At 51.2% G+C, this 285,845-nt stretch overlaps 4 protein-coding genes and 1 long non-coding RNA gene across 14 annotated transcripts; 2 read left to right on the top strand and 3 right to left on the bottom strand.

Moving 5' to 3' along the window:
* Nucleotides 1–11,014: 11,014 nt before the first annotated feature.
* On the bottom strand, nt 11,015–31,796 carry CDCP2 (CUB domain containing protein 2). The gene is made up of 6 exons (XM_061413244.1): nt 31,557–31,796; nt 22,838–23,185; nt 19,938–20,273; nt 18,165–18,518; nt 15,069–15,247; nt 11,015–11,531 (listed from the first exon to the last, which is right to left on the bottom strand). The coding sequence occupies exons 1-6, from the start codon at nt 31,633–31,635 to the stop codon at nt 11,205–11,207; spliced, it is 1,623 nt and encodes a 540-aa protein (XP_061269228.1). The 5' UTR covers nt 31,636–31,796; the 3' UTR covers nt 11,015–11,204.
* A 16,548-nt stretch (nt 31,797–48,344) lies between these two features.
* Nucleotides 48,345–75,644, bottom strand: LOC133244548 (NADH-cytochrome b5 reductase-like). Of its 8 annotated transcripts, none has more exons than XM_061411848.1 (8): nt 74,620–75,643; nt 69,091–69,345; nt 68,018–68,166; nt 64,633–64,720; nt 58,054–58,158; nt 54,029–54,232; nt 50,293–50,409; nt 48,345–50,205 (listed from the first exon to the last, which is right to left on the bottom strand). In XM_061411848.1, exons 1-8 carry the CDS (start codon nt 75,157–75,159, stop codon nt 50,188–50,190), a joined length of 1,476 nt encoding a protein of 491 aa, XP_061267832.1. In that variant the 5' UTR covers nt 75,160–75,643; the 3' UTR covers nt 48,345–50,187. The 8 variants fall into 8 exon arrangements, with proteins under 8 accessions (XP_061267832.1, XP_061267836.1, XP_061267835.1 ...); XM_061411852.1 differs by adding an exon at nt 71,705–71,810 and having other exon boundaries at nt 48,345–50,409; nt 74,620–74,702; XM_061411851.1 differs by adding an exon at nt 71,705–71,810 and having other exon boundaries at nt 48,345–50,409; nt 74,616–74,697.
* A 13,904-nt stretch (nt 75,645–89,548) lies between these two features.
* MRPL37 (mitochondrial ribosomal protein L37) lies at nt 89,549–92,249 on the top strand. Its single transcript, XM_061411859.1, has 3 exons — nt 89,549–89,688; nt 90,091–90,294; nt 92,037–92,249. Exons 1-3 carry the CDS (start codon nt 89,653–89,655, stop codon nt 92,112–92,114), a joined length of 318 nt encoding a protein of 105 aa, XP_061267843.1. The 5' UTR covers nt 89,549–89,652; the 3' UTR covers nt 92,115–92,249.
* Nucleotides 92,250–100,739: 8,490 nt separating this feature from the next.
* On the bottom strand, nt 100,740–266,736 carry SSBP3 (single stranded DNA binding protein 3). Of its 3 annotated transcripts, XM_061411856.1 has the most exons (18): nt 266,596–266,736; nt 265,523–265,595; nt 265,238–265,299; nt 262,397–262,481; nt 149,849–149,938; nt 127,833–127,913; nt 126,891–126,950; nt 122,747–122,813; nt 122,554–122,630; nt 113,801–113,865; nt 113,122–113,170; nt 112,474–112,509; nt 111,901–111,955; nt 110,509–110,579; nt 103,771–103,849; nt 103,530–103,558; nt 103,315–103,416; nt 100,740–102,472 (listed from the first exon to the last, which is right to left on the bottom strand). In XM_061411856.1, the coding sequence occupies exons 1-18, from the start codon at nt 266,649–266,651 to the stop codon at nt 102,443–102,445; spliced, it is 1,167 nt and encodes a 388-aa protein (XP_061267840.1). In that variant the 5' UTR covers nt 266,652–266,736; the 3' UTR covers nt 100,740–102,442. The 3 variants fall into 3 exon arrangements, with proteins under 3 accessions (XP_061267840.1, XP_061267841.1, XP_061267842.1); XM_061411857.1 differs by lacking the exon at nt 127,833–127,913; XM_061411858.1 differs by lacking the exons at nt 126,891–126,950; nt 127,833–127,913.
* Nucleotides 237,579–239,355, top strand: LOC133244552 (uncharacterized). The gene is made up of 2 exons (XR_009735442.1): nt 237,579–238,928; nt 239,008–239,355. It is a non-coding gene; the product is annotated as an uncharacterized LOC133244552 (long non-coding RNA).
* Nucleotides 266,737–285,845: the final 19,109 nt, after the last annotated feature.

Here is a 285,845-nt window from a genome sequence, read left to right as displayed (position 1 = left end):
CTCAACCACTACACACACCATCCTCACCACCACACACACTGTTACCTCAACCACCACACACACCATCACCTCAACCACCACCACACACATCACCCCACCACCACACACACCATTACACCAACCAGCCCACACACCATCCTCACCACCACACACACCATTACCTCAACCACTACACACATCATCCTCACCACCATACATATCACCCCCACCACCACACACACCATCCTCACCACCACACCCACCATTACCTCAACCAGCCCACACACCATCCTCACCACCATCCAACCACCACACACACCATCCTCACCACCACACACACCATCACCTCAACCACCACACACACCATCACCTCAACCACCACACACACCATCCTCACCACCACACACACCATCACCTCAACCACCACACACATCACCCTCACCACTACCCACACCATTACCTCAACCACCACACACCATCCTCACCACCACACACATCACCCCACCACACACCATCATCACAACTATCACATACACAAATACCACCATACACACAGCATTCACACACACACACACACACACACACACACACATCCCATTATACACATATCATCTTTCTCTACAGAACAGAGTTAGAAAACCAGCAGCACAGTGGGTACAGGTAGAGCAATGGATAGAAGTATCACTCTGAGGATGATGGCAGCTGGTCATCAGGGCCTTGTGGGCAAGGTTGAGGAGCTCCAACTTCATCCTGAGGACAATGGGGAGCATTGGAGTGGCCTGGGCAGGAAGATCCCCAGGTGAAATAGAGGGGCCTCCAGTCAGGGCCCAGACAGACCCTGAAGGACATAAAGGGGACCTACACCATCCCTCCTGTGCAGGGTAGGTAAGGAGTGTCCCCAGACCAGCATGGCAAGAATTCTCAGGACCTAGAAACTGGAACCAAGTTCAAACCAACATTCTTACTCATTTTTAAGTCATGCCCAGACTCCATGGTCTGTCCACGGTCTATATGAACTCAGGGCAATGGCTGGAGGCAGGGAGGCCAGGAGAGGTTACCAATGACAGTGTAGTGGCAGTAGGGATGAGAGAGACAGGAACACACTGGAAAGATGGGGACACGTGCAATTGACTGGCTGGATGTGGGAAGTGAGGGAGGGGAAGGGATCAAAGATGAGCCTAGGTATCTGTCAGAGTGACTCAGAGATAGTAACACAGGAGGGGAAGAGGCTCAGGGAACACAATGACTCCCTTGGAGGCTTGTGTGGTCGTTGTCCTGTGGGGCAGCGTGGAGCTGTCATCTAGAGCAGGGGACAAGGACTGAAACTAAGAGAGAGGCCTGGGTGGAGACCCAGACTGGGCATCACCAAATACCACGGAGATGGTAACAGAACTCCCAGGACAGACAAGATCGACCAAGACCCTGCTGGGTGAGGGCGCAGAAGCCTCCTTAGATCCTTCAGACCAAGCTAGTGGACATTGTCTCCACTGCACTGGGTGTTGCCCCTTTGACACACTCACCCATCTGGGGGACTAACAAGTCCAGTTTGCCCAGGCTTCCCTGATTTTAGGACTGAGAGTCTCATGTCCTGGGGAGCCCCTCAGTCCTGGCAAGCCAAGGCAGGCTGGGACAATTGACCACCTTTCACACATCCCAGTTTTAAGGATTTGGTTAGTGTCTGTTTTTCTCAGCAACGGTAATAGGACTTAAGATTAAAAGCGAGGTGAAGGGTGCCAGGAGGATTCAGGGCCATTCTGGGATGTTGGAGAAAACCTTCCAGGAGGCGTTTAAAGTCTTTTTTCTACTGGGAAATTGGCACAACCAGGATGCAGTGGCTCAGGCCGGCTCCTTGGTGGTTTGACCTGCCAGATCCCTCAGACCATGTTTCCCTGTCACATTCCATCCTCCCCAGGGAGGTCATCAGCTTCCCTGGGATGCCGCAGAGCCCACCTTGCAGCCCCACAAGGTGGCGCTGTGCCCAACGCCAACCCAGCCCTCTGCCAGGTGGGTGGGCAGAGTGGCCTCCAAAGCATCTGTCCAATCCTCTGGGCTGGCTCCCCTACCCTCCTCAAGCCTCAGGTCCTTAGGAACTGTCTGGTGGAGGAAGACACCCGCAGTGCACACAAGGGCTCTCCCTTACTAGGCATGTACACATTCTTCTGCCCACACAGGCCCCCCAAAACCCCAAACCTGACATCTCTGGGGGAACAGGCTCGGTAGAACCAGGAGGGACCTCAGGGATCACCACTCCCAGTCCCCTCCAGACAGAGTACACACACATGCACACACATGCATAGGAGCACCCCTTTACGTGAGCACATGTACGTAGCCACCTCCTGCAGTCAAACACCCCTCCCTTGCTTTCCTCTCAACCTCCCTTTCTCCACGACCCCCTCACAGCCCTTTGGTGGGAATCAAAAGAGACACTGGAAGAGACAGAGCCAAGCAGGCGGGGCACACGTGAGAGTGCAGTGGGCATAATGTTAGACCCACACGTATGTTTCCACACGCACCCACACACGCAGCCACACGCAGACCCTCGCACCTGTGCCCCCAGCCACACTCAGCGGAGCTCCTGTGCGGCTGCGCGTGTGAAGTGTGAAAGCCAGTGCAAGGATTCATGCACACCAAGTCACCTGCCGTTCAGAACTGCAGGCCTGGTCTGGACCCCCCACACCCAGCAGGCCCCTTCCTTCCAGTGTTCCCTTCGGCTTTGAGATGGAGCCGGCAAAGAGGACGGGTGTCCAGGCAGGGTTTCCCCAAACCTTCAGACTAGCCCCCAGCCAGCCTCAATTTCAGCTCGGGATGGACATGTGCTCTTGTGACCTGTCCCCACAGCTAGCCCTAGTTCTGGCTCCTCTCCACTGGCTGCGTGGCCTCAGGCAAGGCCTTCCCCTCTCTGGTCCCCACTCTGCTCCTTATAACTGGATTGTCCTCTGTCAGACCTCAAAGAGGCTTGGGGGTCCCAGTGAGAAACTTGGGCGGTGAGGGACACGCTGGTCTGGAGGGTCCCATCCACATAAATTGGAACTCCCTTTCTGCCCCTGACTCTGGGTGACCGTGGGCATCCTGAGGAACCCCTCCAGGAGTGACACAGTTAGTAAGGGGTCTGGGACAGGGCTTGCTACACCACAGGCAGACCGGAAGTCTTCACTTCCTTCATGATGGGCAACCAACATTTTGTGTTGGGGATTGTATGGACAGGGTCAATTGTAGAGAAAGCATTTCCACAACCCTGACAGAGCTGGAGGTGCCTAAGGACAGCGAGCTGCAACGGAGGAGGAGGGAGTGAGAGGCTCAGAGTCCCCCTGACTCCTTCCCAGCCGCCTTCCCTAGGCCTGGCACCAGGCTCCGCCAGGCATAAGTGAACCTAGGGAGGAGTGGGTGCCCAAGAGCACGGGCCTGAGGCCTGGATATCCACGCTGTGTGCATCTGTATGTGTGTACATGTGTGTGCATACATGTGTGTGTACGTGTGTGTGTGCAGGAGGACATTGCTCCACGTGCCTGCGAAAGTAGAAGTGTTAGTCACTCAGTTGCGTCAGACTCTTTGTGACCCCCTGGACTGTAGCCCACCAGGCTCCTTTATCCATGGAATTCTCCAAACAAGAATACTGGAGAGGATAGCCATTCCCTTTTCCAGGGAATCTTCCCAACCCAGGAATCAAACCTGGGTCTCCTGCATTACAGGCAGATTCTTTACCATCTGAGCCACCAGAGAACATGTGCAAACTGTCTCAGATGAGCCTATGGCTTAGGTTTGAAGTCCAGAGACACTTCTGGGCTTTGTGATTTTGCTCTGGTTACTTCATCTCTCTGTGCCTCTGGCTCCTCATGTATAAAACAGAGATTATGAGAATAATAAAATCAATGGATTAAAGAGAGGATACATGTAGAAAGCAGTTAGCCAAGCACCTGGTAGCACACAGTTGATATTCAAAATGCTGTTGGCTGCTATTTCATATGCAACCAGCACTGTGGCCTCATTCACTTATTCATTTTTATTCATTCACAGACTATATCTCTGTGCCAGCCCAGGCTTGTGCTAGAAGACAAGGACACAGAGATGAACTGGATAGGGTCCTTGACCTCCAGAAGCTTCCAGAATGATGGAGGAGTCAGATCTGAACGCTGACAATGACAGAAAAGCAGATGTTGACAGAGGCAGCTGGGAGACAGAGGAAGGGAGAAAAGGGCCCCTGGGATGGAGGAGAGCCACCTTCTTGGCCCCACAGCCCCTGGACACCAGCCCTTTTGGAATACTCCCTGTCTGGGACCATCCTCCAGGTTTCCTATCTCCAGGCCTTTGCTCACGCTGTTCCCTCTGCCCAGAAAGCCCTCCTCCCATTCTGCCTGGTGACTGCAGTGCATCTTTGAAGGACCCAGCCCCAGTGGCACCTCCTCTGTCCCACCCAGACCAAAGGGCTCCTGGCTTTACCCCCCACACTCATCAGGATCGAGCCGCCTGGTTGATGTGGGCTCAGCACGCACAGCCTCCTGCAGTTGCTTGTTTCTAACCTTAGCTCCATCAGTAGCTCTCAGGGTGACCTTGAGCACATCACTTTACTTCTCAGGCCTCAGGTTCCCCCTCTGCAAAATGGGCAACACCTCCTTCTCAGGACAGGTGTGAGGATCAAAGAACAGAATGTTTGGGGAAAGCAGTTTGCAAACTGTAAAATGCTGGGCACTCATCCAGAGGAGTTTTTATATTCAAACAGCTTCGTTCCCTCTCCTGGGTGTGAGCCAAAAGGTGTGTACACCCCACAGGCTTGGGCTGTGAATACCTGGAGCTCAGGTGTGGGGCAGTTTCTGTTTGGGGTTTGTTTGTGTTTGAATTCAAAGACAGGGAAACTCCCTCATCCAGGTGATGCGGGTGGGGCCTTGTCAACAGAGTTGCCAGGGGAATCCCAGGGGTTGGGGTCCCTGATGGCTACCATGGTGATCAGGTAGAAACTCACCCCCCAGGAAGGAGGAAGGGCCATGAGATTGTACTGCAGGGACAGAGTGTCCCTCGGAGTCAGGCAACTTGGGTGTGATTCCCGCTCTCCTGGGTGACCGTAGGCCAACTGCCTTCTGTCCAGGCTTCAGCTATAAAGCCAGTGCACAGGATTTATGATTCGGGGAGCCTGACGTGGCCATCCCAGATCCCCCAGGCCTTGGCCCTGCTGTGTGGGAAGAATCTCGACAGCCAGGCTTTGTCCCCACCTGCGCTTCTGGCCTATCACCTCCACTCTCTGTCACCTCCACCTCCACTCCCACCTGGTGGACTTGGGGATCCCCAGTCTTTAATCTCTAGCCACGTCCTGCCTGAAGAACCCTTCCTCCCCGCCCTCTCTTTCCCTTCAGCTGTTCAGTGCCTCCGCATTCCCCAGGACCCTGCCCAGGCGCCACCACCTCCAGGGGACCCTCCCTGCTTCCAGGCGGTGCTGAGGCTCCTCTGCTGGTCCTAGTGCTCACCCGCCTGTGTCACTGTTGGTTTTGGAGCAGGTTACCCACACCATTCATATCGCCTTGTTTCCCCAACACCCATAAGTTCAGGATCAGGTACTCAAAGGCATGGATGAATATCCTGAAGGGGATATTCTTGGCATAAACATCAGAAAGACCATCTGGGAGATTCCATGTGGTTTTGATTTTGTGGAAAGAGCCCCTAGAAAGAGTTGAATTCAAGTTCCCTCTCAACCACTTACCAGCAGGTGGTCTTTGGTAAACTCCTCAGCCTGGCTGAGCCTCAGCTTCCTCATATGTAAAATGGGGTGGTTGTGCAGATTAGAGTGGGTGGGGCACCTGCATGCCTGGGGACTCAGTGAGCGGGAGCAATTACTGTTATATTTCCATTTCTGCGGCAAGACCAAAAGAGATGGTGTCCAGGCTCTTTGCAGCATAGCCCCCAGAGCTGGCCAGGCATGCTCAGGTGGAGCCAGGGTGCTAAGATGGCTGGAGCAGCCTTCCTAGAGCCTGGCTTGGAGGAAGCCAGCAGAGGGCAGTGAGCCCACTGATGTTCTGGGAAGGAGCCAGTCTAGAGCCTTGCTGACTTCAGAGGGGAATGTGGAGTAGCCCTGGGAGGCCCTAGGCTCAGTGTCTAGGGCAGCTGGGCCTGGCTTTGGGCACCATGCGTTCCAGGCCTTCAGGGACGAAACAGCAGGCCAAGGTGGCCACGGGTTTCTGGAAGGCTCCACTGGGAGCAGCCTTTGACCAGGCATCCGTGATGGGGCAGCAGTTTGTCAGGGCCTCTCTGGGGCCTTGGGAATCTCAAATCATTTTGCAGCTTCAGGCTGGGACTGGTCAATACTTAACGCAGTCATGCTCCACACTGGGCACTGTGCCCCGAAGTGCTGGCACTGCAAGACTCTGAAATCAGACCCCTGATTGGAAGCCTGGCTCCACCGCTAACTAGTGATACGACTGTAGGTGGGACACCACCTTCTCTGCCCAAGCTCATCTCCTGTGAGGCCTAAACAAGCATGTGTAGAACAATTCATGCTATCAGCATCAGCCTTTTTTTAATGGGAGCTATAAGCTGTGACTTCAAGCAAGTTACTCAACTTCTCAGCACCTCAGTTTCCTCATCTGTGAAATGGGCCTCATAACAGTACTCTTGCCTCACAGCATTATTACAAGGATTAAAGGAACTAGCTTATGGGAAGTGCTCAGGTTCTTAGAACACGAGGCACAAAGTGTTTAATATTAATATCTGAAATGTACTTTGGGGACCTCCCTGGTGGTCCAATGGATAAGAATCTGCCTTGCAATGCAGGGGGCATGGGTTCGATCCCTGATCGGGGAAGATCCCACATGCTTTGGAATAACTAAGCCCTGTGTGCTGCAGCTACTGAGCCTCGTGAGCTCCAGAGCCCGTGAACCACAAGGAGAGAGAATCTGTACAAAAGATCCTGCGTGATGCATTGAAGATTCCATGTGTTGCAACTAAGACTCAACGCAGCCAAACAAATATTTTTTTTTAAGTTCCCTTCTGCCCATTAAAAAAAAAAAAACAGAAAAAAACATTTAAAAATAATAAAATATTTTTTGTTACAGCTACAAATGTGAGTTATGGTTGTGACCTGTTTTTCTTATTGACTCTCCTCATCTGCTCTCCTGTCAGGTCTGGATCTGCAGACAGATCTAGTGCCTGGGTTTGAATCCTGCCTCCACTGTTTCTTTGAATAAAGAATAATCATAGTTACTGTTTAGAGATTTAAAGGAGAAAGTAAATACAAAAAAATCTAGAAAAATGCCTGGCATACACTTCAAAAAACTGCTTCTACTATTATTCCCAATTTACAGATGAAGAAATTGAGATCTGGAGAGGTTACGGCAGAGCCAAGCTGAGAACCCTACTCCTAAGTCCTACTTCTGACACCATCTCTGCCCCACTTCTCTGTGGATCCCAGTGCCTTGGCCCAGTTCCAGGCTTATGGTGGGTGCTGGAGTAGTGTCTCTTAAGGAGACCCAGAGAACCAATGGGTCGACAGACCAAGGTTACTTGGCCAGGTAGTGGCAGAAACAGACATGAACTGAGCTCATGAGCTCACTGTGCCCAGCTGGCTTACTCCCCAACAGTGTGCATGGAACCAACAGTTCAAGAGCCTTTCTACATGGTGGGCTGTGTCCCAGGAGAAGGCATCAACTGCCAAGAGTGACCACATGGCCCTCTTGGTCCGGTGGGCTTCATTCTGAAGCCAAGGACGCAGGGACTGCTTCCGTCACTGTCCTGAGAGAAGCAGCTGCCAGCAACCACCTCCTGAATGACCCAGGAGGAGGCCCCATGTGGGGTGTGCTCCCTTGTTCTTGCAGTCCTCACAGTGACCTCATAAGTAAGGTCTTTCTTTCCCCATTCTGCAAATAAAGAAACTGAGGTTCAGAGAAGTTAAACAACCTGCCCAAGGTTGCATAGAGTCAGAGAAAGAACTGGAAATGAACCCAGGTCTGCCTGACCTACAGGCCAGAAGAGGTGTTTCAAGGATCAGCACAGCCATTTGCAAGGGCTCCCTCATTGATAACATTGGCCCTGCAGACCCAGGCTGTCTGGAGGAGCCCAAGCTCTGGGCTGGGGGAAGGCACATTTCAAGGCCACATGCCAATAGGGAGGGACCTGGGGTCTAAGCCCAGCTTCCTCCGCAGACCCTTGCCCTCTGAAAAGGGGAAATAGTCGGTGAGCAGGAAAGCTGCATCGTGTTTCCCATGCCGACACTTCCAGGGCCGGGGCGCACTGGCTAATGGGTATCATTTCAGCGCTTTCATTTCTGGAGACACCGCACTGTCATAAAGACTGTCATTTCCCGTGGCTCACGCAGGATAATCAGTGTGCTGGCTGCCCGGAGGGCTGGGAATGGCAGTATCTGGGCACGTTTGTGAAGACAAAACCATCCTCTCTTTCTCTGCCAGTCCATTCCTTTCCCAAGTGGGCATAGCCCTCATGCTTGAGACCGTTCGCCTGAGGTCTCAAGAGGCTCCAGCTCGCTACATAGACCCCCAGCTCAGGGATGCACTGTCTCTCTTAGCCTAGTTTCAACATAACATAGCCATGTGACCTTGGGCACAGCACTTTCCCTCCCCAAGCCTCAGTTTCTTCATCCGTAAAATGGAGACAACTATGTCTACCTCACAAGTTGGCTTAAGTGGGATGACATGTCTTAAATCCCTGCCATGTAGGGTGCTTAAGAATAGTAGCGATGACAGTGACGGTACTGGGGGTGACAGTGATGCACGTCACATTTTGGAAATAGGGAAACTGAGGCCAGAGAAGGAAACGGGCTCCCCCAAGGTCACATTCATAAGTCAATGGTATTAAGTGAGAGTTTTGTTGACTTGGGCTTTGTCATGCATTATCTCACTTAATCCCCCCAGGGCTGATGAAGTTGGCATCACTTTGCAGGTGACAATATTAAGCTAAAAGAGATGGGGTGACCTGCCCAAGGTCACACAGCTAGCAAGTAGTGGAGCCGAAGTTCAATTGGGGATGATCTGTCTGCACAGCCGAAGCTCTGGCCTCTGTGCTGGAGCGCTTGAAGATTGGCAGCTGAGGGTGGAGATCGAGACTCCCAGATCTGTGCACACACACCATCCCATCTTGAGCCCAGCCACAGGCTGGGCTATCATCTCCCCCACTCTGATGAGCTGATAAGGACAAGGTGAGCTTGGGTCCAGATGCCACCCCAAAATCTAGCCCATAGTCCTTGGAGGACAGAACCCCAAAGGTGTCCTCAAAGAGGGCATGCTGTGTGTCCAATCTTGCCCATTCAGGGAAATTGAGACCTGGGAAGTTTGTGAGGTGTTCACAACTCAGGCTGGTGAAGGAAGCCTGGCTCAGTGGCTTGAGGAGTCTGAGAGTAAGAAGGTCGGTGGGAGAGAAAGAGCCTGGGGCCTCTTCTCCAAACACCCCAGAGTCTCCTGCTGGCACATGACCCTGACAGACCTCTAGTTCATCATGTTGCCACACCCTCGGGGCAGGCCAGGAACTGTGGTCCCATTCTGCAGGTGGAGATATCAAGGTCCATAGAGTCAAAGTACCTTGCTCAGGCTCACTCAGAAAGAAGAGTCTGGACTTGAACCAAGTTCTCCCAATGTCCAGACTACTCTTTTTCCCTTGTTTAATTCATGTCTTACTTTATCAGCTCTTTTCTCTCTAGTTCTTTCCTCCGCAAGTTACCAACTCGTCTGGCCTCCCTCTCCCAGATTTGGCTACGCTCGACTGTAAGCATCTAGAAGTTAGGAATCTCCTCTGACCTGCTCTTCCCTGTATGCCTGGCGCCTAAGACTGTAATAGTCACAGGGCTGGAAATCAGTGGATGGGACTACAGTTTTTCACACTGATGCCAGTGGTCAGCACAGTCAATTTCTCGTGTCATGAAAGGACTCACTTGAGTGATTCATTATGCAAATATAAAGGTGAACAAGGGAAAGTGATGTATTATAAATGTATTTTTTGTTTATTATTCGTTAACAAGATTGCTCCACTTCTTGATATATAGTGCTCTGGGGAGGGCAAGAGAATTCTCATAAGGATGCCAGAGATATTCTCACAGGAAAGCACTGGGAATCCAACCCCCACTCACCGTGGTGTAAACCTAGAAAAACGCAGGTGGACTGGAGTAGCTCTCAGTAGACTGGAGTATCGCTTAGTGAAGTCCAATAACAGGGAAAGGTCAGAGGGATTCAAAGAAAAGTCATCTGGAGGAAAAGGATGGGCTGGTGAGCTAAGCTTGACATTAAGGGTGAGGGCAGAGACAAACGGGATTTCAATCAGCGTTTCAGGCCAGGATCACTATGCATGCGTGCCTGCTAAGTCGCCTCAGTCATGTCTGACTCTGTGTGACGCTATGGACTGTAGCCCATCAGGCTCCTCTGTCCATGGGATTCTCCAGGCAAGAATACTGGAGTGGGTTGCCATCCCCGTCTCCAGGGGATCTTCCCGACCCAGGATTGAATCCCACCCCCCCAATCTATTACATCTCCTGCATTGGCAGGCAGTTTCTTTACCACTAGCGCCACCTGGTAAACCCCAAAGATCACTAAATATTTAAGGAAAAACACCAGCATGGAAGAGCTGCCAGTCCTCAGTCTCCAGCCCCATTACCGAGTCCAGGGTAGGCATCCACAGGCAGGGCTCTGCCCACCTGGGTGGACTGGCATCTGTCAGGATGCACACAGCCCACCTTCCACAATCCTCTCTCTTCCTGGAGTTTGGAGGCAGGACTGGCCTGCTTTAGACAAAGTCCTTGGGGTTCCTGGGTCAGTTCAGGAGAGTGGAGGCCCCTGGATGGATACTGAACTTCCCACTAATGAAGGCTTGGGATGAGCAATTAGTTGGAAAATTAGGAGGTGACTTATTTGTATCCTGAGATGGTGAAGTTCTCATACAAGTTACAAGTCAGTTTTATCAACTCTGTCGCCAGTGACCACAACTGTATACACTGACAAATAACACACACAGGAGGGTTCTTTCTATAGCAGAAAATCTTTAAAATTAATAACAACGAAAACAATTGCACACATGTGCATGGCAGGCTATAGTTTACATAGCTCTTATCCATTTATGCTCTTCTCTGAGCCTCATGTCAGCCCTGTACCGAGGTAAGTAGGGCAGAGTCAAGGGCTCCAGGAAACTGAGGCTCAGAGAGAAGGTAGTGACTTGTCCATGGTCACTAACAAGTCAATAAGACCTGCTCTCACCCCTACTGTAGGATCCCAGGGGTGTCAGATGCCAGGTCCTACCCTCCCCACCTACAGCAGCATCAGGACCACGATGGCAATCACCATGAGGACTCCAGCCAGGATGCAAAGGCCCAGGAAGACGATGTCACTGGTGTCCTGGGCCACCATGGCCACGGGGCCCTCCAGTGCCTCCACCTTGTCCCTGGGGGGTGCCTCCTGAAGGTGCTCGGCCGTGGCAGCGTAGGGCCCGAGCCAGTGGGAGCCAGACAGCAGGTGCGCAGAGGCCTCCTTGCGGCGCGGCTCGCAGCGGACCTCGTACTCGTGGGTGTCCTCCTGCCCACCGGCTGAGAAGTCGATGTACAGCACGCTGACGATCACTGAGGTGTTATTTCTTCTCTGTGGGGGTCAAGGGGCACTTGCTCACACCTAAGGGGGCCAGGACTGCCCCTGCTGCCCTAGCGATGTGAGGACTCAGTGCCAAGGGGGCAGAACTCCAGAGTCGGGGTTCCAGTCCCAGCTTGGCCACTGACTCCTTCCACTCACAGCCTCAGGCCCCTTCCCCCACCTTTAAAAGGGGCACTACCAGAATGTCTGGAAGGACAGTATCAGATCCGATGGGTCAGTATTTGCTCTGGCTTCAGGGAGGTGGAATCTATGAAAGATAGAAACTGTAACAACAGGGACATTTGCCATGTTCCAGGCTCTGCCTTTAAGTGCATTATCTCATTTAATGCTCATGACAACCTTCTCTAATTGGTACCATTAATATCGCCATTTGCCAGATGAGGAAAGTGAGGCCCAGAGGTTAAGTCCCTTGTCTGAGGCCACACAGCACCCAAGTGACAGGGAATATATTCTCCCCAGGGCTGCTCGATTCTTAACTGTGCTGTTAACCGCCACACCTCCCTCAAACCAAAGGATGTAGAACCAAAGGGGACTTTCAGGGCATCTCCCTTCCTTGGGAGATGTTTAATCTCCCTTCCTTGGCAATTCACAGACGTGGCCACTGAGGCCCAGCAAAGCCATAATTTGCCCAGAGCTAGGGCCAGAAGCCAGTCTCCTGCCTCCCCGTGAGATGCCGTCTCCCTGGTGTGATGTGACTTTCCTTCTGGAATCTTTTGGCCCAGTTGTGTCTGCAGTGATTCTGTGTCCCTGTGGTTGAGTCCAGGTCAGTCCAGCATCATCACCCAGGGGTTGGGAAGAGCCATTGAGGAGTGAGATGTGGGGAGCCTGTCACACTGCTGCCCTCCCCACCTGCACGGATGAAGGAGACAGGAGTCCAGATGCCCTGAGACGGTAGGGCTTTGGGGCTGGGAACTGAGGGACAATATTTTGACAGACAGTCTGTTGTGGTCTTGACTGGAGACTGCAGTTATGCCGGGATACTCTCCCCAAATCTAGAGCAGCCATTACACTTCTCAGACCGCCCCAACTGCCCTGTCTGGTTCCGTTACTGTTGAGCAGTGTGTGTGCTAAATCACTTCAGTAGTGTCCCAGTCTTTGCAACCCCATGGACTATATAGCCTGCCAGGCTCCTCTGTCCATCGAATTCTCCAGGCAAGAACACTGGCGTGGGTTGCCATACTCTCCTCCAGAGGATCTTCCCGACCCAGGAATTGAACCCACATTTCTTAAGTCTCCTGCATTGGCAGGCGGGTTCTTTACCTCTAGCACCACCTGGGAAGTCCTAGTTATGAGCTGCAGCTGCTGCTGCTAAGTCGCTTCAGTTGTGTCTGATTCTGTGCGACCCCATAGACAGCAGCCCACCAGGCTCCCCCGTCTCTGAGATTCTCCAGGCAAGAACACTGGACTGGGTTGCCATTTCCTTCTCCAATGCATGAAAGTGAAAAGTGAAAGTGAAGTCACTCAGTCCTATCTGACTCTTTGCGACCCCATGGACTGCAGCCTACCAGGCTCCTCCGTCCATGGGATTTTCCAGGCAAGAGTACTGGAGTAGGTCGCTATTGCCTTCTCCGACTTATGAGCTGAGGCTCTTCTAAAAATCAAAGCTGTCTAGAAAGTGCAAGCGCACAGGAGGAATCTGCCATCACGGGATGCTGGGCAGCCCTTTTGGGAAGAGACTGAAGGGGAGCTACCGATCTGGACTTCAGTGGACCAGGCGACCTTGTAGGTCTTTCCCTTCGGTGGACCAGGCGAACTTGTAGGTCTCTCCCAACTCTGGGCTTCCAAAAGGCTCTGAGACCGTGTCCCCAGAGGAGTCTTCTGCCTCGTGCCCTCAGCCTGTCTTGCCACTGGATTCTCTGAGGAGGACCAGAGTCCTGAAATTTTGTGACAAAGAATTGAGAGGGTGGGAGAGACAGGACCTGAGAGTGAAAGTGGACCCAGTGAAAGGGCCAAAGTGAATCTATATAATAAAGAATGGAGGGAAAACCACATAAAATGGGTGTGTGGGAAAGTTTCAGGGGTTTTTGATGAGTGAAACTTGAGGAAAGAGAGTCCACACATATGTGGTGTTATGGTTATGAGATCAAGTCTCTGTGGTTTTTAAGAAAAGTACAGAAAGGTTGGGGGCTTCCCAAGTGGCACAGGGGTAAAGAATCCTCCTGTCGATGCAGAAGACACAAGAGATACAAGTTCAATCCCTGGGTCAGGAAGATCCCCTGGAGAAGGAAATGGCAACCCACTCTAGTATTCTTGCCTGGGAAATCCCATGGACAGAGGAGCCTGGCAGCCTACAGTCCATAGGGTAGCAAAGAGTCAAACATGACTAAACAACAAAGCACGCACACACAGAAAGGTTGTCCTGCTTTTGGCCACTTGAACTGTGCATCTTTGAAAGCAACTCAATGCAGAGACTGGTCCTCATGGGTCTACGACTTATATGTGTTACACTAAGAACCCATGAGTCTAAGGTTCCCGGTTTTTATGTTTCCATAATATTGATGCCAAGCTTCTATGATTATGAGGCTCTAAGTTCTAGCGGAGGTTCTGCAACTCTGAGACCCTGAGTGTCTAGGAGTTCTTGGTTCTAGATGTCATGATTCCCTGCTTCTGGGGCTCTCTGTCCCCATCATCTTATGACTCTATGGAATGTGGTTCTGCCCCTAAAGAAAACCGCTCAGGGATTTAGGGCATAGAGTAGAGGTGAGGGCAGATTATCTTGGCAGCCAAGACTGACTCCCACTTCTCCTCTACTCAGGTCAAAAAGATGATGGTTGCTAGGACGCTGGGGGAGCGGAGGGTGAACTGGAAGAGCCAGAGGTACACACTTGGTTAATGCTGGGTGTGGGGGAAACATGGTTTGTTGGAAATCACGTGATTCTGCCAAATCATGAATCCTCAGATACCAAGGCCTTTCCCCTTTCCAACCTGCCCCTAAGAATACAAACATCCAGGGTGCTTGGGCAGCCACCCAGTGATGCTAAAGGCCCCAAACCTGGGTTCCAGGCTTCCAAAATACAGGGACAGTAGAAAATGTTCATTTGCACACCTCGCCGCCTTTGGAGGCAGGTGGATCCTGTCTCTTGAAGGGCTCTTTTGTTTTGTGGAACCCAGAAAAGGATTGGGATCACAAAGTAGTCCAAAGGGACCCCCTGGGCAGACAGGAGGCAGTAGTGCTCAAACACCTCTGTGTGTTAGAGGTGGGGACTGTGTGGCCCTGGGGAGCTCCAGGGAGGACAGGGGAGAGCAGGAAAGCCTCCAGAAACAGTCAGGACCTTGACAGAGGGGCCTCCAGTAGGGGCTGTTGGTCGTCAGCAGGTCGCGCAGCAGGATCGCCCTTCTCCATCTCCCCTACTTGAGCTCCTTGTGTGTCTACATTGAACAAGTTTGTTGAGGAGAAGGAGAGGCTGAGTTCCATATCCAGCAGGTGTGATGACCAGAGCCAGGAAGAGAAGCTGAATTCTCAAGTCTGGCAGGTGCCTCTCCCCAGGGATCAGGGCCCCAGCCTCATGCCAGCCCTCATCCCCCTACCTGAGACTCAGTGCCGCAGGTGTCAAAGCGGGCCTGGATCCGGAAGTTGCTGCCCATCTCCTGGGCGGCACAGCTCCGGCTTCCCAGGTAGACTTTGGTCCGTTCTAGTGGGGCCAGCGCCTGTGCAGAGATCAGGATCTGGAAGTCCGTGCGGGTGCAGCTCACATTCATGGGCACCACTGGGGATGGATGGGAGAGGGGAGCTGGAGGCCATGCGGGCAGGCAGTCTGACCCCCCCCACCTTCTTCAAGCCCCTGGCCAAAGGGTGGTGGGTGGAAAACCGAGGCCCAGAGAGTGAATGGCTCATATGCAGTCCTACAAGGACATATTTACATGTGTTTCTCCACTTAACTCCATCAGGCTATGAGCTCCAGGGCAGGCACCATTCCTACTTCTCAGAGTCCTCTAAGCCCAGAGCTTGAAAGGTGAATATATGATTGAATGAATGAATTTTGTTAATCATAATGGAAGCTACTATTTGCTGATCATGTTTGCCATATACCAGGCAATTCATTCAATCATTTAACAAGTATTTACAGCCTATGTAGTCCAGGCACTATCTTGAATGCCAGATATAGAAATGAAAAGAAAAAAACCAGCCTCACATGCCTACCTTCTTGGAGCTTACAGTCTAGTTGGATGAGGGAGCAATAAATATGTAAAATACACCTAAGTGTCAGAGTAGTCGAAGGAAAATCAAGGAAAGAAAAAGATGGAGACGAGGAGAGCAGCATGTATGCATGGGTGGAGCTGGTGGGGCGGGAGGGATTGCAGTTTGAAAAGGGTAGTGAAGAAAGCCTCATTCTCCCTCCTCATACCAACCGCATGAGGCAGACACGTCTAAGTCCGTTTTACAGTTTTAGAGCTCAGAGCTCTGAGAGGTGACACTGTCTGCAGTGTCCAAGCTGGCATTTTAACCATCGAGTCTGTAAAGATTCCATGGTTCCTGGTCTCTCCACCCTGTGTGGGAGCCCCCGCACCCCCTCCCAGCAGGACGGTCTGACTCCAAGCGTCTGGGTCTGTGCGAGACTGTGTGTGTGTGCATGTGGGTGTGTAGGGGGCGGTGTTTGCTGGGGCAGGGGTGAGGTTAGGAGGAAGGACGTGGGGGTGGGGACCTGGAGGGAGGAAAAGGAAGGAGCTGGCAGGCAGAGGCCAGGAACTCTCAACCTCTCTCCGGGAAACGCCTCAGACATATTTCAGCCTCTGGTGTCTGGGCAGGCGGGGATTTATGGGCCTGCCGTCTCCCACGATGATCTTGGTGGCGCTGAACTGTGTGTCACCCCTGATTGATGCTGAGGTCGTCCTCCAGCCGGGAGGCCGCCGACAGCCTGGGCCGCATCTGGATCCTGGCCCAGCACGAATGCCCTGTCTGACCCCAGGCTCCCAAGGGCATCAGGGAGAAAGGGGGCGGGTGGGAGTGGGGTCCTTGTATCTGAAACAGGAGCCAGGAGAGGAGAGGCCCACCCTCTGTCTCTGGGGGGACCGAAAGGAGAAGGGGCTTGTCCAAGATCACACACAGCTGGGAGAGAACCCAGGCCTGGAAATAGGCCCATCTGAACAAAGGGGACTTTGCAGCTCCTTCAGCTGGTATCTTCAGTTTACTGAGACCTGTCAGCCAGCTGTGGCAGAGCTCATGGCACCTGGATCTCCAAGTGCCATCCAGGAAGAGGGCACTCTAACAGAGGAGGAGTCCTCCTGCATGTTTCTGGGTGGAGGTGACTGAAGCAGACAGAGGGAGGGTCTGCTCAGGTCGCTTTGCTGCCGCTAGCGTGCTGCAGCTCTCCTGGTTCCTTCCCCTACAGCTCAGCCCCACTGGATGATCAGTGTGTGTGTGTGCATTAGTCACTTAGTCGTGTCCAACTCTTTGCGACCCCAAAGACTGTAGCCCACCAGGCTCCTCTGTCCATGGAATTCTCCGGGCAAGAATACTGGAGTGGGTTGCCATTCCCTTCTCCAGAGGATCTTCCCAGCCCAGGAATCGAACCCAGGTCTCCTGCATTACAGGTGGGTTCTTTACTGTTTGAGCCACCAGGAAGGCCCAGCAGCATTTGAATGTGGTCCTAGTCTGTCTGAGCTCAGCCACGAGCCTCCCCCCCAGGCCCTGCTCAGCCACACAAAAAGCAGGAGTGTGAGTTCTAGCCTTGCCTGTGCCACTGCTGCCTGCATGACATCAAAGTCCTTTCTTTGCATCTCCGTTTCTACACCTGCACAAGAGGCTCTAGCCTGGTCAGGTAGAGGGCAAAGTGGGTCCAGAGGACAGGCTTTTCTGGGCCCATGGCCCTGGGACAGGTGGGGAAAGGAGGGGATAGATGCTGTCAGCTGGCAAATCTAACTGGCACTGTGGAGGATGGAAAAGCTGAGTGCCAAGTTCCCTAGCCAACTCTGCAGCTAGGCACAGCCATATGATCAAGCTTAAAATAATAAGATCAAGAAGAAGAAATTTGAGTGCTTCGAAAAATGCTTTTACTTTCCTGATAAAAGGACATTTGTGGCTGGCACCTCCCCTACCCTCTTCCAGACTTGAGCATGGACATGATGCCTGGAGTTGTGGCAGCCATATTGTAGTCATGAGGCTGAGAGAATCTCAGACATGCAAACTCGGATATTGTTGAGTCCCTGAACCAATATCGCAGCTGACTAGCTCTAGACTTCTTGTTATAAAAGGAAATCAAAAGTCTTGAAAGATCAGTGGATTTTCAAACCACTGTCAGTCAGGACTTATGACTGTACAAGCAAGGTTGTTCAGCATTATGAACATAAATCGTATTACCATATTTTGTGCATTGCCCCTGGATACAGAGAATCAACCATAACACAAGAGAAGCCAGGGGCCCATGGAGGAAAGAGACAGATAGAGAGAAATTGGGAATCGTAGATTTGGAAGCTAGAAAAATAGGGCACTATAATAGTGAAAATAAGCAGGAGTCACATTGGTACAGCCTCAGAGGTCCCAGGGCAGGAGTCGGCAGTGATGTAGCCACCAGAGAAATCGGTGCAATAGAGAGAAAGAGGGATAGAGGAAGGAGACTGCAAAGTCCTGGGACCCCAGCCTCACCTTCCCCCACAAGCACACCCTCACCCTCTACCCCAGCTGACCTCCAATGTAGGCCACAGAGAAGCCCCTGCGGGTGGTGCTACGGTCCGTGTGCAGCACAATCAGGAGCTGGTTGTGGCTTGAGGTGACGGGGGGTGGCAGGTGGTGGCCACACCAATTCCCCAGCAGAGGCGCCTCCTCACTGGCCCCATCAAAGGCTGCTAGATGGTCAAAGTCGCAGGTCCTGGTCAGGCTGTTGGGCTCCTCCAGTTCCAGGTCTAGGAAGAACACCTTGACCCGGTAGCCAGGAGGCAGGCGGATGGTCCAGTGGCACCGGATGTTGTTGGGGTAGGAGCTGGGGTACTGCGGGCTGGAGAAGTTGCCCCGCACCGCCGTGTACACCTCCTGGCATTCTCCTGGATTGGGGAGAGCAAGTCCAAAGGAGCAACGGTGAGAAGAGTGGAGACTGTCATCTTCTGCAACCACAGCTTGGGCAGCAGGCACCATAGGGATCCTAAAACCACCCTGGCAGTTGTAGGCAGCATGCAGAAAACCAGACAATTAATCCCAAAGCCTGCTTTAAACTATAACTAGCTGAAAACTGGGACTCTCACTCCAATGGGCAATCCATTGCCTGAGTGTTGACCCTGCTAGCAACTCAATAAAAATGTCTAATACCTGTCCTCGGAGTTGAGTCCAAACTTGGACTTGACAGGCAAGATGGTTCATGACCTTGCCCCTTTTCATTGAGCCCCACCTCCAGCCTCACCAAACATCTCCTAGTACTATGGGCACACAAACCCTCTCTGTCCTCCCTGCCATATGCTGATCCCTCTGCTTGGACTTTCTTGGTGGCCCAGTGGTAAAGAACCCACCTGCCAATGCAGGAGATGTAAGAGACATGAGTTTGATCCCTGAGTGGGGAAGATCCCCTGGTGGAGGGCATGGCAACCCACTCCAGTATTCTTGTCTGGAGAATCCCATGGACAGAGGAGCCTGGCAGGCTACAGTCCCTAGGTCTGCAAAGAGTCGGATACAACTGAAGCGACTAAACACTCACTTCTTGAACACCCTTCCCTTCCTTCTGCCATTGTTTAACTCCTTCAAAGTGAAAAGTGAAGTTGCTCAGTTGTGTCCGACTCTTTGCGACCCCATGGACTGTAGCCTACCAGGCTTCTCCCTCCATGGGATTCTCCAGGGAAGAGTATTGGAGTGGGTTGCCATTCCCTTCTCCAGGGGATCTTCCTGATCCAGGGATCGAACCCGGGTCTCCTGAATTCCAGGCAGACACTTTAACCTCTGAGCCACCAGGGAAGCTTTAACTCCTTCAAAGCATTGCTCAATTCTCTCCTCCTCCAGGAAGTCATCCATCATTCTTACTATTAGATATCACAGATCACAGTGAGTATTCACTGTTTTCTTCCCCATCTCCTCCACTAGAGTTTAATTCCAAAGCGTTCATTCATTCATTTATACAAACATTAACTGAGTGTCTTCTGTGTAGCAGGTATAAAGATAAATCCATAGGAACTCGCAGTCAGGCAGAGGAGATCAACATGCAAACCACATACAGAACTGACAAGCGTTAGATCATTGCTATGAAAACACTTCTCGAAGGAGCTGAAGGAAGAGAATAATTCAGAGGGTATCAGGAAGTCTTCACAGAGGAGGTGACATGCTTGTGCCTTGGCATCAGCCAGGCAGGAAAGAGTGTGCTAGAACATTTCAGGCAGAGAAAGAGCAGGAAGTGCCAAACCCAGAGGCAGAAAAGTAGAACTCCTCCCCCACCCCCCAGCATGCACAGAGCCCTGGGGGTTTCGCTGCAGTCCTCCCACCTGAGAAGTAGTAGGCCTTGAAGCCGCGGCCTCCGATGTTGAAGTCAGACTTGAAGACCACCTGCAGCTCGTGGCCCAGGGACACGAGTGTGGGGGGCCTGGCACTGCCGCAGTAGTGGTGTTCCCGGGCGGGGCCAGGCCCCCCAAGCACAGCCACGTAGTCGTACGTGCACTGCTCACTGCCCTCCACCTGGAAGTCCACGAACACCAGCTTGACGGTGGCGGGGCCAGCGGCCTGGATCACCCAGCGGCACTCCACGTTGTTGGGGTAGTTGTTGGGGTACTCGGGGCTGGCGAGGACCCCTGACAGGCCGGTCAGGACACCACCACACACATCTACAAGGGAGCCCACTTGAACTGGCACCCTCCCCTGGCACCCCCATCTCCTCCCTTGGGAAATGCCACTCCCACAAGTGTTCACCCAGACCCTTGGCACCACCCACTGAGCACTTGTTAAGTGGCGGGCACAAGCCATCTTTTTAGCCATCACCCTAAGTGTCGGACGTGACAACGACTAAACGATGACAACAGAAAAGTAATCCCATGAGGAAAGCAGGGCGGTTTCCCCATTTTACAGTTGGAAAACTGGAGGCAGAGAGAAGTTAAGTAACTTAGCTGTGTGAGTTTGCATTCACCCAGACAGAGCCCAAGAGAAGGATCTGAGCCCGAAGAGTTTATCTGGGAGAGACAGGGGACCACAGGTGGGCACTGAGAGAGACAGGGTGGGAGAGTGGGGGCATTCACCCACCAGCCCCTCAGAATGCAGGCTGAGAGGTAGGCTGCCACAGCTTTGGTAAAAGCTCTCAAACAAAGAGACTTGGAGACCAGCGGGTGCCATTGACAAGGCCCAAGGGACAGAGCAGGGCCCTGACAGCGGGTCACCCCGCTGGTATCAGGGAGGGTGAGATGTGACTAACTACTGAGTCTGTACACTTGACATTGTGTCTCACTGTCCCTCCTACCAAGGACAGTGGTGCACAGAGGCTGAGACATCTCAGATCAGGAATATTATTAAACCTCCATAACAGATGCAGAAACTGAGGCTTAGAGGGAGGATCTGAAGAAGTAGAGATAGGCCTGAAGTCTGAAGATAACTGTGTTCTCAGCTCTGCCTTCTATTGCTCTGTGACCCTGGACAAGTAACTCAGCCTCTCTGAGCCCCATGGGAATATTAGAACTCATAAGACTTGTTCAGTCAGACCCACCAGGCTCAGACTCATGCACAGTTTGAGAAGTTTCTGGTGAAAGTCCTTTGGAACCTGGTGCAGCCAGTGTAACCAGGAGCTGTGTGATGGTGAAGGCTGTGACCAACTGGAGGCCACCAGCAGGAAGGGGCACACTAGGTTCTGTCTCCCGAGACTGCAGAATCTCATCCCCTGGCATGGCTGTATGAACGGAGCACTGTGCCAGGCAGCTAAGGACTTGAATTCTTGTCCCAAAGTTTGCCCTTCCCAGATGTGTGACCATGGGAAGGCACATTCCTTCTCTGGTCTGAGATGCATTGTTTGTGAAAAGAGAGGACAGGTTTTCACAGTCTGTGAGATCCTTTCAACCTCAATACCCTTAGCTTTCAAACTGTGTTAGCAAGGGCTTTCAAACTTAGCAGGGACTTTCAAACTGTGTTCCAGGCCTTCACAGTGGCCCTGGGGCATCAGTCTGCAGACATATGGTGTAAATGTCATTCTTAAACGGTATTCAAACTTTTTTTTGACTCAGTGAAAGATAGAATCCACAGTCACATATCTCAAATGTAAATATATCACTAATTGGAGACCATCAATATTTACTGATGTTTTCAATGATTGGCTTAAAATAAGTACATGTTAAGAATACGAACTTATAAACTAAATGCTTACAACAAAATGCTGCCTTTACCTCTTTTATATATCAGGGATTAACATAAAGCTCCACCTGATGTAAGGGTACCCCTGCTTTTTTAAAATATTGGAAAACATTGCACATGGTACTATAACTTTGATATCTTAATAATCTAAAAATCTAGGGATCTAAAATTCCACCACTACCATTAGATCTGTCTGCAGTTCTCGTGTTTCAGCATTCTACAAATCTATGCCTCCAAAGCCAGCGGGGACTGATGTCCATCAGCTTGCACACGTGAGCACGTGCGCACACACATACACCTGCCCCTGCCCACACCCTGGCCCTGATTGCTGTTGGTGGATGCTGTGCACCAGGAGCCTCTGTGGCACCCATTGTTTGAGCTGACATGAGGAAGGCCTTTGGTTTTGGCCTTGGGAGAAGGGAGGACGAAGGAGCTTTGAGGGTGAGCAGAGAAGCCTGAGGAAGGAGGAAGGAGTCTAGCAGACAGGCACTGAGAGCAAGGCCTGTGCTCCCCTCACTAGCCTGAGGGCAGGCGCCAAGCCCGGCTGGGGTTAGGGACCATGATGTAAGGGGCGAGCTCAGGAAAGGCTTTGTGAAGGAGAGAATCACCAGCTCCACACAGACCCTGTGCCCCTCCCACTGCTGAGGACGTGAGGGGTGGGGGGAACTCAAGTGCCCATGACATAATAAGATGCCACAGAGTGCTGAGGAGCAGAGGCAGCACAATGTCCCCTCCTGTGTCCCAAGGCCACTCAGGGGTGATAGGACAAGGATAGGTGAGGACAAGAGGCCTCGTCCCTGAGCACAGTGAGACCCTCCGGGGGCTCCCAGGATAATGGACGGAGAGGAGGGGAGTGCTGCCATGAAGGTGGGAACACAAAACCACCAAGACTACCAACGGAGGCCGCCTCTGCCCCGTGAGCTACGAGAGCAGGGGCATCCAGGTAACAGGGCGGCCCACACGCTAAGATGCCTAGACCCGGCCTGTCTTACCTGCCCCCGCCGCCCTCCCCCATCCCCACCCAAGGCCACACTCTCCACCACCAAGTCCCCCTTGCCTTTCTGGTAGGCCGCGGAGAAGCCGCGGCTGGCCACGTGCTTGTCTGAGTGGAAGACCACAGACATGACGTGCCAGGAGGAGGTGAAGGGTGGCGGGGGCACCCTGCCGCAGAACCTCCCCAGCAGGTTGCCCTGGTCCCCGGAGGCGCCGTTGTAGATCTCCAGGAAGTCGAAGCCGCAGGTGTCGTGGTACTCCAAGTCAAAGGCGTGGAAGGTGAGCAGCACGGAGGAGCCCTCGGCCACCACGATCAGCCAGCTGCACTCCGTGTTGTAGGGGTAGAGGCTGGGGAAGTTGGGGCTGGAGAAGTTTCCAGAAGGTGCTGAGAGCACACCCCCACATTTGACACCTGTGGCGAGAGGGAAGAATGACCTAGAGTCAGTGCTAGGGTCTCGGATCACGGCCCAGATTCAAAGCAGGGTCTTTGGGATGGAATGAGAGAGCAAGAGGCCATGGCCCTCAATCACTTCATTTATTCATTTATTTGTTCATTCATTTACTTATTCTTCAAATACTACCAAACATTCTTTTATGCATTCAATAAATATTGTTTGAGTGTGGGGCATTGTTGTAAGTGCTGGGGTTACAGCAGGAACAAATAGACAAAAATTCTGGTGGGGAAGATAGACAATAAACATAATAAGGAAAATATGGAGTGTATTAACTAGTGATAAGTGCTCTGGAGAAAAATAAAGCAGGGGAAGGAGATAGGAAGTGTCAGGTAGGCCTGTAATTTTATAGGTAGAGGGATTGAAACTGTACCCTCTGCAGTGGAAGCCTGGAGTCTTAACCACTGGACTGCCAGGGAAGTCCCATGGGCCTGTGCTTTTAAATAAAATATACCAGGCACTAAAGATGTCCGTTGGGGAATTCAAAAATTAAAAGTAATATTACCCACCCCCATCCTGAGTGAAAATGTGCAGTCTATTACAAAGTTTGAAGTACATTCTTATATGTATGTATTGGTTTATATTTTGAAAAAGAAAACAATGGGAGGAAACTAATAAAAATGGTTCTCTATAACAGGAAGAAGTAAGCAGCAGGGAGGAAACAGGTGTGACTGTTAGACATCTTTAAATGCAAGTTATTTTATAATTTTGACTTTTTAATCATGAATAATTTTAATATAATTTTTAAAATATCAAAAGATTAAGTAACCCCAATGCCATAGAAAGTGAAAGAGGAGAGTGAAAAAGTTGGCTTAAAACTCAACATATGGAGCCTATTATACAGAGTGAAGTAAGTCAGAAAGAAAAACACCAGTACAGTATATTAATGCATATATATGGAATTTAGAAAGATGGTAACGATGACCCTATATGCGAGATAGCAAAAGAGACACAGATATAAAGAACAGACTTTTGGACTCTGTGGGAGAAGGCAAGAGTGGGATGATTTGAGAGAGTAGCATTGAAACATGTATATCACCATATGCGAAATAGATCGCCAGTCCAGGTTCCATGCATGATAAAGGGCCTTCAGGACCGGTGCACTGGGACGACCCTGAGGGATGGGATGAGGAGGGAGGTGCAGGGAAGTTCAGGATGGGGGACACATGTACACCGATGGCTGATTCATGTCAATGTATGGCAAAAACCACTACAATACTGTAAAGTAATTAGCCGCCAATTAAAATAAATTAATTAATTAAAAAAAACTCAACATAAAGAAAACTGAGATCATGGCATCTGGTCCCATCACTTCTTGGCAAATATATGGAGAAACAGTGGAGACAGTGAGAAACTTTATTTTTGTGGGCTCCCAAATCACTGCACATGGTGACTACAGCTATGAAATTAAAAGACACTTGCTCCTTGGAAGAAAAGCTATGACCAAACTAGAGAGCATATTAAAAAGCAGAGACATTACTTTGCCAACAAAGATCCATCTAGCCAAAGCTATGGTTTTTCTAGTAGTCACATATGGATGTGAGAGTTGGACTATAAAGAAAGGAAGCTGAGTGCCAAAGAATTGATGCTTTTGAACTGGGGTGTTGGAGAAGACTCTTGAGAGTCCCTTGGACCGCAAGGAGATTCAACCAGTCAATCCTAAAAGAAATCAGTCCTGAATATTCATTGGAAGGACTGATGCTGAAGCTGAAACTCCAATACTTTGGCCACCTGATATGAAGAACTGACTCATTGGAAAAGACCCTGATGTTGGGAAAGACTGAAGTCAGGAAAAGGGATGACAGAGGATGAGATGGTTGGATGGCATCACCGACATGATGAACATGAGTTTGAGTAAGCTCCGGGAGTTGGTGAACAGCGAAGCCTGGCGTGCTGCAGTCCATGGGGTTGCAAAGAGTCGGACACAAGCGACTGAACTGAACTGATAATTGGAACAAAGGAAGTGTGCCAGTGTCAATAGAAACTAAGATTTGCAGTATAAGAGGAGAGAGATACAAATTAAAACTAAAAAAAACTAAGAACTCTTGAGATCCTTCATTTGAATTGAGAACATCAGTATGAACAAGATTTATTTTTATTTCTAAAAATATTAATTTATCAGCTTTGTTCACTAAAGAGCCTAAAGGCAATAATATTCTGGTAGTATTTTGTACCCCTTCAACTTAAATTAGGATTATTATGTCCAACTAAACTAAGATTGTTATGTCCAACTAAGATGAACCAGGACTCCTTAGAGAAATAGTCAGGGGCAGAAAACATACAAAATACACTTGGGACACCTTGTCAAGCTACAGAGTAAAGAAGCTATCACAACCGCTGGGATTGTGTCAAAAGACACAGAAACCCGCTAGAAGGTATAACTGGAGCTTCAAAAAAGATTTATTGCAGTGAGTTGAAACCCATCAAATATATAAACATTTATGAATTCATAATGAACTAAAAAATTAAAAGAAATTAAAATGGAACTTACTGATTTCTTTTAGAGATTTCTGGTGCATGAAGTCATTTTCTTCTTGCTACATAGAGAAAGAATTAAGCATTTACTTTGTCTTTCTTGTTATAAATTATATGCATTTCAGGATAACTGAATAGTTGATGAAGAAAAAGTATTATTTAAAGAAGACTACAGGAAGAATAACAACTTTAGGGACTTCCTTGGTGGCCCAGGGGTATCCACGCTCCCAGTGCAGGGGGCCTGGATTTGATCCCTGGTCAAGGAACTAGATCCCACCTGCTGCAACTGGGTTCACACGCTGCGGCTCAAGATCCCTCACGCTACAACAAAGATCAAAGATCCCACATGCTACAACTAAGATCCAGAATAGCCAAATAAACAAATTTTTTTAAAAAAGAACAACATTAGAAAACATAAGTTTGCAAACCTTAATGAAATCATCATCATCATCGTCTATCCTAATCATGGAGGAAAAAGGTAAATGAGGAGAGGTAAAACCTCCTTAAGCAGACAAATATTCTCCGTAAAGTTATTTCAACTTTGCTAATGTTTGAAAAGTTTTATATTTAAAAAATACCAGGCTTCTCTGGTGGCGCAGTGGTAAAGAATCCACCTGCCAATGCAGGAGATGCTAGTTCAATCCCTGGTCTGGGAAGGTCCCACATGCTGCAGTATGGCTAAACCTATGGGCCACAACTATCGAGCCTGTGCTCCAGACCAGGGCAGCTGCGACTATTGAGCCCATGTGCCGCAACTAACGAAGCCCGCGTGCCTACAGCCCATGCTCTGCAACGAGAGAAGCCACCGCAATGAGAAGCCCTTCACTGCAACTAGAGGGTAGCCCCTGCTTGCTGCAACTTAGAGAGAAGCCCATGCAACAACAAAGACCCAACACAGCCAAAAATAAATAAATTTTTAATGGTTTTTAAAAATCATTTAAAAAATACCCAAAAAGTTACATTTATAAGAAACTTTATGGTGGATGGATGAGGCTAACTGAACCGACTGGTCAATCTTAACATCAAAGTGGAACACTGGATAATAGGTGACCTGATGAAACACCTATAATATCTTCTTATAGGGGAAAAAAAAAGGAACCTGAAGCTAATGAAATCTCTGGATCTGTCAAAATTTAGAGGAATATGGAAGCTAGAGGAACAGTCTAAATGACCCCTTGAGGACACATTCAGCCCAGTCCAGAATGTGGGAAATTCTAATGACCCAGGTGCTTCTAAGTAAATAAGGTGGCAGGGGGAGACACAACTAACATATTTTTATTTATTTATTTATTTATTTTTTTACAACTAACATATTTTTAAAAGGCTCAACTAGAAGAAAATATAGAGGGTAAGTTCCTTGACTTTGGTCTCAGCAATAATTTTTTGGATTTGACAACAAAAGCAAAAATAAACAGGTGGGACTACATTGAACTAACACCTCCACACAACAGATGAAACTGTTAATAAAATGGGAAAAGAAAAGTCTATGGAATGAAGAAAATATTTGCAAATCATACATCTGATTAGGGGTAAATATCCAAAATATATAAAGAATTCATACAACTGAAGACCAAAAAGAAAACAACAAAGTCTGCTTTAAAATGAGTAGAGAAATTGCGTAGGAATTTTTCCAAAGAAGTCATACAGATGACCAACAGGTGCATGAAAAGGTGCTCAACATCACTGATCATCAAGGAAATGCAAGTCACAACCACAATGAGATACCATCTCCCATCTGTTGCTGCTGCTAAGTCACTTCAGTCGTGTCCGACTCTGTGCGACCCCATAGACGGCAGCCCACCAGGCTCCCCCGTCCCTGGGATTCTCCAGACAAGAACACTGGAGTGGGTTGCCATTTCCTTCTCCAATGCATGAAAGTGAAAAGTGAAAGTGAAGTCTCTCAGTCGTGTCCGACTCTTAGCGACCCCATGGACTGCAGCCCACCAGGCTCCTCTGTCCATGGGATTTTCCAGGCAAGAGTACTGGAGTGGGGTGCCATTGCCTTCTCCGCTCCCATCTGTTAGGATGGTTATTATTTAAAAGATAAGAAACAAAAAGTGTTGGCAAGGATGTGTGGGAAAAAAAGGAATCTTTGTGTACTGTTGGTGGGAATGGAAACTGTGCATCCTCTATGACAAACAATATGGAGGCTTCTCAAAAACACAAAAATAGGACTCCATATGATCCACCGATTCCACTTCGGGCATATTTCAAAGGAAATGAAAACAGCATATCGGAGAGTTATCTGCATTCTCATGTTCATTGCACAGTTATTCGCAATAGCCAAGATATGGAAACAACCTAAACGTCCACCAACAGGTGAATGGAGACACATATGGCATAGGATGGTACTCAGCCTAAAAAAGGCATTCATCCTGATATTTGCAGCAACATAGACATTGAGGGCATCGTGCTAAGTGAAATAAGCGAGACAGAGAAAGACGGATACTGCATGGTATCACTTACATGTGAAATCTTAAGTGTCAGAATCATAGAAACAGCAGAAAAGCGGTTGTCAGAGAAGTCAATTAAAAAAAGAGAAAGACTCAAGAGTCAAATACCAACCAAAAGCAATGTGTGAACCTTTTTCGGATTCTGATTTGAACAAACCAATTGCAATAGGATTTTTTTGTTTTTGCAATAATTGGGGAAAACAGAACATGAACTGAGTATGAGATAAAATTAAGGAATTATTACATAATTGTAATACTATCGGGAATATCTATCTACTGAATATATATCTGTTAGATATACTCTGAAATATTTATGGGTAAAATAGTATATTTGAGATGGTCTTTAAATTTCTCTGACCCTCCCCTGCCCCACACCCTGCTAAAATGGAGATGGAGGTAGGATAGAAGAACCAGAGGACTTCCCTGGTGGCTCAGATGATAAAGAATCTGCCTGCAATGCAGGAGACCTAGGTTTGATCCCTGGGTGGGGAAGATTCCCTGGAGAAGGGAGTGGCAACCCACTCCAATATTCTTGCCTGGAGAATTCCATGGACAGAAGAGCCTGGTAGGCTACAGTCCATGGGGTCACAAAGAGTTGAACACGACTGAATGACTAACACTTTCACTTTCTTTAGAAGAACCAAGAAAGGCAAAATGTTGACAATTGTTGAAGATGGTTGATGGAAACATCAGTATTTATTATACTATTTTCTCCACTTAGTGTTTGAAAATGTTCATAGTTAAAAGTTGAAAAAAAATGATCAACACATTCTTAGTCACCTTGTCAGTGAAGCTTCCCTCAACCACCCTATTTGCAATTGAAACCCTTTCCCCATCCCTCTACCCGTCTCTCCCTTTTTGGCTATGCTTTCTCCATAGCACCCACCACCACTGAATGTACTATTTACTTCCTCATTTGTTCAGTTCACTGTCAGTCTCTCTCCACAAAACTGTAAACTCTATAAAAGCAGGGATTTTCATCTACTTTGTTCTCTGCTGTATCTCAGGCATCTGGAAGAGCTCCTGGCATAAAGCAGGTGCTCAGTATATATTTGCTGAATGAATGAACGAGTGAATGATCTAGTATCATCTTCATAATATCCCCATAAAATAGGCAGCACAGGTGTTACTGACTCCATTTAACAGATAAGAAAACTGAGGCCCAGAAAGGGAAGTTACCCCTGTAGCTGACATCCTGTTTGGGTCCACGCAGCACCCATTCCTCTATCTTTGGCAAGAATAAGCCCCTGAGTTTAAACACTGCTCCCTTCCCTTGCCTCCATATGATAACTCTCCCACATCTTTCCCTGACCCAGGGAGGACACGTGAGCCTAGCTGGGAAATCCTGAGGCCTCCACCACTGCCAAGTGACTGGCCTGGGGGGTGGGCCTGTGCCACCAGAATCCTGCTGCAGAATGCCCAGATGAGACCTTTCCTTCCCTGATCCCTAAGCCCGGAGTTAGAGCCCTGGGTGGGACCAAGCTCAGGGCCCGTTGAGAAAGCTTGTCAACAGATGGCAACAACCACGTGACAAGCAGAAATGGCCTGGAACCCAAGCAGCCCAGCTCAGCTACACTCTTGCCTCCCTGGTGACAGAGCCAGTGCACTTCTCTTCTTGCTTAAACCCATCCAGGTTGGGTTTCTGTCCCTTGCAACCAAAAGCATCTTGAAGATGCTTCACCAAAGTTCCTGTAAAACTTTGTCACATTTGTCAAGCATGTGTACCGTACATGCCTGTGCTGATTCAGAATGGGTCCCTCCCCGGGGTGTTCACAGCTAGGGGGTAAGGTGGGGGGAGTTAGGCAAATGAGACAAAGCCACGTGGTATGAATGTGCTGGGGCCACACAGGGGACTCTGGGGTCCAGAGGGAGGGAGGCCAGTCTTGCTGGAGCCAGCCCTGTAAGAGGAGGGACACGGGAGAAGGGGGTGTTTGGCTAGGAGGAACAAAGGCTTCATAAGTTGGGGAAGATGTGGAGGGAGGAAACAGCAACTAAAGGCTCAGACTCACAGTCACTTAGCCTCCCTGAGCCTCAGTCGGGCATCTGTGAAATGGGGATAATGACCTTGCTGGGTAGCTGTGAGCACAGATAAGAGAAAGCCGTGCAAGGGCTACAAGATGCACACCCAGTTCACAACAGGTCGTCTGGCCCCAGGGGCAGGTCAGGGCGGGAGTGGTGTCTGATCCATGCCTTTATGTCAAGAGGATAGAGGGACAACCTGTCTAGTGACTGTCATTGTCGTTCCCCCAGACCTTCCCACTGGATGGGAAAGGCCATGAGAAGGTTGGAGAAAAATTCTTGTGGCCCAGGAGGCCCCAGGGCCAGCACAGGTGAAAGCTTTGTCCTTCAGGCACCCTGACCCCCAGGGCCACTCCAAAGCCTCTGAAGTCCTAGTGGCTAAAACTGGGAACAGTTAGCTTCTCTGATCACCCCGGCATGGAGTAAGACGCCTGGGTGCCTGGCCCATCTCTGCCACCAAGTAGGTTTCCTTCCTGAGACCCCCTTGAGCCTGCAGGAAGACAAGGCACAGTTGGCTGCTGGCTGAGCCCCATTCCACATGAGCCCCTTGAAGACAGGTGAGTGATACTGCCCTGGCTTCCCAGACAGACTCACAGAGGACTGGAGCCCCACAAAGGACCTGGGACCAGGGTGCAAGAAGAGGGTTCAAAGAGCGCCAAGGAGGGGCATCTGAGGCTGATGAAGGGATGTGGAAGTCTTCCTGGAGAAGCTGGTTCTTGAGCTGAGCTTGAAGGATAAGCCAGGTGTTTTCAGGTGGAAAAAGAGAAAAGGGACCTTCCAGGCAGAGGGCACAGGGGGTGAAAGCCCTGAGGGTGAAAATCTCCTGAAGGGAATGTGATCCTTTGCCAGAGCATGGGATGCCCAAGGGATGCTGGGAACCAAGGCTGGATGTTATATAGAGATTGGACCCAGACCTGGGTGAGGGGGCGGTTGGCTTTATAGAGAACTTTGATGTCACTTGGCTGGTGATGGGGAAGTACAGCAGGCTCTCAGGAGGAAAATAAGGACCCTTTCCAGCAACAAATCTTTACTTGTTCTCTGAGCCATTCCCCTCACCCTTGGTAAGCATGCAGTCTTGGGCAGGTTACCTAACTTCTCTCTCCCTCAGTTTCCTCATCTGTGGGAGACTGATACCCACCTTGAAGTTTCTTGTGAAGATTAAATGCATTCATGCATAATGCATGGAAAGTGCCCAGCACATAGTAGGCACTCAACAAACACTGTCTTTCACCATCTCAGAAGCTGTACAACTCAATTCAGCCAACTCTCCCCAAAAAGGCCTTCCACTTTCTGGCCTCTCACACAGAAACCTCCTGAGACCCCACCACCACCTCCCTCCCTCCCGCCTCCCTCCCAGGTCCTGCCTGTCCCCAGCAGCTCCTACCTTTCATGGCTTGGGCTCTGAGGTCTGGGCCCAGCAGCGCCACTGCCAGCAGCAGACAGAATACCAGCTCCACCAGCATCTCCTCATCAGGTCCCCGCAGGTCTGCAGAGCTCAGGGCAGGCCAGGACTTGAGGGTCTGAAGTGGGGGAAAGAGAGGTGAGGCTGCAAGGGCCTCCAAGTTAATGGTGGTGTGAATAATTCATCAGGCCCTCGAATTAGTAAGCCGATCCCCTGCGCTTCCTTCACTCCACCCTAAGGTGACGGATCTAGTGTCACCGGGTTGACACTTCTGAGATCTGCACTGGCCACACTGGGTGGGGAGAGGGCTGGGAGAGAATCTGGCGGTGGAGAAAGAGCACGGGTTTGGGGGCTAGGCAGATCTGGGTCGTCCTGGGTCGGCCTCCACCTTGCCAGGTGACCTTGAACAAAGTCATCCAACCCCTCTAGGTCTCGATCTGACTCCTGTATCTGGTGGGGCCACTCAGCCCTGCCTATAGGGTTATTGTGGAAATGAAATGTGGTAACACATGCTAAAAAACACAGTCGGCGCTTGCTACAGGTTTCCCCATCGCCTATCCATGTGGGAGGGGACAAGGACCCCTGAGACATGCATAGATGAGCTCAGAGGGAGAGCGAAGGGAAGAACGTGGCAGGAATAACAGAATGGGAAAACACTACAGGACAACTCCCAGTGGCACTGGGGGTAAAGAACCTGCCTGCGATGCAGGAGACAAGAGGCGGGGGTTCGATCCTTGGGTCGGGAAGGTCCGCTGGAGGAGGGCATGGGAATCCACTGCAGCATTCCTGCCTGGAGAATCCCATGGACAGAGAAGCCTGGCAGACTTCGGTTCATAGGGTCGCACAGATTGAAGGGATCACACGCACGTAGCATGCCCAGTGCAATCATGGACTGCGTGGCCAAGACTATTAAGTGGTCACCTTGTTATTGATCCACAAACCTGGCTCAAACAGCACCATGTGCCAGGCCCTGTGCTAGGATCTGGGCTGTGGCAATGCCCTCAGGGGTTCCATGTCCTACAGGGAGCAGGATCTTTCAATTTACTCCAGGAAACTATTTGGTTCAGCCAGGCCCCAGGCTCATTCCCTAAGCTCCTTCTCTGTGCAGAGCCTGTGCCAAGCCCAGGGCATCTGAGGTAAACAAGCCCATGCCTGCCTCCCAGTGAGGAGCCTGGGCTCTGCCTTGACAGACAAGGTCTGAATCCCGGCCCTACCCCTCACTGCTGGGCTGTGGGGCCCCTCTGAAGCTGGGCCTCCTGGACCACGAAGGAGAGCTTACAGTGCCTGCAGTGAGAGGATTAGATGAGATGATAGTCAGTGCCTGGCTCAGCGCACAGGAGCGAGGAGGATTCTGCTGACCTCTGAGGAGCTCAGACGTCCATCTGCCAGACCATGTGTTGCCTCAGAATCATCCTTTTGTCAGGAGGTCCCCAGGGGCCCCTTTGCTGCCAGCAAGGGAGGGAGGCCGCCTGGAAGGTATTCAGCCAAGAGCATTAGGAATGGTCAGGCCTGAGGGACTGGCTTATGTGTGGGGCCTGATTGGCAGGAAAAGAAAGGTGCCATGTCCTGGACAGTCTGAGGGGAATGGAGCTAATACCTACTGCATGTATAAGAGGGTTTCCCCAGTGGCTCAGTGGTAAAGAATCCTCCTGTAACGAAGGAGATGCAGGAGATGCGGGTTTGATCCCTGGGTCAGGAAGATCTCCCGCAGAAAGGAATAGCAACCCAGTCCAGTATTCTTGTCTGGGAAATCCCATGGACAGAGGAGCCTGGTGGACTACAGCCCATGGGGTCGCAAAGAGTTGGACAGGACTGAAGCGACTGAGCACATGCGTGCGTGCACACACACACACATGAATGTCTGAGAGAGGGCGCTAACCCAATGTCTGCTGAGTCCTGGGCATGGCGCTGAGCTTCCCAGACCTGTGTGTGTGTCCTCCCAGTTTCAGAGGCACAGATTGGCCTCCCCATCTTGCAGAGGGGGAAACTGAAGCACAGAGGGTTTGAGTCACTGTTGTGAGTTGAGTTGCTTCACAAGAAGATCCTGTGGCAGGGAGTTGAGGACAAGGAGTGTATCTGGAAAGTAATCCCAGGAAGCACAGATCAGGGGGTGGAGCAGGGAGACGAGCGGTGAGAAGAAGCTGATTCAGGGTGTGTTAACCTGCAGCTGAACACTGTGGGCAACCGAGCCTCCACCCCCATGGGCACCTCCAGGAGACAGCGTTCCACTGAGGGGCAAGGAGGCAGCGAATTTGTCCACCAACTGCCAGCTGCCCCTGGGTGACCACTGCTTGAGACCATCCTCTCTCAGGCATCTCTAACCTGCCTGTGAAGCCCCAGTGTCCAGGTGTCACAGCAGAAGCCTGGGAATGGTGAAGACCGCAGGATGTGGGCGGGGCCGTGACAGCGTCCACGTGTTACCCCCTAAACCCCTCACCTGTGAAGTGTTCGTCCCACCCCTGGAGCAACCGCATCTCTCCCAGCATTTTTGTGACACTCCTCTCCTGTCTCTTCTCATCTCCCCATCACCTTGCATATCCCTCACCGCCTTGCCCCTCAGGCTTAGACCACAGGGTCAGGGTCATCCTACTCTCCTTTCATGCCATCTGCTGGACAAGTCCAGCTGGCCACTTTCTCCCCTGGGTGTCTGGACTCTGGGTGCTGCTAGGTGGAGTGCCGTCCCTGTGTGGTCAGAACCAGCACCCATTGTTCATGGTCTCCAGCCTCGCCTAGGATCTCAGCTCCGGCCCCAGCCTTGCCTTGGCTCCCCCGGTGGCTCTCTCCCTGTGACTCCACAGACACCATCCCAGGCAGTCAGCAGCCTCCCTGAGACAGTGCATCCCCACCCCTCCCTGTGGGTGACCCCATCCCTTCCTGCAGAGGGAGACAGGCAAACAGGAAAGCCCCTTCACCTTCCGGTCCTCACCCTGTGCTCACACACCCCTCCCCCGAGCCTCAGGGGAAGGTGGTTCCACCTCCTGCCTGAGCCCATCCTCTCCCTGCCTCAGGCACCTAGCTCTCCAGCGGCTCCTGGCAGACTCCATCCACAGTCAAGTGCATGAGGGTCTCCCCATCACGGGATACACTCTCTGTGAGCCTGTGCTTCCCTCCAGCTCTCACCTTTACCCGTCTACTGGCTTGCACAGCCAGGCTTCTTGAGAATAACGTCTATACTCATCTTCGGTTTCTCCCCTCCCCTCCCTCTTTCAAGTTCTGCTGGGTGCACTGCCTCCCTGCGGTCAAATTATCCGTGTCCTGGTCACCAAGTCTCATCAGGGTTCCCTCTTTCTCCTAAATAAACCACATGCTTTCACATCCTGTCTCAAGGTCTGCTTCTGGGAGAGCCCAAACTCAGACGCATGCCCACTCTTAGAACATCACTGGTGAGAGGAGAAGTTTATCCTGATGGGCTTAGCATAGCTCACCTCGGAAGACCAGGCATATCACTTCCACAACACACCAGAATTTGGATGGCAGGAGCAAAGATAGCTGCTAGTCTGGCAGCCAACTGTAACCACCACAGCGCACCTCAGGCCCCTCGAAATCCACAGCTCCCAGCTGAACTCGTTGCCGCCCCTCCCCCAAACTTGCTGCTCCTCTGGCATTTCCTCTTCAAGGTGGCACCACAACCAGCCCACCAGGAAGAATGCTGGAGCTGCCTGGACTTCCCTCCCCTCATCCCCACATCGGCGGTCACACTTGAGCCTAGTCACGGCTCTCCGCTCTGAGGCAGCTTCTGAAGACACCGCTACCTCTCCCCGTCTCTCTCTGCATCTCTACAGCAGGCTCCTCATCTCACCCACCTGTGCGCCTCCACTCTTGCCTGCCCTCTACCCACCCCAACCACTCTGCTCTGATTTTTTTTTAAATGCTGACCTGACCATGTCAGCCCTCTGCTCAGGATAAAATTTAAACTCTTCTGCTTGGTGTTCATGCCTCTTCAGGACTCTTCCCCTGCCCCCCACTCACACATACACAGAGAACGTCTCAGACTTTGTCCCCATCCTGAGCATCACAGCCCAGCCATCAGCACCTCTCTCACTTCTACATGCTGTGCCCTGAGCCTGGACTGCCTTTCTTTCTGCTCTAGCTTCCCTTGACAGACTCTTGCTCATCCTTCAGAACATTGTCACCTCCTCCAGGCAGTCTTCCTGACCATACCCCAAGCTGGGAGTCTGCCCCTCTCTGGATGTACCCCCTAGCACAGAGAGGATCACCCATGCTCTGACTGCCATGTTTTTCTGTGAATATCCTCTGTCTTCTTGGGTTTTCATCCCAGTGCCCAGCACGAGCTTTGCCCAGAGCACATCCTCTCATGGTCTCCATCCTGCTGCATGTCCTCCCTGCTGCTGCTGCTGCTGCTACTAAGTCGCTTCAGTCATGTCCAACTCTGTGTGACCCCATAGACAGCAGCCCACCAGGCTCCCCGGTCCTTGGGATTCTCCAGGCAAGAACACTGGAGTGGGCTGCCATTTCCTTCTCCAATGCATGAAAGTGAAAAGTGAAAGTGAAGTCACTCAGTCGTGTCCGACTCTTAGCAACCCCATGGACTGCAGCCCACCAGGCTCCTCCGTCCATGGGATTTTCCAGGCAAGAGTGCTGGAGTGGGATGCCATTGCCTTCTCCGGCATGTCCTCCCTAGCAGATGCTAAGTGCTCAGCAGCCAGTCATGGATTCAACTGCTCAAGGACATACAGCTAGGAAGTGTCCTTGTGGATTTGAGCCCATATTTCTCTTCGACCCAGTGGAGTGACTTGATGGTCTAGTGTGGTGGTTCATTCTGGCGCCCCTAGAACCCCAGCCATACAGGTTCAGATAGCTCTGGCAGTTACCAGCTGTGTGACCTTGGACTAGCTACCACTTCTCCAGGCCTCGCTTCCTCGTCTGTGACGTGAGAATGGCATCTCCCTGCCAGGCGTTGTGAGGGTGGATGGGCGGGGACCCGCTGGGGACCAGGAGCATGCCAGCACTCAGTGAGCTGGGAATGCATGTCTTCCCGTATGTCTGTGTGAGTGCCAAAGGCTGCACAGCTCCCAGGGCACACCCACGCCTTTCTAACTCTTCCCTCCTGAGGTCACCTCTGAGTGGGGTCTCCCCCGCCTGGCTGCCCCTCCCTCCAGTCAGCAGCCTGGCCTCTGCACTCTCCCAGTCCCCAGGGGAGAAGATGGGGAAGGAACAAAGGCTGCCCGCTGCCACCCTGTCGTGGTCACTCGGGAGTGCTATACCTCCCACGGGACTGTCACCCTGGGTATCCGGGGCCTTGCAGCACCTCGCTGGGAAGATTCCCATAGCAGAACCCTGAGGACCCACTCAAACTTCCAGGGGGTGTCTTGGCGTGGAGAGGACGCTCCTTTCTGCCACCAGCCCTGCATCCCCTTGGAGCCAGTGGGCGCGGAGCTGTCCCTGAGGGTCTCTGTATGTCCAGTGGGGGGCGCTGCCGTGCTGCTTCTGTCACCGCACACGTGTCCACCTCGGGGTGCCCCTGTGTCACCATCTGCTCAGACTGCTTCCTTGGGCTCATGAACTCACCTTGGTGTCTGGGCATTGGGCACCATGTATGTTGGTCTCTCTCTGGGTGACTGTCCATTGCTGAGTGTGAAAACGCCCTTTGTGACGACACCCAGTGCTGTGCACTCACACCTGTTCCTTTGCACACATCTCTGTGTACACTTGAACCCCACACACCTGTGTAGGCACGTGTCCCTCGCTATGACTGCGGTTATCCACCTAGACCTGCGTGTACCCGGCTCTCTCCCTGGATGTTACACATTTCCAGGGGAATGCCCCTCCCTCGGTGCGTACGTGTGTCTTGAGTGCAAATGTCACAGCTGTGGGTGTGTGTGACACTCTCAGGGGACACACACCTCTTCACAGATGCACACTTATAAGTGCACGGCTATTTTCGTGGGTACACAGCTGTCCGCTAGTGCACAGGTCAGTGTGTTAGTGTAAACCTGTCCCTCTAGGTGTGCACACAGCTCTGAGTACCTTTGCTCCCAAGGATCTGGTGTGCCTGTCCATGTCTGGGGCTCCTCCCTAAGCCTGTTTTGTTTTCAAGCCCGAGTCTGCCCCTCCACCCCGGGTACCGGGACGGAGCCCACGGGATAGCAAGAGCGCTGCCTTATGCCGCCCTTTCCCAGAGGTCTGGGCCGACAAAGGAGGGTGCGGCAGAGGGCAGAGAGCCTGTGCCCGCCCTGGGATTCCTGACTGGGCCCTGGGGAGCCACATCTCTCTCTTGACCAGGACCCTGAGGACTCAGGGGAGCTTCCCAGGAGTCTGGGTTCCCGGGGGGCAGGGGTCGGGAGGTAAGGACGTTCGGGGCACACCCACACCTTTACTCCTCACACCCCAGACTTCCTCTGCTGGGTCTGACTGAAAGCCACAGGTCAGCACAGTGTGAGCGAGTGTGTAAGATGCCAGAGGGGAATGAGAAAGGGGCCGGAATGCAGACAGAGAACTCAGGAGGAAAGTGGAAAGCTGAAAGCAGGGAGGCACGAGGAGGCAGGCCCCTGCAGAGCTGGGGCTGGTGGGGAGCTGGAGTGGGGTCCCGGGATAGCAGAAGGGGACCCCTGGGGACTTCCTGGCTTCCCACGCCCCTGGGAGCCACACACCAGCCCAGGGCTGGGACTTTGCCCAGAGGAGGAAGACACAGCCCCGCCTCCTCTTCCCGTGTCTCTGTTTTCTCTCATAGTCTTGCTGCCCTGTCCTCGTTCCCAAAGGCTAAGTGCAAGGGCCACAGCCCGGGAATGACAACGCAGAAGACCAGATGCACCAAAGATGAGGTTTCTAGGGAGACCCTGGACAAGGGTGTGACCTTCTCAGCCTCTGACTCCATGGATTCTGGAAGGAAAGTGAGGAGGCGGCCTAGATCGCCGCCCTTTGTAGGCCCCACCCAGCTCTGGGCTCTTCCTGCCTGGGAGGGATACTGACCCACATCGTAGACAGGAAGCCAGGGCCCAGCCCGGAAGGGGCCTGCCTGGAGCTGGGACTGTGCAGTGTGGGCACCCTCAATCCTGGGACACCCAGAGGTCTGGGGGATCAGGCAGAGAATGCCACCCCCACTCTGGGGGCTGCTCGCCCTCAGCAGTGCTGGATCACTGCTGCTATGCTTGGTTTAGTGGAAAGAGTGACAGGTTTGGGTTTGAAACTCCCTGGGTTTGGACCCATGTTTCACATCTGACAGCCTGTGTAACTTTGGGCAAGTCACTCACTTCCCCACCCCCACCACCGAGCCTCAGTTTCCACATGTGCCACGGGGGTTAATCCTGCCCGACCTCCCTGGGCTGCTGTGAAGCCCACACGTAAGATGCCACAGGGCTTTGTAAACTGTGAAGTGCTGTGCACAGCACGGGCAGCATGTTTCCACGTGGATGAGTGATAACTGGAGCCACCAGGCCTTGAGCTGGGCACTGGGTTGAGCACTTTACATGGGTCTATTCTATTTTATTCATGTAAATTCACTCATTTCAACAAAGTTAAAAATCTTTATAACAACCTCACAAAGTATGGATGACCAGCTCCTTTTTACCACTTAGTAATCAGGGCTCAGAGAGAATTGCTTGTATTTGTTCACTTATTCAACAAGCGTTTATTGAGCACCTACCAGGTGCCAGGCCCAGGCACCCTACTTTGTGCACTTCATCCCACTCAATTCTCAGAGTTCAGGGAGGTATTAGTATCCCCATTTCAAACACCCCTTAGCAGGGCAGTATTGCTGTTTACTGTCTTCCCACCAGCACATGACCACCGGGAGTGGCAGAGATCTGTGTTTTTCAGCCCATTGCGCAGATTAAGTGCTCAGTAAACATCAGTTGAAGGGCTTCCCTGTGGCTCAGTCAGTAAAGAATCTGCTTGTAATGCAGGAAATGCGGGTTTGATCCCTGGGTTGGGAAGAGCCCCTAGAGAAGAACATGGCAACCCACTCCAGTATTCTTGCCTGGGAAATCCCATGGACAGAGGAGCCTGGTGGGCTACAGTCCATAGAGTCACAAAGAGTCGACACGGCTGAAGTGACTGAGCACATGTGCACATAAATGTAAGCTGAGACAAGGAAAGCAAGCACTGCTAGTTCATACATGAGGAGACTGAAGTTCAGAGAAGAGAGATTTGCCCAAGATGACTCAGCCAAGAAATGGTAGTGCTGAGACTTGAGCTTACACCTGATTAGTTCAAAAGGCTGTTCTTACCGTGACACTTATTCTACCCACAAGGAAGGCCACTTGTAGGGGGGAAGAAGAGGTCTGAGCTCAATGCAGACTGGGGACACAGGGCTGTAGATGCCTGGAATGGCAGAGCTGGGGGCCAAAGCTGCTCTTGCCTTCTTTACTGGGAGCCCTGGTCCCTCCTGCCTCCTCTGCCCACCTGTGTTTCAGGTCCCTGGCCATCCTGGTCAGGGGAGCAGCACTCCCTCATCAGGTCCTCCATCAAGAAAGGCGGCCAGCCAAGCTTCAGAAAGTCCAGCGCAGGAGCTGCCAGGCTCAGCTTCCAAGGCCTCCTGGCTGTTCGCAGGCTAACTCAGGAGCTCAAGGTGAGAGGGAAGGGCTCCAACTGGAGGAGGGGGTGGGAGCAGGGCCTTGGGCCATCAGAGCTGGGGAGGGGACTTCAAAGAGCAAGTTCAACCTCCTCATACCCATTTTCTGGCTGTGGAAACTGAGGCCTGGAAGACAGAAAGACAAGATAGAGCCCAGCACTTGCTGAGTGTCCACTCTATACCAGGCAGTGTGCCAAGCTCTTTCACATTTGTTATAATGGCATCTGCTCCCTAACCCCCTAGCCCAGAGATTGTGGACACCCCCAAAGTCAGGGTCCTCAAGGACCCAGCCTGCACACAGGGGGGTGTCCAGGAATGTTTGCTGAACACATGAATGAAGGAGTTAATTAGCGAAGTAGGACGCATTTTGCCATTGAGGAAATTGAGGGTCAGAAAGGGGGGAATTGGCAACAGCCTCAAATGCAGCTGAAAAATTATCTCTGGATGCCAGGGACCTTGTAGAGCCCATAGGGCGCAGGTGGGGCAGGTACCAGATGGCAGCAGACTGGGGAGTGATGGTAGATGAGGAAGGTTAAGGAGAGGCTGAAAATGTGAGTCAGAGACAGAGACAGAGAGATCGAGGGAGAGAGTATTCTCTGGACTAACAGGGAGGCGAGGCAGGCTACTGCTTTATTAACATGGGTGTGGTGGTGGGGGGCGGGGGACTTGGACAGGCTTCAGGTCTGGTTGGGTGGAGCCAGTAGGGATGTTCTGGAGATTTTTCTGGAACCACTGAGCAGGGCATGAAGATTCACCTCTTAGTGGAGACCCCTCCTGCCCTCAGAGGAGAAAAGAAAGTAAGGCTCAGAGACCTGACGGTGGGCCAAGCCCAGTGCTGGGTACTGGGGCAATTCCTTTACTCCTCAAAGCAGCCCCGGGAGGAAATGAGATCCCATCTTCATTTTACAGAAGAGCAGTGGCTAGCCCAAGGTCGTGTGGCATCCACCAGCTTATCCAACAAATGTCGCTTCAACACTCCCTGTCTAGGTGCTGTGCTGTTGGGGTGGTGGGGTGGTGGGGGAGGGCACACTACAGAGGCTGCCCTCAGGACACATCACTTTCCCTGCCAGCTGTTCCACCCCGAGAGCATCCATTCCTTTGCCTATAAAACAGGAAAGCTACAGCTCTCAAGATTGTGAGAATTAAGTGAGATAGCCTGGTGGACACTGTTGATTGCCACTTCTGTCACCCCGGCCCAGATGGAGGGACACACACCGGGCTTCCTGCATGTCTCTGCCTGAGGGCTTCTCTGGCTGCCGGGCCGAGCCCACACCCGGGAGGCCACAAGCGCTGGGAGCTGGTGCCCTGGGAACAAGCCTCAGCCCTTAGAGAGACACTGGGTGCTGGTAGATAAGCACCCAGCTCCCTCATCCCCAGGAGTAGATAGTGCTGAGTGCCTTCCGCAGTTGATGGTGGGACCCCCGAGGATGGGCCCCAGCTGTGCAGGAGGAAGCCTGCCTGTTAACACGTGTGCTGGCTCTCCTCGGCCTCCCTCACCACGCTTCCCTAATTCCCACCCATGTAAACTTCTTGCACCCACATCCTCGTTCAGAGTCTGCTTTGGGGCAAACGCAGCCCGAAACAGACGACTAAACTTGGCGCTCAGGAGACCTTCAGCAAGCGTTGCTTACCTCCAGGCTCATTCTCACTTTTCCAGAATCGGATGTCTTCGAGAACACAGTCATGGCTCCAGTCAAACCGCCACTGGCCTGTCAGCATCATCCAGGAGCAGGTGTGGGCCAGGGCCTTGGGGACGCAGGGAGCTGGAGTGGAGTCGGGACCCTGGGCGTTAGGCCACCTATCGCAGGCTGAGCCCCTTGGAAGCTCAGGACTACAGAGTTGTAAGTTATCTTCCTGTGTCCTTATGTTCCATGGTCTGTCCATTCCTCTGCTCTGACTCAGGGTCTGTGCTCAACATATTAGGCTTTGAGCCCCAACTCTACGTGTTCTCTGTTGCAAACACTCCCCACCGTCACCCGCCTCCTCCCCTCCCTCCAGGTTCCCCTGGGGGCAGCCAGGTTGCAGGTGAAGTTCCCCTGGGTCTGGGCGCAGGACCTGATGCAGGCTCACCTGCCCTGCAAGCTGGCTGGTGTGGCCTACCACCCGGCCCCGTGTGCCCACCTGGCCGCAGTGCTGAGTGCCGAGATCCGGGACCTGGTCAGCGCTGTCACCCCACCCCACTACAGGCTGGTGTGCTCCGTCAGCACTGGGGGCAAGGGGCAGGTCAGCGTGGTGGTCTCCAGCAGGTGCCTGTGGAACCCACATGCAGACAGCTTTGCCACCTCCCACTATGTGAACCCCATGCTCTTCTGCATGGCGCTAGTACACGCTATTTATTTGGAGTGAGTCAAACCAGGGTTCGATTCCTAGGTTGGGAAGATCTTCTGGAGAAGGGAATGGCAATCCACTTCAGTATTCTTGCCTGGAGAGTCCCATGGACAGAGGAGCCTGGTGGGTTACAGTTCGTGGGGTCGCAAAGAGTCAGACACAACTGAGTGACTAACACACACACACACACACACACACTACACGAACCCCATGCTCTTCTGGGTGGCGCTGGTGCACGCCATCTATTTGGAGTGAGTCAAACAGATGAGGGGTCCGGGACTTGTGTGGGGCCCTGGACTCAAGCCTCACAGGGAAGACTCAGCCCCCAGCCCATCGGTCAGTGACCTGGGAAAGCAGATCCACCCATGCAAGGCAGGCTGCTTCCACAGCTCTTAGCTAAAAGGAAATGAACACCGTGCCACTACATGGGCCCTCCTCAGGCCACCCAGACCACACACACTGCTGACTCCTTTGCCTCTGGCTGGAATTATGTTAGCCATGTGCAGCTCCCGGAGGGCTGTATAGATCAGAAGCTCTGAGGGGCAGCTATCTATGTCTTTGATTAATAAAAAATGGGAAATAAATTAATAATGACTTAATACATGCAATTTGGGATCAAAATCTTCCAAAGCATGGGGAAAATAATAAAAAGGGGAGTTCCTGAAACTGAAAAGTTTGAGAATAAGTGCTGTTGTGCAGAGGCCAGCATGAGCCAGGCGCTGCGGGGGAGGGCCTCTGGGAAGAGGAAAGGCAGGGGAGTGGTTCTCACACCCGCTCCGGGCCAGGAGCTGTGCTTGGGCATCACGTGTGTTCCCTCATCTTCACACGGCCCTGGGAGACCACGGTACCACCCCACTTTACAGGTGAGTAGACTGAGGCCCAGACAGGACAAGTTACTTGCCCTGGATACTTGCAGAATCAGTAAGAGATCTGAACCTTGGTCTGCCTCACTTAAAAAGGAAAACAAAATACAGTAAAAAAAAAAAAAAAAGGTGGGGGGGCAGGGAAAGAGTCCAAAACTGTGATGCCTGGAAAGTCACTCTGGTTTGGGTTTACGAGGAAAGGAGGGACAAGTGGAGGGGCATGTACGTGGGTGCTGGGCACTGTTTACACTATTTACTGTTGTCTAGACCAGGGCTTCCCTGTGGCTCAGCTGGTAAAGAATCGGCCTGTAATGCCGGAGACCTGGGTTTGATCCCTGGGTTGGGAAGATCCCCTGGAGAAGGGAAAGGCTACCCACTCCAGTATTCTGGCCTGAGAATTCCATGGACTGTATAGTCCGTGGGGTCACAAATTCGACACGGCTGAGCGACTTTCACTTTCACTTCACTTTCCCTGGGTTAAGAATATTCTCTCGAGAAGGAAATGGCAACTCACTCTAGAATTCTTGCCTGGCAAATCCCATGGAAAGAGGAGCCTGGTGGGCTATAGTTCTTGGGGTCGCAAAAGAGTTGGACACGACTGAGTGACCGAACAACAACTAGACCAGGGCACAGGGTAGGTGCTCACGATAGTTTCAAATGAAAGAATGGAAAGCTTGAAGGCATAGAAGGGCCCAGCTTACCCTGAGGTGGGAGAGAAGTGGTGAATGTTTTCAAGCCTCTAGTTTCTGAAGCACTTTGATGGCATATTTAATCTTATTTTTAAAAGTTCTCTAATTATAGAAATATTTCAAACACAGAAAAAGGTAGAACATTAATAAAGCAGACAACGGTGAACCCACCACCTAGATTTACCAGATGAACACTTTGCTGTATTCATTTCAAGTATTTTTCTAGTGAAGTGATAGAGATAAAAGTCCTCACTTCATCCCACCTCCTTCTCTTCTTTCTGTCAAGAGGTCACCACTAGCCTTGAAATTGGTGAATCTCCTTCCTGAGCATTCGGTATTATTTGTGCTTTAATTTAAAAAAAAAAAGTTATTTGGCTGCACTGGGTCCTGGTTGGCACACACAGGATCTTCAACCTCCGCTGCAGCGTGGGAGATCTTTTTAGTTGTGCGTGCAGGATCCTTAGTTGTGGCTTGTGGGATCTAGTTCCCTGATCAACGAACCCGGGCCCCCTGCATTGGGAGTTCACAGCCTTAGCCACCGGACCACAGGGAAGTCCCTATTTTGTGTTTTTAAACTGTTCAAATATGGGTATCTTATTCTACCTTTCCTTTTACAATTTGCTTTTCACTCTGTTTTTAGAATTTAGTCTATGTTGATACACATAAATCTAGCTCCCTCACTGTAGCTGCCGTATGGTTTTCCACTGTATGTATCTACAAAGAGCACTTCGTTTCTCCATTTTCTTACTGATGAACATATTTTCATTCTTGAGGTTTCAAGCAGCACAGCAGTGATATCTTTATACACATCTCCTGTGCACCCACACCACATACAACCTATATAACAACTGCAGCACATACCCCTGCATGACCTTGGAGAATTGGTTAATGTCTCAGAAGCTTAGTTTCCTCATCAGTATCCTGGGGTAATAAAATAGCACATATTTGGTGATGACTGCATGCTTCAGTGTAGGTGAAAAGCATTCTGCAACCTCTACAGGACTCCACATGTTAGTAAGGTAATGCTCAAAATCCTTCAAGCCAGGCTTCAACAGTATGTAAACCAAGAACTTCCAGATGTACAAGCTGGATTTAGAAAAGGCAGGAGGAACCAGAGATCAAATTGCCAATATCCATGGATCATAGAAAAAGTAAGGGAATTCCAGAAAAACATCTACTTCTGCTTCATTGACTACATGAAAGCCTTTGACTGTGTGGATCACAACAAACTGAGGAAAATTCTTAAAGAGAAGGGAATACCAGACCACCTTACCTGCCTCTTGAGAAATCAATATGCTGGTCAAGAAACAACAGCTGGAACCAGACATGGAACAACAGACTGATTCAAAATTGGCAAAGGAGTACGTCAAGGCTTTATATTGTCACCCTGCTTATTTAACTTATATGCAGAGTACATCATAAGAAATGCAGGGCTGGATGAATCACAAGCTGGAATCAAGACTGCCAGGAGAAATACCAAAAATCTCAGATATGCAGATGATACCACTCTAATGGCAGAAAGTGAAGAACTAAAGAGTCTCCGGATGAGGGTGACAGAGGAGCATGAAAAAGCTAGCTTAAAAATTAACATTCAAAAAACTAAGATCATGGCATCTGGTCCCATCTCTTTATGGCAAATGGAGAAAAAGTGGAAATGGTGACAAATTTTATTTTCTTGGGCTCCAAAATCACTGCAGATGGTGACTGCAGCCACAAAATTAAGACACTTACTCCTTGGAAGAAAAGCTATGACAAACCTAGACAGCATACTAAAAAGCAGAGACGTCATGGTGCTGACAAAGGTCTGTATAGACAAAGCTATGGTTTTTCCTGTAGTCATGTATGCATGTTAAGAACTGGACCACAAAGAAGGCTGAGCACCAAAGAATTGATGCTTTTGAATTGTGGTTCTGGAGAAGACTCTTGAGAGTCACTTCGACTTCAAGATCAAACAAGCTAATCCTATAGGAAATCAACCCTGGAAAGACTGATGCTGAAGATGAAGCTCCAATCCTTTGGCCACCTGATGTGAAGAGCCAACTCATTGGAAAAGACCTTGATGCTGGGAAAGATCAAGGGCAGGAGGAGAAGGGGGCAACAGAGGATGAGATGGTTGGATGGCATCACCAACTCAATGGACATGAGTTTGAGCAAACTCCAGGAGAGAGTGAAGGACAGAGAAGCCTGGCGTGCCGTAGTCCATGGGATCACAAAGAGTCGGACACAACTTAGTGACTGAACAACAACAGAGGACTCCATGAGTGTTAGCTGTTTATTATTCGCATGTTTGATATCCAGGATGTACTGAGCACCCTTCCATCTGGGGACACAGCAAACAGGGACGGCTCCCAATGTGCTCACATGCAGAAGAGACAGTTTGATGAGTGCAGCAAGAGAAGAACACACGAGACTCTGCTCAGTAATCTAGCCCAGGGTGCAGAGGCAGGTACGGCTTCAGAGAGGGTGTGACACTAAACTCGGCCCTCTAAAGACAGGGAGGCAAAGTGAATGGAAGATGGGAGGATGGAAGGCTGGCTTGGGCAGAAGGAGCAGTAGATGTGAAGGGATTGAAGGGCGTAAGGGAACATAAGAGTTGGGGGTGGGGGAGTGGCAGCAAGATCAAATAAGCCCAGACGGGTAAGTAAATAAGTAAGTGAAAGTTGCTCAGTTGTGTCTGACTCTAAATTCTCCAGGCTAGAATACTGCAGTGGGTCATCTTTCCCTCCTCCAGGGGATCTTCCCAACCCAGGGATCAAACCCAAGTCTCCCTACTTGCAGGTGGATTCTTTACCAGCTGAGCCACAAAGGAAACCCAAGCATACTGAAGTGGGTAGCCTATCCCTTTGCCAACAGACCTTCACAACCCAGGAATCAAACCGGGGTCTCCTGCATTGCAGGTGGATTCTTCACGGAGCTATCAGGGAAGCCTGGAGAGGTAAGCAGAGCCCAGACACCACACCCTGAGTAATAGGCAGCCACTGATGGATTTTAAGCAAGGGAATGATAGCTTCTGTGTGTTAGAAACAGTCTAGGTAAGCTCTGGAGAGTCGCTGTACACCACTGTACCTCCACTCAACGATGTCTCCTACACTTCAGGAGGTCCTCTCTGGTAGTCCAGAGGGTTAAGATACCATGCTTCTAATACAGGGCACGTGGGTTTGATCCTTGGTCAGGGAACTAAGATCCCACACTGCACAGCAAAAATTTTAAAGAATTAAAAAAGGGTCTGGTTGCAGTGTGGAAGGGGTATGGGGGAGAGGCAAGAGGCTGAAGACCGAGGATGGAATGCTGCAGAGGTGCAGTAAAACACGACGAGGGCAGAACCAAGGCAGCCACTGATTTTGTCACATCACCCTGTGACAGCATTACCAGGACAGACGGGAGGAGGGGGCCAGCCGATGGGCACCTCATCGTGATTCAAAGAGGTCTGTGCTCACACACCCCAGTGAGTCTTTATCTTGGGCTCACTTATCAGCTTTCGAGGCACAGGACCCAGCCACCAGCTCTCAACTTCTGGATGATATGAGCCCTTCAGTATCATGGCAGCAAGGACGTGGCTGGGTCCTCACCAGTGTCCCAGGATAAGAAGCCCCACCAGCATCCAGACCACACAGATCCCACATGGAAGGAGGGGAAGGGGCGACACATCCTAAGACAAGAGGGGTCGTCGGCTATCACTGGGTGGTAATATCTACACATCAAATACCTAACATAGGACAAAGTCAGACCTATAAGAACTGCCCCAGACCCCTCACTCCTTAGGTGGGGACCCCCGGCCATCCATAACAATGGTGAGCGGCCTCCACACTCAGCACACTGGTGTGTCTTAGCGCCCCCAGGCTAGCCTAAGCCAGCCATTCTCCTGGCGCTCTGTACTTCCCATTTGAGCACACTCATCTCTTTGAGAATTACAGCTTTAATTCCTGTCTTCCTTGTCATTCTGTAAGCTCCATGATGGAGCTTCCCAGAACTGCCCTCGCCTTGTTCACTGCTCTCCCCTCAGTGCCTCAAACAGAGTCTGGCTCCCAACCGGCCCTCCAGGAGTATCTGTGAGTAGACTCAATAGGACATACCAACTGAGGGAGAGGAAAAGGTGGACGAAGACGTCCGGACTGAGAGACCCTGAGAAAGGAAAAGTGCCTCGCTCGAGGCACAGCAGAGGCAGAATGAGGTCACAGTTCCTGTCGGGGACCTCGGCTGTTCAGAGAAGGGCCTTCTCCTTACCCTAGGCTGAAAAGAGGCTTTGCAACAGACCAGGATTCCCTGAAGCTCAGTCCTTGGAAGGCTGGTCTCAAAATGTTCTCTAGTTTAAGAAGCCTGGGAAACCCTGGTTAAAACGAAAAACCTTTCTTCACCACTGGACTTTTCAGATCCTTTATTATGCTCACATGCTTATATGCACATAATTGCTGGCAAAGGCCACAGGCTGTATTCCCCACATCTATTTGACCATGGAATGCTGTCTGTGAAACTTGGTTTGAAACCTTTGGGACCACCCCACGATGGCCTGTCCTTATTTACTGAACATGGCACAGCACAGAGTTTTGTTGCAACTTTTTGGGCAGTGCAGGAAAACTCTATTTCACAAATGAAAATGACTCCAAGCCCCAAGATATAAATGGGATAAAAACAGAACTGCTCTGGTTGGAGGGGGTCCTGGGGATTCCACCCAGCTGCCATTCCTTCACGGCTGCCATGCCAGGAACTATGCTATCCTAAAGAGTCTAGTCTAAAAAATCACTGGTACAGAATCTGTGGACAGGGCTGACATTATAAATCTGGCTTCTGACACTGGCCCCGCCGTGAACTGTTTTATATTGGTCAGATCACATGGCCTCTCTGGGCCCTGGTTTCTGCATTGATACAATGAGTCTGATAGATGAGATACTTTCTGGAGTCCTGAGCTTTAACCTCTGATACGATGAGGACTGGGCTTCCGAGGTGGTGCTAGTGGTAAAGAATTTGCCTGCCAATGTAGGTGGTATGGGTGGGTTCAAGCCCTGGGTCAGGAAGATCCCCTGGAGGAGGGTACGGCAACCCATTCTACTATTCTTGCCCACAGAATTCCAGGGATAGAGGAGCCTGGCGGGCAAAGAGTCAGACAAGACTGAAGTGACTTAGCACGCACACACTCATGTGATGAGGACTGTGATTTTATGACTGCAAAATTCTAACTCTACGATTTTATGGTCCTTTGATTCCGAGATTCCATGGCTGAATATTCCAGTTCTGGGACTGCCTGTAGCCAGCCGGAGCTGGTGCAGCAGACAGGAGCACAGGCTGCAAAAAAGCAGAATTCATTAACTGCAGTGTGCTGCCCAGGGGCACTGGGTTCCCTGGGGAGGGCATCCCCCGTGCAGGATGGAGCGGGTGGCGTGTGGAGGGGTGGGAACAGCAGCAGCTCAATGGGCAGAGCAGGGAGAGGGACCCAGGTCTCCCGACTCCTGCTCTATCTTTAGATCTCCATAGCAACCGTCACCAGGGTGCTGAGCTGCAGGCGCGGGCTGAGCTGGCTGCCTGAGCTGGCTGCCTGCAGGAGGGAGGGGCATTAGCTTCCTTCCGTACCTCTTTTGCCAGGGAAAGGACTCTGGGCTGGGCTCTCCATCCAGGAAAGGGAGACTGGGAGGGAAGCCCTGTGTAGCAGGAAAGGCCTGGGGCCAAAAGAAAGGTAGACTAGGGTCCCACCTTGCTCTGAGATGTGGTCAGGTCAAAGAAGCCTCGACCTTCATTGTGTCAGGCTCACAGCACTAGAGGCCCAGACAGCAAGTTCTTCCTCCAGCCTCCCCTGCGGTCATTCCCTAAACAGTCGGTGAGCACATCCTCTGAGATGGCCCGGAGGCCACAAGAGATACACAGACTCCAGGGAAAGTAGGCTTTGGCTGAGGAATCAGAAAAGCCCCTCCCAGTCCTTCTCCTGCCAATTCCTACTCAGCCAGGACCTGGCTCCTTCCAGGAAGTCCTCCCTGACTGCCCACTGTATACTTTCCTGTTCAGGACTCCTACAGCCCCATCCTCTATCCTCCCAGCAGGATGCCTGTTGGAGCGTCAGTGACCTCGTGGGATGGATGAGAAACGGAGGTCTGCAGAGGCAAAGATATTTGTCCCAGGTCACCTGGAGCACCAACAGCAGTCTCCCATTCATGTCTTCGGATTCCAGTCTGTGCTCCTTCCTGCTTCCCAGTGCCGGGCCCCAAGCCTGAGCTTTAGAAGCAAGGCCAGGCCTAGAAGAGGAAGTAGGAGTCCTCAGCCAGGCCTGCGTGCAGCAAGTACCCAGCCATGTCCTTGGTAAACTCAGCTGATCCACAGACCAGGGCGAATGGCTTTCTCCGACAGGAGCCGACCAGCTCTTCAAGCAGGTCCCGGTCCAGGCGGCCAAAGCGGGTCCTGTCGCGGTAACTCCAGGGAAGCTGCTCCAGGGAGTTCTCCTGGGCGGATGAGAGACAGTGGGGGTGATTCCTGGGCGTCCTCAGAGTTTACACAGTCAGCTCCTCTCTGCCAAATGAGGAACCTGAGCCAGAGGGGATGGGGGGAAGCAAGCTTCTCCCAGCCCCACCACAGGCCAGGTACTTCCTTCCACAGGGACTCAGGTCACCCTCACAGAAGTCTGTGGGCCAGTAGGCACAGTTGAGGCACAGGGAGGAGGAGGGATGTCCCTGGGACACACGATGAGGTGGGGCAGCAGTGGGATCAGACCGTGGGTCCCATCATTTCCACGGCCTCCAAGGGGCTGCTGTCCCCGACACTCTGGGGGGAATGTTTTCTCACCGCGACTGTGGGTCTCCCAGCATCTTTACAAGATTATTTATCACCATCACTCTCAGAGCATAACTTATGTGCATTTAAGTCTTCAATTCACTTGTTGAGTTAACCAATGTCTACTGAGTGGACTTGATGGACATGAGTTTGAGCAAGCTCTGGGAGTTGGTGATGGACAGGGAAGCCTGGGGTGCTGCAGTCCATGGGGTCACAAAGAGTCGGACACGACTGAGCAACTGAACTCACTGAGTGGACTGTGCCCGGCCCTGTGCTAGGCAATGGGGACAGGACAGCTGCTCCAGGCAGACAGGGCTCCTGGCCTCATCTGGCTGTGTATCAGTGATCCCAGGCTGCCTTAACCAAGAGAGGGGTTTATTTCTCTCACACGGGAAGGCTAGAGAAGTATTCTGGGGATGTATGAAGCCCCAGGCTCTTTCTCGTGCTGCTCCTCTAGCCTTAGCTTGTGACTTTCATCCCCAAGGTTACAAAAGAAAATCTCCACTACCAGCTGACTTGGAAAAATTTATTTTAAGTAAACATTTTCTTGAAGTATAACGTATGTATACATATGTCATATATTGTATACGTATTGACAGTTTGGAGAATTTTGACAAAAGAGAAGAAGCCATGTAACCAGCATCCAAAACAAATAAACCCCCAGCAGAATAGGGCTGTCACCTCTGCAGATACTATTGAGGTGAACCTCTCATTCCTAGAGCCAAGCTGCGAGACAGGATGGAGACAGCACTGTTGCGGTTGGAATGCAAGCTTTGCCACCAATTTCTGGTGAGTGACCATGACCTCTCTGAGCTACTGTGATGAGTGATGAGCACAGGGTGATTGAGAAACCCTGAAAGAGGCTCCATGAGAGCAGGCCTAGAATCCCAGGTGCACTCAGAGCCCATCAGACCCCGAGGGCCTCTGAGGACAGTGCTGTGCTGCTCACAGTGGATCCTCTCTGATGATCTGCATCTTCTCGTGTGCCCTTTGTGCTCTGACCTGCCCAACAGGCCCCCTCGAGGGCAGGAACCAGCAGGGCCCACTGGCCTTGCCCCTCCTTCCCACTGCCCAATCCCCCCTTCCTCCCTGACCAGTTCATGCAGTGCGGCTCACCCTGACTGTACACCAAGAGATACATGGGGTCTGGTTGCTGCTCAAGTCGGGAGGGGGACCCTCAACAATGAAGATGCAGCGGGGTGGGTGAAGGAGAGCCTGGGCCGTGACAGCAGAAACATCTACACCAGCCGGGAGGCTCAGGGAAGCTCCCAGGATGGAATTACACCTCTGCAGAGAGATGTGAGGGACGAGTGGGCGTTAGCTTAAGAAGTGGGAAAAAGTGCTCCCTGTGGGGGAACAGCATGAGCAAAGGCAGAAAAGCATGGAGCACTCGCGACCACAGGCAGACCAGTGACGCCAAATGCAGCGTGCAGTGGATGGAGGAGGGCCAGGGTGCGAGGCTGCAGAGGGCTGGCACACAGTCCTGAGAGCCGTGGGGAGCCAGGGAAGGGCAGGAAGCGGGGCAGCGATGTGGTCAGAGCTGACCTTCCAGAGACAGGATCAAAGACAAATAGGCAAGAAGTGGCCTGAACAGGGAGACCCTTGACGATGCTGTCACTATGGCCCAGGCAGCAACTGGAGTGGAGGGAGCATGGACAGGGAGGAGGTGCCTCTCACTCCATCCTCCCCCACCTGCCCTTGCTATTGACAGCCAGCCCACTCGCCTGCCCAACCCCAGGGCACCGGCATCATCAAAACCCTGGCCCAAGGTAGGAGGTCCCGTATTGCTGGTGAACTTTAACTCTGCCCTCAAGCCCAGGCTCAAATGCCATCTGCTCTGTGAAGCCCTCTCTGCTTGCTGCCAGCACCCTGAACACACTCCACAGCACCTCTCCCTATGCTGTTTTATACCAGCAAGCAATAAAACCATGGCTTCTCCACCAACTTGCTGTGTTACCTTGGGCAAGGTTCTTAACCTCTCTGTGCCTCGGTTTCCACATTCATTAAAAGGCCACGATGGCAGTACAAGCCTCCAAAGATTTTGGTGGGGGCTATATGAGTTAATACACATACAGTGCTTAGAACAGTGCCAGGCACAGAGAAAGTGCTCGATGAAGGGAAGCCCTTGTCAGCCGTCTCTGTGGCTGCCTCCACATATACAGGTGAGCCCCTGGAGGCCAGGAACAGGGCATCTTCATTTTTAAGCAGGACTGGCCCTTCCCTCACCCCTCTCCCCTTGGCTGTCCACTAGCCCTTTGCTCCATCTCTGACCTTGGGCATGGCTGTCGCTGCTCACGCTCACCAAGCATGACATCCTGGGTGATAAGGCCACTGAGCATTCCTCCTGATAGACAGGCCTGTGGACTCTGGCTCCTGGGGACCTCAGGATCTCTGGTTTCCTGACAGCCTCCCACCCACAATGTCAAGGATCACGGAAGTCTTTAGGGACACTCTAAGTACAGGGCAACGAGGCTGACCCTGAGCAAGAGAACGGAGGGGAGACACCAGCAGGGGACCCCAACCCAGGGTGTGCAGGAAAGAGAAATGAAGCTACAGACTAGGGGAAGGCACACAAACAAAGACACCTGAAGGCCTAGCTTGAGGTAAGAGGCAAGACATCCCCCACCCCCAAGCCGTGGCCCTGAAGGGAGGGCCCGGAGGGGTCCCTTGAATGAACGGCGGGACAGGGAACCAAAGGGAAGAGGGCTCAGGAAGCAAAGCCATTTCTAGCTAGAGTGGCTGGGGCTTGCACGGAAAAGGGATGTGGAAAAGACTCTAACAAATGCCATGAACTCGGATCTAGTTTACTCCACCAGCTGTTGACAGGGTGAGTGCCTCCTCCGTGCCTGGCACTGGGTGGAGCACTGAGAGACTGGTAACCTAGAAATATGTCCCTGCCTCAATCAGCCATGACAGCCAGAGGACGTCTGTGCCTGGCCCACTGCTTCCACCACCAGGCCCCTTGCCCACACAACGCAGGATGCCGGAGGGTGGATGGCAGGCAGCAAAGCACGCTGGGTGAGAGCTGGTGCTCTGGAAGCAGACAGCCTTGGGCTCAGATCCTGGCCTCACCCCGTCTGGCAGCATGGCACAAGCTGGTGCCTTCACCTCTGAGCGTCAGCTTCCTCATCTGCATGACGAACATGATAACACAGGCACATGCTATGGCTGCCACCAGTGGCAAGAATGATTATTATGGCACGGGTGAGAGAGCCCACAGCGGGCCCTCGGGAGGGGTGCAAGGGGGCAGCAGAGTCTCCATCAGGGACGGAAGTCATCCCCTGGGCTCACCTGGCTGAGGACAAAGAAGGTGCGGACATTCCAGAAACGGGCCTGCTCCTGGAGGAAGGTTTTCAGGTAGATGCCCTCAAAGGTCTTGAAGCAGCCGACCAGGGTGATGAAGGTCTCGTCCTCTGCATTGTCTGTGATGCTCTGGAGGATGGGCACCATGGGGGCCAGGCCGGTGCCAGCAGCCAGCATGAGGAGCTCCCCGTACTGGGCAACAAGACAGTACATGACAGGGCTGGGTTGGGAAGGGGTCTTACCCCACCTACCAACAATGGGGCCTTTTCCTGGGCGTGCTTGAACTGGATGGTACTGTCCTTCTGGGGTGTCCTGCCCATCTGAGCTTCCCTCTCTACCCCCTCCAGGGAACCCTCCGTGCCTGTGAGCTACAGCTTGTGAGGCCTATGGAACAGAAATCATGGAATCCGGAGGCTGCAAGGAAAAGCAGTGGTGCAGCCATCCTACAAATGGCTGGCTGCCTTCTAAAGCATCCCCAAGGGACTCTGCTTACACACTTCTGCTGATAGGCAGCCCACTGGATCAATCTTAAAGGAAATCAACTCTGAATACTCATTGGAAGGACGGATGCTGAAGCTCTAATCCTTCAGCCACCTGATGCGAAGAGCTGACTCATTGGAAAAGACCCTGATGCTGGGAAAGATTAAAGGCAGAAGGAGAAGAGGGTGACAAAGGATGAGATGGTTGGATGGCATCACTGATTCAATGGACATGAATTTTGGCAAACTCTGGGAGATGGTGAGGCTCAGGAAAGCCTGGCTGCAGTCCGTGGGGTCGCAAAAGTCAGACACGACTTGGCGACTGAGCAACAAGCCCACTACTTCCTAAGAAGTCTGCTGTATTACAAGCTGACTCCCCTTGCCAGGGAGGGCTTCTCATCTCAGTGACCTGAAACCTGCTCCAACCAAAGCTTTGCCCACCACCCCTATCCCGGCCCTGCCCTCTGGGCTGCTTCCTCTGCCGCAGGGCCACCTTGCAGAGATCTGAGGGCCCTGGCTTGGACCCTGAGCCTGCTCTTCTCTAGACTAAATGAGATACTATACCTCAGTGCCTGGCACAGTGCTGGCCCAGAGAGCCAAGCAATAAAAGTGAGCTCCCAAGGGGCCCCTGTTCCACCAACTCCCCCTCTCCAAACCTGTTTCCTGGCTCTAGGTCTCTTTAAGATCAGTGCTGTGCAGGTTAGTGCCTGACCCGCACAGTGAGGTGTTCACCTCTATGCTTTGTAGGTCTCTGTGAGTACAGTCCGAGTTTCCTCTAGCTTTAGCGATAGCCACCGCACACCACACTACTGCATGGAATGCTTCTTGGACTACCAGGAGCCATGCAGATCTCGGGATAAACCCTCAGCCCTATGATCTGGGCAAGTTCTTTCACTTCTCAGAGCCTTGGTTTCTTCACTGGTTTAAAAAAAAAAATAGACCTCTGCAGAAGAGCACCTATCTCAGAACTGGCATGAGGATTAAAGAGATGACAAGGGCCTGGTACGGAGCCTGGGACCCAATGCAGTTAGATTTCTGCCCCTCACTGAGCCCTACTGCTGGCCCGTCATCCTGGCCTGTGCTCCGATTCCCCCAGCCTCCAGTCACGGAGGCTGCCATGTGTCACCTCTTTCTCCCCTCATTGCTCAGGCTCTCCTCTGGGGAGCCTCCCTTGAGCCACGAGCAGGTGTTCCCACAGCCTTCTGCACACCCTCCTCACCCTGTGTTGTTATCATCAATCTGTGCGCCCGTCTCCCATCAGACTGGGAGCGTCTGGAGGAGGGCTCATCTGACCCATCTCCGGGCCTCCAGGGTCCAGCACTGGCCTGGCCCCGGGTGAACCCCTATGAATGTCTGTGGAACAAATGCAAGACAGATGCTAACACGCCAGTCTCAGGGCTGACGTGAGCCACCTGCCATGAAGCTGGCTGCAGAGTGGCAAGACTGGCCTGCACCCTGGCACCCTCACAGGAGCAGAGCAAAGTCTCAGCCACAGTCTCAGCAGCCAAACGTTGGTGCGTGAGACGCCATGTCCTTTCCTTCACAGCCTGGCCCTGTGCCCTCCCAGACAGCAAGTGTGGGGCTTTCCCGAGGGGTCTGTGGATGCCAAGACTGTTATGTCTGGGAAGATGGCCTGCAGGTATTCTTTATTTCTTCTTTTAGCTTCTTTATATCTGCAGATTTTGGGGGGTAATGAACAGATACTACATTTGTAATAAGGAGAATACCAGTAAAAGCTATTTTTAAATTACACAAAAAGAATGGACACACAGACATAGCAAACAAACTCGTGGGGACTTCCCTGGGGGTCCAGTGGTTAAGAGTCTGCACTTCAAGTGCAGGGACGCAAGTTTGATCCCTGGTGGGGGAACTGGGATCTGCATGCCACGTGGCATGGCCAAAAAGGAAAACAAACTTATGGTTACCAAGGAGGAAAAGAGACGAGGGATGAAGTAGGAGTTTGGAATTAACATATACACTGCCATATATAAAGGAGAAGGCAATGGCCACCCACTCCAGTACTCTTGCCTGGAAAATCCCATGGACGGAGGAGCCTGGTGGGCTGCAGTCCATGGGGTCGCACAGAGTCAGACACTGAAGCGACTTAGCAGCAGCCATAAACTAGATAACCAATAGCGACCTACTGTAGAGCACAGGAAACTGTACTTAATATTTTGTAATAACCTATAAGGGAAAAGAATCTGAAAAAGAATGTATGTGTGTGTGTGTATATATAACTGAATCACTCTGCTGTATACCTGAAGCTATCACAACACTGTAAATCAATTATACTTCAATTAAAAATAAAAGAATAGAGAGGAAGAATGATTCATTCTTTTCCATTTGTTTTGCTTTGTTTTCCTCATTATAAAGGTAATAGGTACTCATTGTGGGTAATTTGGAAAATATAATGAAGAAAATAAAAATCACCCATAATTCCACCAACTAGAGCTGCTAACATTTTATTGCTTTTTTAAAAAAAAAATACTTTTTCTGTATAATCTAACTTAAGTTTCCTAGCTTGTTGTGTATTCAGTATTTTACTTAGTATTGGTCATGACCTTACAGCATAAGCATCAACATCATTTATAAACATAATTTTAAAATCCAGGATAGTAGTCTATCAAGTGCCTGTAACCCAGTGTACATAATTGCTCTGTTGTTGGATGTTCAGCTGTCTCCAATTTCTCGCTATTATAAATACGCTGCAATGAACATGTGCAAGAGGCAGCATTTGGATTCTTTCCATAGGACACACTTCAGAAGTGGAAGCACTGGGTCAAGGATGTGAAGATTCCTAAGACTCCCAGTGGTGGTTTAATTGTTCAGTCGAGTCCACCTCTTTGCAACCCCATGGACTGTGACCCACCAGGCTCCTTTGTCCACGGGACTTCCCAGGCAGGAATACCGAGTGGTTTGCCATTTCCTTCTCGAAGGGATCTTCCTGATCCAAGGATCGAACCCAGGTCTCCTGCATTGCAGGTGGTCTCTTGTATTGCAGGCAGATTCTTTGCAAACTAAGGCACAAGGAAGTCCCAAGTCCCCAGCACACACTGTCAAACTGTTTTCTTATATGCACCATTTGATGAGAAACGACTGCTTTTTCCTAGGAGTGTCAGGGGAGGACTTGAACATGCCATGAAGATGAGGGGAAGAACCCTTGGCCTGGGAGGCAGGGGACTTCCCAGCAGCAAGTCACAAGGTGTACTTAGGGAGTGGTCTCCATAGTCTTGTAAATGGCCCGTGAAACTGGAAAGAGATCCGAGAGTCAGCTGGTGTACGGGCCCTACATGCCAAACTTAGTCTGAATTTTTCCAAGCAATGTTCAGGCATGGATGGTTCTGGGACATAGGCAGTTTTGTCTCTTAGTACCTATCCCATCTCCTCCCATGTCCAGCCCCAAGTATACTCTTGGCATTAGGTCTGGGCTCAAGAAGAATGGCACAGCGAGATTATATGGCTTGAAACATGAGAACCACAGTCCTGGAGGCTAAGCTGGCAGGGGTCTCCTGAGGATACAGCATGGGCACTGACCTGGTTTGGTTTATAGAAGAAGCCGCCGAAGGGTCCTCTCCAGAAAGCTGTGTCTCCTGCTTTCCAGGACTTGACATACCGGGACATCAGCCCAGTCTGGTAGCACTGGAAGCAAACAAAGGGAGACCTCAGTGGACGGGCACGCTCCGCCAATACACGCCACGGCAGCCGCAAGCTCAGTACTTTACACGTGTTGTCTCATTTAATCCTTCTAATCATCCACGAAGTTAGTACTGTCAGCCCCCGTTTTCAGATGAGGCCCAGAACCTTACACAGAAGGTAAATGGTAAGACCAGGATGAGAATCTGTATGACTGTCGGCCCTAACTACAGAGGTCTCAAACCAAATAACCAGGGGCCACACGGGTAACACAACTGAGTGAAGAATCAGGGAAGAGACAATTAATGGCACCTAACAGTCTCAGCATCAGGCAGACAAGAGTGAGTGGTGGAGACTAAGGTAAATTGGTGAGCGAATACTCTTTCTAAAGGAAGAAGCCACTTTGCAAATTCCAGTCCACAGTCCACAGGGCCAGTGATGCCAGATCTTCTGACTTTCTAAGAGGGGCAGGAAATCCATATTTTTAAGAAAATTTTCCCATTCTTGAAATGTTAGCAATTAATTCAAAATTTTAAAACACTATACAGGCCAAAATGAAATATATTTGTAGGCTAGAGGCAGTTTGTGAGCCACTCACTTGCAATCTCTGCATATCCCTATACTGTCTCCTGGCTGGAGGAAAAAGTGAAGGTTGTGGAGGGGATTCCTCCACGGGAGAAGGGCAGTATGCACTTGCTGGGTGCCCACCCACTCTGTGCTGGGCACTATGCTGGGGCTGCAGGGAAGACAGCTGGACCTTAAGCTCCATGAAAGCAGCCAGTGCCTGAATCATGGAAAGGACTTTAACATCTGAATGAACAAATCAGTAACCCAGATCAGGCCCTCCTAAGCTTAAGGAGCTCACAGTCTAAGAGGGACCTAAGTCTCAGACATACACAAGGTAGAGACTACCTAATGCCTGAGGAGGTGCAGTCACTTCCAGTGCAGCGGGACTGAGGAGAGCTTCCTGGAGAAGGAAGCAGTGGGGCTGGACCTTAACGACTGGGTAGGATCAGACTCACTGGAGATGGGAGCAGACGGGCACAAAGGATTCTGGGCATCAGGTGTGGTATGCTCAGGGGTAGGACAGCCCAGGTCATGTTCTAGGAACAGCAAGTGGACACGATAGAGTAGGGTCAGGGGAGCACTGGGAGAGAGGACTGGAAGAGTGTTTGGAGAAATTATAACCAGGCCTGAAGGAGAGACTGGGCTTTGGTCACCAGACTTGCTTTTAAACACTCGCAGCCACTTCTGGTACCATCGCTGCCTTCCTTGGGCACCAAATGCATAAAGCAAAGAACGTCCTTGGCTGACCTGGAAGAGGTCTGGGGAGGAGGCTACAGTTTTTCTAACTTGCTGAAAGATACATTTCAGCCTATCCCTTGTTTTGTGGCCCTGGTCCTACGGAGGCACAGCCCCAGGGGTGGCCTTAGAAGCCCTATGGCACAGAGAGAACTCAAGGAGAAAGGAAGGATTTTTCTGTGCTTCTGGCACTCACACAGAGCCTGGCACAGGGTAAACCCTCAAAACACATCTGTTTAACAGAACTGACACTGGACTTGTTCTTCCATTTGGGATCATATTACCCAAGGGGCCTTGGGACAATATCATCTCTCTGAGCTTTAGTTTCTTCATCTGCAAAGTGGGGAGAATATGATCTACTCTGCAGGGTGGTTACAAGGTTGAAATGAGGTAATTAAAGAGCTAGAGGCAGTACCTGGAGCCCAGAAGGTGCCTGAGAAATGGGAGTTCCCCCTTCCTATCTACAAGGGAGTGTAAACCTTAGAAAACCCGCCTGCCTTCCCAATTTGCCAAGACATTTCCAGTTCTTCAGCCAGCGGCTTAGGGATAATTAAGCATCTCTCTGAAGAGAGGCTTTCCGGTAAACGAAGGAGAAAATCAGCCTTGCAGCTGGGAGTGATCCAGCTGCCCTGAAGTACTGTCTCTAGGCTTATCCTTTCAATAGAAACACACCCAGACAAGCAGCTTGGGGAAGTGGGCCATTTGGAGAGGATTTGTGGAATCTCCCAGACAAACAGTTGCGTGGAGAAGGGATCCCATCCAAGCTTATGTTTGAGGGAATAAATACTCGAGCTCTGAAGGCAGGCGGGGAAGGCGGGAGCCATAGATGGTGCTGGGGACTTGGAATCAGGAGGCCAGGGCTTACCCACCACTTGCACTTCTTCTACCGGGGGAGCCTCAGGCTCTCCTGAGGTCTCAGTTTACTTGTCAATGAGAGGGGGGTAATTTCTGTCCTATAAGGGAGACAAAGGATGTGAACACCTATCTTGAGGATTCTGTTTGGGAAAAGATCTAGAGCTATGTATTAGGCCGACTCATGTGAAACTGCTGGTTCCATAAGTCAAAAACGTTAGCGTGTCAGCAATTTCATATCAGATCAGATCAGATCAGTCGCTCAGTTGTGTCCGACTCTTTGCGACCCCATGAATCGCAGCACGCCAGGCCTCCCTGTCCATCACCAACCCCCGGAGTTCACCCAGACTCACATCCATCGAGTCAGTGATGCCATCCAGCCATCTCATCCTCTGTCGTCCCCTTCTCCTCCTGCCCCCAATCCCTCCCACCATCAGAGTCTTTTCCAATGAGTCAACTCTTCGCATGAGGTGGCCAAAGTACTGGAGTTTCAGCTTTAGCATCATTCCCTCCAAAGAAATCCCAGGGCTGATCTCCTTCAGAATGGACTGGTTGGATCTCCTTGCAGTCCAAGGGACTCTCAAGAGTCTTCTCCAACACCACACTTCAAAAGCATCAATTCTTCGGCACTCAGCCTTCTTCACAGTCCAACTCTCACATCTATACATGACCACAGGAAAAACCATAGCCTTGACTAGACAAACCTTTGTTGGCAAAGTAATGTCTCTGCTTTTGACAGAATATGAATATGCTATCTAGGTTGGTCATAACTTTCCTTCCAAGGAGCAAGCGTCTTTTAATTTCATGGCTGCAGTCACCATCTGCAGTGATTTTGGAGCCCAGAAACATAAAGTCTGACACTGCTTCCACTGTTTCCCCACCTAATTCCCATGAAGTGATGGGACCAGATGCCATGATCTTCGTTTTCTGAATGTTGAGCTTTAAGCCAACTTTTTCACTCTCCATTTTCACTTTCATCAAGAGGCTTTTTAGTTCCTCTTCACTTTCTGCCATAAGGGTGGTGTCATCTGCATATCTGAGGTGATTGCTATTTCTCCCGGCAATCTTGATTCCAGCTTGTGTTTCTTCCAGTCCAGCATTTCTCATGATGTACTCTGCATATAAGTTAAATAAACAGGGTGACAATATACAGCCTTGACGAACTCCTTTTCCTATTTGGAACCAGTCTGTTGTTCCATGTCCAGTTCTAACTGTTGCTTCCTGACCTGCATACAAATTTCTCAAGAGGCAAATCAGGTGGTCTGGTATTCCCATCTCTTTCAGAATTTCCCACAGTTTATTGTGATCCACACAGTCAAAGGCTTTGGCATAGTCAATAAAGCAGAAATAGATGTTTTTCTGGAATTCTCTTGCTTTTTCCATGATCCAGCGGATGTTGGCAATTTGATCTCTAGTTTCTCTGCCTTTTCTAAAACCAGCTTGAACATCAGGACGTTCACAGTTCACGTATTGCTGAAGCCTGGCTTGGAGAATTTTGAGTATTACTTTACTAGCGTGTGAGATGAGTGCAATTGTGCGGTAGTTTGAGCATTCTTTGGCAGTGCCTTTCTTTGGGATTGGAATGAAAACGGACCTTTTCCAGTCCTGTGGCCACTGCTGAGTTTTCCAAATTTGCTGGCATATTGAGTACAGCACTTCCACAGCATCATCTTTCAGGATTTGGAATAGCTCAACTGGAATTCTATCACCTCCACTAGCTTTGTTCGTAGTGATGCTTTCTAAGGCCCACTTGACTTCACATTTCAGGATGTCTGGCTCTAGGTCAGTGATCACACCATCGTGATTATCTGGGTCGTGAAGATCTTTTTTGTACAGTTCTTCTGTGTATTCTTGCCACCTCTTAATATCTTCTGCTTCTGTTAGGTCCATACCATTTCTGTCCTTTATCGAGCTCATCTTTGCATGAAATGTTCCTTTGGTATCTCTGATTTTCTTGAAGAGATCTCTAGTCTTTCCCATTCTGTTGTTTTCCTCTATTTCTTTGCATTGATCGCTGAAGAAGGCTTTCTTATCTCTTCTTGCTATTCTTTGGAACTCTGCATTCAGATGTTTATATCTTTCCTTTTCTCCTTTGCTTTTCACTTCTCTTCTTTTCACAGCTATTTGTAAGGCCTCCCCAGACAGCCATTTTGCTTTTTTGCATTTCTTTTCCATGGGGATGGTCTTGATCCCTGTCTCCTGTACAATGTCACAAACCTCATTCCATAGTTCATCAGGCACTCTATCTATCAGATCTAGGCCCTTAAATCTATTTCTCATTTCCACTGTATAATCATAAGGGATTTGATTTAGGTCATACCTGAATGGTCTAGTGGTTTTCCCTACTTTCTTCAATTTAAGTCTGAATTTGGCAATAAGGAGTTCATGGTCTGAGCCACAGTCAGCTCCTGGTCTTGTTTTTGCTGACTGTATAGAGCTTCTCCATCTTTGGCTGCAAAGAATATAATCAATCTGATTTCGGTGTTGACCATCTGGTGATGTCCATGTGTAGAGTCTTCTCTTGTGTTGTTGGAAGAGGGTGTTTGTTATGACCAGTGCGTTTTCTTGGCAAAACTCTATTAGTCTTTGCCCTGCTTCATTCCGTATTCCAAGGCCAAATTTGCCTATTACTCCAGGTGTTTCTTGACTTCCTACTTTTGCATTCCAGTCCCCTATAATGAACAGGACATCTTTTTTGGGTGTTAGTTCTAAAAGGTCTTGTAGGACTTCATAGAACCGTTCAACTTCAGCTTCTTCAGCGTTACTGGTTGGGGCATAGACTTGGATTACTGTGATATTGAATGGTTTGCCTTGGAAACGAACAGAGATCATTCTGTCGTTTTTGAGATTGCATCCGAGTACTGCATTTCGGACTCTTTTGTTGACCATGATGGCTACTCCATTTCTTCTGAGGGATTCCTGCCCGCAGTAGTAGATATAATGGTCATTTGAGTTAAATTCACCCATTCCAGTCCATTTCAGTTTGCTGATTCCTAGAATGTCGACATTCACTCTTGCCATCTCTTGTTTGACCACTTCCAATTTGCCTTGATTCATGGACCTGACATTCCAGGTTCCTATGCAATATTGCTCTTTACAGCATCGGACCTTGCTTCTATCACCAGTCACATCCACAGCTGGGTATTCTTTTTGCTTTGGCTCCATCCCTTCATTCTTTCTGAAGTTATTTCTCCACTGATCTCCAGTAGCATATTGGGCACCTACTGACCTGGGGAGTTAATCTTTTTGCCTTTTCATACTGTTCATGGGGGTTCTCAAGGCAAGAATACTGAAGTGGTTTGCCATTCCCTTCTCCAGTGGACCACATTCTGTCAGATCTCTCCACCATGACCCGCCCATGACTTCTTATACATTTATTGCCTACTCCTTGGGTCTCTGGGGCATTTTGCATCCAGCCCATTTTGTTCATCTCATCTCTACCAACTGCCCAGCCCACCTTGGCTGCCCCTACAAGCATGTCTCCCTCCACCACTCAGACTGAGTATAGATCCCACCAGACCCTGCTCTATTTCACCTCTCCCCGCCTTTGGTTATCCAGCCCTGGAACACCACCTCTAATCTGTACTCCTTCTTCAAGGCCCAACTCAAATGCCCCGGCCCTTGCCAACTCCTTCTATAAGGTAATTTCAGTTAGCTTGGTCCCCGAGGTACTCCATGTCCCATCTTTTGCCTGCGCACCCGCTCTGTTCCAAGACGAATGACTGGAAGTTCCCCAAATCATGCCCCCTTGGCTGCTGTATATACACACTGCTCAGCACTCAGAGCTTCCTTCCCAATCTTGAGCTTAACACAGAGCTCACACACACAGCTTCCTCGAGGAAGCCCAGCCCGCTTTCCCTGCAGCCCCAGGTGCCCTGAGCTGGGCTGGGGCCTGCTGCATCTACCACCTTGCAGTGTCCTAATCTGGCCCCATCAGACGGTGGGCACTGGGTCTGACTCCCCCTGGATGCCTGTGCCCAGCATACAGAAGGAGCCCATGACTTGGTTCCCCTTTCCCTGGCTCAGTGCTCACGCTCCATCAGTAGTAAGATGGTGAGGAGGAAGAGCTTTACTCTTCTCAGCCCAAGCCTTTTGTCCATAAAATCTATCAGGAACATGCCTCTGTTGATGATGCAGCAGCCCCTTTTTCCTAGGAAAGGAGATTAGAAAAGGCCACCCTCATTGTCCTTGCTCTTCCCTCCAGCCAGCTTCCTCCCACGTGAATCCTGGCTTTTCCCACATCAAAGGGAAGTGCCCAACCCTGACCAAGTTGGCAAATGGAGGTCCAGTCCTTGGCTCTTAGAACAACCGTGTGAGTTGACTTACCTTGATTAAAACTTCGAAGTATCCTTCTGCATTGGCAGGGCTGATGGGCGTATAGGCTCTCTGAATTTCTAAGTCATCTACTGTCCCTCTGGGAAAGAGATGCACTTGGTCAGGCATTCAGCCAGTCATTCAACAAATCCTTAGAGTACCTAACCTGTGCCAGGCTGGTGAAAGTGAAGCTAGGGGCCCAGTCATCCCAGCAGCCCTCACTGACGGGCAGGCACGGTGGAGCAGAAGACAAGCGTACTGGGCTCCCCTACGACTGCGTGCTGGCTATGAGACCCTGGGCAGGTCACTTAAACCTTCAGTTGCTCCTTCTGTAAAATGGGGACAATCACCCATGCTCCTGCTATGTGGTTCCATTGGGATTACAGATGGAAAGGTGCTTCAAAAAGCACACTGATGATGTGAGCTGTTTTAGGACATCACTGAGGTTTTTCCTGATCTCTCCCCGACCATAGCATGATCAAGATAAAAACAGCTATGTTTGACAAGTGTTTAACATTTAGCAAATACTACCACATGCCAGGAGCATTGGAATTAGAAAGGATCCTCAAAGGTGCCCTCATCCAAAGTTTGACCTGATGCATGAATCCACTCCAGTATTATCAACAAGGGGGCCAGAAGGATAATCATGCAGACATGTTGTATTAAGTGCCTATGATGCACCAAGTATATTACAGGCAGTACCTCATTTATTGCAAACAATAACCAAAATGAAGAAACCAAGGCTTAGAGAAGGGATGCCACCTGCCTGAGGTCACACAGCTAGAATCAACTGTAGCTCCGTCTGCCTCAGAGGCAGGTTCCTTGCCACTACTCCTCAGAGCTTCCCGGGAGCACCCAAGCACCCCTTTCTTGAACCCTACCATGTACAAAATTTTCTTCTCCAAGGTATGCAAAGATTAAAAAGGCTCATCCTAATGTATCAAAAGTTGGGCAGAAACATTCAATAAATGCTTACAGAACAAGGCACATATGGCCTGGCTCGGATGCAAAGAGCACTGTGACATTTGCTATGACAGAGGTAAGTCACAGGCACTCTCATCTGGGGAGCCTCAGAAGCCCTCCCTGAGCTGGGTTTTAAAGGATGAGCCAGCCACTAACACGTGAAAATGGGGACAGGAAGTAAAGGGAAGAACCTAGGCAAAAGCCTGTGCTGTGCTGTGCTTATGCACTCAGGCATATCCAACTCTTTGCCACCCCATGGACGGTAGCCCACCAGGCTCCTCTGTCCATGGGGATTCTCCAGGCAAGAATATGAGAGTGAGTTGCCATGCCCTCCTCCAGGGGCAAAAGCTTAGAGGTAGTTTAATGTAGGGCAAGCCAGGAACTGGTGAGAGGGGCAAGCATGGGGGTGGGCAGCTGAGAACTTGGTGGGCAAGGGAGCTGGGGCTGTGGGTTGGCGTGTTGCTGGGGAGGTGCTGTGGAGCACCAGAAGGGGTCTGAGTGAGGAGGGACGTGGGTGTCCTGAGAGTGACAGAGACAGTGGAGAGGGACCAGACCAGAAGCAGGCAGTTCTGGGCATCCCTGACTTATGGATGGAGGGTTTCTTGGGCTCTGACCTGTCCTGTGGCTCCTAAAGGAACAGTGACTTTTAAGGACTGGCCAGCCAGGCCACAGGCCAGAATGAGCTGTATACAAACACCAGGGGTCTGTGTGAGGCAAGTGACCAGAGTGTGATAAGTAATACACTCTCTCCTGGTTTCCTTCCTGGCTACATCTTCTGTCTCCTTTGCTGGCTTTACCTCCTCTTGCCAACACTGTAAATGGTGGAGTTGCCAGGGTTCAGTCCTAACTCCTTCCTTCTTTCCATGTCCCGCATGCTCCCAAATGCCATCTAGGTATAACGATACACCTGGATGCTTCCCAGATCCACGCCTGCAGCTCAGATCTCTCTGCTGAGCGTCAGGCCTAGAGAGCTGACTGCCTGCTAGATGCCTCCACCTGGAGGTCCCAAAGAGTCTTGTCCCTGGGTAGGTGGAGGTGGGGATCGAGGTGGGATGAGAAGACAAAATTAAGCTGGGAGAAAGAAGGAAGTGCAGAGGAGTGAAGGCTGTAATTCAGGAGGCAGGCTGTCTGGGCTTGAATCCTTGTTAGCTGTGTGATACTGGGCAAGTCTCTTATTTTCAATGTCAGTCTCCTTTCTATCAACTGGTGCTAATTGTATGAGGTTAATGCCACAAGCTCTGGAGCCACACTGTTTGCTTTCAAACCCTAGCTCCAACATCTGCCAACTGTGTGATCTTGGGGAAGTTATTAAACCTCTCTGACTTCAGTTTCCTCTCTGGTATGATAACGGTGCCTACCACACAGGATTTTGTGAACAATAAATAAGCTCATACATATGAGCATAAACTGTATGAAAAAAGTGTTTGTTGTTGTTATTTATCATGAAAATACATTATCTAGGCCAATTCCAAGAGCCCTCTAAGTCATGTATCAGTGTTTACTCTGAAGATGACAAATGGAGGCTTTAGGAAGGTTAACCAAGTTGCCCTGGGCCACACTGCTAACAAATGGCAGAGTAGGGCTGCAAAGCCTGGGTCCTCCCACTACCCGAGTGTACTGTAGGATGGGGTCCTCCTACTACCTGAGTGTAGCGTAGGATGGGGTCCTCCTATTACCTGAGTGTAGGGTAGGATGGGGTCCTCTCACTACCTGAGTGTACCATAGGATGGGGTCCTCCCATTACCTGAGTGTACTGTAGGATGAGGTGCTCCCATTACCTGAGTATACCATAGGATGAGGTCCTCCCACTACCTGAGTATACCATAGGATGAGGTCCTCCCACTACCTGTGTGTACCGTAGGATGAGGTGCTCCCACCACCTGAGCGTACTGTAGGATGAGGTGCTCCCACCACCTGAGCGTACCGTAGGATGAGGTGCTCCCACCACCTGAGTGTACCGTAGGATGAGGTGCTCCCACCACCTGAGTATACCATAGGATGAGGTCCTCCCACTACCTGAGTATACCATAGGATGAGGTCCTCCCACTACCTGAGTATACCATAGGATGAGGTCCTCCCACTACCTGTGTGTACCGTAGGATGAGGTGCTCCCACCACCTGAGCGTACTGTAGGATGAGGTGCTCCCACCACCTGAGCATACCGTAGGATGAGGTGCTCCCACCACCTGAGTGTACCATAGGATGAGGTGCTCCCACCACCTGAGCGTACCATAGGATGAAGTCCTCCCACTACCTAAGTGTACTGTAGGATGAGGTGCTCCCACCACCTGAGTGTACCATGGGATGAGGTCCTCCCACTACCTGAGTGTACCGTAGGATGAGGTGCTCCCACCACCTGAGTGTACCGTAGGATGAGGTGCTCCCACCACCTGAGTGTACCGTAGGATGAGGTCCTCCCACTACCTGAGTGTACCGTAGAATGAGGTGCTGGCCAGGCCGCAGGCCAAGCTGGCTGTTCCCGGGTAGTGCAAACCGGACAAGGTAGGTGTCCTCGGTGAGCCTGTCCACAGCACTGATGAGGAAGGCCAGGAAGGTCTCTGGGCTCAGCTTGGAAGGGCAGCTCTGCAACAGGAAAAGATTCACCAGCTAGAACCTGAAACTCAAGAGACAGGCAAGCCTCCATGAGCATCCTCCCTGCAAGGAGAGGCTACTGTGGTTGACAAGTTTTCTGTATAATAGTGCAGTCCCACCTTCCTTCCCTTTCAGGCTCTAAGAATGCCGGAGCACTTTATGTCAAGGGCACCCTGCTCTGAAGCCTGGCATGGTTCCTCTCAGCCCCAGGATAAAGCACAAGGTCCTTAGTTGGACACTCTAGTGCCTGTGGATGAGTCCTGAGTCTCATTTTACCTCCCAAGCATCCAGTGTCAGACCTTTCTGTGTTCCCCACAAGAACACCTTGTGGATTCCAACCTGTAAGTCTTTATTTGCTCAAGCTGTGTCCTCCATCCAGAACACTCATTTCCAATGTATGGAAAACCCACCTATCCTTGAAACCTGCTAAAACCCAGTATGCAGATTTAGAAACTGATGGGACCTTAAAGATGACCTAATCCAATACCCTTATTTTACATGTGGGGAAACTGAGGCCCAAGTGGTAATGACTTGTTTGTATAAAGTCACCACCATGAGCAGGGGTTCAAATTCATGTCTTCTAAGTCTCAGCCCATTGCCCTTAATATTCCATCCACCCCGCAGACCTCTTCCAGGAAGTCTTCTCTGACTGCCCCAACTCACAGATCCTGTTCCCCTGAAAATGCACCCACCCAATTCATTCCTGGGACCTTCCCTCACTATACCACCCCATCCCCCACTCACCAACTCAAGGCCAGGCTTTGAACCTGGGTCAGTCTGCTTCATTAGGCCCACTCTTTTCTCTCTGCTGCAGAGTCAGAGGAAGCTCCCTTGAGCAGGTACACCATACAGGGCTGAGGTCAGGAAGATGCCGACACCTGGCCCTCGTGTCTGAGGAGCACCCCCCCCCCTTACCTGTGTCTCTTCCCTACTCAGCAGGCTCCTGTCCTTGCTGGCTCGGGCAGCCTCCCACCTTGCCAGGTCTCGCTGGTAGATGTCGAACACACAGGGCGAGCAGCCACTGCCACAGCACTGCGAGGGCAAAGGCTCCACCGGTCGAAGCTGCAGCCAGGCTTCCTCTTCGTCACCTTCCTCCCCCTGGTCCATCATCAGTGGGGCTTGATCAGATACTCTTCCCAGAGCAGGCCCAGGCCCTGCTCCCTTGCCAGCCTGGAGGAGGGAACACGTGTGGTTACTCTCTGGGCACCTCTGTTCCACTGGTTCTCCCTGGGGCCGGCAGGTGCCAAGCTCCGTGTGAGCACATGGATGAATCAGTCCTGGGGTCTGCTGTCTGCAGGGAGGGAGGCAGACAGGCACAATAATCCCAACAGGCAACCACAATCCCAACAGGCAACCACAGTTTCTTGACCTCTTCCCATGCTCTGAGTGCTGGATCAAGATTACAAAGAAAATCTCGCAACAGTGTTCATCAGCTATAAAAGCTGATGAACATAAAAGCAAAAGTTAAAAAAAAAGCATAAAGCATAAAAGCAAAAGTTAAAAAAAAGATTACATAGAAAATTTCACTGAACTTTTAAAATATTTTAAATGATGAAGTAAAACATTTATGTACAATTTAACAATTGTTATAAAAGAGCCATTTTGTAACCACCACTCACTCAAGTAAAAAGAATCTTGCTGGCATCCCAGAAGTCATGCATTTGTGTCCCTTCTGATCACACCTCTGTGCCCATAACCACTATCGGTTCCCTTGCTTTTCTATACTTGTGCCACCTTTGTTTGCAGTTCTATCCACAATTTATCAGATTTGCTTAGTTTTTATCTTTATATGAACAGCTTCTCAGGTGGTCAGTGGTAAAGAATCTGCCTGCCAAGCAGGAGACTCGGGTTGAATCCCTGCATCGAGAAGAAAGAAATGGCAACCCATTCCAGTATTCTTGCCTGGAGAATCCCAGGGACAGAGGAGCCTGGTGGGCTATAGTCCATGGGGTCACAAAAGAGTTGGTCATGACTTAGCGACTAAACAATAACAATAGTATCGTATGAAATGTATTCTTCTGTGCCTAGTTTCCTTCACTCAGTATTGTTGGCGAGTCATCTACCAAATTGCTGCATTTTATTTAATCTTTACAACAAGGCCAGTCCTGGAGGTGCCATTTTATGGATGGGCAAACTGGAGTCTGAAGAGGTTTAATAACTTACCCAGGGTCACACGCATGCATGCTAAGTCACTTCGGTCATGTCCAACTCTTTGTAACCCTATGGACTGTAGCCCGCCAGGCTCCTCTGTCCATGGGATTCTCCAGGCAAGAATACTGGAATGGGTTGATGTGCCCTCCTCCAGGGGATCATCCTGACCCAGGGATCGAACCTGCATCTCTTGCGCCCTCTGCATTGGCAGGCAGGTTCTTTACCACTAGCGCCACCTGGGAAGCCCTACCCACATCACAAAGTTCCATAAATGATGGCACTGGGACTTGAACTCTGCTCTGTCTGGTCTCAGAACATATTGTTCTTCAATAACAGGAACACAGGAGAAGAAGGTCATGATGGTCCAGGTGAGAATTGATCTAGACCAGGACAGTTTCAGAGAAGATGAGAGGAGAGTGGACAATTAGGGAAATCCTGAAGCAGGAATTAACAGAACACAGAGACTGACAGATGTGAGGTGAGCAGGTGAGGGGGAGAGAGGGCTAAAGGGACATCCAGGTATGACGCTTGGATCCTTGGGTGGATAGTGGGTCCAAACAGAGTTGAGTTTTAGAGGAAAGAGGAAGGGAGGGAAATGGTAAGTTCACTAAGAGGTACGCTGAATGCCTGTGGGGCATCCAAGGGCAAAATCTAGCTCCGTTTGGATTAAGCAGGTCTAGGAACCTGAATCTAGAGATGGAGCTCCGGGCAATGGACAGCAAGGAAGGGATGGGCTGGTAGAGAGCAGGCTGGAGCCTCTGCCGAGGCCTGCCTGGCTTCCTGCAGCACTCACAGCGCTTGGTCCAGCCCTGGTCATGGTAGGTGCTCAATAAATGCTCTTCCAGTGAATGAATCTCCACCCTATAGCATTTCACACTGTTCAGAACTTACAAGTTTACATGTCTTTCTCTTCTGAGATTGTGAACTGCTTGAGGGCAGAGACCTGCTTTTTATTCATTTTATGAAGAGGCACAATGTATATTTTAAAATATGCATGTTATATGAAAGGAAGAAAGGAAGGAAAGGAACTTGGTTTCAGGGCCATTAGGTAAATTTTGAAAGACAGACCAGGGAGGAAAATTTAAATGGTTATGATTTATTTTGAGATATTTCTGTGAGGGCAGTTTGGGATTTATCAAGGTTTTCTGTATTTATATGTGGAACTCTACAGTTCATATAGAAATAGAGTGTCATTTCACTTGCAAGGAAACTATTCATTTAAAATCCCACAGGCAAATCAAAGTAAAGGGGGGGTCTTCTCCCCCTCTTGTCTGAGAACAGAACTTAGGGGAAATCTGATGTCACAGAACATTACTTAAAATGCAATTACGACTAAAAGCTCCAGTTTTTGCTATCCTCCCATTCATTCGACACTTACTGGGCAGGGGCTGCTGAATGAGGTGCTGGGACAGAGATGAATGACACTCGTCCATGTCCTGGAGGAGCTCCTGGCCTGGAGGAGTCAGACACTAAACAGATAATACCTGGGAAAAGAACACAGGTCACTTACTGGGCCACTCTGTCCCAAGCACTTTGCACTGTCTCACTCTGCTCCCGGCAGCCATAGGTAAGGAGGCTATGCCTTCCTTATTCCACAATGGAGAAAACTGCGGCCAGGAAGCCAGAAGTGGCAAGGTTAGTGCATATACCTGGTCTCTTAAGACTCTAGGATACTCTTTCTCCCTAGATTTCATGCCTCTGTAGGGCAGAGGAGTGTCTTCATCTCCAATTTCCAGTGGGCTGGGCTGGCACACCCACCTTGCCAAACTGCCATTGAATTTTATGGGCCCCCTGGAGCCTCCCTAGGGCAGTAGCTTCATGGGTGCATAAAATGCTAGAATCAAGGTGTGGGCCAAGTCTGTGGAAAAGCCAGGAGCAAACCACTAAGCCTGCCAGAGGACATGGAAATACTGTTTCTTGGTTACCAATCACTTCCCAGGAGTCTTAACTTTTACGATCTTTCCCATTTTTTCCGCTTCCCACATCCATTTACACTAGAGTTTTCTATGGGCCCAAACGATGTGCTTCCAGTTTCCCCCAACACTATCCATCAGCACACCTGCCACCAGCTCTGACCACACCTGTCCCCTGCTTCACAACCTTCAACAGCCCCCCACTGCCTACTACACACAATTCAGCCTTCTTGCCTGGTGCCCAACATTCTTCCTGGTCAGAACTTGCCCCAATTCTCTTACCACTTACTATCATCAATTTTAGAAGGGCAGTTCCTGTATGTGCCACAAATCTCTCTTGTAAAGGAAAGGTTTCTCTTTAGAGGAAAGAAAACCTTCTACTGCTGGTTCAGTGATTTCAGGAAGGTTCAGCAGGCTAAGACCCTCTTGAGGGCAAGTGTGGTATCTTATTCTTTCTGCATTCTACCACCAAGCACAAGCCTGGCAGACGGAAGGCTCAGGCAAGTGGTGAGTGCTCAGTTCACAAAGATCTGGGAGCCAGGCATAGAGCTTGGGGCTGAGATACAGCAGAGGTTAATAAAACATTGGCTCTACCTTCACAGAGCTTCCAGACAAGAATGGTGTCACATCAGTTCAACCCATTCTTCTTACATGTTATGTACCAGGTTTGTATTAAAAGTGAATGAGAGCTGGTTTCCTCTATATGCTGATTTCTTACTCCCAAAAGATTTGGGAGAAATAAAGTGAGCTAAGTTAACAGAAGGAGCTCTATTAACTGTAAACTCCTGTACAGTGTGAGAGTTATTTATCTATCTTTGCCTTAAATTTGCTTACTAGATTTTACTAATTCCATTTTCCCTGCTATTTTGGAAGTGAGTAGAGAAGTTGGCCATGTCAGTTATGAATTTTAAAGATCAGTTTCACATCTCCTCTCAGCCTCTACTTTTGGAGTCTAAGAAGCCAGGCCTTGACACATGTTGCTTCTGCCTGGATGACTCTCCACACCCTCAGACCCTGCTTCAGGGTCACCTCCTCTCAGAGCCACCCCCTGACCACACCCTTCTCATTTTCTAGCACAGCTGTCTTGGACCAGTTTCCTGGAGGTCAATTTTTCCTCAGACTGGGGTGGGAAAGGGGATGGTTTCAGGATGATTTGAGCACATTAGATTTATTGTGCTCTTTATTTCTATTTTGTGGCAATCAGGATATTCCACCTTTACTTTAGGGTTAGGGTTTATGTTCCTATGAGAATCTAATGCCAGCTGCTGAATTGACAGCAGGCAGAGCTCAGGCAGTGATGCAAGTTCATGGGGAGTGACTATCCTGGGGGTTGAGGACCCCTGCGTTAGCAGGTACCCTATTTGCTTATTCATTACATTAGTATGTATTGAGTCATTAAATGTATATTTACTATGTGCTCAGCACTGATCTAGAGGCAGACTTCACAACAATGAAGAAACAAAAACTCTTGCATTCATTCATGGAGCTCCTTGCAGTCATGGAGCTTACATTCCAGTGGGAATGTCATTAAGATCAAAATGAAAAATAGGCTATGTTCAGTGTTAAATACTAAAGAGGCAAACAACTGGGGGAAAGGGATATAAGTGTGTGTGTTGCAATTGCTATTTGGTTTACTTGCTTTCTGTCTGTATCTCCCACTTAAACTGTAAGCTCTACATCGCACATCCATTTTATTCACCAGTGTAAACCCGCTACTCAACAGTGCCTGACACACAGTAGGCATTTGATAAATACCTACTGAGCAAGGAGCAAGGTACCCCTCTGCCGCTCTGGCTCCGCTCCTAGGAGGCGAAAAGGGACATTTTGAGGAAAGAGGAAATTAACTCATTTTGGGCGCTGGGGAGGAGGCAGGCAGTGTGCGAGGTCAGAGCGGCCCTAGCGTGGTGCAAAGGCCACGTTCAGGCTCCACGTCAGAAGTGGTGGAGAGGGAAGGAAACTTACGGGATACCCACCACGTTCTGTGCGCTGCGCAACTGAGCTAGTTTAGGCATTTCCATCCCTATTTTGAGGCTTCCAAGTTGGCGGAGTGGTAAAGAATCCCCCTGCCAATGCAGGAGACAGATCCCTCGGTCAGGAAGATCCCCAGGCGGAGGGAAGCAACCCACTTCAGCATTCTTGCCTGGAAAATTACATGGACAGAGGAACCTGGCCAGCTACAGTCCATGGGGTCGCAAAGAGTTAGACTCGACTGAGCACACAGACACATCCCTATTTTTACACCGAGTGACTTTAAGGCTCAGAAGAAGTTCTCTGTCCAAGCTCCAATTGCTCGCAAGAAATCAAGGCTGTCATGAGTTCAAGTTTTAAGTCCCGAAGCTCTCCTAGCTCATTACAGCTCTCACCACAACCACTCACCTACCCTCCTGCGCTTTCCCTCAGGTAAAGATCTTGCAGGTTTCACTCCCACCCGGGGAAGGTGGGCAGGGTTCCACCTGTGAAAAAATGTGGACGGCCTGCGGGGTGGGGCAAGGCCAGAGTTACCTGGCGGTGACTGGTTAAAGGATCTGCCACTCGTAAAAAGAGCCTTGTCGGTCGGCCCCTTTCGTTCCCAGCAGGCCTTGCGCGCGGGAAGATGGCGGCGTCCAGGTGGAGGTCTTGAGAGCAGATTGGCATGGCGTTGGCGTCGGGGCCAGCGAGGCGGGTGCTGGCTCGCCCTTGGGGGCTCGGCCTTGAGGGCTGCGGGGTCCCGAGACGCGGGGCGTACGAGTGGGGCGTGCGATCCACGAGAAAGCCGGAGCCTCCTCCTCTGGACAGGGTGTATGAGATTCCTGGACTGGAGCCCATCACCTTCGCGGGGAAGATGCACTTTATGCCCGGGCTGGCACGACCAGTCTTCCCGCCCTGGGACCCCGGCTGGACGCACCCGAAGTTCCGCCGCTTGCCCCCGCTGCAGGAGCATCCCCTATACAAGGATGAGGTCTGCTACATCTTCCACCAGCGTTGCCGCCTCCTCGAGGGTGAGGTCCCAGGACGGCCGGGAGCGGACCTTGTTCCTTTACCCAGCAGTAACCCCGACGTTCTGTGGGGCTGGGCAAGACTTTGAAACTGTGGGTCTCGGTTTCTTCGTCTGCGAAATGGGCCCGGTATTGAGTCTCATTTCTGAGAATTGTCAGGATTAAGTGGGATGTAAAGACTAGCATGTGTGGGGGAGTTTTAGAGTTTTCGTGGCCAAGAGACGTGGTTTCTAGGCCTAGCCCTGCCTCTCACTGTGTGTGTGATTTGGTGTAAGTGACTGAAGCTTCTTGAGCCTCTGTCTCCTGTGAAATGAGTGGTTTTGACCAGGTGATTCACAGTGACCCAACTTTTGCACCCTGGAGATGTAACTGTTTAAGAATTAGATGGAGGATTATAGTGCACAGAGACGGCAGAAACAGTGCTTAACCTGCCGGCCTATTGCATCTTTTCACAGGATTGGTAACTGTGACGGAGGGGAGTGATTCGGCAGTGATTTGCTCATAGGTGCGCTGTGGGTATCTAGTGAAGCCAGGGCTACACCCCTGGTTTCCCAGATCAGTGACCTTTGTCAGAGGTCAGAGCTGAGATGTTTTGAGGGAAAAGATCTGGACCTAAAAACCATCTAGTCCCTCTGCACCCTTTCACTCTCACAAAGGACAGGTCAGAATGACTTTAGCCAAAACCATCTGTATGTTTGGGGTTAGTACTAGAAATTATGTTCCAGAGTCCCATGGAGGACGGTCTCTATTCAGTTCTCCTACCCATTGTTTCCAACTCATTCTTCCTTAGTCCCTAAATCAGGCTGGGGTTAGGACAGGTCCTGAAAACACAAAATGGTCCAGGTAAGTGGGAACAGAATTTTCCAATAAATAATTAGGGAAGAAAGAGACTTGGCAGGGTCTGGGGGCTAAGCCAGAGAAAAAATCCTAGGTTTGGGGAGAAGTCAACTGGCCAGCCTCTTAAGCTGCTCAAACTCATTCCTGATAACTGAAAGCTGTTTTTTTTCAGCCTTTAAACACTTCCAGTGTCCTCGCAAGGTGCTCTGAAGGACCTCACAAGACTTGTCACCCTTGCGTGATCCCAGTAACATTACTATGTAGATGAATTGCATTAGATGTATTTTAGAAGTTAAAGATAACTTGTTTGACTAGGCTGAAAACATACCCTATGCTTTCACCGTATGCAGAGAGGTTCTGTAAAGTCTATAATAAAATTCTGTAAGATATAGAGCTAGAGAAGCAGATTGGGGTAATGGAGAGATCCTGGGCTTTAATGTAAAGGTTCCCCTCCCAGTCCCATCGCTTACGAGGTTTGAGACTTGAAACAAAGCCTTTCATCTCTCTTGAGTTTCATCCTCCATGTCATGAAATCCCATCCAACTTGTAGATAAAGCTCCTGGCACAGAGTAGATGGTATTATTCATATACTGCTGCTGCTGCTAAGTCGCTTCAGTCGTGTCCAACTCTGTGCGACCCCATAGATGGCAGCCCACCAGGCTCCCCCATCCCTGGGATCCTCCAGGCAAGAACACTGGAGTGGGTTGCCATTTCCTTCTCCAATGCATGAAAGTGAAAAGTGAGAGTGAAGTTGCTCAGTCATGTCCGACTCTTAGCGACCCCATGGACTGCAGCCCACCAGGCTCCTCCATCCATGGGATTTTCCAGGCAAGAGTACTGGAGTGGGTTGCCATTGCCTTCTCTGATTCATATACTAGTGAATCATAAATTCTTAATATTTTATCCATTTTAAAGTTCTAGGAACAGTTGCAGGGTTGGGACTAAAACTTGGGTTACCGGACCCCCAGTCCAGGGTTCTTTCTGCTGTACCACACAATCAGGAAGTTAAATTTCTAAATATTTGTGTTTCTGATGTATAATGAACCTTACAGTAAAAAGCTTCAATGCCTTTCATTTGTCACCACAAGAGAAATTGAGGGTGTTTTCCTTCAAAGTGTTCTGGGTTTGCTTTAATCCCATAGTTTTTCAAATGAAGATGTGTTCCTGAGTCAGGTGATATTTTTTCAACTGGAATGAGTAGCCTGCCAATCACAGAAATCACCAGAGCTCTGCCAACTGATGGACACAGTCATTAAAAAGAACGCAGTGTTAACTTTGAGAGTTAGAGGACTGATATGTGGACCCAGTGCAGAATTTAGACCCCTATGTCTATGCCTCTTCCTCTTTTAGGGAAGTAGGTTTTGGGGAAAATGAAGCAAGGGAGTTTGCCTGGCACTGCAGCCCCATCCTGCTGAGAGTAGGGTGGTTAAATTAGTTTTTAAAGACTAAGCACTCTGGATCAAATCTTTGTTCTTACTCCTTTCCCTGAGAAGCATTTTGGGCATCTTATAGAAATTTTATAGTACAGCCAGAGTAAATTAAAAATAGGTGAGGAGATGAGCATAGAAACAGTGAGGTGAGTACAAAAAATCTATTCTTTGAGGTTGTACTTATATAGGGGAGCACCAGTATTGGCTCTCAGCTTGCCGGCAGTCAACAGATGGTACAGAGATGGGGTCAGCTGACCAGGCCTGTTGCTTTTTTCTATAAACCAAGCACACCTGTTTACTTGTTACCTATGGCTGCTTTTGTGCTAGAGTGGCAGAGCTGAGTAGTTATGACAGAGACTATATCCAGAAGCTGAAAATATTTACTGTCTGGCCCTTTAAGAAAAAATTTGGCCCCTGATATAGAGAAACATTTTGAGTTAACGTAGTTCACCGTGTCCAAAAGACAAAATAGTACTCTACCCAGGTAAAGCCCACCCTTCTTGTATGGAGGCCAAAGAGAAGTTCAGAAGGCCTCGGAGGACCCAGTATAATAAATTGAAAAACATCTTGAGGATTCTTTTGACAAATATAGCAGTACAGTTCATATGGCCTCTTCATACAAAATTCTGCTTATAAAATGGCTCGTTACAGAATCTCAGAGGTAGATGCAAAAAATTATCTGGTGCTCCCAAACTCAGCGCTCCTCAAGTTATTCATGATCCAGAAGATATTTCCTTTATTTCTGAAAGCTTCTTTCCCTTGATAAAGCAGCATGTGCTTAATGCTTGGCCCATATCTATTGAATGAAGTATATTTGGCAGACATGAGCTTTTCCATTCGGGGCTAGGGTATGGGTTAATAGAAGGGATCTAGGTTTTGGAGGGTTGGCATCTATTGATCTAGGCTTGTATGCTAGGGTCTGAATCCTCTATACCTACAGACAGAATACAAACGACCCTTGCCTGCGAGGTTCAGTCTCATGATCTCAGCCATTTTAATAGCTGTTTGAATTCTTCCTGTGGCGAGTACTCTACGTCAATCAACTGTTAACTGTTTTTAAGCAGATGGTCATTCCTGGAGCTGAGTTGAAATCTGGTTCTCCTGGCTTCTGCTCTTTATTTTTAGTTCTGTCCCCTCAGATGTCAGAACAAATCCCATCTCCCTCTCAAGGCTGCTCTTTCCCCAAAATGCTACTGGGCAGGCATAAGCATCTTTTCCTGAATCATCTTTTTTTAGTGTTTGTTTTTTATGATTGATGACCCCAAAGGTGTAAAGCAGGCCCTCTGGCTTACCAAGACCAAGTTAATAGAAGGCCTTCCTGAGAAAGTGCTTAGCCTTGCTGACAATCCGAGGAACCACATAGAGAACCAAGATGAACGCGTTCTGAATGTGATCTCTCATGCTCGTCTCTGGCACTCTACTGAAGACATCCCCAAGAGAGAGACCTACTGGTAAGTTTCCCCCAAGTCAGTAAGATTTCCTACTGATGAATCTTGGAGTCAGCTTTATACCTCCAAATGTCTCTTCTTTTCTCCAAGCCCAGTCATTGTGGACAGCCTGATCCAGCTGTGTAAATCCCAGATTCTCAAGCATCCTTCTCTGGCCAGGCGGATCTGTGCCCAAAAGAACATGTTATCCACCACCTGGAAACGAGGTTAGTCCTCCTGTACACCAGAAAGACCCTGTCTGTCCCTTGTCTTTCTACTCTCAGCCCCACCTCCAGCTTATATTCCCATCCTTGCTGCCATACTTACTCTCACTGCCATCCTTCATGGTCCAATTTGTGGCTCAGACACATCCTCAGTGTCATTAGTTTTTGCCCAGCCTTTCTTTCTTTTATTCACTTCTTTCCAAGACTTAATTCACACCATATCAGTTGAGTGCCTCCAAGTGCCTAAATGTTGACCATAAGTTACAACACAGTCTGCACTCACAAAGCTCATATTCTACTGCAAGAGCCTTCTTACTCTCATGCTTTTTTCCTTTTCTAGATCCACTTTCTGCAGAGCTGCTAGAGTGATCTTTCTAAAGTGCAGGTTCTCTCTGTCCCTCCCCTGGGTCAAATCTTTTATTGTCTCCTAATAGCTGAACAGTTTATGGTGGTATCCAGGTCTTCTGGGCTTTAGCCACCAGCTGGTCTTTCTAGTCTTATCTCTCTCTGCCATCCCCACCTCCATTCCCCTGTTGGCCACTTGCCGCTTTTGGGCATCAAGCTTTGCGTATGCACGTGCTATATGTTCTGCAGGGAATGTTCTTTTCTGTTTTCCTTATTTGACTAATTTCTCCTTGTCCGCATCATTTAGCTCAAGCCCACATCTCATGCAGATCCACAGATCAGCTCTCTGCTCCTTTTGTCCATAGGCCTACTTTTGTCATAGCACACATTATACTGTATTATGTTTGGTGATTATCTAGTACCTTTTCTATCTGCCCCACTAAACTGTGAACTTCTGATGATAGAGACTGTGTCTTCTTTGTCCGCAGTATCTAACAGTGCCACACAACAAGCGCTGACTAAAGGGATGGGCGAATCAATACCAGATCCCAGATGTTTTAGGTAGGGATGTTCCGAACACAGGGGTTGTCCTGGGTGGAACCCTGGAGCAGGGAAACCAGCTGTGGAACAGTTTAGGTTTTTAGGACATCAACTTGGTCAGGCTTCACCAGTTTGCCCCTGTGAGTATGGACTTCCTGGCAAAGAGTCAGCTTTGCAGAGGTAATGGCACCACTAAGGAAATTAGTGAACCTCATTAATAGAGGAGTGCTTGTTGGCCCATTATCAAGTATTACCTCTAATTAAACTGCCCCATTTGGAGCTGTCACTGGAGAAGGGATGTGGAGGGAATTGAATTGGAAACCACAGTAGAGTATTCTGTGGGGAGAATCTAAAACCCAAGGTTACGAGAGGTCCAGGCACATTTATCTTCCTTGCAGATTATATGCGAAGAAACAGGAAGTACTTGAGAAAACTGTTCCTGAAGTGTGGGTATGAGGTGTTTTACCAGGTGGGTCAGAGTTTATCCATCCACAGATGGAGTATCCCCTTTTGCACAGCCAGTAAAGGAGGACACATGTTAATTAAATGACAGTGCTGTTGGTCAGACCAGTTTTTAGACATACAGCATCAGCAGCGTTGGTCCATTCCCATCACATTGTGATTGTAGTATTTAATTTGTATTTCTGAAAACTCAAGGACCTTCAGAGAAAAATTTGCCCCTGTGGGGAGTCCGTAGCAGGCCATTGTCCAGGAGGCTTTCTAGATGGCGTTCCTCTTCCTGTGGGCACCTCTGTGACGGGGATCTGCTCACGTCCACAGCGGCAGGCTTGCTGCTTAGGCAGATGGGCGTTCGCTTCCTCGTGCACCTGTGTCTCCTTGTGGCAAGTACGCTCATCTGACTTAAGTGAGGCTTTCTGACTGGCTCATTTTTTTAACTCCGAGTGACTGAGGTCAGTTGAACCCTTTTCCTGGGTTTAGCAGCCTTTCGGCTTAGCCTGTAGTCTCAGTACTTCTCTCTCCATCCTTCCTACTGTATCGTGTTCCAGTTATCTGTGCTGACTTCCCCTGAGCTCTGCCACGCAGCAGCAGGCTTCTGGACCGTGGAACATATTAGGGCTCCTTCACTGGAACACCTTCCTCCCTTTTCTTTGCCTGGCAAACTCTGACCCAGTAGTATTCAACCAAGGGCGGTTTAATCCTCTAGGGGAGATTTGGCTTTGTTTGGAGACATTTCTGTTTGTCCTGACTTGAAGCAGAGCCGGGGCTGGCAGTGAACGTTCTGTTGGCATCTAGTGGGCAGAGGCCAGGGTGCTGACAGATACCTACAGTGCATTGCACAGCCTCCCTCACCAAAGAACTACCTGAAATGTGGACAGCACCCAAGTTGAGAAGCTCTGCTCTTATCCATCTTTCTGAAGCAAGTTTGAAGGCGTTTCAGGCAGCTTCCCAGGCCTCCCAGAGGAGGTCGGTTTCCCCACCTCTGCTGTCTCCCACTGTTGGAGCACTTACTCCCTCGTCAGCCCTTGAGAGGGACTCTCTGTTCAAGGGAGTTCAAACTGGTCCCCAGTGCAGAGCAGGTGCTTGGGAAGATCTGAACCCGCAGCCTCTGAGCCCACAGAGATCACCAGGCCTCTCGGTTCATTGGAAAGAACACAGGTCAAAGAGTTCGCTGGTCAGTCCCTCTCAAGAAACCCAGGAGTAACACCTTAACCAAAGTTCTCTGGTTTTTTCTTTTCTATTTTTTAGGATAAAAGCTTTATTTTTAACTAATCTTTTTTTTAAATTTATTTATTGAAGTATAGTTAATTTAAAAATACTGTGTTTCAGGTGTATAACAAAATGGTTTAGTTATATGTATACATATTTTCTTTTCAGACTTTTTCCCCATATATGCTTTTACAGTGGGTCCTTGCTATCTATTTTACATATATAGCAGTGTGTATATGTTAATTCCAACTGCCTAATTCTCTCTCCCCCCACCATTCCCCTTCTGTAACCATTCGCTTGTTTCTGACTCTGTGAGTCTGTTTCCATTTTGTAAATGAGCTCATTTTTTAGATTCCACATGTAAGTGATGTCGTATGATACTTGTCTTTCTCTGTCTGACGTCAGCTAGTATGATAATCTCTAGGTCCATTCGTGTTGCTGCAAACGGCATTATTTCATTCTTTTTTATGGCGAGTAACATTCCATTGTAGGGCTTCCTTGGTGGCTCAGTGGTAAAGAATCCGGGTCGATGGACAGTTAGGTTGTTCCCTTATCTTGGCTATTGTAAATAGTGCTGCAGTGAACATCAGGTGCATATGTCTTTTCAACGTATGGTTTTCTTTGGATATATGCCCAGGAGTGGGATTGCTCGATCATATGGTAGCTCTATTTTTAATTTTTTAAGGAACCTGCATACCATTCTTCACAGAGGCTGTACCAATTTACATTTCCATCAACAACGTAGGCGGGTTCCCTTTTCTCCACACACTCTCCAGCATTTATTGTTTTTAGGCTTTTTGATGATGGCCATTCTGACTGGTGTGGGGTGATAACCTCATAGTAGTTTTGATTTGCATTTCTCTAATAATTAGTGATTGTTTGGTCAGTAAGTCATGTCTGACTTTTTTGGGACCCCATGGACTGTATTCTGCCAGGCTCCTCTGTCCATGGGGTTTTCCAGGCAAGAATATTGGAGTGGGTTGCCATTTTCTTCTCCAGGGGGTCTTCCTGACTCAGGAATCAAACCCAGGTCTCCTGCATTGCAGGCAGATTCTTTACCTACTGAGCTCTCTGATATTAAGTATCTTTTCATGTGCTTTCTGGCCATCTGTATGTCTTCTGCAGAGAAACGTTTATTTAGATCTTCTGCCCACTTTTTGATTGGGTTTTTTTTTTTTTTTTTAATATTGAGGTGCATGAGCTATTTGTATATTTTGGAGATTAATCCCTTGTCAGTTGCATTGTTTGCAAATGTTTTCTCCCATTTTGTGGGTTGTCTTTTTTTTTTTTGTAATGGTTTCCTTTGCTGTGCAAAACCTTTTAAGTTTGAATAGGTTCTGGTTTGTTTTCATTAGGAAATGGATAGGAAAATGTATTATTGCATTTCATGACAGAGTGTCCTATTGGGTTGGCCAAAAGGTTTGTTCAGATTTTTCTGTAATAAACCTGAACAAACCTTTTGACCAACCTAATACCTATGTTTTCCTCTGAGTTTTATAGTATCTGGTCTTGGCTTCAGGCTTGTGCAGTCTTTCTGGTGGGAAGGACTGGCGCTTGCCCATTGGTGGGTAGAGCTGGGGCTTGTCCTCTGGTGGGCAGGGCTGTGCCCAGGGGTGTGTTTAGAGGTGGCTGTGGGCTCAGGGAGACTTAAAGCAGCCTGTCTGCTGATGAGTGGGACTGTGTTCCTGCTCTGTGGTTATTTGACTGGAGGGTCCCATATGGGCTGTTGGGTGGGGCCAGGACTTGGCATCAAAATGGCAGCCTCCAGGACAGCTCACACCAAATGAGTACTCCCCAATACCTCTCCACCATGGGTTTCCTTGACCCCAGTCTGACCACAGCTGCCCCTGCCCCCCAACCCCCTCCCCCCCAGGAGACCCTCTAAGGTCAGCAGTAGGTCTGGCCTAGGATCCTGTGAACTCAGTGCTTTTTCCCATGGGTCCTGGTCCTCTTAGAAGACCCTGCATCCACCTTCCAGGAGTGGCATTTGTTTCTATTCCATCCCTCTTGAGATTCTGCAGTCAAGCCCTGCTGGCCTTGAAAGCCAGATGCCCTGGGGCTTCCTCCTCCTGATGCCAGACCCCCAGGCGGAGGAACCTTTTGTAGGGCTCAGAACTTGAGAACCTCTGTGATACAATTATTTTCCAGTTTGTGTCTCACTCACTTGGTGGGTATGGGATTTGATTATGTCACAAATGTAACACTCCTACCATCTTGTCTTTGTCTTGGTAAATAGAATGTCTTCTTTGGTAGCTTCCAATCCTTTTTGATGATAGTTGTTCTGCAGTTAGTTGTTCCGGTGTTTTTGTGAGGGGAGGTGAGCTCAGGTCCTTCCTGCACCGTCTTATCTTCATGTCCCCTTCTAGTCTATAGAATGAAGATCACTAGATTGAACTCCAGTCCTGTTAAGTGCTTTTTCTGTGACTTCAGCCTGGCCACTCAGTCTTTGGATCTGATGTTACTTGTCTACTCCAAGGCGTAGCAGAGGCAGAGGATGGCACCCAGACATGAAGAGAAGGAGGCTTATATGATAAGCACAAGGATGAATCTCCAAAGTTGTGTTTTCTGTGATGAGGCAGATCAGATAGTGAAGCTGTAAAAGGCTTGAGGAGCATAGCAGGATGAAAGCTTTTGACTTTGCCTAGCTAAGGCTTTAAACCAGGTTAGACTAACCGCTTTTCTCCCCATTTAGAGTCTACTCTGATTCAGGTCCATGGTTCCAGTGGAGCCCAGCTGAATGCCAAGGATCCTCTGCCTCCCATTGCCTCCCGAGAGGAAGTTGAAGCTACCAAGAATCATGTTCTCGAGACTTTCTCTCCCATATCTCCCACTATCAGCCTTCAGGAATGCCATATTTATGATGTGAATGATGACACGGGTAAGTATCAAAATGCCTTTGACTTTTAGGCAGCATGCAGATGAGGGACAGGCTTTTTCCGAGAGAAAGGAAACATTGAGTACTTTCTATGTATTAGGATCTCATGTGCATTTTCTCCTCAGAGCCCTGTAGCAGCCCCGTGAGATAGGTGTTGTTAACCCTAAGGAAACGAAGACTTTGCTGATTGTGATTGATTCAGCGGGTGACTTTACTTTTGACTCCTAAGAAGTCATTTTGTTGCATCAGTTTTAATGGGTGGCTTGAGGGGCTTTTGACCAGGCATCAAATGTTTCCCTTATTTATAGTTCTCTTGAAAGATACCCCCTCTATGTGCACCCTGTAAACTCTGGCCAACCTTCTACTAGGATGGAGGAAGCTCATAGTCCTTTAATCGGGCTATTCATCCCACCTCCATTGAACAAAGCACCACCACTTCCCCACTGAGACACGACAGAAACTAGGGAGTTGGCCTGGACGGGCCTGCAGCTCCTGCCGTCCACGCAGTCATTATGAACTGCAGTGTCTTCCTCCTCAGCCTCTCTTCCTTTCCAGCTATGCCTCAGTCAGTCCCCAGTGTCTCTCACCAGCCCGTTACCCCAGTCTCTTAATGGGCTAGTGTGACCTGGGCTGTTTCCTCTCTCGTCTCTCTAGTTCACAGTTCCAGAGTCGACTCTCTAGAATGCGGATTTAATCCCATCGCTCTTCATGCCCATCTCCCCACTGCCTGTTGGATAAAGTTTGAACTCCTTGGCTTATCACACAAGGGCCTTCACATCAGCCCTCTGCCCCTCTCTCCAGCCCCATCTTTGTCTCCTCCCCAGCCCCATCTTTGTCTCCTCCCCCCATGGGCTCCCTGTATTCACTGTCCTTTTCTCACCACCGTGCTCTGGCACTTTCTTTTCCCTCTGCCTGCGCTCTGACCATTCACCCCTCTTTCTCTTCAGCTAAATAACTACTCATCTGTCATGGTTTTCCTTCGGACTCACTTCTTCCCAGAAATGCTCTACAACCTCGCAGTCTGGTCAGGGCTCTTTGATCTGTCCTCACCCAGCCCCCTGGCTCCCCTCGTGTCTTGACATGTCCCTCTGCGTGGATGTGATCAGTTTTCCCGTCTGTCTCCCCTCTAGACTTGGTGAGCTCCTCAAAGGCAGTGACAGGCACCGTGTGGGCTCTGTCCCTGGTACCTGTCTTAGAGATTGGTACAGAGTGAGTGCTGAGTGATGCGTATTCACACGTGCGGAGGAACTGAGGCAGACAGGAGAGTCGGGTCTCCCTTAAGTGATGCCCTCCCCTGGGGTTTTCAGAGCCCACACTTTCCCAGCCTCTTTCTTCCTCTATTTCGTCCACTTTTGCCAATCCCGGTCCTTCACTATAGAAGCCTCCAGCCTCCGAGAGTTTGCCCACGGCCATGCAAGGGAAGAAACGGTGACCCGGCAGAATCGTGGCTGAGATGGACGAGTGCTGAACTTGGATTCTATGAGACCCCGTTTGTTACTAATAATGAAGTATTTTGCAAGTGATTTGCTTTTTAAAAAAGTAATCACATAGGTTTCAGGTTATCTTTCTAATATCACTGTCATCTGTGTGCTTGATTGAATGAGAAAGGGGTGGGGTTAGAGCTAGCCAGCAAGAATTACCTGGAACAGGTAAGCGAACATTTTCTATAAAGAACCAAATGGTATTTTAGATTTTGTAGGCCACATATAGTCTCTGTCACGGCTATTTAATAGATATGTAGATGAGTGGGTGTGGTTGTGCTCTGGTAAAAATTTTGTTTTCAAAAGCAGGCCAGATTAGAGACTTCCCTGGCAGTCCAGTGGTTAGGACCTCACCTTCCGAGGCAGGTTCTCTCCCTGGTCAGAGAGCTAAGATCCCATATGCCTTCTAGCCAAAAAACCAAAACCTAAAACAGAAGCAATGTTGTAACAAATTCAATGAAGACTTTAAAAACAGTCCACAACAACAACAAAATCTTAAAGGAAAAAACAAACCCAAAATATGTAGTGTCTGGCACTAAGCTAAGGTGGGCTGACTTTCCTGAGGCTTTGGGTGGGCCAGTTAACCTGTCCCTCCACATGATGACGTGTCTTGCAGGATTCCGAGAGGGCTACCCTTACCCCTGTCCCCACACCTTGTATTTGCTGGAGTCAGCCAACTTACGAGCACACCGCTTTCAGCCAGATCAGCTGCGGGCCAAGATGATCCTGTTTGCCTTCGGCAACGCGCTGGCTCAGGCCCGGCTCCTGTATGGGGTATGTATGTGGGGAAGACCACCGAGCTGCCTTACGTTGTGTCGGTTTCCTGCCTTACCCTGCTCAAAGGAAAGGAAGTGTGGAGGGAATTCTTTGGCTTGACCGAAGAGTTTCAGGGAGAGGCACTTCCACTCACCCTGCCGTCTGTTGGGGACCTACAGTGTGTCTGTCTTTACATAAGATGCCTCATCACGATGGCCCACAAGGTTTCATTGTGATCCCCATTTTTCAGATTATACTTCTGAGTCCCAGGAAAGCTAATGAGCAGCTTGTCGAGCATTACACACAGTAAGTGGTGGAGAGAGGATTGGGACCAGATGGTCTCAACTCCGGAGGCTTCAGTTATATGTCCTCCAGCACACGGCCTTAAACTGCACTAACGGAGCCCGAGCACAGGGCTTTATCAGGAAGGCAGGGGATGGCCCAGGCCTGCCTGCCCTCTCAGGACAGGTTCTGAAGACCCAACATAGCACCTGGATGGTCACCCCTTGATTCTAAGAGCAGGTCTCAGGGACCTAGATGTTACAGAACGCAAGCTGAGTGGTTGTTACACAATGCCGTCCCACGATTGGAGGAAAGCCTGGCCGGGGAGCAAAGGCCTCCAGGCAGGGAATAGCAGTATCGAAGTCCCCACATAGGTCTGGGACGCCAGAACCCTGGTTTTGTGTGTGTGTTGGAAGGTGGGAGGGGAAGAATGTTTTTGAGAGCTGCTGTCAGGCTCCCAGGTCTTGATTAGAACCCAGCGCTCTCCTGGAGGAGCAGTGAACTCGAACGTTCTGTTTCTCATCCTCGTTGGTCTAGGAACTAGGTGGGGTTGGTACAGTGTGGTTAGCCTGATGAGACAGGGAGTAGAATGGACCTTGTCTGTATTGAGCATCTGCTACATGCCAAACATTTAACTAGGGCTCCCGTATAGCGGTGGTTCTCAAAATATAACCCTGGATTGTTAGCAGCATGAATACCATCAAGGGACTTGCGGGAAATGTGAATTCTCAGACCACCTGACATCCTGCATCAGAAGCTCTGGGAGTGGAGCCTGGCAGTCAGTTTTAACAAGCCCTCCAGGTGATGCTGGTACAAGCACAAGTTTGAAAACCACAACACTAAAATTTGAGAACTACCGCATTATTTAATCCTTACAGCAGCCCCCTTGTGGCAGATACTAGTAGCTTCATTTTACAGATGAAGAAACTGAGGTTCAGAGAGGCCCAGTAACTTCCCCAGGGTAACACAGCTAGAGATTAGCAGCTGTTGCATCTTTATGTGACGTTTTTGTGTCTTTCCAGTCCTTGGGAGGTTATCTTAATTCCTATTCTCTGACATATTTTTTGAAGGCTCTGGAAGGTCAGGTAACTTGCCCAGGGCCCTACAGCTAAAGAGTAGGGAGGCAGGCATTGGAACCCTGATCTCTCCAGCCTCAGGGGACATGCTGCCTCCTGACTGGGGGGCAGGAGAGGGAGGCAGAGAGAGTCACATGCCAGGTCCCAGGCCTGCAGGCTCATTGTCGCTCCTGTGCCAGCAGAACACGGTAGCAATGCTGTCACTAATTGCCACCCAGTTGGGTAGGAGAGGAGGCCTCCCCCAGCCCCTCCAGGTACAAATTATTCCTGGGGATGTGAAGTTGAGCAATTATGGGAAGAGCCTCTGTGTAAAAGGTAAAATTGCTGAGAAATTTATGTACTACCTGCAGCTTTATTGATCTGTAGAGGGAGATAAGAGTCAATACAGGATTCTCAGCTAACACTTAGAGGTACTTTTCTTTTTATTTATTTCTCATGCAGCTAAGAACAGGTATTTCTAAGGCCAACAGTCCCAGTGTGGCCCTCACTGAGGTCTGCCATTAGCTATTCCTAATGTCAGATTCAGCCGTAGAGCGGTGAATGCAGTAGGCAGCATCTTTGAGTCAAGGATGCTTTGCTTCACGGGGCCTGCCTATTGAATCTTTGTCCAGCGGGTAGTAGTCATCAGACTGGATTCCTGCAGACTCAGTAGGGTGAACATATGACTTGTCATCGAAACTGGAATACTGTTGAGAGTGACAGGTGCTACTGTCAGATACAATGGGACACTAGGTGTAAACCAGGACAGTAAGATTTTAAGAGATTTAACAGCCTGGGTCTCGTCCTGGATGACCTGGAGCAAGTTACACCGCCTCTCTGGATCTGTTTCCTCATCTGTTAAATGTGTATGTCGTGTTGTACCATGCTAAGTCGCTTTAGTTGTGTCTGACTCTTTGCGACCCCAAGGACTGTAGCCTGCCAGGCTCCTCTGTCCATGGAATTTTCCAGGCAAGAGTACTAGAGTGGGTTGCCGTGCTCTCCTCCAGGGGATCTTCCCGACCCAGGGATCCAACACGTCTCCTGTGGCTCCTGCAGAGCAGCGGATTCTTTACTGCTGAGCCACTGGGGAAGAGACCTAAGTGGGTATATACCACTGGATTTATGAGATTAGAGGTGACTGTGTAAAACGGCTATGATGCCCAGGACATGAGAGGCCCTTAGTAAATAGTTGCTAGTATGTTACTGTTACCAGTGGCACTGATTGAAAGAGATAATTAGCAGACATGTCGACTGGCGAAAGCCTGGGGCTGACACAGCTGGAGTGGACACTCAGGAATCTGACGCACTGAGTTGCATTTCGAGAGCCCAAAGCCCAGGTGAGATGCCTGCAGGACGTTCCAAGAAGCCCGGCCCTGAGGGATAAAGTAAGGCAGAGAGAAGGTGTGTGTGACTGAGCACTAGCCCCTGTGGGTGCCGATGTCACATGTCATTGTGACCTCAGCAAGTCACCACCTCAGCTGGTCTGTCTCCTCAACCGTCAGATGGAGTGAGAACTGAATGAGATCGTGTCTATTAGATGCACTGACGCTCCAGGTCAGCATTTGATAAGCGTCATTGTCACCGTCAGGTTACACCATGGGTTTGGGGGGGTTTCCCGTCGTTAACCTCCCAGCTCATCTTCCCTCACTGAGCAGCTTGCCTGGCAGTCGCCTCTCAGTGGCAGGAATTAGTACTTTAGTGTGCTCAAGTTGAAGAGCAGGTACGCTGGGGCCACGATTGGTCTGAGCCCAGGGAGAGCCAGGCTGGGTATGTGTGAGAAGGCCTACCCTGGACAGTGCCCTTAGCTCCACCTTCTGTTTTCATCTTTCATTGTAGGAAAACCACTCAGTGGGGTAGGGGGTTATTTAAAAGGCCAGAGCTAGAAATTGCCTGGTTTGTGCTGTTCTTATACCTCGCCATTTCTGATTGCATTTACTTGTCCTTTTTTCCTCTCAGAACGACCCTAAGGTTTTGGAGCAGCCAGTAGTCGTGCAGAGCGTGGGCACCGATGGGCGTGTCTTCCAGTTCCTGGTGCTGCAGCTGAACACCACAGATCTGGCCTCCGAGGAGGGCATCAAGAATCTAGTCTGGGTGGACTCCGATCAGCTCCTCTATCAGCACTTCTGGTGTCTCCCAGTGATCAAAAAGAAGGTGGTTGTGGTAAGTCCAGCCATCTCTGGCTTGGTGACTGGACCGGGCCCATGGCTCGTCCTCCCCAGAGAGAGCCTGGCTTGGGATGGAGGGCGTGCTTGTGAGTGGAGCACCGGCTTCAGGAACCTCATGTTCAGGACCTCTGTCTGCCTGGAGGGCTGCTTCAGCCCAGCCCGCCAGCTAAAATAGCACCTTCCACTCTGGGCCCCGCCCAGCTCTTCACGCTCCCCTCTGCGCCCCCACCACACCCCTCTCCTCTTGGCTCTGTCTCCAGTTGCCTGAGCAGCTCAGGATCCTAGTAAGTGCTGCTCTTTTTATAGAGGAGGTGCCTTCCTTCTTACACCCCATTCCCTCTTCACTCGCCCTCCCCCATTTCTCTTGCATCTGGGTGTCCTTACTTGTCATTCCAGGTGTAGCCTAAAGACCAGCATCCCAGTCCCAGCCTTGCTTAAGTTCTCGGGTAGGTCGCCATAGCCTGGGGGCCCCCATCACGGTGCAGTCACACTGCTGTCCTGCGGTTGTCTATTCACTGTTCTGCTCCTCCGTTAAACTGCGCCCTGAGCTCCTGGAAGGCCGAGTCTGAACGACGCGTTCATTCATTTCACTCCACGGATAGGGAATCCCTCACTGCCGCACCTCCAGTGCTCAGCTGGCTGAGACCAGGCCTGTGTTCTGTGCGCTGGGCAGTGACAGTATCTTAACGGATTCATAGTATCAGGCAGTGATAAAGCCTGTAAAAGACAGAACGGGATTGGGGGGTGAGAGAGAGCAGCGCGGGTGCAGTGCTGGGTCTGTGGCTCACCAGCTGTGTCTCACGCAGGGCTTGAGTAGACTTGCTTAATGTAGGGTTGTTGAGTCTTTGAGCATCATCTGTATGTTAGTTGATGTTGCTATGCCCTTGAAATGCCTGCTGGTGTGAGCCTTCTCTCTGGCCCCAGGCCCTGTTCTCTGTCCCTCGCCTGTGCGGCCACATCAGCCGTCTTCTGCGCATCTTTGCTCTTAGTTGCCCTCTCTCTCTGTCCCCTTCGTGGCTTCAGGTCCTTTTCTTTCAGCCTTTTCCTTCCATGAGCGTGACTTAGTGCCAGGCCTGTCCTGGTGTGGTCACGTGGCTCCTCCTTACCCATCTCTTCCTCTCACCAGCCCACCTCCACCAGCCTCACCCTCTCTTTTTCTTCTTAGCCCTTTCTAGGTGCCCTTTAGTGCTCATTCATACATGTTCTCTTCTTGTATGGAAGTCAGTGAGTTGTTTTCTCTCCTGCTTTCTTAGTATCTTTTTCCTGCTTCATGGTGAGGCCTGTCACCCTTCGTCACCACTATTTGCACCCCTGGTTGGAAGCTCCGTGAGGGCGGGAGCCAGATTCAAATTACTATTGGGTTTCCAGCGCTGGGCACAGCTCTCATACAGAGAAGGTGCCTGATAAGTGTGTGTGGGATGAGAGAGGGATTCTTGTCCCTGGGAGTTAAAAGGAGCAAATGAAACACTTTTTCGTGGTGGTTGAGTTGAGGGGCACTAGGGACCAGGGCAAGGTCGGCAGATAAGTTGGCCTGGAGGCGCAGAGATGCCTCATGTCCTTCTCCCGAGCCCAGCCCCCGCCTGGCATCGCTTGGCACCAGCTCCCCAGCACTCCTTGATCGCAGGAGAAAGAAACAGTTATTATCCAGGCGCTTAGGATTTACATAAAACCGACCTTTGTTTTAATTGCTGCCATTAAACCTAGTAGCAAGATCCTAATGGGCTGTGTTCTTTTCAGGAACCTGTTGGGCCGACTGGTTTCCAGCCAGAGACATTCAGGAAGTTTTTAGCTCTGTATTTGCACGGTGCTGTGTGAGCCAAGGACTCTTCTAAGGCCGGAGCCGCCTGCGCCCCTCTCTTCCTGAGGATCCTGGAGCCTGGATGGTGCCTGAAGCTGCAGCGCTCCTTTGGCTGGTGGTCTCACCGATAATAAAAGAGCCCTTCTGGTGCACCGGAGCCTGTGTTTATTATCGGGGAGCTTTCAGGTGGGGCACCCAGAGCTACGCACAGGCCCTGCCCCTGAGTCTACCTCTGTTGCAAGGGCCAGCCCTGGAGCCTCACCTGCCCCAGCTTTGTCTGTGACCCATCTTGTGACTTTACATAAGAATCTTCCTCTCTCTGAGTTTCAATTTCATCATCTGAAAACTTGTGGCTAATGTGACTTACATTGTTTTACAGACTATAGATTACTTGTATGTAACGTTTGCTTCCTATTAGGTGCTCTGGAATGGTCGCTAGGTTCTGTGGGAATTATTTAAATTGTGGACACATTCCACAGTGACTGCAGGAAATCTGAATAGAATATTCATTGTAGATTTCCCGCTAGTATCTTGGTTAATGGACTGAGCACACCCCTGGTTCAGCTGACCTCTGTTCAGGTAACATCAGGCCCTGCGCTGGTCCAGGCAGCTTATACACAGCATCTTGTTCAGTCCTCACAGAACCCTTTTAAGGTTAAGTGTCGTTTCCACATACAAGAAAAGTGTTGAGAGTGCCTGCTGTGTGCCGGGCTCTTTTCTGGGCCCCATCGTTGAGGAGGTGCAGGTAGTGTAAGGAATCACTGAAGGTCACACAGCTGATATTTTAGGTTCACTCCCTTAGGAAACTCTGAGGTGGAGAGTTCCTGGGGGAAGCTTGGGAGGGCCTTGGGGATCGGCCCCCATGGGGAGAGACAGTAGTGGCATCAGGTGGAAGAGGGACTGGGCTCGATGGGTTTGTACCTGAGGCCTTGGCTGATTCCGAGCTCCATGGGCACCCCTGTGAAGCCGAGGTGCCGCGCCTTTCCATGAACACCAGTGGTGCGTCACCAGTCAGCGGATACACTGCTCCCGACGCAGGAGGGACCTAGGGACCTCGTGAGGCGGCTTTGTTGGGGCCGAGTGTGACTCCTGAGTGGCTTTGCTGAGAGCAGGCAGCCGGGACACTTCCTGCTACAGGAGGAAGCCCTGGGGCCCACGTGGGCTGCGTACGTGACGGTGCTGTTTCCAGCCCTGTGTGTCTCTGGCTCCCAGGTTGTGCTCCTTGCACTTTACAAAGTACCTTTTAGGCTCGGCTGGGTGGGGACAGGGGCAGCAGGAGGGTTTACCAGGAAAAGGACAGATGGGGCTGGGGGTGGATGCACGCGAAGGGGTTACTTGGGAAGGCAGCACGTATGCCAAAGCAGCAGGGAGTGGTTGCAGATGGGGAGGGTTGGGGTGAGGCTGGAGGGCCAGCTCTCAAGGGCCTGGAGTGCTGGCACCTCAGGTTTCCCCAGGTACAAGTTGTCACCCACCTGAGGCAGCCCCGGTTCTCCCCTGGGGTGACCACAGCTTGGGGTCATTTACTGTGGCACCTTGGTATGCATAGTGTGTGTATAATGGGGATGCATCTGTGTGCATTATCTAGTGTTACCCTATCTGTAGACCGTTCTACACCTTCCTTCCTTCACCTAATACCTTGGGATCGCAGATCTTGCCACATCAGCACATATGAGCTACCTTGTTCTTCCGAGCAGCGGCATTAATATCTATCGATGGACATTCAAGGTATTTCTAGTTGTTAGCCATTACAGATAATGCTGCAGTGAGCATCCTTGTTCATGTATCTTAGAGTACTTCTGCCAGCGCAGCCATTGGATAAATTCCGAAGCAGAATTGCTGAGTCAAAGGGATTTTTTTTTTATAAGAACATTCTATGGGCAAATGGAGGACAAGTTGGCAGGGTGACTGTGCAGAGTCCAGCTGGAGGCCATTTCGGTCACTCCTGGGTGAGTGACGGTGGTGGCCTGAAGCCAGGGTTAGGGGGCAGAACCACCACCACCCCACCCCCCGGTGGCTGGTAGAATGGGAAGCGAGAGGGCCAAGCCTGCCTGGGTCTTGAGCATGTGGGACAGAGGCTGCAAGCAGGCAGGCTGTCAGCAGGCGACCTTGTGGCTTGAGGACAGCCCTGGAAAGGGGCCAGGGTTGCAGGGCAGGCCTGGGCACTCATCCCAGCCCCTGGGGTGAGGACAGCCTGTGGCTAGCCTTGGTCTGTCACCTCGGACCTTGGAGCTAAGCTGCAGAGGCTGGTGCCCACTGCTGTCTCCCTTCAGGCCCCTCAAAGCCAGTCTGCGAGGTGAGGCTGGCAGGACTGGCATTTCTATCCTCCCCATGCAGTTGAGGCTCAGACACCACGTGGTGTAGTGTGAAGAGCCAGAAAGTTCGTATGTGATGACACCTGCCCCCTCCACAAAGATGTGCCCGCTTCCCCAAATCCCAAATGCCTACCTGCCTCAGCCTCCCCACCTCTTACCTTCCCTTCCTCGTTCAACACTGGGACAGAGGAATACAGGTGATCTTCAGGCCCTGTTTGGCCTCAGGCCTTAGAACAGACGCCTCACTCAATCAGACCCAGTCTGGAAGAAGGAAGCAGGAGGAAGGTGGATGGGGGTATCCTATTATTGGTATAAAAATCACACTATAGGGACTTGGACTTTTAAGCAACAGATGTTTGGGACCGAAATTCTGTTGATGACTCTGTGAGCACATGTGAACGTACTCTCATTTTGTCGTGTATTTAAGTGTCTTGCGGATCCATGAGAAAGCTCCTCGGTTCACTTCCAGCAGGCTTCAGTGGACTAGGGAATGCCATTTCCCAGAGTCTCCTATATCCCAGCTTCCTCTCAGATCCTGAGTTTCCTCATCTGCAAAGTGGGAATAAAGCACCTGCCTCCCTTTCAGGCTTTGCCTCCTCGGGGATTAACAGGCTACATTTGACCAGGACGCATGAAGTAGAGGGGTCTGGAGGTTTTCAGAAGCCCCGTGAAAAGGTGAGATTACTTCAGGCAGCCCTTTAGGCTGTTTTGTCCCCTCCCAAGGCTGGCTCAGGCTGGACCTAGGGCGGGTCCTCACCAGAGGCTCTGTGCCTCGCTGGGCTGTCCTTAGCAGTAGGCCCAAGGCTTTGAAAGAGCAGGTCAAGGTCACCTCAGGCTTTAGACAGCATCTCCCTGCTTCCTCTTTTGCGGCAGGACAAAGTCCCTTAAAGTGTGTATGTGACCTGAGTGTGTCATACTGTCTTCCCTCTGACAAATCCACAAATCACGACTCGTGGGGCCTACCTGCTTGGCTGCTGGAAGCCCACACTGTTCTAGGGACCCTCTCCCCAGACATGTCTGGGAACCTGCAGAGAAGCCCCATCCCCACTCCTCAACTCCGGGTGATAGCTGTCAGCCACAGGGTGTCCTGGAGCATCTGGTATGTGTCAGGCATGCAGCAAGGCCCCAGTTCGAGAGCAGTGAGCAAAACAGTCTCTACTGTCATGAAGTTTACATTCCAACGTGGAAAGATGATGAAGAAAGAAAGGTATGTCAGAGGATCTGAAGGAAAGCGTTCCTGGAACAGACTTGGAAGGTTGTGGCAGGAGGCTTCTTGGGGCACACTCCCCAGAGACCTGTGAGCAAGGGAATGGGGCACGACCGGGCAGAGTAGATGAGGCCCCATGGTCCTGTAGGGCTTTTGGTGCTGGGTGGCCTTTCAGAGTCCCAAATTGCGGCCAGGTATGGGGCCTTGAGGTCCCACATCAGCCGTTTGCCACGGGCCACAGCCTGGGAGGTGAAACCTTGGGTGTGGCTGTTCCCAGGGGCCCAGGGCAGCACCCAGGAAGGGACACGTGAGCCACCAGCAGCTGGGGATGGGTGTGGCCTCTTTGAGAAGGTGACATATGAGACTGAACCAGCCGTGGGGGCAGGCCAGGAAGGTGCCCGGGAAAGTGCGTGTGATGGCTCTGAGATGGGTGTGGGCTTGGTGTGTTTGTGGAATAGCCAGGAGGCGGGGGAGGCCCTGCTGGAACGCCGGCTCCATCACTAGAACTCCACCCAGCCTGCCCTTCTCTGCAAAGTTCACAGAACTAGGTCTGGCGTGGTCTTTGGCAGATGGAAGTTGAGTCACAGAGCTGCAGTCTACAGAGATGTCTCTTAGAGGTGACTTAGAGGTCAGAGTGAGCTAGTTCTAACCCAAGTTCAGCTCCTGAGAAGGGGTTTATCTTCAGCTCTGCCCTCAACCTGAGAGCCCAGGAACCAGCACACCCTCATCCAACACATATACCATCTGTCCTTCCCCCAGCCGGCTTACACCGGTCCAGCGATGGGGAACTTACTACCTCTCAATGCAGCTTCTTCCATTCTTTGACATCTCTGGCTGCTGTGTGTTCACACCACAGAAGTCTTCCAGCAGCTTTAACTCCAGGGCCCCAGCTCTGCCCTCTGGGGCCCCACATCCTGCATTCTCTTAGCCAGGGGGCTGCCCTGTAGAGATTTGAAGCCAAGAATTATAGGCCTCAAAGCCAAATAGCCCTGTGTCTGCCTCTCACTGAACTCTCACCCATTGCTCAATCCACAGCTTACCTCGGCCGCCTGCTCCAGGCTGTGTGACAGAGCAGGGCCTGGGGACCCAGCGCTTCCGCTGGGCTGAGGATGGCAGGGTGCAGTGAGGCCCACTCTCCCCTACTTTGTTTATTGCCACCTGAGATTCCGTCTCTGCCATGCCAGACACCCTAGCCCTATTTGCTCATCCCCCCAAACTAGCCAGGGTGTAAGCTTGTTGCCCAGGGCCAGGGTTCTAGCCTGTCGAGAGCAACATAGCCCTACTTAGCTTTGTTACTCACCCCCACAAAACATACATGTCTCATCTTCAGTTGAGCTGATGGGATCAGGGACTGAGCGCTGAGGTTCCCCACTACAGATCTCTAGGGGGTCCAACAATCCAGCTCCCTTTGTAAGGGCCTACTGTGTGCTAGGCGTGTGCCAAGAGCCAGAGATACAGGAAGACACAGTGGTTTCTCCAGGAGCTCCCAGTTGGTGGGTGGGCAGTGACAGAGCAGCCAGCCTCCTCTGGGTCTGCTAAAGCCATAAAGGCCACCTCTTTGCCTACATCTGAGCACCTACCCACAGGTGACAGCATGCAGTAGTGGGGGGCGGGGTGTAGGGGTGCTGTACTCAACAAACACCCACTTCACGAGTACTCACTGAGCACCTGCTGGGTGCCAGGCCTTGTGCTGCGTGATTGGGGACCACACACTCAGGCCAGATCCCAGGCTTCGAGGAGCTCCCAGTCTGATGGCAGAGGCACATGTTGGTCCATTACAGCATAGCCACCATGGGGGCCCAGAGAAAGCCTCTACCTTGATGAAAGGCCAATTTGAGCTGGACTTCCCTGATAGCTCAGCTGATAAAGAAACGGCCTGCAACACAGGAGACCTCGGTTCGATTCCTGGGTCAGGAAGATCCGTTGGAGAAGGGATAGGTTACCCACTCCAGAATTCTTGGGCTTCCCTGGTGGCTCAGCTTGTAAAGGATCTGCCCGCAATGCGGGAGACCTGGGTTTGATCCCTGGATTAAGATGATCCCCTGGAGAAGGGAATGGCTATCCATTCCAGTATTCTTCCCTGGAGAATTCCATGGACTGTATAGTCCATGGGGTCGCAAAGAGGTGTGGACATGACTGAATGACTTTCACTAAAGAGCAAGTAGGAAAGGCGTACCATGAGGGAATAGCAGGAACAAAATGGTCAGCAGTCAGTGGGCAGAGGAACTCCACATCACCAGAGCGTGAAGTGCTGAGGGTCAGGGACGAGCAGGAGGTCCATGGGGCCTGAATGAGGCGAGGTGTGTGCACTGGGGCCTGGGCAGCATGCAGCACCCTCCTCTCTGCAGGTTTCTTCCCTTGGTCTCCAGGGCACCTCACTCTCCTCATTTCTCTGCCTCCTTCACTGGTTCTATTTCCCAGGGCCCAGGCCTGGGGCCCTTCTCCATTCACACTCCAGACAGTCTCAGTCTTGTGGCTTTCAAGAACATCTGAATGCAAACCACTCCCTAAGTAATGTGTCTGGCCCAGACTTGCCTACTTGACATCTTCACCTGGAGACCAACAAGCATCTCCTGGAGCATCACCACCACCTGCTCTTCCCACAGCCCGCCTCACCTCAGTGATGGGCATCGCCAGCCTCCCACATCTGTTTTGTGCACCTCTGTTTCCCTAGTGTTAGGATAGCCTCTGGCATGTAACAGGTGCTCAATAAAGACACGAACGGACAGACCCAAGAGTTAAAGAATGCTCAGAAGTGAGGCTGAGATGGAGGCAGGGAACCAAGGTGGTAGCTGAATGCCCAGGTAACATCATGCCAAGGACTGGAGCTCCATAGGTACCTGGGAGTGCAAAGTGCCAGCACAGGGCAGAATGGACCTTTCAGCACCCCCTCGCTTGGTCTGGTCTTTTGTTTCTGGCATTCCCACCCAATGAGCCCAGGGGAGCCCCAGCTCCATTCAGTTCAGAGCAGAGCCCTCAAAGAAGCCTGGGATGTACTCTGGGCTCAGGCCTCTGGAATCAAGGGACAGCAGAGGTGGGGAGTGGGGGATTCCTCAGGGTCACCCAGGGCGTCAGGCTGAATGGCCTCAGCTGAGCCCAAGCTGGAAGCCTGCTGTGACTGTGCCTTGGCAGTTGCTGAATACATCCCCCCTCACCCACCCCCACCCCCAAGCAGGCCCTGCTGACAGCTGGCTTGCCTCCAGGCTCTCATTTTCTGGCTCTAGGCAGGGGTGCCTAGCCAGGAGGGGCAAGGCATGGGTCTCTGGCCGGGTCAGCTTTTCCTGACTCAGGCAGGGCTGGCCCTCACTTGGACCCCCAGGATGGCCAGCCCCTTGTGGGTAGTAATGACTACCAGGAAAGCAGCTGCCAGGCTGGGGCCTCTGACCTGGCTTGTTCACTCCTGCCTAAGCTTCAGTGATGGGCTAAAGTCCTCTGCTGTGAAAGGACAGGAGTGACCCCCACCGCCTCCTGACTCTTATTTTGGGACCCTCATGCTGGCTGCAGAAGCTGGCTTTGCCTGGCTCTGCTCTCACTCAGGTCTGGACAGGCAGAGTGGTGAAAAAACCTGGGAAACAGCCTGTCCTCTCCTGCTGCGAAGCAGACCCCAAACCAGCCCTTGCCAGAGCTTTGAGTGTGGCAAAGGCAACTCTGGAAGTGCTCGGTGGGGGGTGGAGGGAGGTGTCACAGGCTGAAGGGTGGTGTTAGGGTGCCCAGTGTTCTCACCTCCCGCAGATGTGGGTGCAGCAGGCTCTCATTACAGGCTGGGGGGTCCTTCCTTCCTCTTGGCAAGGGCTCCTGTGACCTGCACTCCCTTCCCCAGGTCACTGGTTCCCACTGTGCCTGAGTCCTGCTCAAGCACAGGGACAGCAAGGATACTGAGAACATGCTCGCTGTCACCTCCACCTTCTCTGCCCAGCGCTGGGCGGGGGCATGGCAGGTATTCAAGCTGGTGCATAAATGCCTCTTTAGAACTGTGGATGCAGGTCAGTAACAGACCAGGTTCATCTGTCCAACAGTGATGAGGAAGAGCCTTGGAAGCCATGTTCTCAGAAAAGGCAGGACGGACAAATGGGATTTTCTAGGGCCTCCCAGCTACTCATCACACCCATTTAGACTCCCCAAATGAGGAACACTACTGCCAACAGCTAATACTACTGCTCTTACTACTTAAAAGGCACTGTTCTAGACACTTTACAAATGTCAACTTATCCTCACAACGACTACACGATGGGTAGACCGTTACCCCCATTTTACAGATGAGGCAACTGAGGACAGTATGAACCAACTGGCCCAGGGCCACACAGTGAGCAGTGGCAAAGGCAGGATCTGAAACTGTCCCTTCAGACCTGGTAAAAGGTGGGGCTAAGGTCACGCTTTGCTCAGACACACTGTGCGTTTCCTGCCCACTCCTGCTGCAGGCCTGGCCCCGAAGCTCCAAAGCTGCAGAAAGTTCTACTTTCTAAATGATCAAATCAGCATCCACTGCTGCTGACCTCCTCAGCCTGCAGCTCTTGCTTAGATGGCAGCTGGCCCTGGATTTCCCCACATCTGTCTAGCCCCACCCAACCATCTTCCAAGATGCAACCTGCACTGTTTTCTGAAATTCAGGTCGAACTGTGCCACTCTTCAAATCTTTCAAGGGCTCCCTGCTGCCTTGGAGGTGAAAAAATAAAATAACCTCCTGCGGCCCAGCACCCTAGGACCTGCAAAGCAAATTTCACCAGAAAGGAGAAAGCAGGCGTGGTTGCAGCCCACGCGGCCATCCTAGCCGACACCACCTCGCCACTGAAAACACGGCGTACTGGGAACCTTTTCCTGCTTTTCCAGAAAAATACGTTCTGGCAAACCAAAATGTATCAGCAAGATGAGAAACTGAAACTGCCTTTCAGAATGCCCCCAAATATTTGAAATGAGACCATGCCCTCCCTCCCAACCCATCATCCCCAACTCTCCACAGAAAATGCAGAATTAACACGCCCAGGAAAAGGCGGCCAACGCCTGGAACACAAAACAAGATCTTGTTGAGCACCAGGAACAGAATTTCTGCCCAGCCAGTCGCCTGGCATTTTATAACCAGTATAATAAACTCCAACCCACGTTCCCCCAAACATGTCAGGAAGGGCTGCGGAAAAAAGATGTCCCTTTAATAAAACGTTATCAACATATATCGTACACAAACTACAATGTATCATAATTACTTTTTTTTTTTTCCTCTCTTAATTCAGAACCAGACTACAAGGTAAGAAAAAACACAGAAACAGCTACAATGTTCCCAATAATCCGCACAAGGTCTTTTTTCAGGCAGATGATATCTCACATAATATGATATACATGGATCAAAGGAGGGAAGAAAACGAAGACCAGCTACAGGGGAGAGGGGGGAGAGGGGTGTAAATGTACAAAGAATTCAGGTGTCTCAGGGCAAGACACAGAGGTTTCGATGCAGGGCGGTGAGGTGAGGGAGGCCACGAGTCACTCCTCCTGGGAGGGGACAGGCTCCACTGTGGCGTTTGTCGGTTTTTGAAAATAAAAACAGGCCCAGGAACAGCACACCTGTTTGGTTGTTGGTGTCCCCGCGCCCCCCACAGCGATCCCAAAGTCTTTCCATCCAGTTCCAAGCATATACAGAGCAATTCTGGTCAATATCCCATCTTTGAAAAAGAAGGAAGAATCAAGAGAAAAAAAAAAAGAACACCCAACTCCAGCCCTGCGCTGCCCGCACACACGACGTGGACGATGCGAGGGAGGAGGACGCAGAGGTCACGGTTTCCACGTCCCAGGTCATAGCCATCCTGTCGGGGGCGGCCTCCCCCACTCCACTCCGAGCCACCACCCCGCTGGTAGGATCCTCACTGGGAAGACTGGGGCGGGGGCTGAGGAGGGGGCGGGAGCCCGGGTGAGGCGAGGTCCAGAAGAGAGAGGAAGCAGTCCTGGGAACACAGTGCATGCCAGCCGGGTCACAGCGCGGCTCCGCTGGGGCAGGGTCCTGAAAGCTTGGGGGCCTGGCCCCTCCGGCCACGCCATGGGGGAGGGAGTCTGGGGTCCAAGCTGTGCAGCTGCTGTCCACCTCGCCGGGAGAGACCAAGCAAAAACAAAACAGGTTCCCGCCCCTCCCCCGCTCGCCAGCACAAACCAAAAACCCCAAGTGGAAAAGGGTGACTCGTTTTTTCTTTCCAAAACAGGCCGTTTGAAAGAAACCACCGATTGTAAACTGCCCAGTTTATTATAATTATTATTATTATTTTTAGATGGCTACAAAGACAGGTGAGATCTCACACCTAGACTAGCTTTCCTGGTGGAAGGGCTTGGGTACAGACAATGGGGCTTGGTTTTTTTTTTTTTTAAAAGAAGAAAGCAAAGAGGTGGATTGGGCTGGGGTTGGGGGGGCTTGCTAGAAGCTTCCATTTTTAAAAATTTTTCCCCCAAAAAACCCCCCTGAAAACAAATTAAAAAAAAAAAAATCCCAACAACAGCAGAACCCCAAACAAACAAACAAACAAAAAACAGAAAAGTGTCAAGGACATCAAAGGTCCTTCGGGAAAGGGCAAGGGTGGGATTTTTCTGGTCATTGACTTGAAATATATTTTTATTTTGAGTTTTGTCCTTCATGTTTTATGGAATAAAAAGTTCGGCCTTTTTATTGCATGAAACTAAAACTGGGAAAGGTGGACGGGGTGGAGGAGAGGGTGGGGGTTGGGGGGGAGCAGGAGACGCCCCTCCCCCAGCTCCTGGGTAATGACACCTCACTTCTTCTTGCATAATTTCTGGCATCTTCCCGCCTGCAATGTCGGCTCTCTCAGCGTCTCGGAGAAGAGGAGGGGGGGAATCACACACTCATCGTCATGCTTGGAGAATACTGAAGGGAGAAGCAGAGAAGGGGGGTCGTGAGGGCCGGGTGTGGGAGCCTTGTGGAGGTCTGACTGTATACAGCTGGACAGGGCCTGTCTCAGGGCTGGGCTGAGACCCCCATGATGGCACTGGGTGGGCAAGGGGCCAGCAGGCAGGACTCAGGAACCACCCCCCCCCGCACCAGCCTGTGTCCCTCACTTGCCTGCCCTGCCCCCTTTCCCTCTCCAAATCACCCCTTCTTTCCTAAGGAAGCCAGCACCAGCCCCTGCCCTCCCCTCACAGGGCCACGGACTGCAGAGGACTGGGGTCTGATGAGCTGGAGCACAGCCAGGGCACCCTGGCATGGGAGCTGGCCTGGGGTTCTCAAAAGCTACAAAAACAAGACATTGGTTCTTCAGATGAGACTGTAAACAAGAAGCCTAATATGAAAAAACAGCCAGCCAGCTCCTCCGCACTGAGACCCCAGGAAGTCACTAGCTGCATGCACATCCCCCTCCAGGAGAGGAGGATGCAGACTGAGACAAGGACCCAGCGGGCCAGGGCCCAGGGCCCGTCCAGCCACGTGAGCTTCACCAGCGCCGGAGGCACTGCGCCTGCATGCGGACGCCTGGGAAGGTCGGATTCGGGTGACAGGGCTCAGCACTGCACCGGGGGCTGCTGGGGGTGGGGGGAATCTGAGGGCGCTCCATTTTGTGGAAAAATAACCGAGGTCATGACACAGCTGCCAGGACACTGGCCCAGCAGACAGGTCTCAGGTCTCGGCCAGGAGACTCTGAAACTTTAGTCGATAGTCCCAGGGCCCAGTGAGGACCCGGAGGGTGAAATAAGGGCGGTGGTGGGCACACTCACATTGTCATTCTGGAAGGAGTGGAGGAAGTTCCCTCCTAGCTCGCCATCGTCCCGAGGGGTGCCTGGAGGATTGCTAATGCCACTTATGTTGTTAGGAGAATTCTGCGGAGAGACCAGAGGTGGTGAGCCCCGGGCCCCCAGCAACCTGCCACCCCTCCCGGGACGGGAAGGCTTTCTGGAGGGTGCTGTCAGGGAGGAGACAGGGACACACTCACTTTTGGAAGTCCGTCCATGTCACCTGACCCTGGAAGGAAGAAAAGTCCAGTTCAGGGTCTCGCCCGTTCTTCTGTGCAGGGGCCTCCAAATGCTTCCACCCAAACCCCAACATTTTGCCAGAGGACCTTCTACCCAGGCAACATCTTCCTCTTCGGATCTTCCTGTGGGGACCGGGCTCAGCGGAGCCCAGAGCCGAGGCAGCGAAGGCTTCCCGGGAAGGCAGGCAGGGTGCTGACTTACCTAACGAGCCATTCATGTGGTGTGGCTCCATGCCGCCCATGCCCCCCATCGGGCCGTCCGAGCCTGGACCCATCGGGAACTGTGGGAGAAGCACAGAGCGTGTCACCTGAGTGGGCCCGCCGCAACCCTCACAGGGCTCCACACCCAGAGGCACAGAAGTGCAGCCGCCGGGAGCTTCCACCCTGGAGGAGCTGCTCGCGGGCACACTCGGGCACTGAACGCCAGAGGCCAGAGGTGGCACCTCCCCTAAGCCTTCGGACTGTGCAGGGCAGAGGCCTACGCACACGGGAGGGAACGAACCAGGAGAGAGGGAGGGGCTGATCCAAGGCACCAGAGGCAACTCTCACACCAGGCCTCCCGGATCCCACCCTGGGCTCTTTCCATTCCCAAGGCAGTGTGTGGGGCTCACAGAGACAGAGTGACCCACTGAGCCAGGCCTGGGAATAAAACTACTAATGCCTTTCCTCCCCATTTTGCAGATGAGTAAACTGAAGCACAGAGTGGACCATGCTTTGGCCCTGTATCTCCCAAGTAGGAGATGGAGGAGTGGACCTCGGGCAGCCTGGCCCTGGAGCCATCACATGAGCCTCCTCCTGGCTCCTCCTCTGAAATGTGGGGGAGCTGGGGCATTGGTGGCAGGCGTTCTCTCCTTGGGACTCCGTAGGGGTGCTCACTAGTGAGCAGAACTGGAGATGCAGAGGGATCAGAGGCCAGACGTTTCATCTGCTCCACTCCCTTCCTCAGGCCTGTCTGGGACTATCACCCCCATCTCAGAAAAGATGCAACCAAAGACCAGAGGTCACAAGGCATGGCCACCAAGGGATAGCTGAGCCCAGCCTGGAGAGCCAAGGCCTGGAGTACCGACCAGAGGCAAGGGCGGACAGGGGATGAAGCAGCAGAACACAGCCTGATTGGCATGTGGCCTGTGCTGAGCGCTGAGTCACACCTGGGCCTCAGCCTGGAGGAAGAGCGCAGCCATGGACACCCAGCTACCTCACAGGATACTGAGATCTAGAGATGGCTGCAGACCAAGCATGGCTGCAGTTTCAGAGAGAGGCACTGGGAAAAAGGCAGAAAAATCACGATAGGCTGCAAGGAGGTGGCGGCAGAGCGAAAAAATAACTGAGGGTCAGGATCCGGGCAGGTAGAGATGTGTCATGGCTTCATTCCTGAAAGGGTCCTGCCTGAGCAGAAGTGAGAGCCCTCTTAGCAGGTGGCAGCAGGACCAGCTGGCGCAGAGACTGCTGTGAGGAGACTGCTAGGGTACCAGTTGCTGCCTCACCGACACCCACTCACATTGTCCTCGCCTCCCCAGTGGCTTCCCAAGGTTGCTGGTGGGCCGGGGGGCACATTTTGCCATCTGGCAACCCATTTCATGTTAATTAACCCAAGTGATAGGAGATGAGGGTGACCTACTTTTTAGGAAACCAAACTCAAACACAGTCCTACCAGACCAAATACATCCAGGGGAATTCCCTGGCGGTCCAGTGGTTAAGAATCCACCTTGCAATGCAGGGGACACAGGTTCGATCCTTGGTTGGGGAACTAAGATCCTACATGCCATGGAGCAACTAAGCCCACATGCCACAAATACTGAGCCCTGGCGCCACAACTGGAGATTCTGTGTGCTGCAACGAAAGACCTTGACTGCCACAACTACAGACCTGATGCAGCCAAATAAATAAAATACATAAATATTTTTTTAAATCCCCAAATTTGATAATATACACAATTATGCACATGTATTACAGGTGCATAAATATATTTCAAAAACAGGTATCTTATATTATATGGATTTTCATGCTATTTTTAACCACATACGACCAACTCATTTAATAACTACACAATTCAGTGGTTGTTCGTGTACTTAGCAAGTTGTACCATCACCACCACAATCAATTTTAGAGCACTTTCATCATCCCCAAAAGAAATTGTACGCATGAGCCATCACTCCCCATTCCCCCTCGAATCCCCAGGCCCACACAACCATTAATTTATTCTGTGTCATAGATTTAGCTGTTGCTGCTGCTGCTAAGTCGCTTCAGCCATGTCCGACTCTGTGCAATCGCACACACAGCAGCCCACCAGGCTTCTCTGTCACTGAGATTCTCCAGGCAAGAATACTGGAGTGGGTTGCCATTTCCTTCTCCATAGATTTAGCAACTCTAGTTATTTCATATAAATTGTATATGACCTCCGTGGCTGGCTTCTTTCAGCTGGTGAAATGTTTCCAAGGTTTATCCATGTTGTAAGCATGTATCATGTACTTCATTTCTTCTTATGTCCAAACATTGCATTTTATGTATGTACTACGTTGTCATCAGTCAGCAGACCCCGAGGCTGTCTCTACTTTGGGGCTATTGTGACTAATGCTCCTGTGAACATCCATGTACAGTCGTGTGGACATGTTTCCATTTCTCTGGGGTAGATGCCAGTGAGAGGAATTGCAGGGTCACAGTAACTGCTTAACCTATCGAAGAACTGCCAGACTCTTTCACAGCACCTGCACCAGTTTATGTTCCCGTGAGCAGCATGTGAGAGTTCAGATTTCCTCCCATCCTCACCAACACCGCTCATTATTTGTCTTTCTGACTCTAGCCATCCTAGTGGGTGTGAAGCGTAACACACTGCAGTTTTCTTTTGCATTCCCTTATTAACTAATGACATTGATTATTTTTTCACGTGCTTATTGGTTCTCTGTACAAGTTTGGAAAAATGTCTATGGAGATCCCTGGCCCATTTTAAAGTTGGGTTTGTTTTTTATTATTGGGTTCTAAGAATTCTTTACACGTTTACAATTCAAGACCCTCATCAGACACATGACTTGCAAATGCTTCCTGTGGGCTGTCTTTCACTCCCCCGACAGTGTCCTCTGAAGCCTGAATTTCACATTTTAATGAGCCCAGTGCAGCTACTTCTTGTCACTTGTGCTTTTAGTGTAGCTAAGAAGGCTTTGCTAACCCGAGTCACAAAGATTCATTCCTACGTTTTCTTCTAATTGTTTGACAGTTTTAGCTGACATTTAGGCCTAGGGTCCACTCTGAGTTAATTTCTGTTTGTGTATAAGGAAGTAGTCCAGCTTCATTCATCTGCATGTGGATATCCAGTTGTTTCTTCTGTATTATTTACTCTTCTGTTAAATTCTATGAAAGAACAGCTGAACTAGTGAACAGTGGCAAACAGCAGGATGACTAGTTGAACAAATGACATGTACAGGGAAAATATAACACTTTTATAATATTTGTCTTCAACACAGTAAATTATTTTAACTCTTTAAACTGGGTATTTAAATGTTGAGAAGATGTGGCAAGAGCAAGAGCTGCGGCAGATTCTTCCCCAGGGGGCTTCAAGAGAGCTGCTCCTCTTGCTTTCAGGCGCCCAACAAGGCAAATGGGGCTTGCTTTTCCACTAATGCTTCTCTGAACTGCCTGCAGGCTTCGGACACCTTTCTTTCACGTAGGGCAAAACTGGAGAGAGTCAAGCAGAAAATGCACCGACTTGCCACTCTGCTCTCATCAAGCACTGGTGTCAGTCCAGCGTACCAACACCAAACTCTCCACTCCACAAGAACATCCGTGCATGCAGTGCTTAGGACTTTACTTAAGCACACAGGTTTTGGATCTGTAGGAATCTGCTTCTAGTTCTCCAAAGATGTCCATTCACTTTGTATCCAGGTAGGTTTTGGAAGGTCGGCCATTTGTCAGGCCCTTTCCACCTAGGAGCTCATCAGATGGGCTGTGCCTGCCTACGATGTCCGTCATTTCTAAACATTCCGAGCACACTGGGTGTCATCATCAATTAAACCTGTTTCTCAGGGAAAATGGTTTTTAAAGCACAAAGGTAATTTTAACTTGTGAGATATAAGCTGGTTTCTAAGTAAGTCACAGTTTTAATAAAAATGTTGAGAAAGTCTTAGCTAACTTGGCTGCCCTTGCCTATAACACTTTGAGTTCTCAAGCAGTCTCACTTTCAAAAGGTGAGCCATTACTCTGGCCGTACAAGGCTTTGTCACAGCCCCTCTACAACTCTGAACGGCTCAAGCGCAGTCCACTCAGCCTTACCTAGGCTCCTGGTGGCCTCTTGAAGATCATGAAACAGTTCTGGAGAAGCAGCAGCTATGTTTCTACTTTATTATAATTCCTTTCCACATTCTCATCTCACAGTGTTTCTAAGAGAAGAGCATCAGAGCAGGCTGACGTTTTCACATCTTCTCTACAGCCAGCAACAACGCCAGTCATCTGTGGGCACGTGTCCGAGGCCTTCTCTTTTTTTATAAACTCAAAAATCTGTTTCTGCGTGTTTTGAGCAAATCGACAAGTGACCAAAACCTTTCATTATGAAAGCTGGATTATCACAGGCAAGCAAACCAGGCCCCTTGGCAGCACCGTTAGGGACAGGTGGGCGGGGAAATTAGCAGGTAAGAAGTTCATGGGCTAAGTGGAACTTGCCAAATTAACTGCACTGTCTGCCAAACGTGCAGATAAACGAGCAAAGTGTGGCTTGTATTTGGACAAGAGAACAGTAATATTTTATTTCTCTTCCACACTTCATTAACGTCTTCTTCGCAGAAATCAAGATGACAAGGTGAAGCTCCAGTTTTCAAGTCACAGTATCTAAAAGCTAGGGACATGGTTCTGTTGAGACGGTCTGATGAACCACTTGATCTGAGGAAGAAAGCTCCCTGACTACCAGGATGATGCAAGAGGATCAGCTACACACCACGAAGGACCAACACGCTTGTCACCAAAATTCCCCTTCCTTTCACCCGCAGGACTTAGCTGAAGCCTCTGAATCAGGAAACGCAATCTTCTCAGTTCATGGAGCCGTCAAGGCACCAACATGGTGACAGTGACCATTTCAGGGCCCCGCCAAGCGTGGCAGCCACCTTTCTACACTGAGGACTGGTGTTTCTTTGGATGGCATACAAAACTTGTGATTGACTTAGAGGGATGTGCATGTCACGTCCCAGACAGCCATGCACTGTCCCACCCCTCCTCCGCCCACCTCTCTTCTCTTCCACGCCCTTGCCAGGACGTGCCATCTTGGTTATCTGCCTCCTGGATGCAGGTCCGTGTGTCCTCACACCTGTCGTTAACATTCATTCAGGCCTCTCTTTTTTGGACATGTCAGGGCCACGCTGGGGCTGGTGGTCTCATCGTTCTCATTTTCATTATTTGAGCTCTTAGAAAACATGACCACGATACTCACAGTGTGAAAAATGACATGTGCACTATCTTGACACAAGGCCTAACAGTTAAACTGCAGGCAGAGTCAAAGGCAGATTCTGCCAGGGCCTGGATGTTGTGCGCTTGAGTGGTACCCCTTGGAGTGATGCAACATGGATGATCCATCATTGAGAGCCACAGACCACGACCGTTGGCATATGTGGTTGGGAAAATATGGCAACAGCGACCATGGGAAGAGGGGAGTCTATGCCATTTTCATGTGCTCAGTCCTGTCTTTGAGGCAGCTAAATGGGCCTTGTATATTTTTTCCCAACCTTCTACATCCACTGCTAAAACCTCAAAAGACTTTTGTGTCCTGGGAAGTCATCTCTTGGGACACAGGGCTTTTGGTGCTAAAACCCAAATGGTTGGCCACCCTAGGGAGAGGCAGGGGTATGGGAGGTACTGGCTGCCTTGGAGAGACAGGAGAGAAGGTGGTGGAGTGGCAGGTGAGGAGCGTGGTTCCCACAGTTCTCAGTCATGGGATCCGGGTAAGGTTCGTCTTGGCATCCCCAGGTGGCAGGCCTACAACCACCCCCCCGCCCAGAGGCTGCAACACAGGCAGCATCCAGCATTGAGTAGCCCACAATCAGGGCTATTAGCACACGGGGTGATTCTGGAGTTACACCAGGAACAGAACCAGCAGAACCAGACAGAGCATCCTAAAGGCCAGAGCCAACCTTGGAGCCTCAAGCCCACGCTCTGGCTCCTCTGTCCCTGAACTACTGATGTGGTCACACGACAGCCTCCTTTCCACACCCTGAGCTCCCCCAGGGCAAGCCCAGTGGGATTCACCTTTCCTGCCCGGCCAGGAAGAGCTGCCAGACCAGCCCTGTCCTTAGGGAGCTCCCAGCCAGGAGAGGCCGACAGGCCACAGCTGCATGGTCCAGTGTGGGAACACAAGAGGGAGCGGTGAGCAGGGACCAGGAAAGGAGGTTTCCGAGCTACACCACCAGCAGGGTGGGAACACTGAGGGGCCGAGAAGGGAGGGAGTGGTTTCTAGATGAGGGAAGGGCGCGAGGAGAGGCAGAGAGGTTACAGGATGTGGGAGTCAGAGGGCTCCCAAAGGCACAGGGCAGGCAGGTACCTGGAGGCCTCCGCCGCAAGCCCCACAGCCAAGGAAACAGACCATAGAGGGTGAGCCATCATCACCCAGGGGTACAGCCAGTCAGCTGAGCAGGGACTGGCCCAGACCACCCCCCCAGCCCCCTGCAGCCTGTGCTCTTCCTCACCAACACCCCATTCAGGCCAGTGGGGGTCCCCACAGTGAAGCTGGGCACCCTGCTCTGACCAGAGGGGTGGGGATCACTCCACCCCCTTCTCTGCCACCCCCTGCCAGCTATGAAATGGGAACCAAGCTGCCCAAGAGTTAATCACTTTTCTGATGGTTTATTTTACTCATCTTTGGTAACAAATGGCTGAAATCAATTAAACTTGCTTTCCCCTCAGCTGATGAAGTTAATTATGATTTGTTATGGTATCTGATATGTAAATTATTAGAAAGCAGACTTACGTTGGACCGGCTGCCTCCAGGCGGCACCGGATTAATCATTGTGTAGATGTTGTCACTGGAATTTGTTGAATCTGTAGAACAGTGGAAACCCGCAAGTCGGGGTGATTAATTCATTGCTTAATTAAAACAAACTCATGGCACTTGAACTCATTCTTTTGTATTTTATCACCTAAAATTTCCTCTAAGTACCAGCATTTTCTGGCTAATTTGTATTTAATGAAGATTCACAAAGTTTTTAATCACAGAAAATTCAACTGTGAAAGCCACTCAACCCTGAAAGGAAGGATTCCAGGGTTCTGGACAGCAGTGTGGACCAGTGTGGACTAGCAAAACCGTCTCGGCCCCCTCACTCCACTCCGCCCTAGACCAAGTGCACTCCCCAGATGCTGCCTGGGACAACCAGGCACAGCCCGACCACCACCTGTGCCCTCCCCAACCCCCGGCCGGCAGTGTTAATCACACTGGGAAAGAGCGGCAGCACAGATGACCGAGGGGCCACCCTGCCAAGCTGATGGGGCAGGAGGGAGAGGCAGAGATGGGGCTGGAGACGCAGTAACATATGGAGTGGTTTAATGTGACCCAGTCTGAATGTAGGTCATGCAGCTCATAAAAATGCAGCAGCAGAAAGAGGGAGCCGGAGTGGGAGCCTCACGGCCGCTGCCAGCCCCACCCCTGCTGCCGAGCAGCCTTCCTGCCATGGGGAGCAGAGGAGGGGGCAGGAGGGACCCCTCTGTCTCCCCAATTAGCCAGAAAAGTCTCCCGAGGAAATCAGCTAACATATTTATATCAGGAGCAGGCACCATACTTCTCGGGCAGAAATCCAACTACCTCTCACTTTTTATTTTGGGGGTGGGTAAAGATGGCATGCTGAATTCCTTCTAGTTGGTGGTACGCTATTCTTAGCTGGGAAAGAAACACAATTGTGATGCTGTATGTGTTTGAGTACACGTGCCCTCTTCTACTGGAGAAAAGGGGAAAAAGGGATCTCTGATACAGAGGACCAGAAACCAAGAGCTCTGGACACTCAAGAGGCATCACTCTGCAGAGTCCTGGGCCCAGGAGGCCAGAACCCCAAAGCCCCTTTCCAGTCACCTAGAGAAGCGACAATCAGGACAGGATTCTCTCTGACCAGGGGGAGTCAAGAGTAGTGAGACACCTCGTTCTTGGATCTCCTTGCTCTGCCCTGTCCTTCAACTGGAGTGAGGAATGCCCCAGCTGAAGCCACAGGGTGGGCTGGTGGCATCAGGGTCTCCTGCCCACTAAATCCCTGATGCCAAGATGCCAGGTGGGGGGCACAATGCTCAGAAAGAGTGGCCAGCCAGCCCTGGCTCTGTACCAGGCCCCTCCAGGACTTCCTACTTCTCCAGCGGCACCGTCCCCCAGCATTCTTACCTGCAGGACTAGGCATGATGGGTGTTCCTGGGGGGCCGCCACCACCAGGGGGTCCCTGGAGACAAGATTAAAAACTGATGTCAGAAACCCACGGTGATGACACATGGCGGGAGAGGCCACGAGCTCCAGCCACATCAGCAGTCCATGCTCACCCGGGACCCAGCCCATTTAGCTCTCACTCAGCTGCCAGTGTCCACACAGAACCCAGGTGTTTAAGGCCTGGGGGAACTGGACTCCCTCCTTCCCCTCTTTAAACCAGGGGGCAGCTGCGGGCATGCATGTGCACTCACACACATGGAGCCCAGTGAAACCACAGGCCTGTGGTGGAAGCTGACTGGCCTCCTGGTCAGTCCCCTGGATGGAGGTCCCAACTCTGGGTCTTGTGTGGGGACTTCTGGGACACCAGAAGGTACAAATACCTGCATATTGACAGTAGATTCTAGCACAGTTTGGAATCTGTGCTCATAACATGTCTTGAAAACAAAGAGACAAGGATCCCCCCGACCCTGATACTCTTGCACACGCAGTCACACAGGACTAGACATGCAATGCCCCAAACCTGCACACACTCACCACGTAGGTACCGGGTGATGAGGAGGAGTATGGAATCTAGAAACAAGAAAGGGGTGAACCATGGGTCAGAGACACCTCCTCCGACAGGCAACATGTGCTCTGCCTACCAAATCCTCTTGGGGACACAACCCCACTCTCGATGGGAAACATACTGAGCCACCTGGTATCTCTAGGAAGGCCACAGATGTGAGCAGAGTCCTGTTCCTCTACTGAACTGGTCCCAGAGTCTTGGCAGGGAACCGTGGGCACAGGAGACCCTCTAGTTCAAGGACAGGAAAGCGAGAGCTTAGCCCCACCCCCTGGCTTCCTGCCCTGGACTGTCTGCGCCAAGCGCCCTCCCAGCTTCCTCCTCTGAGTGCTGAAGGCCTGCCCTGCCAAGAAAGAGGAGGCCGGCAGAGTCCCTGCATGGACAGGACTGAGCCCGGCTTCCAGCTCACACCCCAGCTTCTGCAGAGCCCCTGATGGGTCTAGCGTGGTACTCCCAAATCTCCCCTTACAGATAGGCTGCTCCCTGGAAGCATCAGGTGGAATCCTGCTGCATCCCACTCCCCGTGACACCTCCAACCTGGGGACAGGAACCACCCTGCCCCTTGGAACCTCACCCACCCCTAGAAAACAGAACCCCCCACCCCTAACCTGGGTACTCACTGAGTTAGCACTGTTAGGATTGGGCCAGGGTCTGCCAGCTCCCGGGCCCCTGAAAGGAGAGAGAGATGAAAACAATGAAAAAGATGCTATAGATGCCAACATGGTAGTGCCAGCAGGGGCAGAACAAGAGGGCCAAAATCACCAACAGGAAGTCCTTCATACAGTCCTAGGACTGGGGTAAAAACATGCACTTCCATGGGTACAAATCTATAGACCCCTAAACATTACATGCAAGATTTGTGAAGAATAGCATTTCCTCTGCAAGTGCGTTTTCCTAAGAAGGACACAGATACTCACAGGGATCTACTACCGCAAAAGCGCCACACCATGAGGCATCATCGAGTGGCGCAGGGCTCCAAACCGGAGCCTGCCTCTTACAGCGTGAGAGCCTGGGCGTTACGCCACCTCCCTGTGCCTTAGTTACCCCACCTGACAACAGAGCGTAAGACTAAGCGCTCCACAGGGCTATTACGAAGATGAGGTGAGTTAATCCATAGACAAGCCCTATACGGGGGTCTGTGATGTCTTGTCACCAGTACGCTCGACGTCCTCGCTCTACTGATGAGAAGACTGAGGTCCAGAGAGGTGTCAGTGATTACTGCGATCGTGAGTTTCTCAGGGGGAATAGAGGGTGGGGACTCCCACGGGCTCTGGGCTGCCAGCAGGGCTGTGGCCTTACATGTTAATCCCGGGCATGGCGGGGCCGAGGGAGTTGGGTGGTGGTCTCATGCCGCTGCCGTAATTCTGCAACGATAACCAAGGGTCAGTCTATGAGAAGAAGAAGGGGCACCGGAGAGAAGAGAGGGAGAAACAAACAGAACATAAGGGAGAGGGTTAGTCTGTGAAAGGATCTGATGAAAAAGTAATACATTCATCAAAAAAAAAAAAAAGAGGGCTGGGAACCAGCTGACAGGATCACAATGACAATCCAGCACAGGCGGATGGCCACAGCCTTTAGGCGCACCTTCAGGGGCTTCAGGATGGGTCTCTTGAGAGCATGCGGGTGTCCAGCAAGGAGCTCATGATGTTGGCTGGCACCTGCCCGCAGGTCTCAGGCAGGAAAGGGGAACAGACTCAGCAAGAGGACCGGCTGGTGACCACCAGCCACCTTAGACACTCAGGGAGAACAAACTGCCAGCAGACCAGGGGCTGCATGTGGAGGGGAGGCACGCATCTGCAAGGCCTGTCCAGCGGCTGTTCCCGAGCCTTGGTGTGGACAGACCCCACCTGCCCTGGGTCTTGGTTGCCCCCCGACGCAGTCGCCTGATTCAACTGTCAGCATGCGGGGCCCTCAACAGGCACAGGACCAGAAGAGCAAGAAGAAAATGGTCTGTCTGCTCAAGGGAATCACTGTTCTATTTAAGAAAAAAATCTGCACAGAACTTGGTCCCAACTCACCTCAGCACAACCCATCATGGCAGTGGGGTGGGTCAGAGGGAGTCTGGACCAGGTGCTCAGGCCTGTCACCTGGCTCATCTCCTGACACCACTCTCCCCAACTCCCCTCTTCCAGAGCTATTCTCTTTGCAGGAAATAAATATCTTGCTTCCCTTCTCTACCTGGCAGGTTCCTACACATCCTCCAATACCCAGCTCAAACAGTACCTCCTCTGTGAGGCCCTCCCTGCTCATCCCATGGGATTAACTGCTCCATCCTAGTCACTCCCATAGTGCCTTGTAACCTCGCCCCCCCGCCCCCCGCACAGCCTGCAGCACACTGGCTTATGATTGTGGTCATGTGTGCAGCTCTCCCACTGGACTGTGAGCCCCTTTAGAAGGTGGGAACCCTATCTTAATGATCGTCCTATCCCTCATCACTCCACACATCAGCTGGCGCAGACTGGGCACTGAATCATCAGTGAAGGAATGGAGAAGCGAAGGAATGGAAAGTACAATGAGGCTGACTGCAGCCCGAGCTCCGCCTTTATAGGAGAATCTGAAAGTATCTGGCTGGGTGTAATTTTGATGGCAAAGGAACAGCCAGCATTAGCTGTTTTTTTTTTTTTTTACTGAGCACGGAATATACAACCTCTGGTTTGGACCTTGTAACAACACCGTGAGGCTTGTATCATTCCCATTTTATAGAAGAGAAGACTGAGGGTCTGGTGAGAAAAAGATTTGCTCAAGGTCACAGTCAGCTAATGCCTCCACTGGGGTTTAATCCTGGATCTGGAGTCTCGGGGTCTGCTCTCTCTACATCAGACATCTGTGAGGGAGGGGGATACAACAGGGGGCTCGAGCCAGAGCTGACAAACAGAACCGCCTTCAGGCTGGTAGCGGGTTCTTCAGCCAGGAAGCATCTTGGGGCCACCTCCTTGGCCTGGCCAGAGAGGGGCTTGTGAGTGTCCAGACAGGGTGTGCACAATGACAGCAGCAGCACCAGGCTGTCTGGCACAGAGCAAGGCCCAGAGTGGATGGATGGGGGAGCAGGGGAGGGCTTCTCAGGCAGCCGGCACGTGTAGGGCCCCGCATCCCCTGCACCTGCTCAGAGCTGAGTCCCAGGGCCAGAAAACGTGTGCCTGCCCTGGAGCACACCATAGCAGGATCTGCAGATGGCAGGGCCAGCCCATCCCTACTGATGATGCCACGGGTGGTGAGCAGAGCCTCGGATCTGAGGGCAGAACATGGGAGCGCTTGTCCCGGCTCAGCCTGACTCTTGGCAAAGCACCCAAATAACAATAAGGCTTCCTCCAAGCCAGGCTGCGCTACAGGCTTTGTATCACCTACATTTAACCCACAACCATCTCATTACCATCCCCGCTTTAAAGATTATGACACTCAGGCGCAGAAGCAGAGTGACGGCCCCTTGTGCAGCGATCATCATGGCTTCAGTGTGCAATCCCTTGCTGTGCTGCCTCGTCCATAAAATGGGGACAAAGAGCCCAGCCTCACAGGGTCATGAGAAGATCAAGTGAAATGATGGCTCTAAAGAGCTCCATCAGCCCTCAGAGATGTGTGCTGATATGGGACACTGGCAGAGAAAACACCAGAGCCCTCAAAGCTGCCCTGAGCTTCAGGTCCTCCAGGGCCCTTTCTTAGCCCATGTAAAATCACTGAAGCCCCTGTCCACAACTCAGCCTGGCTCCCGCTGTTTCACAGCAGGAAGCTCATGGCCTCCCCAGGTAGCCACTCTTCCCGTGTCCAGCCCAGCCAATCCGAAAGGCCTCCCAGACAGAGACGTCCTCCAGGGTGTAGCTGTGTCCTGCTCCCACTCGTGCCCAGGAGAGTGGCTGCATGGAGCGGTGAGAGCAGAAGGCTGGCCTGGGGGCCGGCAGGAGCCCACGCCGCAGCAGCAGAGTGGGGTGAGGAGAGGATGAGTGGATACTCGGTCCTGAAAGCTGTCTGGACATGCAACCCCTAAGGGGAGGCTCCGGATGCTCTAGCTGCTGTGCTCAGCCGAGCCCTCAGCAACCAGCCCGACCACTGCCCAGGAGGGAGCAGGCCGCCAGCTCCTACTTCCTATAGAGGCCTAGACCCCGAGGACCACTCACATGTCCCACTTCACAGATGACAAGCTAGAGGCCCAGGGAAGCCAAAGACTCGCCACCCAAGGCCATACAGTAAGTCAGGGCTGAAAGGCAGGTTTTGGAGGAAAGTTTCCAAATCAGAGACTCCAGCCTTTTCACAGAGGATGGGCAAGCTTAGAAGCATAGCTTCAGACTCAGTAGAAATAATCTCTCTCCTCCCATTGCCCGCCTGCCCTCAGCACTGGGTTCAGAGGTGTGGTCGCCGCTGGACACTCCTCTTCCTCTGCCCTCAGCACCGCTCTGCAGGGATGGGGCAGCCAGAGATCTGGAGGAGTCTGGGGTGCAGCCATAGGGATGGCCACATCCATGGGTATGTGTCTGTCTGTCTGCCCGCCTATCTTCCCACCCGGCTTCTTGTTCCAACTAGGTCACCCCAGACCCTGGGCAGAGGGGTCGGACCCACTGTCAGGAACTCTATAAAAGGTCAGGCCCCGGTCTTTTGGCCTCAGTTCCGTGCTCTGGGCAGGGTGCACAGCCACGCTGGAAGCACCCACAGCTGGCAGGAGCTGCTGCTTCCTCCAACTCCTTGACACAGAGGCTCTTCTTGGTGCTGCCCGGTGCCTAAGAGAACAGTCTCTAGGACAGGCCTGTCAAGGTGGACTCCAGGCTGTCAGGCCATTTCCTGGGCTTTTGGACCTGCCCTCCACCCCCTCTAGTTACACAGAGCCTGGCCAGCCCCAATGGGAGGCCTCCAAGGGGCCACCCCAGAAAGGGCCTCAAGTGACTCCACTCTCTCCTCACCAGCTGAGGGTGCTCTAGCCTGGTTTACAATCCTCCTGTCTCTTTCTGGGGTCTCTGCTCAGAGGCACTGAGTTTGGACTGTCCTGGATCAGAGGGGAGATGCAGCTTCTCCTGGTGGAAGATGTCTGTCTCTAGACGGTGGGTTATCAGAGGTTATCTGAATGTTCTCAAATGCCAGGATGGCGATCTGATTTCAGGCTGCACTGACCCCACCTCACCAGGAATACCAGAAGCGTTGAAAGTGGCCCCATGGGGTCTGGGTGCCATACATTATTGCCACAGGAGCCTGCAGAGCTCTGGCAGTTTCAGCCTCATCCTAACAGGATTCACTTTTGAAAAATTCAGCCAGAAGTTCTCACCAGACACAGGCACAGGAGTAAATCTTTGAAGAGAAAATACAATTAAGTGGAAACACTGCCTCCTTTTCGGCACTGGCTGTTTCAGGAAACCAGAGTAAAATCTGCCCAAGACACTGAGGGCAAAGGGCAGGCTGATGCCTAGTTTACTGGTTCCTTTGTAACACTTAGGCTAAAATGCAACACAACCTCAAAAAGTACCATGTCACTCCATTTGGTTTTGTAGCCCCAAGCCCACATGTACCTATTCTTTGTTCAGAAAGTTCTAGAGCGGTTCCACTATTAGCAATCTTATTCCCCACTTGGAACAACAGGCTGAAGGTTTCCCACCTTTGTGTCTGGTCTCAGCAAGTATATGCAGTGGGGCTTACTAAAGACTGCCTAAAGGGGCTTGGTGGTCTTTCTTAGCCCAGGCATTGCAAGACAGGGCTCCCTCTCTGAACCCAGGTTCCAGGGAAGCAATGGGATCCGTGGGGTGCCTCGTGCTGTGGTCTGTGTCTCACAGCCCCATGAGGAGTCCCATGAGGTCCTCATCCGGCCGCCCATTTTGCAGATGAGAGACCAGAGGCCTCAAGAGTCTGAGAAGCAGCCGGGACCATGTTTTCCAACACTAAGCTCTGAGCTCATCCCTCTCCTGTCTACTCCTCTGGAGTGACCAGGGGAGCACCCTCAGGGGACAGAGAGAGACAGGACTTGGGGGATGGGTCCTGTCCTCTGCCCAACTGCATCCTGGGGGTCCAAAACTTCTAGGCTTTATGATACCCACTCCTTGGCTGACCCCAGAGCCTGCAATCCATTTTATACCCCAATCTTGCCCAGGTCCAGGCTCACTCAAGGCCAGGCCTTTCTGCCCCCAGTGAGGGGTCAGTGATGACATCTGGGTTGCTCTGAGGGAGGTTTGGTTCTGGAATGTAATACCGCACCCTACCCAGTGGGGCACAAGAGATATGGGAAAAGTGAAAGTGAAAGTCGCTCAGTTGTGTCCGACTCTTTGCGACCCCATGGACTATACAGTCCATGGAATTCTCCAGGCCAGAATACTGGAATGGGTAGCATTCTCCTTCTCCAGGGGATCTTCCCAACCCAAGGATTAAACCCAGGTCTCCCACATTGTAGGCGGATCCTTTACCAGCTAAGCCATAAGGGAAGCACAAGAATACTATAGTGGGTAGCCTATCCTTTCTCCAGGGGATCTTCCCAACCCAGGAATTGAACCAGGGTCTCCTGAATTGCAGGCGGATTCTTTACCAACGGAGCTATCAAGGAAGCCTGATATGGGAAAAGAAGGAAACAAAAACACTAACTAGAAAAGATATACGTGGACTTCCCTTGTGGTCCAACAGTTAAGAATCCACCTGTCAATGCAGGGGACGTGGGTTTGATCCCTGGTCTGGGAAGACCCCACATGCTGCAGAGCAACTAAGCCTGTGCACCTGAGCTCCAGAGCCAGTGAGGCACAAGTACCGAGCCCGTGTGCTGCAACTACGGAAGCCTGCACACCCGAGAACCTGTGCTCCACAAGAGAATTCACCGCAATGAGATGTCCAAGCACTACGGCCAGAGAGGAGCCCCTACTCGCCACAATGAAGACCCGGCTCAGTCAGAAATAAAAATAAATTAAAAAAAGAAAGATATATGCACCCCTATGTTCACTGCAGCATTTTTTAAAAAACAATAACCAAGATATGGAAGCAACATAAGTATCCAACAACGAATGAATGGATAAAGATGTGGTATACACACACACACACACACATACACACACACAGAAATATCCCTCAGGCACAAAAAAGGATGAAACCTTGCCGTCTGTGACAACATGGATGGACACCGATTGCAATATGCTAAATGAAGTAAGTCTGATAAAGAAAAATACTCATGGTTTCACTCATATGTAGACTCTCAAAACCAAAGCACATGAATAAAAATAACAAAACAGAAAACAGTTATAGATACAGAGAACAAACAGGTGGTTGCCAGAGGGGAGGAGAGTGTGGGTGAAGGAGATTAAGAGGTAGGACATCCAGTTGCAAAATAAACTGAGTCATGGGAATGCCATGTCCAGGGTGAGGAACGCAGCCCATAGCCGAGGAGTATCTTTGCATGGTGACACAGCACAGGATCTACACCTACTGTGGTGATCAGTTTTGAAATGTCCAGAAATACTGAATCTCTAAGTTGTGTAAAGGGACTAACATAGTGTTGTAGGTCAATTACACTTCATGAACTCACAGAAAGAGAGATCAGACTTGTGGTTACCGGCGGCAGCAGGCTGCGACGGGGGAGAACTGGATGAAGAAAGTCAACAGGCACAAACTCCCAAGATAAATAAATGAGTACTAGGCATGTAATGTACAACATCAAAAATGTGACTAACACTGCTGTATGTCATACACGAGTGTTGTTAAGAGAGTAAATTCTGAAAGTTCTCATCACAAGAAAAAAAAAATTTTCAATCTCCTTAACTCTGTATCTATTTGAGATGATGGATGCTCACTGAACTTATCGTGGTAATCACTTTGTGATGTACGTCAAGTCACTATGCTGTACACCTTGAACTTATGCAGTGCTGTATGTCAATTATATCTCCATAAAACCAGGGGGGGAAAACAGGAGAGATGTTTTCAGAGACCCTGAGGTTGGTGGGGTGAGGATGGCCAGCTGGCCTCACCCCTGAGCTTGCTTCTCCCACCCCTCTGGGCACCAGTCTCTGAGCCCACGAGTTCCATCCCTGTATCCTGCCCGGTGAGGCCAGGAGGGCCCCTTTCAGCAAGACCTCAGGCTGCAGGAGCCCCACCTCTTTAAACATGCCACAAGAGTGTGCCAGACTCCTGGTCAGGGACAGGGACACACACAGACTCCTGCTGAGTCAGGAGGAAGTCCTAGACTTCCGGAACACTCTGGTCTTGGGCCGTCTGATAACATCCATTCCCAGCTTCTGGAACCTCAATATTACTACAGGCTTAACAAGTGTTAATGGCCTTTACCAGAAAAAATAAAAAAGAAACACAAAGCAATCACCCAGCCCAAGCAGACTGAGTCCTCAACACTGGTTTTAAGCCCCCTAGTTGGAAAACCCAAGCTACTTCCTAAGAGGCTACACTGTGCCAAGCCTCAAACCAAGAACTCGTGCTTCCTCCTATTAGAAACCCTACAAGGCAGTCCTGGTCTCCCACTTTACAGATGCAGCTGCTGAGTCTCCAAGAATCAGCGGGGCAAGGGGTGGAGTACACTGTCCTCTTGCATCCCCAAGACCTCCCCCAGGACATCCTGGAAGTCCAAGGCCACTGCTGATTTGCACACCAAGAGGATCTAGTGTGCGCGGCTGAGGAATCTGAAAGTTTCTGACTCAGGACAAGAATGCTGGGCTTCAGACCCTGCTGCCGTCCCACGGGTTCCTGTGGAGGTCAGCTCCAGCTGGCCTCCTGGCAGGAAGGGGCCACTCTGGTGGCTTAAAAGGAGCTGGTGAAAACACAAGCTTTGGGGGATTTGAGGAAAGAAAAGAAAACAAGAAAACCGGAGCTGCAACTGGTGTGGGCTTGCTTCCTTTCAGGATTATGGGGCCATCGAAAGACAAGGACCTCCCTAAAAATCTTTCAACACCACAGATGTTACAGCCATCACCGGGAAGAAAGCAGTGGCTGGGTGTGCTGTAAATACAATTCAGGGCAGAGTGGAGGACTGTGGGGTGTGGCAGAAGCCTCTTCCTACAAAAGAGACGCTGGCACGCATGAGCGGGGTGCAACCCCACTGCCAGGGAACCAGAAACCTGTACAGGGGCCCAGAGAATCCAAACACCCAGAGCAGAAGGGAGACAGACAAGCAGGCCTCTGGGCAGGGCAGAAGAGAAGGGAAGGAAAACCCCAGCACAGGCTCTCCTGCTCTCACTCTGAAATACCCGTCTCCTTACTCAGACTCTGGCTTTCGAGGGGCAGACTCCAGAGAATTCCCAAGGAGGGCAGAACACAGCAAATTCTCTGCCACAGCTTCTACAGGACCCAGAGCCACACTTAAATACTCAGAGTGGGAGCCAATGGTGAGAAGGTTCTAGAACAGGAACGGCCTGTCAGACCCCTGCCCGATGGTTCTATGGGACCCAGGGACCTGAGGGTGTGGAGCTGGGTCACAAGGAGTGATCACTGAGGTGTTGTGAAGGGACAGACAGGGCACTAGATAACTTCTTCCAGAGGTTTCTAAACTGTCCTTCTTGGCAACAGAACCCCTCTGGGCAAAAGCAAGCTCAGGCAGGAGCCTGGGATATGAACATGGCAAGAGCTCTGGGTAGAAGTGCACTCTGGGGCCCTGGCCGGCCCAGCCTCCTCTCAGCTGAGAGGTATACCACTGAGAACCATGGCCACAGACTCACACCTCCCACACTGGACAGGTGGGGACAATGGGGCCTGCTGGGCCCACCAACGTCACAGTGATTCATCCAATATCAGACAAATGGTGAGCTGCAGACAGAATAATATAATATCCTGCCTTAGGTGACCACTGAGCCAGCTCAGGGCCACTCGCCCAGGGTGGGAGGAAGCTCTGGGGACCCACAATGCTGTCTGGTCACACAGACCCCTGCCTTCCAAATTCCTCAAGTCCTTCCCATGGAAGGCCCAGGTGCCTCTCCTCCTAGCTCCATGGGACAGGGGTACCCCTCAACTCTGCTGGGGGGCTGCCCATCTACGGGCATGCCCTCTCCCCTCATCCTTATGAGCTATGAGACGTGGAAAGACAGACAGACTAGGAAAGAGGAGAGAAGGCGGGTGCATACAGATGGCTAGGGAGATGGACAGACAAACTGGCGGTTGGTTACCTGTGGGCCGGGCCCCATGGGCCCCATTCCTCGAGGAGGGTTCATTCTCTGCATTGATCCTCCCATGTTGGGGTGACCTGTGTGACAGAGGTGGAGTGACCCTGAGAGGCAGGAAGGAGAGGCAGACCGTGGGGGAGGAGGGGCCTCTCCCAACGGCCCCCATCCGCCCAGCAGCCCACCTTGCCCCCTCTACCTTGTTGTCGCGTGGGATCCATGGAATTGGGCAGCAGTGGCTGTGTCCCAGGAACTCCTCCCGGAGGCTGAAAGAGATGTAAGATACAGCTGAGCGCTGTTCCCTGCAGTGGGGGCACAGGGGGTTGCACCTGCCTGCCCCATCTCCCCACCTGACCATTAGGGCCACTCAGGGTCTCCCTGAGACCACTCCTGCTGCCCGAGGGCTGGAGGGTCCCCCAGGGGGCAGGCAGCTCCAGCTGGAGCTATGGAAACCTGCAGCATGCGCAGTTGAGCATGGGGGCTCCATCTGTGAGTCTCCGCGGGTTGCATATCTGCCGGAGCTGAGTGACACTCCGGCATTACCGCCCACCACACACCCCTCAGAGGCAGCACCGTCCCTCCCTTCTACCACCCAAACTCTAGTCTCTGCAATTTAGGTCAAACACTAAATTGGGAATAGGGGATGAACAAGGTGGCCTTTGAGATTTCGATGGGGGAGCTGAGGTCCAGAGGTCTGACAGCCCTGCAGGCAGGGCCAGGAAGAACACCCAGGACTCCCAACTCCTTCCAGCACGTGAAAGGCCACCTTCCAACCCCAGGGGTGGAGGAGGCCTCTGGGAGAGGGTGAGCAGGGTGTTGGGTGAGAACCCATCCCCCGTAAAGCCTGGTGCACGTGGGGGATGCCGGTGTGATCTCTAGAGATGAGGAGGGCCGGGGGGTTCCTGAGTTAACACTTAGCACACTCGCTATGAAAACGCCGTCAAAGATCTTTATTTGAGACTGAAGTTCTTTTACTGCAATGTGAAATAAGAACAGCAGAAGTGGGGAGGAACCCCACGCCTTAGGACTGGTTACAGGCCTCGGGGTGGGGAGGAAAGCCTTTGTGAAAGCTGGGCACGTGTGTCAGGGGCCCTGGACTACCCAGGGTCCCCCAGCCCCAACTGCGTTGCGAGATTGGTGGGGACTGTTGGCCCAACAGGGAATTCCCAACCAGTTTGGGAAGGAGGTGGTGGGAAACCAAGGGGCAAAGTCTCACAGTTTACCTTTAGAATAAATAGGGTGTGTGCGCGCGCGTCTGGGGAGAGGGAGGCGTGTGGGAGGCCACGCCAGCCTGGGGGTACTCGCTATTCGGAAGTGGCACTCCATACCTGCCATCCCATCTGCCCAGGGCTTGGATGGTCTCTCTCTGGCACTGGGTATTAGCTGTTCTGACCTCTTGCTTTCTCCCAGCTCTGCTTCCTCCACCGAGTTCCCAAGCTCTGAATCACTGGGCTGGCTAGTGTCTGCCCACTTGGGGGTTTGGGATATTTCTGAAGCCTGGTTACAGGACTCTGAGAGGATGCAGGAAGGCCTGCCATTGAAGCTGTCTGGTTTGGGGGCTCCTGGGGTGCCGAGGTGCCGGGAGGTCTTGAGAAGCCCCCATCTAACTCTGGTGGAGTGGCCATGGGGATCAGAAACCTGCTTCCTGTCCAGGTAGCCCAGTGCTGACTATCAGTTCAGGCTGGAAGCTCTTCCTTGGGCTCCCCTAACCCTGCTGTGTGTCAGGACTCAGGAGCAGGGCAGGGCTGCCCAGAGGCCCAGGCGGGACCCGCAGTCACTTTTCTCACTGGACTGACCCTGAGATGAGGACTGGGCCTCCTCTACCAGGGCAGTAAGGTGTGTAGTAACCAAGGCAAAAGGGTCTTCACTGCAACAGCCAAAGCCCCAAGGTGTGAGAGAGAAGAATAACGGCTCATTGTACACGGGACTTCAAATGCCTGCCGTGCACACACCCTCAGGCCTGCTGGGCAGAGAGATGCCCTGGGGCTGTTCCGTGGGCTCCTGGAAATAGGCCCGTGCCTCGCCTCCAGCACGGTGGGGTGGGTGCAGCAAGTGTCTGCCCAGGGGCCGGACGAAGTCCAGCAGCATCTGCTAGTCACTCGGCTGCGTGCCCAAGTTAGCGGCTGGGTGGGGCAGGGGCTCCACTGGGATGTGAAGTGAGGGCTGCCCGACAACCCCCGATTCTATCCCTCTTCTCCTAAACCCTGCTGAAACCCACTGTTCGCCATCCACTCAGCTATCCTTGCTTGAAACACAACAATGCTCTCTGTACAAGGCACCAAACCCCTAGCCAGGGAGGCACGTGGAGGATGGCCTTGCAAGACTTTTAAGTAGAAAGAAAGTGTTAGTCACTCAGTGGTCTTTGCAACCCCGTGAACTGTGGCCTGCCAGGCTCCTCTCTGTCCATGGAATTTCCCAGGCAAGGATACTGGAGTGGGTTGAGTTGCCATTTCCTTCTCCAGGGGATCTTCCTGACCCAGGGATCAAACCCAGACCAAAGTCAATGATCCTTAGCTCCTGGTCTCTCTAAGGGCCCTTCTATCACCCTAACCCAGGACGTCATGCAAGCCTGAGCTGCTTCTTCCTCCTCCTGCCCTGAGGAAGGCTGAGCTAACTCAGGTGGCACAGAGGCTCCTGTGGAACCAGGAGCCCCATGCCCAGGGGCAATTCCTGGGAAAGGGACACATCCCTGCCTGGAGAACAAAAATTCCTGAGTCCACAGGAAACTGGAAATCTGGATAGATTTCCAATGGAGGGTGCTGGGGAGGTTAGCCTGATTGATCTGTAATGCGAGGTACAGATGATGGATTTATTCTCCATTTGCTCTCTCGGGCACTTGCTCATGCTTAATTGATAAATAGAAACAAACATGTTTCCTCTTGCGTCCCTTAATTGCTGGAGGAAGGACCACAATTATGATAAGGAAGCATCTGTTCTCTCCTGCGGGCAGGAGGGCGCAGTTTGGGCTAAGGAGAGCCTTGGATGGGCAGAAGGAAGAGCTGCTGCTGGGGCCCTGGCATGTGAGACCAGAGAAGGTCCACTTAATGACCCATTAAAAACAAAGACGGGGCAACACATTTACAACTATGAAAACTAACTGAACCAGGGCAGCTGGAGACCAACACGGGCCCAGCTCACTGGGACACATAAGAAGTCACTGCTCCACTGTGACCCTCTGTTTCCTCATCTGTGATATATCACGGGCTCCCTCTTTGACAAAAAGCTGGGCCTCTAATTCTTGTCTAAGTTTTTCTCCTTCATGTCAGAGAAAATAGGAAAGAAAAGATTTTTGGAGGAAAAAAAAAATAAGTGGAAACTGGCAGGCTATTTAACTTTAAAACTGGAGTCCCCTGGTTATAAGCATCTCTCCAAAGTCCTTGTATATCTCACTAATGGGGCTTTCTTGAGACCGAAAAGAGTCCATTCAGGTAACGTCAATCTAGCTGGAGACTGACCTCCCAGCTCCAAAGGCAACAAGGGCTGGAGGTCCTGGCACTGCTGTCAGACTTCCTGATGGGCTTCTGCCAGGTCACTCTAAGAATTATGTATACAGAAATACTGGGGCACGTAATCAAATTTCCCTGATGTTTCTTTAAAGTGTCTTCGAAGCCTGTCCACCCTCAAAAGAAGATACCCATCTTCACTTCAGCAGCTGTCCTCCTGCCCTTGGATGGGCTGAACCACGGAAGGCAGCTGGGGACCAATTTCTCCAGACCACTTAGAACTGCCAACCCTATGGGGCAGCATAAGGCATATAACCCCAGGCTGAAAAGCCCTCCCCACAAGTAGACCACTGGTCTAAGCACACGAACAAATCCTTTCTTGTTTTGAGTTGGGAAGCAACTGGGAAGCAGGCAGACATTGCTTAAAAACTCACAAATGTCCTGCTCGCTGCACCCAGGCTCCTGATCGAAGCATTCCTATGGGCCATTTCTCCCCTTAATAGCAGGATTATATTCACCAGCCTTGGTAATTCTCAAAAGCTTCCAGGGTAAAAAAATGCACGTTGTCAATTAACTTCATTAAGGAGGAAGACCCTTTTCCAAGAAAGGGTTGGCAGGGAGGAGCTGAGGCATTACCACCTTCTTTAGAAGAGCAGAAACCCTGCACTCACACCCTGCTGCCCACAGCCCACCGGGAGAGGCTGGTATGATGCTGGGAGGGGCTGCATGGAGCACTGAATGGAAAACACAGTCCTCTCCGGGGACCTGCTTATAAGCTGCCTCCCACGTTAGTTAAAACTGTCCCTCCACCCCCCAGCCCTTCTTGCAGATTCCGAGTCCAAGTCCAGCTGGGGTCAAGGGTGGCCCAGTGAGGGGAGAGAACACGAGAAGGTACAGTACCTGGTTTCCCATTCTGATCGGGGGCCGGGGGCCGCCTGCGTATCGTGGTGACATAAAAGGCTGCAATTACAGGGCGTTAGTTCAGTGACAGCCTGCAGTACTGAACGGTGACAGACACAAACGCGCGCCACTCCACAAGTCCAGTTTTGTTACAACTAGTGATCTTTTAAACTGTCTTCCTCCCGGTGGCCTTGTCCCTCCGGGCAAAACTTCCTTTGGGCGGAGGGAGTGACGGAGGCACACCGTGCATCTGCTGAGAGCTCTACTCTGGGTGCCAGGGCAGCAGCTGGGGCTTGGCACAGGGCACGGAGGAACAGTTACATCAGTGCAGGGTGAAGGGGAGACCTCTGCTGTAGGTAAGGGCAGGTGGAAGAACCCCAAAGGGACTTGTACAGGAAATTTCCCAGTGTGTAGACAAAGCTGGACGTGCACTCACACACACTCACACAACATCAACAAAGGGGGTAAGGAAGGGGAGCAGGGAGAAGGGGGAGGAGATACACAAGGCCAACAGGGAGCGGACAGCGGGCGCCCTAACTCGATGCAGGGGAATGGGCAGAAAAGCTTTCTCAGCAGCGAAGAGTGCACACGGAGAAGGCGAGGGATGCAGCTTCGGTTACAAACAATGGTTAACCAAACTCAAAAACCAAACCAAAAGTGAGAGAGGACAAAACAAAAACGCAGAGGCCGCTGACAAGGTCACAGAAACAGTTCTCCTTTTCTTTTGGTTTCATATCCAAGAAGGGTGTGATGTCCAAGGAACGAAGACTATCTTTAGGGGGGGAAAAGATGTATTTTGGGAGGAGGAGGCATCTCCTTGGTCAGGAAATCCTCAACGGCTATGGCGAGAGCACGTTTGATTTTTGTTTTTCCTCTGCTGGCTCTGTCCTCCTGGTGCCCCGCGCCCCCCGGCCGGCGGGCGGGCGAGCCACAGTGCGTTACCTGACTGTGGGGTCCCATCATGCTGCTGGGATTGTGAGGTGGAGGCTGTGCGTGCGGCGAGGGCTGTGACCCCGGAGGACCCTGTGAGGCCAGACAGTAGAGGCAGGTTATAGATCACAGCACATGGAGAAGCGCAGGAGAAGCTTAAAAGAACAAAAATTAAACCAAAAACGAAGGGCGGGCGGCGTGCGGGCGGCGGGCTCTGGTTGGCGGGGAGGTGCGAGCTGCTGCTTGGGTCGCCGGCTCAATGGTGTAAAAGGGCGGGCGGGAGGGAGAGAAGCTGATAAACGCACTCATGGGGGATTTCCAGGCAGGACAAATGAAATCAAGCTCCTCTGTGGAAGCACGCAGGAGTAGGCCGGCATGGTCTGCCGTTAGAGCGGAGTTTGCCATGTTAAATACGTTGGTTGAGACAGGCTCAGGGCGTGCAGTATGTGTGCGTGCTTAGTCGCTCAGTCATGTCTGACTCTTTGCAATCCCACAGACTGTAGCCCACCAGGCTCCTCTGTCCACGGGGATTCTCCAAGCAAGAATACTGGAGTGGGTTGCCATGTCCTCCTCCAGAGGATCTTCCCAACCCAGGGATCGAACCTGCATCTCCTGCACTGCAGGTGGATTCTTTACCGCTGAGCCACCGGGGAAGCCCCAGGGCTTGCAGAAACTGACCTACCCTGCAGGGTGCCCACGTGTCACTTCCTGGGCTAGGGCCAGGCAAGGATGAGGCAACCAGTCTACTGAGGGGAGGGGGCTCTGACAGATAGATGGGAATAGACAGAGTGAGGTGGTGCCAGAGACTGAATACATGGGGGACAAGAGAAGAGAGCGTCACTGAGTGAGCGCTCAGAGCACTTCATTAACACACCTTCACTTGGAACTGGCGCGGGGAAGCTGGTTTCTCATTCCTATTTCTATCAGTGATGACAATGAGTATCAAGGGATAGGGAGACTTGGCCACAGCCACACAACCAAAGATGGCAAGGACAGGAGGAGAAGCCTGATGGGTGCAAGGCTCACCCTGGCCTCTGCAGCCCAGGCCTGAGAGGGTGTGTGGGGGAGCAGGGTCGGGGCTAGGTGACAGGAGGACATGCTGGGGCTAACCACTCCAGCTGGTGGGAAGCCACCCTCGTCCCCGGCTGACCCCTGAAGCTCTGGGCTATATGCTGGCCTTGACTCCCCACAGGAGAGATGGGCAGAAGAATTCACACTTAAACCACAGAGCTGACCAAAGCATGGGGTGCAGCCCATTAGTGGGTGGTGAAATCAATTTAGTGGGTTGCAACCATTGTTTTTAAAAACCTGGAACAGAATAAAAAATAGGGTAGAAAATATCAGACAGCTTTGTGTGTTTTAAGGAAATACTCTTCATTAATCTCTATTTATAAATATGTGCATGTGTGTGTGTGTATGTACTGCGTCACTGTGTCAAATGTATTTTCTACTGTGGGTCGCAGTCAAAAAACGTGAAAATCTGGTCAGGGAAGCACCTTGCTGCCAACTCGGATATTCAGAGCAAGATGCTGGTGCTAGTAAGGATAATGTGAAAGTCACTTCGGTCGTGTCTCTTTGTGACCCCACGGACTGTAGCCCGCCAGGCTCCTCTGTCCATGGCAAGGATACTGGAGTGCGTGGCATTCCCTTCTCCAGGGGATCCTTCCAACCCAGGGGTCGAACCCAGGTCTCCTGCACTGCAGGCAGATTCTTTACTGTCTGAGCCACCAGGAAAGCCTGCTGGTGAGAAACACAACCCAATTCACTCTGTTGGGGCTATATCACTACCCTCGGAAGTTGAGAAAAATTCAAAATATGCAGAGAGGATGAGTGTGGTTTCATTTAAAAAGAGAAGGAAAATGACTCTTGGGGCATGGTTTTCTCCTCAGTCTCCTCCCTGGAAGCCAGGCTGCTCAGCCTGTTGCTGGCTCAGCAAGCACAGCCCAGAGAGTGGAGCCTGTCGGGGGTGGGTAGGCGGGGTGGGCGTGGGGTGGGCGAGGACCAGTGGGCATGGAGACAGAGAGAGGTGTGCAGAGAGGGGCGAGGGGGCTGTGCCCGGGACAGGCCTGGAGCTTCTTGCCTGAGTGTGGGGCTGCTCACTTCCGGAAAGCTCCATGGAGCAGATGTTCCCTACCTGCCACACTACTAATTTCAACAAGTGTGTGTCTTTCTAGCGGCTGCCAGCAACGGCATGGTTTGTTACCATGAGCAATTTTCTTAATTAACAGACATTAATTAGCCATTTAGCAATTTTGCAAGCATTTGTTTAGCGGCTTTCCTAAACATGAATACCACTGTGATAATGGCACTGATTAGAGGGTCCCCTAATTAACAGTACAGGGAAGGAAAATTGAAATCACATAAATTAAAAAGGGAGGGGAAGTTAATGAAGGCGGGACATATTTGCACCTGCAAGTCTTTTGTACCATGAAACTTGGGTGCAATGTAAACAAAATAAGATAATTTGGAGCCAACCCCCCCAAAAAAAGGAAAATGAAAAGCAGGGAGGAGGAGGGTTCAAGGGTGAGGTCCGGTCGCCAAGAGGGAGCAAAAGGCCTTCTGTCAGTCCTCAGCTCTTGGCAGGAGGAGCGCCTCCTCCCTCCCGAGCCTCCGCCGCCCTCTCCAGTAACATCCCAATTCTCAGGGCCAGCAGTGTGGCTCGGGCAGGGCTCTCACACCTGTGCACCCTGGCAGCCAGGGGAGGTAAAGAAAGCCTGGTTTTCTGAGTGATTAGAGAAAAAGTAAGTAAAGCTCCCCAGATACCCCCAGGGGGCCTTGGTCAATGGCAGTCCTTGGTAAGAGCCAACACTCAAACCCGAGTCTTTTCTAAGCCACCTCTCAGCCCTGAATTCCAGCTGCCTGGGCCCTGGAAGGTCCAGAGGGCCAAGCTGCCCCCAGCACCTCCCCCCTAGAAGCTTCCTCTGGGACTCTGCTGCCTGGACCCCGGTGAGTGGACATGGAACAACTTGGCCTCAATGCAGCTGCCTCAAGACAAGTGACAAGCAGTAAGGGAGTGTGGCTGGTCAGTGAGGCCCCAGCAACTTCCCTGATCTGCGGGCAGCCATGAGAAGCCAGCTGATAAGCCCAGAGAGGAGGCAGCAGCTCTGAAGTCTCTCCTCTGACTTGGAGCCAGGGTTTGGAATACTGAGGACATGGGAACTCTAGCCCACGCCAGCTGGTCATCTGAAAAGAAAAGCCCACCACAATCTGGACACAGGCAAAAATACAGCTCAGCATTCATCTTCCTAGATCCAATCAGGCTGCCCAGGCTCTGCTTCTGTACCTCCCAGCATGGTCCCCAGCACCACCTGGAGCATTATAGGCCAGGAAGCTTCTCTTTCACAGAGCCAGATGCCCACCTTCCCCAATGGGTAACCAACACCCTCCCAAATCTTCATGCTCTGCATCTCTGCTACCTCCACTCAGCCTGAAAGCTCCCCCATTTCTACATGCGTGTCCAGGTTCTGTCCCAGAGACTCGATACAACAGCACTGTACACTTGGCTTGTTCTCAGGAGCACAGAATGGAACTCCACGTTGGGGAAATGTCTGCTCATGTAGATGACAACAAACGTGTTGTGTTGCCCATCTTCATGAGACTGTATGGCATCTGCTGCCCTGAGCTTTATTAAATCACAAAAGAGTATTCTTTCCTTTCTTGTCTACATTCTCAACCAAAGACTGACAGGTCAGTTTAGAGAAGACAGACCTTTGGTCTTTTCACCTTGCTACCCACTCAAGCAAAAGGCTATGTAGGAAGCAGACCAAAAAAGAAAAAGACCCTGCTTTAAGATTCTGACCTTTGTTGGGATATTGGCTTTCCTCTTCCCCAAACCCTGCACAGCTCTGACAGGCAGGTAGAGAGGGTGGAGGTAGAAGGTGAGAGAGGGCAAGAGCCTTAAAGCTGACAACAGTGAGTGTTGTTCCCACACACGTCCACTGCCTCCCCAGTGGGGCCTTCCTGGTTTCCACTAGAAAGCTTTAGAAGAACCCAAAATAGGTAAGGATGAGCCTCTGCATCTACGTCTGGACCTTGGAGGCTTTCCATCCAGGTGCTGCCTAGTCAACTGGGAGAGGAGGTGGATAGGGGCAGACATCTGAGGTGCAAAGAATATCAGGCTGGACCAGGCTGGGGGTCGTCCCACCAGAAACTTGGGGAGAACCTCACCTGCCCAGCAGTAACCTGCTTGTTGGTGGCTCTGACAGATCAATTCTTCCAATGATCTTCATTTATGGGGGAGAAGAGAGGCGCAGGACAGAGGTGTGACTTGCTGAAGGCCACAGAGATGAATGAAGCTGGTGGCTGAGCCATCACTCCAGTCAAGAGATCTCTTCATATCATCCCCCCATCCATTGCAAAGAAACAGGGTTTGAAGAGAACTGGGTTCATTCAAACCCTGACTCTCTGCCACTGACTGCACTTCCCTCCATGATGAAATGGGAGTAACTATAGTAAGAACAATGAACCCACACCTGCCACACAGTACTAGCGGCGTCACCTGGATCAGTTCATGTCACTCAACTTCTTGAAGGAAGGGAGAACAGGCTCAGCAAGCCAAAGCCCCTTGCCTAGGATTACAAACTATTAAGTGGTGGGTCCAGGCGGATTCTAGAGTCCAAGGAGCCTAGCTGGCCCACCATCCTATTCCTACAAGCCCTCGAGCAGTCAGAGGCTGAAGGACTCACCCACATACATAGCCTGGGTGCTGACCTCCCACATGTCTGGGGTAAGGAACGGTCACAGAGGTGCACTGGCCTTGTCTCGTCTTGGCCCGGGAAGCTCCCAGGCTAGCTAGGGAGAAGGACGAGGACACAGTGACAAAGAGGCTGCAGTGTCGGGCTAAAACTACCAGGGGCTCCAAGGAAGGGGACAGGCAAACTGAGGCCCAGGGTGGCCACAGATGGAGGCCAACGGGAGCAGGGGTGAGAACAAGGTCCCCTGGGACAGTATGGAACTCTCAAACTGTTCCATACTGCCTCCACGGGGTGACAACAAGGAGACTTGACACTGAATCTGGGAAAAGGAAGGAGACATGCCCACGTCCTGTCTGGACCTCAATCTGCCCCAGAACCGGTTAATGGACTTGCCGTTCCTCTCAGATGTTCCTGAGATCTCCGACCAATGACACGTAAGCCCCGCACATCCTTACGCCTTTTCCTGCCACTTCAGCGTTGAGTGGTCTAACATCCAGTAACATCCAGGGCCTCAGGAGGCTCTGCTATGGGTGTGACAGAGGCAAATGCCAGGCCATTCCACTCCAACTCTGGATGCAGACGGTTTAGTGAAAGAGCCTTTGCCGTCATTGATGTGGTGGGGAGCAGAGCACAACGGATCAGAGGTCTCGGTAGAAAAGCACCTCAGGGGGCTTCCCCGGTGGTCCAGTGGTTAGGACTCTGCTCTTTCACTGTAGGAGGCACAGGTTCAATCCCTGATTGAGGAAGTACTGCATGCCTCGAGGTATGGCCAAATAAATAACTTTATAAAAAAGAAAAGAAAAGCACCTCAGAACTGTCAGCAGGGCCCAGCTATTGCCATGTTTTGATCAAGTCCCTGCATCTCCCCCAAAGCCATTCTTGAGAAATGTGCTTGTGCATGATGTGGGTGGGGAACACTTCCTGGCATCCAGCCCAACTCCTCAGGACACACTGTGGGTCCAGTTTCCTTACACGGAACACGGGACATTCTACAGATACGTCAGAGAGGTGGTTCAGCTGACAGTGACGGGCCTAGATCCCCAAGCTTCCACAGTCCCTACGCCTCACGCTCCAAAGCCACTCACAGCCCATCTGCATGGAAGGCAAGAACTAGACGTATACTCCGCAGGAGCACCCTCCTGAGCCTGCTGAAAGGCCACACATCCTCCTTTGTGAAGCTTGACCTACTCTACCCCAGCCAAGCACACTCCAAATATGGCACATCCTCTATGGACGTCTCGCCTTATCTCTGGATGTCACATGAGCTCCTCCAGGGCAGTGACACAGTCCCCACGTGGACGTCCAGGGCAGGGCCCGAGCAGAATGCTGAGCCTCAGCCAGCAGGCGGACCCCACAGCCACAGTCAGCCAGCCCTGGGGGGAACACATCTAATACTTGGTGTTCAAGGAACCAGGAGGAAACATTGGTAACAACAGGGTAACCAAGTTGGTCCTCTCAGCTAAAGACTCTTGGGAGTAAGGGAGGATGACGTCTTAAAATTAAAAACCAGATAGGGACTTCTCTGGTGGTACAGTGGTTAAGAACTCGCCTGCCAATGCAGAGGATTTGAGTTTGATCCCGGATCCAGGAACTAAGATCCCAAATGCCACGGGCCAACTAAGGCCGCAGGTCACAACTACCGAAGCCCGCGCACCTAGAACCCAGGCTCCACAACGAGAGAAGCCACTGCAATAAAACCAAGCATCACAGCTAGAGGAGCCCCTGCTCATCCTAACTAGACGAAGCTTCGCACAGGAACAAAGCCCCAGCAGTCAAAAATACAACTTAAAAAAATCGCTTTAAAAAAAATCATCTGTATTAGTTTTTAAGGAGAGAGGTAATGAAAGCTATGTGCTAAGTTTAGTATTTCCAAAACTCACGGCTCCTTCACCAAATGCCACCCCACACTCCCCGAAGCTGCCTTCAACCTGCCTAGGAATCATGGACTCTCAGAGAAACAGAACTGAGACTGAGTCCCAGGTTTTCTGGGTACAGAGGTGGGCCAGTGGGGAGAGCTCGGCCATGAAAGCCCAAGGCACCCGAGCTGCAGTTCTGCCTGGCATCCCCAGCCAGGCCCTTAAGGGCACAAGGAGTCCAGGGGACACTCCTTGCAGAAAAGCTCTGAGAGTGCTCTCACACACTGCGTGCTTCATCATCACCAGCTTGGACAGATCTGCCTTTAGTCAGAGGGCCTTCGGGGAAAGGGGACCTGAAATTTTAGGTTGCTAAGAGACAGAACGTTCCCCACATCCCCGTCCCCCTCCCCAACTCCTGGGGGCCGGGCGGGGACACTGGCCACTGGAGAGGCAAGGCTGCAGGGATGGGTTTCACTGACTGGCAGGGGGAGACAGACAACCCACATTATTGGTGGCCTTGTGTAATCCGCCTATTGGGCGTGTTACCGTAATTGAGTGAATATAAAATTACATTAATTATACACATGGCAACAGGCGTGCAACAGACAATCCAATTTGCTCCTTGGACACGAATGCTGATGGAAAATGCCGTAAGCCCATTCTGGGGAGAGGGCCAAGGTGTGCCCGTGTGCCACTGACATCCACATCCGTCACCACAGTCTACCTCCGCCCACAGCCTCCCTGCAGCAGGAGGCTGACCACCTGGCGGGGTGACAGAGGGTGGGCTCTGAACTGCCCCCTCCCTCTGACATGCAGCTCATCACAGGAAAAGTTATTTCTTCATTTCAACCCACGGGAACGAACTTGGCAGTGGCTTTGGACAGTTGCCGTCCTATCCTGGTTCTATCTGTCCCCTCTGGGGAAGAGACGTCTTCATGTGTGTGGACATGGGCAGAAAAGGTCAGAGGTGGAGCTGAAATTACCAACTCGAGGGGACAGAGGGGCTGAGCTGGGCCATACTCAATCATGAAGCCATGACCAGGTGGGGGCTCGGCCCTGGGAGCTCAGTCAGGGGGCTGTTGGCCGCCTAGGAGACGAGCCCACAGCAATCATGACCCTCCATGGGCACAAGGCAAAGCAGGGGGCAAGTGGTGGCGGCCCGTCTTCCTGATATGGTGGGGAAGTCATCAGTGAAAGGCAGACAGTACACGGTGTGTCCCCCTCGGGTCACCTCTGCATAACGTCAGGAATCCGCACAGCCACCGGGGTCCGCTCAGTGCAAGGTCAGTGACAGACACACTGATTCCAGCTGAGCAAAGGCCCAGCTCCCCTCCCCTCTCCTCCTCCCTGGGCCTCTCAGAGGAGCCAGGACAGCGCCAGGCAGGTGGCGAAGGTGAGAGGTCCACACGCTTGTGAATCTGGCTTCCTGAGACAGGCCGCCAGACACCTGCAGGAGGCGTTCAGAACATGTACTCCAGAGGTCCCACGGAGACAGAGACGCAGAATCAGCAGGAGACGGTTTTCAAAACAAAGGGAGGAAGCACAGTAAATGAAAGTACAGGCAGCAGCGTGGCATCCAAGACCTAACACAGAGCCCCCCGCCCCTGCCCCGTGCTGCTCCCGTCTGCCCCAGCCCTGAGCACGGACAGGAAAGCTGAGCCCCAGGGATGTGCTCCCAGGTCCAGGCTTGGCGCCCTGCACCACACCTGGAGTGGAGGCTGGAGGTCAGCTGCCACTTGAGGACACCAAGAGCACGTCCACGACACTGAGCTGCCAGAAAAGTCAGCAAGCTATGGCTCGGGGCCAAGGCTGGCCTGTCATCTGCTTTTGTAAATAAAGTTTTATCAGAATACAGCTATGTTCATTTCTGTACCGTTTGAATCTGCTTTCATGTTACATCTGAACATATCTGAGCAGTCAGGACAGAGACCAGATGGTCCACAAAGCCTGAAATATTTATTATCTGGCCCTTCACAGAAAAACTTTGCTGATCCTTGAGCTTAGTAATGGTTTTCAAGACTTAAGAGGGAAAAAACTGGATTTTTAAACTCAGCACTACAATTTCTAGGGAAAAAAAAATTATTTGGTTATGCAGGGTCTTACTTAGTTGTGGCATGTGGGATCTAGTTCCTTGACCAGGGATTGAACCTGGGACCCCTGCATTGGGAGCATGGAGTCTTAGCCACTGGATCACCAGGGAAATCCCAAAATGGGGTCTTTTTAAATTCTCAAGAAAAAGCAAAACAGTACTAGTATCTATCAATACCTTCTAACTTAAACCTCACATCTTTCTAGTAAGATAAATGAAGCAAAAATCAACCCCATTTTACAAAGGATAAAAATGAAGTCCAGCGACGTTACAGTATTATTTACCAGAGCCAGGATTTACCCCACGGAGGACAAAAGATTGTGCCCAGACCTGGGTCAGCAAACCTGAGTTCTGGTTCCCCCACCAACATGCCATGTGACCAATCTCTGAGCCCCAGGTTTCTGGGCCATTGGTCTTAAACAAAATGATCTTTCAGTATTATAATACAATACAATAAACAGCCTTCATGTCCAGCTGGTTGGTTCCAGAGTATCTCCTTGCTAACGATCTTCCCTATGTTCATTCTTGCCGCAATGCTGGGGAACACACTCCTCCCTGGCTTGCCAGCACAAAACATTCTGAAGACTTGATTCCAACCCTGAGTTCTTTCAGGAGGTTTGTGCTGTTTGACCTTCTCCAGTGCAGTAAATTCTGAGTAGTTCTCTAGGGTCATTTCAGGAAAGGGCTCTAACCTCAAATGCTGTGGTGGAGTGGTGGAGGGGCTAGTAGAGGCGACTCTGCCTCCAGCCATTGCTGCTAAACACCTGAGGCCTCGCTGCTAAAGATTCTTTGCATGTGCTGTGTCCACAGAACTGAGCACTCTTTCCAGGGACTCGGGAAAAAGCATTAATACACAGAACTTATGGGCAAAACCTATGTTCACCCTGGCAGTGCACCCAGCCAGTGGGTCCCAGCAGCTTGGGCAAAGTGTGTGCTAAGCATTGGAGACACAAAAATAAGCAGGAACTGTGGCCTTCCCCCAAAAGTGTTCCTGGTGGTGCGGAGAGACCAAGGCACAACTGGGACCCTAACAGCTTTCAAACAGAGGCAGGCACCAGGTGCACTAGGGAATGAGGGGCAGCGATCGCAGAGCAATCACACTGAGTAGGCAGGAGGTGGAAGGCTAGCCTGGAGTTCCCTGGCAGAGCAGAAATGGAAGAGGCTTCTGGCCTGAGGTGGGCACCTGGCGGGGGCAGGAGAGGGCCTGGTGCTGGAGGGTCTCATGCACAAGATGGCGACCCTGGGGCTGGAAGTGGGGCTAAGGAGTGGGGTCATTAACCCTTGGGAGCTCGTGCAAGGGGGTAGCAATCAGACCTGTCTTGGGAAGCACACATCTGTTCCATTCCTTTCCAAAGATGCTTCTATATCCTCCTTCAAGTCAGAAGTAAAGACCTATGGCCCCTGGAAAACAGTGAGTTCACAGCTGTCTGGGGTGCTAATTCCCATCTCCTGCTGACTACACATGGAGTGTGTGCCTGCTCCCCCACTAAGCCACTCTCTAGCCCTGAGCAGCCAGCTCGCATCAATGTTGGTGAAGGTTTCCAAGACCCAGTCCCAGCCATGTAGGTTTCTGGCGGGCATCCAGAGAGCACACCCTCTTCTCCCCAGTGTCTACTGGGTAGAGACTGGTTCTCTGGTAAGTGGGAGAGGCGGAGACACACCCAGGATCCAGAACCATGCCAATCCCGCAGAACACAGGGAGGACGCCCACCTTGCCTAGAGAACCAAATCTCCCCACCCCCATCCCCAAAGACTGCCTTTTGCTCTGAAAACAGACAGGGCTGCAAAGACGCATCCCGCTCCTGCCTGCCAGCCTCCACACCACCTCTCGCCAACGCTCAGGCTCTGCTGTTAATCACGGCAGCACAGTGAAGGCGAGGTGCATATTAATAAGGCACTGCCTGGTCCACCCAGAGAATTCTTGCTCTACTTTAAGCTCTCTGGGCACATGCATGCACACAGCCTTCTTGCCCTACCCCTTTATACCCCGACAGACGATCCAAAAAGTACAGATTCATCATAATGACCAGGACAGGGAGACACAAGGCTGTGGGAACTATAAATCCAGATGCCAGAATTCAACCCCAGCTGTCCACTGGGCAGAAGAGGGAACAGCAGAGTTAGCTAAGGTTTCCCCATTAGCTTTGTGGTTTCCTGGATAACTGGGTGGCTTCTTCTGCCTCTGTCTCCCCGAGCTTAGGGAATGAACCAGGTTCTTGTCTTCCTTCCTAGAAGAAGCAATAGGATGGGGTGAGGGAAAAGCCAGAAACCAGGGGAAAGATGGGCTTAAAGAGGCTGGCCCATGGTCACACAGACAGTGGGCTGGCACATCTCAGTGGCCACATGAGGGGCAGCTGTGTGGTGGGTGCTGCTGGAAGGGCCCCAGATTCGTGGGCCAGGGGTCTGGTCTGCAGTCCCCTTCAGAACTCCCTAACTTTGCCTGAAAAGAGGGCTGCCACCTTCCCAAAGACAGTCACAGATCCTGAGACTCCAGTACTCTGTCCGGGGCTGTGGACCAGCCTCATCACAGGGTGGCTGCCCATACACAGAGCTGTGCTCAGATCCTCCAGCCTTGTGGGATACTTCAGGAAGCCCCTCTTTCCTGACTAAGCCTTCCTATTACCCCGCTCCTAGGGAGCTGACTCCTTGCCCATTAACATGTAACCTGTCTGAATGTGACAAGTGGCTCTCACCAACCCCACCTGACGTGGGGAACTCTTCAGCCAACTCCACACAAGACATCTGGCCCTTGAAGTGCTCCATTACTTACTTCTTCTGCCCCTGATGCCCCCAGAGGACAAGGTTCTTCAAAGTACCACTATATCTCCCATGTCCACGCCTTCTAATGTTGTATTTTTATGATGAGCGGACTGAGGTGCAGAATGGTAAAAGCACTGCCCCAGAACAGACTGCAAGTCTCCAAAATCTTAGACCCTTTCCATAAACACAGTTAAGTCTCGTGGAGTCGGACACTATAATTAATCTGAGAAAGAGGCACTTAATCAGATCCACATTTTGGGTGTATCTTTTTTGACCTGGAGGCAAGGACAGGACAAGACTCTGTCAAAGTCTTCTTGAATAAAAGTGACCTGAAACTGAAGAGTCTTCAAGAAGGGGAGGGGAGAATTCTGCAGTGTGTAGAAGAGGCCATGCAGACAAGCTGGAGGGGCAGGGCTGGGTCTGAGAGCACAAGCTCTGGCCCTTGTCCCAAAGATCAACAGCTGGTCCATCAAGAGGGCTAGACCACAAAGAGCTCTGAGTGTCTTACCAACAGCTTGGATTGGATTGGATTGTATCTAATGAAGGGATACCACTGGCAAGACGACGACTTGATGGAGTGAATGAGCCCCTCCAGTGACCTGCAGGGAGCCCAGGCTGGAGTCTACCTCGTGGACCAGGAACACCTGGAGCCAGAGACTGCCTACCTTCCAGCCCTGGGAGCCCAGCAGGGCCAGGCAGAGAGGTGTCCCTCCCGGATGTGCACTGAAGGATCAGATGGCCGGACGCCAGCCCCTGGGAAGGAGCCCTTGTACGGACACCTCCACCGCCTTTCATTCTGAACACATTACCACACTCAGAGCTGGTGACGCAGGTGGAGCTGTTCCTATTTTACAGGTGGAGAAACAGAAACTCCAATGATAGCCGGGTGAGTCACTAGTGACAGAACTCTGGAGTACAGTCAGCCCTCCGTACCCACGGAGGCAGAACTCGTGGGTAGGGAGGCAGACTGCACTCGGCCATTTTATATAAGGGACTTGAACATCATCGGCAGATCCTGGTGTCCAAGGGGTCCTGGAACCAACCCCGGTGGACACCGAGGGACAACTGTATGGGTGAAGACCCAGACCCCTGAGTGGGAGAGCAGATGCCAACTCACAACAGCGAGCTCACCTTGATGAGCCTGGCAGGAATTGGGCATACAACCTGCTCCCCTGCCAGCTCCTGTCAGCGGACAAGAAAACAAGGAGTCACCAGGCCAGGGCCCAAGGGGGTAGCCAGGTGGGCAGGATTAAGTGAGGTAACACATTAAAGACCCAAATAAGACTCAGTACTTAGCAGGTGCCATAAACCCCAGTCTAACTAAAGGGTTAAATCCTAAAAAGGCAATCCACCTCGAGAATACCCTGAATCTCTTTCACACATCACTGCCACCACAGCTGTGCTAAGCCCCTGAGATAAACTTCTGGAAAAAGGAGAAAACTCCTGGAGGCCCTTGCTCTTGGTTGAGCTGGAAGACCTACCTCCACCCTGGCCTCTAGCTTAAAGAACAGCCCAGAATACTCCTGCTTGTGTCCATAACACAGGACCCGGAGTGCTTACCTAAGCCAGGTGCCTGGCAGGGCTTCACAGGCATTATTTCATGGTGTCCCCACCACCATCCCAAGAGGCAGAGGGTATATTCACCCCTAACTGTCAGGTGAAGCCGCTGAGGTTCAGACAGTTGAACGGACTTTCCCAAGGCAAGCGATATGCCAGCCCAGGCTCTATGACCCAGGGCCACCAGGAAGCACGTTTAGAGAGGGTGTGGGAGGGATGGGACATGCTGGGGGCAGGTGAGCTAAAGCCTCCAGGGGCCCAGCCACTGGGCCTTCTGACCATTGCTCATCCTGGATCCTGGACGGGTCATATTTTCAAGGCAGTAATCAACCATCACTGAACAAGAGTATGTGTGTGCGTGTGTGTGTGTGCATGCTAAAGTCGCTTCAATCGGGTCCAACTCCTCGCAATCCCATGGACTGTAGCCCCCCAGGCTCCCCTGTCCATGGGATTCTCCAGGCAAGAATACTGGAGGAGGTTGTCATGGCCTCCTCCAGGGGATCTTCCCGACCCAGGGATTGAACCTATATCATACGTGTATATGTATAGTCAATCCTCAACAGAGCTCCACAAAGGAGGCATTACAATTTGCCTAGAGAATCTGGACAACCTCCCCAGAACATGTCACCAGGAGCAGCAGGGGGCTGTCCTACTCCTGCTCACAGCCACTGCATGCTGTGCCAATCCTCTTTGGAGGCCTCTGCCACAGCTGGGTGCCCTCTGCTCCCCTTCCCCCACACTGTGCCCAGAGCTGAAGTGGCATCTCCCGGGTCAGGGAGAACCCTGGGGAGACCAGCACCCAGCACACAGCCAACACCTCATGGAGGCTGCGGCCTCCCCACTCATGCTCTTAACAAGTCTAACCCTGCCCTTTTGGTCTTAGAAAGAGATGGGGCTTTCTGGAACCCAGGGGTGGGCCTGGGCCTGGGATGTCATTGATTCCAAGGCCTTCATTTGAAGGAAGGAGCTTGTCAGGGAAAGGTCAGCTGGAGGGTTAATCTAGGCAGAAACCGAACATGAACTCACAGCCCACACTATGTTGTCTCCTGCTGTGTTCCCCAGCTCTCAGAACCTCAGCAAGATGCTAGAAAGCCCTGTGACCACCTAGTCTGCCCCCAGAGCCCCAGGCCCAGCCCAGACTCCTCAAAGGGCAGCTTCTTTTCAGGGCAACATGCTCTTACTCAGGGGGTCTACCTCAACCCACATGATGCCAAGGCATGTTATTACAGGATTCCACTGGAATTCCCTTCCTCAAACCTCTTCTGCTACTAGGCTGTGGAATGTGACCTTTTTTTTTTTCTTTAAAGGAAAAAAAGCTCAGCATGATCTGTAGAGAACAGGGCATGAGCGGAGGAGGGTCTAGCCTGCCCCCGGGCCACGAGAGGTGAGGACATCATCTGGGGGACAGATGTGGCCCTAGTGCTGTGAGAACAGGGGGAGAAACTCAGTTTTAAGAGAAACCCGGGTCCAAAGAGAAAAAGGATAAACCAGCCCAAGGTCTTAATAAACCAGAGGTGAGAATGTGCTAACACCTATCCTTGAGCATCAGATCCATAAAAGTCAGAGATTCAAGGAGTTGGTTCAGAGCTCAAGAGAAGGTCCGGGGGAGGCAGTCATGGCCACTGGGGTCTCCTGGGATGGGAGGAACAGTAGCTGAACACAGCCTGGCCTCCTCCACCCTAGGGTCCTTCCGGAGCCACTCCCCTGCCTCTCCCTGCAGAGGCATTGAAGCCAGGAGGGTTCGGGGCGGCTGGGGCACGCAGCAGGACTGGCTGCAGCCCAAGGGCTCTGGGGTGTGGGGCCGGCTCCACGACAGGGGGCGGTCGAGGCCTGTGGAGCTGCCGGGTGCTTTGTTACCGAGCAAACCACCCAGGCACTGACTACTGATGCATAGCTAACAGGGCAGCAGACACTGATTTATGTTCAACTTTCCATTTCATCAGAGAGAGTTTATGGTGTGACCGTGTGGAGTTCACATTTGCGGGGAGGGGGGCAGCTCGAGTGTGCAAACGCACACACATGCCCACGGGTGCATACAGGCACACGTGATGGTCACGGCCGCAACTTTTTTTTTTTCCTGTTTAGAAGAGAAGGTGACGGGGGCAGTGCTGCCTGACTTATCAGGAGTAACCTCCTGTCCACTGTTGCTAGGAGCCCCGGGTCGGTCATCTGCCCCGGGCAGACATTAGGCACCAGGCTGGCTGCCGGGCAGGGTGGGAGAGCAGCCCGACCTTTGAGAAGGTGGTACTGGCCTGAAAAGAAGGCTTCCCCCACTACTTCTCCTGTCCTAGCCTTTCTGCATGGGCCAGGTGAATGTGAGGGGAGCCTGCATGTGGGTTCACAGCAGGGAAGGGAGGAACAGGCCAGTCCATAGCGCTTTAGAGTGCCCTCTTGGGCACCCCTCACCGGACTGATGAGCAAACTAAGGCCCAGAGAGGGGAGGATGGCCCCCAAGGACACATGGCAGTTTGGAAGTAGGGCTGGACTCAAACCAGGGTGTCCAACTCCCAGGGCAGGGCTCTTCAGGCTTAAAGGGCACCCCTGGCTTCATTTCAGTAACCAAGAGATGCTGCTGGTGTTGGAGCCAAGGCTTGGAACAGGTGGGAGCTGGGGGTGGGAACAGCAGCGGCGCCCCACCTCCCAGCATGGCCGAGGGCCCAGCATTTGGGGCGCCCCGCCTCCTCTCTAATCCTTCTCAGCAGGGGTGACCCTGCCTTCTGTCAGTCTGGAGGCAGACAGCAGGGCAAGGGATGGGGAGGAGGGGTGCTTCTGTCCCCTGGAGGGCCTGGCACTCCCAGCCCTGACGCAGCACCTCTGTCCTCCCGCACCGACCTCCTCTGCTCACCAGGCAGCAGACAGGGGCAAGGGGCTGGGGTTGGAGAGCAGGCCCAGGGAGGGGAGGAATCCGCCAGCAGACAGAGGGCTCATCAAGAAGCTCTGAATCCCCCTCGCCCCGTCCAGAGCCTCTCTTCCCTGAGCAACACTGTGGCCAATCTGAGCCTCAGTTTCCTCATCCAGAAGTGGGAACACTGTCAGCCCTCAGGCCTACCTAACAGGGAAACACGAGCACAAAGGGAGAACCTTCTCTAACCTGGAGAACGTTCTACCAGCAGCCATGAGAAGGGTTCACCCAGTTTCACTTTAGGGCCTGCGAGCACAGCTGGAGAGGCCAGGAAGGGCCAGTCTGGACAGCCGTGGGACCACGTGCGGGGGCCCTCCCTTGTGGACGGGAGGCTCCGACAGGGCAGGAGGCATGGGAGACTCAGCGAAAAGTTGGCCCTCGGCCCTCACCTGCCTCCTCCTGCTCTGCTCCCCAACCCCCCAGCTCCAACACCCAGCGAGGGGCCACCCGGTCGAGAGGGGGCACCAGCCACAGCATTTAGTCACCACTCCAGCTCAGGCCTAGCCGCCTCCTGAGATGACCACAGCCTGGGCTCCAACCCCATCTGGCCACCCGCTCCAGGCCACTGGGGCTTTTCCTCGGACCACCTCACTCCCCCTCTTAGGAACCTTCCATGTCTCCCCTTTGTCTTTAAGTTCGTGTGTCCATCCAGGCCTCCTGCCATCCCAAACTTGCCCTTTCACATCACGCGCAGGCACACTGGCCCCTCCATGTAATCAGTCCTGCCTCCTGCACCAGCCAGGCCGTGTGAGCCCACTGAGGGCAGGGTCCGTGCCCTCTTTGGTTTGCACTGCTCATGGCTGAGTGACTGGGAGGTCGCTGTGCCCTGAGGGACCACGTCTGGTCGATGAGTTAACAGTTGATCAATGAGCCCAGGCCAGGGCTCATGTGGTCCTAGACTCAGTTTCACCAGCTGTCTAATGGGGATCTGGGCCCCCAGCCACCAAGTCTTCCTCCCTAGCAGTGGGCTTTGAAAACCTTAAAAACAAGGTGGTTTAATTTTCCCCCAAGTCTCCCCTAGTCCCAGACTCGCCAGAGTGGCCCTTCCTGTGGCAGCCACTTTCCAGCAGGAGGAGACTCGGTTCTCTCTGTGCTGCCTGCTCCCCACTGGAAAGGAAGCCTGAAAACTAGGGAACTGCTCGGGACGCTGCCACCGGCATGTTCTCATCTGCTGGATGCTGATCTTCCCAGGAAACATACCATCCCACCCCAAGGCTCACAGTCTCCCAGGCTCTCTGCTGGGTATCTAGTCTCTACTTAGTTACAGCCAATGTCAAGGAACTCACTACCTCACTGTAAAATCAGCAGGTGGTAGCAATGCCTTCCCTGCAGAGACGTCAAGTGGCCTCCCTCTTCTTTTCTAAGGAGGATCTGAGATCTACAGGCTGACCTCACAGAGGCGGGGCTGAGTATATTCTACATGGCAGAGCTTCAGGTACTTCAAGTCAGAGCCCTCCAGAGGCTGTGTGTTTCCCAGAGAAACCCCAGCTGCCCCCATGGCAGATAAGCAGAGACGTGTATCTGATACTCTCGACAGGAAAGGACCAAGGCTCTTTGTGCCTCTCTCCCTCTTATTTCTGGATCATGTCTCTGGTTCCTGGGCTATAGACATCAAGTGCTGCTTCTCCCCTCTCCTCCTCTAACTGATGGGGGAGGTTCTCCGGAACAGACCTTAACCTCCTTCCAAGGTGGTTGGGCTCGGCCAGAACAAATGAGGCCTCACTGGAACAGGGGACATCTCAGTCCCTACATGTCCCCTCATCGTGGTGCGAAGTATCTGGGGATGTTCAGAGCAGGTCAGGCTGAGACTTTGGTAAAGGGTCCGCCAGGGCTGTCTTTTTCAGAGAAGGCACGGTTTTTAGGCCTGTGGCCTCTGCTGGCATTTGAATGGAGACACTGGCTATTTCTGAGAGAAGATGGCTAGAGTTTCTCTTACTCCCTTTTCTCTTGTTCTCTATTCTTGCTTCTAGATAATCAGATTTGTATCCACATTAGGACCCTGACTGCTATGGAAGAACTTGAGGATCAGGAACCAGGAAGCTGAGTTCAGGCTCTGATTACAGCCCTCAGTTGTTAACTCTGGGCAGGGCATTCACCTTTCTGAGTCTCACTTTCCCAACCAGCCACGCCTCCTCTGCAGAAACACTGTGATTAAAATGAAAGTAAGCTGCATGGCCAAAAACACTACATAACTGAAAACAATTATTGGAATTTAAAACAAAACAAGAACAAAAACAGTCTGTACCCAATGCTCCCTTCTCCATGACCCCTCTGCCCTCCTGCAATTCCCCAGCTCTGGACCTAGAAACCCTCATTGGACAGTGCCTCCCTTCAAACCACCTTAGGGCCAAGGAGCTGGGGACCCACCCAAACCAGTGGGCCTGGCCAAAGCCAAGCTGAGTTTGCCAGATGTGCAGCCCAACTGACTTAAGCTGCATGGAGGGGGGAAAAAAAAAAGCCACTGCTTGATTATGTAAAATCCATCTGGATTCAAAGCAGAAAATTCAGTAAGAAGGGCCCTCAGAGACCATCTGTCCACCCCCTGCTTCATCTACTGCTGAGGAAACTGCAGTCCAGAGACGGAAAGCAACTTGGCCGAGGTCACTCAGCAAGTACATGGACAAGCAGGGGCAAGCACAGGTGTCCTAAGACTCCAGTCTTTGGTGTCCTCCGCTCTCCATACCACCATCCCTGGACCACCCCCTGGTCTGGACAGATTGCTGCATCTACAGCTGGGGGCTGGTTCGGCTCCACTCCTGGAAATAAGAGTGACACAAACTCACTTTAAACATTTCCCGGGTCCTCAGTGCATGCGAGGTGCTGGGATGCCAAGACAAAGGAGGTCTTTTTTTATAAGGAACACACTGATTGAGAATATCCTTGCTAAGTTCTCCCATGACCTGGAGAACCCCACAATATTCCCCAGTAGTGGAACAGTAAGGTATGGTCAGGTCAGGTCTCAAACATCTCCCGGTCAGCCCTCAGCTTGGTAACAAACATATCTCATGCCCAGGACCATAGGAACTGTCCATCTCAGAAACCCCAACATGGAGTAAGGGAGAGCAAACAGATGGGACCTCATGTGATGATGGCTAAACCTTCTGATCCCAAGAGTGGCTTTGCAGCCTAGCAGTCAAAGGCCCAAGGAAGAAAGTTCCTTATGTTGCTTTCTAAGGGGCCAGGGGTAGGGGTGGAAAGCTGGTCTCTTCCACCCACCATGGAGGCCCCAACTAAACTGAGCACCAACTAGGGTTGGAATTCTGACCAAAAAATGGGGCTGGCCACCTTGGGACAGAGTTTGACCAAAGATGATCAGCCAGACTAGGCTGGCTCCTCGGTGGAAAGACCCTCCTGCCGCTGAGCTGTCTGCCATGCTGTGGTCAAGTAGGGGAAGAAGTTTAATTGTTGGCAGCAGATAAAACCTTCAATACCATCTCTACTTCCCTTCTAATATCAGAATGACCGCCTCCAAGATGAGCGAGGGGCAGGGCCAGCAATCAATAGCTAATACTCCTGCTGTGAGTTGGCCTGTTCTGGAAATGAGCAGTCACTACCTGCTTAAGAGAGATACCTTTTCCCCACAGCAGTGACTCAGCCCGAGTGGTTCAGCATCCTGACCAGGAAGGACTTCATCAGCCTTCAACTGACTGATGGAGAAAGGATGCCCCTTCGGGTGAGGGTGGGGGCAGGGGTGTAACCAAAGTCAGCCAAGAAGCAGAGAGGTTGGGGCACACAGCCCCCTGCTCAACAATCCAGCAAGCTCTTGATGGTTCACCCCGATTAAGGATCAGAGAAGACCTCAAGTCAAGGATAAGGGGTAGGGGGTCCACAGCTACCTCTGTTGGATGGTACCTGGCAGTGGCTAAATAAGGACAGGAGTAGGTCTGGGCTTTCTGACCACACACCCCTGAAACATCACAGGGGAGGGCATAAGAAATACATATGTCTGGAGTTAGGGCTTAACCATGGACCACTGTATCAAAGCAGGAAGCTGGGAGCTGCCCACATATCAGACAGACTTCTCCTTGCCCCAGACTCAGGCCAAAACAGAAGTCAGCGGCCTATTTAAAAAAATCCAGCCGGCTGTTGTCCCCTTCTTCTTGCCACTGTGGCCTATACTGGGCACCGGGATGCCAGCAAGCAACCTCAACAGGGATGCACACAGATGGAGCGTGTATCTGGGTGGTCTCTGTCTACCAGATGGGAAAGCCACTTCTGCACTGTAGGAAGGGCAGCCACGGTATCTCTGGGGAGGACATGAGCCTGGGAGAGAAGTTCCAACTGGAGAGAACACCAGGGGAAAGACCATTGCCTGGCTGCAGAAAACCGTCCTCAGCGGCTGGGAAGGTGGCTGCCCCTTGGCATGGACGACCCCGTCAGGCAGTGGTCCTTCAAGCTCCTGTCTTTCTTGGGTCCACGGATTTCCAAGGTTTCGAACATCTCACTCTTTCTCGTAAGTCTGGCCCCTCTTCCCAGCGCCTGTGGCCTTGTGCCAAGCCTCACCCCAGGCAGTGCTTGGTCTGGTCTAACCTGGAGCCTATACACCCACTTCCATTCCTGAGACAAGGCCCCAGTTTGGACCATATGCTAGGAACACAGACAAGACACATGTGTGGCCATCCAATACCCTAAGCTTCCATCCCCAAATCCCTATCACTTTGCTCACTGCCACCTTGGTGGGCAACCTGCAGTTTTCTGTTGAAGAACAGCCAAATTTCACTGATTTCCCTTCTTGGCTGGTAAGCAGCATGTCCTAACCCTCCTCTCCTGAGAGCGAACATCAACTATAACGTGAAACATTGCAAAGCAGACATGTCTTCTAGGTCATCTCCCACCCAGGGAGAAAAACCCCTTAATACCCCAAGAGGCACCTGCCCCATTTTTGCTCAGATTCCTCCAGTGCCAGGGAGCTTCCTGTGACCGCTGTCCCACTGCTGGAAGCATGCGGTGTGAAATTCTGGCTGTCACCAAGCCACAGTCTCTTCAGACTGTGTCTCCCTGGCCCCAGTTTTGAATTCTTGGGCTTCACAGAAAAATATCCACCTTCTTTTCTATATAACAGCTCTTTCTAGATTCTTAATCTGGAAGAGCTAACCTTTCAAAGGCTGGTATCACCGACTCAATGAACATGAGTTTGAGCGAACTCCAGGAGACAGGGAAGGACGGGGAAGCCTGGTGAGCTGCGGTCCCTGGGGTCACAAAGAGTTGGACAGGACATGGTGACTAAACAACAACCAACCTTTCAAAAGGTGTGCATACCTCAGGCAGATTCTCAAACCCGACTGAGGAGAGGTTTGAAAGCATGTCAACCCCAAGAGCTCCATCATAAAAGTTCCTTCCAGCCCCCACAGGTCAATCCCTCTCCAATGGCCTGTTCCAGTCTCAATATGGTTTCAATCAAATGAGTCCCCAGAGGGGATAACAAGATGCAAGAGGTGGTGCAGAGGGCGTGGCGAGTGTACTCACCCAGCAAATCAGAAAGCTGTCTCCCCACACCCCACACCCCACACCCGAGAGCCCAACAAGGTGTCTTTTGGAGAAGACCCGGCTCTCAACCCACGAGCGTGGCTCCTGCCTTTGGCGGGCAGAGATTGGGCACAGATGCTTGTGGGACGCCTTCTGTGATCACACTCGGAAAAAATCAAGCGGTTAACCAGAGGGAAAGGATTCCCAGACCTGCCAGGATGGTGGGTTTTTTTGGTTTTTTAGATTACGCCTAAGGTTTGTAGTTTGGACAGGCAAAGTAAACAGTGACAATGACAGCACCAACAAAACAGAAACAAAGAACAGTTTACTTGTTTTGTTAAAAAAAAAAAAAGCCTTTTGTTAAAAGACAGCCCTGCACCGGCCTTGGAAGCAGCCCCACTGCCTCCCAACCAGGGGCGGGCTGTGTCGTGAGCGCGAAGCTGGCGTGAAGAAAACAAACTCCGGCAGAAGTCACAGCACGCGCCGGGGGTGTCTGCTCTCCAGCTTTCTCTGCTCCCCTCCTTGGTTTTTGGAAGAGGTGGCGAGAGGGATGGGAAGGGAAGGGTTTGAACCAGCATGAAGCAACTGTATTTAGACCATGGCAAACTGAGCTGCTACTGACTTCTCTCTCCCTCCCTCCCGCCTGCCTGGGGACTGGCCTGGAGGGAAAGGAGCACAGGGCCGAGGGAGGGCCTAGCACGTACCTGAAAGAAACCCGGAGGGATGGGGCCTCCCGGCATGCCATCGTTGGGGGGAATGTTGCCAAGCACGGGGCTCGGGGCGGCTGCTGCACTCTGCGGAGACAAGAGGGTGGAAAGTAAGAGGCTGCACCCATGTAGACAGACGGGAGTTCTCACTCCCAGCCCCCTCCACCCTCTCCACCCATGTCCTCCAAAGACCCCCCCCCCATCCACACAAAACACCAGCACCTTCCCAGAACTGTCACTTAGTGGGTAAGAGATGAGCTCTCTGAGCCTATGCTTCCTCATCACTAAACCCCACAGACAGAGAAGCCTCGTGGCTACAGTCCATGGGGTTGCAGAATTGGACGTGACTGAGCAACTAAACCACGACCACCACCACCACCACCAGAACGGGAGGGCAATGCCCACCCCTGGCGTGCACACACCCTTCCAAGCAGCAGTAGCCGTTAGTGAGCCCCGCCTCCCCACTCAGTTGCTTTAGTTCTGAAAAAGCCTCCGTAGGGCAGGCGAGGTGCCTCATGAATGGGGGTGCCCTCGCCAAGACGCTGGCATGCTGTACAGAGCAGAAGATCAATGAACGCCCACGGCTTAGTGAATCTACAGACAGACCAGCTGGGAAAGGCCCGGGAAATGCGAGAGGCGGGCAGGCATGTCGCTGGCCCCGTCAGGGTCCTGGGGGCCACAGAGGAGGTGGGCTGCATTGTCATTACTTTTTCTTTCAAATGCTGCTCTTCCGGCATTTACCTGGTACATCTGCCTCAACAAATGCGTCCCAGGGGTGAACAGACGTTGCTCTCCCCAGCCTGGCCTCCTTCCAGACAATCTGTGTCCCACCTGTTCACATGGCCGGCATGTCTGTGCCTGGCCCCGTGCTCACATGGGCGGGTGAAGCTGAGAGAGAAGCCCCCGGGCCTGACCGCCCACCTGGGCCGGTGCTCTGCTCCCCACCACACTCTACACCTCGCAGGGCTGCTCCCACAGGAAGCCCAGACCCAACCTCAAAGGTCCCCAGACCCCACCAGGACTGAGCTTCTGAGACATAATCGCCAACTGTCCTCCTGGGGGTTCTGATGGGTCCTCTGGGACAACACTGAGCCCCTCAAGGTCAAGAAACAGAATGCTCTTCTGTTACGATTGCAGCCTGATGTCACCACTTCTAACTCACTTCTCCTGCCCTTTCCTCAGCCACAAAACAGGACCCAGAACTCCTAACTCCCAGGGAAGGGAATGAGGGACTGTATGAGTCCCCCAAACACACCACATGCAGCAAGAAAAAAGACAGCCCTGGGAACCAGTACATTGGGGTTCAAACACTGTTTGCCTGGACTAGCGAGGGGCGGCCATGGCAAACCACTCAGCTTTCTGCACTAGGTTCCGGTCACGGTGGGCCTAGCTGCTCCTAAGCGTTGGGGAGGATTAGGCAATGGGATGGGCTGTGTTTTGTAACCCAGGGAAGCTGGTAATCTGGAAGTAAGGAGGACTCGGGAGGCCCACAGTGGCTGTTTCAACAGACCTCAGGTAAAAGGGAATAGCGTGGGATGGGGCTGGCTTCTCTGGCCCAACATTCCAAAATGATTCGGTGTAAAGAGAGTCTGCCAACTATCCTGCAATGTGTTAAAAAACCCCAAAATACCAGGTTCTCCCCTACCTACCTCCTTAGGTTGGAGGAGAAGCCAGCCCTGGTTGAGCCCCCCGCCCCGGTATCATCTAGGATGAGGGCTGCCTGAGGGAATACGCCTGGTTATCCATCAGCTGCACTCTTTGTTTGCGGTTGGTTGTTCTGCGAAAATGCAACTTTTCATGATTTACAGCCAACAATTACTCTGCAGCAGCAGCAGAAAAAAAAAATTTTTTTTTTAATTTTAAATGGAGTGAGGTAAACACCCTCCTATGCTGTCTTCAAGTTCTTCCACAGACTGGTTTTACACTTAACTCTTTAATAGTTCAGCAACTTATTTTGGTAAAGAACATAGATTTTACTCCTCAAATGGTCTACCAGCTTGATACAAGTTTTCCACTCATTTGAAATCAGGGACAAAAATCCTTACAAAGGCATTGGATGGTTTCTGAGCTTTTAAAAAATTCTGTCCTAATTCTGTCCATTCTAATGATCAGAGTTTTACAATTTTATTATCTTCAATTCTTTCGTGGAAGTTTTCTTATTTATTTTTATCTGCTTATCCTACCAAACTTCTATCATTTATATAAGTCATCTTCCTACCAAAATAAAAGAATTCTTATATAATTTGGAGGGAAACTGATACCTTTCCAAAACAGAGGTACCCTCTTAGGAGGTGATCTTTCTCAAATTACTCATATTTTCGTTCAAGTCCACCAGTCAAGCAAGGAGGGTGGGTCAATGACGCTGATCAGAAAGGTGGGCAAGGGCAGGTGATACATTTGGGAAAACCAAAACCCTCTCTTGCCCTGATTAAATGTTTTATTCAACAAATGTGACACTGACTCGTTCTCAGGGTGAAGATGGAAACGGTGGCGCTCCTGACGACAGTGTGAGAAAGACTGAGTTGATGGCCCAGGCCCGGGCAGGGTGGATGGCAGGGGCTGTCTGGCCTGATGCTCAGAACAAGCCAGGTACTTTCACACCGTCTCTCCCTGAACCCCCAGGTGGCCTTCCTAGGCAGACACAAGCGCCCTTACATTACAGATGAGAAAACGAGTGTCTGTGTGGAGAGCAGACTGAGCTGGCCTCTTCCTACTTATCCTCAGAGAGTCCACATCCACTCTTCCTCAGCCGTCAGCTCAGAAACAACACGTGGCTTTTAAAGAAAGATCTGGAAAGCTTCAGCAACTTGGTTCTTTAAATCAGCATTATTCATTTAATATAAAACACTTTCTTATTATAGGACACAGCAGAGTAAAAAGAAAATTAGTCACTGTTTTTTGTTAAATAATATCATAAGCACTTCTCCTCCTCTCATTAAATGGTCAAAGAAAACATGGTTTTTTAATAAGACTAATATTATTCAACTAATTTAATTAACAGGGCATTACATCAGTGTTTGCTAACTTAGTAGCTACAAAATGGTATCTCTTTGATTTCTTTGGTATTTTAACTTAATCTTTTGGATCACTAACCTTTTAAAATGGTTTACACTGGCCATTTAGTAAAACAAATGACAAATCATTCATGTCGTTTGCTGTTTAGGTATTTGATGTCTTTCCTTAGTAATATACATGAGCTCTTTATACCTTAAGGATATAACATATAGATATCTTATCATTTAAAAGAAAAAAAAAAAACAACTTTTAAATGAAAACTTGAACCAGGTGCATGACTTGCAAGGCTCCCCTGACACCAAAATCTCTTTTTCCTACAAGATCAGGAATCCACGGTCCTTTGAATGTTAGGGATGGAAAATCCACAGTTCTAGTAGGGGGATGGTATAATTCTTTGACATCTGGGTGGAAATGGACATTTGCTACCCTCCAGTGAAAGGAAGGCATGTCAGTAGTGGCTCAGGTGTCAGGAAGCTGGAGTGATAACTTATCCTTTATAGGCTCTTTCAGCTGCAAAATTAAGTAGCTCTGCAGTGTTTAACTCTGTGTCTTAAAGTATGACAGTTACTGCCATTCTTTGATTTTGAGGCAAACAGAAACTTGTACAAAACTTTCAAAAGGGCAGAAAAGGACAAAAAATAAAATGAAAGCAGCAACCAGTGTCACAGGGAGACCAGAGGGTTAAGAAATCATTCTTACACATGAAACCCAATCCAAGGGACCTCACCCCACATCTATCGATGTGAGGCTGCCCTCACCCCTACACCTCAACAGCACCTTTACCCATCCCTAAGACCCAGCACCACGAGAGGCATACAGCAGGCGTTCGGTAAACAATTACAACTTTTATTGTTCAAAGACCTGCTCAAATCTGGCCATCTGGAGCCAGGCCTTTCCGGACTGCTAGGAATCGGCCTCTCCCTGTGGTTTCCAACTTGGAGTTAGAACTCCATTAAAGCACTCAGCAAAGTGTCTCATGTGAGTTTTCTCTAAAAACACAAAACCAAAACCAAAACCCTCTGACATTCACAGAGGCTTACAGCACGTTGGGGCTATAGTAGGTGCCCAGGAACTCTTCCACCGGAGTAGAGGAGGAAGGAGTCAGGAGCCAGAGACCTCCCGCATGGGCTTGGGTAAGCCCCTGCCTGCCCTGGGCCTCTGCGGCGCCAAGTGTCAAATGATGGAGTTAAGAGAAGATGACTTCTGGAGCTCTTCTTCCAAAGTACTCTCCCAACCCAGTCCATACACCTAGCAGGAGCAGGGATTAGAAACAGCAGCTCCTAAATTTTAGGAAGGCAGACACTAAATTTTAACTTTTCCCATTCATTACAGAACTCTTAGGACTTCCAGGGCAGTGGTGGTGCAGTGGTTAAGCATCCACCTGCCAATGCTGGGAACACGGGTTTCATCCCTGGTCTGGGAAGATACCACAAGCCGCAGGGCAACGAAGCCTGTACCACAAGTATCAAAGTCCAAGCTCTAGAGCCTGTGCTCCTCAACAAGAGAAGCCATCACAATGAGAAGCAACTAGAGAGCAGCCTCCAGGCGCTGCAACTAGAGAAAGCCTGTGCACGACGACTAAGACCCACCCAAGACTAAGTAAGTATTTAAAAACAAAGAATCAGATCAAAAAAAGAACCCTTAAGAGGTCAAAACTTCAGCACCACCTACAAACCTATTGATTATCAAAGCCTGGAGATAACAGCCAGCTCATGACATCTGGGCTCTCCCCTGCACCAACTGCAACCCCAACAGCCCCCCTTCAGCAACCTTTATCCATATACGCGTACATGCACACATGGACTAAAAAAGGCAGACTCAAATTGGGCATGCAGTTTGGCAACTCATGCTTTTTTTTTTTTTTTAAACTAACTAAAAATTCTTTTCCAAATAGAAAACAGGCCTTGCACTGAGTGGTGTGGCCCACTGCAGCCAGCTGCCTCCTCCAAGCCTCCGGGATCTAGTCCACTTGGAAAGCCTGAGGTGCCTTCAGACATCTGCCTGAAGCTGTAAAAGTTCCCCTCCCTGCAAAGTATTTTATTTTTGTTCACAGCCAGGGAGCCTTTCAAGGAGGGCTCATTCTACAACGTTCACCCTCAAGAGTAGGGTCTCTTTATGACCCCAGAATGGCTACACAGCCACCGGGGCTTAGGGGTTCACTGCAGCCCCTCAGCTCTGTTCATGTGTTCCAGATGCCACTCCACCAAACTCCGCTGTCAACAGCGAGGAGAGACCTGGACACTACCCCTGTCCCAGAGTAAGCACATTCTACCCCCCACTCTTACCCCTGGTAGAGATGCAGGGTTCAAACCTGCAGCCTTGGGATCTGAGCCACAGCGAGGAGCCTTGAAAGCCATGCGAGGGAACCTGGGCTTGCCACTCAAGGCAACAGGGAAGAGATCTCAGCAGAAGAGCAAGTAGCTCAGGACAGTTGAGAATCCTATCTGACACCTCTTAGCCCGTGCCAGACATCCCAGTGCATGCCTGACAAAGTCACCCAACAGCACCAGAGTACCCAAGGCTCCACAAATGAACAGACTTGGCAAGTTCTGGATGTGGGCCCTTTCCTCAATCCATAGCAAGGAGTCCCATGCGACTCAAGGAACAGGGTCAGTCAAGAGGGACCAAGAGACAAGCTCCCAGGAGCCTCCTACTTCACATCTTGTATATCCTGTGGTAGGTGACATTCATGCTTCCTTCAAGAAGCAGAGCCTGGTGAGGGCGGGGTGGGGGTATGTGTTCCCTACAAGACAGGACCTTCCAGCCTTACCCTGAGACCCCCAGTTAGCCTCACCCACAAACTAGCATGGAATCCCCCACCCATTTTTTACTCTCTTAAAAAAAATTATTCTGTGCACAGGAAGCTCCTGGAAAACAGAATAAAAACACGCTCAGAGTGAACGGCGGGACTCCTGCCAGGTCAGCCAACCCCTCCTGACTGATTTACAAGGCTGCAAAATGGAACTTTGTTCTGCAAATCCCCTCCTTCCTCGCCACACCCCAATACCCAGGCGTGTAGCAGCACGGGGCCCACATGTGAAACCACCAAGTACAGCCTTCCTCGACTGAAACTCAACGCAGGCCACGTGGCCAGGCACCCAGGACACAGGGGTGCATGGTGTACGGCGGTGTGCTCACAGCTCGGCAGCAGAGGACGCTTGGGGGGCTGGGGAGGGGGAGACAGGGGCGCTCCAGCTCTGAGAAATGAAGGCCTGTGAGAGAAGTTCATATTCCAGGGAGGGAGGGATGTTTACACAGGTGTCATCAGGTCAGAGGGTTCAGCATTCTGTGCAAAATATGGAATTCACAATTCAAAATACAACATTCTCTGCAAAATATAGGAGTGACCTGGGACCCTCTGGGCCAAGCTTCCTCAGTTCAGTTCAGTTGCTCAGTCATGTCCAACTCTTTGCGACCCCATGGACTGCAGCACCCCGGGCTTCCCTGTCCATTAAGTCGGTGATGCCATCCAACCATCTCATCCTCTGTCGTCCCCTTCTCCTCCCGCCTTCAATCTTTCCCAGCATCAGGGTCTTTTTCAATGAGTCAGCTCTTCCCATCAGGTGGCCAAAGTATTGGAGTTTCAGCTTCAGCTTCAGTCCTTCCAATGAATATTCAGGACTGATTTCCTTTAGGATGGACTGGTTGGATCTCCTTGCAGTCCAAGGGACTCTCAAGCGTCTTCTCCAACACCACAGTTCAAAAGCATCAATTTTTTGGCACTCAGCTTTCTTTATACTCCAACTCTCACATCCATACATGACCACTGGAAAAACCATAGCCTTGCGTAGATGGCTTAGGTTTGTTGGCAATGTAATGTCGCTGCTTTTCTCCCCCAAGTTTCCTAGAGGGAATTTTAGCAGCATCAATAGACTGAAGATATAGCTAAGGGAATGGAGAGAATCTCATCACCCAAACAGAAAGGCCAAGACAGAGAAGCGGGGTGGCTAAAGTGGAAGGTACAGGAAGAGGCCTCTCGGTTTTATGTGCAGACCACAGAAGAGAATCCATTTGGAGAACAGAGGTTCTAATTCTGCAGCTTGGAAAAACACACAGAGCTGTTGCTACGTGAAGAGACAGAACTGGCTGGAGTTAAAAATAGGTTTGGATGACACAGGGGAGTGAGCAACACAGGATCCCTGCCTCCAAACGGCCAGGGGGCCATCACGCGCGGGGAGGAAAGGACGTGCTCGCTCGTCGCTGCTGAGGGATGGTCCTGGGTCCAGGGGCAGATGCTCTGAGCCACCAAAAGCTTCTCCAGATCCGAGCATCAGAGTGGAGAGCCTCTGGGAGCGGTGGGCCACGTCACCTCGGGGTGGCTCAGGGGGACAGGGTGCGAGCACACTCAGGATCAGAGGGTGTGGGTTTCGTCTCTGCTTGGCCACAACAGAGCCACGGGGACTGCCTCAGCCTCCCCTCTGAAAAGGGGGGAGCTATGTCATCCAGCACCACCTGGCATTTCCTGGGGATTATTAGGAGACAGAAGAGACCCAGATGGAGGGTCCTGGGATCAGGGTTCCAGGTCCGGCTATAAACCACCTGCTGTATGACTCGGGTGAGCTTCTTGCCCCCCAGGCCTCTGCTCAATTCCAAGTGAGGTGGCTGAGATCCTGCTGCTACAGTGAACCAAGTGGGCATCACACCGAGCTCTCAGCCACACAAATTGAGAAAGGGTGACAAAAGCCCCAGCTCACACGGCCAGGCCGTCAGACCCAGGAGAGGGCTGTCTTGACACCAGAGCTTCTTCCCTAACATCCCCACCTCATTTCTATCTCCTGAAAAGTGAGATGGATGCAGGAATGCAGAGAGAGCAGGCAGAGAGTAGCAAATGCCTTTTTATCCTGATCCCAAACCCCTGGGGAAGGGGATACGATTTACTTCTCAACATCCCTGTGAAGGTGTCACTGCTGTTTACCGGTAAGAAATCAGGCCCAGAGAAGTGCATTATCCTGTGTTCTAACTTCAGTCTCTCTGTCCCTCCACCTCTGATTTCGGTCCAAGAAACCTAAATAATGCACCCCTCTCCATCCTGCCACCAGTCCCTACAAAAGAGAGTTCTGGGTGCTTTTTGTTGCTTATGAAAACAAACAACAGCTCATAGTAACATAAGGTAAGCACAAGGCATTCTCTACATCTGAGATCATCCACATGTTTTTCTCTTCCCAGAGTAGACTGGCCTTCTAACTGCTCCTTCCGGCAAGTATTTCACTGAGTTGGTCTCCACTTAGGGTGCGTGCATGCTTGTGTGTGCCTGTGTGTGGGAATGTAAGATCTCACTAAAGAGTCTGTTGGATCTAACTGGTAAATTATCCTGGGAAGAGAAGGAGAAACAAGGCAGGCGAGGAGCTTAAAAAGGTTAGGAGCACTTTTGACACGGCCATGTGTTCAGCAAATGCTGGCTCCTAGGCCACCAGGGATGCTGTGCTGTGCCTGCTGGGGTGGGAGACGACAGAGGCTCGGCTCTGCCCGTGAGGTCCAGGGGATGAAATGAAGTCTCCACAGGAGAACTGAGGGATGCGGGAAGGTGCTCCGGGCGGGCGCCGTGAGGTGGGGATTAGAGGGATCAGGGAGGCTTTATGGAAGAGGTGGCACTCAAGCCAGGGCCTTAAAGGACAGCGAGCCTCGGAGATGCAGGAGGTGATAGGGAGGTGAGAGATTACTGCTGTCATCTTAGCCCTCCCCTGGAACCAGGCCTTCTGACAGCTTCTCCTTCAGAGCATAAATCCCGTCAGGCCTCTGCCCTCCCCAGCCACTCCATCTCGCTGACGGGGTGGGCATGGGGCTTACCCACGTCCCCTCCCCCAGAAGGGGGAGGAGGCTGCCCACTCAGCTCACCAGCTAACCTAGGTGCAGCTCAACCAGCTTCTCTCCCCATCCTCCTGGATGACTGGGCAGGGACTATAGATGAGAAAACAGGGGCTCAGAGACTTGTCCAAGGTCATTCAGCTCAGAACAGGCAGAACTGGAAGTCAAGCCCAGACCTTCTGGCTGTGTACTGGCTTCTCCGGTCAAAGCTTTGAAACTGACGTTTAAAGATGCTGCTGGAGAGTAAAGAGGTCCGGGCTCTATGCCCAGCCCCTCTGTTCTCCAGCAGCTGGGGTACAAGGGCACCTCACTTTACCTTCCTCAGCCCTTCATCATCGTCTATTACAGGGAGGCCTCTACCCTCAACAGGGGTATGGGGAACCCAAATATGACTCCTCAGATAAGGGACTCAAACTGCTGAGCCAGCAACACAGCACCAGGTGGAAGACGCGCGCGTTTGCTTTCTATGATTCTGTGAACACAGGGCAGGCCAGGGCGTGGGAAGGGTGGGGGCCAGCAGAAGAAACATCCCTGGTGGGGCAGAACCCAGTCTTCCGAGGAGCGGCCTCTCTCATTTTTAAAAAACAATCAAAGAAAGGCACCCCACTCAGATCATTTTCAAGAGGAGGAGGAACTGGCTGTGCTGAGACGGTCATGGCCACCATCCTACCAGGCCCTGCCCATCCAACCCAGGAAGCACTCGCTTCTTCTGGGAACTGGATCAAAGGGCATCATCTGGGTAAGAGGTGGAGCCCCATGTAATTAATACCTGGTTATACTGTAGATGCCAGGCAGGGTGCCCTTCCCCATGTGCAAACATCTCCCCAGCTGAGCTGCACAGCAGAGGGCACGGGTCCTAGGCATGTACACGTGAGACAAGGGAGATTAAAGGCGAGAGGTCCCCCCTGCAAATGAACAGTGTGGAGTGGATCAACAACATGCTGTTTGTACAACGCTGATTTTCTTCTTAAAGAGAGATGAGCTTCAGACCCTGGTTTACACCATTAGCAAAACACACACACACACACACACACACACACACACACACACCCACTGTCTTAAAGGAGCCTCTTACAACCGCAAACATGTCATAGTAGGCCAGTGACAGTTCCTTAACAAGAACACTGGCAGTTGCTTCTGCAAAGTGGAAAATTCCCTGGCATGGGCCTGCACACATGCTCAGTTCCAATGACAACTTAATCCTGCCAGGACTGAGGTGTGCACAGAACAAAAACCCACCCGCTTTAGAAACTTCTGTTTTTTTAAGTTTAAGAGAAATCATTAAAGGGATGGCCCCCAGAACACCTTTCAAGAAAGGGGGCACACACTTTGCTCACCAGCACCAGATTCAAGGGGTACAGAGTCACCTTCCCTCAGCTCAGCCCCCGTCATGACAGGATGAGGTGCACAGCCTGAAAATCTCATCCGGGTCCCCTGACATCCAAGCGGGGAAGTTTACACTAGGCTGGGGAGGGGGTGCAAACGAAGGAGCCGGGAATGCAGGCGCATGGGCTGCACGAACAGATGCCGCCTAAGCCTTTAAAGCGCGTATTAATTGCGCTCATTTAGCTAACAGTCTCTGTTTCGTCCCCCACCCTGGTCGACCAGAGTCCTTGGGTACCGCTGGAGAGATGCAAGCTGTTGGCCTTACTGTTATTTTGTCAGCCATTAAACGATTCATCGGAGTCATTAATTGATTTATTACTGCTGCCTGCTCAGAGGGTTTAGCAAATAAGGAATGATGTAGGTCACAACGCAAAGGAAATTGAACCAAACAACGCCATGAGCAGCCGGGCACTTAGAATCCACTGCTGTCCACTCGGACAGCCCTCCATGCCCAGCTGTCAGACGGGGGGCTGCACTGCTGGCTCTCCTACCTGAAGCCCAGGTGTCAGCCTGCCTCCAGCACACGTGTCGTGCTGCCCAAGATACAGACAGAAGGTGGAGAAGCTCGTCTTGAGGGCTCCTGGGCATCTGCCAGGTGAGGTCACCAGTGGCTGGGCCCACGGCTGGGCCCTCCAGGACACAGGGAAGAGGCATGACATGAGGCAGAGGGTTCCGGCTAGGGGAGATGGCACGCTCTGGCCACACCTCCCCCTCTGCCTGTGCTGCCCACAGGAATGACAGGACAGCAACAGATGACAAGACAGGTGCCTCCTAATGCTGGCCCTTTCTTACTTATCTCTGATCCCCTCAAAAAGCCCCAGGGCGGCGGGTGGCATTAGCATCTCTACATTACAGAAAACTGAAGCTCAGAGAGCTGATCTGCCCACAGTTCCACAGGCGGGGAAGCAGCACCCTGGGACCTGAACCCAGGTCTACCTGACTTCCCAGTCCACATTCCTTCCCCTTGACCAAATTCTTTAGGTAACACAAAGGGGCGCTGCAGCTCAGCCTCAGTGACAACCTCCAAAAAACTAACTAGGTGACGAGAACAGGACGATCCCCTCCCTGCCTGGGTGCCTCATTTACAAAACAGCAGGGTCCAGGGTGGGCGGAATTCAGTCCCTTCTGCCCCCACCCAGTGCCCTGACCCCCTGAGATGATGCTGCCTACTAGGGATCCTTCCTCTTGGGAAGACCCCAGTTGCTGGGGGCGAGCCCTCCCTGAGGCCTCCCCTGCTGCCCCATCTGTCCTTCAAGCCTAAATGCAGCAGGTGCAGGAAGCCTTCCCAGAACTAGATCAGGCACCCAGTAGGTGCACAACAAAAGCCTACTGCGCTGGATGGGACTGCAGAAAAGTTCCCAGGCCTCACCCTGCTCCCGGGCCCTGGGGCGCTGAGCAGACTCAGTGGGACTGTAGAAAAGTTCCCAGGCCTCACCCTGCTCCCAGGCCCTGGGGCGCTGAGCAGACTCGGTGGGACTGTAGAAAAGTTCCCAGGTCTCACCCTGCTCCCGGGCCCTGGGGTGCTGAGCAGACTCGGTGGGACTGTAGAAAAGTTCCCAGGCCTCACCCTGCTCCAGGGCCCTGGGGCGCTGAGCAGACTTGGAGCGGTGTTGACATGAGGGGACTAGGGCAGTCATTTTACAGAGACATTAACACCCTCGGCAAGAGGATTCACGAGGTCACAGATTCTGGGCAAGTCTGTGTGCGCACATGTCTGTCTGTGTCTCTGAGGCAGGAACGGTAACAGCTCTGGTACCCAGGGTCCCTACGGAACCCAACCCAGCCAGTCTGGTTGACTCAAATTCTGTGATCACAGCAATCAGCCCCTCAAAGACACACCACACCCCTCGCTGCCTGGCACCATTCTAGAACAGGGCCCACCCTGCGGGCATGCAGGAGGCCCTCTCAGGGTGGCAGGCTCTTCAGTTTGCTCCAAGAGTGATGCGGAGGGGCTGAAGATGTAGGTCAGGCATGGACTAAGACCCAGGCTGCTTCAGTCCTTGACACAGCCCAGTCTGCAAGCTCGTTCCACAGCCTGTTGAGGTCTTGCCAGAGCCACTGCAGGACAAGGCAGGGCTGCCCTTTGGAGGTCATCACAGGGAGGCCACAGATGCTTGCTGGGGGTCTGCCAGGCACACAAGCAGGGCTTTCTTGTTAGCATCCTGCCACAATGGTTCCAGAGCACCCAAGGACACACTCGGCCTTTAGGATCTTAGTGAGAAACCTGTTGGGGGACGGGGTCAGGAGCCCAGCCTGGAAGAACCAGAGATGACCTGACTGGTCAAAGGCTTCCGAGGGACCAGAGGACCTATCTGCTGAGACTTCTGGCCCATACACGGGACTTCTCAGTGGTCCACCCCTCCTCTCCCCATCAATCCATATGGTATTGAAAGCACAAAGGAAGGTCTTGTCTAGAGACCTTCATCAGGGTTCAACAAATTAGATTCTTTAAGTCTATCAGAAAAGGAATAACCTATTATTATTGTTTAGTACTCTCTGCGGAGAAGGCAATGGCACCCCACTCCAGTACTCTTGCCTGGAAAATCCCATGGATGGACGGCCTGCTGGGCTGTAGTCCATGGGGTCGCTAAGAGTCGGACATGACTGAGTGACTTCACTTTCACTTTTCACTTTCATGCATTGGAGAAGGAAATGGCAACCCACTCCAGTGTTCTTGCCTGGAGAATCTCAGGGACGGGGGAGCCTCGTGGGCTGCCGTCTATGGGGTCGCACAGAGTCAGACATGACTGAAGCGACTTAGCAGCAGCAGCAGTACTCTCTGGCTTACAAGGCCTTTCTTTCACCCAAATTTACTTGATGAACATGCCCACCTATCCTTCTGCGGAGGCTGGTCCATCTCTCTGGAACTTCTCATTCACTTTCTCCTCCTGGGCAAAACCTCTTCATCTTCCATGTGTTCCTCATCACAGCACTTGTCACATCTGACTGTTAATTTCTTATTAAATTAGCCAGCTGCCTTCACAGGGATGGGGGCAGGAATAGTGTGCACAGCATAGAGAAGGTGCTGGCTCAGTAAATATTTTTTGGATGAATAAAGTTCTTGCAGAAATTCTGCTTATCAAGAATAGTCACCATGTCTACAAGGTCAAATTGCAAGACTAGCTAACTCATACAATTACCCTCTCCCCTCAAAAAACAGCACCTCTGCCACACATACGTGCACGCACACCCCACTATGCCCACACACATCTTAGAACAGGCTGTTTCCTCTGCCTGTGAAACCCAAGCTTTGGGTGTTCAGAAAACCTAGGCACTGATGTGGCTCCGCCCTCCTGGCAGATGACTTGGGTGGCCTCTTCTGGAGTCAACGGTCAGGTCAGCAAAATGAGATCATGGTTACACCTCCTTTCCCAAGACAGCTGTGGAGACAGCTTAAGCTAACATCTAGACAAAGCATCTTTAGTTCCAAGAAAGACAAAAAAATGCAAGGGAGTAGGGTGGTCTCTAGAGTTAAACTGCTACTGTGTCTCACTCCCAACTGGACGGAAGTCAAGCCTAGGGCCAGGGGGCTGGGTGCAGTGAAAGGATCATGTATGAGTTGAGGAGTCTTTATGAGTTGCTAAGACCTAGCTGCCTCTCCCAGCCCTGGTGGTCGAGCCTCCCTTCCATTTCCAAAGCAGAGCCTGCTGTTCACTCTCAAGACAGGTTGAATGCACTGGTTCTCAGCCTCCCTGCAGGTAGATGTTTGCTCCACTGGCCCAAGGAGCAACTTTTTCCATACACTTCTTAGAGGGGCCAGAGAACATGCCTACTACCTCCAGGGCTTAGGGACAGGTAGAGGTGTGGGGGTGGGGGTTTGGGGCAGGGGGGAGGTGCTCCTGAGCCTGGGCAGAAGCTGACAAAGACATCAAGGCAGAGGTCTCCCCGTAAGATGCCTTCCTGCGCCCCAGAAAATGTGCCCCATAGATGGAGGAATCTACTGCCAATCTGACAACTGCCCTTTGCAGCTGGACCCTCCAAATCATAGATTAAAAAAAAAGACATGGTTCTTGGAATCAAGAGACATGGCACAGAGCAAGCCTTGAGCTCACTCAGTCAGAATGCATCCTCCTCTTCCTCCCTGATTCAACTCCTCACTTGACTTGAAAGAACTTGAGAGAGGCAGAGAGAAGAGAAAGATAAGATGCTGAGAAAAGGGGGAGGGTGGGCAATGACCAGGCTCTCTGAGCCTGCAGGAACCTCTGGCCACAGCCCTGTTCTGTCTACCATGTCGTGAGAACAGCTCCAGCCCTTCAGCAAGCAAGCCTCAGGCCCCCCAGGACACTGTTCATGCTACTTTTACTCTCTCTGCTCAACAAGCTCCCCTGCCACCTTCCCTTTATCTACCTATAGAACTCCTAGTCCTCCACCTATGCCCACCTCTATGTCCCTGCTTCCCAGCACAGAACAAGCATGGAAGGCCCTGAGTAGGTTCATGAGCTAGAACTCAATTTTAGAAGATACCTGCTTCTACCCGTAACCCTCTCAACAAGGGCTGAGATGGCTGAGATGGAACGTTAGGAGTTCCAATAAACTCCTAACCAAGGGCTGCCATGGTAAAGCAGACAGAGCACTGGACTGAGGCGAGGAGCTTCGACTCCCCAGCTCCCTGGCTAATTCAGGGGCAGGCAATTCACTCTATCTTGAGATGCTCCCCCGCCCCATGCCCCGACCAATATAAGACAACACCTTCCTGGAGTTGGCATGAGTTAATGCCAACAAGGAGATGACGGGAGGGCTGGGATCTCATCTCAGCCTCTCTCCTCCTCCCATTCTCACCTCTCTCTTCTCAGGGACACCAAGCTTCAACCTTGAGAAGCACATGCTGGTCCCCAGCCTCTGCACATGCCATCCCTCCACCCAGAATGCCCACCTCCCTGCTGGCTTTTGCCATTCTAGTCCATCTACCCATCCATTCCTCAGGTTGCCCTGGGCACTGGGCAGGATGATTTTTTTCCTCTTCCAAGTCAACGTAAAACTCTGTAACCCCTACAACACTTTCTACCTGGCCTTATCATATGGATAAAGCTATCTCCCTGCAGGACTACTGGTTCCAAAAAGTAGAATCCAAATATTCAATAGTAGTATCCAAATATGTCCAATAAAATCAGTAACCACTGAATGGGGGCTGTGAGAGAGCTTTTGGACAAAGCTAGGCCTGGCTCTTCTGGGAAATGTCTTTTATTTTTCTTCTTTATAAAGATGTAACTTTAAAGAACAGAACATACTCTCATAAATCCAAATGTCAAAAGGGACAAAGAGGGGCCTTATCTTCCCAAAGTCTCCATGTTCCTCTTCTCAAGCAATCACTGGAGAAGAGAAACATGGAAACCTTGGGAAAGACCTGATTTTGAATCTTAGTTCTATTCCTAGCTTGAAACGTGTAAGCCACATAGACATCACAGGACCATCCTTGAAGGATGATGACCAAACTCCCCACTGGGCTGCGAATCTGGTCTAAAGCAGTCTGGTTTTCTTTTATTTTTGTCTAATTGCATTTGAGGCTGTGGCCTGGTTTTCTCCACTGCAGATAGGAGTTTTTTAATCCACAGGCCTCCAGAAAACCTGAACCTAGAACCTTAGAACAGGAAGGAGTCCCCCAGTTTCTCTGCTGACAGACCTAGCCGCAGCCTCACAATCCTAGTGGGAGAGCAGGAAAGGTCTGAGACCTGAGTCCTCCAAGACATCGTGCCTTGGCAGTCTTATCTAGAAAATGGCAATGATTTGCCTTGCTTCCCAGAGTTTATGAAAGTAAGGTTTCTGCTTCCCCCAGAAACAGTGCTCAGCCTACAATCAGGTGGACAATAATTACTTTGTTGAATAGACATTTCTTCTATACCCTTCTCTCCACTTTTTATCCACCAAGGAAGTTCCATGCCCTGTGTGGGCTAGGTGGGGCACTGGTCACCTGTAGAGCCTCTCAGCACTCCCATCACTGTCCCCCCAAAGCTGGCTGGTTCTGCATTCCAGAAACAGAAATAACCCACCACACACCATGCAGACATGGAAAGGAAGCTGATCTCACTTAGCCCTCTCAATAGCCTGCTCTTTTGTTTTGTATCTGACCTACCTTGCCAACGAGGACCACGATGGTTAAATGTCTTTACAAGGTCACAGTTCATCCTGGCTGGGTCCATTCATCACACACCAACACACTGCATCCCCTCCAGTGGGAACCAAAAGGAAGACTCCAGTCATGGAAGGGAAAGACTTTAATCTTACAAACAGGCCTTCCAGTGATGGTACCAGTGTGAGGCAGGTCTCTTCAACCTTAACTTGCCCATCTGTGAAATGGGAAGTCACCATTCTTTGCCTGGCCTACCTGACACAGGAGTTTGAAGAAACAAATAGAAAACTGGGTGTGAACAGAAGAGCAACTGCATCCCCTGTTTCCTGCAGCCCAAGGGGCTGGAAAGGAAGGAGGACACTACAGTGATAGAGGCACGGGGCTGGGTGCCAGGCCCTGGCAGGCTGCCGCCCAGGAATCCCTTTCCCTCGTCTATTAAAAAAAAACAGGGGTGGGTTCAATTCTTGGTTCCCAAACCTCGCTGCACATCAGAATCACCTGGGGGCTCTGCCAGCCACCCAGTCACCACCCTGCCCAGGCTGCAGGAAGCCTGTAGGGATCCAGTTTTGGGGAACTCCAGGATCAGATGTCTCAGAAAACTCCTCCTAGGTTCTGCCTCTGCCCTGAGCAGTCCCAGGTCCAGGGGTGGTTAGATGGGCAGGCATCTTTTACCCCTCCCCCTCCCCAGCCAGGCTCCCAGGAGGCCTGTAGAAAGCCTCCGGATGCAGGTTGGGGCTTAGACAGCCGCCCAAACAGGTACGGGCCCAGATTTAATTGGCCTCTTGGTTAAGCTTTCTAATCTCATTAAAGCTGCCTCCATCATGCAGACCACGGCTCTGAATTTAATAACAGAAGAGCACTGCCCTGCCCCACTGTAAGCTGATTAGGTCTGGGGAGGCCAGAGAAGACCGCTCTGGACCCGAGGCCCCCTGGCTGCAGTCAGACCACTCTGGGCCCTATCACGCCACGCTGCCATATGGATGACACACACTCAAACAGAGGAGAGGGGCACACTACAACGGAGGGCAGGAAGGAAGGAAGTGGGAGAAAGCGCTTAGAGCAGAGGTGCAGGGCCAGACCTGCCTACCCCACCCTGGGGAGCCAACACAGTCTCCATGACTTCCAATAAAGATAAACAACCAAGTAATTATATTCATCTTATCAGGGTGCAATAACAGTGTCCACCCCACAGCAGCAGACAGCAGCCCCTGTGGGCAGAGTGTGGGCTTCCCAGCCGCCTCCTCGAACTCTTCCTGAAGCCCCCGACCCTGACTTCATTCTCAATGGGAGGGAGAAGGCAGAGGGCAGCAGAAGACTTGTCCTGCCACCATGCTTTCCCCACCCACCCCATCCCCGAGAGGAGCTACTCACAGCCCTTCCCTGACAAGTGTGTGACAAGGGCTGAGCAAGGAGCCAGCTCTTGGACATCGGCTCCAAAAACACCACGGTCAACGTGTGCAAACATCCCTGTGCAAATACACGTCGCCCACTTCTCGCTCATCTCGCACTATCTAAATATATCCCAAGGAAGTAACTTGGCAGTGATGAGAAATTCTGCAGTGGCTCCAAAGTAGCAACAACAAAACACACACACACACGCTTTGCTCTGTTGTAGGTGCCACGCTGGGTCAAGGACATGCACGGAGACCACACACACCAGCAGTATCTGCCCAACGTGTATTGGGGGTTTGGTCCTGCTGAGGGTTAGTGATCAGTTATTATTAATGTTTAATAGGAAGATGAGATGAGATCTTAGAAGGGAAGGAACTCCATGCAGTTTCCAGGCTGGGCGAGCACAGATGCCCTGTCCAAGGGAGATGCTCGGGGGCACACCCAGCCGAGTACACACACACCCATCCCCACCCCTCTGGGACTCGCTTTAAGACACTGGCATTTTCCACTCCACTTGCCAAGAATGAGCCACCGTGCCCTGCGTGATCCTCCAACCCCTGAAACAAACGCGGCAGTCATGGGGGTGGGCTAGCACACTGCAGGCACCAGTCCTATGCCGCCCCCGCCCCTGCCATCTTCACCAAAGGGAAATGCAGGCTCAGAGAAAGAGACAGACACGCCCAGGACCAGGCCAGGGTGCTCCACATGCCACCATGCTTTCACTCTTTGGATAATTTGGAGAGAGATGGGTTTTTTTCCCCCGCAATGTCCTCAGCAAATCCAGGCTGAGGCAAATCAGCCCTAAGCCCACCCTCTTGGGTACAAGGGCACCAAATTACTAGGAAAATGTGTGACAGTCAAGGGGGTCTGGGCAATCCTCCCAATTGTGCCAGGTCTCCATAGGCCAGGCTGATTCCTAGCTTCCATACAACACCCCAGACCATGTCTTCCCCATCATTCCACTGGACTCGCTCCTGGACCAGTGCACCAGCCTCCTTTGTTCATGGATCTGCCTACTCGTCCTCTTGTCCTCCTTCCTGTCCCCAAGCAGACCTCATGGGCAGGCTCACAATCCAAGAGGACTTTGCTCCAGGCTGCACGCTGCCCTAGGCCCTTCAGTCTCAGCTCCACCCCCATAGGCCCTCCTTCCTGAACATGGCAAGTCTTTTAAGCTTCCAAGTGTTTATACAGGCTCTTCCCTTTCCCTGGAATGCTCTCTTTTTTGGGGGGGGGGGGGCGGGGGCGGTTGTCACGCAGCACATGGGATCTTAGTTCTTCGACCAGGTTCAAACCTGTGCCCCCTGCACTGGAAGTATGGAGACTTACCACTGTATCGCCAGGGAGCCCCTACCCTGCAACGCTCTTGTCACACTCTTCCCTTTCAGTCACCATCTTCTGCCTCTTTTTTTCTCTTGGGGACCCCCACAAAAAAGCCACCGCATGCAGGAAGCCCTCTGGGTCGAGCCCGGAGGGCCCTCTCTTGGGACATCCAGTGACGGGACCCTTTGCAGCACCATGAGCATCTGCTTACGTCTGTTTTTCTCACTAGACCATCAGATTCTAGAAGGCAAATGGTCTATGAGGCATCTCCAGGCCCAGCTAAAGGTCCAGCAAACCAAAGGCATTTCCAGGCCAGCACAACCTCCAAAAGAAACCTGATGTCTCAGAACCAACACTGAAACACTGCTTACTCCAATCCCAGCTTTTTAAAGTCAAGAAAAGGGAGGCTCAGGAAGGATAGGGGAGTGTCGACGTCACACCACTGGTGAGCAGCACTGGACCTGTGGCTGGCTAGGCTCTTCATCCTCATCCTCTAGGTCAGCCAAAAGCTCCTACAGCAAGACCCAGCTCAGGAGACGGCCACCAGGACCAAGCATCCAAGCAAGCGGGGTGTCAGAGAGGCCTAGAGGCAGCACAAGGAGAGCTGCTCGCGGGCTCCAGAGCGCAGCAGCAGGGGACGCACAGGCCAGCCTGGAGGCCCGGGGGAGACGGCTGGCTCAAGTGCCCTGAGCACTTGCTGGACCAACACAGGAGGAAGGACTGAGGAGAGGACCCGGCATGTGGGGCACTCAACCACATGCGCTACTGCACAACTAATGGCACTAACGACCAATTACACACCGATGCACGCAGGGTACCACACAAGCCTGCGCCCGGCTCCGGGATCCCAGAGAAAGGAGGATTATTTCTGCTGGAGGGTGGGGCCGTCTGGGGCGCTGACATCTGATCAGACACCATCTGTTATTTTTCTCTAATTGTTCCACATGTGTGAAATTCTGATTCTAAGCTAGAATGTGGACTCTGAAAGGCCAAGACTGCGGTCGCCTCCCCTGCCTCCCCCGACCCCTCTCTCCCCAAACATCCATTCCACAGCAGGGCTCCCAGTGGAGACTGAGGGACCACCGATGGGAGGGACAGACCTTCTGTTTCAAAGAGGAGGTATAAAACCAGTGCTGGGTCCCCATAAGTCTGCTTTACCTGCAGAAGCTCCCTGAGCCCAACAAGAAATCCAGCAGGGTCCACGGGCATTGCCAACACCCCCCGTACCAGAGTCCCCAGAGTGTCACGAAGACCTGGGTCCTCCTAGGCTCTACTGTACACTTCCCGTGTCTCCTACACACGTACCTTCTGCCTCCTCGGCAAGCCTGCATGATAGCAATCACCACCCCCACTTGATAGACTGGGAAAACAGGCTCAGACAGAGGGCCCTTGGTGAGGTCAGCGGCAGGCCCACATGGAGTCCTTTCCCACATCACACAGCCCGTAATACCCATTCCCTGCCAACAGTGGCTTGCGACAGAAGCCTCACCAGAATCCTCTGGTATGAATCGGAGCCGCTCAGACGCCCCATCTGTGAGAACCACCACCACCACCAGATCAACTGTGGTTTCCCAGGACCAACTCAGCTAAGGGGCACCCCACACCAGGTGGGGTCACGCACACACACACCACGCTATACCCCAGTTTCTACAGTGATACCCACCTTCTCGCTCTCCCGAGGCCTCACCCCCACCCACCCCCCAGCCCCAGCCGAGTTTCCATAGAAGCCCAGAAGAACGCAAACTCCAATTATTCCCTTTCTTGCTTGAATAATGGCCACTTCACAATTCTCCCTGCCCGCACCGGGACCCTCGCCGCTCTGAGCGGGCGCTCAGGCCAGGGAGAGAGAACAAACGGGAGGGGGATGAAAAACACACACAACGGTAAGCTCCAACCCAAACAGAACTAATCCATTCAGAGCCAAAGGAGGCCGAGCAGATGGGAAGCCGGCCTCCCCCGCCCGTCGCCACCCCGGGACCGGAGCCCTTGCCGCAGTGTTGTGATTATAAAGGGTGCCCCAGCCACACGCTCCCAGGGCCGCCCCCTGCTCCCAGGCACCCGCGGGCAGCGCCTTCATCTGGCTTGTGTTTAGTGTCCTCCCCCAAATCATGTGCCAGGCAGCAGCACAAACACCCCAGCCTTACCACGCAGCGCAGGAGGGAAGGGGGTTCCAACTCTGTACTTTGCTCTCTGGATTCTGAGAGGACTCTGGGCAGGAGGTGTAAAACACCCCCCTGGAGGGCCCCCAACCCTCCCCACGTGCATGATGACATCTTCCTGTGAGGGTGTCTGTGTGTCTGTGTTCCCCTCCACCTGCTAAGCGTGAGGGCACCCCTCTACTGCTCAGTACAAGGCAAGGCTGCACACGACATACTCAGATCCACTAAATGAATGCAGATCACAAGTCGGATTAAATACAATATTGACAGTTTTACTCCTTTAAATCCATTCCCTTCTCTAAACTGTAAGCACCCTGAGAGTAGAAATCTTCTCATTCACCAGGATCTTCCCAACAGCTGGCGCTTCATGGATGCTCCGTGTTTACTTGGTAGGCCAAGAAGGACCGTGCACCACCTTGGGCACACTGAAGCTCAACCTACGGAGAGAAATCCACTACTTCAGAGGATGTTAGGGCAGAATGGGGCTTAAATGTCCCTGTGTCACCCTGCTTGCTCACAAGAGGAAGGAGAGTGACTTGTCTGCAGCCAGACCAAATCAGTGTAGGGAATGCAGGACTCGAACCTGGGCCCTGATGCCCAGCCCTCCCTGGCTGGGGGAACAGAAAGCTACGGAGACAGCGCTGGCTGCTCAGAAGGAGCGGGTAATCTGGCGGGGCAGACGAGACAGACACACACGAAACAATTAGTGAACAAGATAACTGCCAGCCTCACGGTATTATACCCTGATATAATAAAGTACATGCTGTACAACACAATTAGAGACAAGAGGGAGGCACGCCGCACTAATTACACAGGACAAAGAGTTAGCAAACGGGAGTCACAGGGGCGCCAGTGTTGTCACAGAGGGCTCTGGAGGCCGAGGGACCCAAGGTGAGCTTGAGGTAGTGGGTGGGGTGGGGGGGATTCCACCAGGAAGCCTCTCCTGATTACCACCCCCTCCTCTGTGCTCCTGCCAGAGCCCCTGTCCAGAGCGGGCCCATCTCCCTGCCCCTCATGGCCCTTGTGTAGGCAGGGCCTACGAGGTGGACTACCTTGAAGGTCAGCCCAGGGGCCGGGGGGTAGGTCCTGGCACTAAGCCGGCCCCTGGTAGTCACTCAAGGAGTCACTGTTTCAATATAAACAATGACGGACGCTATGTGCTGGATGCTGTGCTGAGTCCCTACATGAGCCCTTCATTCAGTTCTTCCGACAACCCCCATGAGGTGAGGATGCACACTTTTGCAGATAACCAGCTCAGACAGGGGACATCACCCTCCCCAAGGCCCATGCTAATAAAATGGCACAGTCAAGAGACAACATAAGACAAGTCCACCCCTCTACAGACCTCATGCTCTTAACTCCCCACACCCACAGGTCTAACATGGAAGCCCCAGCTGCAAAGGGTGCTAAGTACTTGAAGCACAGGCAATTCAAACTGAGATGCGTAAAATACGGACTAGATCTCACAGACTTGGTATGAGAAGTAAGAACGTTAAATAACTGTAATGATTTTTATGCTGATTACGTCTTAAAATGACAGTATTTCGGACATATGTTCATATGACTAAGTAAAGTACATTCTTAAAATTAATTTTACTTGTTTCTTTATACCTTTTTCATGTGCCTACCAGAACATTTAAGATGACATGTCTGGCTCCCATTGTATTCCTATCGGACAGCACTGCCTCTAAGACATTTGCTCCATGAATGACGATGTAGACAAGAGCAAAGGAGAAAGAAGATGGCATCTCAGGCAAGGGGAAGCCCGGAAAGGGCAGCCGAGGGAGAGAGAGGACAGCCCTGAGCCTGTACAGGATGCCCAGGCAGGGCTGAGATCTGAATATAACCAGGCGAGGGCGAGGTCAGGTGTGCAGGAGCCAGGTGACAGAAGGCATGGAAAGTGGGCAGGGCTCTGACCTGCAGCTTCTGGTAAGAAGAACAGGCAGTAAAACTGCTGTGTGGAGCTGGGAGCCAGGAACAATGACTCCATGCGACTTCAGGGACCTTGAACCAGTCACCCCCACCCACCTGCCTTCCAGAAACCAGCAGCAGTGCCTCAACTTCCTGAGTTTGAGGAATTAGAGAGTTCTACAGTAGGTTTCCTCTGAGGAGCAGGAAACACACATTCCAAACGGGCACCAGACACGGGGGCCCAGGGCTAGCTACTCTCACACAGAACAGCTGAAGAGGCCTTTCCACGGAAAAGGGCTGAATGAGGGCTTAGGAAGCAGGGTGGGAAAAGGGTTCAGCAGGTGTGCGGGGTGGGGGGAGGGTGCTCCAGAAAGCCAGGTCATTCCACGCGGAAGATCAGTGTGTGCAGAGGCCACGTGAATAGCAGGCAGCCAGAGGCAGAGGCGGAAGAGCAGAGTCCCAGAGGGGTCGCCGGAGCCAGGCCCCAGGATGTTCTACTAATAGAGAACGTTGTTGGTACAACGTTGAAAGCTGAGCTTTGGGGACACTCTCAGAGAACAGACTGGTCCTCACGCATCAGAACAAGCCCTGGCCCTGGACTGAAGGCTGAGCTGTCCTCTGCTGAGGTGAGCCTTGATCCGCTGTAACTGCAGAGAAGGTGATACAGAAAACCCATACCGCCACCCCCATGGAGGGGCGAGGATGCCCGGGACCTGGTGCCACTCTCAGAGGAGCACTCGCGGGCCAGTACATGCACCACAAGAGACAGGATAAAGTCTGGGCCAACCACATCTAGCGGGAGGTAACAAATCCCAGTTCTGATTACATCCGCACGCTGAAAGCATCAGGCTGTCGACTGGGTAAGAAGGAAACTGCTACCTTACTCCCCAGGGTCCTTATAAGGAATCAAGAGATTCAGGAGATGTGAACTACCCAGCGCAGACCCGAGCCCTTCCCCTGGCAATGTCACTGGTCCCCCGGTGCCTCCCTTCCCTAGTCCATGGGGTCACAGCACCTGCCTAACATGGCAGGCAGCACACGATAAACATTCAATAAATAGTAAATTTCCTATTATCAGATGTCACGGCCGAGGAACGGCAAATTAGATCCAGTTAGGAGAGCAGAAAGTTACTTTGGTGAGCAGTCACGGGCCCATGGAATGTTCCTAGACACATAAAAAAAGCTTCAAGCTGGAAGCCACTGGCTTCCTTTGCAGGCTGGGCAACTGGGAGTCACAGAGAAGCAGCAAGACGCCTCAAGTTTGGATGTTTTTATGAAGGATGGGCCATAGGCAGAAGGAAATTCTCTCTTGGTTTCAAGGCTCAAAGAGGGTCATTACTATCTGGTTTTCCATCTAGCAGACTTTTCTCTCCCAGCTTTATCCTTTTTGGCCTGCACCATGTGGCATGTGAGATCTTAGTTCCCTAACCAGGGATCGAACCTGCGCCTCCTGCACTGAAATCTTAACCTATGAACTGCCCAGGAAGACCCTTCTCTCCCGGTTTTGTCCCAAGGCCAGTCACTCTTGCCTACTAGCTGTTTCCTCTCTGTCATCTATTTATATCTCATCTTCCACCAAGACACCCTTGCATCCTTCTCATGTGTGCAAACTCCCTAACCTCAGGGTCCCATGAAAATGCCATGTTCCTCAGAAGCCCTTCCCAGACGCCCCCTACTATCCAGGCTGGCATCTCCTGGGTTCCTTTCTTATTCCTTCTTCTGGATGGGAAGCCCTCCCAGGGCTGGACCAAGTCTTGCCTGCACGGAACCCCAGGAGCCTCCCCAGGGAGGCAGAGCTCAGGGAGAGAATGGGAGGAACATGATAAAGCACACCTCGGTGTGTGATAAGCTCTAGCCTGGTGCCGGCCGTGTGTCACAGACGAATCCACTGGAGGACCCGGGGAAAGCTACAGGTCCAAACAGGCATAGAGTTTCAGGCCAAGACACCAAGCTCATTATCGGCAAACATCGGGTTATTTGAAACCAGGCTGTGTAACAGAGGGAAAGTGCCATGGCCACAGTGAGGCCTCACTGACCAGCTTCACCCCTAACCTGGGTGATCCTTGAGATGAATGGGAAAGACAGGGGCAGGGCAGAGTGAGGCCAGCCTCCTGACATTGCTTAAGAACTGTTGCTGGGAGTATCGTTACATAGATGATAACCGTAGTGCACTGTTATTGGGTGCTTCCACATGCCGAGCACTTACTATGATCACTTCTCACGCCAAGCCCAAGACGTAAATACTTTACAAGATCCATTTCACAGTGCAGGAAACTGAGGCTTAGCTTACCGAGGGTCACACAGCGGTAGCTGGCAGAGCTGGTATCTACCTGACACCCACAGGCTCTTCCACTGCGGCCCACCACCATTACTGACCTTGACACTCAACCTGAGGACTCTAATGGTGAAAGACTCAGATAGGATTCCAGCCGCTCCCTGTCCCCACAGCCCCCAGGACGAGAGAAATTCAGGCTTCAAGAGGCCATACTGGCCCCGCTAACTCGGGGTACCCTACGCCCCCATCACATCCTTCTTCTGCTTTTTTGGCCCTAGAACCTGAGGGCACATGGCCTCCTTTGAGGATAATCGCTTCCCCACCCTCCTGGCTGTGCAGCAAATACCCACTCTCCACTCCTAAGTCATCACCTCTTCAACCAATTTTTATACTCACCCTGCATCTCCTCGGCCCTGCAGAACCAACCAGTCTTTCCCGTCCTCCATGCCTGATGCAGCCTGGCTGGGATGCTGCCTGGGACCCACCCCACTGTACTGTGCTCAGGGCTGTTTGTCTCCTTGGTGGGCTCCTCGAGGACAGAGACCCTGCCTTCCTTTATCTCTGAATCTCTAGTGTTCATAGAATGAGCTAAGCAATATTTTAAAGCACATCTCCCTCCCCAGAGCTGCTCATCAGTAGTTAAAACAACAGAAGAGCAGGACAGGTCACTGATCAGAAGGGCAAGGATTCACCATTAGGTCTGCTCTGAAAATTAAGAATACCAAAGAAAGCGAATTTCCTGGCAGTCCAGTGGTTTGGACTCCATGCTTTCATTCATGGGGCCCAGGTTTCAATCCCTGGTGGAGGAACTAAGATCCCACAAGCTGTGTGGCCCAGCCGAAAAATGGCCGTTCCCCCTAAGGAAAAGGCAATCTCTGCCGGTGGCTGTATAGAAAGATCCCACTGGTTTGGAATGATTAGGGATAAGAGATAAAAAGCTGGTCTGATTACCTCTGTAACAAAGTTATACCACCCTCTGATGGGCTGTACGAGGCACACACAGAGCATGTAAGCCCATGAAGCATGCCAACTTCCAGCAGCGTAGACCATCAAATAGACTTCCTCATCTTACTGACACTCTACTTTGCTGGGCAAACCTGCCTCCCAAGCTTGGCCTGAGTGAGTGAGGCATGAGTTCTGTATGGAGGGAGGTTATAAAATTTCTACCAGACCCCATCAAACTGAGCTGCCTCCAAACAAGATACATTTTTTTGCAAGTAGCCTAATGAGAGCAGATGCTGCTGCTGAGACAGGCCAGGGGGACTCAACACTGGCCTGCACAGACTTTAGCCACGATGTGGTAACCAGATCACCAAGGAAGCACCAGCGCCCTTTTGCTACAGACAGAGAAAGGAAATGAAGCTGGTTCTCAAAACAGTCAGCCTTGAGTTTCATTGATACCTTGGGAAACGTTCCTACTAGTATGCGAGGCCCATCGCACTCTGAGAAATTATCTGTCCCTTCCACATGTACACAATGGGCTGAGAAAACGCCAGGCAGATGGAAAGTTGCCTTCTCTGCTGCTCACTGTTTCTGACACCACACGGTCACTCAAAGACCCTGGAGTGGTCCCGAAAATCCCCAGATCCCCAAATGCCCTGTGCTCAGAAATAACCCAAAGCTTTAGCCGCTGCCAAGAAAAGGAAAAAGAAAGAAAACCCCAGGAACACACCAAATCCATGTCCAACTCCTTTGCCCCCTGGAACAAAACCCATTGCAGACGCACACAAAGCAGGGTAGGCTGGACAAAGGAGAGGCCAGGTCACACTCGACGAGGCGCTTTCTTGTCGTTTCCAAAACAGAACTGTCCTCTATTAAAATGCTCTTGTTGCTCGGATGTTGGTGCGGGAGGGAGGGGGGCACAAATCTCAAAACAAAAGGCGAGGCAAGGAGGGAGGGGAGGCCCTGAGCGAGCTAGCAAGGGCAGCTTCTTCTCCCCGCACACTTCCAAGCCTTTGAATGCCCACAGACCTCGGCCCGGAGCTGGCAGCTGTCTGTTATTATCTCCGCAACTCCAAGGGCCCCAGCACTAAGGAGCATGTCCCGAGCAGGTGAACGCCATCTGCCCGGCTCTGACGAGATGCCCAGCTCTGTGCCTGCTGCTGCCAGCAGGCCGCGGGGACTTCGGGGAGGTATGGCCAGCCTCCTACCCTCTCTCCGCCCATTCTTCAATGCTTAGCCCGGCTTTCTTCACGCTCCCTGGGGGGCTGCAGGCTCAGTCACTACCTGGCATTTATCGCAGAGGGGGAGCTCTTTTAAAAAACACTTGGTCACCTTTCACAGAAATTTCGAAAGGCATTGAGAGTATGGAGGTTTTTTTCTGGTGGAGGGGGGTAGTTTGCACAGAGTTGGGTATCCACAGGAAAACAGGGCCCATTGACACACCTTCCAGAGGCTCATTTGAAGAAGGGGCTTTAATTAATCTACAAAGAGAAAAAAAGTTTTCTACCTGCCTTTTAAAAAGCACTCCTTGCATTAGCTAACACAGTCCCAGTACACCCCAGCCCATTTCCTCCCACCCCGCTCTGGCTGTTTTAATTGGGGTAAGTGGTTCCCTGATGCCATCTACAAAGTACTAGTCCAGACCTTGGGGAGAACAAGAGCTAAGTGGAAAAGCGGGGCTGGGGCGGGCAGCATCCCTGATGGGAGTCGGGAGAAAGGCCGGGTATCAGGTCCTGCCTGTTCCACTCCTGGCAAGAGGAGCATTCCCCCCCTTACAGTGTTTTCACTGGCTGCTCCGCCAGACAACTGAAATGCCTATAACGTGTGACAGGCAGGGCAAGGTGAGCCTGTCTGCCTGTGAGACTGGGTCTCTGCACTGAGGGCTGATGGCAGCTAGAAGGAGCCAGGTCCCCACCCTCAGCTCTCCAGGGCCTTGAGCGGCTTCACAGGTGTCCCAAGTCACATGTGCTAGGGTCTACTTCCCCCGACGACCACTAGTGACCAGTGACAACACCAAGGCCGAGACTGCCGGGAAAGCAAGGAGAGGACAGGCACGGGGAGAGAACGGGTCACCCCAGAAGGGGGCAGCAGAGGGACAGCCTGGCCCTGGGCAGCCCGGCCTCAAGGCAGAAACCCACCAACGGCTCTGAGTGAGAACCAAGGTCCTCTTAGGCTGGAAATATTCACACGAAGGGGTGGGAAGGGCTGAGCTGGGAACGCGCTCTGCTTATGAACAAAAGCCAGAAAGCAGCAAGGTGGTGTGGAGAACCTGGAGGGCAAAGCTGGGTCCAACCCCTACTGGATTCCCAGGCCCTGGGGGGCGTAGGGGCCAAATGAAGGAAGATAAGCACCCTGCCTAATCTGTGGGGCTGTTGTGGGGCTCATGAAGGACAGGAGACGCCAAGGGCTTGGAAAACTAAAAGGACTGTACCAACACGAGCCCCAGATTGAGGCTATTCTGAAGAACTCTCATCAGAACACACAAGCCAGACACATAGCCACAAGGATAAGACATGACCGCCATGTCATGTCCACCATCACCACAACTGCTCAGGGAGGGAGCTACAAATCAGTGGGCTATGCAAAGCAGCCCAACTACCTTGAACCCTTCCACCGGCCACCTCCATCCCTACTCCCATGTCTGGTGCATACACAGGTCTGCAGCTAGAGAACGGGCCAAGTTACTGTCACTAGGAAAAAGCAATAAGACAGCACAGAGTCCTGGTGTCATTCTCCCACAGCCCAGGCTCTGCAGCCTCACACCTACAGCAGCCAGGCCTCTCCCTGCAGCTGGTGGAGGCTCTGGGACACATCTGTCTTAGCCTAAACCCAACTGCTTCTCTCCAGCTCTCACTGGCCAATCGGCCTTCCTCATTCTTGTGCAACAAAGCGGCAGCCCACAGGAAAAAGGGCTTCAGCACACACCGCCAGCTCTGAACTTCGCAGTATTTCAAAGGAAAGGGAGAGTGTCTGGGGCAAGTGGTCAGAGGGGGGCTTCTTTTTCCAAGGAGGGTGAAGCTCACAGTGTGCCTGGAAGGACAGGCAGGATTTCATACAGAACCTGAGAACCCTTTCCATGCACTTCTTCACAGCCCCCACCCCAAGCAAAGCAATAGTCGACCGTCCCTGTGCCCCTAAGGCTGTCCTATCAGGACATCACAGATCCTGAGCCCAGCGTTCAGACCAGACCAACCCCCATGCCCGGGGTGCCAGGGCTCACAACCTGCTGGTCCCACTCGGGGACAGTGTACAGCTGAAGCGCCTGGGTGTCCCTTCCGTTGGGAGGAGAGGGGGTGACAGTCCAGCTTCCTGAAAACATCTCCTCCACTCTGAATCCACTTTGGAAAGGCAGGCCCAGGGCGGGCGGAGGCCAGGGAGGGGCTGGGATGGGAACATCCTGTCTACAACAGAGCAGAGTAGGGACTGAGGGCTGCCCACGTGTGCTTCAGGCTCTTTTTTTTTTTTCCCCTTCATTGAGCAGGAAGTGTTCATTCGACCGACAAACAAGCATCTGGGGGTCGTGGTAGGGTTAGGGCGGTGAAGCCAACCTCTGATTTGTGGAAGTGAACAATCCAAGACAATGGGTGTGTGACAGCAGAGAAATCGGCTCCAGATGCAGGCCAGAGCCAGCTGCCCAGGGACCGATCGGGTAATCAATCCTGTTGATATGTTTATTCTCAAAAAGAAGACCTGGGGGTGGGGGCTGCGATCACTGCCGATCAGACAATGGAAGGCAGCTGGGAGCAGGGTCCTGTGACCCTCCCTCCTGCCTGCATGGTCTGCAGGTTGCACAGTTCTCTCCTGACTCAGGGCTTCCCTGCTCCCCAGCCAGGAAGAGGATGGGGGTGGGGGAGATGACCACACCAAAGCCTGCTGTGTGCTGGTTTCTGACGGCCAAAGTCAAGTCCCCTGGGGTCCTGTGCCAAAGTGCGAAGGCCCAGATTGCCCCATTCCCCCACAGCTGCAGGCTGCCCATTGCCTCTGTGCAGAGGTCTTAAGCGGATGCTCCTTAGGGTCAAGATAACTAAGTTTCCCTGAACCTCAGGGCAGCAAGCATGAACTCTGGGATTTTCACTTTCCAGGCCTGGAAGGTACCAGAGGGGCCATGATGGAATATAGGGGCTGGGAGGGGCCTTGCCAGCCAGTTAATAAGGAGCAGAGTTAGGGCCAGCACCCAAATTTCCCCTCCTATTTGAGGGCTCTTCCCAGGAGTTCTCAAAGAGAAGGGAAAGAGCACCCAGCCCAACATGTAACCCTAGACCCAGTCTCCAAGGGGCGACAGGATCACTTGGTTCTCTGGTGAGGGTGGGGGTAGGTGACCACACCATGACAAACCACACCAACCCAATGTGTGTGACACACCCAAAAAAGCTTTTCTGAGGACATACCATGTAGCACAAACTCCGTGGAGAAGCAGTGAATAAAAAGGACTTTCCACTTTACAGACCCACGGGTGTAAGAACCCTTCTATATATGTCACAGTGTGACCAAGAGCTGAGGTCCTCAAAAAACTAAAAGATTTGTTAAGCAGATTGTTAAATCGATGGGACTTGGGGCCTGAAACCTCTAATCCTGCTTCCCTGGACAAATATTCTATAACCTTACATTTTTCTTTAGATCCTTCATAAAAAGGACCTCCAAAGGCTGTAGAGAGAAAGTCTCTGGAGTAGTAGAGGCTACTCTGGAGTAGTAACGCCTCATTAGGTATTGAGCTCCCCGTCACTGGCTGTATCCCAGTAGGGACTGGGGTGCTGGCTTCCAACATCCCTTCCCAGCATGGAAATTCCATGCAGTCACAAGCCGGCTGAGAACAAACACTGGGCAAGGCAGGGATACTTGTTGATTTGACCAACCTTCCTGCTTGGTAAGGGAAGCCCCCATCGCACAGGGAAGGGAGAAGGGAGTCGAAAATCCGAAGAACAAAAGAACGGGAGAGCTTGTCACTCCAGCCCTGATCATCCATGGCACCGTCTCCAGCCATCTGTCACATCATATAGAAACTCCCTGTGTGATTCTGTCTGCCTGGAGAGACTGCTGGCTCCCATCCATCTCCCTATCCCCACTGAGCCTGGTGCCCAGGAGGCCCCATACACACTGTTGAACAGAAAGATGAACCAGGGCACTCCCAGAGCCTTCTTGTACAGAGGAAGCACCGGCTGTGCCCACTCTCGGGGTTGCAGCTCTCCTGGTCTTCCTTCATCTCCGAGAGCACGGGCAACTCAGGCAGCAACACAAGGGCGCGCCCGCTCTACGTTTGTTCCCTCCAGCCCCGGTCTCTCCTCTCTCCTGGGCGGCTGAGAGTCTCTGGCAGTCAGGGGACAGAAAGGACTCACCACGCTCCCCTTGGCGAGCGAGCACATCGCAGTTGGACTTGGTAGTTAGTACAAAGTAGGAAAGTCTGAGTTATAAAATTTTTCATCTAGGGCAAAGAAAGACCTTCCTTTAAATACTTGTTTTATAATCTCCAGTCCAAGTAAAAATGCAGTTACAATAGCCATTTGTCTATTCGAGCATCAGTACACATCAAGATGATCCTTTGGAAAATAATTTGGCAACGGGACACAAGGATCTTGAAAGGAGAGGTTCATACTTTCTGACCTAGTAATTTCACTTCTGGGAATTTATTCCAAGGAAACCATCCAAAATGAAATGCAAAGATGTTCGCTGCAGTGTTATATACGATGGCGGGGTGCGGAGGGGGAGGACAGGAAGGAATATCCAGTAATAGAGGAATAGTTAAATAAAACCAGCCATTAGAGGATAATTAGGAGTAAGTGGAAACACGCTTATCAAAAGAAAAAGCGGCAGACCACAAACACATGCTCAGACCCGGACAGCATTTTGTCCAAGTCTAGAAGTTGTGATAAGATAATGGTAGACTGAATGTTTTCCTTTCACTTTCCAAACTTCCCCTTAAGTTGTCTTTAAAAGACAAAAGGGCACCAGACTCAAGGCAGGCGGAGACAAAAACCTGGGTCTCCAACCTGCTTTGAGATGTCGACCTCAAAGCCTCCAGGCCAGGGACTTCAGCAAGGGGAGAAGAGGAAGGGAAGACGGAACCAAGGCAGACAGACCTGGTTTCCAGCCCTGTTAACACGACACCTCCAAGAATGACATTTAACCAACAGGAACCTTCTGGGAATATTGAAATATCCTCCAAAAAACCAAACCAGGCAGGCAGGCTTTATAAATAGTGTGCATGCGTGTACAGAAAGCCATCATTTTCAGTAGAGAGAGAGACAGAGACACCATTCCATTCTCCAACAGCAGCAGTGGCCAACTTTCCACCCCAATCAGCCATCTGGGGCTCAAAGGGAAGGTGTCAGATTGATCACCAGGGTTGGATTAATTTTTTTTTTTCCCTTCTTAAATCCCCTTAACTGAGAAAGCAGCTTGAGCCAATTCTGCTTTTCTCACAGACACCAAAACACCAAGCTATAGTTACACCAGTTCATCTTCACACCCCCAGAGTTTGGGGGAGGGGGAAGATGAAGCTTTCCAAGCAGCTCTCTGCAGAGTCTCACCTCCTGGTGGAGAAGCGGGAAGCCCGGGCTTAAAGGAACAGGATGCTGGGGAAGGACTAGGTCTCCAGCCTTCCCCCACCCCCCAGGTCTCCTCCTGATGAAGCAGGTGACAGTACCTCCCAGAAACCTCTCCAGATCCCCAAGCCCAAGTGTGGAATCTTCGCCACTCCTCTGCTCTCCCACTGTAAAAATTTCTGGATCATTATACTACGTGCACTAACCTGATCTATACCAGTTAATATCTCCTTAAAGCTTATTGAGTAAGTGATGGGAAATAAGTATATCCTGTCCCAGGGCATACCCAGCACCTCCCTCCTATGATTTAATTTTCTACACTCAGCAACCTGATAAGTGAGTATGCCCATTTTATAGATGAGCAAACCGAGGCTCGCAAACACTGCAATTCTGTGGCCAAATATTTAGTATTCTAGGTTTTCAGTGCCACACTGGCTGCTGCAGATCATGCTCAATGGAAAAGAGCTGGGGACCAACCACTATAAGCACCAAGTAAGTATCAAGTGCTTCTATATGTACTCTTTCTAATCCTTATAACAAGCACAAGCAGAGACCACCTCCTCATCGCCAAACTCTGGAAGGGAACACAGGCTCAGAGATAAGCCAACTTAAATCTCACACAGCTTTCAAGTAATGAGCAGGACCTGAGTCCAGGTCATGGGACTAAATCAGAACCAAGGCCCACGTGCCCATGAATGGCAACTGTTTAATCGTCAAAATTAAATCCCAGGAATGGGACTGTAAACCCCTGTGTAGCTCCCAGCCAAGCTACACCAGCCACCATGTAGGTACTCAGACGTGCTTCTGTTGGAAAGGAAGGGAGACAAGAACCAGGGAAGGGGAACCCTTGAGGACTCCCCCATAACAGGAATTCTCCTGGAAGGAGGGCACTGCCTCATAGCTCAGCTTCCTGCTACAGAACCCACCCTTAGTCCAACTACTGGAAAGGCCCTTAACGTCCCAGTGCAAGCCCACTCCCTGGGTTACTTGCCTTTAACTCCCTGGGTTACCCAGACCATGCCTGAGTTTGTTAATGATCAATCCTCCAGGCAGGCGCCAGCTTTCCAAAGGGACAATGACCACCTCCAGGAAAAATGGCCCAAAGCAGGTTCTGCATCAATTTATTAGGCTGTAAAACAGGGTCCTGAAGAAAGCGGGGACAGCTAAGACATGGTGTTTCCGGTATTTTTATTGTTCTTTTGTTGGCCCTTCTCTTTGAAGAAGGCAGGTGGTCTGGGACGTCCAAGCAAAGAGCCAACCACAAAGATTAGTGCTGGGGAGACTGGTCTCAAACTCACAGTCTGGACAGACCTCACTATTTTTCAGGCTTTCATAGAAGAGGGGCTCCGTCAGTTCCAGATCTCTGAAATGCAACGACCCCTGCCTCCTGCCACCCACTCCCATACGGGAACCTGACTCATTCCAGGCAGGTGGGAGAGAATAGGACTTCAAGCTCTCTCCAGGGGCTTCCAGTCCAGGGGAAAGGAGATTCAACACAAATATAGGTGACTTCCAGAGGGGTTGGAAAGCACCAAATAAAAGTTATGTGGAAGAAAAGACAATTTCTGAGATGAGAAATGCTGACACCGCCAAAAAAAAAAACAAAAACCAAGGAGGGGAGAGGCCCAACTTCAAAGACAACACGAAACAGGTTTTAAAGGTAATACCCAAGCTGCTGGGCAGTCAGTCAGGATCCTGAGCATCATCCAGGTGCTAGGAAGCTGGGGCAGAGACTGGGCGGGGGAGACAAGCAAATAAATATCTTCAATCCACAGAGGTAAGCTCCAGAGGCTGTCTCGGGAACCAAAGCAACCTGTCGGATGCCTGGCATGTAGGAGGCATGCAACCAGTGAATTTGGGAAAGGGAGGGAGGAGGTGGGGGGAGGGAGGGAAAGCAGGAAGAAGGAGCAGTTTATTCTACCTTGCGGGGGGTCAGGGAAGACGTGCTGGGAAAAGAACCGAGAGCCCAGTTGTCAAGGGACACCTGACCTCCAAGCAAGCAAAAGGAGCGTCCACGTTCTGGGCAGAGGGGACGGCACGTGCAAAGGCACGGTGGTACGAGGGAGTGTGGCGTGACCAGGAGGAGCCCTTCTGGTCATGCCTGAGGGATGAGGAGGCTGTGGGCAAAGGACAGTCTGCTTCATCCTGAAGCACAGAAGAAAGAGACTCCTTGAGATATACAGACATGGGTGCAGCAGGCCCTATGAACATTTCAGAGGAAACTCTGGCAGCACCTGGCAGTTTCTGTTCATCCCAGCGCCCCCGCCCCCCAACACACATACCCTGTTTCCAGATGAGGAAACTGAGGACTCAAGTTGGGCAATCTCTTGCCTGAGGTCAAGTGACTGGATGGTGTCCATCCCTGGCTTCTGTCCCAGGGCTCCCATCCTGAAAGCTCTCACCACATTACCTAAGTATCCCACAGATGCTGCAGGGTAGCCCGACGGCTAGGGGCCTCCGAGGGTCTTCACCTGCCTGGGCCCCAGACTCTTCCTCCTGTGAAAAGTGGGGGCATTGATGTCGACCCTTGAGAGGTGCTTAGCACATCAAATAAAGGATGTGTATCACTCAGCAAGATGACGTGCTTGCACACAATGAGCTCCTACGAGGAGGGCAGACAAGATGCCTTCATTCATTCAAACATCCTTGAGTGTCTACTGTGCGCTGTTCTAATCAGTCAGGGGAGGACAAATTAAAGGGAGCTGGAGTCCATCAAGGTACAAATAGAAAGACTGGCCCTCACAGTGGAGGACTGGGAGAAGGGGGGAATCTGAGTCCTTTGATTTATACAGTGAGGGAATTAGGTAAGCAAGGAAGAGAGTAAAACCATAAAGTTTTCCGCATTGCTTGATGGCTTAAGACATAAAAACAGAAAGCTGGCTGCGAAAGAGGCTGGAAAAATGGAATGCCAACTGCTCTACTGTGCCCCTTCCAAAGCCCTGGGACTCAAAACTTAGCAGGTCTACCCGACACCCAAGGCTGCAGGTGGGGAAGACAGAGGGCACAGATCCATAGGTGTGGTCCTCGCTGCAGCCTTCCCAAGGGGCGGTTTTTAAGATCACTGCACAGGAAGGTTCTGGTCTGGTCACGTGTCTCTGCTCTACCCCTGCCCCTGGCTGTCAGGACAGGCTGACCAGGCAAGAGAGAGTTAACATACAGTTCTGACAGTAACAGGTGGTTAACAGAACTGACAAGGACTAAAGAATCTCGTGGACTTGAGGTTTCATGTGGCACGAGGCAAGTGGAATGCATCAGTGGGTTGAGGTGGACGTGCATGCACCCACCAGCGTAGACAGGGGACACCCCACTCTGATCCAGGTCTACACTAAGGCACTGCCCGCCTCCACTTCCCTGGGCCAGAAGGCGGGGCCCTCAAGGGCCCACAAAGTAATTTGGTCTTATCACTACCACCTAATAATGTATCTGGCACATAAATGTAAGACGACACCGACCTAATACCAAACAATAACAGCCAGGCCAAGTCAAGTTAGGTGTCCACTGAACAGATGCAGAAGACGAAGGCCCTTTCTCCTAGGAAGGACAGAAGGAAAAAGCTTTGGACTTGAGAAATGGAGTATTTCCTGCCATATCGATAACCAAGGATGTCACAGTCATCAGTGATTCCAGCCCTCCAGGGCACTCGGGAAGGAGAACACCTGTGCAGCCATCAGGTTGCAGCCACTCCCTACAGGGAGCCCCAAAGAACTTGGGATGTGTTCTTCAGGATACCGGCCCCAGATAGCTGAGATGCACAGGAAAGGAATGACCTCAGTGAGCCCAGACTCTTGAATCTTCCCACATGTAGAAAAGCACTAAATTCTTCAATGTGAGATATTTGGTTTTAATTCAGAAAAATACTTTTGATGTTCAGACCACCTGCCCTCTGTTGCAAACTTCTATATAATCTACCTCTTCCCCCTACCTCCTCCAAGCAGTTCTCTCAGGATTACTTGAGATGCTGTCTCTCAAGCTTAAGTCCTAGAACTTTCCCCTGAATAAAACATAACTCTCAACTTTTTCATTGCGACTATCTTTTCAAGCCGACAGGCTCCAAGGAGGAAGTCAGAAACCATACTCCATCCCAATCAACTCTGCCAAGTTCCAACAATCCACTTATACCTCCAGGTCAACTGGCATTACCTGGTAGCTCTGAAAGTCCAACACAGCACCTGTCTAAGGGCAGGCACCCCATACAATCACTGGGTTCCTCCAGAACTATACCAGATACGCTACTGGGGTGCTAGGAATAAAAACATAGAACATCTCTGCCTTCTGGGACAATACTGATAAATAAGGACTTACACTCCACACAGTCTGTTCGTTGAACCCTCCCTCACCTACAAATTTCAAGAAACTCAGGAGGAGACTTCAGGCTTCTAGAACAAAGAGATGGTACGGATCTTTGAATTATTAGGACATTTAGGAGGTAGGAGGGTAGTTGCAAGAGGAAAGAGGTTCAGGGTCCTTCACCCTCCCCCACTTCAGCCCCCAGAACCAATGGGCACCCCTTGAGCAAGTCAATTAAGCTCCCAGAGCACCTAAAAACAACTCTTTAGTTGGGAAAGAAATCTAGGTCCCAAAACTCTGCCTCCAGGGCTTAATTAGCTTTGTAAAAGGCCAGGAGATGCACAGATAATAGGTACTTTCGCCCAAGGCGGAGGAAAAAGTAAACTACTCCAAGAAACACAGGCCAGATCCTCGGGCCCAGCCCCCAGAACCCCTCCAGCAGGTGGGGCTGGGAGTCAGGCCCTGGAAACCAGTTCCTCCAGCAGGGCGGGATGCCAAGGTGTGCTGCTGGAACCAGGCTCCCTCTCTTCCCTGCAGAAGGGGGTGCTCCAGTCTCCTGTCTCGGCCTGCTTTCCAGACCCTGTCCCAACAGGCAGGAGAGGACTGCTCCTGGCCTTACAGCCGTGCTTTCTGCCTTCAGGCAAGCAGAGGGAAGGGTAAAGGCCTGCAGAGGCGGTAGGTGCTTGCGCGGGGAAAGCTCATCTTGGATTCCAGAAGCCAGGATTCCAGGAACAGTGGGGACGTGCACTGAATTAACAGAATTCTCACCTGTTCTTGAGGGGGAAAGGATGGACTCTGGAAGGAGCAGGGGAAGGCCCTGACCTACACAGAGTTTCCAGCTCTGAGGCTTCTACCAGTGAGGCTGCAAAGGCTAGGGGGAGAGCAGTGGGGATTTAGTGAAAAAGAGGAGCTCCTCCTTCAGGTTGGCATGGGCCCATCGCAGCAGGATAAGCAAGTGGGGTGCAGTAGGTAAGCTATGTGCCCCACCAGATTTATGGGGCACCATTTACAGAAAGTCAGTGTTGTACCAGGGACTATCTTAAACATTTTACAAGAATTAACTCATTTCATCCTCAAGCATGCCTGCAGAATGATCTTCATCCCCATACAGATACAGAGTGGAGGACAGAGAGACTGGGGACTTGGGGACCATTGTTGTTCCTTCTCGTCTTCCTTTTGCTCAACCCAGGGCCCCTCTCTTCCAAATCATGTATCTTTCCTTTTTCAAATGCCCCTGAATTCCTGAGGTTACCAACCAAGAAAACTGGAGTTCAAACCCAGGTCTATGGGTTCCAAAGTCCCAGCTCACGGATATCATCTTCTTCCAAAAGGAAGAAGTCTCTAGTCATAGGAACCAGAAGTATGGCTGGACCAACAAAGACCTAGTGTAGAGCACAGGGAACTCTGCTCAGTATTCTGTAATAATCCAAATGGGAAAAGAACCTGAAGAATAGCACGTGTACAGGCTTAAAGAAAGAAGTGTAGGTGGACTCTCACTAGTCTCTGGGGCTGTGGATAAGCCTCATCACAACAAAGAGCCTCTTCAGCGATCAGGGAAGAATCAAGGAAGGAATGTGTCCCCCCAGACAGTCCTTGGCAGGGTCCCATCAGCTAAGCAAGACTGGAGCCCGGCTCAGCCTCTATTCCCCTGCTAGGTTTCTGCTGCAGGGTCTCTAACTGCTCCTGATGCGGGCCCCAACCCTCATCCAGAGAACACTTCACCCAGGGATCCCACGGGTTGGGGTAGGCAGCCATCCCTGCAGAGTACTGTCCATCCCCAGGACGCTCCCCAGAAACCCTGAAAGACCGCACCTGCCCACATGGCATGCAGGCATCCTATCACCATGGCGATGGAGGCAGGCCCTCTGCGTGGAGAGAAAACCGGCCTGATTTACAGAATTTACCAAATGGGTCCGTTTTTCACCACGTTCCAGTCCTTTTGGGAAAACTCCAGGTTTTTAAGAGGAGTAGATTAATGGTAGGGAGTTAATGGGGCAGTGATATATCCTGCCTGAAATTTTTTGAAAAGTTCTGCGTTGAGGCGTCCAAGTCCAGTGGACCTGCTGTGATTTAGGATGGCGGCCCCTGAGAACAGGCAGGCCCGATACGTCAGTAAATCTGCTAAACGAGGTCGTTTCTGGAGGGCGGTTTTCAAGATATATGGCCTGACATGTTGCCAAACTTCCCAGCTAGCTGAGCCCCAAATGTGAAGACAAAGGAGCACGCCAGGCGGGAAGTCGGCCCCACTCCTCAGAGAGGGAGGAAAGTACGGTGGAGCAGGCGGCACTGGGGAACCAGGCAGAACTGGGCTGAGGTTCTCTTGGCTTTCTGCTTAGGTGGGAGAAACGGTTCAAGAATAAAGGAGCTTCAGGGATGGAGGGTGTGACGGGAAGGAGGCACCAGAGGGAGGGGATATATGTATACTTATAGCTGATTCACACTATTGTACAGCAGAAACTAACTCAACATTATAAAGCAATTATATTTCAATTAAAAAATAAAGTAAGAAAAAAAAGAATAAAGGAGTTTCAGAGTGTAGAGCCAAAGGAAACAGAGAGATCACTACTGAGTCTCCACTGAATCAGCAGGAAGACAGCGCCTCAGACATCAGTACACGTGGCAGCCAGTGTCTCAGCCAGGACCTGATGTTATGCGGGCAATGGCGCCCTGCCCACCCCTCCAAATCCCAGCCAGACCCCATAGCCCAGCCTGCCCTTTTTCCGGAGAGTTTCTGATCCCATGGAGAGAAGGCAGGACGGAAACATGTTTTTCTAGATCAAGTATCATCAGGCTTTCCTGCTCCATCGGACCTATAGACATTGCCTGAACACAGGAGCTGAGGGTGGGTCCTCTCCTCTGACAAGCCCTTCGGGGCAAGGTCACACACAACATATCAAATCTTTCTACGGGCTGGCCACAGTCACTCCTCCCGAGAAGACTCGAAGCTCCCTTACTGTGAGGCTCCCAATGCTGTAAAAGTCCGTATCAGATCAATTACGATGCCATCATCCCCCATTACCTTTGCTGGAGGATTGGATGATTGGATTAATTTATAATCTGCCTTCCTGGTTGTTTTTTGCCTATTGCTCTCTTTACACCAAAATCACATGTAAGTAGAACTTAATCAAACGGTCCAAAAAGGTATTTGACTTTGTCTTGACTGCTGATGTCAATTCATTAGAGACATTTACTGCTTCTTCTCTGGTTTTCTCCACACTCCTCACCCTGCTTTGAAATTCCCAGAACCAAACCTCTCATCTGTGGACTTAACACAGTGGCAAAGATAATCCAAGGGAAATTCCTGCTTGACATCAGGGGCTGCGCTTTTGGGTGGGGCCCCTGACTCCTTCATGAAAAGGCTTTGTGAGCACCGACTGGGAACCAGGTACAGTGGGCCAGGCACTACCGCTGGGTCCCTTTCGGCGGAGAGAGTGCTGCTGCTGGCTGCCACAGCAGCTCAAACTCAAATCTCCCTCCTGGAGCTCAGGGTAATCCGATGATCGCAGTGGATAATTAGAGTCTCTTATCAAAACAATTAGCGGATGAATGAACAGCCAGTCCTGTCTCTGACACAACTGCACAGGAGCAGCCATGAGAGGGGGAGGCAGAGGCAGGGGAAATGACGAACTCCAGCCTCCCGCCATCCTGCTGGAGCCTCTGGAGCGGGAGACACAGAGCTCCAGGCCCACCTCCGGCCTCCCAGCACCCTCCCCCACCCCAGGATCTGCCCGGAATGCCCTCCCCCTCCCCAGCGCCTTCCCTTTTTTAGCCAGGTCAGGCTCTCTGCCCTCCTCCTTAGTGAGGTGTCAGCCGAGCCCTGCTCCCTGCAGAATATCCCCGCCATCCGGCTCCGTCTGTGCTCCCACAGTTGGCATCACAGAGGTTGAATTCTCTATTTAATGGGGCTGGGACACCCGGGGGCAGGACTCCGAGACCTCTGACTTCACGCAGCTCTTGGCACAGGGATGGGGCTCCATAAATGTTTGTGGAGCACATGAGTGAGCCCGGCCGGCTTCTCCCTCACAGCTGACACGAAGTGTTTCATGGGAATACCCAGGCCGTTCCACCCAGTGCCCCCGTCTGCAATTTCATTAGCTAATGTTTAAAATTCAAAGCTCCTCCATCACTCCCGTGTCTCCCCATCTGTAAACAAGCCTGGGAGTCCGATACCATTTGTTCCCACCAGCGAAAATACACAAGAGTTAGCTGGGAAGCCCTCTGGAAATATAATCCGAAGTAGCCCAGGTCGGATGGTGGGAATGGTTTGCCCCAAGAGTTGGTCCTCCTTGTTTGGTTTCAGATTCAGGAGACAGGGCCCAAGGAGAAGATGGGGGTGACTATGGGGCTTTTACCAACGGGCGACATGATGTTTTCTAAGCAGACACCTGCGATGGAGGCACCCTCTGGAGTCTGGCCTCTCTAGGATCTTACCCAGCATCCTATCCAAAAGCCATACTGCTGGAGCATGCTGATGGGAGTGGAGTGTCCCCCATCCCCACTTCCTACGTTCAGCAGAAAAGGGAAAGGAGAAGGAAGGAGAGTATAAAGAGAAAGGCAGGGGCCCCAGCAGTTCTCCATCTGCTTTGTTTTCCACCAAGTTCCTTTCAAGGCCCGGGTTCTGCTAAGCCCTCGAAAGCTACGACATCATCTGTCCACTTCCCCTCCGCAATCTGCCGCCCTGCCCGCCCCTGACAGCCATCAATCACTCTGTAATGTGCTGACCTCAAGGCTCTGGGGACAGAATTTTCAAGTCAAATGTAGCCGTTAACATAAATAAAGCATTGCCCTGGATTTCTCTCTCTCTCCCTTTCTCTCTCTCTTCCTTTCTCTCCCTCTCTCCTCTCTCTTTATGATTCTGCAGCTGCTGCTGGGGACTCGGTAGGCAGCAAAAGTGAGGGCAGACAGGCACAGAGGAATGGCAATTCTACTTTTCTGAGTCATAACAATTATGACGTTGTGATAAGAACATTTTCTATGAATTTTTAAGTACCAGTTATCCTGTTTTACAATTGTCCCTGGGGAAAGGATGGCCAATTCAACAGGACTGAAGGCTACTACTCAACTGTCCTGAGCAAGGCAGACCCCAGGGTCCCTTCGGCACCCACCCCATCTTGTCCCTTTAGCTGGGGCTCACTCTGCTTCTTCAATAAAGCAGTTGTCCTTTAAGCACATTTATATGCAAAAGACTTCCATATACCAAATATAGTTCTGGATGCCAGCATTTATTTTTAAACATGAAGAAGAGTCTCCCATAATAAAGCTCATGATGAATGTTGTGATCCTCAAAATGGTTTTTAGAGGAAGAGGAAGACCAACTGGAGGGGCTGAGAGAAGAATGGGGGCTTTCACCCCGGGGTCTCCCCCTTCTGCTCCACAGGCACATAACATCCCAGACCTCAGACCCAGGCAGATTCCATGCAGGGAGAGGCCTCCCGCCCTCCCATCCTCTCTCTGCATCCTGACAGCAACACGCTGGGGACCCAGCAAAGGAACAATGAGCACAGCCAAGGTCCCCAATGCCAAAGGGACGGTCCCCAGAGATATAACCCACTAACCCAGAACAGGGGAGGTGGCCCTACAGAAGCCCAGTGTCTGGCAGAGCTCCACTCACTGGGCATGGTCAGGACCTCTGAGTCACCACCACAGCCCACCTGAGACAGCAGATCTAGGCAATGAAATGCATCAGGCCAGGGTTGGCGGGCGGGGGGACTCTAGTTCTGGCATGGCTGCTGATCTTCTGTGTGACCCTGGCCAAGTCACTTTCCCTCTCTGGGCCTCCATTTCCTCATCTACATAATGGGGGAAGCCAGGGTAGAGGGACGCCTCCAGGTCCCTTCCAGGCCTAACCCTGCACAACTACCCATCTAACCAGAAGTTCCCCTGGCAGCTCTCTCCCAGGCAGACGGTTGCTTTGGCCACTGAGGTGTCTAAATTTCTCAACCGGCATAACAATGTCTTGACATCCTCAGTCACATCTTGAAAAACCCTTGAGTTCTTCCAATCCCTTCACCGGCTGGGTTGCCCGGGTATTTGATAAAAGCCCCACACAATGACAGCGGACTACAAACCCCACAGACCATTTAACCCTTCAGAAGCTTCTCCCTCAGCTGTGTTCCGGCCCCCTTCCAAACCTGAACTGAGCTTAGAAAGGTGCCATTACCCCGATCATGGAAAGTGAAGTGCTGGCCCAAGGCACCCCACAAGAACAGGGCTCCCCTCACCCCAGGCCCAGCGTCCTCAGCTCTACACCCTCAGGAGTGCGTGCACGCCCGTCTCAGAGGGCTGTGGCCGGAGCATGTGTTTTCCCTCTTTTGCTCCTTTGGCGAGAAGTGAAAAGGGTCCCCTGATAGAAGCAGCTAGAAGCCAGTGCCTGCTTCCCAAGTCCAACAGAAAGTTCCAAAAAAATTGTTTGGAAACTCTGTACATCTTTACCAGCCTCAAAACTAGGGAAACAAATGTACCTGCTGGACTTCTGGAAGAGAGGGCTTTTGAGTCTCCAACAAAACTCTGCTTGTGGAAGAGAGACAGATACACCACACCATCAAAGGCAGGAAGGTTGGGGCAGGGGGCGGTTTGAACACACCTGTGACCCTGAGGATGAACGACAGACTTTTTTTAAAGGCTGTTCAAGGCAGATGTATTAGGAAGGCTGCATATTTATCTCTCTGACATTTTAAAATATGCTGCAAAAAGCTGAATCTTAAATCAAGATGCATTTTTCAAGGCATGTTGTACCAGGGACAAATCCGTTTTCTTTCTCCCTTCAAGGAGTGAGGATCACTGCATGTGACCGAGGCTGGGCTTCCCGCACAATCAATACTGAATTATGTTTTGGAGGTGGCAGGCCAGCCGGCCAAGCTGGGGCCTACATCCACATTGTCACGGGCCTCTACCTCACCGGGGGCCCCAAGGCTCAGCCCAGACCCCACGCTACAGGGGAGCTGAACAAAGCCTCAAGGAAACCACAGCTCTGAGAGTATACCAGAAATGGATATTTTCCCAACCCACTGCAGGCACCCAGCCCCCTGTTGATTGTTCCAAGGCCCAAGCCCAAGCAGAGAGCCCCCTGCTTCTAAGAATCTGCAGCAGACACTCCACAAAACAGCAGCCCCTCTCCCTGGGACCTGGGGGAGGATGGCCCTAGTGGACTGTCCTCCTCACCTCGCAGTCCCCATTAGGCCACTCAGGCTGGGGTGAGGAGGGGAGAGGAACCGTGGATTGCTTCTCAGGTAGATTTTGGTCAAATGTTCTACAAACTGGGGGGACGGGCTTCGACATGCACTAAAGGGCTGTACATCCCAAACTACCCGGGTTGACACCTGCTGCCCTGACATACTGATGGAGGGCACGGTCTGGTTATAAAAGTATCCTGGCTTAAGCATCATCGTTTGGTCCCTAACACCCCAGTCCCCACCCCCAGAGCCTTGAGCCAGAGGAGGAAGAGGGCCGGAATCATCCCCCTCTCAGGCAGTCCCCAAAGCAGAGAGGGCAGGCTGAAAAGACTATGAGAAAGTGCTCTCAAGAGCCCTCATCAGACCTGAGCCAGAGGAAGACCTGAGCCAAACTCCACTGTCAACAGAAAAAAAGAAAAATCAATAAATATAACTGCTGCCACCATGGAGGGAGGCTACCCCAGGGGGGCTCTGGTGCCAGGTGAGTGAGGATCAGAGGTGACCATGAGGGAATGTTACCCATCCCCCACTTACCTTTCATCCCCACCTTAACCTGCAATTCAGGGGAGTTAATAACATGCCCCAGGAGTCATCTGCCTAGCCTTGCTCAGCTCCATGTGCCGCTTCTCCAAGGCCCATTCTTATTTTACTCATCCTTGTGGTTACCAAAATCTTCCTGGCATTGAGTCTAAGATATTACTATAAATCAGCCTACCAGCAGTCCCTTGGGCAAAGGGGAGCAAGGGCAAACCCTGGTTCATGGAGGGGATGTGTGGTGTCCTCTTTTCCTACCCTCCCACCATCATGGGTCATCTCACTCACCTCCACTGGCCATCCTCCACCAGGCCTAGCACCCTCAAGTGAGGACACGAACTCTACCTGCTGACGCAGCGCAATCTCAATACAACCAACAGTGCCAACCCTGTGCAGTCAAAACATTCCTTCCCAGAGCCCAAATCTGAAGGAAACACGGGCCCAGAAATCCCTCAGGACAGGCCCGCATTCACACCAACACCAGGCAGGGAAGAGACACCATTAAAAGATGGCCAACAAAGGGCAACTCGAACCATGCCATCTCTCGAGAGCAGCGGTCCCCAGTCTTTTGACACCAGGGACTGGTTTCATGGAAGACAATTTTTCCATGGACCGGGTACAGGGAGGATGGTTTTGGGATGATTCAAGTGCAATTGATTTCTAAGCTAATGCTGCTGTTGACCTGACAGGAGGTACTGGTCTGCAGTCCAGTGGTTGGAGACCCCTGTTCTAGAGCACCCAACTCTGGGTGGGGGTCACCGAGCTACGGTGGGGACAGGGGTCTTGGAATGCCTGTTAAGACAGAGCCTGGGAATAATGAGGAAACAGCTCATTACAGTCACTGAAGGCACTGTTAAATGGTTTATTAAACTTTGCAAAGAAAAATACATCCATCAATGCAAGTGCTTTTTCTATACATCAAGCCCTTGAACACTTCCTCATTCTAACTGGAAATAAAGGCTTATACACCCATAAGCATATGTCCCGATATAATAAACCTCCCTATGTAAAGTCCTCTATATAGAAAGAAACACAGGTATACAGAGAGACAAAGGCATCTCATCTGGGTAGGGACATGTTATGTTACAGAAGTGTGTGCAGGCACGCACACAAACTTAAACCAGATGCCAAATCATTTCCAGATGCTGCAGTCTAGGATATCCTTTGTTAAGGAAGAGGAGAAAAAAAGCTTGCCCTTCATGGCCAGATACTTGGGTTCAGGTTACATGAAACAGGATTACTTCAGAAAATAGTACAACTTCACAGCCAAGGCAAAAACCAAAGAATGAAAACCATGTACACAGCCAACACAATTGCAAGACTGAACACAGGGACAAAAAGCCAAAGGCTTCTGGTTTTACTCTGACACGCCTCCCCTGCACCTCACACCTGTGAGCCAATGCAGAGGAGCTATCCCTCAGGCCTAATAACAGGGCCCGAGTTCCTCCCATGACAAAAGTCCAGTGGCATCCCATCCAGGTGAAAGGCTATTTGACACCTGCCTGTGCCTGGCTGACCCAAGGCCAAGCAAATCAGCTGCTCCAGCAACCTCTCTACCCCGAGTGGTCACCACCAAGAACAGTGTCCACACCCACAGTACGGGTGCGGAGAAAGAAGCGGTACAGAAGGGGTGAAAATTGGTGGGGTCCTTGCCTCAATCACCCATCAGCACCTAAAGCCAAGGGCAACAGCCCTCCTTCAGCGAAGCCAAAACTTTAAACAGATACAAGCCCTGCACCTGTCATCACAGGCCTTATCCTGCTGGTCCACGTCACCTGCCCCTCCCAAGAGCTTCTAACTACACATCCATGTGGGTCACACTCAGTGTCATGAAAACCACTAGTCAAAGACCTACAGGACTGGAAGACGATTGGAGGTTATCTTGTCCAAATCATCTTATCTCCCAGATGAGAAACCAGGGCTCAGAAAGGTTAAGCAACTTGCCTAAGGTCACACAGCTCACAAGTAGAAGGGTTGGGATTGGATCCCAAAGCTGCCTGGTTAAGGCTATGCTCCTTCCACTCATCTAAATTCCTTTAAGCCAGCTGTGGCTACCAGTCCTGGCAAAGGAAGTGACAACTGGGATAATCAGACACAGGTGGTCAAGGAGGCTGGTGGGAGCAGCAGGGGGAAAGGAAGCCTGTGTGACAGGCACAGTCACTGCACCAGCCCTGCAGGAGAGGCGGCAACAGAAATGAGAGACCAGGAAACCAAGTGGAGGAGCGGGCTGCAGAGGAGGAGAGGACACAGTATCTGGAGCCAGGAGACCTGGGTTCTAGCTCTTGCTCTGCCAGTGCCTTGGCCATGTCAAGCTGCAAATCTGGGCCTTATTTCCTCATCAGTAAAATCAAAGGGCTGGACAAGATGATCACTGTTTCAAGTTACCAGGACCTGATTACAGCTTCAGCCATACTCGCTGGTTACGTGGCCTTCAGTAGGTCCCCATCACCTCTCCGTGCCTCCATTTCCTGACTTGAGATGAGGAGGTGGGGCTCCTGGGGCTCCATGGTAAGTGCTCTGGGGACCATGTAAGCCACAAGGATGCCCCCAACTCGCCCTGGCATCAGGAGGGACCACAGCCAGTTGACTGACTCCCCTGCCTGCAGCCAAAGCGTGGCTGGATGAAGGGCCCAAGTGGGAGTCAAAAGGATCAGAAAGTGAGGCTGGGTGCCCGCAGGCGACCCAAGGAGAAAAATAAAAGTGTACTGCTGCTGGCACTCAGGCCAGGAGGCGAGCAAACGCATGCACACACCTCCTCCCACGCAGCATTGTTCCTGGTGCCTCCGTCAGCAGTTCTGTGGGCTTGACAGCCAAGGCTTCCTAAACAGGGCAGGCTGGACCTGGCGGACACTCGGTCACTTCCCCTCCAGCAGTCCACGGGGACATACGGCTGCCTGGGGTGGGGGATGTGCCCGGAAAGCTGGGCTTGTCCTCAACAAAAGGCTGGGAGCCGGCCAGCTACACGGGTGGTTCGTGGGGGCGGGGTCCTCTCATACCCCACACAGGTGGTCTCCTGCATCCTCGCCTCTGCAGGCAGTCCTGGCGGGTGAGCTGTCACCCAGCAGCAGGGAGCTCTCTGCCTCCCCTTAAAGGGCTCCTCCACAGGCACCTGGTGTCCAGATTTAGGAGAGCTGACCCTCTCCCATGCACACACCCACTCGCAGGCCCGGGTTCTGCCCTGGATCCAAACACAGCAGCCAGCGTCCTGCAGACAGGCTGCCCCAAAGAGCACAGTTAGCTCTACCCCCTACCACTATCCCCACCCATCTCCCCAAGGCTGCAATGGGCTAAAAGTAAGAACACTAAGCCATGCTACTGGGGTGTGATTCGCAGCCACTGAGAAGCTGAATCATCTTGGGCAACTCACTCAACTTCTCGTGCCTCAGTTTCCTCATCTATAAAGCAGAGATAATAATGAAGTTGAGATACATATGTATACGTATATATATGTGTGTGTGTGTGTGTGTATATATATATATATGACAGCTTAGAATGATGCCTGCCACACAGCGAGGATCATATAAAAGTCAGACATTATTAAAACTGCTTTCAAGATAAATGCCATCATTTCCTTCAACGTTCCTTCACTGAAAACCTCCAACCTCTACTGACCCTCGCTTCACTCCAAATAGCACGTGCTCTGGGTTCCAGTTGGTTCTGCCATCCTCTTGCAGTGAAAATGCTGGGCAAGTAACTTAACCTCTCACGCCTGGGTTTCCTCTTCGAAAAAAAAAAGAAGATCCTCTGACTTACCTCAAAGGATGAACTTAAAGATAGAATGATAATGCATGTAAAGCACCTAGCTGTTATTATGAATTATTAACAAGAACAACATCATCCCTCTCTCCTTATGGACACACTCCTCGTTCAGCAAGCCTGCGTCACTTTCTTTCACTGATGGCCAACCACTGGCACACAGAACCAACTGTCGAGTACATTTGAGGGTCAGTTTCTTGCTCACTGTTTCAAACAAAGCTTCCTCATCCTGTGCCTGTGAAGTTGGGGCTTTTTTTTTTTTTGAACCCACATATGGGACTTTACATTGATGCCTATTAAATTTCATCCTGTTGTTTCCAACCTGAATGGGAGCAGGAGGATTCACTAATCAGTTCTGACTCAACCAACACAGAGGCGCTGTCCCCAGAAGAGCTACAAACCCTGAGAAATGGCAGAGTCCAGAGAAGCCAGGCTCTCAGAACTAAGAATGTGCCGGCCACAGCTGAGAGGGCTTTGGCCAGTTCTGCCCTCTGTTTGTCTAACACCCGGATGCAAGAGACAGCATTTATTACCAGAGCTCCATCAAGGAAGTGGGCGGGGAGGAGATCATGATTTCAAAAATAAAGCCACATGTGCAAACTGTTGTCATAAACACAGCCCCCTCACAAGGCCTCTCCTGCATTCCTCCCCACACAGTAATGTGTTTCATTTCTTCAACATAAACACAATCAGATTTATTACATTCCAGCAATATTTCCAGGATGGGGACTGAGAAAGCAACGTTCCCTGGGAATAAAAGGCACTTGCCCATAAGTGTGCAAAGAGAAAGGAGACAAAAGGCAAAAACCACCTTTCAGACTCTGGGGCCAGGTGACTGTGAGCCACACAAGAACCTTTATGCAATCATCCTGCAGGGGCTGCGGGGGACAGAGGCCAATTTAAAATGGAGGTTCAAAAAAATTGGGGTTCAAGGCCAGCCTTAAAACTTGCCCACCCAAGTTTTTGCCCATGCAGACTGCAGAGCTTCATGCCATTTAAAAGTCTATTTCCCCTGATCCGAGACACAACAACTCACAAACTGGGACCCTGAGCGGCCCAGCGAGGCATTAGTCCCACCTCTGCCTGCTCCAGAAAACAAGTCTGCATGTAAGATCCAGTGAGACACGCACTCTGTCCCCTGGAAAGTGGCAGAGAAGCAAATGGGGGCTGGGTTCTGTCTCAGACTCTCAGCTCTTACTCCTTCTCCCAGGCTGGATGAGGCAGCACCCACAGAGGGATTCCTGGAGAATGCAGGCAGGAAAAGGAAGCAGTTGGGGGAAGGGTTAGGCAAAATGAGTCTCACCAGAAGGGAGGACCCCAAGCAGCAGCCAATGTGAAGTCATGGGACAAGCACGGGCACTGGAGCCACAGAAACTGCTCGAATTCCAGCTTTACCACTTCCTGTGTGGCTCTGCACAGACCACTTAACCTCTCTGAGCTTCAGCTACCACATGCGGTAGAAAGAAGGCAATGACACTCCTGGTTCTAGCCAGGTACTTCCACACCTCTGTGAGGACTAGCTTTTTAAACCTCTCACCATTCAATCAGAGGGACTATAATATGGTAGGCCATCTACCTTCCTTTTACCTACCAGTCTTAGCAGCAGGCAAGGCAAACATGAGTCGAGATTAAACAGATACTGATTGACATGGCCTTCCCCTACCTTGGGTGACCCACTCAAACCCCTCCTGAAACCCCAGAGACTTCAGCTCCTCGCCCCGCACACACCTTCCCTCTGCTCCAAGGAGAAGGGTGCGTGCGTGCTAAGTCGTTTCAGTTGTGTCCAACTCTTTGCAATCCCATGGACTGTCCCCCGCCAGGCTCCTCTGTTCATGAGGACTCTCCAGGCAAGAATACTGGAGTGGTTTGCCATGCCCTCCTTTAGGGGATCCTCCCGACCCAGAGATCAAACCCGTGTCTCCTGCATTGGCAGGCAGGTTCTTTACCACTAGCGGCCCCAGGAGAAGGGACTGGATTCAATTCCTGAGCAAGCTCAGTGGACTCCCCAAGCTCCCAAGTACCTGCAGCACTGGCTAGGCGCTCCCAGGCCCAGGAAGCCAGTGGGCACCTAACAGATGCCCCTGCCTCTAAAGAGCAGCCGGGTGCAGCAGCTTTTCAAAATCAACAAAGAAAGGTTTTCAAATCCTGAAAGGCTTCTCAAGTCCCTTCTAATCTGCCTGCCATTTTGTTTCGTCTGCTCAGCTCAAGTCAAGGGGAACTTGACATTTGGAATACTAACTGCAAATAATCCCACGCCAAGGACAGGGCCTGGCGTGCTGCAGTGTCAGCATGTGGCTCACAAGGATGGTGGGGATGCTCCAGACATAACGGCTATTTGCAGAAGGTCCCAGAAGGTACATGTCAAGTTAGGCCTGTGGCCACCTGGGCGAGGACCACCCAGAACTGGGAGCTACCCTAGGGGCAGGGCTATACCCAATTCACTGGCTTCCTCAACACCCCACCCTGGGCGTGGCAGAGGAGAGATGCAAGGCGGGATGAACCTATGCTGGATGAATGAAAAGAGGAAAGCACACTGAATCAGGATGTATTCTGCCAAACGCCAGGTGTGAGCCCTGCTCTGAAGCAGCCTCAGGTGAGCACTCTGCTTCTCTGTACTTCCACTTCGCAACAGACCCCACAGCTGGTCTGAACAGCAGCTCTGCCAACCACCCTCCTCCCCCAGGGCCACACACCCATCAGCAGGATTTGCAGGTAGGACCCCATGCCCATCCCTGGCACACACACTCAAGGCCCTGTGCATCAGCCAGGCCACGACCCCGGGTTTGGGGACCTGGGTGCCTTGACCCCTGCTGTGCAATACCTCACTCTGGCCTGCCTTAAGAGGAAGAGGGCAGGAAGTGCCAAGAGGCCAGAGGAGGCAGAGGTTTCAAGGGCAGGCTCTGCGTGGCTGAGACTGGCCACCAGTCTCCAACCTCTGAAGCAACAAAGGCTTAGCTGACATACAGTGTTTTTTATCAAACTTTTCAAAAACAGTGAGCATTTGGGTATAAAAACAAAATCCCAGGGCCTCCACTGAGTAAGGTATAATGTCTATCACCACCAATAATGTCACATATGTATATACTTGGCCCTCCAGAGCCATAGGATCCTCATCCTTGCAGTACGCAGGTTGGCTGAATCTGCGGATAAGGAAAGGCCAACTGCACTAGGCTCTTTTATATAAGGAACTTGAGCATTTGTGGATGTTGGTATCCACAGGGGAGTCCTGCAACCTATCCTCGCAGATACACAGGGATGACTGTACAAATAAAGCTCAACAGCAGGGGTGTCCCTGGTGGTCCAGTGGTTAAGAGTTCACCTGGCAATGCAGGGGACATAGGTTTGATCCCTGGTCAGGGAAGATCCCACATGCTGTGGAGCAACTAAGCCCGTGTGCCACAACTACTGAGCCCGTGCTCTAGGGCGCAAGAGCCACAATTACTGAAGCTCCCATGCCTGGAGGCTGTGCTTCGAAACAAGAGAAGCTACTGCAATGAGAAGCTCACCCACTGCAACAAAGAGTAGCCCCTGTTTACTGCAACTAGAGAAAGCCTGTATGCAGCAGCAGAGATGCAGCACAGTTAAAAAATAATTAATAAAAAATAATTAATTAAATCTTTTAAAAAAGAAAAAAGAAGCTCAACAGCAAATAAACCCAAAGTACATACTTGAAACCTCTTATCCCCCATTTCACTAGGTCCACTCCTGCAACTCACTACCTCCTCCAGGAAGCCTCGCCTGGCCACGCGCTTGATCCAGGCGCCCCTCTTCTGTGTTCCCACAGCCCCTTACTATGTTCCTAAGCCCCTTACTACGACAGTACTGGATCCCCAATACCTCCAACAGAGTCTGGCACAGAAGCCTGGCTTGCATATGCTAAAGCAAACGTTTATTTTCCGTTTCCCCAACTAGACTATAAAACCCTTGAGGGATAATACTTTATTCGACTTCACTTTGCAAGTACCTGAAACAGACCTAGCATACATCTCAAACTGGAAAATCATCTGTTGAATTAATAAGGGGATGGATGAATCCACGGCCTCTCACCTACGCTGCCCCCTCCACCCCAGGAAGGAACCTGAGGAGTCCTAGAAAACCTAAGCCTTAAAAAAACAAATCTAAACAACCCTGGGAGACGGCACATCCACTGGATCCCCCCGCCTTTAGACACACATACACACACACATATATACACCCAAGGGGCATGAGCCTGAGTTTCCATACAGACTCAGGCAGCCAAGGGAGTTCTCTCTTCCCAGCTGAGGCTAAACAGGGACCCAACCACAAACATCCAGTAATGCTGAACATGACGTGAATGATGTAAAAATAGCTCCTGTATCTTGTGCCCCCACCCTTCTACCCAGCAACACAAAGGGCAGAACGAAGCGACACCCCTAACAAGCTTCAGCCTGTTCCAGCGTGGACAGCCCCAGCCTCCTGCATCTGGGCCAGCTGCTGAGAACCAACAGGGGATTCCAAATTACATTTTAATTACCATAATTTTTCACAGGTACCTGAAACCAGACTGTGACACCCATGCAAGAAATCCTCAGGCATGATGCACGAGCTCAGGGCTACAAGTTGGTGCTCTACACGGGCCCTTTTTCTCCTGCGCCCTTCGATTCAGGGGCACTTTACAGTTTGCAGGGTGCTTTCAGGATCCCTTTCTCCCCAAGAGGCTCTGGATTAAGACAACATGGTTTCCAGCCTCTGCAGTACAGTGCCCTCCACAGAGACCTTGCATTAAAGCAAGGAGGTGGGCGGGGGCGGGGAAAATGAAGATTGGGGTGACGGTGGGCTTTTTCAATCCCACAGGGTTACTAGGAGTATTAAAGACCAAATGGAAAACATGGTGAAGATTTTTAAAGAGAAAGCATCTCTTTAGGGTAATTCATGCTGGGCAGATAGTGGATGCTTAACAGATCCATATTCTCAGTGTGGACAGGTCTATACAGTTAGCGGTTAAGAGAGTGAGCTCTACAATTAATCTGCTTACATTTGAATCCAGGCTCTGCAACATTTAGCTGTGGGATCCTAGGCAAGTTAATTAACCTTTCTGGGCCTTAGTTTCACCAACTGAAGAATAAGGACAAGAACAGCAGTTACAGAGGTACACTGAATTCCAGGAAATAAAAACAAGTGAAGCTCTAGCAGGATGCCCAGCCCAAGCGCACAGCAAGCACTATACATCTATGTATATACTTACCGGAGAGAGGAGAATTGCAAGTGCCTTAAAGGGAAAGGCACAGTGTAGGGTTCAGCTCTTAGCTCCCCACGCTTGGACAGACACTGTCAGTGAATTCTAGAAGGAAGGGTGGTGTGGGGAGCAGGACTCTGTGGCCCCCCTGCTCTAGTTCTGCCTGAAAGTTCACATCTTTCTTCCCCCTACTCTGAAGGTAAGTGCCTTCAAGTAAAGGACTGTGTCATGTTGCTTGTTGGGAAGCCCTCAGCTCCCTGACATGTGACTGGCATAAAACTTCCACTAGGTCAATATTTACAAAATTAATTGAACAAATTAATTTATCTCTCCTGCTGCTGTGCATTCCAGATATCAAAAAGAAGCAGGCTGCATAAAGAAAGTCCTCTAAAGGTGGCTTGTCTCTTCGGCTACGGTAATATTTGCAAAGGGAGTCAGCCTCCCTGGGTGGCCCACTTGCCAGAGCGGCTGGCCAACCACATGGCTGTCTGCTGCCACAGAGAAGCAGAGCACTTCCTTGGAAAGGCCCCAGGGGGGGTGTGCTCTCAGGGGGAGATGAGTGGCATCCAGCCCACCCATGTCCCCCAGTTGTGGGAATCCCCACACCTGCTGAGAGTCAATGGGGAGAGGGGCCAAGTGGAAAGGGGGCTCCCACCGAAACCCCAAAAAGAAAGACTACAGGCAGTGAGGAGCAAGGACACGCTTTATTTTTAGCCACAGATGATGGAAAGTTACTCCCAGAATGGAGCAAATTCTGCTTCATCACCCTCAGAACCTTCCCAGGATCCCCAGGAAAATAGCGATTGGGAAGGAGAGAGAAGAGGACACAGAAAAAGGAGGTGAGCCGGGTGGGGGACAGAGGGGATTCTCTGGGAGCCATGGGTCCCCCAAGCCCGGATGGCTGGAAGCAACAGAGGCTCCTACAAGTGGCAACAACTCCCGTGGCTAGGAGGAGGCAGGGGATCCCCATCAGGGCCAGTCCAAGACCCAAGGCTGTCACCAACACCCCCTCGCTCGGAGGCACACTGGGCTATGGAATGAGAGATTTCTGAGTTCCCGCGCCTCCTCTGCCATGTTCTACAGCAGGTACCGAAGTTCACTGAGCCTCCATTTCCTCCTCCACGAACTGGCACCACCACACGGGGCAGCAAAAGGATGCCCGCCCAGTAGGTACCTGGCGCTTGATTAATCACCGTTTAACAATTAAACTGGGGCCCAAGTAAAAGCCTTTACAGGCTCTGCTGTGTGATCCTGGCCAGGTGCCTTCTGTTCTCTGGCTCCATGTCTTTCCACTCACCAACGGGCAACTTTTGAGGGGCAAGAGCTCTGGGACGCCGTACCCTAACCTACTGCTCTATCAGCAGAAGTCTCCGTCCTGTGGAGGGTTGGGGGCCCCTCTCTGAAACCATATCCTGACCTCAAAGTGGGCCCACACCTCGAGGAACATTAGAAAATCACAATGAATTCTGATTACAACAGTTATCCCCCACACTCTCACCCAAACCGTATTGACGGGCCAAACGGAATAGACCCTGATCCACCATCCACCCAACCCATGAGGATTTACTATCCCTTCACGGGGCCAAGCTGGGCAGTGAATATTTAGCAAACAGGATAGACCAGTCCCTGCTTTCCCCAAGCTTCATTACTAAATGCTGTAAAATGAGAGTTAATCTTTTATGATGCTTGTGGGTAAGAGCTACAGGGAGAAGTACTGGGAGAATCAGGGGTATATCACAGGAGCCCTGACCCACCAGGGTCAGGAAGAACCCTTTAGGTTGAGATCTGAAAGATGAGGGCAGGTGTTACGGAAGGATGGACGCCCCTTCCATGCAGCAGGCAAGAGGGAACAGCACATGCAGAGGCACTCCTGAGAAACCAAAGGAAAGCCGGTGTGGCCCAAGGGCAAAAGCAGAAACCAGACTGCCCAAGTCGGGGCTGGCAAGGCAGACTGCTACCGTGCTCTAGCCCACCTCTGCCCCTCCCGCAAGGCGTTTCCTGGGGAAACCCCCGCAAGGGGAACCTCTGGATTGGGGTAACTTTCCTCTGCACAGACTGCCCCAGGAGAGATGCAGATGGCCCAGCGCACGGCAGAGACAATGTGGACGGAGTTCCAAACAGGCATGGCATCCTGGTCTGGACCCGGCACCAATGGGGAAAAGGACCCCCCTCCAACAGTCTTTTTGTTTTTCTAAGGATGTGCCCCAGCCCTGCCTTCACTCCCACTTGTTTTGCTTCTTGTCTGATTTTTATTTATTTTTAAACTGGGGCCTGCTTACGGTCAGGTTAATGCATTTTTAAAAAGAGAGCTTGAATGTGCCGTGGCCCTCGCTGAGAGGAGAGGGTGGATCAATAGCTCTCTTAGCAGTCTTCCTCCCCCACCAGCAGACCAGAGCGGTGGGGGCACTGGGGCCAGCCTGGGGCGTGCCCTGCAAAGTGGGTCTGAGAGCAAGGCTCACCCCCTCCCTCCTTTCACCGCCTCCCACTCCCAGGCAGCATCTCCCACTCGCCCCGCACCATCTCCAGCGGGAGAGCCCAGGACACAGGAAGACAGGCTCAGGTCAGATAGAGCATCAGACAGAGCCTAAAGCCTTAAGTTCAAATCTCAGCTTAGCCTCTTAGCAGCTTTAAACGCTTGGACAAGAGACTTAACCTCCCTGTACCCCAGTCTACTTAAGTAACAGGTGGAGATCGTCTGAAAAAGGAGTGATGTGATGAGAAAAGCGATCTGTGATGCTGCGGACCAATAACACATCAGCATCTACCCCATTTCTTGGGCTCCTGGCCCCCTAACCCAATAGACAGCACCCTCTGTGGAGGAGCAGATCTACTTGCTGTCACAGATCGTTCCTGCCCATCTCTCCCCACCAACCCTCGACCCCAGCTGAGTGGCAGGCTTTGAGCTCTCTCAAGTGAACCCCCCACACCCCCCCGCCACAATGCCGACAGATGGAGAGTCCTAAAATACAGCGTATGGATCATGTTTCGTGACTAGCAAAACATGCCAGCCGGGACACTCGGAGAACCCGGCCGGTTTTCAGGAACAGGATTTTACACGTTTCCCAGGATTGGCGGATCTGCGCTCGCCTCCGCCACCCGCCCACCCGTAAACCCCGGAGCCCGGGATCCTGCACCGAGAGGATACTCAGGACACATGGGGGCTGTGAGGGAGGGGAATCCCCCACAACCAACAGGTTGGCCATGCCCTGTGCCCTTACCCTCGGTCATTTTTAACACTCTTACTACCATTTATTGAGCACCTACTACTACGTACCTGGACGCGAATCAGCCACTTGGCACTTGTTCTAAAGTCACAGAGCCTGGGTTCCGACGCTGACCCTCACTCTATGGCCCTGGGCACGAGCTTCACTTCTCTGAGCCTCAGTTTTCTCACCTCTGATGTGGGGCTGGCAGGACCTCCCTCACTAGGTCAGGGTGAGGACTCCGGAAACAACCGTACGTGGGCGACTAGAACCACCATGGTCCTGGTCACGACAGCCTGAGTGTCAGGTCACTACCGCTGCGGCTGTCCTACAGAAGGGAAAATGGATGTGGCAGGGCTGCAGCAGCGTGTGGCAGTAGAGGGAAGGGCGGGGCACATGCCTGCCTCTGAAGGGCCGCAGGGATGGACTTCAAAGGGTCTGCAAACCCCTGGGCTTATCACGCACAGCTGTCTGTACGTGTGAATGTGCAGGGCTGGCGAGGGCACCTGATTTTATCAGCCTCAGGGGGCTCTACAGGCCCATAAAGGTTAAAAACCATAGCTCTACACACACTTGTCTGCTCCACACACACCCGGTTCCCCTGGCAGTGCCGTCCTAGACTCTAGCATTTGGAGTAAGGATTACACCCCATTTCCCTCTCCCCAAAGGAAAGAAAGTAGTTCTTGGTGAAAGCAGTTACAAGAGCTCCCAACTAGAGGAAAGAGTCAGAGAACCACAGGCAGGCAGATGTGCGAACAAGCCTCCTGGAAAGGAAGCTACAGGCCACACAGGCTTGAAGATCTCAAGATGGACCATCTAGAACCTCAGGAGTAGGTATCTTTGGTCAGGTGACGGGCTGAGTCAGCCAAGTGAACAGATATTACCCTCCTGGACTTGACCTCCTGGGGGCAGGGACATGTTTAGGAAATAAGCCACAACAAGAAGACGTAAGTCAGGGCATTAACTTTAATCTTTGCAGAAGAGAAGTGCCAGAGTTTCATGTTTACTGTCTAATTCCCTTCACAATGAACACATCCATGGAGTTTTTGGGAAATAAGACCTGGAACTAATCTACTTACAAAGCTACCTAGGTAAAGCACACAATCCACTTGGCGTAATATCATGAATACTTATGCTGTTGCCCAGAGCAGATTCCTGGAGGGCCCCTCTGGGAATGGAAAGCCTTCCACCTCAGGGAAGGTATCATTCTGAGGAAACCAAAGCACACTTCAGACAGTTCCTTGGGTCCTCTGAGGTGGGATGCAGAAAGAGCTCTGCCTCCTGTGATGATGGACAGAAAGAATGGCAGACCCAGTTGACCTCACATGTTCTGAGCAGTGAAGGTCGTGGAAAGAGCCCCCTAAATTGGGAAAGAGTGAAAGTTAGTCACTCAGTCATGTCCAGCTCTTTGCGACCCCATGGACTGTAGCCCATCAGACTCCTCTATCCATGGAATTCTCCAGACAACAATACTAGAGTGGGTTGCCATTCCCTTCTCCAGGGGATCTTCCTAACCCAGGGATCAAACCCAGGTCTCCCGCACTGCAGACATATTCTTTACTGTCTAAGTCATCAGGGAAAGAATTGAGGGCAATGCCTAATTAATTTTTGTCTCTTTTTTGGGGGGGGCAGGACAAGGAAGAGAGAGATGGAGAACAGAAGTGCCCCAGCACTGAAGCCCTCAGTGGCAGACAGCTCTCTGAAATGCGAATGTCTGTAATTTCCTTCGAGCATGTGGTTTTCAGTCCCTGCATCTTAGGGATACGTGTGATCCAGACTTCCTAATTATATTACATTGGTTTTTACCAACACAATAGCTACAAATGCTTTCTGCTCCACTTCTGTCCCTGCTCCACTTCTGTCCCCTGTGTGGAAATGCTTCTCAGACCAGGGAGACTGTAAAGTCATGGGAAGAATGCTCAGACTCAGGGTCAGATCCTTCTTCTTGATTGGGAAACTTCTGTGAGGGAAGACAGGGTGCTGGGCCAAGCCATCAGATGCTGATCCATGTGCATCCACAGCAGAAACACAGGAGCCCCAGTAAAAAACTTCCTTACTGACCCCACCCAGGATTTGCCCTTTCAATGAAACTGTTCCTAGCTCCCAAGGCTGCCTGCACAGACAACGCCAAAAGCACACTTCAAAGACCTTGTAAGTCCCACCCACCCTGACGGGGAAGAAGCACCAAAACAGCCTCCAGATCCAGAGGTTCCCAGCCACCTGGCCCCATCTCCTTCTGCCAGAGGACAGGGAGAGTAAGTCCTGGCTTGATCAAGTTGGCCTCAAAGTTATTAGGGCAGGAAGGAAAAGCTTGTCGGTGCTTCTAAGGTCATCCCCGAAGCACCTGCGTGAATGTTTCCTTTAAGCTTTCTTTTTAAAACCTTGGTTTCCACAGAAGTAGCTTCTCACCATAAAAGCCAGGAGGCAACTCACCTCTGTGCAGAGCCAAGACCGGAACCTGGCAGAGAGCGGATTCCTTACACAGTTTACTAGACTGGCTGAAATTACCCAGTTGATTAGGATCTTTACGGCCCTTTACAATAGGAATTTGGACACGCCCTCTGGATTCGGGGCTGGCTTTGTCACCCTGTATTGTGGGTTAAATTGTGTCCATATGAAGAATCTGTACAAGTCATCACCCCCAGTCTCTATCTATAAACGTGACCCTATTTGGAAGTACAGATCTTCCCTGACTTACGAGGGGGTTATGAAAATATAATTAAAGATCATATTAAGAAAATACACTTAGTACATCAAACCTCATGAACATCAGAGCGTAACCTCCCCGTCTATCTTAAACGTGCTCAGATCACCTACATCAGCCCACAGCTGGGCAAAATCATTGCACACAAAGCCTATTTTATAATGAAGGGTTGAAAAGCTAATTCATGTAATATATTCAACACTACTGAAAGTGAAAAACACAATGGTGGTCTGTGTACCTTGCTCACCCTTGTGACTGTCAGGCTGGCTGCGGGCTGCAGCCACTGCCGCTAACCCAGCATCACAAGAGAAGATCTACCTCATGTCACTAGTCCGGGGAAAAGTTCAAAATTCAACATCTAAAGTACAGGTTTTCACTTATTTCATATTACTTTCCCACCGTCGTAAAGTCAAAAAAAAACTGTAAGTCAAACCAGCGGCCACTCTGTCAAGTCTGTAAATCCTTTGTACGTGTGGTCAAGTTAGGACAAGATCATCCTGGGCTAGGATGGACCCTAATCCAATGAGGGGGATCCTTATAAAATAAGGGAACTTTAGGCACACAGACACACGGGGAGGCCATGGGATGACAGAGGCAGAGACTGGAGAGACGAGAGCCAAGCAACGCTGAGGAGTGCCAGCAACACCAAAAATAAGAGAAAGGTATGGAACAGGCGCCCCTCCAGGGACTTGAGAGGCAACATGGCCCTACCGACACCTTAATTCCTGACTTCTAGCCTCCAGACCTGCGAGGGGATACATTTGTTGTTTAAAGCCACCCCATTTGTGACAGCCTATTACTGCAGCCTAGGAAACGGACACAGCCTGAATTATTTCCAACTCGTCAACCTCCACCTACACCCTGCCCCACCCCTCTCCTCCTTCTCTGCACTGCTTCCAACTCAGGGTTCTGTGACCCACCTTGACATTTGTGCAGCCACCCTTAACCTCCCACCAATACCGTGTGGGACACGTTCGAGTCCCCATTCCCCGTCTGTGTCACAGCGACACAGGTGACCTTTACTGGGTGGTGGGTTCTGCCCCTTTCCCTACCAACTAACAGCCAAGGACAGTGTGAGACACTGCACGAGATGTTACAAAATACAGAGAAGAGGTGAGGAGGGAGTGGAAAGTGGGTGGAAATAAGGAGAGTCAGCAGAAAGGGGGAGAGAAGGAGAAAGTTCAGAACAGAGCCTGAAGGCCAAGGGCAAAGACAAGAGGCAAAGAAAGCAGCCCGTCCCCCTGCCCTCCACGGCCAGCCACACACTTCTCACTCCCTCCCCCACTCGCTTGATGCCTGCTGGAACTTTTTACTCCAACAGCCTGCCAAGCAGGTTAACACCCGGAGAGCAGTCTACCCACACAGCTGTTGCACTTTGAGCTTCTGCAAAGAGAAAGCCAACCCACTTCCATCCAGAGGCTGCACTTTATTTGTTTTGGGTTTTCACTACCTGGAACTTGAGGGGGCCGAGTCAACATCAGATGGTCAACAAGCTGGCCAGTGGATGGATGCCGCTTGAGGTTCCCCATGCTGCTTCACCTGTAGCAGCTTAAGGGGCAGAGTCACCTGGGGTCCTGGGGCATCAGGGTGGGCACATCCCAGCCTCACTCCCCTACTCACTCACAGCTCAGATGGTGGGAGGCCGGGAGACTGACGGCCGTCACTGGGGAAGCAAGTGGCCTCTAAATCTCACCTCCACTTCCAGAAAACCACCAGAAACAAAGCAGCCTCCAGCAGTGGCAGCGATGATGGATAATACTGATCTATTACAGTTGGTCAGAGACCACACCAAGCCCTCGTACCACAATCTTCTTGGGCTCTGACACTCACACTCAAAGCAAGTCCACCAAATAAAGCCAGCTTCAAGGACAAGTGCAGCACTGGAGAGGCAGCCTGGTATCTTGTTGAGAACCTGGGCTGGGCTAGAGACCTAGCTCCACTCCCTGAAAACTGTGTGCCACTGAGCTGGCCAACAAAGATTTATTGAGCACCTGCAGTGTGCTCTAGAGCCCTCGTCTGTAAAACGGGGCGATCATACCTACCTTAACACAGCTCATCTAAGGAAGGGACATGACGGCAAACCTAAGATGCTTAGCCAACAGTGGGTATTTTTAAAAAGAGCCGCTACAAAGGAGAGATCAGAATTATTATGGTCCTATTTTCCAAATCAGCTTAAGGTCAACAGCGGATTCCCCATCCGTCACGAGAATGTCAGCCCCATGAGGACAGGCAGGGTTATCATCTGCACTGCTCCCCCCTGTACTCGTGGCATTTACAACAGTGCCTGGCTCAGGGCAGGCGCTCAGATGTTTGTGATATGAATGAAAAACTGCTGGATATCCAAGGCACCCAACAGTGGATGCATCAAAACTGCCATGACACATAAAGCATCCTGGGGATGAAAGGACAGAAGACGAGATTATAAACAAACAGTCCTGCCTGCCCAGCCAGGAATACAAGGCCCGAATGCCCACTGGTTCCCTCCCAGTGAAGCCAAGTTCAAAGGGGAGCCGAGCAGTGATCTGCTTCTGGAGAAGCAAACCGGCTCCTCTCAGAGAAACCAGGTAAAGACCAGTGGGGTCTTCATCGTATTCATAAAATGAGGGCTAAGAAGGTGCATGAGGAACCAGGTGTGGAAGGGCCAGAAAAACACATCAGCATTACTTTGCAGCTATCTTTTCAAGAGATGGCTCTCAGTTCACTGAGGATTCGTCACCCACTTTAACTTCTCTCTCCTCTACCCATTTCCGTGTCAGCTTCAAACACACCTGGAGAACACCCTGGACCGCAGAACACAATCAGCTGCCGTCTGGAGCCCCGCCCCCCAGTATCTCATCCCCCCAGGGGCTCTTCCACCGAAGCTGCTGGCTGTCATGCCAACTCTTCTGCCCGAGATCAAACTTCACCAAACCCCAACCCAGGGTACGTCACTGAGAAGGCCTTCACCATTTCCATCCCTCCTCGCTGTGCCCCAGCTGCCACTCCTACCCTGGGACGATTAAGACCCACTCAGATGTAGGACTCAGGGGGCGGCCATGTGAAAAGGCTTTGTGACAGAGGGACAGCTTACAGGCTGAGCCACTGCCTTCCCTAGTGTGTGACTGGGGGATCAGGGGCTTCAGCCTCTCCGAGCTCTGGTTCTGCCATTCCTAAAAATGGGCATATATGTTATAGCAACAGTACCTCCCAATGGGGCTGAAGTAGGGGACTCCAGGTAAGAACACAAGAACGGCCCCAAAACAGTTTCCTTTTTTTTTTTTTTAAGCGTGGTACAAACGCTATTCCTAGAAACTCTTAGTCTTCTCTTTCTCGCCCGTGGAAGAATGGACAGAACTACAAGCTAGAAAACCGTGCCAAGCACAAACAGTCCTGCAAAGCACAAGTGCTCCCGTTTTTCTCAAGTGATTAACAGGTCCAAGAAAGGCTGGGGTGCGATTTACGAGGGCCACAGCCAAGAGAGATTTATAAGCGTATGGCCTTCGGATGGTTTTCTAAGACTGTGCACAACCCTCCTTTGGCTGAGGATCTCAGCAGCAAGTAATTTTCTAATTGATTCATTAGCACTCCGATCAACTACCACTGTAGACGCAAGGGCCTTGCTTAGGTCTCAAATGCCTGAGCCCAGGACGCTGAGCTGAAAGAAACATTCCAGCTCCCAGGTTAGCTCAGCCCAGGGGTGCGGAGACGGCCCTATACAGAGACCCTCTAAAAACCGCAACCAACACCGAAAGCAACTCAGAGACTGGAAACAGAGCCTACACAGCTTCTAAAATGTGACTGTTCGTAATGAGAATTTTCTGACTGGAACATGATTGTGCAAAAATGGAAAGTGAAAGAGGAGGAAAATACCCTGAAAAGAAGTAGTCCCCCCATTAGTCACCACAGAGTTAGTCCTGATGATGGAAAGAAGGGGTGACTTTTTCTTCTTTCTCCTTTTCAAAATGACCATGTATGGCACACATAATTTCTTCAGTTTTCTCAGGTGTAAAGCCACTGCAATTATGCCCAATTCCCAGGGTTACTATAAGGATGAAATCAGATCATGAATGAAGCAACCAGAACCCATGAGCTGCGGGCTCCGGACAGAACACCAGGCTTTCCCGCCAGCTCAGCGACTCACAAGCCCATCAGCCACTCTCAGGCCAAAAATCAAAGTTATGCTCAGGGAGGTTATAAATTACTCCTGTCACCTGTGAATTATTGAAGCTACAAATGCTGAAATTCACAGATCTCAAGAGTAATGCTGTAATAATTTAAATATAAATTAAGCTTTAAAAACAGTCTTCCTTCATCATTCCATACTCCTTTGGCATGGGGGATATTCACATAAGACAGGATTCCTCAATAGGCCAAGGCAGTACTAGGAAGGAGCCTCCAGCAGATAGTCTACAGAAATGATCAGAGATGGCACTTGACCATCACGGGATCCTGGACCTGTTTGCTGCCTGTACACCCAGCTGTAGAAAAGTCCTCAAACAACACAAGGCATTTTGGAAGGTCTCCTGACTCAACCGAGCCTGAAAGAGCACGCTCTACCTAGCCAGCCAGCCAGCCAGCCAGCCACCCATCCATCCATTCACCTATCTATCCATCTGAACATCAAGTTTATTCTCTATAAGGAACTCCTGAGTGAGCCAAGAAGCAGTAGGAACTCAGCAATTCAACAGTCTTCCTTATTAGGAAAGACAAAACACATCGAGTAGCCTCAGTCTACACAGCCTTGGGCTAGACAGGGCTCAAGGTACATAAAAGGACCAAAGGCCTACAGACCTGACTCTGCTCATCAAAGTGCAAAGCTTCAGAACTAGAGCAGGACACCTTAGGAAGCCTGAAGGAAACCGATTCAAGCCCTACTTCCCCTAGCGAGGAATTAACTTGTTACCCTAGGAAGTGACATTCTCCAGAAAACCCAAATGGATCCAAGTTTCTTGGCTGGTAAGTAAGGTGGCTTCTTCAACTGACATCGTGAAAAAACGTCAAATTTCCACAAAACATACCAAGGGAACCTTTGTCAAAAACTGTTCTACCAGGTCTCCCCAGCTTCCTATGAGGCTTCATCTCATCTCCAAACCCCTTCCTCCTTTCCCCTCACCTCCCACTCTTCAGAGCATAAAGTCACCCATGTCGTGTCTTACTATGGCAACGTTAACACAACAAGGCAAACATAAATGTGGGTGGGTGGCTACCATCTGATGAGTCTCCCTGCGCCAGGATCTGCAGCAGGAAGCAGCTGCATCTCACTCATCTTTTTCACCGTTCGATCCTCTACCATGATCAGCACCGTACTCACTACTGTATTATTATTATTATTGTTAGCAGAAATGTGTGGACAGTGCAACTGCTCTGAAATCACTGTATGGTGGTAAATTCTTTGTTGATTTTTCCTACTCTAAAACAGAGGATGACTAATCGAAGAACCTCAACAAGGTCCATGAAACTCAACCAGGAGGCACCACAGTAGAACAGAAAATCCATCCACCCCTAAAACACATAAGCAGGCTCTGTGGGGTACTCCTTGAATGGCAAACCCTAGAATGCAGGGGAAACTTTAGGGGAGAGGGGATGAGCCGACCCTCAGGAGCTCCGGGTTTTGGTGGCAGCCCTGCAGGTAATGTGCCCCCAGGCGGTCAACCATCCCATGCAGCCCTGGGTTTCTTCACCTGTAAAGAATCCACTAAGGATCCCTCCACACCCCTGCAATGGGAAATGCAGTTCTCTGAGGGCCTCGGCCAACTTTGGAGATGAACACAGTTTGTTTTATCTATTTCGCATCTAATGAGGCCTCGGCTCATTGGAATAGGGAAGATCCATTCTTTCTATCAAAATCAGGCCTATTGTTGAGAGGAAAAACTCTGGGCCAAAATCTAAGCCAAAGTGGGAAAGATGGTCACCTCTACTTTTTTTTTTTTTTTAAGTAGAACAAGAAGTTTATTATTCCCACTCAGTAGTTTCTGGGGGCTTTGATGTTAAGTCATACATGATCAAGAAATACCAGATATCTTCTTAACCCTAGCGACCATCCTTAACATCACCTCTACAGGGATCTCATGGCCAGGGGCTGCAGATACACCAGTCATGAAATCACTAGTAATAACAGTTCGAATAACCACAGATCTCTGGCATGAAGGCTACTTTTGAAGTGGGTCCCAATCAAAATGTAAAGGTGTCAAGATCACAGGCATTTGGCTGGTTTTCCCAGCATACCCAGACTCCCTGAGAATCTTATGGGCCTCAAAATCAGCTTGGCATAAAGAACTGAGCACCTCTACTTGTTTTACATCCTAAAGGTCTAAGAAATCTTCAGCTCAACCCGCCTCTCCTCACTTCACCACTCCACCCACCCACACCCACACCCACACACAGTTAGCCCAACCCCAGCAGCTCTGAACTTGAAGACCTTTCCTTTTAGCTGGTTCTGAGATGCTTTCACTTGCAAAGGCCCTCTGCACTCACTATGTTCAGACTCACCCCTAAGTCAGGATCTCTCCCGATAGGAAAATTAGAGTTTGGAGTATCCAAGTAAATTACATGCAGAGTAACAACCCAATTACAACCACTCTCTCAGGTTCCATGAAAGTCAACAAAAACAGGCAGGGTCCCAAGGCTGCCCCCAGGGTGTGGCTGGACCCCTGTCTCCCCAAAGCTGCAGTTCAAAGACAAAGGAGGTAGCGCTCAACACACCCTCGCTGAAATGCATGAAATCACACAAAACTACAGACAACGACTAGGCAAAACTCTGAAGCCACATTCTATACTGAGAAGCCACATTCTGTACTGAGAAGCCAGTCTGAGGCTCAGCAGAGCAGAAAGACTTGGCCAAGATGCTTCTTCTATACATGGACATGGGCCAGGGGACCTGAGGTGCTGAGGATGATGAGGTTGATTCCTGTGTTTTACAGATGGGAGACTGTGGTGCAGAGGGGACCAGAGCTGGGCTAGACCCTGTCCCTTGGCTGCAGGTGGCAGACCATGTGCCATCCCAAGAACACTCATGTGTCACAACACCAGGAAGAGCTGACCAGCAAGGGGCAAGTCTCCTATCCCACTGCCCCCAACCCCATCCTCTGAACCCAGAAAGCTGAAGCCTGCAGTCAGCGTGTCTTGCTGTACGTGGACACTCTGGTCTGAAAAGGAGGCATGTCCCTTTGCCATCTGCAGTGAAGATGCACCTCCTAATTCCCCACACTCCCACCCATCAAGAACCACATTCCAGCCCAACCTTTCCCATGCACCCGCCACACACAGGAGTGGACAGTCCACTGAATGGTATGGTATGGTGGGGCAAGTCCTCACCTGGGATCCCAGAACCCTGGAGAAAGACACTCCTGCCTCTCTGGTCCTCTGCTTCTGCAGCTATGAAGTAGAAGCAGTGATTCTTCAAACTACCCACTGGGCCTTTAACCCACAGACGTCTCTTCGGAGAGCCCATGACTGTGACAAGGAAAGGAAGTGAGCCATACAAAATTCCCTCACCAATTCCAGGAACCCTCAATCTCTACAGAGGGAAGAAATCCGGAAAAGTAAGACACCCAGGGAGCCACCAATTGCCAATCCCTGTGAACCTGGGCATGAGCTAACACAGAACACTGCATAGGGAACCATGTTTAGGAAGGTTTGGACTTCTGAACACACCATCTACACGTTCCAATTACTGAGCCCATAGATTTCCAGGTAATTACAGCCAAGAGGAAAGAAGGACAAACAGAGAGGACCCCTCTGAGAAAGGTGAGCTGAGGAAGGTGAATGTCTCTGCCTTTCCAAGCCAAAAAAACCCTTCCTGTCCTCCATACAAGGTGCCTCTAAAAGTAAGGGGAGAGATAGGCAACGGGCCCTCACACACGGGGAGCCCTCAGGCCAGGAGAGTGATCTGAGCCTCCCCTTCTCTGCAGGGCCTGGCACGTGCAGCTTCCAATCAACGTTTGCCAAGTGAATGAATGAAAGTAGGTATTCGTCCTGCGCCTTTCTGCTGCAGATATGGAGCTGAGTCCGCAGCAGACATGCAGCTAATGTGCTGAACTAAAGCAAATTTCTGGACAACATCCAGCTGAAGGTAAATAGAAGAAGAGGGCATCAAGTGTAGGTACTGCAATAGAGTTTCTCCACCCCTACTCAAATCTAAGGAGGATTCCTGGCAAACTAAAGAAGTTCTCCTTAAATCCACCTAAGAAGTCTGTCCCTCTTAGTTCACTAAAAAACAGGATTCAGTTTACATGGTGGTGTTTTAAGAAGGCAGCTATTGTGTGCGGAAAGCAAACCTGAGTGCACACCCTTCTACCCGCGCTCCCCTCTTTGTGCGAGGGACACAGACCCACATTAGGGCTCCTGGAACCCAGCTCCCTCTCCTCCACCCACCCTGCCTGGCCAGACCCCCATTAGCGCACTGCTCGTGCCATCAACACTGTTGTTTTGGAATGTGCCAGTAATTCTAGCGGCAGGAACAGCAAGCTTTAAGCTCAGTAGAGAAACCAGCTGGAGAGGCAGCCTCATGAAATAATGAAATGCCAAACCAACCCCTACATCTTCTCCAGTCTCTCAGGTCACCTACCAGATTAGAAGGCCTGTTGCTACGGCAACCATATCTTGCAAGTGCTGGCTGAACTTCCCCATAATTTTTAACCCTTTAACTAGCTTGGAGAGGGTGGTGCGCGGATGAACCCAAACTGCGGGAGAGTTGGCCCGCTCTGGCGGCGCTTTTACAAATTAAAGCAAGAAAAGGAAGAAAAACAGTGGTGGGAGTGGAAAGGGAGAGGGTGGGGGGACGAAGGTCCCCAGTGAAGCAAACAGACTAACCGTGGAAAGGAAGCGCCACACACATGCACCTTTCCTGCCCACCGCCACACCACAAAACCACCGCGACGAGGCTGCACAGCAAACTTCATGCACCTGGCAACTCGTCCGAAGCGCAAGAGCCAAAAATGAGACGGGAATAAACAAAGGCAAGACGGGCCTCCGCCTGCCCCTCCTGGCCAGGCTCCGCGGCCTCACTGCAGACGCTGCAGGCCTTCTGGGGTAGGCAGAAGGCGGCCAGGAGCCAGGCGGACGGGGACAGATGGCCGGGCAAGCGCTGGCACTTTCCAGTTGTCTGATAGGCGTCTGCTGCCAAACAAGCCCCAACCCCCAGCCCCCCAATCCCCCAGCTCTGGGATGCGGGGCTGGCTCTGATGGACAGGGACACCAGGCCAAACACCGGGGTTCCGGGGAGCCGGCTTCTCCCACCCTAATCCACCGACCCACATTTGAAAGCCCTGGTTGGTACCTCCCGGCGGGGCCCACCCCTGAACTGTCCTGTGCCCCCTCTCCATTTCTCACACGAAGTCTTCCTCCTCCCACCCCAACCACTCAGCTCTCTTTGTGCTCAGAGGTCTTGGGGTCTTTCAAGAATAAATCTTTAAAACGACTTTCCTCGGCCTCTCGGATTTGACAAGGAGACTTGATAACCCTACCCAGAGGCGGAAAAACAGGGGTGAAGCCTCCCACCTCACATCTCATCTTTGTGATGGGCAGGGGGTGTTGGCGGGGGTAGTGAATGGGCCTCCCTGTGGGAACAGAGACTCCTGACTGACTGGCCTAGGGACAGAGCAGCAGGAGGTCTGCACTGCTAGCGGAGGACCAAGAAAAGACCCCTGGGAAGGAAGGAGAGGAGAGCACAGGACAGGGGACTGAGCTCACTCAGAGGAAAGAGGAGTCAAAAGAGGGCAGGAGAGGAGGAAAGGGAGGCAGCAGCCAAGGAGCCAGGAAGGTTCACAGGCAATGGGGACTGTAAGGAAAGCCCTGGCCATGGCGGCAGGAGGGCAGCCTGCCAGCGTCTCACCAGGGTGCCCAGCAGCCCCCACCCCCAGCAGGGCCTTGATAAATGAGGCTAAAGGACTGCACACAGGCCATAGCCCCCGCTCTCAACAGAAGGCTCCGGTTCACAGAGGGTGGGGTGGGGACACAGGGCAGGATGTATAATGTGGATGGGCAATGCTGCTGTAAGGCTGGGGGAGGGGGGCAGGGGGAGAGTGCTGACACTATTAGCAGAGAAAAAGGAGAAAATTCAACCCTGCATACCACTGCCCACCCCCCACCCCCGACCACCTCAGCCCTCCACTGCCGGCCAGCCTGGCCATCTCCACCTGTCACCCACGTAGGGGAACACCTGAGAAGAAGGCCAGTCCAGCGAATTACAAGTCCTAATGTTCTCTTTGCCAAGTAATTAATGAGACGTACCACAAATGGCCCGGTGCCTGCAGAGGGGTGATGACTTTTATTAGCATGTTCACCGGTCACCCAGCCCCTCTGAGTGCCGAGGGGTCAGCCGGGTTAAAGAGGCGCTGAGGCAAGGCCATGGGGTGATGGTGAGGGCAGGCCCAGCCCCTGGGGAGAAGGAGGGCGCGGCTTCAACTGGAGTGAAACCAGGCTGCACACTTAACAAGCACCTGAGCACCATTGAGCAATATTGATAGAAGCGACTGGGGAGAGACCCCTCAAAGGAGGACCCCCCCATGGCCAAGGCAAGTGGGCAGCCAGCGCTTAAAGCAGACCTCCTATACCATCTGTGCACACAAGTGTCCTTATCTTAGGGTCTCCTTTCCTAACCTGTGACAGCACCTTTATAACCCACTATAGCATTAAGGAAGAGCCGGGAGCTCTAAGAATATTTGCAAGATAAAAAGGAATCCGGTTTTTCCATTTAACCCACCAGATGGGCAGGCTGCCACCAAGCTTATCCATTGTTTGGTCTTGTTTATCCAAATCCTTTGGTTCATTCAATAAATCCTTATTGAGCACTTACTATGTGCGGGAACAGTGCATTCGAAAATGAAGACTCACACACCAGTCGGCCCTCACATCCAGCAGCTCACAGCCGTGCTCTGACAGCTCTCCATGCCTGCTGTGCACTTAGTATGTAATGGTACACTGAACTCTTGGATTTTCATCGGGTGTGCCCCCTTAGGGGCAGCACACCCAGCACCAGTGGAGAGAAGAACAAGGGCAGGTTTAGTGCTTCGGTGTAAACCCCAAGACTGCAGCTAACCAACCAGAAGCTTCCTAAGCAGTTCCACAGCTGCTGAACAAAAGCCCCTCATTTTCAGGGAGTCCTGCTGGGGCCTCGCTCCAGGGCAGGAGACAAGCCTGGCTTCCAGCCACGAAGGCCAACCTGCTGTGTGAAAGAAGGGGAACAGGTGGATTTCACCTCTCTGGGTCTCATTTTCCTCCACCGGTAAACTGAGGAGCTTGTCCAGTCTGATCTCCAAAGACATCCTAAGATGAGCAATACCATCCCAGCTGGACAGAACTCCGGGAACAAAGCACGCAGGAGCAGGGTTCCAGGCAGAGCCGGCATCCCGTTGCTGTGTCCCCACCCACGCGCTCAATGACATGGGGAAATTCTACCCACGGCTTGGAATAATAATAGAAGTAACATTTAGGTAAAGTTGGGGATTAAACTAAACCTCACATAAGAGGCAGGGATGTTGGCATTTGGGAGCAGGAAACAGGCCTTGGAACGTACTTAATACCTACCACAGAGTAAAGCGGATCACAGCCAGTTCCCGACTCAAGAGCGTCTTCGGCCCCTCCACGTGTCTCCCTTCTGCCAACTCCAGACACTTGGAGGGTGCCGAGCCAAAGCGTGGGGGCTGGAGGTCAGTTTTGGAAGCTACACTTTCAGAAGAACACTGGCAAAGCAGAAGCCAGCGAGATGCCTTCCAAAACAGAACAGGAGCTATTTTAAATGGAAACCCACTGGTGGAGGCGGAGGAGTTTTATGAGAAGAACAGAGAACATGAATGAGTTGCTATAATTAACCCCCACCCCCCCCCAAAAAAAGCTGTCATAAGGAAGAGGAAGTCTTTCCATCTGATGGCGATAATACCAAGAACACAGACTTCTAACCACTCTAACTATCTAAAACTGAAATGTGCTGTCCTGTCAGGTAATGAGCTCCCCGTCACTGGAGGTGAAGCAAAGACTGTAGAGTAAATGAGCCAAAGGAACTCTAGAGGTTATCAAGTGATAAAATGAAAAAACGACTCTAGAGGTTATCAACTGATAAAATGCTGACGGGAGAAAAACACAAAGGAGATCATTCAAGTCCCTCATATTTTAAAATAGCTTTTCCTTTAAAAAAAAAAAAAAAAAGGTATAGAACTCCTAAGGGGATATGGAATGTTCTGCCTGCCTCTCACCAACCTGCAGGAGGGCTTTTGATAAACAGAAGGGTTCCCGATATCCTTGGTCAAACTCCACCCACCCGCCTTCCTGGCTGCAGAGGTCACTGTGTTCTTGTGGCAAAAGCTGCAGGTGGTGACGGACGTGCTGGAGAAGTAAGAAAAGCTCTATTATGTAAAAACTCCAATGTTTACGGCATTTCTGTGGAGCAGAGAATCAGATCAGAAAACAAGTTTGGGGAGTGGACCCTGCGTAAGAAACGTCGCGGGTCAGCATTCATCATCTTAGAAGGACGAGCTGCCCTCTAGTCCTCTCGTCCCAGCCCGGCCTACTGACACGGGGCGGCAGACCACAGCAGGCACTCACCACCTACCCTGGGGAAATGTTCAGATCACAAATCAGTGATCACCACGTGGGCAAAGCGGGACGTCCAGCACTACCAGGTTTCCGAGAGAATTAAGTGTGTCATCATAAATGCCAACTCCTTCAGAGTTTTGTTCACTTGCTGAGTTCTCAGGGACCAGAACCGGGCCCAGCACACAACCTGTGCCCTGTACTTGAAGAAGCAATCCCAGTGCCTCTTCTTCTCTTGAGAAATCAATTACATAACTACTTCTCTCCAGGTGATTCACCCATCTCCTTGCATTCAGCTCAAAATATTACACTAAAATTACTTTGCCTTCCCCGAGCCCATGGTGGGATAAAGGGTTTATCCTTTAGAAACCTAGGGAGAAAAGTTGTGGGAGTATGAGACCCTCAGTCTTGAGCTCCACAAGGGTAGGAAATTTTGCCTTTTGTTTACTGTTTTATCCTCAAGGATGTGGCACAACACTGGCGCTCGGTATGCTCAACAAGTCTCCAAAAGAATCAACAGATACATCCACTGTATGATCTTGGCAACTCACTTTCTCTCCAGGCCATCTCTTCTCAACCATAAAAGTGACAGCACTGGAGGGGTTTGGGGGTCCCCAGCCGGGTCTAATGTGCTTGGAAGCCTGTGATCCAGGTGAGCTGGCCTAGGGACGGCCTGGATCTGAGAAAGCCTGCCTGGGTCCCCCCAGGTGTTTCCACAAGGGAGGAAGCTAGGAGGCAGTGTGGTGCCACAGAAAAGGCACAGGCTTTTCAGCACAGACACTGCAAGTCTCAGCTCAGTCTGGGATACAGGATCTTAGGGATGCCAATGAACTTCCCTGAGCCTCAACTTCCACCTCTGCGAAACAAGAGCCACACCTACCTATCTCTACAGAGGCTCAGCCTGGATTACAAGATGATGTTCATAAAAGCACTTTGCAAGGCTTAAGGTTAGCAGAGAGCCAGGCTCTACAAACCCTCATGAAAAGAGGCGCCCATGTCACGTCCAGCTCTAAACCTTACAATTACTTCTACCCTCAGTTGGAGAAGCCAATTGGGGTCAAAGGATGATCAGGACCAGTCCACAAAACAACATTATTGAAAGACTGGTGATCTGTAACTTTACCTACCCTAACAACGAAGACATACATTCTACGTAACAGTTCATCTCAAGCTTTCTGCTCCCTTCTCAGAAGACTGGAAATAAGTTTAAAGCAGAGAAGAGGAAATATTTGGAAAACTGAACACCCCTAAAAAGAAGACAAGAGACCTTCTGAAGCTGCAAGTCAACCCACACTGGTGGCCGGCAAGGCATAAGCAGAGACTGGTGGCTGCTCCTGGTAGACCTGGGCCCTCCCCGGAGGCACAGCATTTAGGAAGAGCCTCTGGGATAGCTAGTCCCAGCAGGGCCTCAGAGAGGAGATACAGAACCTATTCTCACAGAGCAGGGGCCGCCCCACCCTCCTTCTCATGGCCCAGCAGCCAGCAAAACAAGCCAGGCCCTAATCAGTGGTATATATCAACACAGCATCTATGAGCAACAGAAGTGACAGCCAAAATCAAGATAAGTGACCCTTCTGGACACACCGGATGCATTCAGGCCCCCCACGCCGCAGTGATGCTGCCGGGCAATGTGCGTTATCGTTAAAAGGTGAAAGGCCTCATTTTTAACTCTCCCTGAGTGGGAGGTGTTACCATCTTCCCCCACCCTGTGGGTTCAGTCCTCCCTTTCACACTTGAAAGAGGGTGCAACCAGAAGTTCTCCTGGATAGAGACTTAGGGAGATGGGGGAAATACCTGAAAGAGTTCACAAAAGCAAGGGGTTCAAGGCCTGGCAAAGGTTTCCTGGGTGGCTTAAAGCAAACTTTAGAATTTCACATCTTTTCATTCACAGGTGGGCATCTTATTTAATCATCCACATGCAGGTCTTCACCTCCATGCTAAGGACAAGCAGAGGAGACCACAAATACACAGAGCCACAAAAACATCCTAGCGAGGAAAAACCTCCCGCTGCCACTCATCACTCATTTCCTCACTCTGCACCAGGAAGCCCCTGGAGCACACTGAGGGCTTGCTGCCAGCACTGTACCAAATGAACAATCCCAGCACCAAGTAGGTGCTCGATGAAGAGCCCAAGGAGTGCAGACTCAACTACATCAACAGTCCTCACATCCCCAAAACAATCTGGCAAAGAGTGGGGGTCACCAGGGGTTGCTCTGTGCAAAGAGTGACTTAGCTAATGAGTGGTAGAGGAGCATCTGGGCTCAGACTTACTGCCCCCTCTCCGACCACAGTGGCAGTCCACTGGTGAGTGAGGACCCAACAAGTGGATGCTCCACCCCACCCCTGCTCCTCCAGGTGGCCCCTGCACAGGCAAAGGGTTCCCGAGACCCGGGGAAGAAGTTATTCCATCAGGAATGGTATGTTTCCTACCCCATAAGCTCCTGGCCTTGAAAGCTTCAGAAAACAACAGGGCCTCAAATCTAATTTTTCATAGACCAGGTAGTTGGTTTTATTTATTTAAGTTCTAGTTTATCTTCTTAAGCTGTCCAAACATTTGTCAGAGCATCTCAGCCACAAGCTAGGCTGCCCCCAGGGTTAGTTCTGCTTTTAGTGGTGAATTTTTTTTCTTTCATTCTCTCCCCTAGATAACAGCAAAGCCTGCATTTACAAGAGCAGTGCACTTCCCAGGGGTCTTAATCTTATTGGATGGGGTTGGTGAGACAGAGGGAATGATCTCAAAGTGGGTTTGCAGAGCATACTATTGTTCTACTTAGACTGCTTATTTACATGGGTTGGAAAGAGGAACGTGGCATAATTCTCCCAGCCTCCACCTTCAGGATCACCATTCTCTGGAGGGCATTCCTGGGAAGGGAGGCACCAGGCCTTAAGAAGCCCCCAAAAGCACAGCACCCCTGAATGCCCAGATACTGTTTGCTGAGTCACAATTCTGTTTTCACAGGGTGAATGATAAAGACACCCGACTTATCACAATGAGATTTTCAATCCCGAACTGCAAACCTCTGAACCGTCTGCTGCCTCGTTTTACCAATCTGGGAAATGGGGATAAGTGTTCCTTCTCCCCGGCACAAAGGAGGACACACAGAGCCTTCAGCAATAAAGTAAATAATGCGTCTTCACCTGGAAGAAAAGTATTTAGCACAAATCAAGGAAATAAGAGGAAGTTCTGCTACCAAATCTGCCATGTGGTATTACATTGGACAGTTACAAAGAAGAGGGATAACCCTTATTCAGACGACTTTACCCCCACGAGCCAGTCTTCTCTGGCTCTCCGAGAAACAGCCTCTTAAAAAACCAAGAAGTTTTGTGTCAGGGGGTAAGAGAAGCACAACACAATTGTCCAGGAAACTACCTTGTATACCAAGAATTTTTTTTAATGTCAATAAAACCACTACACTGACAAGAGCAAAAAACAAAGTTTGATTTTTTTTCTCCCACTGGAAAGGTATATCACAGGAAAAGGCAGATTATTATTTTTTGGTAGAGTTCCCTTAATCAGACTTAACCCGGGATTTACCAAATCTTACAGTTTTTCAGGAAATGGTGATTTGCACAGAGCAGGCACACCTCTCTTTACAGGTGTCTGGATGGGCAACCTCCCCAGCTACCAGAGGAGGAACACAGGGGACGGACCAGGATCCTGGCAAGGTAAGCCCTCGGGAAGGCTCGGCAGTTGGTCCTTAATTCAAATACTTCTTTTCTTCAGACTAGCCTGGTGTGTGAGAAGAGAATGTGTTAGAGCTGTGGAAGGCAAGTTAAGATCCATGAGCCAAACCTGGCCCGCCACCTGTATCTGTAAATAAAGTTTTACTGGAACACAGCCACAACCCATTCACTTCTGCAGTGACTGTGCCTACTTTTGTGCTACAACGCTGAGCTGAGGAGTGGTGCCAGAGACCATACAATCTACAAAGCCAACAATATCTACTATCTGGCCGTTTATAGAAAACAGTTTGCTGAACCCTACTCCAGAATCAAATGCACTCCATTATAAAAGATGTGATAACAGACAGGCTTCCAAGCATGAAGACAGCTAATCCAGCATCCCCACTTTACAGATGGGGAAACTGAGGCCTGGAAAGAGGGAGGTACTTGCCAGGGTCCAACGGCTGGAAAGACTGAGGTCCCCCCTGTCCTTCAACCAGATTCCACCAAACACAAAGTAAGGGATGAGGCTTCTCACAACGCAACACCAGCAGCAGGGGAAAATATAAATAGAAAATCAAACCTTACAAACAAATATTAATGCCTGAGCCAAGCTTAACATCAGAAATGTGAAAAATGGGGAGGGGCAGAGGACAACACGGGATGCACTAAGCAAATTAATATCCAAAACGACAGACTATTCTAAGACTTTTAGAAATACCCCGTCTACGCACCCAAAGCACACGTGCTAATTACAGATCCTGCCCAGGCACCCCTCCTCTCTGCAGAGTGAACTCGACAGTGCCAAACCCCAACAGCTTTGTTTTTTTTAACCAGTTGTCTGCAATTTCAGTTTTTTCTGGTTCTCACACAACTCAGCCCTGGACGAGACCATGTTAGTGAGGTTCGTGCTCAATTGTTTTAACACCCTGGCAATTAAGACCTCTCCCAAAAGGAGAGCCCAGCATTTCCCCTCTGAACAGCTGTGGAAAAATCAGGCAAAGAGGAAAAGGGTCCACCTGGGTCCCCTCCAGCTCACAGAAGGGGCAGGAGGGAGGAGGGGCCCAGAGGAAGGGTCAGAATCCACATCCTCCATCCGTTTCCAGACCTTTCCTCGAATCCGCACCCAGAAAACACTGGACAACCTGGACAGCACAAGTAGATGGAGCAACATTGCAAAGTTAAAATTAATTAGCTGGCATGTCAACAGAGGCTCCATTGTGCCGCACAGTGAGGCAATCAAAGGGCATCGCACACACATGTCGAGAGGCACCTGGCAGCCAGGGTACAAGAGGTGAGGACACGCTCTGTCGTGTCAGCAACATGGTGCCCTAAGTGAATGCAGGCATGCTTTTGTACATGTGTGTGTGTGCGTGCGCACGCACAATGGTGAGTGGAGGTCTGGAGGTCTGCAGTGAGGTCTGGAGTTAAGATTTTCTTAAATTACTTTCAAAAAACCAATAACCAAAATGCCGATCATAACTATTCTATCTGAGAACTTGGAGTGAAAACAACAGCTAAGGAACTGCACAGCCCAAAGCTTGCCTACGAGCTCCCCAAGTGGCCTGGGGGAGGAAGCCAGGCATCGGGAGCGGCCACTCTCATGGAGGATGCCAGGGAGGCCAGGCGCCCTCCACACAAGTGCCAGAGCTAGGGTGGGATGAGGCCCAGTGATCAATCACAGGTATTAGGGACTCTGGTATTAGGCTCCCTGATCTGCTTGCGATCACCCCATCCAACCTCATCATGAACCACCACCCCCATTCGCCCGCACACCCTGCTGTTTCCCAGATCTGCCAACAGCTGTCTCCCACCCCAGCCACGCTCCCACTGTTCCTGCACTGCCCCGGCCAGGTCTAGGAGCATGGGACGCCAGTGCTCAAATCCCGGCTCAGACATACACTGTTGTGTAACCTTGGGCAGGTTACTTAACCTCTCTCTGCGTCAGTTTTCTCATCTAGAAAACTAATTCTAACTCTGACCTCATAGTTATGGTATAGGTTTAAGTGAGTTAGTTTACATAGAGAACTTAGAACACTGCATGGACAAAGCAAGAGTTAAATAACACTGCTAATGCCCCCACCCTGCTTCTTGGAGGGTACTTCCTCCAAAAAGACCTTCTCTAATTCCCTCTGTGGGCTAACTGTTCTTTCCTGGAGCCTGGAGCTCCAACTGTCGCTAACATCTCTCTGATGGCATGTATAGCTTATTTACAGCTAATTTCGTATTCACGGATATTTATATAGTTGTTGTCCACACAACTCTGAGTTAGAGTACTAACTATATCCATTCTCATATCCTGCAACATGGAGCACAAACTCAGGTAACTTTCCAGAACCTTCTCATTCATACCTTACACTGGACTGCTACATGGTTTTCTTATAATCCTGCCAACAACGCTGCGATACTCCAGACTGTTATCCTAAGTACACAGATGAAACTCGTGCTTCATCTCCCAGGATGGGTGAGTTAACCCAAGTTACAGTTAGTTAGTAGGCTACTATTCAATTCAGGTTTGCTGAAATTAAAGAAATCGAGCAGGTAAATAATGGGGCCTCCAGTCAGAACTGAATGGTTTTTAGGGCTCCATCAAGACAGATATTAATGCATGCAAATGCACAGAAAAAGGTCTAGGAGGAGGCCCTCCAACTGGTTAAACCTGATTACCAGAAGGAAGAGGACAGCAAGGGGCAAGAAAGTAGGGGGTTCTCTTTACTTCTTATTTCATAGACCTCTATAATTTAGCAATAATTAACACAAGAAGTACTTGGATATTACTTATGTAATTAAAAATAACAAGAGTCATGTTAAACTCACCTCCCACAAAAGACCTTGAAACCACTCACATTTAACTCTAAAAAACTTGAGAGGTATTCAGTTTTCCCAGACAGAAAGCAGGTAAGAACCAGCTTTGGGGAATTTCCTAGAGGCCTCGTGTTGAGGACTCTGAACTTTCAGTGCTGAGGGCCCAGGTTCGACCCCTGGTCAGGGAATTAGGGAGCTAGGATCCCATAAGCCACGCAGTGTGCCCCCCACTCCAAAAAAATTTAAAAAAAGAACCAGAAACTTGGATTCAGACAAACTTGGCTTCCAGTCCCAATACCATGGCTCCCCTTACAGTGAGGGCTTCCCAGGCGGCACCAGTGGTAAAGAACCCGCCTGTCAATGCAGGAGACGTAAGAGACATGGGTTCAATCCCTGGGTCAGGAAGATCTCCTGGAGGACGGCAGAGAAGCCCACTCCAGTATTCTTGCCTGGAGAATCCCCAGGGACAGAGGAGCCTGGCGGGCTACAGTCCTCGGGGTCGCAAAGAGTCAAACACAACTGAAGTGACTCAGCGCACACACATGCCTTACGGCGGAGAAACCTTGTTCAGGTTTCTAAACCTCTCGGAGCCTTGATCCCTCGTGGTGAAGGGAGCCTGATTCAATTCACGCTGAGATTCCCACGAGGCTCCACTTGAAGTCCTCCTGATCAGGTGCTGGGCATACAGGAGTATGGCTGCCTCCCCCTGACTGTGAACCTCAATCCCAGTCTACCCTAACCTACATCCATGGGGCACTCCCTCTCCAAAATGATCTACCTGGGCAAAGGAAAGAGGAAAAAACAAAAGAATGCTACCAACCGCTTCTGCCTATAAAGCCCCCCCTCCCCAAGACTCCCCTTCTGAGAACACCAGTCGTCACTGGGAATCAGGCAAGAGCCAGGCAATAAAAGTGGCAACAGAAACCTTGTGGGCAAGGTCCCCCATGCCCCATTGTCTCTGTAGTCCAATCTGTGCCTCTCACGCAAGGTTTCTGGGATGTAAAAAGCATCCAGATAAATGGGTCTCCACCACCAAGCTCTTACACAAGGAAAAGCATCTAAATCAATTAACATGGGGGAGGTCCCCACAGAGCCCTCCCCTGGAGACGAACATCAGGAGGGTGAGAGCACAAAGAACAAGGAGCCCTCCAGGGCCAGACAGGCCAGAGAGGCGGCACAGCCAAGGACACGAGGCCAGTTCTGACTTCCCAAGGGCCTAAGGCGCTTTGACAGTCAGCCCCTTCCAAAGGCACTCGTGAGTAGCTCTGCCAGGACAAAGTTGGGAAGCAGCACCCAGCTTGTGAAGCAATGTGCTGGCAGTTCTGACAGCCTTTTGTTTTTAAAGTGTGTTGTGTATACCATACGCCCCAAGCATTCCACATCTAAGAATATCATCACGTACACGTGCACAAACATTTTGCCACGAAGATGTTCATCACGGTTTGCCTGGTGGCTCAGTGGTAAAGAATCTGCCTGCAATGCAAGAGATGTGTGTTCAATCCCTGGGTCGGGATGATCCTCTGGAAAAAGAAATGGCAACCCACTCCAGTATTCTTGCCTGAGAGATCCCATGAGCAGAAGAGCCCGGTAGGCTAAAAGCCATGGGATCACAGAGTCGGATACAACTTAGCAACTAAACAATAACAACATGTTCATCAGAGTTTGTTTACAGTATGAGGAAACTGGAAAGAATCTTAATGCTACACAGCGAGGGACTGATAAATTGTCACATCCAAGAAGCAGAATACTTTGTGATCACTGAAAAAGATGGATACTATCTATTGACACGGAAGGGCAGAGGCTTACAGGAGCCCATTACCCAACAAAACAGATGCTTAGTGAAGAAAGACAGACGGCTCCAAAGGATGGAGATACAGCCCAGGAAACGGTGAGCGCCACCTGGACCCACAGTTGTCCGTATCTCAAAAAAACTGGGGACCAACAGACAACCCAGTCATCTCCTAGCCTGTACTTTTGATTAAAGTTTTAGGATTCCTCAACCAGATGAGGTCCCGTGGTCAAATAAATGTCAGACACGCTGCGTTTCACTCTGTTTATCCACCTCATATATGCTATCCCACTTCTAAGATCTGCAATGCATCTTAATGCACTGGAAACTCTTGAGAAGTCCTACTCTAGAGAAACTGCTGAACCCTGCATTTCCCAAAAGGATCCAGCTGCAGATCCTTTACTGAAACATGTCCAAACATCTCACTGAAGAGCTGGGGAAGCCTGATCGCTTGACAGCACCCAGGATATGGTTGGGGGACCTGGGGACCCCCGTGACTCTCACTTCCTGAAGAATCTTCAGCCAAGTCATCTCCTTATCCTGGGCACAACCTCTCCATCTGGGAGTTGGACTAAACCACAGAGTGACCATGGGGGCCACGGGAGGAGGCATAACGGTTGGAAGCTTAGCAGGTGTGACCTTTGGCATCCCACACCCCTTAAACTGGTAGATGGCTCTGTCTTTCTGTTACACTATTTGGCCTGCCACCTAAGACTTCACTTAAAGAAAGGGATCTCCTGCTAAAAAGGGGGAAAAAAAAAAGTAAGTTAAAAAAAAACCACTGAAGTCTATGTCCTGTAAGGTCCCTCTAACCATTACAGCTGACTTTCTTTAAATCTGTATTTCATGTGGGAAAAAGTCCTCTCAAACGGAGGGGCTGAGTAGAGTCAGGAAAAGGCGAGGGTTTGAGCTGAACTTACTGAAAAAAAGGCTCTGCGGGTTTAGGGTTGGGGATGAACCAGGGAGCCTGCCTGTGGGCAGGAAGGTGGGGGGCAGGGGTCACGCTGCTAGGGGAGATGAGACGGACTGTGCAACTAAGTGGACGGATGAAAAGGCATCTTGAAAACCAAGGTCAAGAACATCCACATGGTGGCTGACAGCAAGAAATCGGCTGATGTTTGAAGAGTTACGCGATCAAAACAAGAGAGCCACTCGTTAGGTGACCATGGCGCTCGGATTCTGTGGCTCAGCGTGGAAGAAGGGCTGAGGAGGAGAGGCGCCGCGGTCACCTGTGCTCACAGTCCAGCTCTATGAGGGCAGCTGCAGAATCCAAGGTTCAGCTTGAACGAGGACTTCAAACTCAACCTTCAGCTCAAACCTGGTACATGAGGACGCTCAGGATGGGATTAGAACTCAGACTCGCCCAGCAGTCTGAGTACCTGACCGTGTCATTTTGACCAAGACAGGATTTCCAAGGATGGCGCCTGCAATGCCATGCCAGCCACACACCCACCCCCCAACTTCCTCATCTCTCCACCGCTCAGCATCCCCACATCCTAGGAGGGTCGTGCATGGTGTAAAAGGTCATCCTGGGGACCTCCGAAGAGAAATCAACATGTGGAGTGGAATTCAGAGCATCTGGAAGAAAAGGCTGCTCGCGCGTCTTCCAACGAGGCGGGTTCAATCACATTTCGGCAGTTGGCTGGTCCCCGCCGTCCATCCCCTTCTGGCTGGCCAGTAGGCACTCCGATTCAAACGGCTCTTCTTCAGGCAGACACCACACACCCGATGAGATGTGCCAGGGCCCTCCTGGAAGCTGGCGCTTGGCTCCATCAGACAGGTACGGGGCTTCCAACTGGAATACAGTGATGCCGTGCCTCCAACTTTCACTTACCTGGAAATCCAAAGAGCCAGGAACTCACACAACATCACTGGCCGACTTCCAGTCTGAAGTGTGACACCAATAACAAGGAACTCATCTCACATGCCAATGTCGTTTGACTGACAATGACTAAAATGCTGTATGGAAAAGAAACTCTGAACCTGGGTCAGGAGGAAAGAGTTACTGTGACCTACTTGTAATGCCTGACATGAGTGGGGAGCACCCACATGTATGCCAAGCATCTGCCGTCTGTCCCGGACACCAGAACTAGCCTTCAGGTTGGATTCTGACTCTGAGCTTCATAGGGTACTGGACATGTGACTCTGGAAAGCCACAAAAGTCACCTACCTGCTTTTCATGAACAACCCGGGATGATAAGCCTGGGCCTTTGCCCCCGCAGGACTGCTGGAGGGTGCCAACGGGCTCATGTACAGGAAGCTGTTCTTTAATGTGTCCAGCAAGGGGGATTATTATATTTAAGGGATTACAGTTCCTCTCCACAAGAGTGGCCCTAAGGCACTGCACGATCCTGAAGAGGCTTCTAAATCAACAAAGAATTAGCACGAGCGTGGTGGCTGCAAGTGGGGCCAGCCCTCGGGGAGACGAGCCTCCAGTCTCAACTGGGGACGTGCTCAGGGCCTGGCTCTCTGCTCCCACGCCCCAGGGGACAGAGCGCCGCTGGGATCCCTGTGTCCTCGCTGGTCCTTCCCAGTGGTGCCTGGCTCAGGGCCATGGGCACATGCGGCCCAGAGACCGAAACACTCAAGGCCACAGGGCCCAGTTTACCAACTGAGGGAGCCAACCACCTCCTCCCAGCAGGGCTGAGAGGAGAACAGCAGTGATGTGTCTGCCAGAAGACTACCCCTGCAGGGGTTCCCCAGGGAGCGGGGTTGGGTAGCAGGCGACCCCAAGCTATGGACATTTCTCCCACTGTGTTGTTGTTATAACCGCACTGGGTCGAGCTGCGGGTAACACTGCTTTCTCTGGGCTGGAGCTGTTGTGTTCTTGGAAGACAGAGTAGCCCAGGGTCTGGACTGGGTTCAGGGCATGCTCACACACCCAGGGTACGTGCCCTGCTGGTGGAGCAGAGATGCTATCACGAGCTGAAGTGTCCAAGTGAGAGAAAGTGTGTGTGCACACCATGTGCCGCGAGCATGCTGCACCTTACACAATGGGTGTGCTTTAGAAGGATGTCTCAAGCCTTGGGTCTGTTGGGTTTTTTTTTGGCCATACCACAGGGCATATGGAATCTTAGTCCTTGACCAGGGATCGAACCTGCACCGCTTACACTGGAAGCATGGAGTCTTAACCACTGGACCACTAGGGAAATCCCAAGAAGGCCTGTTTTGCCAGAGCCTTCCCATGACATAGCACAGGGTCAGGGGTGCAACACACCCAATTCAGAATCTCAGTGTCTTGTCAAGCACTGTGACTTTGGAGGCATTATTCACCCACCAAGCCGTTTTCTATAAAGTGTGGCTAAAATCACCCCCACTGGACTGATGAGAGGACCATCAGTAATAATTACTAATATCGAGAGATAAGACAGCATCATGAAAATAACTACTGTGTACAGGAGCTATGCGCCTCCCAGTGCTGTGCTGGGCACTCTGCCCACATTCTATCTAATCCAGCCCAAGTCCCACGGACTCTTGAACAAGGACAGTTGGCAGGGGCTGCAGAGGGGACTGCCTTAAGACTGAATATCGTCTACCCAGCAACCACAGCCTGGTCAAGGAACTGGAGTAGACACTCTCTGAATATACCCCATAGTGCACACTCTGCCCAAAAACCTCATCTTATTTCATGGACATGGGTTATTCTCATTTCACAGATGAAGAAACTGAGGTGGGCAGGGGGACTCCTCAACCTGCCCAACTAGCGGGCCGTCCCATTAGCTAACAAGCATCTATCTGCCAACAACTAGTCCTGGGTCCCATCGGGCAAGGCAGCGGCTCAAGCGGCCGCCAGTGTGTGTGGTCTCCAAAGTCTGGGTCTCGGAGGCTGAACACTGGTCTTCCATGCTGTGTGAGCCTGGAAAAGTTTTCTAACTTCCCTATGGCCCAGTTTTGGAACTACAAAACGGGATCATACCCACTTTCCAGGGTTGGTTATGGGAATTAAAGCACTCCAGGGCCCAGCACAGACTAAGAGCCCAAGAAAGGTCAATTGTCATCAACATCCACTGTCCACATCTTCCAGTATGAAACTCTGCATCTGCCTGGGATGCCCTCCCGTTCACTTTCTCTCTCTCTTGTCTTCTTTGAAGCTCCGCTGCCACACCCCCTTTCCAGGAAGCCCTCCCAGCCCCTGACGCAGCAGGCAACACCCCTTTCCGGATGTCAGACTCCGCCTGTGTCCTCCTCCCAGCACTGACTGTGACCTGCCCACTCGATCGTCAATTGATCTGTCCGCCCTTCTGGATGGCAACCAATCTGATCCTCACCCAGCTCTGCCTCCCCTGAGTGCCAAGCCTCTGGCAGGACCGAGATGACACTCAATAAACAGTAACCAACCCACCGCAGCGTTCCAATTCTTCTTACAACAGCAACCCCTTACTGAGCGCTCAGGGGTGTCAGGCATGGTGCTAAGCACTGCTCCCCTGCACTGCCAGTGGACACCGGGGCCTTGACCCCTGTTTTACGGATGAGTAAACTGAGGTTCAGCAGGACTAAGCAATTAGCAGAAGGCCACAGGGCTGGAGAACAGCTGGGCCAGGACAGGAGCTAAGGCTGCCTGAACCAAGCAGACCTTAACGTTAGCCTAGTCTGTCTCTAGCCATCTTTGCTTCTCTTCAAATTTCCTTTGTGTGTATAAGGTGGAGGGAGGAGGGGTAGGAAGGCATCTTTTTGCACAAAGTGAGGCATCCCTGCATAGAATTTCCCCAGTACTGGGAACAATTCGTAGCAAGATCTGGGCCTGTGCACCGGATGACTCTGATGTGCCCCGGCCCTCCTCCGACTGTCACCAGCACTAACCCACTGACACTGACACCCAAATGCCACCTGACTGACTGACAGCCTGGCTTCCACCTTCTTCCCTCTTCCCCTCAAGGGCCCCCAGAACCAACAGGGGAAGTTGGTTGCCAATGGCAACGGCCTAGGGAGCAAGGTGAGACCTACCAGCCCACTGCTAAGGGCTGGAGGGAAATTTTTAACAGCCTCTGGGGCCCCTTTCCATCAATCAAGGCAGCCTCTTCCCTCCATGGGCCTCAGTTTCCACTTCTATACAAAGCAGATGCTACTCTCCCTGATTCTGGTTACAGAGCTGGGGGGTTACGGGAATCGCAGTCAATCAGGCCTCTGGGGTGGTCTGGATGGTTTAGATGGGCTGGCAAGTGTTTGGGGTTTTTGTTTTCAGCAAGTGTTTTTAAAAAAACAAGAGGGACTTCCCTGGTGGTCCACTGGCTAAGTCCCCGTGCTCCCAGTGCAGGAGACCTGGGCTTGATCTCTGGTCAGAGAATTATATCCCACATGCCACAACTAAGACCTGGTGCAGCAAAAAAAAAAAAACCCCACAGCAGACCCCTCCTCCACCAGCCTACTTATACCCAGAGGCTGCACATCTAGGTGTCTAAGCTGAGTACCATGTGCTGAGCCTGTTCCAGGGAAGACCGCTGGAGCTGGAGATAGGGAAAGCGGCTCCTCTGTCCACGGGATTCTTCAGGCAGGAATACTGGAGTGGGTTGCCATTTCCTTCTCCAACTGGAGCTGGAGTGACCACCAATTATTTTCATCTCCACTAGAGATGTCATCTCTACTAGACTGTAAGCCTGTGTGTGAACATTGCTCAGTTGCGTCCAACTCTTACAACCCCACGAACTGTAGCCCTCCAGGCTCCTCTGTCCATGGAATTCTCCAGGCAAGAATACTGGAGTGGGTAGCCATTCCCTTCTCCAGGGGATCTTCCTGACTCAGGGATCAAACTCAGGTCTCCTGTATTGCAAGCATATTCTCTACTGTCTGAGCCACCAGAGAAGCCCAACTATAAGCGTTCTCAACAGGAAAGACAGGCTACTACTGATGCCTCCCCTAAGAGCACTCAGGAGTTTCCAAGAAAAGCTGCCTGAAGGGCTCAAAAAGGCAATGGGCACGGGGCTGTGAGCCCACCTTTGGGGGGGTGCCAGGCCATCTGAGCAGCCTTCTGGAAGCAGCTAAGAGGCAGGGGAACAGGAATGTGTGCAGGCGTCCAGTGGTGTCTAGAGTCCGAGGCCAGAGTAGCCAGGTGGCTGGCACACCTGAGCTCTCACTCCTATGGCTACTCACCAGGAACCACGGACTCCAAGAATATGGTCCCTCTGGGCAAACACCCTGGGAAGGCTGCCTCATCCCACTGACCTTTGTTATTAATCCCTCGGCAAGCCACAAAGGGCAGAGCCATCGATCCTTCCAGGCACCTCTGGTCAGGTCCCTCCCACCCTCCAGTTCATGAACTGTCCAAGCCTTTCTGGGATTGTTGTTGTTTAGTCACTAAATCCTGTCCAACTCTTTGCGACCCCGTGGATTATAGCCCACCAGGCTCCTCTGTCCATGGAATTCTCCCTGCAAGAATACTGGAGTGAGTAGCCATTGTCTTCTCCAGGGAATCTTCCCAACCCAGGGATCGAATCCACATGTCCTACACTGCAGGCAGATTCTTTACCGCTGAACCACTAGGGAAGCCCTTATCCATGCCCAATACCTAACATTTTCCAGAGTAAGATCTGGTCACCAAGCACCCTCACCCATCGTGTGATGGATGCCCACATTTCACAGGGGAAGAATCCGTGGCTCAGAGAAACCAAGCAGTCAGTAAAGCTGTACCAAGTGAAGCAAGCTTCCACATCCCTCTCCTCCATCCTCTAGCCAACCAGAACAACCCCACACTCCCCGCAGGGACCTGCCAGGAATAGCAAGCACACAACTTCAGCCCCTCAGGAACCCAGAGGGATTTGCAGCTGATGGCTCAAATACTGACCCCGCCCAACCCAATTCAGAGTGCCAGGGAGCTAACTGGCCTCCAGGGCATGAACTTGCTTTAAAAACGTTTTCAGTCTTCATTTTGTGAAAGAACTGTAGCCAGATCTTAAATACAAAGATCAACCTTGGGTATGCAAGGTAGGGCGGAGGAGGGACCCCCCCCCCCACCAAGGGAGATGTCAATAGCAATTTGGTACCCTACCTCCTCAGCACAACCTAGGAGTCTAATGTCACAGATAACCTTGTTCTGTGGCAAAACAAACAGGGGGGCAGACGATGCTGACCAGGCCTGCCCCTTCAGGTCATTTCACATGGCCCAGGAGCCTTCTGACAGGTGGTTCTCCACTTGTTCAAGGCCTGCTCTGTCCCCAAGTTCCCCAATGATGGGCAGGACCCTCTGGGGAACTTCACTTGAGTCTCATGACAGCCTGACCAAGAACTGTTACCACCATTTTCCTGATGGGGAAACTGAGGCTCAGGCAGGGAGACAGGCCTCCTGGGGGGCACTCAATACACAGACATGCTAGACAGAAAAGCCCAGAAGTGGATGACAGACCTCTGGGTGGCATTTACTTTGCTTTGGGGTCACAGCACACGTACTCATTCATTTACTGGTTTAGCAAAGACACATGGTGGACCCACCAGGTATTACTGTTTAGGGTCTGCAAGAGTGAGTCTCAAGCCCATGCCAGAACACGGGCCTCGGCCTTCTCTCTGTGGGATTCCCAAAGGCTTGGTTGAAGCTGTTATGGGACAGCCCAGCTACCAGCCGCTTCTGCTTTCCAGCAAGTGTCAAGCTGTGGGTCACAGGAAATAGGCCCTGGAAAACCAGCTTATGTGAGGGGACACCAGCCATGGTCTCCCTCCAGAAACCTCCAGTCTCTAGACGGAAAAGATGGTGAAGGCAAGAACTTGAGAGCTCAGGCAGAAACCGTTTTTTATGAAGTACCAGCTTTTAAAGAGAGACACACAGCCCTTCCTTTTGGACTTTATCTTGACTTGACAGACGGCTGCGGTGGCCCTGCCTGCAGTTGGGGACCAGGCGGTAAAAACCTCATCCACAGGGCACCAAGAGCAAGGCCACCCCTGGGCCATTAGAGGGGGCACAGGTGGTGCCGACGAGACTCAGGGCTCTGGCATGGGAAGGGGGAGGGAAGGGGAAGAAAGGAGAAAGGAGGAGGGGTCAGGAAGGAGAGGGGGAGGAAAGAGCCTTTGTGCTAGCCTCCCATCCTCCACCACAATCCCCAAGAGCAACAATCAGTTATGCAAATAGTAACCCCTCCCCCAGCCTGAGCCATCCACCGCTCCTAGGCCCTGCCCCCTCCCTCTGGGTCTCTAAACACACATGCTTTACACACACACACAGAGTAGGTTTGTCTCCACTGTGTGACTCTCACACACACACACACACACACACACACACACACACACACACGGCGGGGGGGCGGTTCTCTATTTTGTTTCTGCTGTGACTGACACACTCGCACACGCACACGTGTGCACACATGCGGCGGGGAGCTTTGAGGCCTTACTTATTCAGAAAAGAAACATGCCCCTGACCCCTGCCCTCTACCTGCTTGGGTTAAGACCTTTAGTCTTTTGAAATTAATTTTACCTGGTTTTACCCCCGCCAACCTCTTTCTCCATTAGACTTTCTCACTTTGGGGCCAGGGACACCTAACCTTGGGACAGAGTTCACAAGTGCAAGAAGGGATCCACCACTCAAAGCCTCACAAAGTAACTGAACACATCGCCCATTTCCATTTTGTTTCGCTAATTCTCCCAAATGGAGTACAGTCATCTGAAGAGGAAAAACTGGCTTCAAGGTGGCGCCCTCCACACGAGGTCAGTCTGGACCCCCGCAGCCAGGTGAGAACTTCCGGCTGAGCTGTTATCCCCCCTGCTCTCTTTTTCATGAGACACACTCTTCTGATTGTTTCAGTTTCAGATTATCGTCAGCATCTAAATTGGGAATCCCAGCTCCCCCACCACCGGCACACCAGAGGTGGATATTCAAAGCAGGACTTATTGACAAACGGCGATGCAAATCTGTCCCGTAAACCTGTGCACATATGACACATACACCGAGGCCACTGTCCACCCCAGGAGCTTCCAGCCCAGCCAAGAAGCAGGGGATGTGAGTGTCATCTGTCACCCGCAGCTCTGGGATGGCAAACAATGACCACAGCAATGACGACAGACATCTGTGGGCACACACAGAACCCAGCACCTGCTACATCTCTAGTTAAGCTTTTGCCAGCTTTGAAATAAAGATCATTAAAAGACAAAACCTCAATGTTTTCTGAGTCCTATCTATAGACTGGTTACCCTTACCAGCTGGGTACAGGGGCCCTAAACCAAGGACTTTTAAAACATTCCACTCTGGGAATGCCAGCGGATGGACCACAGCGACTACTGGGGGGGTTGGAGGGGTTTCACAGACCTCACCTCACCCCATTACTGCATTCTCAACAGCTAAAACTGCAACCTCTTTCCTTTTCCTCTGGAAAGTTCCCCCAATCCCAAAGCGCACGAGGGTCTTGTCTTTCCCCACAAGGGCTGCCCCCAGGTGTCATCTGATAAGCCCTCAAAGTCACTCTACAAACCAGAATGGCCAGAGTGCTCCAACCAGTCCAACCTCCAGTGCTGCATTTGCTGAGTGCTTGCTGTATACAGGGCACGGTCCTGCGTTCCTCACATACTTAACCCTGAGAAGCAACCCTTAGGCACTGTTATCCTCTGATTTTGACAGATGAAGACTCTGAGGCTCAGAGAAACATCAGGGTCATGCAGGGACACTCAGGAAGGGTGCCCTCCCCACTCTCAAGCATCAGAACCGGGGTCTGCTATCTGCCGCAGCATTTCTAGCAAGAGAAACTTATGAGACAAATCTTACATATTCAACTGTCTTAACGTTATCATGGGTCCCTGTGGCTTCAGATAACATTCTTAGAGACAGAATCATACGTAAGTTTGAAAAACCATATCTCAAACAACTGAGACGGAGTACAAGTGACACGTGTAAGAAAGGTGGGTCAGAAGATTAAAGTGGCTCTGGCGACAGCATTTAGAACACTGATGCCAAAAACGCCTGTGAAAACCTATAACAGCATTTTTTTGTGCATTTTGAATACAACATTTCAAAATTTACATGTTATCTTCTAAACGCAAGTAATTAAATTAGGAACTTAAACATTTTAAGTAGGGAAACCCACTCCAGCAATGATGAAGCCTCTCCAAGCCACCACAGTTCTGCTCTGCCTCACAGACGCACACAGGCTCCTGCAACCCTCTCTGTGGGCCTCAGGTCCCTCTCTCTCTCCAGCGCCCTGGGCCACACACCCAGGAAGCCATCAGGTTAGAACTCAGGCACTGGAGTTCCCATTTTCATCATGAAAAAACGGAATCAAGTCCATCCTTTCCCATACTCTTAACAAACTAAGTTAACAGACAGATTTTTTCAACTTTCAGTTTTTCTCCCCTGATCTTTGCTTACCCCCCAGGTGACTGCTAACGCTTGCTTAAAGATGATTAAGACAATCTTAAAACAAAAGTAGGTGTTTCGGTACCCAGAAGTGTGGGTTTGGCTCTTTTAGAGTTTGGCACATCCTTATTTTTAGGGATAAGTTCTGCACACAGAGCTCATGAGTAAGAAGGCCCAGGACCACTTAGAGCAGGAGAAAGAGGGGCTTCACCAGAGAAGAGAGTCCCCCAGCTACATTTGCAGCCCCAGACCTCTGTAACTAGGGCAGCAGGTCCCCTCAATTAACACAGCTCCCTCTGAGGGGACTGCCAACAGCGAGCACCTAACTTCAAAACTAACCAGCCACCACCTTTGGGGGCCGGGGCCCTGTCTGGCTCCTTTGAGTCCGCGTGCTGACAGCCAGGCCAGGACCTACCAGCTACTTTTGTTTCATGGGGAGCAGAGGAGACGGGGGCCTCGGGCGGCTGGAGGCTCGAGTTAAGTTTCGCTGGTGAGTTTCGCTGGTGAGTGGCGGGGGACAAAGGAAGGAACCGTGGGGGGAGGGGAGGCCGCAGAGCTGGAGGGCTGGGACAAAGGGGACCAGAGACAAAGGGACAGGAAAAGGGAGCCCGCTTTCTCCTCTGAGGAAGGAACTCTCCACCGAGCCTAATATTTCACTCACACATCCCCAGGCAAGAAACGCAGGATCACCGGTTTTAGGAGGTGCTGGCTTCAGGTGTCACCCCGCCTGTCTCTGCAGCCCACTGGTTTTCCTCGGTCCCCTCTCCTTCCCCCACCCCACGCCTGTCCAGAACGCCTCCTCAGCCCACTTGTTCAAAGTCAGCGAGGCTGCCTTTGATCGGCTGCCTCTCTCCAGCCCTGATCTGCCACCCTGAAGAGAGACAAAGAATTATTTATTTGGAGAAAAGAAAAACCCTGCAAGTGTCAGCCAGTGACAGACATGACACCCTCTCTACAGGAGCGAGGCAGCAGGTGCAAGGTGCTGGGTTTTCTAGTCCTCGGGGGCTTTCGCCAGCAACACACTACCCCCTCCCTCCCCGGGTCCCCTCTGCACCCTCAGCCGCTCTCTAAAATCCCACAGACCTGGTGGCCCTTTGGGGTTTTCCCCTTAAGACCACTGTCTATCTCAGCGGGAGGCCGTAATGATTAATCTACAGTGAAGTGGAGCATGCCAAACACTGGGATGAGGTCTGCCATAAAGATGGCAAAATCTGAAACGTGGGCAAGGTCAGACCCAAAAGACCCTCAATATCTGGCTCTCAGTCCCACAGTCAAGGGAATCTTTGGGCTGTCTTCATTGCAGCTCCTGATTTACTTCAATTTGGGTTTGATTTTTATTTTAGTAAGGGAGAGACAGGATGCCTTACATTAAAAAAGCAAGCCAGCCATCCCCATGGAGGCCAAACCAACTAAGGGGCAGTTTAAGAGTAAGGCCAGGAGGTTGTCTGCCTCCTGGGAAAGCAGGAGGGACAGCAGGAGAAAGGCAGGAGCCACAGGAGCAGCCCTCTTGCATAGACCACAGCCCTCCTACGCAAAACAACCTCAGCTCCTTCCCTCTGGGGGCTGCCGCCCACGCCAGAGTCCTGCTTCTCTGGGCACTGCTCCATTCACCCAAAGGGCAGAAGACCTACAACGTGCCAAGCACGACACAGGGCAGTATAGCCCCTGCACTCCCACAAGAGCATCTCTCACAGCCCATCAAGTCCTTCATGCCCACAGTTTTAAAATCTAGACTTTTACGAGCACCAACTGCGCGGCGGGCACTGGGGGCTCACACATACCCGGGCAGTGGGGACAAGGAGGGTTTGAGGAGTGGGGAGAGCCTGTACTCAAAAGAGGGAGAAGGGATCAGGGCCAATCGGCCAGAGAGAGGCTGGGAGAGCTGTTTCAGGCTCCTCCCTCCTGTGTGGGCTGGGCCGGGCTGGATGGCCAAGCTGGTGGTGGCCATGGCTCCTGCACCAGGTCAGGGGCAGACCCTCCCCCAGAGCACATATGCTGCTGTTTCAGAGGGGCGTGGTCCTGTCTGTGGCCGGGACAGTGAAATCACACCTCCCCCCCACCTCTTCCCTTCATTATCAGGGCAGCTCCTCCTCATGGTTCCTCCTCACCTCACCCCACCCACCAGCCCTGGTCAGGCCCCAGCAACTGCCCCACCAAATAATGAAGACCAAGGATCAGGCCACAATGGGTTCTGGATCAGAACCAGCTTTTGCCCTCATGAAAAGAACTCCATGGTGACACATCTATGTTAAAAACATTTTTGAAAAGAAAATAGGGAGCAGGAAAAAAGCCATGTCTGGATGGGGCTTCCTGAGAAGCAGCGGGCCAGAGTGGCCCCCAGCCCGTGACCCTGGCCCACCCCCGGGGCGGGATATTCCAGGACAAACTCGCTGACTCACCGGAAAGGGTGGTGTTATGGTGGGCACCTGCGCCTCTCCGAGGTGGCCTGGGCCCGACTGCACGCCCAGCCCCCAAGCCCCTAGGAGGGGGATTGTGTTTTTGGTAAAGCCCAGGAAACTTAACTCAGGTTGGCTGAAAGCTTCCTGAAAATCAGCGTTCCCTCCACTCTTTTCTGGCCTTGTGGGTTTGTGCTCCCAGTAACCAATTCTTAAAAATTTTTCACTAGAATAACAGCTGTACAAGGACATTTTTGTTCCAACTCTTCTCTTGTCTCCAAGGTACAATCAAATCATCACTTTCTCCAAACTCTCAGTCATACCTTGACAAGGTGCTGGATGGCTCGGCTCCATGAAGCCACACACCAGACGCTGGGACCACAGATGTATCCTTTACCATCGCTTTACAGACAAAGGAGCAAACACTCCGTTATCTTCAGGTGACTAAGTCCAAAAATCACAGACCCAGCCAGCATGATGGCCAGAGGACTGAGGCGGAGGCAAGCGTGACCTAGCTATTTTCCGGTCAAGGGGAGCCAAGGAGAGCCTAGAATAATACATTCAGGTAACTTCTTGGAGGAAAAGCCCATCTGAACCTGCAGGATGTGCCTTCCGTTTAAATATCTGCGGTTAGCATCTTAAAACACACAAGCCCCCGGTAAAGGGAAAGAATGTCTGTAAGTTCTGTGAGGACAAAGCATTTGCCCATGTCCTTTTGTCAGGAGCCACACCTCAGGGGCATCAACTATTTGAAGAAGGAAAGACTAGACTGACTATCAGCGTGAAAAACAAGTATCTGCTCTGACTCCTCAGTGGATTCTGGAGTATTCTGAGCTGATAGCATTAGGACAGCCTGACTAGAAAGTGATGATTTAAAGGGAGTGAGCATTTCAAGTCCCAGGAAAACCCTGAATGGCCAGCTTGGAACCAAAGAAACCCCCCACCACTGCCGCCAGGTGTGGCCAGATCTTCCGGGAAGCACAGATAAGAGCCACTCACAATTAGAAGCCATGGCTGCTGCACAAAAACCCACAGCCCAGAGTCCTGAACCACCCCCTGGAATCCTGTTTATCCTCCGCGGCTAAGCAAACACAAGTCTTCTCAGATAATGCAAAGGTCAACTGTAGATTTGTGTGAGCTGATAAAATCGCCACCAACTCTGAATTACAGGGGGTCATATCATAAAATATTCCTGCACGGATAAGCAGGGAGAGTTAGAGGAATCAGAACCAGCTGCTTCCCATCATCCTAGGTTAACATCCCCTGGGCTTTCCAGGTGGCTCAGCGGTGAAGAATTCCATCTGCTGAGCAGGAGATGCAGGTTCAATCCCTGGCTCGGGAAGATCCCCTGGAGAAGGAAATGGCAACAGTCCTGTACTCTTGAATGGGAAATCCCATGGACACAGGAGCCTGGTGGGCTATAGTCCATGGGATCACAAAAGTCAGACACAACTTAGCAACTAAACAAGACTCCAGCTGAGTGACACTGCAGGACTCCTGACCTTGCACACCCACTTCTCAATCCCCGTCACAAAACAGAAAAACCTGGCAAGAGAAGAGTCACAGGGCACCCAGCCTAGAGGCCTCAGCAGTAGATGTAAGCTGGGCTAATTGAGTACTGGACATTTTTGCACACATCTCTGAGGACACTTCAGGTCCGAGGCTCCATCAACATCAGAAATCTATTTCACAAAAGAAAGGCAAACACCAAAACCAGGGCTCAAAACAGGCAGCCACATGTGGACATGTCCTGAGGACACTGAGGCTTTAGGGAGCCATTCACAGAGAACAGAGCCCTGGGAGGTAGGGGTCCTCGATCACTCTGTCCACAGATCTGAACTAGGTGTCAAGCCCCCGAGTTTATGGGCCCTATCCCATGGCCTCAAAGATGATTGTGAGACTCTTCTTATAATTAGATGATGTCTTAAATTGAGACATGGGACTTTCCCGGTGGTCCAGTGGTTAAGACTCCTCACTCCCACTGCAGGAGTCATGGGTTTGATCCCTAGTCAAGGAACTAAGATCCGAATGCCAGCCCAGTAGGCCAGGAAGAAAGGAGGAAGTCATCACAAGTGCACAAAGTTCTCACTCATCCCTAGATGAGACTGAAGCACAGCCCAGCAACAGGCACTCCATTCTGGGAAAGGAATGACGGTCAGGGGCATGCAATAGACAAAAACACGACACGAGCAATGATTAGGGATTCCCCATAGAGAGAGAGAACAAAGGGAGGTGCTCCAAGCAGGGAGAATGTCTGTGCAAAGGCCCTGAGGTAAGAAGCCTGGCACTGCCTGGCAACATGTGGTATCTAAGTCTCAGGGTTCACACTCCACCCTAATGACAGAAATACACAGTCATAAATTTTATTTCCAAACACAGAAGCATTCCAAAACTTACTCAATTTTTTTCTTTCCCAACATACAAGGTTCACCATCTCTTCAGCCCTCCCTGCTTTCCATTTCTGCAGTGGCTTCCTGGGAACAGGAACCTCTCATTACCGAACAGCTCACATGGACCTACAGATCAGGACAAACCTTAGCTCCTCACTGGCCAGTGGTCACGCCAGCTGCCCGTCCAAGTCTCCAGAGCAGGCCTAGGCAGGGAGAGGGGTAGGGGTAGGGGCAGGCTGGGGGGTGGGGGTGGGGGCTTCCTAATCCAAAGAAAGAGCAAATCAGATCCACTCTGGACCGAGGCATAGGCCAGGAAGGAAGTAGGAAGTCATCGCAAGTGCAGAAAGCCCTTGCTCATCCCTAGGTGAGACCAGAGCACAGCGCGGCAACAGGCACTCCATTCCAGGAAGAGAACGATGGGAGCGATGATCAGGGGCAGGGAGAGGGGGTAAGAACTCAGCCCTGGCCCTGAACATGGTGTGTGCTGGGGACGCAATGTGAAGTCAAAGTCGCTCATTCGTGTACAACTCTTTGCGACCCCATGGACTATACACTCCGTGGAATTCTCCAGGCCAGAATACTGGAGTAAGTAGCCTTTCCCTTCTCCAGGGGATCTTCCCAACCCCAGGGATCGAACCCAGGACACAAAGACTTCTAACTTAAAAGCATTTGGAAGCTCTGTCCTCACCCCCAGTCCCCACCAAAAACAGACTTCAGGAAGAAAATTAATCAAGTTTTACAAGCTTCTCTATTTACCCAGAGCTACAAATCTATCACTGGGGAAGCTTTTAAAATAAACTCTCTTCCAGCACCGTTACTTCCTTTCTTCTGTTTGCCACAACACACACACACACACACACCACCTCTTTAACCTTGGCTGTGGATCCTGAGTTTGAAACTCCAAATTCAGAACACACACCAATCCACCACTTATAAATACTTCCTGCTTTTTATTCTCTTCTTCTCATTTACTCCTATGTCTAAATGTACCCAGTTCCCTAAGCAGGGATACCTGCTCAAGAACACTAGCTACCTTTCAACCTCTCATTCCAGCCTTCCAGAAATATTCAGTGGGCATCTTCTAGGGCACTCTGCACCACTGCCTCAAAGCAGTCCTGCAAGTTGAGTGCAGTCTCCATTTTACAATGAGGATCCTGAGGTTCAGAGGTGAAGCAATGGGCACAGGTTACACTGTGGTAAAGGCTCTAGTGGGGGATTCAAACCCAGGTTACTTCACCCAATTCTCTGCACCCTGGTTCCCAGCATCCCTCCCCTAGAGCCAGACACAAAAAGCAAAATTGCTTCCTTTAAAAACAAAAAGAAAAGATGACTCATTTTAGATCACCAGCAGCTCTAATATTAAATGTTGAAAACTAGTGCTTGAAAAAGGCCATTTTAACTGGAGCTTCCAAAAAGGATCATAGAAAACCCAGCCAGCACAAAGTCGAACCTGTGCTTCAACACCAGTGATCCCACCCATGTGGTTCTGGAGGCACAGGGTCTGCAGCAGCCTTCCCCCATTCAGGGAGGATGCCCAAGGTGCTACACGGAGCTGGCACACTAGTGATTGAGGTTAACCTTCTGCTGCCCCAATAAGTTGGGAAAAGAGAAGCAAACAATGGGTGGTCTTCCTGCAGTGGCCCCTGGATCTTTCCTGTGGCTTAGGGTTCTCCAATCAAAACAACCCACATGCCTAGCCCCTTTTAGCACCTAGAGCAGATCATTTCATGAACTCCCAGGAGCTGGAGGGGGAGAGGGGAGAGAGGAGGGGCTCTCTGCAGATGAGGGAGATCCAGGCTATCCACTGGGGTCTGTGGCTAGATGCAGTTCAGATCTCACTTTCAGTTCTGAGGCTGCTTACAACCCATCTCCAGCCTCTGCAGGGGAGGCAATGACACAGCATCCCCCAGAAAAACAAACCGGGAAGAAGGACTTGCTCTATTTTCAAACTGGCCTACCCAACTGGTCCCAAACTCCCTGGCTGGCTTTCTACACCTCTAGACCCACAACTGGGCCCTACTATTCTAATTCCACCTTCCTCCCCAGCAAGAAGGCCCTCTCCTCTCTGGCCTCAATCTGTCCCCAACCACTACCTAACAGAGTCCCCTTCCTGCCTGCCGGCATCTCTTCTCCTCGCAGCCCCCAGCCCGTTCTCAGCTGGATCCTCTACATGTGGCACCTCCGGCCCCAGCTCTCAGCTTGCCTCGGCTCTAAAGCAGAGGAGAAAGAACTTTCATTCCTCCTGTCTCCTCCCATTGGGTTGCTCGGTATATAAAAAAACACTTTATAAAATCTCTGACATTATTCACAAGTGCTGGTGTCTCTGCGGTCCCACCCTGCCGCACACACACAGTCGTGTCCTCACCAGATCCTGCCTTCTATTGCATCTCACCTAGGTCAGAAAACCCCCTGGAGGTGAGAGACTGGGAGAGACCCTAGAAAGGACTTTAACTCAATGACTGAATTGCTTGAAATCCAACTTCTCATTTGCAGCAAAAGCAAAGCTGCCAAACGCTGGGCCATCCTTCCTTCAAGAAAGGAAAGGTTTCCAACCAACCCTTTCAACCAAAGCCAGTGTGGCCTCTTAACTAAAATCCCTCCACTCCACAGAAGGGCTTTCTCGGATTATTTTCCTTCAAAAAAACACAATTTACACATTGCATGTCTTTACTTTCCAAACCATTCAGAATTAGGAAAAGGGGGGAAAAAACACGTCTGTTTCTATTTGAAACTGTCAAAATTAGCATTCAGTAATTAAAAATCACACCCTTTCTCTTAATAACCTAACCAGCATGATACAATCAGGTTGTGCCAACTCTTTAATCTAATTGACTAATTACAGATTTTAATTTAGTCAGTTACTGAACAACTGTTGACAATTTGTTTTCATTAGGGACAGAACAGAATAAATATTTAGGCTTCCAGTCACAGAGACTCCTGTGATCAAGCTCTCCACCGTGACCCCAACTTCAGAGCAAGCTCTGGCTCCAACAGCATCCTGAGGCTCAGGTACACACGCAGCTCTCAAGCCATTTCTCGGCTCCATCCTGTGCCTGCACAAACCCTCCCAGGAGTCGCCCCTCTTAAGGCAAAATCCTGAAGTGCGAGCAGCGGCCTCGATCCCCAAAGTACAGGCAATTCCCAAATTCACACACGTCACTCAAGAAGTGGCAAACACTTAAAACGCTGTGAAGAAAAATAAATTCAATGCTACATGTCACTGGCTTTTAAGCAACAAAATAAGTTAACAGTCAAAATAGGTTTATCTGCATTCATCTCACTGGGAAGCAAACTGTCACTAACATCTTTTTTTTTTTTTTTAAAGACACACGTTTACAGGTTTCTATGAAAATGATCCAATTCTTTCAAAGAGCTTTTTTTTCCTCTCCCAGGGTCCCTTACTGTCAAAGTCAGCCTAAAATTTTACTAAAATAATAATGTGGTTCAAAGGCTAGGAAGGGGGGCCCTGGGTTCAAATCTTGCTCCATTATTTAATGATGTCACAACCAAGGCTACTGACTTCACTTCATGAAGCCTTGAGTTTCGTCATCCAAGGAGTGAGATAAAAACAGCCTCTGCCTGGTACATGCCCACGAACAGTGCCTGACTTGGGATAAGCGTGCAATAAAGGCTGCTTCAGAAATCACTTTTGTATCCTCCCCTGGCTTACCTGGTGGCTCAGAAACAGAATCTGCCTGCAATGCAGACCTGGGTGCAATCCCTGAGTCAAGAAGATCCCCTGGAGAAGGGAATGGCTACCCACTCCAGTATTCTTGCCTGGAGAATTCCATGGATTAGACCATAGCCTGGCAGGCTACAGTCCATAGGGTCGCAAAGAGTCAGACATGACTGAGCGACTAACACTTTCCCCATGCAACAAATAGGAAAACCAAGACCCAGAAAGAAGATAATGGCCAGTTGAAGGTTATACCAAGTAAGTGTGGAAGCTTGGTTGAGAAAGATGCTTTCTGTCCAGTGATCCATCTCCTTCCTGGAATGTCAGCTCAGGAGAGCAGGAAACACAGTTCTTGCAGGTGTTGGGACGAGGGCAGGTGTGTTGGGATGAGGGCCCTGCAGCATCCTCCAGAGATGGGAGCTCTCCAACCAGGAACTTATAGCTGAGGTGTCCATTCTCCAGCCAGCATTTTCCCTCACAAGCAAGCCTTGCCTGAACTTTGGTAGATGACCTAGAGCAAACTCTGACCTCTGACCCTCCTGACTTCCAGGAGAACGTGAGGGCCTTTCTTCCACCAGAGCCCAACTCTGGCCATGCCAGAACACAGCCCAAAGGAGCCATCTACATTGCTAAGTAGGCGGGGGAAGCAAAGAGGTTAAATCAGGGGTCCCTGAGCCTGATGGCTCTCACCAGGTCTCTGGAAAACTTCAGGGGCTCTAGAGCATTGCTGCTATTTTTTTCTAACTCACCACCACCATCAGGTCTGCCCCAACTGAAACAAACCCCACATTCCCAATGCTTTCTGAGCTGATGAGAAGCTCTAATCAGTAACTATACAGTTCTTGTTTTTCCTATTTCTTCATAGGAAAATTAATGGTGACTCAATGTATGCAACTTATTTGTAAATAAAACATTTTCAAGCATAGAGTCCACATCAGGTGGTAGGGGATTAATAAAAAGGGGACCTTAGAAGTGAAGAGATGGGGCAACTCCTCCATAAGGTATGTGAGCCTGAAGCCTTCCTGGGTGACACTGAAAACCAGCCCAGCCCCTTTGTCGCTGGGATACACAGCACTGGTGAGGAACTGTGTGACCCAGCAATAGCGCTTCAGCTGGGCTGCCCCTTTGGGACCACCTAGTCCTGCCACCTGGACCCACCAGAGCTAGGCAATGGGTCACTAATCACTTACACAGCAAAGAAGCCAAACCTGGTGTTAATTCTCAGGGCGACACTGTGGTACAGTGGTGAAGAGCACTGCAGTTTAAGTCCTCCTTCAACCAAACCAACCTGGTGGCTCAGCTGGTAGAATCCATCCGCAACGTAGGAGACCTGGGTTCGATCCCTGCGTTAGGAAGATCCCCTGGAGAAGGGAAAGGCTACCTACTCCAGTATTCTGGCCCCTGGAGAAGTCCATGGACTGCATAGTCCACGGGCTCACAAAGAGTTGAACACTACTGAGAGACTTTCACTTTCAGCATTCCTGAATCCAACTGCCTCAGTTTCCTCTTCTACAAAAGAGGAATAAAAACAGAACTTAGCCCAGGGGGGCTGCCTTGAGGAAGACCCAAAGCACTTAGAAAGGTGCCTGACCACACAGTTAGCAAGCAATCATTGCTTGCTGTTATGAGTTCCTCCTTCATGAAATGGGAAGAATATCCTGCCCCTTAGCCAGCCTGAACAAGGTGGGAACTGAATAAGAACATTAAAAAAAAAAGGGGGGGGGCACATAGTAAGTGCTCAATAAACACTAGTTTCCTTCGTTAGAGAGTCGTCATTTTTAAACTACAACACTACAGATGAGTAGCGCATCCCTCACCAAGAACCCCAGGCCCCAGCAGCTCACTCCCCATGGAAGACCCCTACTCCCCAGAAATGTGGGCGGGGGCGGTGCACAGCCACACACTGACCTGTGCCCGCTCTCTTCTCTTCCAGGTCCCTCCGATAAAGATGCTGCTAGCAAAATAATGCCAAAGAAAGTACATGGCGACAGCCCACTAGATTTAAGTTCATTTTCTGTAGCTCGGGGTCAGAATCGACTGAAGCGCTGGGGTGATCAGGTTCTCTGCGAGGCCCTGTGCGGCACATTAGTCGCTGACGGACACTCACCGCGGTATTTAAAGTGGCAGCCATCACGACTAACTCAAATTGTATTGGCTTCCCCGACGCTGAAATGCTCTGCTGAAATCATCAATTGGCCAATTCAGAGATAACCCGGTAGCTGAAATTCCCTGTCATGCTGTAAAATCCCCTTTTGAAGTGGCTCGGCAGCCCTGAGACCCGCAGGGAAACTTGCGCCCAGAGCTGTGGCCAGAACCACCTTGTGTAACACCAGTGGGCACTGCCAAGAGGAAGAGCCTCCAGAGAGAGGATAACATTTTCTCCTGGAAGCCTTCTAAAAGACAGCAGAAAAGAGTGGCCGCCTGCGCACGCCCGGCACCAGGCCTGCCCACTGGGCTGTCTGCCCCCTCAGCACAGGCCACACGGCCAAAGCCAAGGCAAGCCCACAGCATCTTCCAGAGGCGGCTTGTGATCTCCTACTGAATGGCACAGATGCAGATGCGGGTGCCAACCTCCCCAGTGGAGGTTTCTAAAGTCAGGGGCAGCCACGGGAATCAGGGGCTCATCTGGCCACAGACTTGTAACCAACCACCTTATGCCAGGTCTCAGTTCCCTCTCCGTAAATTGAGAGGTTCTTTCTTGATATACATTCTATGATTTGATGATTTGTTTACATTTAAAATAGACCACAATTTACAAACTATTTTTATTAACATATGGTCTCACCTGGCTTCCAAGCTTCCCTGATAGCTCAGTTGGTAAAGAATCCACCTGCAATGCAAGAGAATCTGGTTCGATTCCTGGGTCAGGAAGATCCGCTGGAGAAGGGATAGGCTATCCACTCCAGTATTCCTGGGCTTCCCTTGCAGCTCAGCTGATAAAGAATCCGCCTGCAATGCGGGAGACCTGGGATCGATCCCTGGGTTGAGAAGATCCTCTGGAGAAGGGAAAGGCTACCCACTCCACTATTCTGGCCTACAGAACTCCATGGACTGTACAGTCCATGGGACCACAAAGAGTCAGACACGACTGAGCGACTTTCACTTTCACATGGCTTCAAAAAAAAGAAAAACCTGGAGAGGAAGAAAAAAAGACAAGCCTCATTTCACATCATTTCTTATCAAAATAAACCAAGGCTCACAGAGGCCAAATCACTTAGCCAAGGCCACCTGAAAGAACCTGATCAGAACCTGATCCCTGGTTACCCAAGTCCAAATCCTGTGTGCTATCATGACACTGCTTTAGTCCCATCACCAACCAGCACGGGGCCAGGCATGCAGCAGGCACATAGGAATAATCGCCCACCAGCCAACTGTGACCCTCGGCCAGCATGGCTAAAGCCACGCTCTGTCCATTCCAAGAACCCATGAAGCTGAAGCCAGCATCCTGGGCTGGGGAGAGGTTTGCCACACCAGCGTCTGCTCTCCAAACAGCCTTTTGTGACTGGGAGAGAAGGATCAGAGGAAAGCCTCAGACAGGGGCCTCAGGGAGCAGCTGCGCTTCTTAAGGTCAGAGGACTGTAAAACAGAAGTGAAATGTCAGGCGCTTCACCCAAATACACAAAGAACGGGGGACACAAAGCCCGCCTCGGAGCTGTGCAAACAGCTGTCACCGGGAGGGGACAGGGAATTTGGAAGGCTGGGCCAACCTGGGTCAGACAGGATGCCGAGACCTATTCTCCAGATTCTTGCTGCGACCAGAGCCTGAGCCCTGCAGATGTTCAGACAACACACTCCACAGGGGGCCGGGGACCATCAGCCCCCCCTCCCACCTCAACCGCAGACAGGCAGGAGGAGCTGCCACTCGGCAGGGACAAGTGACAGACTTCAAGTAGGAATCACTGCTTATTCAGCACTCTGCAGGTATCTGCTGGTCACCTCTCACAGGCTCCAGGCACTAAGAACACAGCAGCAGATACCAAAGGCAGAGGTCCCCAGGAACCACCAGGCACCTCTCCAGAAGCAAGCCAGGGAATCAGTTTGCCCAGGGACCCTCGGAGGTGGGAATGACTCTCTTTATCACCCATCAGGACACTGAGGTCAGCCATCACTTGCCACTTGGCCAAAATCACACAACCTACAGCACCCAAGGTTCAACTTCAGCCTTTTCAAAGTTTAGACTGAGACTCACAGTAAAGCAAATTTTACATGGAAAATCCAGGGCACCTGTTTATTTACAGGCATCCATAAACTGCTGAAAAAGAGAAGCTTCCTGAAACAATGCTTATGGTTACTCGTCGCGATACGGAGTTTCATTTTTTTGTTTCAGTGTTTTGTTTTGCTGCACTGCTGCAGCATGCAAGATCTTAGTTCCCCAAAGAGGGATCGAACCTGTTCCCCCTCTGCCCCCTGCAGAAGCACGGAGTCTTAACCACCAGACTGCCAGGGAAGCTCCAGTGTCTTTTAATTGCTGGTTCATGACCTACTAAGTTGATTTCACCAGGCACTAATGGGTCACAACTCACAGTTAACATTCACTACTTGTCCATCTCCATTAAAGTGCCTATTTATTTAACATGCTTGATCCCTACAAAAGGGATCAAACCCTTCTCTCTTCTCAAGGTCTGGAACCTAGTTCACCACCCTCAGGATTTACTCAAAACTGCAATAGGCCCCAAGAGCAGGGGCAGCAGAAAGGGGATGAAGATAAGGGCTCCTGGCCTCAGGAGCTTTCCATCTAAAATAGGGACCCCTGTCACTCTATTTCCAGACAACAAACAGCAAATCAGTAAAACTCACAGAATTCCAGGGGGTGGGGGGGTGGGGGGGTAAGTGTTCCCCTGGGGGTGGTCTTGGCAGGCTGGGGAAGGCAGCCACATTCCAGGCTGGCATCTGCTCTATGGCAGGGCTGGTTGGCAGGGGGGGGCAAAAAATCCCATCTCAGGTACCAAACAGAAAAACCAGGCCTGGATCAGAGCGGGCAGGGGAAGTTCCAGATAGGTCTAGCAAGGAAAGCAGCTACAAGAGGAAGAAACAGGCACTGACTACACATCCCAGGCCAGTGCTGGCCAGGAGCGTCGAGTCAGCAGTTCATCCACACAAGCAGCAGGGCTGGTTTGGAGGCTGCATGTGTGAACCCCCTCTCCCAGTCCCTTGTGGGTGCTTGAAGAAGGTGGATTCCAACCTAGGGACCCAGAGTGCTAATCAACCAACAGGTAGTTCATGCGTGCCAGGAGCACCCCTTTCACACGAGTGTCGTCCTGCTGCTGCCTCCCTTTAGGCCATCGGAAAGCCAGAACTCGTGCCAGGCCTCAGTGAGACAGTAAGAGTGACGGCACCAGGAGCTGCCTGGTCAGGGCCTGATGCTTCCACCGGCCACGGCCCAGGCTCAGTCCCGGCTGGGGGAACTGAGATCCCGGAAGCTGCATGGCAGGGCCAAAATTTAAAAAAAGAATGACCGTACACGCCTGTGTGGCACTTACGCTGTGCCAGGCACTATACGTGTCGTGTATGCATGTGTGTGTGTTTAATGTGTGCGCATGCACGAGCTCATCCAATCCTCGGAACAACTTCATGAGGTAGGTACGACTTTATTAACTCCGTTTCACACTTGAGGAAACTGAAGCACAGAGAGGTTAATTAAGATGCCCAGGTTCACACCGCTCGGAAGTGCAGCAAGGCAGCACAGGGCAGAGCAAAGAGTCATGGAATCTGATACAGTTCACAGGTTTGAGTCCTACTGGTGACTTCAGGTGCGCCATCTTTCCTCTGGGCCTCAGGATACCGCCTTGTAAGATGGGACCTCCAGTCCTCCCGCCTGCAGCCCTCCCATCTACACACATCACAGGAAGTATGCTTCCTGACCACCACACAGAAACGGGACCGTTTTCCTACTCCCACTACCAGTCCAGATGCTTTGCCTCTGCTCTCTCCAAAGGGCAAGTCTTTTTAAACACTTATCGCATCCTGAGCAGCATCTGTCTATTCCACTAGACACTGAGCACATCAGGCACTCAGTAATTGGACTGAATCAACACCTCAAAACTTGGCATGTGTCTTCTGCTCCTGGTCTGGGGGCCAGCTGACCAAGACCTCAGGCTCCTCCCAGGAAGTTGACAGAGATGGCAGCCCACATGCCCAGAACTAGGTTCCGGTGGACCTACAAAGGCTGACACATGCCTTCCTCGCCTTCTCCCTAAGGCCCTTCGTAGGGACTCCTCACTCAATCCAAAAGTCAAGAGAGCCCGAGGCTGGCCAGAGCAACATACATACCAAAGAGGACAAAGACTGCAGGGCTTTCGAGTCTGGTCACCCTTACAAGCATTTACAAGCAGGCCCCTCACAGCTGGGCTTCCCTGGTGGCTCAGCAGAAAAGACTGCCTGCAATGTAGGAGATGTGGGTTTGATTGCTGGGTTGGGTAGATCCCCTGGAGAAGGAAATGGCAACCCAATCCGCTGTTCTTGCCTGGAAAATCCCATGGACAGAGGAGCCTGGCAGACTACAGTCCATGGGGTTGCAAGAGTCGGACACAACTTAGCGACAAAACCACCACCACCACTACCCCCGCAGTTAACCTTTTCTGGATGGTTTTTCATGCCTTTTCACAGCCACCCTCATGGCAGCCTGAGCAAGGATGACCCATGTACCCACCTCACAATCAAGAGAATGGACTTTGAAAAGTAAAGACCCCTCCAGCTAACAAGGCATGTGAAACAAATTTGCATTCAGGTTTCTGTTCCTGTCAAGTTGCAAGCTTTTCCCATCTAACAACTCAGCAGCCACACACGGGAGTGGAACAAGACCGCTCTGTCCAACACAGATAAGGGGCACAGATGCCTCAGGGGACCATTTATCAGTGCCAGCCCATGCCAGGACCGCCTGTTCTGCCCCCGACAGGGGTGTTGGGGGGAGACAAGACACTGGTATTGAAGGGAGGGCTCCAAGACACACCAGAGGAGCCCGGGCACCAGAGGGCATCAGCAGGTAGCTTAAGTGTCCAGTTCACTAGCGTCAACTTGCTCTCCCAGAAAAATATGCTGCTATCACTATCGTATTAAAAGGTTCTAGGGGAAAACGTTAGGGCTTTAAAGAGAAAGGAAACTAACTCATCAAGCACTGGCCACTGAGAGACAACCATTTTACATATACAATCATACTGAACCCTCACAACGAACCCATCCAGGAATCACCATTTCCCCATTCTACAGATGGGGACACCAAGGCTTCAGAAGTCCGCCCTGCCAGGAAATGACAAAGTAGGAACAAGAACTCAGGTGTCTATCCCAGCTACCAGTCAGAACCCAAACCCTTCAAACTCCAGAGGATTCAGGGTCCAAGGTGGGGGAGCAGGGGGGCGGGGGCGGGGCGCAGGAATCGTAACACCGGAGAGAAGCATTCCTAAAACTCATCTCAGCAAGACTACAGAAAACCCCATTACCCTGGCAAATCAAAAACAATCATTATTTCTATTTGCTGTAAGCTTCCAGCAACATGTATTAAAGAAGTTTATGTGAATCGTCTAATGCAGTTGTGCCGTGGTCAGAATTATTACCAAGCTAAAAAAGATTAATTTTTCTAAATACTCTAAACCCTAGACACTATTATAAAGGCTACAGCTAGTATAACATTTCTGTTATCTTGGCTGACAGGCCCTCAAACACACACGCCTCCCCTTTGGCGCTCTGGCTTAAGCTCACGCTCACACACACACACATACTCACCCACAGAGGTGGGAAGGTCGAGGGAAGGGGCAAGGCAGCTCTGGCCAGAGGTCCCTACTGGAGAACCCGCTTCCCTTGCAAAATCTAAGTGGCCTAAGGGATGCTGCAGGGAGAGCTGGGTGTCTCCCGCTCCCTTGGAGCGGTGGCTGGCACTCAGTTAACTCTTGGTCCAAGTCTGCAAAGGCTTAGCTAACAAAGATGGCATTATGCACAGACTGGAGCGCATGGCTGGTCTTGGAGTTCAAATGAAGTGACCACTGCCAAAAACTTTGTTTGGGTCCCCACCACTCCCCCCGCCCCACCTCCCGCCTTGAAATAAAGGGCAAGGATTTGCAATTTGGGGTCTTGCTGCCACTTGAAACCCATTAAGGTGGCCACACTGCCCAGATTCTGGCAAAAAGCAATTCCAGTTACTCATTTAGTGTTTAATTAGCTACCGATGGAGGAGTCTGGCAGCCTCTGGGGTTAAGAGGAGCTGCAACAAACGGGGCGGGAGCCCGAAGAAAGGCCACAACACGGTCTGAGCTCCAAGCAGAGCAGGGAAAGAAACAACTGTGTGTATGTTTTGTTTTTATAATCTGCCACACAAGGGTGCCAAGGGTCAGAGCCAAACGCAAGGCCGTGAACTTGCCAGACTTCTGGGCAGATAGCTAGGCTGGCTTATCGCGGGGGACAGCACGCCCCCAGCTCCTTGGAGCTGCCCCTGCCACGATGCCACCCTCTCACGCCCCTGCTCCCAAAGGGTTCTGGCAGGCGTGGACACTCCTCGCCTGGCAGGAACCTCAGCTCAGCACATTCAAGGAGAGCCCTCTCAAATATCACTTTGCTATTTCAAACCCACCAAGGACGCTGGACCCCTGCCACAGAGCCACAAATACCTCAGCTCCCATCCACACCTAGGATTCTGGGGTGCTTTTTGACTTTAACCAACCCACCTGGAGAGACAGGCTCACAGCGCGGGGTGCAGGGTGTGGGGGTCAGCTGAGTCCTGCTGGGGTGTGCATAAGGGTAGGAGAGCCAGCTCCACCAAGGCTGACCTGAAAGGGGTGGAAAGTCTTCAAAAAGGGAAACTGAGGCTCAACACCTGCCAAGGTCATGGACTCCACGTCCACTCTGAACCCCACGTTCTTCACTGGGGATGATGGATGGGGCTTGGGACAGCAACCATGAGCCTACTGAAACCATGCACAAAGTCTCCTCTGTGGGGATACATGCGTTTTCTGGAAGGGAAGGCCATAGCTTTTCTCGGATTTTTCCTGCCAAGACAGCCACTGCAACATAACAAACTCCCTTCCCAGAGCCAGGGTCCCATCTCTGCCCGTGACTCTGCAATTCACCGCACAGGGGCTTTACTTTAATTCTCCCCTGAATTATTTCTTCAGTGACTATACACAGGCACGCTTTGGGTCAAATGCAAATACCTTCCCTCTGTTTTGTAGGAATTCTGTATCAAATGAAGGTTGTCAAAAGCTAGAAGGTAGAATCTAAAAAACTGGGAACTGGTCCCAGCTCTGCCACCTCCTGGCTGTATGCCCTGAGACAAGCCATCTCAACTCCAGGCCTCAGTTTCTTCATCTGTAAAGTGGGGGTCAGATTTAATAATAAAACCTGATCACCTGGCAGCTATGAAGTCAAACTACAACCATGCAATGATAAAGAGTTATGTAAAGTAGACCAACCTGAGTGTCACTGCTCTCCAACACCTTCAACTCAGACAACACTGAGCTGGTGGGTGGGAGTGTCCACTCCAAGAAAGGCCAGGACCAGACAGACATTGGTGTCTAAGAGAACCCAAGGGCTTCATCAGCATCTGAGAACCTCTGCTCTGGCCAGAGAAGAACAGCAAAGAAACCGCAGGCTGGGTCCCTGCGAGACTCCTCCCGTGGCCTCAGGGCTCTGCTGACTTCAGGTAAACCAATTTCTCAGAAAAGTCCATTCCAGGGACTGAACCCGCATCCCTGAGTTATGTGTGGTCAACGTCAGGGCACTCTGGCTTATACACAATGAGCCAAGCAAACTGAAGCTGCCAGGTGTGGAGGGGCGGAAACAGACTATGACTCAAATAAAAACTCACCAGTTCAAAGAAAATTTCAATCTCCTCTCCACTGAGTCACCTGGTTCATTCCCAGCCCTGTAGCCTGGCTTGGACCAGAGAGATGTACCTTTGAGGTCACCACACCCTAACCCACCACCAGGAAGCGGAGACCACCTGCCAGGAACACAGATTCACTTCCCTAGGAGAGCCAAGAGCAGGATCTTCCGCAATGAGGTCCTTCCCAGTCCCATGGGAGTCCCTTCTCACCCGCGCCCCACACATACTCACTACCTCTGAGGCCCAGGCAGGTACCTGAGCCTCACGGACAAACCATGAAAACCTCTGAATTCCCTTGGTTGAAAACAGAAGGCCAGTTACCACACACTCTTATTTACTTTATCTTCTAAAAAGGATTTAAGATAACACACATTACCACATTAAAATCACCTAATTCAAGATGGCCCAGCAAAAACCAGTCATTGAAAGACCATCTTCCAATATTCTACCAGCTATTCCAAACCAGGTTACTCACTGACCCCAGATTACCAAAATACCCCAAAATGGGTGTTTTTTCTTACCCACAGTTCCTTAATCCCTTCATCTATTTAGTATGCATGCCTACTATGTGCAAGGTATTGTGGGAGCTATAGAAATGAATAGTACTGTAGATAAATAGGCTCTAGCATGGAAAAAATTAATAAGCTGTGGTTAGAAAGACAAACCTGAATGGGAAGTTGGCCGGAATAGGTGCAAATACATCTGCCGTGGACCTTTGGGGCCAAGTCTTGGCAGCATTAGGAACACAGATTCTGGAGTCACTTATGACCTGTGTTTGGATCCTAATTGTTACAGCTATAATAACCATTCTGTGCCTCGGTTTCTTTATCTGCAAAACAGAGTTAACAACATGCCTTCTCTCCCAGGGCCACTGGCAGCTTGAAACAAGAGCTTGAACCTAGAGCACCAGGACAGGGGCCCAGCACGTCGAAAGCCATCAACAAAGGCTTTGGACAGGTGGTTTGTACAGACACTGAGACAAAGAAGTGATCAGAGTGTGCATGCAGCAAACGACCACCGAAGACCTCCACAAAGAAGCTAAAAAGTGGTATGATGGATAAGAGAGGCACTCACTCCAGCTAAGAGGAAGGGAGCCCAGGAAGAGGTTACAGCAGTAACTCTAGCTGGAAGGAGTTAGGGCAAAGAAGATGGTAGCTGTGGGACTGGAGAGACCACATGAAGATCTGAGAAGGACACAGAAAAGAGGGAGGGTTCCTTTTCATCAGTTTCTTAAATACTTTTTAAAATTCCCATTGCTCCTCTGCCATCTCTGCAACTCAATGCCCACCCTCCCTTAACTCTTTCACAATAAAGATGGTCCGTCCGTTCCCATCCCCCATTCATCACTCCAGCCCTCCTCTCACATGACCTGACTCTCAGGTCACATCACACCAAGTGGATCCCAATCCAGAAGAAAGGATCCCAAGATCTGTGAATCCTGGGCCTCAACCCCTGTGACTTCAGTTCTTGCTAGCATTTTCTAAAGGTCTACACCAACTTCAGCAATCTCTACACAATTCTGCTGCCCTCCCTCAACAAATTACCCATGCAAACTTTCACTGCCACCATACTGTTTTAAGACAGCAGACCAAACCACAAACTGCTAAAGAATCTTACGTTATTTACTAGGGAGCTAAACTTAGTTAAAAATCACTAACTTCTCTAAAAGACAGCACAGACATCCTACATCAAGAGAGTAACTTGAAATAGGAATCTCCACCAATCCCTACTCTAAGGTGGAACCATCTGCATAGCAGTTAAATACAGGCCACAGAGGAACTGGCTGTCCAAAGGTTTAAACACACAACACACACACACACACACACACACACACACACACACACACACAATTTTTACTAATAGAAAGGTCAAATTCCCCAAGTATTTTTATATGGCTAATGTAACTCTTGGCCTCCGCCCCAATCCTTCAGCCTCCAGCTCAGGAAACCCTATGATCACCACCACCAATTTTCCCAGAAGAACCACATCACAAGTGAACCAGCCCTCTCACCTTTTATTACTAAAGGTTCACCAGGCCATAAGTACCATTTGCCAGCTTCTCTCCTTCAGCCCTGGAGAGGGCACAAGAACTGGTCAATCTCCTCAGCATCCCACACCCAGGAACATTAACTTCACAGTCAGCAAAATTTCATCACATTGAATATTCTCAAAATCAGGGAGCCTCCAGCGGCATCTCTAAGTCCTCATACTACACAGAGACATTTTCACCACAAAGATACTCAGGGCATGGGACTTCACCACTTGTGAAACTCAACCAAACGGGTTCTGGCCTCCCAGGCCAGTTTCAAACTGCACGCAAGGAATGAACATGGCCTGGCCAAGTGGGTGGTCCCTGATGACATTCAAAAAACCAACTTCTGTGTCCTGGAGCTCAAGGGACCATTCCTCCCCACCTCAAGCACAAGTGGAAAATCAAATAACCCACCTCTTGAGTGCACATGTGTGCACACACATTAGACACACACACACACAAACACTTAACTTTCTACAAGACCAACAAGAAGCAAAGGAGGCTGGGAAGATCTTCAGACCCTTCCCCTTCCATTCCACTCACCTCCAGAAGACCCTAACCTGCTTCACCCGAAACAGTCAAAAATCTGACTCCACCCCAATTGGAGTCCAATTTTTTTTAAAGGGGGGCTCAGTGGGAAATGGACAGGCAGTAGATCTCTCTCTTATATGCATTTTATAACTCTTAAGAAACTTACCCAGGGAGAGGGATTGATAGAGTAGAAAGCACTATACAATATGATCAAACTTTCTTCACGAGAACATTTTGAACACAGTATTACGCATCAGCCAAGGACCTCAAAGTATACGTCTTGGTGGACACAACACAAGGCCCCCACTCACAAAAACACAATGTGCACACACAGCTGCTGCTAAGTTGTGTTCGACTCTGTGCGACCCCATAGACAGCAGCCCACCAGGTTCCCCGTCCCTGGGATTCTCCAGGCAAGAACACTGGAGTGGGTTGCCATTGCATCTCTGAATGTGCACGCACGCACACGCACACGCACACACACACACACACACACACACACACACACACCCCCACCCCACCCCCCCGCCAAAAACATAATCTGAAAGATCACTCTGTGGAAAGTAACCTAAGAATCCATTTCACCAAAATCTCACTCAAAACACACCTTCTACTCCAAAACAAAAGTTTCATATCTGCTTTTTATTTTTCTTGACTGTGGTCAACTTTTTCACAAACCCGCACCAAAGAGGGTTGGTCACCCCCATCCCCCAGCAGACTGCTCAATCAGAACATAAACTGCACAGGGCTGAGCCTTGCACAAGGCCATTTAATGCTCCAGATAGGTGTCTATGCTCTTTTCCATAATTACAACATTATGAAATACCGTTTACCAAGTTAGACAGCTGCTGGAGGAGGGTACGGGGCGAGGACAGCAGGGAGGTGGGCAGGACAGAAAGAAAGGCAAGGAGAAAACAAAGACCACTGCCAACCGGCTGTGTATTTGCTTTTGGTACTAAAGAAGTTCAAGCTATCCAACCCTGTAATTATTGCCAGGATTAAAAATTTGTTACTCACGTAATCATGAAAGGCTTTTGCTTCACTTGAATGTTCACAAGTGTCTCGCCTTTCAGGAGCTGCACAGTAAAGGTCCCAAAATACACTGCAAGTCGAAAAATAAAATAAGATCAAGTTACTAATTATTACTTGTGTGCCCAATGGCAAGTGTTCAATGCATGGTACTAACAGCACCAGGTCTCCCCAAGGCTCAGTTCCACCTTTTCAGCCTTCATTGGGCAAACTCAGTCTACAAAACAAAATGGACCCAACCTTTTTCGACAGCCTGGCATTTATAGTAAGAGCAATAGTTCTCACCCTTCAAGCACCTACTATGTGCATGCCCATGACACTGCTTGTAACCCCCAAGAGCTGTAAGGTGGATGATTTTATTCCCACTTTATACACAGGGCAACTAAGGCTCAAGCCCATTAGTACAACACACCCACGGATGCCCAGGGAGGACACGGAGGAATCCGGATGCAAATCCATGCCCGTCTCATCTGTGCTCCTATTAACACCCCCACCTCCACCCAAAATGGCTGCATTTCATTAAAAGATTAAATTGTCAAAGTCACGACTATGATTCATATACACAGAAACCTGGGTGACTCTGGCAATAAAAAGAGCCTCCAGGTTCTTAACCCAGAGCCCATACCCTGGAGGCGTTTGGTGTGGTGTAAGGATTCTACCTATAGGAGTGGGTGGCGGGTCTTCTGAGCTTTTGTTTTCTGAGAGGAGTTGTGTGGTTGGGGCTGGCCACCCACGGACCCCTGCCAGCTCACCCGAACTCTCACCTAGGCCCTCCCCCAAGGCATTCCTATATAAAAACCATTGTTCCCCTGCCCATCAAAGAACATAAATCCATCACCCAAAGGTGAGGTTATGGATGACCAAGTATCTTGTTTTTCCACATTAATATAAAGCCCACCCCCACCCTCAGACAGCCACTTGTCCAGCAAAAGCAGGGTTAGGGGGGAGATTTCCCTGCCTAACTCCCCTCTGTGATTTCTGTATGGTCACCCCAACGCTTTGCATTATGTGAAAACAGACAGACAAATCCTTTGTCAACCAATAAAACCCTATACAAACATGAGGTCGTCAGTGGTATCAACAAGCAGCCTTAGAAACCCTCTCCAGGTCAAGAGCCCGAGGCCCAGGGATGGGAACCCGCTTGAAGGGTAAAGTGTGCACCAGAGCGGAGGTCTGACTCCTGGACCAGCGCTCCTGTCGTCATCACAAACAGCCAGCCCAGAAGAAACCATCTCAACTGCCAGTTCTGTCTGTCAGCGGACAAGCATCTCACTCCAGGTGCTCGAGGAACGAAGCCTGGCCCTCTTCAGATCTGCTCCACCGCTTCCTCCCACTCCAAAGGCTGCGGTCATCTGCTCGGTGTCAAATCACAGAGTCCCCACTGCCGGAGCCCGGCACGACACACTCTAGTTCCCAGGGCAGAGATAAGGTTGGAGAAGTTGTGTATGTGTGTGGGGGGCGGGGGGTGGGCAGGGGGAGGCAGTGATTAAGCACAGAACAGGATAATCGGGAACTTTTACTAACTGCAGAGGGAGGACATTCTACTCCTACTAACAGCAGAACATTCCTTTCTGTGCTCTGAGGCTGCACACATTTGATTAACTTCCTCTACATGCTACATTTCTAACACGACAAACTCCCTGGCCCCTTCTGAGTAATTTTTACTCATAAGCCTAAGTTTCTGCAAAGTCCGTGGTGGCCGGACCGGCCAGCCCCAACCACACAACTCCTCTCAGAAAACAAAAGCACAGAAGACTGGCCACCCACTCCTACAGGTAGAATCCTTACACCACACCAAACGCCTCCAACTCTGCAGTTGCGAGGTTGGCAGAAGTAATTAAAAACTCATCTTCTCTGCAGCAAGTTAGAACAGACACTTCATCCCCCTGCATCTCAAAGACACTTGAAACAGTAACCCGAGCTGGCGGTCAGGTAAATGTGCTAAGATCCCAAGATGGGGCACTGAACTCCAGCAAAATATCAAAAGCCACTCTGCTCTCTTTTCCTTTTGAAAAAGATGTCAAAGACTCCACCAATCGGTCCCACAAAACACCCAAGTCTTACACTCAAAGCAACTGCTCCAGCTAAACCTAAGCCTCCCTCCTGGGGGACTGCAAACCAGGAGCAGATCTCTGGTGGTCCCAAGCAGGCAGGCCCAGGGGCCTGGGAGAGGGTCACAGAAACAGCCCCCAACTACCAAGGACAGGCATTTGCCAGGTCTCAATAAAATGAAACCTGGAGGTTTTAGGGCTATTTAGAGGGGTGGGGGTTTGGGGGCGGGAACATCCAGTCAGTCTGAATCAGTATCTTTAGAGGAAGTGGCAGCCTCGTCTTGCTCTTTCTCAGGGTGCCTGGAAAAGGTCCCCCTGGATCTTTCTCTCAAAGTTTCGAGCTTATAGGAGAAAAAGGAAGGGACAGGCCAGTTGTAAAACAGACCTGGTATCCCCGCCACGGGTCCTGCCCCACCCCCACTCCCTCTAATTAAAGCAGCATGCAGAATTGACAAAAATCCTTCCAGGTTTTTTCCAAGCCCATGCTTACTGCTTCAGAGTGAGATGTAAAAGTAAGGCAGTTCTATTGCAACACCAGGCACGATTAGTAGGTTCTCACCACTGGGAAAAGAGGAGGCAGAAACTTTAGGCATCGACCTCTTCTGCCCTTTCCCTTCTCTGCCAGTCCTGGTCTGAGGGCCCAGAGGCATCCTGCTCTCTACAATGCTGAGGACTAAAGCAGAGGGAGCCTGCTCCAGACCCCCTGTCTTTGTTCACTTGGACCCCGGGGGGCTCAGAAGAAAACAAACACACACACACAAAACTATCACAAACTTACCACCACCACGAGTGCAAAAACCCAGGCGGTTCTCCCAACGTGATGTTTTTTTCCCATCGAATCTAGAATGGAGAGAACAGAGACAGATCAGGGCAGCAGAAGGAAGGGGTGGGCTGGGGGCTTCCCGGAGCCAAAAGGCTGTGAAGACCAACTAACAATAAATGCCAAAAGGTGATAAAAATTCAAAATGGTGGCCACAGTGGCTGCTCCAGAAAACAAAGGCTTTAAGAACGATGGGGAGGAGGGGGTGTCAAGAAACTGGATGATTGGGGGAGTTCCACTCACCTCCGATAAGAAGGTCTGTGCAGATTTCTGTGCTCCTACATGCAGTAAATATTCGTAGACATATAAAGCTAACCTGGAAAGTGGGCAGGGGGCACAGAGAGAGAGGGAAGGCGTCAGATCACACTGGGTGCTCGCTCCTGGACCGTGCCAGCCGGCTTCCAGCCCTGTCCGTGCTGTCCCACTGTGGCCCCGACCAGAGGTGAGCAGCTAGCTCGGTCCTGCCTGGGGCCAAGGGTGCGAGCAGTTAGGGGGTGGGTACCAGGAGACGCGTTTACTTCAAGCCGCGGGGGCTGCAGAGCAGCCCCCGAACTTGAACTTCCAAGTAGCGTCGGGACCAAACCCACCTAGGTCTCTCAAACTCGCAAACCGCCCGACCCCAGAGTCTCGCTTCTTTTCCCGACCTACTCCTTGCCACCAACCCACCCTCTCCCCAGTTTTGAGGGTCCGGGGAGACTCAGTCCTGGACTCCGGGGTGCTCCGCGCGCTCTGGAGAGGGCACCAAAGGGCGGCCCTCACCACCTCCTCCCAAAACAACTGTCCCCCAATCTAGGGCCAAGCCGGCGCCGCCGTCCCTGCCCAGCCCGGCGCCCCGGAGGGCGCGGGGCCGGCGGTGAGGCCGAGGGCAGGGAAGGCAGAGCACTCCCGGCCGAACAAAGCCCCCGGCACGCACTCCTCAAGCCGCGGGCGGACAAAAGGAGCCTTCGGGGCTGCAGAAGCCACGCGCCCCCTGCTCGCGCCCGGTGGGCAAAGTGCGGTCACCGCCGCGAGCTCCCCGGCCGGGGCGGATGCCCCGGCCGGCTCGCAGGACCTCGCCCACCCCTCTCCGCGGGCCCCCGCGCCCGGCACGCCCCGGGGCCACCAAGTGTCCCCTCCCCGGCGGCTCCCCCCGACGCCCCAACCTCAGCCGGCTCCCAACAATGGGCTCTCCCACGCCGCCCGCCGCGGCCTCGGGAAGGGGCCAGGCTGGCGGCGCCGGGGCCCGGAGCGCAGCAGCCCCCGCCCGCCCACCTGCCTCCCACCACCCGCCCGCAGCCCGGCGGCGGCGCGGCCGCCACTTGGAAAATAGGGCTTACTTTTCCCGAGCCTGCCCGTCCGAGGGCACCGCCGAGCCTTTGCCTTTGGCAAACATGGTTTGCAGAGAAGAGGACGCCGAGCCTCCTCACCACCGCCACCGCCGCCGCCGCCGCCGCCGCCGCCGCCGCTACCGCTCCGGCTGCTCCCGAGCTGCCCCCTCGCTCCCGGCCCCCTCCCAGGCGCTCGCTCGCACACTCGCTCGCGCTCTCCTCGCCGCGTTCCCCTCCCTCCCCCCCAGGCGCTGGCTCCGCGCTCTTTCCAGCTGTCAAAGCGTCAGCCCCGGCCGCGGCCCCATTGCCCTGGAACTCCTCCCGCGCCGGCTGGGCCTGGAGTGCCGGTGCCGCCGCCGCCGCCGCTCGCCCGCCGGCCCGGCTGCCCGCTGGCTCGCTCGCGCGCCCGCCCGCCCGGCTCCGCCTGCGCCGCCCTCTGCGCCTCCTGCACCGCTGCCGCCGCCGCCGCTGCCGCTGGTCTACTTGGAGCTCAACCGAACGTGGCTACCCCGGCGAGGGATCGAGGCGGGCGTCAACGTCCCGCGATTGATTGGCGCCTCGGCCAATCTGGGCGCGGGGGCGGGCCCAGGGCGGCCCGGGAGGGACGCCCTGTCAGCGCCCGGCCGCGGCAGTCCCCGCTGAGGCCGCCACCGAGGAGCCGCTGTCCCTGCGCTTGCGGGCGAACTGGGGGTGTCCGGGGGCGCGAGCCTCTGTTTTCTCTAGATGTAGGGAGAGGACGCGAATCGAGACGGGGGAACTCTAGTCTCCTGGCACCCGCGAAGAGGGGGTCCGACCCGCGGTCTCCGCGGCGTGGACCACTGGGGAGCGGGTGGGGGGCGGGGGACGATGCGGCATAGTCGGAGGGGAGGGGGCGCGGACCCCTGAGCCGAGCACCGGCTCCCTCCCGCCACGTCTCTCTCCCTTATCTGCCCCTCACCTCCCCCCGCCTCAGCCCGCGCCAGCCCAGCCCTGATCTCCCCCTCCCCCTCGCCTGCCCTTCCCGTGGGCTCCGACCCCGACCCCCTCCCCAGACTCCTACTCGCCCCCACCCTTGGCCGCCCCGCCCGTGGTCCTCCCTTTCGCCTAGTCTGGCTTCGGAGCGCCGGGCCCGGGGCTCCACGCTGAGAGCTGGGCGGCTCGAGCCGGCGCCGAGGCGCGCGGCTGCTCCTTTACTAGATCATTAAAATACTTTGGAAAACCCCAAAGTGGAGTTGCGCGAAAATGGCCCTTGGCCTGCTTTGGGGAACCTGGGAAGGGACTGAGGACTTGGGCTAAGAGAAGGGAGAGTGATTGCTCCCAAATTTCCAAGGTCTGCCCGCCCTAGCAAGTTAGCCCCTCGGCTTCTCCGGGAGAGATGGTGCCATTCTAGGGTAGATGGGGTTGTCACCTGGGCGCCCCGCTGCGCGGAATGCGCGCCACAGAAATCTGCAAACTTCAAATAAACGGAGCTAAACTGGGGAGTCGGGTACGAGAGCCAGGCGTGGGGGGAGGGGAAGCTTCCATTGTCAGTGACCCAGGTGTACAATGGGAAATTGAGGGGGGCTGGCAGAGTGACCCAGCTATTTGCTCCTGACTCCTTTTTGCCCACGCTGAGAACCCGAGGACACACTGAGTGTCCCTCATTAGACACTCTTATGACGAGAAACCAACCAAACAGGGCAAGACTCCCCCATTTTCAGACTGTTTTTAGAGCGCGGTTCTCTTTAAATGTGATAAAACACTGTCTCTTTAAAAGAGTCAAGCAGAAAAAGCTGTGTAAGCCCTGATTGGCTGCCTGTTTGGATACATCTTTAGGGGAGCCTTGAAACTGTTAGCCTAGGTTGATTTTTTTTTTTTTTTTAACTGCGCTGTTCCAATAAACAAGTAACGCCCCTCCCCCTAACATGCCTCGCACCAAACAATTAAAGGATAGGTCAGTGTCCTGGGGAAAACACGTTTCAAGTAGGAAAACTCAGAACTAGAATCAACAAAATAAGGGATAATTCACTACCATTAAAGTTTGCTTATTTTGATTTGTCGACGAGAGAAGAAGGGGCTTTAAAAAGAAATGCCCCTGCAGCAAACAGACGGCATTGGTTCAGGAAGGAGACTCTGGGTGCATTTTTGGAATAATGTTCTACTCAGTATAACAGCTTCCTTAAATTAGAATACAGCCAGGCCCTACCAATGCCTCTGGACGCACTCTGTTCTCTGCTGGGACATAGAGCTTGCAGGGAAAGGAGGCAGAAAAAGGGAAACACTCCTAGTCTCTGGTTGTCTGCGTGCTAGCTCCTAGTTTAAAGGTTGTTTTGTGAATGAGGGAAGCATGGAGGTTGGGAGGGAGTTGAAATACAACGATAGGGAAGAGAAGGAAATAATTACAGTTATTTTTCCCCCAGGCGGTTTAATTTAATAGGGCTAACTTAAGGTACCTTAGAGCCCACACTAATTAAATTGTCCTGCTCATACCCTTCCCCTGAACTTCTATTTTTGATGGGCTAGGAATGGCCAGGAATGGCTTGTCAACAGACTGACTCACAAGAAGCCTGACTCATCTTGGGTCTGCAAGGCCCACATATTATGAGTATCATGAGTGTGGGTTAGGTCCTGGCTCAAGGAAAATACTGCCCTTCTCTGGCCCTGTCTATCAAGTTGGCCATGCTTTGTCAGAGTCAGGGTTGCAACACAGGTATATCTGTGTATCATTTTCCTCATCTGTCAAATGGGAAAGGGGGATCTTTAATATCTCTTTAGAGTCTGATGTTCTATGACGCTAAGATTTCCTTTCTATAGTTTTCTTTCCTCACACCCCACCCTGAAAAAAAGGACGAGTACCTCCTTCCAGAACAGGTGTGGCATGCATTTGAGGAACCTGTGCCAGGCTCTCTGTCCCTGTGGTCTGCCCTTCCCTGGAACTTGACAAAGAATGTTGGTAGGTTGGTGGTGAACCTAAAAGAAATAGTAGGAGGGCCCAGGCAGATAGAGAAAGGCGGGTGCCATAGCCTCCCAGCCTGCTGGAGAGAGGGAAACTGATGGGTTCGCAGGAAGCAGGACCACTCAGCAGCCCCAGCACAATAACCCAGAATGCAGTCAGATCAGAAGCAAACAACCTACCCAGGAATGGCACTGTCTCTGTAGAACAGCTGAGGGACTAACATGACAGGTGGGCAGAACTTGGAAATTTGGGAGCAATGGCTCTCTTCACTTAGGTCCTCCATCCATTCCCCCAGGCTACTTTTCTCTGTTGGATCTCCTAATATCTCCCAATGGACCTTCCCCGCCACCGTCTTCCACCACCTCCTCTGGCCTGGTCTCTCTGCCTGGAGTGTCTCCGACCCCACCCCTCTTCTTTGATCATTCTTTAAGGCTTACATCCCCTCCAGTGCCTCCTCCATGAAAACTTCCCTGTTTTTCACTCCCAAAGTAAAACCCATCCCTTTAACCCTCTGCTTGGTCTAGTTTTTTGCTTAACCTCCAGTAGCTCTCTGTTCATTCTGCCCATTGTTGTAGCCTTTTGTTTACTGTCTGTCTCCCCAGCCAGAGGTGGTGGTGGGGGAGTGGGAAGGAACCAACTCTGAGTCATCTGTGTCTCCAGCACCCAGCCCAGGTGCAATACCTGTGTGCAGTTAACACTCCATGCACACACCAGGGGCTACAGGGAGCAAGAGAGGAAAAAGTGATCCCATTCCCCAAAGTCACTCCGGGGTAGGTAAGGAAATAAGAAATGGACACCACCAACAGTAAGATTAGATAGGACCACACCTCCAGCTTCGCCCCACCACCTAAACTACAACAGCTTGGAAGTACTGTACTTTCGGTTCCCAGAATACACTGAGCTATTTTACATATCCACCCTAGGCTTCTTCTTTCTTCCTCACTCTCTATTCCTCCCTCCCTCCTTTCTTCCCTCTTTCTTTCCCTTCTTTCTTTTCATTTAGGACATATTTATTGAGCATCTATGTACTGAGCACTGTTCTAGGCAGTGGATAATAAACCAGGCAAAATTCCACGAAGCTTACACTGCTGTGAAATCCTCTGCCCCCAAGCATGTTCCTGTTACAAACTCCTAATATTCTAAAATTCTGTCTTGGAAAGCCTTCCCAGGATGCCCTCTAGGAGCTCCTGGTCTGGGCCAGAGGTCCCCTGGAAGCCCCTCTGCCTCTCCTTAACCATGACCTTTGGTTGGCCGCCCCTCTGCTTCTCTCTGATCATGACCTTTGGTTGGCCACTGTGCATGAGTGTGGTCAATGTGCATTGGCCCCACAGGAAAGTGATTACCTCTCCTCACAGTCAGGGGATGATCTTCATTCCCCTGTGGACCTCCAGTACCCAGCCACAGTGGTGAAAAGAATAGGACAAGTGAGTAACTGAGTTACCAGAATGTGGAAGAACAAGCAGGTGGGGTGGAAGAGGGGAAGGAGAGGTGGATTCCCAGCTTAGGCTAGGATGGCCACTCCTTTACTCAGCTGCCAGAAACTAGAGGGCAGAAATTCTGGGCTCTAGGATCAGGTTGGTGGGAGCCAGGCCTCCAGAAGTTGGCACTTAAAGGAAAGAGACTTCAGGCCCGTGGGCTCAACCCTGATGGTTGTGCTTGCCAAAGATGCCAGAGGTTTGCAGCTCTATATCTATGTTCCCCACAACTGCTGAGAGGCTGGGGGCTGCCCCGCTGTTCCTCCAACCCCCCCTACTTGGATGTTCAAACGGATGCTGGGCCTGCAGCCCATCCCCCTCCTGCTCACTGGGTCCTGGAATTTCGAGGAGGCACCTCTGGTCTATTCCTTGGACTACTCTGCCCAGCAAGGCTCCTACCCAGACTGATCCACCCCAGTTTTTTAGCAGAAGTTTCCCCAAGGGCTTTGGGGGCCTCCATGGGAGCAGTGCAAACTCCAGGTCCAAGGGACCTGGCTCAGGGCTTTGCTGATAGACTTTGGGCAGGTGATTGCCCCCTCTCTGAGTCTGTGTGTGAAATGAGGATGTTAAATGAGGGAACTGATGGGGAGTCACTTGCTGGGCTGTCAGTCAACACTGGCAGAGCCCCCAGTTCTGACACCTTTGGACAATGGAGAGCCACTACTCTGATGGTTGTGTGGAGGCTCCTCAGAGACAGTAATTGGGGAAACATTTTGTAAATGGAAAATGATGATTACTCCTGATGTTATTAGCCTAGCAGAGCCAGCAAACAAAGAGGTGCTCAGGAAGAAGGAAAAGGATTTAAGTTTAAAAATCAAGTGTGTTTTTACAACATCTTCTGAAGGACATAAACTTGTCCTGAGCCAACCTGTAGCAAAATGGGTTTTAGGCAATTTTTTGGATAGGTTTAGTTCTGTCTGAAAAGTACCTACTATGTGCTGACCCTTGAGCCAGGGACACTTGGAAGTACAAGAATATACGAAGCAAGGTCATGCCAGGGCGGGCTGGGGCCAGGATGGTGACGTTCTGGTCCTTCCTCGGTTCCTGCTGCACCTACTCCACCTCCTGTCCAGAGTGCCTGGCCTGGAGTTCAATCCCGTGAACTCAAGGAGAAGGCTCCATAAAGCTTTCTGCTGTGTTCAGTCCCAGGAGAGTGTTCCCCTCTTGCCTCCTCCATCCTGCCTTGGGCCAACATCCCTCTGTTTTCATTCACCTGCCACATCTTTGCTCCTGCTATTCCCTTTGCCTGGAACACTTTCTTCCAAATAAAGGCTTCCCCTTATTCCTTCACTCCCCCCAGGTCTCTGATCAGACATCACCAGAACCCTCCCTAATGGACCTCTATGGAATGGCACCTGCTCCCCCCTTATCCTGTTCTATTTTTCTCCATAGCAACCATTACCACCTGACATATGTTTGTTTATTTTTTTCTTACCTATTTCCCTCATTAGAATTTAAGCACTGTGGGTGGGAGTTTTATCCTCACTTTTAGAGCTGGTACTCAATAAAAATGTGTTAAATGTTGAATAAAATAATTCACTTAGCAAAGGCTTCCTGAACATCTGGCATGGACTGGGCATCACAGTAGTTGCTAAGAATATAGATAATCTCCTTCTGTGTGAAGTTTACAGCCCAGCAGGAAAGATGAGGTTAATTCTGTAGGCACACAGGTAAACATGTTCTGATGAACTGGACCAAGGAGAGGATGATCCCATAGGGGAAGGTGTGGTGGTCAAGGAGGCCTTCTCTGTGGAGGTGATGTTTGAATTCTAAAGGATGTGTGAGAGTGAACTCCTAAAGGGAGAATGTTCCAGGCTGGGAAGGCAAGTCTCTTCAGCAGGGCGGAAGCTACCAGGTGGAGTTATTGCTAGCTGGTCCTCATGGCAGGAGAAGAATGCCCAGCCCTTCTGCAGGTGTCCCTTGCCATGATATCAGAGAATCCCCAGAGCAGAAAACAAGAGCTCTTTCCCACAGCTAAGGAGAGGTACTGCGGGGTAATGCTTCAGATAGGGTGTTACCATAGCAATGCGTCTGAGCTAAGTCACTTAGGTCATCATCTGACTCTTTGCGACCCTATGGACTATAACCCACCAGGCTTCTCTGTCCATGAGATTCTCCAGGCTAGAATACTGGAGTGGGTTGCCATGCCTGTAGCAATGGCTGGAGTGAAAATGGGCTGACCACTTTCACACTCATCATGATGGCAGCTATGGAATAAGAAAGAAACAAAGAAAAAAGCAAGTATTGGCAAGCATACAGAGAAATTGGAACTCCTGGGCACCATTGGTGGGAATGTAAAGCTGCACAGCCACTATGGAAAACAGGATGGTGATTCCTCAAAAAGTTGCACATAGAATTACCATGTAACCCACCAATTCCATCTCTAGGTATAGACCCCAAAAAACTGAAAGTAGGATTCAAACAGATATTTGTATACTGATGATCATAGCAGCATTATTCCGAATAGCTGAAAGATGGAATCAACTCAAATGTCCATCAACAGATGAATGGAAAAACAAATATGGTATATCCAATCAATGGAATATTATTCAGCCTTGAAAAAGGAATGCAAAAATCTGACATGTCTGCCACATGGATGAACCTTAAAGACATTATGCTATGCTATGTGAAATAAGCAGACACAAAAGGACACAAAATGTTGTATGAATCCACTCATATGAGGTACCTGGAATAGTCAAATTCAGAGAGATGGAAATTAGAACAGTGGTTGCCAGAGTTGATGAAGGAGAGATGGGGAGTTAGTATCTAATGGGTACAGAGTTTTGTTTGGGGAAGATGAAAAAGTTTTGGTGCTGATGGTTACACTACAATATGAATACACTTAATGCCACTAAACTGTATGTTTAAAATTGGTTAAAAAAAAAAATTATGTATATTTACCACAATAAAAAAAAAGAGGGAAAAAGAAAAACTAGGGTGAGACCGATGAGGCACAAGAGGGGTACAATGCAGGATATCATGAGGCTTCAGGGAGGCACTGAAAAAGGGGGAAGGTTTAAATTAACCCAGTGGTGGTGGGGTAGAATGGAGTGGGAGGTGGTCAGGGAAAGCTGTCTGGAGGAGGCCAAGTTTAAGTAGGAGTTAGGCGGTGGGGGGCAGGTGTGGGACATGTTTCTGACAGAAGGGACAGCATAATTAATTATTTCATTCCGCTGAGGCTGAACTCTTCAGGGCCTTGGGTGTCCTGCTAAGAAGTTTGGTCTTTGTCTGCTGATAGGAGCTTTAACCAGGGGATGACCTATTGGTTCTTCAGAAAGAGCACTCAGGGGGCCATTGTGGAAAAACCAAGGGTGGAGTTCAGTGATGGGCCAGCGGCAGCTGCAGTGAAGGGTGCTAGAGCTGGCTAGGTGGGAAGAAGCTGAAGGGTGAGAATTTCCGGGGCTCGGTAGCTGAAAGGATGTAAGGACGCTAAGAGGACTCCCCAGCTTCTGGTGTGGGTGACGGGTCTGCCAGTCTGGGAGCCCCCTGAGGTGGAGCAGGTCTGTGGGTGGGGAGTGTGAAGAGGTCATGTGATAAGTTTGAAAAGCCCATCGGCTGTTCAGATGGAGATATCCAGGAGACAGGTAGATAATGAGTCTGGAGCCCGGGAGACCAGTCTGCCCCAAAGATGTAGCTTGGAGAGCCATCAACATCTAGAATTTAGATTCAAGCGGAAAGGGTAGCTTAGGTGCCCCAAGCATAACCTGTGAGGAAGAAGACATGAGGGCTTGGTGCCCACAGTGTGGACCTCAGGGCATCAGCGATGCTAATGCTCCTGAAACCCGCTCCTACCACAGTTTCAGGACCCCAGCTCTCGCCTGATTTCCTTCCTTCCCCTCTGACTCTTCTGTTATCCTTTGAAGATTCCTTTTTCTCCAGCCCCCTCTTAAAATTTTATTAGTCAGGCTATTGCTGATCCAATGTTACGTAACAAAGAGCCCCCATGTTTCAGTGGCTTATAATAAAAGCTGTTTCTTTCTCACTCACATGTCCACAGTCAACTGGACAGTTCTGCTTCAGAGTGTAGTTTGAACCTGCTCTGTGGGTCTCCCCTGCCGGGGCTCAGGCTGAGAGGCAGAAGCTGCCTGGCATGTTTTTAATTTTTTTTCCTCTGGCTTGTTTTTTTTAGAGTGGGAGAAAAGAGCACCAGGGGCCAAGCCAGCCATGCAAGCGTTGCATCTGCTCACAAGTCACACAGTCAACCTCAGCCTCAGTGGGGCAGGGAAGACTATGCCTCTCACAGGAAGGGGGTGGATATTTGCTGAACAGTAACACAGTCTACCACAGATGAGCATCTCTCAGGCTGTGTGCTTGACTTTCTCTTTCTTGTTGGGCAAGTTCAGCCATGCACTTGGCATAGACCACACCTGACCTTCGTGATGATTTGAATCTATCCCACTGACCCAGAGTTTTCTCTCAGCATTATATCTGTGTCATTACAAGGCAGTCCCATCTGGATATTCCTCGAGCACGTCAGAGCTCAAGTGTCCAGAACTGCACTCTTCCTTTCTCCCTATCTGATTCCTATTCAGTCCCTATTTCTATATACCACATCAGCACCTAGCCAGTTACTTGGGCCAGAAACCTGAGCATAGATCTCCGTTCCTTTTCTTCCTCACCTCCAGCCAGCACCAGGGTTGATCAGTTGGATCTAGTAAATTCCCCACGGTTTCTCCCTGCACCGTCATTGCTGCATTCCAGTCCTAGATTCCAACCCCTAATGGATCTCCCTGCCTTCAGCCTCTCCCCCACTATCCCTCGCCAGACAGAGGGATGCATTAAGGCACAGATATGACCATGGCATGCCCCTGCTTCAGTACTTAAAACTGGTTCTCTTAAAACTCTGCATCTCATGCAGGATGAAGCCCAAGGTCCTCAGCAAAAAAGTTCAAGGTCCTTCACCGTCTGGCTTCTGTCTCTCTCTGCAGCCCGTTGCTCCCCAATGTCCTGAGCAGCAGGGGTGGATGTGATGATGCCTGGGACTTTGCAGCCCACAGAGGAAGCAGACAACTCCACTGGTACTTATGATACATGTGACAAGTGTCATGTTGGAGTATAAAGGTGTTTTACATATTGCAGTAGTGCTAAGCTGGTGCAGAGGGTCAGGGAAGGTGGCCTGGAGAAGGTGGTCTTCCTTGGACCATAATGCGAGTGGACAGGCATTCTCAGAAAGAAGGTGAAGATGGAGCTCTGAGGAGCACTAGCAGGTCTGTTGGAAGAGAAGCTGGAGAAGGAGACCGAGGAGGACTGTCCAGAGGGGCCAGTGGGGAGGAATCAGGGGAAGGATGCCAGGGAAGACAGTGCTCCAAGGAGGATGCTGAATGCCCAGTGGTGGCTGAGCAGCAGAGTGCACAAACAAGGCTTTCAGATAGCCGGTGAGAGCAGTTTTAGGGGAGTGATGGGGACGGAGGCCGATTGTGCTGATGGACATGTGGTAGGGGAGCCATATAGAGACAGTCCGTGAAACCTACTCTTTCAAGAAGTTTGGCTTAGGGGCTTTCCTGGTGGCTCAGAGGTAAAGAATCCGCCTGCCAACACAGGAAACATGGAATTGATCCCTGATCCGGGAAGATCGCACATGCTGTGCAGTAAGGAAGCCTGTGCACCACAACTATTGAACCTGTGCTCTAGAGCCGGGCAACTGCAACTGAAGCCCGTGCCTTAGATCCAGTGCTCCACAGCTAGAGAAGCCACTGCAATGAGAAGCCTGTGCATTGCAACTTGAGAGTTGCATTCTCCGCTAGTACAGAAAAGCCCACATAGCAACTAAGACTCAGCACAGCCAACAATAAATAGGTAAAATTGTTTTAAAAAGTAGAAGTTTGGCTGAAGCCTGGACAGGAGGGGTTGTGGGGGAGAATGGTTCCATGTATATGTATGGCTGAGTGCCTTCCATGTTCACCTGAAACTGTCACAACATTGTTAATCGGCTATGGGTTCAGTTCAATCGCTCATCGTGTCCGACTCTGCGACCCCATGAATCACAGCACGCCAGGCCTCCCTGTCCATCACCAACTCCCGGAGTTCACCCAGACTCACGTCCATCGAGTCAGTGATGCCATCCAGCCATCTCATCCTCTGTCGTCCCCTTCTCCTCCTGCCCCCAATCCCTCCCAGCATCAGAGTCTTTTCCAATGTCAACTCTTCACATGAGGCGGCCAAAGTACTGGAGTTTCAGCTTCAGCATCATTCCTTCCGAAGAAATCCCAGGGCTGATCTCCTTCAGAATGGACTGGTTGGATCTCCTTGCAGTCCCAGGGACTCTCAAGAGTCTTCTCCAACACCTCAGTTCAAAAGCATCAATTCTTCGGTGCTCAGCTTTCTTCACAGTCCAACTCTCACATCCATACATGACCACAGGAAAAACCATAGCCTTGACTAGACGAACCTTTGTTGGCAAAGTAATGTCTCTGCTTTTGAATATGCTATCTAGGTTGGTCATAACTTTCCTTCCAAGGAGTAAGCGTCTTTTAATTTCATGGCTGCAATCACCATCTGCAGTGATTTTGGAGCCCCAAAAATAAAGTCTGACACTGTTTCCACCGTTTCCCCATCTATCTGCCATGAAGTGATGGGACCGGATGCCATGATCTTCGTTTTCTGAATGTTGAGCTTTAAGCCAACTTTTTCACTCTCCACTTTCACTTTCATCAAGAGGCTTTTGAGTTCCTCTTCACTTTCTGCCATAAGGGTGGTGTCATCTGCATATCTCAGGTTATTGATATTTCTCCCGGCAATCTTGATTCCAGCTTGTGTTTCTTCCAGTCCAGCGTTTCTCATGATGTACACTGCATAGAAGTTAAATAAGCATGGTGACAATATACAGCCTTGACGTACTCCTTTTCCTATTTGGAATCAGTCTGTTGTTCCATGTCCAGTTCTAACTGTTGCTTCCTGACCTGCATAACGATTTCTCAAGAGGCAGGTCAGGTGGTCTGGTATTCCCATCTCTTTCAAAATTTTCCACAGTTTATTGTGATCCACACAGTCAAAGGCCTTGGCATAGTCAAGAAAGCAGAAATAGATGTTTTTCTGGAACTCTCTTGCTTTTTCCATGATCCAGCGGATGTTGGCAATTTCGTCTCTGGTTCCTCTGCCTTTTCTAAAACCAGCTTAAACATCAGGAAGTTCACGGTTCACATATTGCTGAAGCCTGGCTTGGAGAATTTTGAGCATTACTTTACTAGCGTGTGAGATGAGTGCAATTGTGTGGTAGTTTGAGCATTCTTTGGCATTGTCTTTCTTTGGGATTGGAATGAAAACTGACCTTTTCCAGTCCTGTGGCCACTGCTGAGTTTTCCAGATTTGCTGGCATATTGAGTGCAGCACTTTCACAGCATCATCTTTCAGGATTTGAAATAAATATCTTTGGTGTTAAAAAAAAGTAAAATAAAAAGAAGTTTGGCTGTGAGCAAGTAAGAGACAGACCAGCCCCTTGGGGTAAGGAACTTTGCTTTGTTTGGGTTGAAGACGGGAGAGGCTAGACCTGTGTAGATGCTCATTAGAAGGAGGGAGTAGTGAGGAAGAGGCTGGAGGTCCTAAGTAGATGTGCAACACGATGTAACAGCAAAGTTCCTAAGAAGCTGAGAAGGTAGGAGCCAACACCAACGAGAACCTCTCTGGGAATAAGACAAGGAGCCTGGGTCTGCGCGCTCGAGGTACTCACTGTCTACAGCGGGTGGGCGGGGGGCGGGGACCTTCGCCAAGGAGATAAGCTTGGAGCTGGGGCTTTGAAGGTTGAGCAGGAGTTTGCTAGGCAACCCAGCAGGGACAAAGGGATTCCAGGCAAGACAGCATCATGACACCTAGGACAGCTAACCGGTGAGAGTCTACGGTTGGCTCAGGGGGTTCTGGGGGTGACGTGATGCAAGAGGGGCACTGGTGAGCTTTGGCACCTTCTGCGTTGACTTTGTGAGTAACTGGGAACTCGGGACCCAACATAATGGGCACCTGTGGACCCCAAAGGAAGCCAGGGACTGTGTCCTGTTTACCTCTGTGCCACCCAGAACCTGGTTGACAGGTGCGCTGAGTGAATGAAGAATCTGTGCTCCGACAGAATACGTCCATCCTGAGGATGACTGTTGTGAAGACTGCAGGCTTTTCTCATCCAAGTCATTCATTGCCCTGGGCTGGGGTACCCACTGAGCACGTCCCTGGGACCCACCCCTCCCATGGGGTCGGCCCCTGGGGGGCCAAGGACTAGAAAGCCTGCAGATGAAGGAGGGTACGGCAGCGACACTCTCCCCCAGCTATCTGGGGCACTCTCAGAGCCGAGCTCACCGGCTCATTCTCCCATTCTGAGCTCCGTTTCCACGGAAACAGACATCAGCAACCGTCAAAGTCCCTGCTTTCAAACATAGGTCTCTTCCAAAACTTACTCTCACATGATTCATCGACTCTACAACGGTAGCAACCCACCCTCCACCACTCTGTGAGGAGGAGAGGCGAGCACCGTGGGCAGAGCCAAACTTAAACATGAGGTCCTGGCTCCCAGGTCAGTGCTTTGTCCTTTGTCTAGCACTGCCCTCAACCCAAGAAGCCCAGAGCCCTCCTGCCTCATTCGCCTGGGCCTCAGTTCACCCATCCATCCAGATAATGGAGCACAGTACCTGAAGTCCACACATGGTCAGGGTCAGCCTGGGAGCCTGATCCTAGCACAGCCTGCAGTCTCCAAGGCTGATGTTGCTGGAACTCGAGGTCAGTTTCCTGGTCACTAAAGGCTGGGGGACTTGCCCCCTGCACGCTGGAGCAGGGAGGGGATGGGGACACAGAGCACAGAGCAGGCTCGGGAAAAATACTTCTCAGCACTGTCCGCCAGGCTCTGTCCCTCTCCAGCCCTGGAATGCAGTCTGTCCACCCGGCCTCCAGCCTCCACCTTCAGGTTCCTCTGCTCTATCCGTGTCCTGTGGTCCACTGCTCACTGCATCTCTGCACTTCCAGCCTCTGTACCGCTTCTGCCTCTCTCCATAGAGTCCCCTTTTGGTCATTTTGTGAGCTTGTCAGGGTTTTTACTTGTCTCTCTGGGTTTCTCTGTTTTCCCACTAGAGAGACCCATGAGGACAGGGGTTTTGTGTCATCCATTGTTGAATTCACAGTGCCCAAGACAGTACCTGGCACATAGTAGGTGCTTGGCAAACATTTGCCAAATGAATTCTCTTTGTGTGTCTGTCAAGTTTTTCTTCTCTGTCTTCTTTGCTTCATACCTTTTGCCCCTCTCTTTGTCCTCTCTTGGCCTTGTCCGTGTGTGTCAAGTCTCTTGAGTCATGTCTGACTCTTCGTGACCCTATAGCCCTGACTGTAGCCCACCAGGCTCCTCTGTCCATGGGATTCTCTAGGAAAGAATACTGGAGTGAGTTGCCATGCCCTCCTCCAACGGATCTTCCTGACCCAGGGATCGAACCCAGGTCTCTTATGTCTCCTGCACTGGCAGGAGGGTTCTTTACCACTAGCCCACCTGGGAAGCCTGCTGCTATTGTATTTCTTTTGACTTCTGCTTCTCTCTCTTTTCTGTCTTTGTCTATCTCTTTTGCTCAGTCTCTCTTATTTTCTCTCTCCCTCTCTCACTGTTCTTCCCTGTAATTGCTGCCTCCTCTCTCTCTCTCTCACACACACACACACAAAACCATCTGTGGCATTCTTTCCTGTAAATGTTTCCTAGGTTGATGTGGGTTTAGGAAGTCTAACTTTAAGCCTTCAGCCTCAACCCTCAGACAGCCGCCTACACACATTCCCCCCTCCCCCAATTACCATTATAAACAGGACCAGGCACTGGGGCAGCTCACAGCAAAACTGGGAAGTCAGCGATTTGTTTCTAATGCCTTCAGCTGGCTCCTGAGTCACTGCTTTCCCCTGCCCAGTGCCCTTCCTGAACAGTAGATCTCCCGTCCCCCCCACCCAGGGCCAAAAGACTGCTGCTCCCAGTAATCTGCTGTAGGGGAAGGTTCTAAGGCAGCCCCTAACTGCCTTGTGGGGCCCTAGTCACCACCAGCCTCTTCAGAGGCTTGTCTGAAAGTTTCTTCTTAGGGGTCTGGGGGAAGATGAAGGTTTTGCCCCAGAAGAAGCATTTTAGAAGCATGAGGGCGTGACGTGTAGCAGGTTCAGAAAAAGAGGCTGTATAAAGCCAGAGAGTTCCAGAAAAACATCTGTTTCTGCTTTATTGACTAGGCCAAAGCCTTTGACCATGTGGATCACAATAAACTGTGGAAAATTTTGAAAGAGATGGGAATACCAGACCACCTGACCTGCCTCTTGAGAAACCTTTATGCTGGTCAGGAAGCAACAGTTAGAACCGGACATGGAACAACAGACTGATTCCAAATAGGAAAAGGAGTACATCAAGGCTGTATATTGTCACCCTGCTTATTTAACTTATATGCAGAGTACATTATGAGAAATGCTGGGCTGGAGGAAGCACAAGCTGGAATCAAGATTGCCAGGAGAAATATCAATCACCTCAGATATGCAGATGACACCACCCTTATGACAGAAAGTGAAGAGGAACTCAAAAGCCTCTTGATGAAAGTGAAAGAGGAGAGTGGAAAAGTTGGCTTAAAGCTCAACATTCAGAAAACGAAGATCATGGTATCCAGTCCCATCACTTCATGGCAGATAGATGGGGAAACAGTGGAAACAGTGCCAGACTTTATTTTTGGGGCTCTAAAATCACCGCAGATGGTGACTGCAGCCATGAAATTAAAAGACGCTTACTCCTTGGAAGGAAAGTTATGACCAACCTAGATAGCATATTCAAAAGCAGAGACATTACTTTGCCAACAAAGGTCCGTCTAGTCAAGGCTATGGTTTTTCCAGTGGTCACATATAGATGTGAGAGTTGGACATAAAGAAAGCTGAGCACTGAAGAATTGATGCTTTTGAACTGAGGTGTTGGAGAAGACTCTTGAGAGTCCCTGGGACTGCAAGGAGATCCAACCAGTCCATTCTAAAGGAGATCAGTCCTGGGTATTATTGGAAGGACTGATGTTGAAGCTGAAACTCCAATACTTTGGCCACCTGATGCGAAGAGCTGACTTATTGGAAAAGACCCTGATACTGGGAAAGATCAAGGGCAGGAGGGGAAGGGGACAACAGAGGATGAGATGGTTGGATGGCATCATCTACTCGATGGACATGGGTTTGGGTGGACTCTGAGAGTTGATGATGGACAGGGAGGCCTGGTGTGCTGCAGTTCATGGGGTCGAAAAGAGTCGGACATGACTGAGCAACTGAACTGAACTGATACCCCTAGATAACCAGCCTTGCAGACAGCTGCTACAAACGAGACTGTGGGATGTAGTCTCAGAACCCTGTGTGGAGTCCCACAGAACACCTGCTTCAACCTCAGCTCTACTCCTTAGTCTCTGTGGCAAGCTTGGGCAAGCTACTTGACCTCTCTGAGTCTATTTCCTCATTTGGAGAATGGGAGTCAGGATACCATCCTTTTGGGGTAAGATCTAGAATAAAAAAGTACTTAACATGTAGTACATGCCCAGTGAATATCATTGAAACTTCTTTCCGGACACAGGATATGACAGGAAAAAATAGAGTAAGGATGGATGAAATTCGTGCTGTTCTGGCACTGAAGGCCAGTCTCATGTGGTTAAGAGCTCTAGCTTCGGGGTCAGAGAGACCTAAGGGTGAGGCATGGTTCTGCCCCATACTTCTGTACCATTGACCCTCCATAAGCCTGGATTTCCTCATCTGTAGAACAGAGACCATCACACCAACTCTTCAGGTTTTGGGAGGATTAAATAACAGCTGCAAGTGCTTGGCCAAGTACCTGGCCTGCCTTGTGATCAGGAACTCTGAGATGATTCTAGTTTTCCAAATGTAAGCCTATTGACTGTCACAGCTATTCTAAAAGTGGGTATCATTTCACCCATTTTCCAGGGGAGGAAGCTGGACTTGGAGAAGAGGGGTGATTTACCACGTTATCCAGCTAGAAGGAGGCAGGGTGAGGACTGGAATCCGGGCATCCTGACTCCAGCCTATTTCTTGGCATCAACACTGATTTAACTTCTCGCCCCTCCAGAGTTTCCAAGAATTAGGAACCTGAGCCCTAGCCCTATGCCATCGCTGAAGAAGCTCAGGTGCTCACTATCTAGGCAATGATGTGACTGCAAGAGGAAGTGTGTTGTGGAAGCAAGACCCCTTCTCTGGGAGGCTAAACACCCGGGCTTATCCAGGAGACCCCAAGCTCTTAAATTTGGTGTAGAGCCATAACTGGTGGGATAGGAGTGTGGAGAGCCAGGAGCCACCAACAATAGGACGTGTGAAGTCCTTTAGCAACAGGGTGTCTGCTGACATGAGTTCCAAGGATGTGTTGTTCATGAATGTGGCTCATCGTATACAGCGACATGGAAACAAGGATGGTGGCTCTGGCACCCCACTGGCACCCCGAGGCCTCCTAAGGAGGGAGGGCGGGAGGGAAGAGATGGAGGTGTTGGCTTCCAGGAATTATCCTGGAGACAGTGAAAGAATGTCAAGGCAGTAAACAAGGCTGGGCACACCTGGAGCCTGCTGACTTCAGGACCAAGTCTCCCAAATGCCTTGGGTCTGGGATCAAATCCAAAGGGTAGCCTGGAGGGGAGGACCCAGCTCAGTTACGACATCTTGAGGAAATATGCCCCATTCTGTTCCCTGTGCTGTGCTAATTTGCTTCAGTCATGTTTGACTCTTTACGACGCTTTTCTGACTCTTTGGACTGGATCTCACCAGGCTCCTCTGTCCATGGGATTCTCCAGGCAAGAATACTGGAGTGGGTTGCTGCGCCCTCCTCTAGGGGATCTTCCCGATCCAAGGATTGAACCCACGTCTCCCGCATTGGCAGGCAGATTCTTTACCACTAGCATTATCTGGGAAGCCCCATTCTGTTCCCTACATACTTCAATTCCGAGAGCAGGATGCTAACTGAGCCGTCTGTGGGTGCATGGAGGGGTCCTTCTGGGAAGACAGTGGGAATAGAGATTAGCAGCAGAGTCTCTGGCTGATGGAAGTGCCTGATAATACTAATCCCCCCCACACACCATTTTTTTATTTTTCCAACTTGTCAGAGCTGTGAGTCACCGTCTAAACGAAGGGATTCCCACGCCTAGGTGCTGGTTGGCTGGTAGGTGCCAAAACAAATCAAAGACCCAGGAACGAAGTGCTTGGCTAGGTTTGAGCAAGGCACTGGGTGGCAGGCATTGCAGGTGTGGCGCCGTCGCTTCTTGGGAAATGAACTGTCTTCAGAGCAGCCAATTTCTCCGCTAGGTATTTACTGATCCTCTGCCGCTTTGCAGACATGATTCCAGTTCCAAAAGCTTGCAACAGAGGGATTGTGTGTGAGATTCGTTGATGAGTTAAAAGAAAGCAGAACCAGGGAAATGAAAGAGAATGAAAATAAGCGACACATCTACGGGGACTGAGCACCAGGTGAAGCTATAAGCTCCTCACTGGCCAAGGCAAAAAGGGAAACAGACTCACTTACGGAGCTCTTGACGCAAAGGAGATAAAAACTACATTTGTGGAATACAAACTATATTTGTTGAGTACCATCTGGTATTTTTAACATATATAATCTCATTTCCTTCCCAATGCTTGTGCCAACAAGCCATTGTAATTCCCATTTTCTGGTGCTTCACTGGGATGTCCTCCCAGGACTAGTGTACTCAGCCCTCAGCTACGGGCAATCTGGGCTGCTGACACCTCGCAACAGCATTCCACCCTGGGAATTGCCTTTGGTTGCAAGGAACTAGTTCACCCGAAGTGACACCCTCCTTCCCTTTCAAGTAGAGAGCTTCCTAGAACTGCTGAGGGGCTAGAAGTTCCAGATGTTTCCATCAGGGGACACAGTAATAAGAGTTCTAGTAAGCTTCAAATATGGCTGCTGCTCGATTATTTTGAGCTCCTTGAGCTAACAAATCATCAGCAAGGAGAGGAATTTCCATCCTCGCAGAGGTGGTTGACCCTGGTCATTGGGAGAAGCAGAGGAGAATCGGTCATGCTCAGGTGATCCACGGGGGTGTCCTGTGTACTACATGCCTTGCTTTCATGGTACATGAACAAGTCAAGCAATGAGTGGTAAGGTAGGCTTCAGACCCTTCATGGTTGAGGGTCTGGGTTTCCACCAGGAAAGTTGCCTAGACCGGAAAAGATGTTACGGAAGGTGAGGGGAATCCAGATCAGGTAGCAGGACAGTGATCACTAGTATCAGATGTAGTCTTGAGATCAACTTCCACAACTGGCGCTGTAGTTCACCCTACTAACCCTTCTCTTGCAAGATTCCCAGGGAACAAACCCAGCTGGAATTTTGCAGAGATGATTCCCACATGGGTCAAACCTCACAAAAGCAAATGGATCAGGGCCATGCAAGGGGTGGACCGTAGTGGACACTCTGGTCCCCCATTTAGATCTCTTCTTTAAGGCTGATCCACCCATCCTCAGCTGCTTGGAATATAACTGCAGGGATCCTCCTCCAGTGTTCTCCCCACTCCAACGGGCAGCTAATGTGGAGCTGCAGTGCCCAGATACCTTGCTTCAATTTGGGACACCTTTGAAAGACCATCCCAGCTCCAGGGCTTTATCTAGAATCAGCTGAGGCCTCAATTACAGCCACATTGCAAACCAACTCGAACCTGTGACCAATCCTGCCTTCCCACCTTCCTTACAGGCACATCTTCCATTGGGAAGGCACACTTCCCAGTAAACCTTGGGCCACCACTGGGTCTCAGTCAGGGACAGTCAGTTTCCAGAGAACTCAATCAAAAGCATGTTGGGAAACTTGCTCAAGCTATCAGTTCAGATGTACATCTGCCCCACTGTGTCATGGAGGCAGTTTCTCAAAGGAAGCAAAAGTGTTTTTCCACTGAGTTGTAAAATTTTATTAAATATTT

Source organism: Bos javanicus, chromosome 3 (genome assembly GCF_032452875.1).
Source record: "Bos javanicus breed banteng chromosome 3, ARS-OSU_banteng_1.0, whole genome shotgun sequence".
NCBI lineage: Eukaryota > Metazoa > Chordata > Mammalia > Artiodactyla > Bovidae > Bos > Bos javanicus.
The sequence above is the reverse complement of the archived record's forward strand: the minus strand, read 5'-3'. Positions and strand labels throughout refer to the sequence as shown.

What these genes read in the sequence shown, in the direction of transcription:
- CDCP2 (XM_061413244.1), bottom strand. Translation starts at nt 31,635, where the DNA reads ATGCTGGTGGAGCTGGTATTCTGTCTGCTGCTGGCAGTGGCGCTGCTG. An exon ending in CAGAGCCCAAGCCATGAAAG is followed by an intron (nt 23,186 to 31,556) that starts GTAGGAGCTGCT and finishes CTCTCGCCACAG; the next exon opens with GTGTCAAATGTGGGGGTGTG. An exon ending in CAAGGCCTACTACTTCTCAG is followed by an intron (nt 18,519 to 19,937) that starts GTGGGAGGACTG and finishes TCCCCAATCCAG; the next exon opens with GAGAATGCCAGGAGGTGTAC.
- LOC133244548 (XM_061411847.1), bottom strand. Translation starts at nt 75,159, where the DNA reads ATGCTCCTGCAGCGGGGGCAAGCGGCGGAACTTCGGGTGCGTCCAGCC. An exon ending in GGCCAGCACCTCATTCTACG is followed by an intron (nt 64,721 to 68,017) that starts GTACACTCAGGT and finishes TCTCTTTCCCAG; the next exon opens with AGGGACAGTAGATGACTTAG. An exon ending in TCTTCTATAAACCAAACCAG is followed by an intron (nt 54,233 to 58,053) that starts GTCAGTGCCCAT and finishes CTTGTTGCCCAG; the next exon opens with TACGGGGAGCTCCTCATGCT.
- MRPL37 (XM_061411859.1), top strand. Translation starts at nt 89,653, where the DNA reads ATGAGATCGTGTCTATTAGATGCACTGACGCTCCAG. An exon ending in TAGATGCACTGACGCTCCAG is followed by an intron (nt 89,689 to 90,090) that starts GTCAGCATTTGA and finishes TTTTCCTCTCAG; the next exon opens with AACGACCCTAAGGTTTTGGA. An exon ending in TCAAAAAGAAGGTGGTTGTG is followed by an intron (nt 90,295 to 92,036) that starts GTAAGTCCAGCC and finishes TGTTCTTTTCAG; the next exon opens with GAACCTGTTGGGCCGACTGG.
- SSBP3 (XM_061411856.1), bottom strand. Translation starts at nt 266,651, where the DNA reads ATGTTTGCCAAAGGCAAAGGCTCGGCGGTGCCCTCGGACGGGCAGGCT. An exon ending in GACGGGCAGGCTCGGGAAAA is followed by an intron (nt 265,596 to 266,595) that starts GTAAGCCCTATT and finishes CCCACTTTCCAG; the next exon opens with GTTAGCTTTATATGTCTACG. An exon ending in CGATCAGAATGGGAAACCAG is followed by an intron (nt 122,814 to 126,890) that starts GTACTGTACCTT and finishes CATCTCTTTCAG; the next exon opens with CCTCCGGGAGGAGTTCCTGG.